Below are 255,676 nucleotides of genomic sequence, written 5' to 3' on the forward strand. Positions count from 1 at the left end.
CGTGCAAGAAAGAGGGGCAATTGCATCAGCCCCTCCTTGCAAAGTCCTTGAAAAACACATCTTGCAAATGTTGTGCTTTCGACTTGTGGAATTTCAACATGGAAAAGAAATGGCAACAAGTTCTTTGACAAAGAAGTGACACGCTGCTTAAGAAGGCATCTTGAGTTAAATGCACTGCCATTGACAAGTATACTTTAAGGCAGGGGTGGGCACACTCGGTCCTGCGGGTTTTGGATGTTTCCCTTCTCCAACACAGCTGATATATGATCAGCTCATCAGAAAGCTCTGCATAAGCTTGGTAACGATCCTGTTGATTGGAATCAGCTTGTGTTGGAAGAGGTAAACCTCCAAAACCTGCAGGACGCCGGCCCTTGAGGACCGAGTTTGCCCACCCCTGCTTTAAGGGATACTTGACCCATTGAGCCATATTCAGCAGTGAAAAGTTTATATTTTGTCCAGAATTGATTTGATAACTTCATTATTATTTTTGTGCACAATGAATACATTTAAAAACACATTTTTTCCACTTGCTGTCGACTGAAGATGACATCACCTGTGCTGAGGAAATAGGTAACGACCAATCACGGCTCACCTGTTTTCTGGGTTTGGTCAGCAAACATGATCTTCTTAACTGTTGAAAATGGCTCAATCAGTCAAGTATCCCTTTCTCGTTGATTTTGTTCCACTGAACAGGTCAAACTTGGAAACAACTTAAATTATGCACACCAACCAGTAGATGGCATCGATGGCTCATTTTCGATGTGAGATCAGCACAGATTGAGTCAAGTGGGAGAAACGGCTGCATTTTGTGCAGCCTACCTTTTCTAAAGGAACAGAAAGAAGGGCAGAATCAAACTTTTTTTTCCTGCTAAAAGGAGAGAATCTATTCTTTCATTTGGTGGATTCGGTGTTCATTAGAAGTGTAACAAAATGGTTTGAATCAGAAAATCGGTTTTGAGCTGAATAGAATCGTTCCACTTGAAAATATATCGAGATACGTATATCAAATCGTCTTTTATTCTTAGAAGGAAAGGGCACATTTATAGTAACAACACGTTCATACAAACGTATGCAAAGCCAAAAAGTAATTGCATCAAAAAAAAAAAACTGAGCCGTAGTGAGCCATATTGAATCGAATCATCATCCCACTGAGTCAAACCAAATTGAATCATTCCAAAACTCGAACTATCAGTCACACATATGGAAACAGAATCGAATGCTCTTTTTTTTTATTATTATTATTATTTAAAAAAATAAAAATAAAATAAAATAATTAAAATTAAATAAAATAAAAAAATAATCGAATGCTCTTGTGGAGAGATCCCGAGTGTTGTCATTGAACACAATATCCTGTGGCTCTTGAAAATGCTCCAAAATGACTGGCAGCGAATGAGTTGCCGGTTTTCATTTGAGCATGTTATATTCAGTGTACAAGTGTTTGTATACAACTATTTACCATAATTATGACTTTACTGTGGTCAGTGATGAAAACAAACACTCTCGAAACAAATGCGTATCCTGTCACCACCACAGGAACAAAACTCTGTTGTAAAACTCGCTGCAAATCCTGCAATTCTTGACATTTTTCTGTCTAACATCACCAACGCCACAAGGAATGACTAATCTACCTTGAGCGGTAGTATCGGAGACGCAACAGAGGAGGGATGGCGCCGGGTGTGTAAAGGAATTCCGCTGGGTGTGACTTCTACCGGCCGATACTCACCTCTCCCGTCCTATTGTGTTGTAAGTAACTGTAGCGAATTATATTGCGGGATGTCGTGTATCACTTGGTGGTGGCAATATCCTGCTCCGCTGGTTTCCGCGTAAAAGGCAAAGACGGATTCATGCGGAATCTTCCGTTGCAACTTCATAACATGCCCAATTCGGATTTTTGAGCGGTGATTCTAGAAGTCCCACCGCACTATTTCAAAAAACAACAGTCGTCTATTCCAATGCGCGATTCATGTGGTCGTGTTTACGTTCATGTAACACAAGAAAAAAGCAATCTGCCAATATGCAGCTTGACTCCAATGTAAACATATCCGATTTTGATTTCACGACCTTCTTTTATCAGGAAGAAGCCGCTGTTTGTCTGGATGTAGCCTTGTTGTTAGCAGAGTAGCGGCACGCTGAGATAAGATACGTCGCGGCGAGGGTGGACACTCGGTCCGGATCGAGTTTCTGTTACGCAACACCTGAGCTGCTTCAAGGAGGGTGTTTTGGAAAAAGATACCTGAAAACAAGCTGTGTGTGTTCAATGTAATCTTTAACTCCTTTCACTGAGGTTATCTGCTGCTTTTGTGTGTCGAGCTTAACGCGGTGTATTTGTCACATGTGACAAAAGGCAAGACTTTTATGTAGAGATACTAGAGTGACCAGTTTTCAGAATTAACGGCGGTAACGCGGGCGCGAAAAACGTCTGACACGCGCATCAATTGATAATGCTAAATGCTATCTTGGTTGACTGTCTCTGCTGCATGAAAAAAGGCTTGCGGCTGTGTGTGTACGAGTCACTACTGCGTGACGACTCGCCCTCGTAACCCTGACCTGTGCGCGAGTGACGCAAGCAAACGCAGCCTTCACACGCCCTCCCCTTTTTTTTTTCCCCCCTGCACTTTTCTGTCCCTTTTTACGGTCTTGTTCGCTCGTCTTTGCTATCAGTCCCCGTCTGCTCTGCGTCTCGGGTCGCCTGACCTCTTTCGAGGTTTGGGCTGCAAGAGCGCCGTAAGCAGAGAAGCGCGGTGTGGGAGTCACATGTTTACTCAGCCATTCCCTCGTCCACCTCCTCGCTTGACTCACTCTCGAAGAAAACCAGTCTGACTGCCTTGATTCATTTTGATTGGCCTTAAATTGCACGGCCAAGTGTGCAATTCCAATTTAATGGCTATATTAAATTGTTACTGTCTATTTGCATATACATCTCAAGTGGCATATATTTGATATGAATGTGTTTACTTTTCCACAAGTTAGATGTTTCCAACATGTTGACGTTGACTGCTTTCAATGAATGGGCCATTAATCGCAGTCTGCAAAAGTCTTGGTTCTGATTGGCTGTTAGCTAGCATACGCATGAGATAGAAGTAAAGCAAAGCAACGACAAATAAACTGGCATCATCGAGTGCAGGGGTCAGCGACCTTTTTTGTCAAAAGAACCACTATAGGCCAAATAAATAACAAAAAAATCCAGAGCCATGAAAAATGTGAACATTGTGATGAACAAGAGAGTGCTTTAATGTTACAGTCTAATGTACTGAGGGCCCAAGAGCTAATTAGAGCTTGCACCATAACGGAAAATATGCAACATTCAATACTTTTGAGATTCATTTTCTTTTACCTTTCATCTTCTGTTTTGGGATTTATTTTATTTGTATTTATTTATTTGGTAATTTATCAGGTTTTGATGCAGTTTTAGACTTTTCTGCCTTTCTGTCAAATTTCTGACATTTTTGGCAATTTTATGGACATATAACAGTAATTTTCTGCCTCTCTTCTTTTTTTCTTTTTTGCTATCAATTTTCTGACATTTTTGGTAAATTTGTGGCCATTTTATGGTAATTTTAGAGATTTGTTTAGTTTTTGGACATTTTTTAGTTACTTTTTAAAGGTGTTATTTTTGTGCCTTTTTTAAAAGAATTTTCTGCCTTTTTTTTCAATTTTGCGTACATTACTTTATATGGTAATTTTGTGTTTTTCTTCTTCTTTTTTGGACATTTTATGGTCTCTTTTTTAGACATTTTGAAGTATTTTTAAAAACGTTTTCATCTACCTTTTGTCTCTTTTTCTGGACTCTGAGAATATTTAATTATTAATCTAAATTGTTAATTCATTCAAAGAATATTTTATCAAAAAAAAAATGTTTTTTTTAATGATTAATTTCAACAACAACAACAACAACAACAACAACAACAACGTTTAAATTTTAAATAAACTGTGTTAAATGAATTCCTATCAAAAGTGAGCATTTTTATCATCCGAGGCAGATTTTCTTTTATGCAGCTTTTATACCGGCCCTCATGCATGTTCTTGAATTAATCTCCGGAGGTAAGAATGAGTGCTACTATTCCAGCTCCCACTTTGCAAGGCTGCAAATAACTGGCGTGATTGCATTTGGAATTTACTACAACCATGCAAAGTCTCCTAGCAATTATTTGAAACACTTTCCGTCTATCCTTGAATTAAATCAAGTCACAATAACTGTCTGCGTGCCAGGCCAGCAAAGTACGTTTTGTTTCTGTATGCATGCACACACACGGCAGAGCAGAGTTCGTCCACGTCCCGTCCTCCAAGTGAGTACCTTGTGTCCCGGGGATTCCTCGCATGGCTCAGAGTCCATGTGCCTGAGGAAGGATAAGTTCAGCTATGCCAGCAATGTGTGCAGGCTACTCCCCATATTTGGCAAATCACTTAGCGGCGCTCCACCTCAGCCGGTCTGCTCTCTGCACACTAAAAGCAAAAATATGAAGAGAATGTCAGCCCAGGCCGAAATGCATGCACGGGAAAGAACATGCATTCATGAAATAGTTTGCGGTTAATGACTGGAAACGGTTTTCTGCTGGACTCGTCCGTCTCATGTCGCTTCTCAAGTTGCACGCAATTTGATTAGTTCAAGGATGCGACATGTTTACACACCTCGCTGGGATTCATAGCTTATTTTCCTGTAATGTTCCTCCGTTTCACGCTAAACGCAGAGGGGAGGGGCGGAAATTAGAAATGTAAAACCAGACTCACGTGATATTTTGTGTGCATGCAGTGAGGGGGAAAGCACACACACACACACACATACACACACACACACACACACACCCCCCCCCACACACACACACACACACACACACACACACACATACTAACAGTCTCCATTTCCACAGAAGAGCTATTGCACGGAGTCGTCGCATGTTACAGTCAGCGAATCCATCCAGATGCCAGTGAATAAACAAGCCTGATGCAATCCCAAGACATAACGTTTGCCGGATAACATCAAACAAAACACATTCCACAAATGTTTGAATTAAGGAGACAGTCAGACAAAAAAGATAAAATAAGGCGTAATAATTGGTGCTACTGTCAAGAGACTATATATGAAAAAAAAATACAGTTTTGCCCCTCCCACATGCCCCTCAACACACTTTTTTGTAAGTATGCCTGTTTTCAGTAATTATAAACCTTCAAGCAACTAATACAAGCATAAGTTCATGAGTTCTGGCTGCAATATGAGAATAATGACTATTACTGGAATTTACTTGACCTTCTCCACCTCTTCTTGCTAGTCTTCATCTTCTGTTACCTTCGCGTCTTCCAGTAGCGCTAAGTGCTACTTAGCATAGCATAAGTGCGGCATAAGTACACCTTAGCCAAAGCGCTAATACCACTTGTACACTCTCTGACAATGAAAAACGCCACTGCCACCTACTGCAGTGGAAGTTCAATTACACTTTATTTTCGTACAGCACAAAATAAATAAATCAATAAAAATACTAAATAACATATTCCCTGCCAGTTGAATGAAGGACTGTAAATAAAACGAAAGTGCACAATTCCGAATTCTGACCTGCCTGTACGGAAAAAGAAACAATGGCTGTGAAAGATGAACCACATTATAGCAGGGGGGGGGGGGGGGGGGGGTCCACTGTACTACTTTACTACTTTATTTTAGTGTAAAGCAAAACAGTCATTTGTTGAGGAACTTCTACTTATCTGCTGATGTCGTCTCACTAGTTTGCTGTTGAAAAAGCAACAACATGACGTCAGCTGTGGGAAGTGGAGCAACATCTGTTTAAAGGCACAACTCCTCCAGGCAGGAGTAAGACACTGCTCATGTTTACCACACAGTTTGAAGGGTTGTGGGTTTGAATCTCGGCTCGGGCTTTCCTGTATGGAGTTTCCCTGCTTCCCCCTTGATTGTGTCGTTTGTTTGTGTCGATGTATTTATATATTTGAAAAACATGTCAAATTCACTGAAGAGCCCAAAATTGCCCATTGGCGGGAATGTGAGTGTGACAAGTTGTTTGTGGTCCAAACTCCATCTCAATTTTATTGAAACTGAATTTTAGATTGCATAATACAGACGTGTGCGTTTGTCAGTTCCGTCGAAACTGGTAGAATAACAACATTTCGCTTGATTTATTTGCCTGACGATGACTTTATCTCATCATCAAATCTACAGCGAGCAATCTCATTGTGTGTGTCGTGTCCTCACCAGCAATGACCTGATGTGTGCATGTCACATGACACCCCTCCGGGGTTCACGGTCAGGAGTGTAGCTGTAGGTCAGGTGCGTGTTTTTAACCAGGTCACCCTCCCCTCGCAGCTGTTTTGCCGCGATTGTAACTTGTAACAAAAAAAAACGCAGGCGCGATCATTGGTTTTGAATGAAGGTGAACGTCATGTGACCTCACCCCACACGTTGTGGTGCAGTCATAGCAGGTGTGGTGAGGTCACCACGCTCCCGCCCACTACAGCCACAACGTTGATTGAAAAGAAGAAAAAAAAAGAAAATAATAATACATCATGCTGACAAACGTGTGTACAGCACTTTTGCTGCTTGAGTCAGGTATGCTTGAGGGTTTTTTTTTTCTCTGATGACTTTTTACTTGTTTGAAAAGCGAGATCTGCACTTCACAGCAGCCACATTCCCTCATTAAACGTTGACTTTAATATCACATATTTACATTACGAGAATTTTTATTCTCCAAAAGTGAAAAGTTGTGCATTGTTGTACCCCATCCGTGATCCTAAAGAGGACAAGCAGTATTGAAAATACATTGATGGATGCATATAAGGATAAAGAACATCTTTTTAAAGATGCATACGTAGACATTTTAAAGCTGAGCCCACCCGACTCCAAAGGGCGATTCTCCAATGACTGACATACTTTGCCACCAGATACCCAACACCCGCCCTTCCCTCCCTCCGTCCGCGAGGCTGCTGGCTGAGCTCATGGTACCGTCGCGGCCACGTGAGCGGGCCGGGTTAGAGCGGGGTCGGGTGATTTGGGGTTGAGGGGCGTGGGTCCGGGGAGGCGGCTCTGCCTGTCCTGTAATCTCATCTCAATTGCGGTAACTGTAAGTTATCTGCAGAAGTGGGAAAGGGTCGCGGGGGACCGCAGGAAAGCGAGGAGTTGGGGAAGGGCCGTGCATCGCCATAGCAACCTGCCACAGACGTGCGCCGCATTTTACGGTCCAATCCCGACGTCTGGGAATCTGAGGGTTTACCAAAACAGAAGCAGCATAAAAATAGCACGCATTAGACGCTTACTGTGAAGGAACTAAAAGTTGGAGGTCATTGAGTGTAACAATGCACAGCCCAAATAAGTCATGAGAACGATAACAATTCATCTAAAGACGACATTATACGGTTGAACAAACTTTCCATCATCCATCCATCCATGCATCCTTCCATTATCTATGTATCTATCCATTCCATCTATTCTTCCATCATCCATTCTTGCATCATCCATCTTTCCATCCAGCCATCTATCTACCCATGCATTCCTCCAAAATCCATGGGTTCTCCCCATCATCCATCCATTGTTCCATCATCCATCTGTCATTCTTTCCATCCATTCCATCTACCCATCCATTTATCCATCAATTCTCCCATCATCCATTCCATCTACCCATCCTTTCATCCATCTATTCACTAACCATCCTTCCTTCCATTATCCATCCGTCCATCATTCATGCATCATCCATCCAGCCATCTATTTATTGCCTCTACCCATCCATTCATCCATCATTCATATATTCTCCCATCATCCATTATCCTTCCTTACATCTGTCTACTGTATCTATCTATCCATCTACCATCCATCCATCCACATATCATCTAGAGATGTAACGTTATCCAAACATCACGATACGATATTATCACGATATGAAGGTCACGATATGATTGTTTGGGGGGGGGGGGAGTTGCTCAGTATTGTTCATTTGGAAATCTTACCGATTCAACATGTCCTCATCTTTCTTCTCTCTCTTATTTATTTATTTATTTATATTGTGTGCATGCGCGTGCATGTGCGCATGTGCTTGCTTATTAATTCACCTGAAACCTGTTAGAGATTGTCACTATATGATAATTATCAGGATATAGTGGGGAGGTTGGCGATACAAAAAAAAGGTCACAATATTGTAATTTTGTTTAGCTCATACTAAAAAAAAAACTATATTGTGCTTTTGTACATTATAGCAATGAAAAATATAAACATTATATATCAAAATATATAAATATAATATATATATATTGAGTCACTTACTTGCAAGCACACATTGAGTTCCTCTACATACTGACGGTGTTCACAAGCATATTACGTTCCCCTTCATCTGACCATTTGCGTGGATTTGAAACATCGAAGGGTCAAAACATGCCTTGTGGAAATTAAACTGCACCAAAAAACTAGCCACCAGAGGGTGCTAGAACTGCACAAATGAAAATCAAACCGACTTTTTTTTAAACAAATGTTTTACTATCGTGACATGACGACACACAATATATTGTGGTAGTTTTAATTTTGCGATATCACGATATTGCCGTTATCGTTACATCCCTAATATCATCTATCCATCCATCCATCCATCCATCCATCCATCCATCCATCCATCCATCCATCCATCCATCCATCCATCCATCCATCTATCTATCTATCTATCTATCTATCTATCTATCTATCTATCTATCTATCTATCCATCCATCTATCCATCCATCTATCTATCTATCATCTCCCATGTGTCTTCCCTCGGCTTGCCAGATGACTCAGACCCTCAGAATAGATGCTCTGATTGCGTTTTTCTATTTTTAGCTCTGTGTTGAAGTCATCACACAACATGTCCAGTTGGACTTGTTTGCTTGCTTTCTCTGCTTATTTCTGCTTGTGAGAGCACCAATTGTGTGTGCTTTATTCATCGGCGCAAGATGAATGTGTGTTTTGTTGACTCCAACTTAGTGGAAAAAGAGCGCAGGCACTCCGCCGCCTGATGTTTACCATCTTTCTGGTCCCACTTGAGAGAAAACGAGGATTCAGAGCTTGCGTCTGCTGCCTCGCTCACGCAGACGTCTGAGCTCGTCTCGCTGCGGGCTTTGGGACGCAAGCCATCAGAGGAGAAAAGATGTTGTTGAATTTATACAAATAGCGGCGCCTGTTTTTCTTCTCTTGCACGTCTAGCCAAAAGAACAAGGCTGGAGAAAAACAGACGCGGTGTTTGCTCGTCTTGCGTCATGCTTGAGTTGTTCCTGCACAAGGCAAACATAAGAGTGGCGCACAGTTGAACAGCTAAATAAAACATGTCGCCACCATCACGTTTGTTTGACCGAACCCAATATGGCAGGCAGCAGTTTCTGCAATTGTCAGCCTGTGTTCTGACAAAATTGAGGCATATCAAATAACAGTAAAGAGTTGGTGATAAATGTTTTTTGTTTTTTTTAATAATAATATAAGTGGGGATTAGTTTTAATTTATTGACAAAAACCCTAGCAAGGGTACTGGGGAAAACTCTAAAAACAAAAATTCGAAATAAACCAAAGTAGTGAGCATCGATGTTCACTACTTTTCAGAGTGCATTGTGGGTAATTTTGAGCGCCTTACATTTCCGCTCCCTGGGCATTCGGACACCCCTACAAAATGGCATGACCCCTCAGTAGGGCACTATATATGGAGCAGGGAAAGAAAAAAACATAAATATGATATAGACAAACAGAAATCCTAACTCAAGCTAAAAGTGCAAATCATGTAAAACCTTCTAAGATCAATAAATGTGCCACAAATATATGATCAATACATTTTTTTTGAGTAGCAGTAGCTCAACAGATAATAATACAAACATTTGATATACTGGTAGTACGAAATAGGCAATTTTGTCAAACTTTCTTTTGACGCATAAAACTGCTAATGTGGAGTAAACATTTTTGACTGGCAAATACATTGGAAGGCAATTAAATTAAGTAAATTAAGTAATTAAATACATATTTAAATTGCAAGTCTATGTTCGTACTTGTAAATACGTTTGAACGTCATTAAGTACATTTAGACGTATTTGCAAATATGTTTCAATGTATTCAAATATTAAAACGTATTTAAGTGCGTTCAACCAAATTTGCAAGCACGTTCACATTTGACGTTCAAGCATATTTGTGAATTTGTTCGAACAAAATTGCAAGTACTTGCAAGTTCGGTTTCGACCTATTTGCAAGTACGTTTGAATGTACTGAAAGGCTAAATGCTAAAAAAAATAATAATAATAATCCCCATAATAGCACGGGATATTGAAGTTTTTGTTTTTTCCAAATACGCTCGAACAAATTTGTACGACAAAAATGTTTACTCCGCATTTGCAGTTTCACGCTTCCGTACTTTTGTACAATTGTTCCACACAATATTCTATTCGCCTGTTGTTGTGTGACTTCATACTAGCTCTGCTTTCTTCTGTCAACTGAATCAAGTCTCTGATGCACTGCTGCAAGTAATTGTTGAAGCAAGAGGAAAAACTGCCTCGCATCTACTGGTTCCATTACACATAATGACTTCTGGTAGAGTTCCTTATCATTTTTCTTCTTAATAATTGAAAACATTCGGTCCATTGAGATGTTTTTGCATGTCAGTAAATGTCGACTTTTGTCAGCGTTTACAGGAATTTGCATGAGTATTCCTGAAAACCTGCTGAATGTCCACGGAAAGCCCCTTTTTGCGTGGCGACACACTTTCTCTCAAAACCCCCCCTGAGGAATGTTTTTTTTTTTTCGTTCTTAGAATGTGACCTCATCCTAGTGAGGCGAAAGTGCTCAGTTTGCTCGTTGCAGGTCGCAAGTACAGGTGTTCATGTGTGTGTGTGTGTGTCCCCGCGCATAGCACACGGCCAAGCGGTTGGCTGGAGAGTGAGTTGCTGCCAAGAAGAGAGGCAAGTTCCTGTGAAGTGTTTTTTTTTTCTCTTTGATGGGGGCTGCTTTTTACTGTCAGCCACGACCGCAACACACGCACACACACAAACTTCCCTCACCTGACTGTGATCATCTCATCTGACCCATATTCCGCAATGAAGCTCAGCTCGACTTATTTATACGCGAGTGGGTGATTGCACAAGCCTCCGCGTGTGCGTGTTAAGTTAAAAAATAAAAAAAGTGTGTTCTGCCTTTTAGTAAAAAGTAGAATTGAATGTTTATTTGCATAATGTGGTGGCTTCGAATGTGAGTTGAATTCGTTCTGTGACCACGTTCAACTCGAAACACTCATCTTTCAAATCATCTTTCCACATTTAAATGAATGGAAATGCAATTAATCTGTTCCAGCTGCAACCAAAAAAAATCACAACGAAAATACACTATAATATCGCACTTGATGAAAACATAGTAGTAACATAATTACATAAAATGTAAAGAATATGGACAATTTGTGCATCATGATCAATTCATTGCAGCTCGTTGTGGTGTACTTGACTTGGCCACCTGAGGGCAGTGTACGACGTTACTGTAGGCACAAATGAAGAGGAGTTTCACAACTACTGTAAGTGACTCTATAAGTAACAGTAATATTAGTCGTTTTCCGCAGATGATAAAGAACATTTGCGGTTTTGTTAGCATGAAGCTAGCGGGCTTTTAGAGGACAATCAATCAATCAAAATATCTTTCCCTCGCTCTATTGATACTGTATCTTTTTCACATCATACCATCCGTGAAGGTTGAAAAAAGTCATCTAAGTAAACTTATTTTGACAAAAGTGTAGAAATTTGAGATGTACAGTATGTAGGAAATAAAAGTGAGAAGTTGCCAGAGAAACAAATACTTGAGTATTTGAAGTTCGTTTCTTCCCCCCAATGACATTTGAAGGCCTTTTGCAAAGGCAAGCAGGCTTATGAAGACAGTACAGACGACACTCATTTCCACTTGGGTGCACATAATCTCAGCTGCCACACACAAAAGAGGCTTCGAGTGCCTGATCGGAGCGTGCATTTAAATGGCAGCTAGCTAGTAAAAGTGCACTTTGCCACAAGCAGCAAACACTACAACATTATTGTTTGGAGAACTGTTTTCAAGGTCAAGTCAACTTTATTTACAAAGCGCCAATTCACAACAAGTTATCACAAGGCACTAAATAACCACCCTCCCTTAGCATTTATATACCGTATTTTATTTTATTTGCATTTTTGGGCAAATTTATTTTACAAAAAACGAGACCAAGAGCAGTCAAGCATTGGACCCGTACCCAAAATCGCTGTTCCCTAAACGTGGTTTTGAGTTCAGAAATACGCCTCGAGCACACATTGCTTCACTCTGACCGTTCCAAAACTCAAACCATTGTTCAAATGTGCTGTTTGGTTATTCAGTGCGTCAGGCAGTGCAGATGGAAGCGGTTCAAGCACGAGCTGTGATTGCTTTATGACATAGACTGTGCTAGGAAATGGGAAGGGTTGGATGAAAGTGTCGCTTCCAACTAGAAAAAAGTTTTCCTTTTTAGTTTAAAATGGCTTACCTTATCTAGGATCCTGTGTCGCATTGTGGCCAACAACGTAGAATCCTAGTGAGTTATTGCGCCTTCTGGTGCTTTGAATCCTTGTTGTGACATAAGTTAGCCGCATGCTAAACTAGCAATTCATCACAACATTCATCCTTGTTTTGACATGTTAGCCGCATGCTAAACTAGCAATTCATCACAACATTCATCCTTGTTTTGACACAAGTTAGCCGCATGCTAAACTAGCAATTCATCACAACATTCACCCCACCACCCCTATAAAAAAAAAAAACTCTACTACTCTTCTTCTACTTTCTTTTACCGGTACCTTCTTTAGTGTGCTATAATGACTACCACTACCACTGTACTACTACTACTACTACTACTACAACTACCACTGCTACTAGCTACTGCTGCTAGCTACTGCTACTGCTACTGCTACTACCATTTCTTCTTCTATTGTCTTTTGGAAGTGGCTTTTGTTGCAATACAGTCGGTAGAAAGATGGTGACGGCATTGCACAAAAAATCAACACAATTAGGGAACGGGTATTTTGGGTGCCAGTTCGAAGTCATGCAAATCGCACCTGAGTATAAGTCGCAGGGCCTGCCAAGCTATGAACAAAAGTGCGACTTATAGTCCGGAAATACGTTATAAGATAATCAAGTGAGTCCCACATGATTGAGGGTTGAGAGAGCGAGACAGAGCAGAGGGCCGAGGGTAGAGAGCCAGAGAGCGAAAAACAGCTTGAACAGCCAAGGGGAGGGGCTTGAGAACAATGGGCACAACAACAGCCACATCAACAAGAATAGTAGTCACACGGCAGCAATGACAACAATACCGGTTTGTATTTTCAGTCTCCGAAACACCAAACAAAAATCAGTTTGATCTGATTTTGCAGTGAAATGTAAACAACACAAATTGTCCCTCAAGCATGACTTGCAACTTTTTGACTCTCAAAGCTGCTAAGTCAGCTCTGAAGGGTCCGTGCGTAGAAAGAGCACATGTCACAAGCACTGGGGTTGATGTAACTCATGAGCCGCCATGCTGCTACAATCACATTTTTCTTGTTTTTCTACAGGGCAGAGGAAGAAGAATTGATGCCTTGCCAACTTCCTGTTTCTTCAAAACTGTCACTTGATAAGTGAAAAGCAAATACAGAGCTGGGTGACATTCAGTTTTGAAAACATGCTCCTACCGTACCATAACTATAGTTTGTTTGCTGGACTTGTACTTAGGCATTACTACATACTTTATTTCCTCAAATAGTCGCCTGAGCTATAATAGATGCCACACCTCAGTAAGTATTTTTGTAGGACTAATAACTACCAACATGTTTTTGCTTTTTAGTGAACTTTTGCATAGTCTTTAGAAGAACATCCTCTTACACTGTAATTCCTCAAATAGTGGCCTCTTCTGTGAATAATTGATGCCTATTCAATTCCATTGAATTATTGATTACCTGGGGATATGCCGCCATAAATATTTTCGTCGTACCTCCCCCAAAAAATTTATACTACATAAAATGTGTTTTTAATGTTGAAAAAAAAACGTGGTCCACGGTTATATCCTTTCAAAACGTATTTCCTTAAATAATAGCCTCTACTCTACTAGAGGTCACACCTCAAGTAGGATTTTTGTAGGATGAGTAATTACCTCAAGAGCATAAGTTGCTGGTGAACTTTTATGTACAGTTTTAAGAAGAATACCCTGCACTGTATTTCCTCAAATAACAGACTTTACTGTCATAAATACCATGTTTTAGTTTTTCTTTGTTTGAAACTACCAACATGGCATTAATTGGTAGTGAACTTTTGCACATTGCATGGTGTCTCTGCTCTAATAGGCCACGCCCCAATTAGCCTTTTTGCAGGATAGCATGGTGTTGTTTGCTCATCACACCAATAAATTATTTTTGCAGGGCTGACAATTATTGTCCTATCATTGATTGTTTGCAAACTTCGACACCATGTCGACATGCCCAATTTTTGAGTACCTTCGTACTTTTTACTTCCTCAAATAATCCCCTGCCCTAATAGAGTCACTTAATCTTGAATAATTAATAGATGCCCTACCTCAATTTGTCTGTTCTCAAGACTAGAGTTTTGCATACTGCGTTACTCTCTTTGGGATATACTTGGTGTATACTACTTCAACAGGTTTTCTCTCTAATAGATACCGCCTCAATTATTCTTTTTTGCAGGACAATTAACTACAGTGATGGCTGGTGAACTTTTGCATATCAGTTTTTTAGTAACCTTTTTTAGCGCAAACTGTATTTACAATAGCAGCCTCGCTCTAATAGACACCACGCCTCAAATGGTCGTTTAGGTACTATTAATACCACAACATTGGCTGATTGCCAACTGTTGCTAACTTTCCACATGGATCTCTTTTGAATCCCCTTTGTCAGCTGTGCAATTATATGCTTGAAAGGTGGCCTCTGCTCTGACCGACGCCACACCTCAAATTGTATAATTGCTTGTTATTTAAAACCTAATCTTCAAATTAATGTTAATTAATTAAGGCTACTAATGATCAACTTGGTGTTGCTTCCTGCGAGGTTTTGCATACCGTCTGCATTGCTCTCTGTAGAATACACTTTGGTGTGGATTGCAGAGTCTTTGCTTAAAAAAAACAAAAACATTGCGCCTCAATTACTCATGTTGCATGACTAATAACTACCAACATGATTTTGCTTGCTGGTGAACTTTTGCACACTGTCTTTTGAATAGCCTGCCAAAGCAAAAAAGGCGGAATCAAGCAGTCATTTGATTTCAAATATTTATTCACAGATAATGAACAAAATGATGCAAAGCCACATCGCTTTGCTTGCACAATTTCAAAGAACAGCACATCAAAGTTCAGAAAATGCTATTTAAGTGCAGCTCAAATCAAGATTCGAGAAGTCTTTTGCTACTGATATCTGCACTTGAAGAAAAAGTCTGGTCTTTATTCTTTCTTTTTTCCAGCCACTCTCTTCCCGGATCAGCGTCACTCCCATCTGATGAGCGCCGGTTCAGCCTGCGCGCGCTCTCACATCCGCCTCTGCACAGTATGATGCAGTCGTGCCCACGCGCCGACGTCTTCTTGCTAATCATCGAGTGGGTCGTCATCGCTCTCGCAACGCCTCCCTGAGTGTCCGCCGTGGTGTCACGCCACTGAGCCCCCCCCCCTCTTTTTTTTTTTATTAGTGTCTGAGTCCTTCTCCCCTCAGGGTATAATCCATAACATCCTGACCCAGAATGCACTGACTGGAAGGCTGCTTTCTCCTGCACGTGGAAGCAGGGATCGGACACGGGTGGTGGGGGTGGAGGGAATGAGATGGCGAGCTTCCATTGTGGCCACGCAGCCGACTAATCCAGACAAACGGGAGGCAGAAAGGCCCGGGACACCCTCAAGTGAAGCCTTGACTTTCTTTCTCATCATCATCATCATCATCATCATCGATGCATCTTCAAGGGATGGGGAAAGAATGGCTGACTCAGCGTTCCGGGAAAGTGATGGTGGGAACCCAGTCACACATGCTGCGGCTCTGCTCGCAGAACAGACTCAGCTTGTCTAGAGCGGGATCCTTCCATGGATTGGCACTAGGGCTCTGGAATGGAAAAAAACGAGGGAAAATGTAAATAAATATTTTATGGTGGTAACAATTGTGATACGGTATTATTATGATTGTGCAAAACCATATTTGGTCACTAATGTAGTATTAGTGTGTGTGTGGTCTGTGTCCCTTTAAGTAGCATGGCCGAGTGAGTGACGTCAGCTCTTTAATGTGATCTAATTTTATAGTTGCCTATTTTTGGCGCTACTAATTCAAGAAAGCGTTTGGTAGCTAGCCAAGCCCTTACCGTGACGAGGATGCAGTGGGCGTCCTTGGGCTCGCCGCCCTCGTCGGCGCCCACCAGCTCGGCGAGGCGCTCGATGTCGGTGACGCGCACCACGTTGATGTCGTTGTCGAAGCAGAACGCCTGGATGAGCGTGAAGTGGATCTGCAGCGCGATGTCGCACGCGTGCTCCTGGTCGGTGGCGAGCACGCAAAATGCAACGCTGTCCGGGTCGCTGTTGAGAAGAGAATTTCGAAGTTAGAACCTGCATGGCGACTTGTGCGTACAAAATAAAATAAAAAATAAAACACGTAAAAAAGAAGTCCAGATACTCACACATTCATGACTTTAGCCGACTCGTACACGCCGATTGTCAGGTAGTCTTGCTTCTTAGCGGCGAGCAGCAGCTCTTCCAGTGCTGTGCCTGCACTTTGCACCCTTTTCCAAGAGACAAAAAAATCACATTAGATGCTGTGTGTTTGCACAAAATAACGTCCAGCATCCGTTCAGAGTGCGTCCAAGACTCACCTCTCGTTGTGTTCCATCGTGCTTTCCTGTCCGCGGATCTCCTCAAGAGTCATAGTTATAATCCACGCGTGGTCGTGATGCGAGTAAAAACGCAGGACAAAAAAAGACAAGTGGAGCTCGTGTATTCCAGTGCGGTGTCGATTAATCTCTTCTGGAGTCTGCAGTGATTCTGTGCTCAGAGCCAGCAGTGGGAGGTTTTATAGCAAGCCCGGCGTGGTTTCTCGGCAAGGGGCGGTCCTTTCCGCTCACGCTTCCCCCTGATTGGCGCACAGCAAGCCGGTCGGGAGGAAAGCAAAAGTCCCTCTGCTCCCCTCCGCCCTCCACCACCGGCATTTACTGCTCAAGGTTTGTTGACAAGCCCACGCGGGGAAGGCTTACGAACTTTCAAGAAATCACCCCCACCCCCTCTTGCCTTTGTCAACGTAACCACAGTGTACAAAAAAAAACACGGTTAAAAGGGAAGGACAGTTAGGTTTGAACTCTACTTGCCCGATTACCCAGTAAAATCGATCAAAAGTGTCGTGTTGTTCGAAAGTCAAACCTGGGGGCATTGCAAAACATGTTTACGTCTTCATCGTGTTTTTCCTGCATTCTCATAGAAAGTTTTTCTTTTTTTAATCAGCCCACTTACACAACCTCACACAAAAGCCTAAAAAGTCAAGTGTGTCATGTAACGTCCGTTGCGCTGCTATTTCTTTACCATTTTCCATTGAATACCAGGAACTTTGCTCATGTTTTCTTTAAGGGGATTATATAACTGATGCACAGAGTGATCTTTTCCCAAGACCTGTTGTTGAGATTGCGAATGCATGGAATAACGCAGGGAAAGGTTCCGTGCAACCTTCTCTAAAGTGCAGGACTTTCCCAGCTCAGGGAATTAGCAGACTATAAATAGAACGTTAAAAAAAAAACTCTCACTGAAAGCCAACAGGCGTCTAATAAACAAGCTGGCTTGCTTGGAAGTGTATTGGAATTGCGTGCACCTCTGGCTAGCAGCCTATTTATGCGCAACCTGGCGTGGCGTGAGTGAAAGGGACGCTCACTTCCGGGTTGAGACGAGACTTCTGCATGACGACACGTTTGTTTGGGGCGAAAAATTCACACGCCATGTTTTTCCTTGGCTAGCAAATGAAATTAGCCTAATTAGTGGTCTGTCGCCACGCGTATATCCACGGGGGCTTTAAAAAAAAGCGTTTTTTTTACAACAATTTTTTTAATCAACACAAAAAGCCCCGTTTGTGTTACAATTAACACCAGCCAAAGTTAAATAAATAAATACATATATATATATTTTTAAATAACACTGGAATGCATGCATTATTGTATCATTTAATAAACCATTTACTTTAAAAGTAATTTACTTAATAAGTGTTAATTACAAATAAATGAATTATAAATCAAAACAAAATGAACATGAATACATTTTTCATACGTATTTTAACTTTATTTTAGTCCTTGTACGAATGATCTAGCCAATCTATTTGTTTTTATAAATCACATTTAACACAAAAAAACCACCTTTAACATTGTTATTGCATGGGCTGTATTTCTTTATGCACAGCTGATAGCTAGCCTTACATCGCCACCTACGGGCCATTCAAATTGCGACCTACCCTCCACACAAACTAGTCCGGACTTGCTGCTTCGTAATCATGAGTCATGACTGCTGATGAGTCACCTGCCTTTACTTACCCCCCTTACAAAAAAAAAAGGCTGATGTCATGTCTAATGCATTACAAATTGTTTGCCTAGCACGGGACAGTGCAGCAGCGTGCATGTGACAAAGCAAACTTGGATCACTTTGAGTAAAAATGAAGTATTCTTCCATTTTTTTGACAAAGTCAGCAAATGCCCAATAGCTGAGTATCTACAAGATTAACATAAGACTTTATCCTGCGGTGTGGGGTGTGTTAGTTATTTTCCACCCAAGTCTGCTCAGAAAGCATTTAGGTCAACAATTGAACTTATTACAATAGCTAGTTTGAGGGCGAATCATAATTGTTGGCAGGGATCTCTTTCATCTATAACCACTTAAAACATCAAAGCGTATGTAGGAATGGGGGGGAAAAAAGATTAGTTGGTTTATGATTGTATTATTGTTAATTTATGCATTCTGTTAGCGCTTTGTGACAGCCATGGCAGTTTGAAAGCACTATAAAATAAAGATGACATTTCATTATGTGTGACGTGATGTGTTGGTTATCTGTTGTACGCAATCAGCGGAAAGCTTGTGAGCATCAACAAACAACGGAAGAAACCTGTTCCGGTACATAAAAACTTTATTACTATATACGTACAGAGGGTCCAATGTACAGAAAAGCTACAATCATTTCAACTTCTTTACATTTGATTCTTCTGGAATCAGTGCCTTTACCCTCCCCACATTTAAAATCTCATCTGATCATAATACAGAGCAGTGCCCCTTTATATGCCATTATTAAAAGTAACATAGAAATACATTAAAAATGCCTCACTGACATAACAGCTCATTACATTTTTGGCTAGTTAACTGCACAACATTTTTCTGAGCATCCTTATAGTTTGCACACACTTGAAAATGCAATCGGTACACGTATAGAAAAAAACAAAAGAATGTCTCCTTATGTTAACAAAAATGAGTATCATAGGGACTCGGGCAATCGTCACTTGACTGTCCACACACAAAAGAACCGAAACCCTTGTTACAAGGGAAACACTTAACATGTCGTCTATGTACATGGCCAAATGTCCTGCAATGGCTTCATGGTGCAAATGATCCAAATCACTTTAATCAAGCAGCCTATTATCGTTCTACCAAGCAATGGATGATGAAAGCTTATTTGTCTATAAAATGACTTTTTCCTTGCTGGGAGCCTTTTCAAATACATGCTTGTATTTTAATATTTTCATTAATGAGCAAGTCCTTTTTGCCCTTTACAACACAATTAGAAAAGTGCAAATGAAGTAACGGTAGTACATCAAACGGCTGTTAGGATGACCACAAGTTTCCCTTCCTTTTTTTTTTTATAAATACAATTACAGTGGAACAACCATTAACTTTTTCTTTTTTTTACCCTAGGAAACAATGGAAAGTAAAATAATTTGGGGACGTGTTCTATGTAGCAGGAAGTTCTATTTCCCTTTATTATCATCATCATCACCTTCTGTGGTGATTTAGTCCACAACATTTTGAAGTACAAAATGTACTACTTTAGAAGCGTTCAAACTGAAGCTGTTCCGCTGTATTGAGCGATCATAATCCAGCTAAATTTGAACATTTTCCCCCCATTTTGCGATCCATGTCAGTAAAACGTGCGATGATCGGATGTCTCTAAAGTATCTCACTCAGCAGCGAATGCTTGCAGACGTAGCAAATTTGGAGTTTCCGGTTCGCTGCCTGAGCTTCCCTCTGGTACAAATAATCATAATATGACTCCCTCTGGTGGTGATACAGTGCTTCCAAAAGGTTTTGTTTTCCACATTTTATGTTATAACCGCATCCTAAATTGCAATAAATTCACCCCCCCCCAAAGAAAATCCTACACACAACACCCCGTAATGACAACATTTAAAAAAATTAATAAAAAATAAAAAAGCTGCTTTTTTTTTTCCCTTCGCACATTTACTAAGATATTGAAAGGTTCAGAGGGGAAACCTTATCTTTAAACGCAATATTATGCTAACATCCCAGAAAACTCTTTCATGAATGCCAAAAAGATCCATGTAGACAGCTGTGAAGCCTTTAACTGCTGGATGCGGAAGAAGGTCTAATCCGTCCAAAATGGTTTCTACTCTTATACGGTTATGGCCACACCCATACAGGAAGACAACTCTGCTTAGCCCATGTGACGCTGCGTGACCTCATGGTCTACACTGGTTTCAACGAGATATGTGTGCCAGGCTGCAGATAGATAGGAAGATGCCGAGCCAGGAAAAAAATATCACAGCGACACAACGGCCTAGCTCGAGTCAGCTATTGTACTTAAGTGCCATGTAATTAAGTATTCACAGCATTTGCTGATGCACCTGTGGCAGTAATTACAGCCTCATGTCTTCTGGAACATGATGCCACAAACTTGGCACACCCATTTTTGCAATTTCTTAGGTTTTTAGTTTTGAATAAATTGGCAAAACTAAAAATAAAAAGTTTTTCATGTCATTTTGGGGTGTTTTGTGGAGAATTCTGAGGAGAAAGTCAAGTGCTGTTAATATTTTCCGGACGTACTGCATACGTAACCACGCTACATCTCATCTGAACGGTGCTGCTGTAATATAACAGACGGCGGGTTCCGGTCTATCCAGTTCCCCTTGGACCCGGCCACCTCATACGCCACCGCGGCCACTACTACGGAATCTAAGGAGCCTTGCTGTAACCCCTCAGGCCCACCGCCCACTCCCGGCGTCACTTCCGCCGCCTGCGGGGATGCCGGGTAGTCGGCTGAAGAGTTGCCGTTGACAGCCGTTTCAGAGTCGGGCTGCTCCACGCGCTGGTAGTCGGGGGTGTGGTTCTTCTTACCGCCGGCAAAGATGACGTCGATGTTCTCCAGCTCAGCTTGGGGCAGCAGGTGAAGGTCCGGCTCGTCGTCTTCGGGTTCCAGGGAGGTCACACCGTCGGTGCTCTCTGACGGCAGCGAGCGCAAAGTTCGGGAAATGACTGCGAAAACAAAAAAACAAGAAGGATGGTTTCTGAGAAGTTGAAGAATAGAGCATCTCAATAATAAGAACGGAATAAAAGACTGGTGTATGCTGAATTCAAGTGTTTTCTTTTTCTTTGTTTAGATAACAATATGTGTTATCTTTTTTTTCACGTCACACGTATTTGTGTATCAATGGCGTGCACTGCAAAAACAAAGCAAACGTCAACAAGAAAAAGAAAGGCAATGAAATGAGGACAGCAAAACAATCACATATTTGTGGTTTGGCAGTCACCAATTCACCTCCTTTCATTTTGTGGTGGCGAACCAATTTGCTGTAATAAGTTTCGATTGTCTTCCGTGATTTGTTTTCCCAGCATATCAGCGTGGGAAAATAACTTTTAACACACCTTTCATTTACTGGTCTGGTCTTTGATCAGAAGGCTGGCAAAAAATTGACTTTTTTAATTGCCCAAAGTTGATATAAGTTAGATATGGCAACACCATTAAGAACGTTCAGGGTGTCCCTCAGTTTCTAATCCTACAGGCGCAAGTTGCTGTGCAACATCAATAAGCTCCGCTAATGCAGTCGGGTCTTAAGTAGCCAATTAGGGATGGATGACCAAAGATTAAAAAAAAAAAACAACAACAAGACAATCGTTTCAAATTGGTAATGTTAAAAACGTATTATCTTGTCATAAAAGCTAATAACGTAAAATAGTTTTTATTATGTACAACAAATTATTAATTTCCTAGCATCTTAATACACCAAAAATTCGCGAGTGGATTTTGACGAATGTTTGAGGTACGTGTGTTATATTAGCTTACAATGAAGGATTGGCAGTCACGAACGGCAAACCTCGTTTTCTTTGTTATCAGTCTCGCTGTAATCAAAGCATTATATTTTCAATGAAACTTTGCATGATTGAAAGACTAAGAGGCTACTATGCACCTGATTATGCCCCATAGAATCAATCAGTGTCTTGATTAGTTCAACTACACTTTGATGGGCAATTACCAGAACATTTAGGAGAGTTTCTGTCAACTTTTTCTTCTTAGGTACACCAAAAATGTTCAGTTTTCGTTAGGCATCCTTGAAAATGATATTTTCTTTGATTTTTAGAAAGGTCAATTTGGAGGTTTACTCAACCCCCCCAAAAACAACAATGAGAATAGAAAGTATATCAGCAAACACAAACAACATCAATTATACCAGTTAAAATATTTTCTTTGATCTTTAAATGTTAAAACATGTCACCTTGCATGTTTACTTATCCGCCAACAAGTTTTAAATTTCTATGAAAAGAAAAATATTTCAATTAACAAAACAAAACAAAAAGTGCAGCTGGATGGTACATTTTTATAAAAATGTAATGACGAGTGTCTCTTTTTCGTGGTCTGATGGCCTCTTCTGGTAAACGTGTTAAAAAGCCCAACTAAAAAAACCTGTCATTTCAAAATAATGGCCACCATTTGCAATTTGCAAAAAAGTGTTTTTCATCCTCCTGCTGCGTTTATTTTATGAGCCTAATAAAAATACAATACAAGGTGGGTGTAGTCGCAGCGTGCTTACTGGAAGAAGGAATGTAGAGTTCCTTCTGCTCCGCGTGGCTGCGAAACGGGTTGATCGACGGGAAAACGATGAGACAAAAGGAGAGCAGGAACACCTGCAGGGCGAAAAGCACACTGCATGAAGAAAACAGAAAGGCAATCTTTGCAAGAAAATGCGGGACTTCCTCTCACCATGACACACGTGCTTGTCGTGCTGGCCTTCAAGGTGGATATCTTGACCACGGACTGCAGTTTCCTCAGCTGCTCAATTAAAGACCTGCCAGGAGGGAAATGGCAGATGAGTGTGTTATTTTGTACTCATGTGCGGTAAGGCACATCATCAAGTGTACTTACATGTTCTGTTTGTGGAGCATTTGGACTTTCTTCTGCAGCTCCACATTGTGCGCGGTGCAGACGGCGACCCTTGGGGGAAGCAGAGAGACGGGTTTCACTTACTCAATAATGATCGAGTCGCTAATTAGCACAGACGCCCTTTTAAAAGCTCCTGATTGTCTTTAATTAGGATGTGATTTACGTTTTAATGCCCCCCCCCCCCCCCCCCCCCAGTGAGTTGAGTATTTTCAGCGATACCAGACAGAAATGTGAAGTTTTTGCATTTGAATGGAGACTTAAGCGCCAGCTGGCTGTGAAACAATTAACGACCCCCTCGCATGAGTGGCCTTCATTGTTTAGGCCGAGGGGGCGAAGCTTTCAGGCTCGTGTCTCCCTCTCATTCTAATGTACAAACACATAGAGAAGAAGAATTTCATCTCACCTGCTCTCTAAGCCATCTACGTACACCTTCTTCTTCTTGCGACTCTCCTGAGCCGACTGCTTGTTGCGGATCTTCCTCCGAACCCTCTTCAGGGTCCTCTCCTCGGCCTGCGTGCACAGCAGCATGATGAAATGTCGCAATGAACACACTTTCCCTGTGCATGACACAACGCCGTAAAACCTTCACTTATATTAACATTGGCGAAATGAAAATGCTTGATATAATTGGGAAATCATCTTGTGCTGCTCCAGCAAACAAAATCAATACTGGGGATAAATATAATATAAAGGGGAAGTCAATTCAAAAATATTTGTTACAATAATATGTTGATTGTAATGATGCACCGAATATTTGGCCATTGAAAAAAATAAATAATTAAAAATTAAAGCCGAGAGGTTGTTATAGTGACGAAAGCAAAAAAATAAAAAAGAATTTAAAAAACGTTGCAAGGAAGCATCTGTTTGAATTAAACACCAAACGCAGGGGTGAGTGTCCGCCTCGCTGCTCGCTGGCATTTGTGAGTACCGGGCTACCGGCAGCTTCATTGTGCACACCGGAGAAGGAGAGGGTCACTTGGTAAACTGACAAAAAAGAGAGCGCTGCCGAGTACTGCACTAAAGGTGAGCCACTTCTTCTCCTGCGGCGCCTTTCTTTTTTCTTTGATGAGAGCCCCTCGAGCTCTTCCACTTTTTCACTTGCATTCTGGTGGTTGTGCTAAATACTTTAGCTAATTGCTATCAACCGTTTTAAACAAGTGAACGCTTACCACCATCTGCGGGTGACTACAGATCTGTACAGGACGCCGTGTGTGACTTTGCAGTCCGTTCCCAAAGCTGATTGGCTGGTGCGTCATCCGCACCGCACGCATCCGTGCCCGCCGGTGCGAACTACTGTACATTGACTATAAAGTGCAATTGCACCGCCAGAAAATGCTCAGTTGCTCACCCCGCGTTTGGTGTTTAATGTACCATTCGCCAACATGTCTCTGACGTGGACGCATTTCAATTTATATTGTGCTTTGTTAAAATGCTCGTGTTAAATAGGCCTATATATATTTTACAATAATATCATAATTTTAATTAATTATAATGAAAGCAATGACAAAAAAAAAATTGGGATCATTTTTTGGGGGGCGTTTCAGTTTTCGGCCAAGCATTTCTCATTTTCGGTTTCGGCCCAAAAAATGTAATTTCGGTGCAGCCCTAGTTGATTGTGCCGCCGCTTGTTTAAACAGGCATTCTGATTCATAATGTGTTTGTGCAATATGAGGAAAACAGCAAAATCCACCTGTTTTTATTCATCTCAGGGGGCGGCATCACAGTTGCTCAGGGATCAGGTAACAACCAATCATGGCCAATCAAGCTGAGCGGCAATTGGGTATTACATGAGCCCCGAGCAACTGTGATGTCACTTTCACTGGTCAGCAAGTGGTCAAATGGCTGCCAAATGGGTTGATTTGGCTACTTAATTCATATTCCACAAACGCAATATTAATCAAAATACCATCTTCAGACTAGTGGAGATGAATAGAAGCTATTGTAAAGAAAATGTTGGTGTTGACTTCCCTTCTGACTTCCGTCAACTGCATGACATGATGTAAAATACCAACTGGTAAACCAGAAATTATCACGCCATTCATCTCAATTATGCTTTGTCTATGGCTGTGGTTCTGAGGAACGTGACTATCTCACATGTCAGTGACATGTGTGGGATCTCTTTTATGATAATGCTGTCATTTTTGCCAAATTAAAAGGCTTCGTTAAAAACATGTTCTGATTTTGTTTTAATAAAATGTAATGGAATTTATCTAAAATTGTCTTTAAATAATGGTCATTGCAAATACTTTTTTGAAAAGCACCAATTAGTTACACAGAGAAAAAAAAAATCTCTATTAAATAATCAAATCAGATTGTGAGGCTGCTCGATATTCCCAACCTGACTCGCCATCGTATTTATCCACCGGCTGAGTTTACCTTTGTAAGAGGCATATGAGTGGGAATAGTTGCTCCCTCTTTTGCCAAAAGCCGTTTCTCCTCCTCCGAAAGCACCATCTCCTTGAACTGGAACTGCAAAAAAAAAGTCACAATAAAAGTTTTTGCATGTCGTCGTGCATTTTGGCATGATTATTAATAGTTTGTGAATTAACTGACCTCTGGCGTGTTGTCGTGCTGCATTGTTTCCAGCGTCGATTCCTCAATGGCCAGTGTACAAGGCAGCTCGCTGGCATCGTCGCTGCCAAAGTCATCCTCCATTTCCTCAGTCACCAGATTATCTGTGGGCATTAATTGAAGAGATTTAACATAACATTTAACATATGGCAAGGAACTACGCAGCCATTTTACTGGCATTGGTCATTTACATTTTTAGAAATGTTAATTAACTCAACACAATTTAATGTTATAAAGCACTTCAAAAATAAAGTTCTGTACACAAATAAATAATTGCCTTTCTATGGGCATTATGAAATGGATGCTGACAAATACCCAGATCAATGAAGACATCCGTGTCGGGCTTCTCTGCCCACACACTCTGCAGGGCATCCACGTCTTCACATCTGCCCCTGAGCAAAGAGTAGCTATGATCCGTCTGGACACTCAAGGCCTCCAGGTTCTCTGTCTGCAGCTCCTCGGCGACTACGGCAGGTTCGGAGCACACTGGGCTCGGGTCGGAGTAGCTGGGACTGTGAAAGACGTCGATGTCGCCGCCCTCGGGGCTTGGGCAACCCACGGGGGTGCCGTTCCCGACGTGGCCGCCGCTGCTGCTGTAGTCAGAGATGCCGCTGTCGCTGCCCAGTGGGGAATAGGAGGGACAGAGGGTTTCTCTGTTGTCCTCTTCCTGCAACAAGCTGAGCACCTGTGCTGGGACAGACCAATAACATCCTTGAGCTCCTCTTCGCAGATTATCTCACTACCACAAACAATTTAAATATTTAAGTCTGTCAATTGTATCATGTAGGGTAAAAGCCAAACTAGCCCGATTAGCCAATACTGTAAGTTGTGTACGACTTCTGAAAAATGCAGGGGGAACCTACTAAGGAGTAAATTGGTTCACTTCAGAGTTGCTTTTTCATTTTTAAAACATTATCTAACAAAATAAAAGTAAAAATAAAACTGGAAGTGGATTAATTTGTTCCTGGCTATAATTGATGTCATCAAAGACATTAAGACAAACATTTCCTTTGCAATATAAAATATACTTTTGAGGAAGGGGAAGGAGCTGGAATTTGTTTGCAGAGTGATACTGTCACCTAGTGGCGCTTTACGGGTATTGCCTGTATTAATATGCGAGTAGTGGATGAGTGGATTTAAATTATCAGCTTTGTGAAATTCATTTTTAATTGTAATTTATATTTAATTAAGCTTATTGCTCATATTGTACCAAGCAGTTTATTTACAGTGTCACAGAAAGTGCTGGCTTGGGTTCCGTTTCTGGTTTGCCATCACGGACAAGACAAAAATGACCTAAAATAAATTAGCAACAATTTTAAAAATGTACACGAGATGCATTGTTAATCATTAATCAAACTGAATCATAGCCTTGTGAATCATAATCAAAACACAAGGTGGCTAAACAACAAAATCTATAAACATTTAAATTAAATAAAAACACACCCTCTACTACAATGTTTTAGATCTGAGCTGAAATCTCACAAGATCTGCAGACCTCACACATGTTGACGGTTTGAACGTAACATACTCCGTTTCCATTTTGTTATATCGGTTCATGCATTAAAAACAAGACATTTTGGAAGCCTTACATCCTGTTCGGAGGGCCACGAATCAATGAGCGTACTGACGTAAGCAAAGAGCTGATCTTCGGAAGATCCATTCAGGCCGTCATCAAACTGCAAACCAAGAAGGTCTGCTCCATCCATGTTTGCTTGGTCCTCTGTGATTGACATCTGCAGTGGACAATGGACATATTCCAAATAATATTAAACACCATGTAACTCCATGTCATTAAAAAAAACAGACAGATAGACTTCATCCATCATGTGAGGGGAATTAAATATTAGATTTTATCAATAGGATGTTGCATCAGTAATCAAAAGTTTTCACACTACAGTATACGATGACGACACATTTATAGCACACGTTTACAAATATGGCCTTCCTGTTGCATCACTCAGCATGAGCCCCGCTGCCCCACCCCCTCACTCCTTTATCACGTGATGTGCTTGCCATGTCAACACAAAGCGATTCAGCATTAACATGAAGTATAATGCTATGATTTAAAGTCAGAATGCTTTTCACGTAAGCATTACATTGTAAGATTGCGGTTGAGGTGCATGTGATTGCAGTGCCATGCGAAAGAAATACACTCTTGCGTTTGTTTAGCGTTACAATAATAAGACAACCCAGTGATGGTTTAAGTTAAGTTGGTCAAATCATTCAATGTGATACGCAATTTTCGTGTGCGTTTAATCATTTGCATTACAAAAGCGTCCCTTTATAAGAGCAAGTAGACATGCTTGACCAAGATCTTCAAGCTGTTGGCGCTAATTAGCATTAGCTTAACTAGCATGGTACCATTATGACGGTTTAATGCACTGAAACACGCAGAGCAGCGAACTGTTAAGGACGCCGAATTGGCATGGGAATCAGTTTTCTTACCACAGAAGATAAAATCCCACTTGAATGAGCGAGTCTGGGTTTCGCCGTCTTTGTGTGTTTTTTTCCCCCTTTCAGTGTCTCTGCTCAACTATTTCTGTCAGTCAGAACGTTTCCTGTTCCTGTTGAAAGCGCCTTCCAACGAGGCAAAATCTGCGTCATCACGTGAAGGCGGAAGTGGTTAGCATGCGTAAATCTTACACAAAGCATTGTGGGTAATAAAGTCTTGCGTTCATATTGCGCTTTTCGGTTGGAATTTCCGATTCCAATCCGGGGGGGGGGGGGGCTCAGTATTTTCTCAGCTCAACATGAAATTACAACACCTTGCAATTATGTTTCGACTTGTATGTCAAGTGGTTGTTGGATGTTTATCATGTTAATTATTATTACTATTATTATTGTATCCAAATGGAACACCTGTCTTGAAAAATATGTACAGCTTTTACCCTTAAAAAAAAAAGTGTCTTGGCTCGTTTGGGGGTTCCACATGCGTTTTTCCTTTAATGTATTTATGGCGATAGCGATATAACAGAATAAGTCAATCTGAGTGACACTGTACAAACTGACCATGTTTTATTCAGAAGAGTTTCAGTTTATTCCTTCATCCTTTGTCAAACAATGCATAGGGCCTGCTACATTCCAATCGCTTCTCTTCCCTTGTCCTTAACTTCAAAAGTTTAGTTATAATTTCATTGTGTCCATCTCTGGACTGTAACAGTAATTAGTGCATTGTTATCGCGTCTGTCTGCATTATTTGCATAACTGTTCTTGATCACGATTACTGGACGCTTTATGGAGATGCAGCGAATAAAGAAGATAAAAGTAAAGTTGTCTCTATTCTTGTGTCACATTTTAGTTGTAAAGATGGGTAGTAAAGTACAAAAGTGAAAGTGGTCTCAAAGAATAACTACTGATTAAAGAATTTCTGGCCAACAATGTCTTTAATAAAAATCCAAGAGCAACCTCTCCCCCAGAGTTTGAGAAACTACCAAACAAAAAATTATTCAATATTTATAACCATTAACTGCAGAGATGATGACATATTTAAAAAAAAAATATGCCTTATACATCCATGTTGTGTTGTGTGCATGTGTGTGTTTTATTTTTCATACACGACGGTGCAGTAAAGGCTAGGAAAGCATTTTAACCCTGGAGAACCCACGGGGTCAAATTTGGCCCCTATAAATTCTGCTACTCAAATAACAAAGACCTTTTTTTTTTTTTTTTTACAAATTTAACTTCAAAAGTCCACAGTGCTTCTGACCCCTGCATGGCGTCATCTAGTGGATCAATATTGCACTTACATGAGCCAGAATAGTGGTGACAAGATGGCTGGCAACATGCCAATTTTGTTGAGTTGAAAATCAATCCAAACAAAACCATCTTCTCAGCAAACCATCAGATGGTAAAATTGTGATTTTTTTGTTAATCTATTTCATATCATGTTGCAGAATGCCTAGGAGTATGTTTTATATATATATTTTGATAAATTAGCAACTCTGAGCTAGTTAAAAAAAAGGGTTAAATTGAAAAAACATATATTTTGGTGTTCAGTGAACTTATAGCAGTCATTTAATGTATAATTCATAATTTTCCAAAGAAGAAAAGGGTTCTTGGGTTCTCCAGGGTTAAATGCAAAATGCAACAGTTGAGTGAAGTCAATTGGATTATACGAGGCTTGATGCAGTTATTGCAAGTAAGGGTTATGCCACCAAGTATTACTTGTTATTCACTTTAATTTACCGTCTGTTCCAATACTTTTGCCCACTTGAAAACTGGCTTCAAGCAAAAGGTGCTCTGTCCTGAGTTGTTCAACATATCAAATACCATGAAATAAAAGCTAATTCTGAGCTGTTGTCTATTGTACATTTTTTTGATGTGAAACCCAAAAGTATTCAGTATACAACAAAGGCTAAAGGTAGACAAAACTATTTGTCAAAGTCATTTATTGGCTTTTCCAAAAGGCCAATAACTTGCGAAACATCTCATAGAGATGCATCAGGCAATATGGCAATAAAGTGTCTCTACAAACATTGCAAATGGGAATATGCATGCAAGCCTTTGCACATTCTACAGTGATTTTGATTATTTTTATGGAGTTTTGTGCTACATCATGCCAAAAGTCAAGTGTCAGCTACATTCACCCATCCAAAATGACTCAAAATCTTGTGGATTCGATCAAGTCTCTGTCAAAAGATGAGAAATCTCAATGAACAACATTCTCACAGAGACTAATTTCACTTACTACATGAATAATATGAAAATAAGAAATCCCAGATTTCATTTTCCAAATGATTTAAATGGACTGGCCTACTGCTGCCATACATTACATCACTTTTTTCAAACCAACATTCAGTTTGCCTAATGTGTACCGTACTGATATAAAATTAGATCTAGCAGTGTGTCACAGAATCACACAGAGTTTAGACGTGTGCCGTAAACCGCGGTACACCTTTAAACGTTCCTTTTTGGTCGCTTTTGGTCCAGCTGCCTGCGTGGCCGTTGGGATGCTCTTTATAGCGCGTCTCTTGTGAGCGCCATGCAGCAGGATTCGATACACTCCTGTGATGGAACTCCTGCAGTCCTTTCCCTGGTTGTTCAGGATGTGTTCTGAGGTGATGCCAAGTGTTCCTAATGCTGTGACCACTTCCATCTCCTCCACCCCCAGCTCGGATGGGTCATTCTCCGCCAGGTGAGATGGCTCCAGCTTGAAGGGCTCCATGGGCCGCGGGAAGTCGACATGATGCAGCCAGTCGCTGCCCATCACCTCTTCTACAGAGCAGCGGTCAGTCGGCAAGGGTTGGAGGACCGCCCGGATCAGTTTCTGGCATGCGTCCGGCAGCCAGGAGGGCAGCGTGAAGGCGCCTTCTAGGATGCACCTCTTCAGTTTTGCCACAGTGTCCGCCCTGAATGGCATGGTGCCCGTCACCATGAAGAACAGCATCACTCCCAGGGCCCAAATGTCCACAAAGACACCCACGTAGTTTTCATCCCGGAAGAGCTCAGGGGCAGCGTAAGGCGGGGAGCCGCAGAACGTGTTGAGAGTTTCGTCGCGGCGGCTCATCGTGCTGAAGCCAAAGTCGCCGACCTTGACGCAAGAACTGCTGGTGTAGAAGACGTTTTCTGCCTTCAGGTCGCGGTGGATTATGTTGTTTTCATGCTGTTGGCAAAACGAAACAAAAAACACCCAGTGGATGAAAAATTAAGTTACTGGTATCACACTTGGCTGATGTATTCAGCAAATGTCGATACCAACCATGTGTTGAACGGCAGACAGGATCTGAGCAAAGACAATTTTGCTGTCGGCGTCAGAAAGTTTCCCCTCTGTGGTGATTTTGCTGTAGAGCTCCCCACCGCCAGCGTACTCCAACACTAGGTGTAACCGTGACAATGTCTCCACCACCTTTGGATTTAGAAAGAGGAAAAAAGGGGGTGATCACATTGTCTTGATGCACTTTAACAACCTCAAGGCAATAACCAAGTCCAACCTCATAGAGGCGTATGATGTTCGGGTGATGTAGTTTCTCCATGCTGGAGATTTCTCTGGACAGCAGACGCTGCGTCTTTTGATCCAGCTTGGTTTTATCAAGGATCTTGATGGCCACTTTGTCTGGTTTTGCAGAGAAAGCAGGATCAAAAATATATACGTTCATAAAGGGTGGGACATTTCCGGTACATTTTGAAGGGAAGTTAAGCAGGGAAATGTTGGAAAAAAATTATTTCCTAAGTTCTCTATTAAGTGCCAACTTTCAATTGTGCAAATTTCAGCTTCATTCCTGTTATTTTCCCATAGAAAATGTCCAACTTGGAACATTCCCGGGATTTTGTAATCATAAAAATACATTTATTAAAAGCCGTATTCATTTATTCATATGGTGTATTGACAATTGGTCAACAGTAATGCTTCAAAGTGGCTTTTAAATGTACTGTACTGCCATGTGACAAAAACGGCAATTATGCATCCGTATGCATAATTCAGTGTGAGAGAACCGAAAAAGCATCCTATTGTTAAAACCAAACAATTTGTGCATAGCCAGCAAGTACATCAAACCTTTAACAACACGCATGTGCACATACAGTTAGAAAGAAAGAAAGAAAGAAAAGCAACCTCCTTTCTTCCCTCCTTAGCTTTGATAAGTTATGTCACTGAGGAAACAAGATCTTAAATCACTCTGTTGAAGGTCAGCAGACAACCAGTTCCGTTTTGCACCTCAATCATCCCCTTGTCCAGGAAGCCATCACTTAGTCAGCTACTATAATAAAGGACACTTTGGTTAGCATTACAGCTCGCTGTTCAATACAGGACCTCGTATATGTGTAGTTATATTTTTGGAATTATACCTTTTTTTATATTATAGCTATATATTTTAGAATTATAACGTATATGACCATGAGGTCGTGCAATCTGTAGCATGCGAGAAAATACACTGCTAAAATAACACAAAACTTCAACTTAAAAAGCGAATTAATGAGTTTAAATAGCATCACAGGTGACTTCAGTATAACCTACAAGATTTCAGTTTAGCGAACGGTAAAGGTTAAGGCAGCATATGGCTTTTTATCGTGCTATTATTTGATTGTTTATTGCACTTATTCTAAAGGCACCATCTCGGCAAGGTGTCAACCCTAGAAACGGAGCTGATCGCCATGGCACTGGCAAACAGAAGATAACACGAATCATTCAAAGCAGTAAGACGCTAGCATCGCCACGTCTCATCACATCAAAGTTAATGCAGGATTTAATTGTTTATCTCGAACTTCTTGCGTGACTTATGTCAAACAAGTGAAATGCAAGAGGAGCATCTGTGACGAAAGTCACCTTTACGTTATGCAATCTTCATTAATGTTAACCCTTCTTTTATTTTTTTTGCTACTGTTAACAGTGTGACTTTAAAAAATAAATATCTAAACGCCTTTATCCGTTTGAGGTTTCACTGTATTATGGGATCTTTTAAAGTCAAGTCATCTTTATTTATACAGCGCTTTCAAACAGCCTTAGCTGTCACAAAGCACTTAACAGAAACACAACATAAAACATTAACAGCAATACAATACAATACAATCACAACAAACCAACATTTGTTTTCATTCCTACTACATACGCTTTAATATTTGAAGCAGTTATAGATGAAAGAGGAGAGAATCAGTCTCCTTTCAGCAGTTGATCAGAGACGTGATCACAACATGCATGACGTCACATACGTCTGCTACAAGCTAAGTTGGCTGCAAGCTAGGTCGTAAACAAGCAGCTGCTGCGTCCGTATGTCAGTAGTGACTGCACAAGTTAGTATGTTCAGCCAAAGTGTTAATTTACTGTTACGCTGACTTTACCTCTAGTGAGTGCATGAATTCCCAGCTTGACATGTGAAAAATTTCCACAGCCGATCTCTCCTCGAATTTTGTAGAAGCTGATTCTTCTGCCCACTGTCAGTTCACGTACCACCCTGTTGTCAAACCACAGAACAACAAAAAGCAACATATATGTAATATAGAAAGGAACAAAAAGAAAAAGAAAACAATCCGAGCCTCACCTCTCATCCTGGCACATATCCAAGTTGAGTCTCTCCAGCGGGGTAAGGCGGCGGACGGTCGCTCCTTCGTCATCCGTGTTGATGTCGGAGCTGTCCTGGGTGCTGCAGCGCGTGTACTTCTGGCTGTGGGCAGCGGCCGCTGTGTCTCCAACAGAACTTCCCGCAGAGTCGCCAATGGACCCCCCGGTGCCGACCCCGGAAACGGAGCTGCACCCTGTGGCTCCCGCGGCCCCGGCCCCGGCCCCGGCCCCGGCCCCTGCTTCGGCCCCCTCTGGGCTGCTCTCTGAGGGGCAGACGGCAGTCATCCTGCCAGCGGTCACCCTGGGATGAGGGGCAGCGGGGGGGCTTACCTCATGGCAGCTGGTGATGGAGAACAAACCATTCTGTTACACTTTAATTGCACACTTCCCAACACATTGGATTTAAATTCAAGAGTATTCTGTGCATCTTTCTTATAGAAGTCATATAGTGCTCATGCAAAGATGACATTCGTAGCAATACGGTGCCCCCCCTCCCTCTAAAGTAGAGATGAGCGAGTAGTAGTACTGACGCCAGGTATTTGAATCGGACCGGTACTGGCCTTATTTCAAGGTATTGGGTACTCACGATGGCGGCCGATACCAATTTCAGTTGAAGGAACCTGTACAGCCACAGTGTTCCTTCATTTATCGCTGGGGTTCCAAAAAAATACTTGCACCAAGTCAAATCCACGAAGTAGTGAGCTTTATTTTTTTTTTTTACATTTATGTAACTATTTTATGGTTGTAAAACTCCTCACCACAGACTTTATACGCTTTTCTCGTAGAGGCATTTACATTTTCTCACATTTCTGTCTTGTGTAAACACTCTCAATGTTCAAACCTTCATAAGGTAAAAAAAAAAGAGGTACACTACTGTAAAAAAAGAAAAAAAAAGAATGCAAAATGGCACACAAAAAAATCTGCTAAACAGTGAGGCTGTGAAACGTGAACCGCGTTGTAGTGAGGGAACACTATTTTGATTGGGACTTTTTCAGGCTACTGGATTATTTGTTTCAATTTATATATATATTGATTATATTGGGTATTGGATACATAATGTATACAACAAAAACTAATGGTATCAGTACTTTGTGTCGGTATTGGTGATTAATGAGCCAAATACTCATATTCGGTTTGAAAAAAAAGTGGTGTTGAAGATCGCTACTCTAATAACAAGTAATAATATGCCATGCAGTATAGAAATAAACTAAAACTATACACTATAGTTTGTAAAAGGTGAACCTACTCAGCCTATGGCAAGTAGCCAACAGTAAAAGTGTGTTGTATTAGCCTTAGCATTAGTCATTCTGCTTGCTATTCACATGAGCAGCTCGAACTTCAAAGTTGTGTTTGACTTTTGACAATTTTTTTTTAAGGATCATTTTTAGTTGAAATTCAGTTTGCACCAGCTTGATTTTGGAGGTTCCACTCCAACATCATACACAATATAATTGAATGTGTTTATATAACACAATAAAATAACAACACCACTTACCTTCAGCTATATGAGCCAGCAGCCGAATCATGTCAGTGTCTTTATCCAAATGTCATGCTTTTGAAAAAAACAAAAAAAAAACAAGCACTATTCTCAATGCATGTTGCATCAACAAAAAATGATAACACTCCAGTGGGTCAGCAGCACATTTTCCTCTCCATTTTAAAGCATTTATAATGTTGAATCTCAAGATGAGTCTGTGGAAGACCGTCAGTCGTAGCCTTGGATGCGTGGGCGACCAAGCTGAAGTCAGGCGAGAGTAAGTGTAATGAGAGTCATCCACAATGGAGGCGTTTACTGTAGTGGTCAGTGTGGTTTAAAAATGGGCTCATTTGAGTGCCCGAGGTTTAAATATAACACAGATTGAAGAGGAGGGTGAGAGGGGCAGGGCGGGGGACGGAGTGGGCGGGAGGGGGCGTTGGAAAGAGGTGGAACAGATGATAGTGTCAGGGATGGAGACATTTATTGTCACAATGTGCAATAAATCCAAAACTGAGAAGTCATAATTCCACTTTGTAATCCAGACATTTATGATATTAGTAAGAAATCCAGATCATCTCCTGTGTGAAAGTGTGGTTTGCCCGTCCGTCCGTGCACATCCACTGCAGTCTAACGTTGCTATGAGAGCCAGAACAAACAAGACACACATCCTCATCACTCTCTTGCACCGAGACAAAAGACCCAACTAACCTGCTTCTTGTTTACATACTCCTTTCAGGGAAAGTCATCTTATAATAACAAGTCCAGAGACTATTTTTGGTCATTTCCACTAAGGACAGACATGATCTCGATCTGATCAATTAACAATGAATTTAGGGTATGCAGTTCGGAAAATGAATGAATTGAGTTGAATGCTAAAACACAAAGCTGTCTTTGAAATGTGGCCGTCTCCGCCACTTTTACAACTGTGGCCAACAGTGTTGGCAATCTTTTAGAGACAGCGAACACGCAATTTGGCACCATTTGGGATCTTAATCAATTAGACCCCTTTAGGGTGATTCATCAAGTAACTGATCATTAATAATTTAACAACCAAACATTTTAAGAGAGATTGAAGAATCACTCTCTGATTCAGTTCAATAACTTCTCATAGGATGATGTTCTTTAGAAGGAACGTCACCTCTGCTGGTTGCTGCCACGTCATTAGTTTGTGGTTCTTCACCCACCTTTCATTTAATGTCCATTTCAATCCTTTAGGCAGCCTGCTCAGACAACAACAATCTAGGGCATGAATTATGTGTGCCCTTTGTTGGTTTCAACTAAATGGAGAAACCCATGATGTCTCCCTTGCTTCAAAACGTCACATTGTTTTGCCTATACACATTCATTATTACAGATCAAACTGTCAACATCATAAGAAATGCAAAATTCACCCAATCCATGTATTCTGTGTAAGTAGTAACTATCTACTTAAAATACCGTAAATTTGGTGGGGAAAAAATAAAATGCTCTTTACTATTGTCTGCTATTTGGCAGTGGAGGGAAAAACCAAGGTAAATAGAGATTCTCTCATTCATTTCCATATTAAAATGAGCCCATGTTACAACTATGCCACCAAATCAAAGGGTCTTCTTTTTTTAGATGTGCAATCTCTGAGCAATCAAACACCATGGATGAATATTTCAGCATTGATCTCAGGCAAAGAGAATGCCAGCCTTTTATGTGTGTAAATAGAAAGAACTAATGCGATGAACATGCATGCTGTAAACACATTAGCTCTATCAGGAAATGATATGTTCTTGAGAACTGACACTATTAATGTGTGCCGGCTGCAAAAAAAAAAAAAAAAAAAACTGGGTGGATGCACTTTTACAATAATGGCTTTAAATAGCGCTCCACACAGTGAATGCAGATGAGCAGTATTCTCCAGATTGTCCAGTGCTTCACCTCTCCTGGACAACAGGTTGCTTGGCAAGGGTGTTTGTCTTTATGTCAGGCTGAGGACCGAGCGCCCGCCATTAGTGAGTGTGTCAAGAAAGAGAGCACACAGCTCCGTGTTTGCTATTGTACAACGCTGCATTTAACTTTGGCGTTTTTATGTTAAATACAGCTGATGGGTGGATTAGTGCACACAAAGAAAGCATCAGGGGAGATGTTCAAACTTACAGCCACATTTAAATGGGCATTCTTGAAGGAACTATGAGCGGCAATGTCTTCACTGTCCACTATTTATTTATTGGGAGTATTTGTGATGCAAACTTTTCACTCTTGCTATATTGATGGACAACTGGACATTAAAAACAATGAATAAAAATGTTTTGGTGAGGAGTAGTCAGAAATAGGTAGTTCGAGTAGAGCACAAACCTCTGCTAAACCTGAACCATCCGGCATCAGAGTTGATTTTGTCAATTAGAGTCATGCATAATTCAATGTAAAACTTCAGTTGTTTATTTTTTCTAAATTGTGACTGAACAAACAATTTGCCACGTAGCTGAAGACGAGTCTTTCATAAATCACATCTTCTTACTACAGTCCTACTACAGCTAATCAGTGGAATATTGCTTATCTTGGGTGTAAGTCGTGGAGAGAAAAAAATGAGTCCTAGAAAAAAAAACTGTAGGCAATTTTGGAATTAGCATGCCAGTTTAAGTTTAGTAACTAGGTGCACCTCCTTGTGCTGCATAATCATATTCTTGTGCGCATACTTACCGTAATTGCTAACCTCCAAACTGTGCATGTTGAGTCAGTCGATAACTAAAGGCCAGCTATACAGCATTTATTATTTCACTACTAACATTGGTCAACTTATTAAACATGTATTCAAGTTAAGAATTCAACATTGCCTCTTAAAGGATCCCCTGTACAGTTAACAAAAGTTTTATGATGGCAGTTTGATTTTGGAGGAGACTAATTCATCTGCTATTATTTCTTTTGAGAAAATAATCTATTTTGAAACCAAAGATGGGGGTCAAACAGCATCCACATTTCAGCGGATTGTGTTGAACTTTATTTTTTTAAAGGATTCTGCAATATATCGCTAGCCCTGATGAGACTGACTGCTTAAAATGAAATGTCTGAAGACCACTTGTAATAGTACACAAATAGTGTGCCCTTGCCCTTCATCAGCCAAGAATGAGTGCTTACTCACCAGGTGATTTGTCTGAAGATCCCGAAGGGGGTTTGCGCGGTGCTGGTGAACACACTGAGGGCATCAGCAGCCTCTTCATACACTTCAACAATGGAAAACACTAGAGCCCATCCACCGCAGCTGTGGATAAGAAATGAGTCACAGTTTCCATCTTAGGCATACTGTTCCATTTGTACCATTTTTTGGTTTGACTTTTCCTGCCTCAATTGGATCTGTCTGTCTTTCTTTCTGTGTACGTTTGCACTCATCCCACCATTTTCACACCACAGGCACGCATCTGGGCGCAAAAGGAAACACACACATTCAGACGCTGTATAAGTAAGTGTACTTGAATAAATATAGACACAAAAGTGCTCTTGCACACACACACACACACGCACACACACACACACACAGCAGGCCCTCTCCACACAAAGCTCTCCGTTGTGTTAATTGAGATGCATGGTTGCCGAGGATTGAGAGCTCAGTCGTACAACAATGGAGAATCAACAGAGGGGCAGGCCCCTTTGGAATCCATAGTGCATGTGACATACCTGAGTGCAAATATGTGGAAATTACAATTATTATTATTTTTTGCCTCATTTATTATATCTCTATATGGGCACCATTAGTTGCACCAAGACATTACTTGTATGGCTTATGTGAAGTAAACTATGTGAGTACATATGGTCCAATTGCACCTTATGTGAGCATACATGTGACTATTGCATTTTGGCAGTTTACATGCCTAAGTCAGGCAATTAATGTGGCGATGTCTGCATGATACTATTTGAGTAATGCACTTTGTTAGTGTAATGATGGATGGATGGATGGAAGCACATTGAGTAGGGGTCACCAACAAATGTCCACAGGCACCAGGTAGTCCTCGAGGACCACATGAGGTAGCGCCTGTTCCAAAAATAGCTCACCAGTTATTGTGACTTTTGAGGAAATTTGAACAATGAAAAAAAATTATAGAAATAATGTGTTGTATATTGGTATTCATCTGTTTCCCAATTATTGCGAGAAATCAGCTATATGATCAGTGTCGTCACATAAATTATAAATTATTAATAATAACTAGGGCTGTCTGTCACTAACAAATCTTTTAGAATTGATTATCCTATTGATAACTCCATCAATTGCTCAGGTAATCACACAGCCCACGTTTCGAGGCAGAGATTTTTGTGTTGATCAATTTTTGTCGTTGACTTAGCAGAGTTAAATGATTTTTTTTCACAACCTTAATAACAACGTATAGTTACATGTGGTTTTACATAATTTGAACAAATGTATTATTTCAGAAGTGTGCATCAAACTTGTTAGCCCCACGAATTAGAACCCAAGAAGTAGCTCTCTGCTTCAAATATGTTGGCGACACCTGACATTAGGCTAAAATTTTATTGGACAAAACATACTGTTAGGAACAATTTAATGACATTTTATGAAACAAATAGATCACCAATACTGGATGTATACAATTACTATATAATTCATAATAATGCCATTATTATTGGAATTTAGTTTTTTACATTGTGGACTGGTGTTTCAGAAAGTGTTGAAACCAGTAGAGAAGGCCTTGCTGGCTCTGACCAAGGAATCACTGGTGAGTAGCTACGACTCAAGGAAAAGTTTGTAAAAAATATATTTATTATTTTTTGTTGCATTAAATGGTTTCTTCCAAAAGAGCAATTCAAGAAGCAGGTGTTGCAGGTGTAACACCTGTTTATTCAATCATGTACAACCAATGTAAACTTAAAATATAATTCTACAATTTATTTTGTGTTTTCTTATTAAAAAAGATAAAGAAATCTTCGGGAAGCAACAGGTGCCGGAGTCAAACTGTTAACCAGCTAGCTGCTAAATCACAGTGCTGATGTCAACACAAGTCAGTCACAGATTTGGACAGCAGCAAAACTCGACAGACGCTTCACAAATGTCTGTAGTAAAAAAAAAATATATCTAATGGTACTTACAAGCAGTGTAAAAACACAAGCTTGAAGCGCATGATGACGATAAGTGATTATTGCGTCTACTGTCAGCTGTTAGCACCTACACGCTGTGGCCGCGCCCCCCGTGAGCCACCCAGCTTATCCTCAAAACACAAACAAGCAGACCAATTGGTGTTAGTTCCACAAACGGCTGTTACCTTAATGTATTTGTTGGGGAAAACTCCACCGAATTTCTGGAAGAATCATCTTGTCAGACGGATGGTGACATTGACCGCCGCAGCTGCTACCCCGGTTGATTCTGTTGTCAAGGGAAAATTGTTTTGAGAGGCTGCCGACTGAGCCAATCAGGGGTAGCTTCCGGGTTGTGTCGTTTGGCTTTCGACCAATGAGGCGGCCTGAATTGCCGCGAGTGGTATAGCTAATGTAGCGAACTACAGAGCACCCTAACTTAAAGTTAAAATGGCAAAATGGAAATATATATATATTTAAAGCTAGATATAAAGTACTTAATCATCCAACTTGTTTGCGCCTCACATCTAATTATAGTGTCATTTTGCATCACTTACCTCGGAACACTTCCAGCCATTAAAAATGTTGCTGCTGTACACACACAAAGAAATTGTACACCTGTTTTAGTCGGCCAATAAATCACACCACCTATCATAAATAGAGCACAAGCCTACTAATTTATGTTCTGAGGGAAATTACTAAATCTCACATTTCCAAGCAATGCCTCTTGTTCATATACTGTATCTCTATGCCTGTCCGCTTGCCCTATTAAATGGCAAAAGATTAAAAAAAAAAAAAAAAACCTGTATTTACCTGTTGCCCTTCATACGACAGAATGATAGCTTTGTGTTCAATTCAACAGGCTCAGATTTACGGTAACTACATTGAGACATAATTATTTCAGTATACTGTATACTTTTTGCAACAATTTTAAATTGGCGGGAAATACTGCTCTGAGATAAAATAAAAACTCTTTTTAAGTATTCTACACAGTTTATTTTTTCTATTACAAAATAATTATTAAGCTTGAACAAAACTGCAGTGAAAGTGAAATATCTCAATCTCTACGCAATATCTCAGATACTGTTCTGCTCAAATGTGGCTTTCCAGATGCTCTGATATAGCTACACACAACATTGCAGCAAAATCTGAAAAAGTTTGACTCATTGCATGAACTGAGGTGAAATGACCCTTTGCCAGTTGACTTTTAAAAAGTTGAATAAAAAAACCCGCACACACAAATTGATTACTCAGCGCTCATGATACAAACTTTTAAATAAATACATGGCAAACCATCAACTTTGTCCATTTGTCAAAATTCAGGAAGTAGAGCATGAAGACAAAAAAAAGCAGGAGCTCTGTGTTCAGTATCCTTCATGCAGTGTTCTCATGGCGCTCTCATACTTTCATACAACCACCGCTTGTATCGTTTCCTCTATGTTGATCATCTCTTCCTCCAACTCCACTTCCACCTGAGGGTGGGTCACCTGGTGCTCGTCCATATCGCTGGAGGACACACGCACCATCTGGATCTGCAAGCCGGCCTGCTTTAGTCTCTCCACGTCCTCCTGGCACATTTCGGCGACGCCTCCGTCCTCCACCACGACCGTGGTCGTCTCTTCCATTTCTATCACCTCGATTGGGTTCACAGTCACATTCTCCACCTGCATGCCATCCTCCAGCAGCACCGTTTCTGTGGCCTCGATGTTCTGCGTGGTGATGGTGAGCGCCGCCGTTGCGGCGCTGTCGGTGAGGACTAGTTCTTCGCTCGACTTTTCGTCATCGATAGAGTGAACGTCTTTGAGGTGGCTCTTCAGCTCTTGCGGGTTAGTGAACCACAAGTCGCACATGGTGCAGTGGTTGGGCTTGTCTCCAGTGTGGCTCACGAGATGGTCTTTGAACTGGTCCCAGCTATTGAACACACTGCTGCATACCTAGCAATCAAGGAAAGCATCTTAAACAGGGAAAGTCAACCTTTAACATTTCTTGCCAATATGCTGTATGTGACCTCACTAGTCTAAACATGACATTCTGATTAATATTACATTTGTGGAATAAGAGTTGTGAAGCAAAATCCAGTCATTTATAGCCATCTCAGTGGCGGCCATTTTGCCACTTGCTGCCGACTGAAGACGACGACATCAATGTGGCTCAGGTAACAACCAATCACAGCTCAGCTTCAGAAAACAGGTGAGCTGTGATTGGTCGTTGCCTGAGCCTTGAGCAACATTGATGTCATCTTCAGTCGACAGCAGGTGGCAAAATGGCCGCCCCGAGACAGATAGAAACAGCTGTATTTTGCTGCTTGACTCATATTTCACTAACACAATATTAACCAGAATATCATATTTAGATCAATTTGGCTGCATAGACCATATTGTCCAAAAAAAAAAGAAAAAAGTTTGACTTTCTTTTCTTTTTTTTACCCTTGAGGACTATTTAGCCAGAGCCGCTCATATATGGTATCTCTATTTTAGATTGTACCTGGCATTCATAGAGTTTCTTGCGTCCTTTCTTGGCTCCAGCCCCGTTCTGACAGGCCGCCATATGGCACTTCAGCGTGCTGTTCCTCGCAAAACGTTCATGACAGTCAGGACACTCGTATGGTTTCTCACCTACAGATTACACACAGAAAAAAGGAAAGCACGATGGTCCATCGAACATGATTTTATAAAACACCAAACTATACACAACCCGTTTCTGTCTTACCAGTATGCTTTCGCAGGTGCTCCTTAAAGTGTCCAAAGTGGTCAAAGTGCTTCTTACAGTACTCGCAAATGTGAACTCTCTTTGGAGTTTTCTGGTTCTGGGCCTGCTCCTCTGCATCGAAGTGGAATGTGCCCAAGTGCTGAATCAAGGCGCCCTCCCGCGTGTAAGCTTTGCCGCAGTGGATGCACACGTGCGGCTTCTTCAGCAGACCGATATGCGTTTTCATGTGCTGCTTGAGGTGGTAGTACAACTTGAAGGTTCGGTCACAATTGTTACAGCGGAACGCGTTGTCCACTTGAGAAATCTGGACCTCCACCACCTCCACGTTCTCCAGCACCTTGGAGGCAGTCACCGTTTCTTCCTGATACTGGACTTCCTGTATAAAAAAATAATAATAAAAAAAAACATACCGCAGAACATGTTAATAAACTCTCAGGTAAAATATAGAGAAGACAAACGCATAACCGATGCCCGCCATTTTCAGACTCTCCTTTACCCTGCCATGTGAAAAACATGTAAAAGACTAAATACATCCCTGGGAGTGAATGTCTGCATTCTTAAAAGAAAGGGGGGTAGTCGTCCATATCTTCAACAAAATCCCCATGGCTCAAGCAGACGTTGTGTACAAAGGCACACCTGAGTGCAAAATGCAACCTTGACCTCCCGAAAGCTCGACGTACCTCTTCTATGTCTCCTTTCTTGACGATCTCTAGTGAAGGTTCCCCTTGCTGATACTTGCTGGTGATGTCTGCAAGCAGAGCCAACGCGGAGTCGTTTGATTGGGCGTTCTTCGCAGCATCCACCACCTCCTCCAGCCCAGAGTCCTCCACCTCGATTGCACCGTCTGCCATCATCTCTATCTCCACCTGGGAGAACATACACAAGCCAAGAAATTTCACAACAATTCAGCGCTTGAAGATATTTTTCACAACAGTGGTATCATCTGTGACAACACCAAAAACAAAATACGAACCGGTGCTCCTTCCACTGTGGGTAGGGCTTCTGTGATGACACAAGACGTCTCAGCAATCTTTCTCTTTTTATTGTTGCTCTTTGGCATGATTGAAGGAGAGTCATTTATCCTGCGAGAAGACATGCATTGTATAGACTGATAGAGTAGCCAGTTCTTGCTCAAATTTTAACAACATGTACAATGTTTTAAAGAATTTCCATTCAAAAAAAGAATGGCTATTGTAACCTAACTTTAATTTATATAAATTAATACTATTGTGATAATGAAATACGTAGCCTCAGCCACTGCTTGAGGAAATACGGTAATTCTTATGGCCTAATAAAATGCCTTTCAAACACCAACAAGAGGACAAGTTAATTTCAAGCAAGTCTCACTTTTTGGTGAGTGCCTTGATAGCTTCCTGCATCTGGAGGTATTCGGCAGCCTTCCAGACATCGAAGGCTTCTTCTTTTCCCGCAATGGCTAACGTGGCCGTGTACGTGAACTCCATCAGTTGCCGGAACGCCATGTTACTCACTCCTGTATGACAACGATAAAGAAGCAGTGGTGGTTAAGGTTTAGGAATAGAACTTAATACCAGAATTTTATCATTCACAACCTCGGCTAACCTATTTCCTCCAATCGCCTCCAATTAAACACTCCACTACAAACAGACGCAAGAGACATTTGCAATGAGTTACCAGAAAGCGTACCTTCAATCTCCACCATGGGTTCTTGGGTAAAATCCTGGAAGAATTTGTGAAAAAACTGACTGCAGGCTGCCAGCACTGCCTTATGTGCTCGGAACTGGTGCCCTGTGAAAGGAAAGACAATTGTTTAGGTAGGACATCCCAGCAGTACAAGAAAATAGACTTGAATCACACGGCATTTTTCAAGAGTGTTCCGCTTGTAGAATGCCTCCTTTGTGCATCTCATAAGGCAGCAAACGCTGCCTCTGCTGGACAGGGTTGAACATTGCACCATAATGGGTTTATTTTCATTAATTCAGTTAATTTATTAATTCGTTTTCTACATTTGTTGAAATATTTAACAAAAAATGTACAAAATGTAAAAAAAAATTGCATCTTTATTATTTTTTTAAACAGTAATTCATGTCAATAAAATGTTGAAGTACTTTTTAGTTTCTTTAGCTTTAGTACAGACTAGTCTTTAAAATCATGATTATAATCCAAATTAGATAATATTACATAAATACAATGATCAAGATTGAACAATATTTAAAAAATACAATGTGTATCCTTTAACAAATACTGTCTGTACCATATGTACATAAAAATCGTACACATATATCAATAAATGTAAAAATAAATCTGATTGAGACAATATCTCAGAAAGTGGCACTTGGGCATGCCGTGCAATTGCAGCCATAAAGGAAGTTGTGTACTGTATGTACGATCCACCTACCGTCTACAATCAAAGTGATATCTGTGAACTGGTCCAACTGTCGCTGTTCGTTCAGTTTGTCCATCATGACTTTGTAGTGAGCCGGGAACTCACTGTCTCCCATGACTTCATCCGCCATTATTCATCTGATTCTGTCCTATGAGTAAAAAACAAAACAAAGACAAAACTCACATTCATGCGTGAGAACAAGTAACATATACATTTGACTCAATATGAACATCACATTACCTCAACAGCAATGTACTAAAGTCTAGGGACCACCACTAGTCTTCCTGTTCAATGGAAATTAATCATAAAAATCGACCTTTTAAGTTACGTGTGCACAGTTAGGTTTCTGGAGTACCTGCCCAAGCATAAAGCGTGTACCCAAACCGCCAAATAAATATTTTGTCAGCTGCCTATTTTGAAAATGTTTCTGTGAGGGAGCCGCATATCCTCAGATTAACCCACGGTGTCTTCATTTGCCATCTGGACAAAAAGGGGTTCACATCTCCTGTTATCAAGAGAGTCTCCTGAAATCTATACAAAGGTGTGAAAAAGTAAGATATTTTCGCTTTTAGAAGATTATGGCATCAATGGAACAATCCATAATTGAGTCTTTTTCTGAAGACACGGATATCTGAATTATTATTTCCCGCAAAGTTGTATCACAATTACTGCCATACTGATCACTTTAAATGGTGCGACGATTATCTGCATCATATGCACTGCATATCTGTCATTGTATCATAATTATTGCAAAACTGGTCCCGTTCTTTCTTGATGACCATCTGCATCATTCGCACAGCTGTCACTGGTCAGTACAACAGCACTAACTGTACCATTACATTACGTAAAGACTCACTGTACTTATGTGTTACTGCAGCAATGTAGCTCATACTGCCTGAAGTAAATTCCTTGTCTGTTTATATATACACTGGCATACATTACAGATGATTCTGATTTTTAACTTCCTACTCCTTGCTTTGTCACAACGGGCTTGTTGCCTCTTTTAAACTGAGAATGAAGATGTGACGTGAAAACAGATTCGAATTGTGAGAGAGTTGTCAACCATGGTGGCAAATCACTGGCGACAACAATTATTTATTGAGATTTTAAGGACTTGTAAGATGGAAAACAGGGACCCCGCCAAGATGGAGGAGACCCAAGGAGCCTTAAGGACCCTTGGTGCAACAAATTCGGAGAAGCAGGATATTCCCCATCCATGGTCTTATTTAGGTTCGAGGAGAATGTGTTGAGAACCACCTGCTTCTAGCGTTCAACATTTTCCGTCACACACATTGAGGTAAGGTTCAGTTATCGTATCATGAGCACTATGCACCCTATTTTGTGTGGATTTTTTTTTTTTTGGTACGAGTAGTACCTTTGCCACCTCAACTACAAGCTCAATTTGCATTTAAAAATAAAAAAGGTCAAGCGGAAGGCAATGAGGGCCTTTATGACTAACAGGTCGTACAGTAGTAAAGTTGCTGTTTAGTTAATAACAAAAAACAACGGACTAAGTTTAAAATGAACTTATTCTTAACACGTGCACATTGACTATTAAGACAAGACGGATTCATTGTGGCCCAAATGAGATACGATGCCACATATTTCATACCAGCATGCTAGCATTACTGCTAGTTTACTTCCATATTAGCACGCCCAGATACAAAACAACAAGCTGGATCCAAGTGACGTTCTCACTTTAAAACAATCCCGAAAATTGACTTACCTGTGTCAAATACGTCTATGAAATCATCACTGTCACTGAACATGGTCAAAATGACCAAAGAGCTCCACCTGAGTGTTGCCGATAACATTAACGGGCCCCTTAGCATGCTCGCCATTTCGCGTTGACAATCAACATTACGTCATCAAACCGCGCATTAAAATACACTTTTTCCCGGACACATTTTCCGATTCCGACCGCCACGGGTCACAACACGCGACAAAAGGCCTCGCTTAGCATACCTCGAGGTCGTTTATGGCGCTTTGGAGAGTTCTTTATCGGTGATCATTCCTTCGACGCATAAAGCGCTGTCTGCTTGTCTGGCTTGCTCCGAAAGGGCGGTCGTTGGACACAAAGGCCTCAGATTCCCAGAAGCCTTTGCGGTCTTAAAGGATGCCTCGTTGCTTGGCGACAGACTTGTTTCGTTCACGATTCCGAAGGACTTGTTCGATATTACCTTACCTCACTTTCATCCGTGATTTAGGATTTTAGTTTAGAATTATTTTTAAATCTAAAAACAAGTTATTGTCATTACTAGTGTAAGATAGCAACAACAACACAATCACAGGTCTGTCTGCGGCGGCAGAGGAAGCTACTATTTCAATTAAACGCATCTTTTTCCATGGACAGCAAAGGGTCATTTTCTGCATTGAAGTGCAGTAACTAAGTAAGTCTTTAAATGATAGAGAAGAATAGATAACAAACTGTATTAGTGGTTTGTAGCAAGATGCCTCACAGTTCTATATTTGGTTCTTGCTCCCTTCCTATGTGGAGTTAACATGTTTTCCCTATGCATACGTAGGTAGCTCCAGCTACACATTCACAAAAAAAGAGCATGTTAGGTTCTTTAATAACAGGGTGCCATTTATTTAACCTGTGCCCTGTGACTCTATTACGACATGGGGTTTGAACATGTGCTTAAACATGTGCTGGGTGCAAGGAAAACTCAAGACTAACAAAACATTTAGTGTCAGAAAACTTGGTTGCAGTTGCAGGTCAAACGTCTTCCGAAAGACAAATGCGTGGCAAAAATAAATAAATGGTTAAGAACAAAACACTGGACTATTTTGAAGAGTCCTGATATAAACATTAGTGGAATCTGGAGCCAAAATCGCAGTCTTAAACATGTAGCCATTGTCTGTAATAGTATCACCTTTACCCTCACAAGGCGATAGTGAATAATATATATACATACACTTGGACATCAGAGCTAAAATATTTTTTTTACTGAAAAAAGGGAAGGAAAAAAAGCACAAAAGAAAAAAAAACTTGGACTTTAAAGCTACAAATAGGTCCCTGATGTTCTTCTTTTAAATCAAAGCCCTGTGCCTCTCAAGATACCGATAGAGGTGAAGGTCTAGTGTCGAACAATGGCCGCAGTTGTGCAAAATTTAATGCTTGGCAGGTCGATGTGCCCTGCGTGGTGCCAAACTCTGCCAATGAGTTACGTTGACTTTCGGCAATCATCTAGTTCTGGCTGGATCACGTCTTGCACTGCTGCATCTTTTTTATTCTCGTTAGGCACATCTGTTTTATGATTTAGATAAACTCAAATACAACTTGTATGCAAATAAAATTATGCAACGCATAGTTTTACTCCAATTGTCCTTTTTTTATAGGTCATCTTTAATCAGTTACAGTGGGTCCACCTTTGTGATGTTACACAAGACTTCAGCAAATCCTAATGTGATGATTTCAAAGCAGGGAAATTATTTTCAAGTTAAAACAACTCTTAATTGTGCAAGTCCACCACTGAGGTCTTAGCATGATCGCATATCGTGAAGAAGCAGTCATCAAGAATGTCAATTTTCACTTGCTGACGCGTTCCTTCAAGTTAATCTTTGTTTTTTGTTGGGAAAAAAATGGCTAGAACACGGCTCTGATCTTTGACCTCAGTCGAGCCCCCACCCCCGCCCCCACCCCACCCCTTTATCAGCATGATCTGATGCACTTAACACGACAGCTCAGACTTTGAGCCTTTTTGGAGATGGAGCTGTAAAGGCCCTTGAATGCAACTTTTTTCCTTTTTGCATAAAAGTGAGCAAATAAAAACCTTTGCACTCCTTATGTTAACTATTACATTGCTTTTAATATCAACTTTTCTATAGAAATTCACCAATAATTCCACAAGTTGAAGAGTTGAGTCTGCCTGTCTTTATATGGACTTTGCAAAAAAAATCTGGCCACAGACCAGAGATCCACCCTCTGTTCTTTCCCAGCTCTCCTCTCCCAAAGTGTTGCACAACTTGTTTTTATGCCTCCATGCCTATTAGAAAAGTATTAAAGTATTTGTTATGAAATTGAAAAGCAAATGCATGCACTGTCTCAAGCGTATCCAGTACCAACATTTACTTGTCTTTAAATCATTTGTCGGTCTGCCACAGATGACTAATAATTTCTAATCTAAAAAAATGCTTACACTTAAGGGATGTGACTTATGACTTATAAGGTCAATAAAAAAAAAGTTTCACCATCAGCAAAAAAAAGAAGATCAGATTGACCTTTGTTCTGCTTTTGGCCAGACAAAAACAAGCAGAGTATAAAAGGAGGGGGAGCGGGTGAAGGGCATACTTGTTTTTGTACAAGCGGTTGCTGCAACTCGACGCTGTGCAGAGGAAAAGCTTCCCACAAACAGGTATATGACATTTTAAATTACATTCACAGCTTTGCGTGAGAGTTTTATTGCCACATGTGAAATCCTTTTTTTGGACAGTTGGCATTTGGAGACTTCATGATTGTCTACATTGTGCTCATTATTTGCATAGAAGTAACATAAAAAATGTATTGTTTGCTGAAATTATTCTGTTGACTGTAAAAGGAGTTGCACTTTTGCATCACATTACTGAGGTTCAGTGTTCGAATCTCTTGAGTGGGGGCTTGCATGTTATCCCAATGTTTTTTTCTGTGTACTCGGGCTTGTGCCTGCATTCCAGCATGCATAAGCACGCAAACTCCACCGAAGAAGAAGGTGAACTCAAAGTTTCAAGGCAACAAACTTTTAATAACATTTCAACAAATTGTTTTGTAACAAAGAACTTGCTTGCTTTGTTGTGCTAACTAAAATTCTTGCCATGTCAATATTTTAAAGTTGTTTTGGTCTAGAAAATTCAAGATGGATTTCTTTTTTTTTTTTTTTTACAGTTAAATCTTATAATTTCTTCAATGACAATGAATTAAATCGCAAATACATACATAATCAATGTAACTCACTATAAATCCTTTAAAGGATAACTCAACACAAAATCAACTTTTTTTTTGCTGATAAACTTTATAAACTGGTGTCTACAAATGCTGTCTACATGTCCTGGTCATTACTTTGACATTTTAGTGCACTTTTGTTGAAAGCTTGCATTTGGGGCAAAAAGCGTGTGTTTGGCGCCATCTTCAGGTAACACACTGGTATAAACTCAATTTGGCCGTTTGTCCTCTCATTACATGAGACGATACATACTACGTCACTTGTTCAACATGACGTGCTCACCACCACCACCCACAGGCTCGTTCTCGTACACGCCCCCTTAAATGGCTTCTTCTGTCAATCACAGCCAGACCATGCCCAACCCTCTCCGCATTCGCAACACAACAGGAAGTCAGACTCTTGCTCCACCCCTCACTAAGATTTGAAATTGGCACTCAAAGGGGGTGTGTCCCGGAGGACCGTTGGGTGAACACACGGTTTTTGCCCCAAATTTAAGCTTTCAACAAACATGCACTAAAATGTCAAAGTAATGACCAGGACATGTAGACAGCATTTGTAGACACCAGTTTATACAGTTTATCAGCAACAACAACAAAAGTTGTTTTGGTGTTGAGTTATCCTTTAAAGATGTTCAATCCCACTTTTTTTTTAATATCAGTATGATTACTTAACTCTTGAGTAGTCACCAATACAAAGAACAGATACTACTAGTACTTTTGATATGTTAATTTTCCTATTAACTCATTCGCTGCAATTGATGGCTATAGACGTAAAAAAAATAATAATATATATTTCTATTAGTTTAACATTTTTCCACTTTTGTTAACAAGAGTATGAAAACAAAAATAAATAAATTTAGAACAGATATAAAATTTGTGATTAATCACGAGTTAACTAGTGAAGTCATGTGATTAATTACGAAAAAATGTAATCGCCTGACGCCCCTAATTTTTATTAATCTTTTGTTCTTTTTTAAAAGTAATTTTAATTATTATTTTTAATTTTTAATCTTTTCTTCAAAAAAAAGAAGAAAATATAAAAAATTAAGGGCGTCAGGCGATTACATTTTTTAATCATAATTAATCGCATGACTTCACTATTTAACTCACAATTCATCACAAATTTTATATCTGTTCTAAATGTACAATAAAAAAAATTCTAGGTTTTCATTCTCTTGTTAACAAAAGTGGGAAAAAATGTTAAACTAATAGAAATAGTTCAAAACGAATTTTTGACGTCTGTAGCCGTCAATGGCAGTGAATGAGTTAAAAATGAATGACATATACCGGTAACTTTCAAGAAAGATCTACTGTATATATCCCAATATAAAAAAAAAAAATTTAAGTTGCATGACTATCTAATTTCTAGTTCTTGATATAAAATGGCCACAAAAGTTTGTCAGATACTTCGCGAGTACCGATACCTTGAAATAAGGCCACGTATCTACCCCGATACCAAAACCTGGTATTGGTTCTGGCCCATCCCCAAAATGGTTTCAATCAAATATTATAATTGTATTTATTTCTTTTTGTAAAATTTACTCCCCCCCAACTTATTTCTAGGTGGAATTTATGTGTGCACCATAATTTGCGCCCCATGCCGTAAAAATACTCTAATTACATCTTACGCTAAGTGACATCTTATCTGTGGTGTTCTGTTTCTCCCCCAGCAGATAGGGGGAGGCGAGGAGGCACAGAAGGCATGTGGGTGAGCCTCAGCCTGCTCCTCGCTCTCTGCCTGCTCCAGGGGGGCGGGGCGCAGAGCGAGGGGGGCGACGGGCCACGCTGTCAGCCGCCGCCCCATTGGAAGATCGGGACGGAGGAACCCATGAGGGCGGCGATGGGCCGGGTGACGGTGGTGGCCCTTTTTCAGGCCAGCTGACATTTCTGTTTGGTGCAGGCATCCAGGTAAGTATGCAAATGAGTTACAAACTAACCCTAATCCTATCATTCATACATTCTTATTTTCTCTCTCTCTCTCGCTCTCTCTCTCTCTCTCTCTCTCTCTCTCTCTCTCTCTCTCTCTCTCTCTCTCTCTCTCTCTCTCTCTCTCTCTCTCTCTCTCTCTCTCTGCCTCTTGTAGAATGGATAGCCTGCGCCAGCAGATGGAGAGTCAAGGTTTGAGAGATGTGACCTACATGGTGGTCAACCATCAGGGGTATCAAGCGCAACAGCTGCACGGCTTGCTGGAGCAGAAGTTGTCGGCGAACATCGCGCTTTACAAACAAGAAGAGCAACAACCGGATGTGTGGCAATTGCTGAACGGGGTCAAGGATGACTTTTTCCTTTATGACAGGTTCGTGGAACCAATTCTCGCTAAAATAGAAACAAAAATGACGAAAATGAGCAATTAACTCATTCACTGCCATTGACGGCTTTAGACGTCAAAAATTTATTTGAACTATTTCTATTAGTTAAAAAAAAAATCCCCACTTTTGTTAACAAGAGTATGAAAACCTCAATTTTTTTATTGTATTAGAATGGATATAACATTTGTGATTAATCGTGAGTTAACTCGTGAAGTCATGCGATTAATTACGATTACAAATTTTAATCGCCTGATGCCTATAATTTTTAAATAATATTTTCTTTAAAAAAAAAGTATTTTAATTTTTAATAATCTTTTTAAATAAAAAAATAAAAGATTATTAAAAATAATTTTCAATCGTAATTAATCGCATGACTTCACTAGTTAACTTACGATTAATCGCTAATTTTATATCTGTTCAAAATATACAACAACAAAAAATCTGGGCTTTCATACTCTTGTTAACAAAAATGGAAAAAAAATGTTAAACTAATAGAAATAGTTAAAATATTTTTTTCCCGTCTATTACTGTCAATGGCAGTGAATGAGTTAATTGGTGTCAAGGAAGTACAGTATGTTAAAGTGATATACCTGGACTGTGAAACTAACATCTTTCTATGCTGGGGAGGAATAATATTTAGCCTTGATGGTTAGACGTTACGGAACTCAAATCTGTAAGCCTTTTATTTGTATGGGTAATTTTGTTATTAGTTTTAAAATATTTTGTAATCTTAGATTGTGGACATCATAAACATTTTTAGAGGAGGTGTCAATTAGTTTTCGTTTTACCGATAGATTGTGGCGCGGTGAGACAAATTTGGGTTAGGCCTCTATTTTAGGAATGAAACTTTTTATATACACACAGTCTTGTATTGGTTAACATAACTCTTAGCCCTTTTTTTTCTTTTTCTTTTACCTGTTTACCAACAGATGTGGACGCCTTACTCGGAAGATTTCATATCCGTATTCCATCGTTGGCCAGGGCTACATCGAGGGTGCCATCAAGGACACCTACTGCAAGCGCTTATGTGGCACTTGCACATATGAGGTATTATTATTATTAGTAGTAGTAGTAGTAGTAGTAGTAGTATACCATACAGCACAAACGTGGCAACACAGTGATATGATGTGATTCAAGTACAATCAATTTTCAAGTGGACAAATTGGACTCAGTTTGATTCCATATGGTCAGGCCATAGTTCTCCAAATGGCAAACCGTTCAAGTGCATCAGGTTCACCTCAAATTTGACTAAATCACTTACAGGTGTGCTTAAATGCTTCTTTATTTAATTTTTTTTCATAAATACAATTTAAACAACACACAAAAGCAGTTATACATTCACCACAAAAGGCAGCAACAACATAATCTCATCATCAATAAACTCAACAGTTCATGATTAAAAAAAAAAAAGCTTCTCTTCTCAGAAGCTGTTTGATGACGTCACCACCTCTCACAGTGACACACCCCCTTTCAAATCTGCAGCTAGCGAGTGCCACATGCACAAACACATGGGGCAGACAGGTGGAATCACGGTGAAAGGTTAAGAAAAAGAGTGTACATTATAGTTATAACATAACATTAATCCAAGGGCTATAACGTTCCAACAATAATGTTAATGCTAGCTAATGCTGGCTAACTTACTAGCTCATAGCATGGAGCCATAGTAGCTGTAATTGTGTGTGAAGTTGTTTTTCATCAAAAAGATGAGAGAAAAGTTTATGTCAACTAGTTTTAGATCCAAAATGTTCAACATAATCTGCTGACAAAAAATACAGGGGTTCAATTATTGTCCTCAGACCAAAACTAGATTAATCAAATTATGTTTTCTTGGTCTAAAATAAAGACTAAAATGCTAGATTTATAGGTGACTAAAAATGGACTAAATAAAAACGGGACGAGGTTGACAAACTATAATCAAAATTAACAAGCATGATTGAAACTGCTGCGATTGGCTGGCAACCAGTTCAGGGTGTACCCCGCCTACTGCCCGAAGTCAGCTGGGATAGGCTCCAGCAACCCCCGCGACCCCTGTGAGGACAAGAGGTACAGAAAATGGATGGATGGATGGATGATTGAAACTGGACTAAAACTGAGACAAAATTAAAAAAAAATGGCGGATAAAATAAACATTACACTGATTTCACATGTTAACTTGTTTGACAAAAATACAGGGGTTCAATTATTGTCCTCAGACCAAAACTAGATTAATCAAATTATGTTTTCTTGGTCTAAAATAAAGACTAAAATGCTAGATTTATAGGTGACTAAAAATGGACTAAATAAAAACGGGACGAGGTTGACAAACTATAATCAAAATTAACAAGCATGATTGAAACTGGACTAAAACTGAGACAAAATTAAAAAAAATGGCGGATAAAATAAACAGTACACTGATTTCACATGTTAACTTGTTTGACATGAATTTTCCACAGAGTGCTGAAATCCCACCTGAGTGTCAAGTAAATACAGAAGCGCGTCCCGATGCTCCCCCGACAGTTGCCGCTGAACCTGAACATCACGGTCAACACCATCACGAGCATCACCACCATCACGGGCATCACGGGCATCACCACCACCAGCATCATCATCATCATCCTCATGTGCACCACGGTCATGACCCCAGTATGGGTCATCACCATGGAAACCACGAGGTGCAAAGTCACGACAGTTTAGGGCAGCAGGATAGTCAGGGGCACTACCACGTGGCGCCCCAGGAGGCGCAGGGGGCGCCGGTGATGCAGCAGCCGTGAGCACCCGTGATGTCGAGGTGAAAATCCAACCACGGCTGACGTTGGCCCGCCGGTTCCGACAGTAACGTCGCTACCGCGGCCAGCTGATGCTGACACTGACGGAGGCTGTTCGGCGAGGCGGGCGAGCCGAGCCTGTGACGCTGTCAGGAGGCGCTACCCGCCACATGACAGTGACACGGGCATGGCGAGGCCAATCACGTCAGCGAGACCTGACAGTGACGCTCGCACCGGGCCGTCTGACAGCCGCTTCAGCCGGATCAGTGAGCCTGACCCCCGGGGGTCGTGAGCTGAGAATGAGGCCATCTGTAAAGCTGGCCGTGATGTCATTCTCGGATAGGAACATCAAGCTCACGTCAGAGAGGCCGCCATGTTGTTGAATGACCCTTTCCCCCTTTTTGGACCCTTTCATCTTTTATGAAACCAGGCGCACAAACTATGCTCTAGTGGCGTCTGGGTGAAGTCAGGATGGCAGGGATGGGGGATGAGTTGTTAAGGAACATGGTCAGAACAGTTTTTTACTCAATCTTTATTTAGCCAAAGCACATATTTTGTTGGAAAAATCTCACCGCAACACCATCAAACAAAAATCTAAAAGTACATATTTACCCGTATCCTTCATTCATTTAATAACTCCCCTATTCACTGTTTTTGTGCTTTTTATGAAACGCCCGAAGATGCTACAAGTAGGACTGATTTTCTGAAAGTATGGTTACTTTTCTATTAGACAGGGCTTTGGTGTTTTAGAAAGGGCAAAAAATAACAATTGGCCAATCTTTCCGTGATTTATATTGAATAGGACCCCCCCCCCCCCCCCCCCCCTCTCTTTCCCCATCGACAACTCTCTTTCGTTGGCTAAAGTTAGCATCTCAAAGTGCCACGTTAACATACTTCCTTGGCACCAAGACGCCACAAGATAGCGCCAAAGCATTCTCTAACAGTAGGACTACTTTTCTTAAAGTAGTTTTGAATGCCCGCAGTCCGACCTAAGTGTATATAGTCTTGGAGGTAGAGGTTATCTTTAAGGGAGCTTGGCATGAGAAGCTAATCTTTGGATGACATAGCTTGAATACACTGGCCTACTAAGGGACATTAATTACAAAGTTAAGCACAATACTAATTCAGTTTTGCATGCACATATTTTTCTTCTTCCTTTTTACTACAGTAGATTTACTTGCAAATTGCACACATCTAAACAAACTTAAACAACTCTGCTGTCACAGAGAGTCGGAAATGGAGCATGAATGACTTTTGTAATACACGCTGCGCTTAATGATGGTTTCTGTGGGAAGGTGAAATGTCACCCAGAAATCTGATGGCCACGCAGAGGAATGTATTGTAAAGTCACTTTGTGAATTGTACAGTATGTGAAAGGACAGTGCAATAAACTTTGTTTGGATCGCTTCTTTTGTGTTTGCGCCTTTTGAATTAAGATGGCAACATGAATTGTTCCAATATATTTGAGCTGACATTAAACAATTTCTTAACAAAAAGTATTGACATTTTCAATCTTGTTTAAAAATAATCGATCACAAAAAGTACTGGCATGGAAACAAATATAACATTTAAACAATTTTTTTGGTCCACATATTCTTTTAACCTGTGATGAACAACATTAAATCAATCAATCAATCAATAAATAAATAAATAAATGCTCCTCCTAGATGTGTCCAGAAGATGACGACAAAGCTCCATAACGGAGACACAATCATATAATCTGCTCAAATTAAATGTCTAAGGATCTGTAAATTCTTTATGGCTTTACTAAAGTGCTTCATTAGGTACACTTAAGCACTATTTAATGAGATTGTTAAATTAATGATTGTTTTGTTTGAACATATTTGCACCCCCCCCCCCACACACACACACACACACACACAAACACACAATAGACTAGTTCTAAAAATCTACACCATGACAAACTCTAAAAAACAGAATGATAGTTTTTCTCCATATGTTTGACACATTTCTTGAAACTGAGATAACATTTCAAAAATACCATGGATAAATCTCAAAACCACCTTATAATTGGTGCCAACTGAATGGCATTTCTCATTGCTATAATCAAATTGCCAATGTTCATTTCTCAATTGCCTTAGTGGATCTGTGCAAATGGTTGTGCCCACATTTGGCACATTTTTCAAATTAGTAGATCTTTCTGATCTAACTGGATTTAGGTATAATTTTAGTTATTAGTTTTTCATAAATATACAGAATTCAGCTCACACTTTCTTTTGTCGCCCTCTAATGTGTAAGTAACTTTGTGTGAATAAAAAGTGTTTCGTTGACTGCGAGTGGAGTATGTCAAACCGCAAACTTTGAAAATTGTTCTTGTAGTTTATGAAAGTTAACTAAGGGACATTCCTTCTGACTGAGTCTCCACACAAATAAATATGATTATTGCTTAGCAGTGTAAGATGTGCTGATTTAACACAAACAACACTAATCAATTGAGTGGTTAGTAAAAGTAATGCCTTGGTCTTAAGTGATTTTTCTTTTCTTTTTTATACTCATGAAGCAAAGAATATCCACATTTGTTATGATTCAAATTCTTGGTACTGCTTTCCTGCCACCACAACATAATACCGTACAATACATATCAGCCAAATATCACTGTTGTTTACATTTATTTCCTCCACATCTTAATAGCATTAGGCTATGTATTGTACTGTTTAAACTGTATCTGTATAGTCTTGTATATTTAATTATTTTGCTGTTATATTGTTTGAGCTGCTAAAGCAAGCCATTGTTAGGCGGATTCCAATTTTATTTTAGTAAATGTGTTGTTATGGTAGTACGTCACCACGCCACACGGTGGCGCCTCTTTAATTTGTTATCTCAATAGGTCACTTGTCCTTCTCTGACCTTTTCACTACATTTTTTTTGCCATGGACAGTTTATTATTTTGGCTGCCAAATAAACAAGCACCTTTGGAAATCGACGAGTCTTTGCTGCTTTTGCTAGCCTATTATCCATCAACACATATCCATGGTTAGGTAACGGTACCTCATTAGCTACCTACCTCAACCGAGCAGCAGATAGCAAGATAATGAGCAATTATTTGAAAGAAGAGGTTGATGTTTCCTGTCAAAATAAACATAAACCGAATTACATGTGTATTTACCATATAAGTTCGTTAGCTTAATGCTAACTCATAGAATGGCATCATAGAAAGGCTAATGAAATTAGCATTAATGTTGGGGTAGTTAGTAATGTAACCGAGCAGTACCTTATGTAGACAAAACTACTCACAGATTTATTCTTTATAGCCTACTTATTTTATGGTTTTAGTCATTTCAGAAGTGACAAGTTGCTTTCACGCATCAAAGTGCACCAGCTTCAGTTTGGAGCCGTGCATCTGAATGTCCTGTCAGAGACTGTATGTCCTAAAAGGTCAACAAGCAGGCGGAGGCGATGAGTTAGGCCGAGGTGCTTTGTCTACGTGGGCGTAATTGAACTGAAGATCCAATACAAGGGGGAGAGTGACTTATGGCTAATTACCCGCAATGTCCTGTGAGTGGCGGTCAGTGTGATTCAATCAGGCCCCATACAGAGCAGCGGTACACAGCCTCCGTCTTAATTGGCCAATAAGCTTTCTTCAGGGGTCTGCGGCTCCCCTCCTCCATCTTCTTCATCACCGCTTGGGCCTGGAAGTGAGAGTGAAGCACACACACACAACATGTGAACTCATTCAGTGTGTCTCTACGTGGATCGCAAACAAGCCTGTATTCGCACACACACTGTACATAGACACACAAGGTGAAAGGTGCTGATCCTGCGATTAGCGCAAAAAGAACATAATAGAAACGCACGCACGCACGCACATTTTTGTACACAAACAATAGAAATAGAAGCACACACACGGTGAACGAGAGAGTCAAGCAATTTGTGCACTTAAACATACACATACCTGGGGTGAAAGGTCATCCTGCCATTTTGTGCACTCAAACAATACACGCACACCGCACACATATTATTCTACTGGGCAACAGGGTAGTTATAAAATAGCCTTATAGTCCCATAGTTGAGTAAATTGTAATAAAAAAAAAAATCCAATCCATCTCCGCACAAAAAAAAAAGTGGATTTTTTTTTTTTGCGCAGCCTACCTGTTTTACTTACCACGTGTACTCGGCAGTCAGATTAACTGCAAAATTGTGTTCACATTATTTTAGTGCGACCAAACGTCCTGCTTTTACCGGCACAGTCACGATATCTGCATTCTGAACTAACACCGAGACAAAGAAAAAAGACCAGCACAGCTACATGTGGCATATTTACGTTTATTGTGTCGTAAGCTTATCAATCACAAATACAACACACCGACAAGACTTTAACTAAGAAAAACATATCACATCGTTGAAGGCCAACATTGTTCTTAGCTTTCAATTAAACAGCAACTTGAAACAAGCTACAATGGTACCTTGACTTATGAGTGTCTCAACTTACAATATGGTAAAAATAATGGCTTTACAAATGAGCTTTTTCCTAACCATGTCTATTCTATCCTCCCTGAGCGTACTGTGTGCAGTTTGGCAGCTAATGTAGCCTACACTTCTTTCAAAAAGAGGTGCGCTTGCTTCAGGCTGTTTATAGCCACTCCCAGTTTACTGTAAAACTAAACATAAAACAAGGACAATAACACATTGTGTATTTATTTAACTAAAGAAAAAAAAAAATTCTCACGGAAGCATGCTAGCTTGATGCTAAACACCCACAGGCCGGCTAACAATATTAGCATTGATATTGCAGTAATTATAAACCTTGAAACAACTGCTAAACACAAATGTTTTCAAACACCTACTGTACAGAGAATATAATACTCACAATTTTTTAAAATTTGCAAATAATGACTCCTATTTGGCCAAGTCGTGCGCACACTTTTTGGAGCAACATATCCATTGAATTTAAGCCAAAAAAATCATTGAGTTACAATCTTGGTTACACAACAATTTAACTTGTAAGTCAAGATACCACTGAACTTGGACGAACGTTGCTGGGCTTGAACCCGCATGGCGTAGTCGTCTGATGATGTCATTAAACAACAACTAAAAATTTAGGCCCGCCCCAAATGGCGCAACACGTGATCAAGACCAAGCTGGGGCCCAAAAGTATCGATCAGCAGGAAAAAGGGGGGGTATAATAGAACCCAAGAAAAGCGCGATATTGATACAATCACGTAACAAATTGTGACATAAAATACTATCTGGGAGAAGTGAGTTCCAGGTGTTGAATTTCACAACCCCCTGCCCAAAGATTCCCTTCCACACATAATCCATACATCATCTATGCAAATTAAGTACATACATCACAGTATTATGATTCCATCAATCTGGTAGTGTAAAATTCCTTGTATAAACGCAAACTCTGTACTGAAGCTTATTGAGAATAAAGGTTCCTCACTGTCTTTAAAAAAAACAAAAAAACAAGACTAAACTATAGTCAGTCTGAATGTTAAACATTTTATGATGAACATGTTCCAATGAGAATGTAGTAGGAAAATGGAAAAGCCAAACAAGAATGAATAGAACAAAAAGCTCATCCCTACATAAACAAATTAAAAAATAAAATTCATATGGTGGAAATGACTGTAAAATTCTTTATAGACACCGTAAAATAATTTCACTGAATACTGAATACCATTTCTTATATAATCCTACTAAATTCTTGTGAGAAATTAGTTTATTCATTTTTTAAGTAGTCTATTAATCAATAATACAATTTAAACTAAAATGTGCTGGCAATTTGATCAAACAAATTTAAAGTTCTTTCATCAAAACAATACTATTATAACTTTCTAAAACTTAATTCAAAGTAAACCTGGTAATGTTTTTCCTGCTTCCTATTTTTTATTTAACTGTGACTACAACTTTATATACTCCGTTGTGCAACATACTAATATACAAATGTTCTTTATATTTCATAAACCAAGTTAACATTTATAAAAATTACGTACCGGTACTCAAAGAAAATAAATTCCAATGACAGTAAAAACATTTATTTTAGACACTGAATGGCTACATTTGGCAGAATTTAGTATTTCAGGAAATGTTTAGCAAAAAAAATAAAAATAAAAATAAATAAATAAAATAATCGTTTATGTCAGCTTTAAAATGTCCTAATGAAATCCTAACAAATTCTCAATGTTGTCAACATGGAAACCACAGTTTCTTATTGTAGCCTCAGAAGACACATGACATGTACAGTAAATGATATTTTTAAAACAAAATAAGCTTGATGTACCACCAAAAGCATATTACTAGAGCAAACTAGTTGCTATGGCACAAGGAAGAAACATTTATTTTCCATTATTATTCCATGTGGGAACTTGGTAGCTCCAATTCTGTACTGTACATGAACCACAACAAAAAAACACATGCAACTTGTTTGACTAGCTGTCTGCGACCCACCCAAAAATAGGTCCTGAGCCTGATCCACTAGTATCGAATGCCATTAAAAACTAAACAAAACCACAACATTTCCCGTAATATATCATTCAGGAAAATATTGAATTAAAATCAAACAAGTGAATGTTACTTTTTGTATAAAATCCTACTAAATTCTCACGAGAACACGCTGTCTGACCAACGTGTACAAAGTGCTTAATCTAAAGTGTCGGTAACATTTAGAAAAAAGTTGCAATTAAAATATGCACTGGGTTAAGAATGAACTCATTGTGAGCTAGCAATGAAACACACAAACGCACACAACGCTTTACATTGACATGCTGCACGGAAAGTTTGAAGAAATGACCTCTCGACTGCTCCTCGCTGATTGCAGTGCATATGTTCCAGTTCGCGCACATTCACAAAAAACTACGCCGAACAGAAGCTCCGGCAAACAGGGGCTTTCCCTGCTGGGAACTTCCTTTCATTTGCGGGGAATCTCCCCCATACAGCGGAAAATTTGTCCTTGTGTTTCTGTTCATTTAAAGATCCAGTTTAACTGGGCTGGCAGTGAATGAGTTAATAGCTCATTGACAGCTATAGACGTCAAAAATTCATTTGAACTATTTCTTATTAGTTTAAACATATTTTTCCATTTTTGTTAACGAGAGTATGAAAACCTAGATTTTTTTATATATATATATTTTTTGTAATTTTTAAGAATCTTTTTTTTAAATATATATAAGGAAAATATTATAAAAAAAAAATAGGGCGTCAGGCCATTAAATTTTTTAATCGTAATTAATCACAGATTTTATATCTGTTCTAATACTATAAAAAAAATCTAGGTTTTCATACTCTTGTTAACAAAAGTGGGAACAAATGTTAAACTAATAGAAATAGTTCAAATGAATTTTTGACGTCTAAAGCCGTCAATGGCAGTGAATGAGTTAAAGAACACACCCCATATTAATGCTATAAATGAACCTTCAACAGATGCAAAAGTACCAAGCAGCAATATATTTGGGATCACTATCACTAAATAAAAATAAATCGAACATATTTTCCTCGTGTTCCCAACAAAATCAAACACAAAGACTATTTTTGTTGGCTAAGCATCATATTCAAATGATGTATGAGTTTGATTCGTCATGTAACGGGCACTTTTGTGAAACATTTTCACAGCTTTTCCATTTGTCACTCACAACCAAGTGGATACAAAAAAATAAAAAATAAAATTCCCTTTTGCTACTTCTGTTACATTTAAATGCATATGTAATTATAGTTGTTTTATGTACTTTATAAATATGTATGCAGACATGCTTTACCGAAACACACCACCGCCCGCCTTTGCAGTTATTTTCTAAATCTTTAAAAATGATTATTATGACACCGGCACGGCGAGCACTTAACACAACCGTGGTAAAAGCGTTTTTGTTAACACTGTGTTTCGTTAGACGCCTTCACATTCTTTTGACTCAATCCATTCGCCATCCCTGAATTATTTGTTATAAACATACATGAAAACAATTCAAATAACATTATAAGTGTGTAGTAGTTGAGCTGGTATTGGTTGTTAGTGTGTGTGTGTGTGTGTCCATCTGCTACATGAACAGCGAGCTTACAGTTACGGCGTCGAAAAGCGATCCTTCTGTTTTAAAGTACATCTTATGAGATTTCCTGCGAGTCAAATGAATTTGGAAAACTTCTTCCTGTCCATTTCCCTTTGCTCAGCCGCAATGGCAATTTCCTTAGTGTCACTGAACGCCTCGCAGCGGCCTCCTCGAAGGCACCAAAGCTTGTTTTTATCACAGTTATTATGAAGAAATGGGTTGTGCATCTCAAGCCCAATGTTATTCACGCCCTGTCCACATTTGAAAGGTTGCAGCCGTTGACTGGCCCAAGGTGAACGACACATTTCGGCCAAAGGAAGCTGGGTTCGGCATGCGAACAGGCGTGATAGAAAATAGATGATTGGGTGAGTATCATTTCGCTGGAAATTAGGGATGTTTGACCCCTTTTTTTCCCAGAACAAAACCAATATGAGCACTCAACGCTTGAGTAGTCACCGATACCAAGTACCGATACTATTAATACTTTTGATACACAAAATCCCCCCCTGCCCCCCCAAAGACATATAATATTAAATAAAGACCTATATATAGCCCTTAAAATTACATGAAATTAATGGCAATTAAAACAGCCATAAGAGGGCGGCATATAATAGTACGGGCCATCGTCGAGTGAACTGCTACCATGAAATACCTGGTATCGGTACTCGCCCGTCTCTACTCCAAATCATACAAGCTGTTTCACAGGATTATGTGTTGCCGTATTGTTTGTTTCTATCTATAATTTCCATCACAAAAAAAAAAAAATCACACAAAAAAGTCACTAGCTCAAAATGTGGCCATTACAAAAAAATATGTAATGTAGTTTTGCAGCAAAATAAGAAAAATGAGATAGCTTGTTGCTTGGTTTGAGGAGAATATTAATAGTTGTACATCTCCTGTAAGCACACCTTATAAAGTTGTGTCAATTATTTACACTACTTAGTGTAAACAATGGCGGATGCTTCTTCTTCTGCCATCGTCGAGGCAGGGAAATGTTGCTTCTTCTCTCTGCAATGTTAAGACTTCAGCAATTCCCTAAAGTGATTGCTTCTTTAAAAAACGTTTCTCCTCCGTCGTTTGCTTGGAATCAGAACACGAAGCGCATGAAATACATTTTGGCAGAGCGCACGTGAGAAGCGAGAGCACGTTCAAGTCCCCTCGTGGCTCGCTGCGAGTCGATTAGCCTCCAGCAGGAGTCCGCGAACTTCCTGGCGTAAACATGTTGCGTTCAAGGCAAGAGCGCCCCCTGCAGGTCTGGGGTGACGTACCCCACGGGCATGGCGGGCAGGGCTTTGAGCGGGTGCTGCGGCAGGCACGGCGCCGCCGACTGGACGGGAGGCGGGTCGAGCAGGACACTGCGCTGATTGTCCAGCTCCTGTACCACCGTGTAGTCCGCCACGGGGGAAAAGAGCTGCGCCTGGGGGGAGTCAGGAGAGACGTAAGGCGATTGGTAGGCTTCGGCCGGCCGAGGCTCGACGGGCCGGTGGCTCTCGTCGGGCATGGAGCAGTAAGGTGGAGGTATCATCTGTCGGGTGCTGCTCTCGGCGTCCGGGTCTAAAACCAGGAGCTGAAACTGAAGCTCCTTTTGCGTCTTCTCCTCCTCGCAGTCTTTCTTCACCTTCTTTGCGTCTTGGTTCGAGGCCGGGCCACCCTCCTGGGTTCGGAGCTGCTGGCCGGGGGACAGCACAACACCCCCGAAGGGCATGACGTTGCTGACCTGGGCGTAGAAATCCGTGTTGACCCAAGTGTGAGGACCTCCGCTTTGAGGGGGCGCCGGGGGCCCCTCGCAGAGGGAGGTCTCCCTGTCGTCGGGTTGGCCGGGCAGCAGCGTGGACGTGAGCGCGCCGCCGTCTTCGTCGGGACCATTCGGGTCGTAAGGGCGCTCGCTGGCGCCGTCATCATCAGGAAAGCTGATGGGACAGGAGCAGAGAGGCAGGTTTAACAAGTAGGGCTGAACAATTGACAAAAAATTATTTTCATTTTCATTTCATTTTTTTCCCCTCCTCTTAATTTTGCGATTTAATATGCAATCTATTTTTTCTTTTCTTTTAACCGACACAAGCATTCAATTAATCTGTAAACAATAAACGAACAATATCACATTTATGACACATAGAGTAAAAATGTTAGCTAAAGTAAAAACTAATGAACTAAAGAATTGTATTTAATCACTTCAATTACAGTTGATAACTTACTAACCACTTTGACTTTGAATCTTTTAAGCGTTCACTACAATAACTTCACCAAATGGCATAAATCAGTCAGATTACAACAATATTGCAAACAAATCTGTGGCTTTATCACTTCAACTTGTTCACGTTTCATTAAACAATGTTATGTCAACAAGTGGATTGCACTTCCTTAGAACCGAACTTATCTAGACACTATAGAAATAAATACATATATTGTACATATAAGTAAAACAAATAAATGTGATTGACAAACCAATGTTTGTAATTAATTAATTAATTACTTTTTTTCTATTTTTTTTTTTTACAAATTCCAGCCTTTGCAATTTGGAAATTCAATTCTATTACATTACATCACCTTAACGAGCTGTTGCATGGCCGTTTTATTTTTTTTGCTTTATGCTGCAAGCCTAAATCTGAGATAAAAAACTTATAATTTAGACTAGTTTTTTTTCTTGAGAACATTTTATCCTCTGAACATTTTTGTTGATTTTTGTTTTTGTATTGTAATTGATATTGTGATATTTCAACAAAAATCACATGACTTTATTCTCATAATATTAGTTTTAATAATAATAATAATAGAGTATTCCCTGAAAAAGAACTTATAACATTATAACGTTACTTGGTGCAGTGTTTCTCACAATGTGTGTACATGGGCCCCCTCTAGCGGAAAGGATCACGGAAATACATGTTCAAAGTGTTCTCAATGTTACACTGTCTTAAACCTTTTTGTTGTTGTAAAGTACAGTTCAGTAGTATTTAACTTTTAAATTTTTCCATTAAAATGGTTTACATGAAACATTTGCTTTGCTTTTCATGAACACTTGGGCCTAGTATGCTATTGCATTTTAATTTTGGTCATTATAGTGATACTTGGAGAGCCAAGTATTTTTGAGTGTGTTCTTGCTGTAAAACGTTTGCCAATTTTTCCTAAAATTCTACAACTTTGACTGAGGTTTGCCTGGTGGCAGAAATACAAGAAGTACCCGAGGGCGTTGGCGCACCCTGCTCGATGTCTGACAGGCTGAGAGCCCCCCAGGAGCCTCTCGGTGTCCGAGGCCTGATTGTCTTCCTTCTCCCCAGTGTCCGGATCCTTCACATCCACCTCGATGAATTCCACCCAGGGCTCATCTTGGTAAAAGTCTGGTGAGTATGTGGGGCCGCCAACCAGACCTCCGCTGCTCAGCATGAAGTTCAGCTCATCCAGCTTCCCCTTCTGACAATGACAACATAAGGTACACTTGCGAAATCTAACAAGATCCAAGATTTGTTCTTCACAAACAAAACGCTGCGTAATTAACACAGCTTGAGATATTTTACAAAGTGTTTATTATGATAGTTTTGGAGTAATTGCTGCACAATGCTGAACTAGACTATGTGTTTTCATGCCTCAAAATTAAAAGCAGAGCTCAACAAAAGCACTTCTGCTTGCATTAGAATTAATTTTGGTCTATTCTTGTTTTGTTTTTGTTTTTTGCTTTAATAGCAGGCTCAAACAAATAAACAGCGAGTGATGTGGTAAGGGGAAGTGGGCGTTGTGATGAACAATGATCTCAGCATGTCAATATAAAAAAAAAAAAACATTGGTTATACAACATTTTTTATGTTTCATGTTAACTGTGATTAGGGGTTGGAGATCGCAAAGTCCATGTAAAACAAATACAGAGATTTGTTTGTTGGAAATGTGCAAAGACTGAGAACTGTAGTATGTGGTCCTCAGTTGTGGTGCTGTAGAACAGGTGTCAAACTCCTGTCCTGGGTGGCTAGATCTGGCCCGCCACATCATTTCATGTGGTCCATGAAAGCAAATTATGTATATTGACTTCATGTTTCTGGCTAAAATACAGAAATTGGAAATTTTCTTCACTTAAAAAAAAAAAAATGCTATATTGCAAGCATTTTTGTCACCAATCCAAAATGAATAAATATTTGACGGCTTTTACTGGCTTCTAATTTCCAAGCTAGTTATTAATCATTGGGTATATGTAATGAGGCAAGTAATTGGGTACACCTTCATAGTGGCCTTCTGAAAAAAAAAAAAAAAAACTAACAAAAAATGTGCTGTGACGATTCACTTACGAGTCTGGCACGCCGGACACACCTTTGTTCTCAATTGAGACATACAGTTAGCAAGCTAGCTATGCCTACAGCCCAAAAAGCATCCATCTTTTAAAGGTCTTAGCTCTGGTACTTGATTGACAGTCGAGTTGGATGTGGCTTCAGCACATTAAGTGGAGATGCCCACCACATTTGAGAGGAGTTCGAATGACTTGATTTTTCATGATTTTGAAGTCTAATTTTTATATACTTTGCTTTTTTTTTTTATCATTCAAATTCGGCAGTGCTATTAACTTATTTCCAAAAACGTATATGTTCCATTTTAAATATTACCATGCTCCCAAAGACATATTTATATGTTAAAAAAAAAGTTTTTTGTTTTTAATGCTAGAGCATACAGAAGGCTTTGATGCAGCCTCTGAACTGAAGAGAATGCTTGAAGCAATTGTAGTTATTACAAAAACGGCCAACAGGTGACAGCAGAGTATAAGAGATCAACCATGGCCATGTTGCATAAAGCTCTTTCCCCCACTGTTTTCAACAGATTTGTGAATATTAATAATGATAAAACTTAGCTATATTCTAATGCTAATTGGTACAAAACGGAAGCAGATAGAGAGACTCTAATCTTTATTTTGGTAGGTTTTTTATAGCAATAGAACACAATATCACAAAATCAGTCAAAATCCAGTAAAACAGCCGGGAGCAAAGGGGGTTGCTCTGTGGTGTATCAAATTTAGAAGACATTCACTTTCACATTACAGTGATTTTAATACTGTTTCACATGGTAAAATTAGGCTGCTGTAACAGACATGCACACAATCATACACACAATAATTACAATTACAAAAAACATAGCATCATATGTACCTTTAACAGCTCTGGATCCACGCCTTTAATTTTGGGCGCTGGAACCGGTGGCAACAGAATGACCATTAATCTGTCAAGACACCAATCCAATTTTATTCAAGCCAAAAATATGATCTTCTGTGTGTGCATTTGAGTTCCTACCTGCGCTGCTGTGAGACAACAATCCACATGATGAGTATGACGGCGGCCACAACCCCCAAAACAATAACCAATGTAAGCAGGGAAAATGAATCTACAAAGATTGACGGAAATAATTGCATTACAACCTACAAATGTAGAGAAACTTGTGGAACGCGTTACCTTTGCTGGGAATCTCCGAGACTTGAATGAAGACAGATTCGCTGAAATCTCCGAAATTGGTGAAGGCATTCATCCTGCAGCGGATGTGCACCTCGTATACTTTTTCCACATGGAGTCCATATATTGTCTGCTGGGTTTGAGGTTGTAGCTGAACCTCCAGCTGAAGAACACACACCATTGGGTCATCTTACACAAAGTAATGGCGCACACAATAGCCAATGTTATAATGTTTGTCATCGTTTATCATTTTAAAATGATTCCAGTTAACAGCAAACAAAATAGTCAATCTCAAGAAATTAGATGAGAAAAGAAACAATCAAAATGAGTTTTAATTACAGCTGTCAAACGATTATTTTTTTAAATCAGATTAATCATATCTTAGAATTTTGATTAATCACGATTAATCGCTTAATAAAAAAGGTTTTTTTAATCAACATTTTTTTCCTGCCAAATTTGAAGAGCACTGGTTATGTGTCTTTTGACATTTGATGTTATGAGGTCGTCTTCAACATTTTTTTTATCCACTGTACATGCTCATCCTCCTCTTTTTCTAATCAATTAATTACTTGCATAATTTAAAATGAAAAAAAAAATGCCCCCAATATTTTGACATAAACAAATATTCTAAATGTAATATGCAAACATTGATTAAATGCTTTACTTTAATGCATTTAATTATGTTTATTGCTCAAACACAACCTGTGCTACTTTAAAACCATTCGCTGTCACGCTTAAGGATAATCTGTGGTCAAAATGAACAGTGCAATTAATCTGCGTTAATTCAAGATTAATGTGATAATTTTTTTGTTAGCGCTTTAACTTTAACAGCATTAGTTTTAATAAAATTTTAGAATTGCCTATGTGTTTAAAGAATATGTATAATACTGTATGACAGTTTTTAAATTAATCTCAGTAGGTACCGCCCATGAGTGCATACTTGCTACATTTTCAGAGGTTTCAGATTTACAGGTAAACATCTGGAGAAAGATTTATATGACGAGATAAGCAAACTAGGCAGGACTGTCATGACCTCTAACCAAGAACTCCCTCCTCCCCTCGACTTCCTCCACTAAGCCTGTGTTTTCCCAGGAGGCCTTGCTCAGGCTTCCAGTGGCTTTAGGGGAAGGAAACATGAAAGTGCACGTCCTGATTTGATCTTCCACTCTAAGGTTGGAGTGTGGACACATGTTGTGCTTGTTGTACTGACTCTATAAAGTTTTAAAGCAGCATTATGGAATTTATAAAAGAGAAAGACAACTCACTGTTTCCCAGGTAGTGCTGTTCTTCTCTCTGTACTGGACTTCGTAGATGATGTTCATCCAGCCCACTGAGACGTCGGCAGACAAGGGCGGCTCCCACGTCACCATGACGTCGTAAGTGAGCCCGGAGGGACTCACATTCAGGCACGTCCAATTGAGAGACACCGGAGGGTCAGGACGCACTGCCAGAAAAATGACAATTACATTTCATCTAGTGGTATCAGGCGGTTAAATGTTTTAATTGTAAATAATCTCATGACTTCAATACTTAATTGGCAATTTTATTTATCTGTTCTAAATGTTCAATAAAATCAAAATGTACAATACAAATTTTTTTCGTACTCGTTAACATAAAAGTGGAAAAATTTTAATAAAAATATGTCTGCATCTTTTAGTCATTTATATAGTAATTTCATAATTCATAAAATTCAGTTCAAATTAAAAAGATGTATTGTACGGTAAAAACGAGTGTGATACTGATTTGTGTTGGTCATTTTTCTGCTACTAGATAGCATAATTGCATTTGTAAGATGGTGACAGCTCAGTGCATTTTTCTTTTCATATTAAGAGCTATCTATTCTTTAACATGAAATAAATTCTGCACATTTTTAAAATTGTAAAATACAACTTGACCCCATTTTTTTACAAATCTATGCATTATTATTAAATGTATTACTGCTAAATTTGAACATGGGCGTGTCTACTGCGTTGCGACTGGAATTTCCCCAGTGCAGGCTTTCCAAGTGAGGGGGCGGTCATTAATTGCGCATAAAAAAAATAGTGGTGTTAAAGGAACTTTGAATTAATAAAAAATTAACACACTAATTTTGACACCCTTAATTTGATCAGTTAGCTCATCTAAGCAAATGTGTGCAAATTTATGCCACCACACATATTATACATGCCAGAAACCACCACTAGTAAAATATGTAAACTAGCTCATTTTAATAATAAAATACAAATGTATTCAAATTCTTCAATTGTATTGTTAAAATAAGGGGAAAAGAAAATCATGAAAAAAGACCTCCCCAAATATAATAAAAAAAATACTTTGAATATACAAAACCATGGGTGCCAAATCAGAAATACACGGAGGTACTGCTAATAAACAGGTTTCTACCTTAAAAGGAATACTTAGGATACGTGTTGATGTCTGTGCACTTAAGAGGAAATTATAGACAGAAAATCTACGTTTGCTGCGAACCAATGTTTTCCACAGTGAAGCAGTCGTCCGTGTTGAAATAGGTGACGTTGTCTCGGCTGCGCAGTTGCAAGCAGTAGGTGGTCCAAATGGCTGTGTGGTTTCTATCAAAGTAGCACTCCCGCTTCGAGTGGAAATACTCCGGACAGTCTTTCCACTCGTTCTTAGTGGAGGAGCTGAAAGCAGGAATAAACAAAAGTAGCGTTGTCAGCCACAGAAATGATGTCTGCTTAATAGCCTATTTTTAGGGTTGGGATGGGATGCGAGGTCACTACCCTTACTCGATAACTCGCTTCTGATAGAAGACCCTCAGTGCTCCAGGGTCCGACAGGTTGTGGAAAGTGCCGGGACTCCACCAGCAGCTGAATGTCACCTGGTCCCGGGATGTGCACTTGGTGAAGTGAGGATCAACGGGAGCTGAGGCACACAATGATAAAGGAAAAAAATAATAAAAAAATGAAGGTTAACTTGGCTAGTGTTCGACCTTGAACGTTATTCACAACTTTCAGTGTAGCTGATTCTGATTTAAAGTCTTATTCTTCAATGCAAGCACCAAAACACCTTATGTTAAAAGATTTACATTGAAGAATATTTCACTCACTATGTCTTTTTATGACACACAATGACTTGGCCCTCAAACCACTGCTTTACCACCGCCACCGCCCAGTTTCTCATCAAGTGGAAAGCGCTGGGCTTTGTTGCAGCCAATAATAAGCAAGGGAAGGCATCATTGATTTCTGCTGCGGCCACTTTCTTCTTGGTGGCTACAGCTTGCATGATTTGCACGCGGGCAGGAACGCAAACACGCCATGCACAGCTCCAAAACATTGCCAAATGCTTCTGAAATGCCACTTGAAGAAGATTAAACAACATGTTATAATGAAACAAATGGCATTAGGCTATATACTTGGACAGTATAGTCTCTTAATGCCTAATGTACTTTGTTTGTTTTTGTATGTATAAAAAAAAAACAACAGACCAATAAAGAGCGTGTGAATAGTTATAAAAATATATTTTTTAGAAAACCAACATATAGGAATCTAGCACATCAAATCAGATATTTCCATGCCATGTCACATTCTTAAGAAGTCACTTGTTGCTAGGCAGAATTCACAGTGCCTTAGTGGTACAATGTATTTATTTATAGGAAACGCCATAGATGGGCTAGGCTAATGAATAGCATCTATTCGGTGGTGTTATAATGCTTTTAGCAATGCATATTTGAACACAAACAGTGTAGCAACAATATAACAATACTTAATGCCTTATATTCTTTATCCTCTATGAAAAACGACTAATATTACTGCAGCATACTGAGTCACTTACAGTAACTGTAAAACGAAAGTTACGACTGTGACTACGGTTCTGAGGCCCTCGGTCGGGAGGGACGAAACAGAACTCTTGTTTGTCTGCCTGGCTGTTTTAGACCGCCCCCTGCTGGCCAAGTTATACACATCAGAAGGAGCTGCAACAAATTAATCCAGATGCGCAAACTGTTTAATTCTTCACATTTTACATAACAATGGTGTTACTATTGTTTTTTGTAGAAAACAATATTACAGTGTGCTTTTTCCTTATTAAAAACACATTACCAAAAAAAATTGCTTTGTTTGCTTTGCTTGAGAAGGCTGAAACATATTCCTGGTATGAAATGTATTAATGGCATTTCTTTTCATTTCAATGGGAACATATAGATGAGTTCCAAACATGGTCATGGAACGAATTCAAATTGAATGATTGTATGTCAAGGTATGGTCATGGAACGAATTCAAATTGAATGATTGTATGTCAAGGTACCACTGTAGGCTACATGCGTCTTCTTTTTTTGGACAGCAAAAACACGAAAGTACAACCGTATTTCTGTACTGTATTAGACCAGTTACTTTATACACATAACTACTATATATGCTCTTAAGTCACATCTATCTATCCGTCTGCCCATCCGTCTGTCCAACCATCGATCCATCTATCTCTCTATCCATTGATCCATCTATCTGCCTATCCATTTATTGCCTTAATTTTTCCACACTTGTCATTTTATTCAACTGCTTATGCTCGGTTCGATGCCTGCCCGGTTAATCTCATAAAATCACTACATTCCTGTCCGCTACGCCTTGCCCCCTTTGTCGTCTCCACCTTCCCCCTGCCGGACCACCCCCCTTCATCTTCTGCAAGTTGTGGATCACAGAGCTTTGCAATCCCCTCCTTCCCTCATCCAACAAATTCCAGATGCCAACACCAAAGATCCTGCAGACTGCAAACACACTATGTGCAAACTACCTGAATAATCTTTGCTGCATTTGCAATAAATCACACAAAAATAGTATTTACAAATTGAATTATCCTCTCACTGCATTTTAAGAGCATTGCATGTCAGGTTAGGTAAACATTTGCACGATGGAAACGCTTAAAATTCTCACTTTAATCTCCCGCTTAACACTAACCCAACACTGACAGACTTTTTTTCTTTCTTACAAAGTCTTCTCACAAACTCTGCTTGTCAGAAAGTGACAATGAGACTTTAATGTCGACTTTCGTTTGAGTTTAAACGGGGTAACCTGTGGGGAGGGCGGTTGCGGTTCCAGTCAACACGCTCTAAGCTTGTTGAACCTGTTTCCATAAGAATTTGGCAGAAGCTCATACAAAAAGTGACTCGTTCAGGAGGTTGATTGCATTGAGAAAATCAATCGGAATAAGACACGCTAACACACCAAAACAATGGAGGAGCACGAGGGTCTTTATTTCATTGCAGGTGCTAAGATGAGACAATAAGTAGAGATAATAAATCATGTGAAAATACCTCCATAATTCCCATGGAAAGTGTTCAATTAAAATTCCACTGTTATGACTTATGCAGTTACTGTGTCCCTTATGATGACATGTTTGATGATGATGATGATGTATTAGCCACTCTTAGTTTGTCTCGTCATATGCAGTTACTATATCTCTTATGGCGATGTTTGATGATGAGGTATTAGCCACCCTTAGTTTGTCTAGTCTTATGCAGTTACTATGCCCCTTATGATATTAATGTGATATTGTGGTCTGTTGTTGTGCAGTTACTATATCCGTTACGATATATGTATGATGAAGATGTATTAGCCATTCTTAGTTTGTCTAGTCTTATGCGGTTACTATATGCCTTATGATAATAATGTGATAATGTGGTCAGTTGCTATGTCCCTATATTAGTCACTCATAGTTTGTCTGGTCACTCTTATTTGATCATATATTTATTTTATCATACAGGCCTTTATTCTGTCATATAAAATTGCACCTTGCCCTAGTGGGGGTTACTGAGTGACTGAGGGTCTGCGTTTGGGTCCTAATTCTAAGCCTCGGAGACATTACCTCCTCGTTGAAATTGACTGAAAACTGACATTTTCCAGCCTTTTGCCAAACTAGGTAGAATTCCCAATTCACAACTTCAGAAGTCCCATTCTCTGCATTAAAATGAACATCAAAATTATCATCCCTGTCTTATCTAATTGTACATGTAGTGCATTTATGCGTTGCTCCATCTGGTAGATGAGCCAGGAAACCACTTCTCATCCTAGACGTCGCCTTTTACCCATTAAGTGCCACACTTTGAAAGGCCCAAATGAGGCACTTCCCTCGCCACAGACGGGCTACATCAGTCACCAAGTTGTGAAATGGTCCGTGGTAGCGAATGAGACGCCGCCGCCGTAAATAATATTCGCCTTCCAGCTCATTTTGCAGATTCAAGTTAAACATGAGGTGAATGGCACATCGGAAATAAACTTGAAGACGTCACAGGTCGATGGAATTGGAGAAAATACTTGAAATATAATTTCAATTTGTTCCATTTATGCAGCCAATAGCAAAATGTCAGCTATATTTCGTCTGCACAGTAACAGATGCTTGCTAGTAGGGCAAAGTCTAATGAAAGACTCCCCCTCAAGTGCTTTATGGGACATTTAGGAGCAATTTGTGAATGGAACAGAGTAGTAGAAGATTTTAACAAGTATAAATTACAAGGACAAACATAAAGAGATAAATAGAGCCATAAAGGCACTCCAAGGGTCCTGAAGAGGTCGAGAAGAGGCCTTGCACCAAGATAAAAACAAGGCAATGTAAACGGGTGATAAAAATAACTGTCAACATGCATGCGGATTTTCACCATCGAAACAAAAGCCCATGAAGAAGATTACAGTGTCATTGTCCAACTGCCAAGGACGTGCGGCCAAATGCCTTGGCGGGTGGCGGGGCAAGCCAAGAAAGGGCCCCACCACCACCAACTGCTATTAACATGCAGTTTACGTGCCTTTGGTGGGTGCTGCTTTTTTGACTAGCAACTGAGTTCAAATGGACTGCCAGACATGGCAGTTAAATATGCCATGTCTGCACGTGAATGAGGAGGTATCTATTTAAGGAGGTATCTATTTAAGGAAGGTGTTTATTTGTCTTATGAGAGGACATACCCAGTGATTAATTTTGGAGGAAAATCAGGTTTGTTCATCACCTCAACTACCTTTAAAGTTCACCGCATGCATTTACTTTCATTTCATCAACGAGAACATGTTGATCATACCAACTGCCATTGCACACACACTGAAGACATTCCTCTTGGTATTGCACTGCAGAATGTGTGACGACATCACACGAGACAAGCAAACATTTTGAATGTAATAAATCATTGAACCCGAGACTCTTTCGTTTTCAATAACAGACTGATTCATAAATCAGCCGGTTTCTCCACTTTGAAGATTACACGTCAGCGTGTCTGCCATTTTCGCAACAGCGCGACATCACTGTCCTTTGGCTATCCCAAATTGTCAAACAATTGATAGTACCTTTCACAGGCAGAAGAATTAGCTTTTGTGTTTATTTTTGATCTATCATTAATCTAGCTCCCACAAGAACAACAATAGAAAAGTCTATTCAGGTTAACTAGTTATGCAGAAGCACATTAAATATTAGATTTGATAAGATGTCAGTCACATTCAACTAAACTGTGTTCATTTGGGAAAGTTATTTTACAAACTTTTCTGAATCGTGGAGTGCTCATGATTGCCTCTGAGGGGGAACATTTCATTTGCAAGTCAGAATCAAGGCAAAATATGAGCGTCTCCTCTCGACCGGTTTGCCTGTGCACACATTGGATCACTTTTTTCCCCTCAGGTGGCACATCAATATTTCATTATGCTATTCCAGGCTTGTAGTCTAATTTTTCCACAAACCGAGATGGCTAAAATGAGAACACTTCATCTAAAGTAGCACTTCACAGAAGAGTCTATGCAAGCTTTGCAGGCTTTAAATTGGTTAAATAGAGCAATAAGTACCACATCGGTTTGAGTGGGTGCTCAGTGTCATATTTCTATAGGTAAGCACCTATCTGTATTTGTTGTGTGTATTTTTTTTTTACAAAAAATGTTTACTTTGTGACCCAGATGAAAATGTAAACTGCAAACAGTATGGATTATTTATTTTGTGCTGCAGGGCTCTCCCTGCAATTGTGAAAGGGTAAATATGCATTTGTTAAGCAAATACGACATGGTAAACATTGGAAAACACTACCAGGACTCATTATTGTGTTTAGAAATAAACATTATTTAGTGTGTGCAAGTTTTAAGAGTTATACCTATATTTTTTTCAACATATCATATCTGTAGAACATTTTTAGCATTCTCCGTCCTCTACTTTTGGACCACTCTCTGTATTCTTTTTACTTTGCAATTGTTGTCCACACACACCCAGAATTCGTCTCTGTGGAAATGTGTGCACAGGCCGGGTGGAGTGACCGTGTCTGCGGTTGCCACTGGTTACCACCTCTGTGGTGTGGAACACAGTGTCATGCAACAGCATCAATCATTAGGCCTGACAAACAGAGGGTGGGGGTTAAAAAAAAAAAGAAAAAGTAAATGCTAACTGGACACTTGTGAAATAAAATCTCTCTCCAAATGTCCTCTAGTTCAAAGACTAAAGCACAAACTCTTACACCAACACAACGTTTACATGACGACAACTAAATCAATCGGGAAAGCTTATTTCTGAGCAATTTTGGAAAAGTTTCACATACAAAAATAAATGACAATTACTTAGTGATGTGCAAGCCACAACTTGATTAAGCCATTTGTCGAGGTGTTAAAAATGCTATTAAGCTGTGCTGCAGGGAATTTGGTGTGCTCAGTACGTGATGGTACGTCGTGTGATTTCTTCATTATTGTAACCCCTTCCTACTATACTCAACACATATATAAGTGCAACATGGCAACACTTTTGCTTTTGCTCCCATTTTTTGTAGATTAACTCAAAGATCTAAAACGTTTTCCAAATACACAATACCCCCATTTCACTCAAGTATTGTTCACAAACCAGTCTAAATCTGTGATAGTGAGCACTTCTCCTTTGCCGAGATAATCCATCCCACCTCACAGGTGTGCCATATCAAGATACTGATTAGGCACCATGATTAATGCAAAGGTGTGCCTTAGACTGCCCACAATAAAAGGCCACTCTGAAAGGTGCGGTTTTGTTTTATTGGGGGGGGGACTCAGAAAAACTGAAAACCAAGAAAATCAGTACTGACTTGTATTCGTAAACGTATGGTTTTCCACAGGGTTAAATTTAAGCAATACTTAGTAGTAGTACTTTCTTCAAGCAATGCTCCCCCCCCCCCCCCCATATTAATCACATTTTATTTTTCAATAAAGAAGGGTTTGGTGAATGCGCACAGAAAACTCGTGGGGTTTCATTATTTCCGGCAAGGTTAAGAAGTTAAGAACCACTGTTCAAAAGGCTATTATAAGAAAAAGCACGTGCGGACTGCATGCGACACAGGTGCAAGGTTGGGAAAAGAACAAGCTATGCTTTTGTTTGCTCGCCCTATCAGTGTCGACGTTGTGTTTACAGATGCTTTAACACTTGTTGAGGAACGCCAGCACAGCGCAGGGATCGATGGAGACCAATTTAATCAACGACGGCGGATTCGTCCAAACGTTATCATCGGTTGTCTGATGGCTTATCGGAAAGGTGGCGCAAGCTGGAGATAAGGATAAGTGTGCTGCAGTTTAGGGAAAAAGTACAGTTGGGTGAAGATACATTTCCTTCACTTTTACACATTTGGCTGCATCATCCGACAAGAGTCGGATACGCAAAGTATCCCGTTTTCTCATGCATTTTCATTAGTGCTGTCAAAGTTAAAGCGTTAACTGATTAATTAATCACAAAAAATTATCGCATTAATCATAAATTAACGCAGATTAATCGCACTCTTAATTTTGACCATAAATGCTCCTTTAGCATTACAGCGGATGGCTACGTTTAAGGTAGCACAGGTTGTTTTAGCAATAAACATAATTACATGCATTAAAGTAAAACATTTCATAAATGTTTGCGTATCACATTTAGAATATTTGTTCATGTCAAAATATTGGGGTCATTTTTTCCCCATTTTAAATTATGCAAGTAATTAACTGAATAGAAAAAGAGGATGAGCGTTATTTAGTGATTAATCGCGATTAATCAAAATTCTAAGATGAGATTAATCAGATTTTTTTTTTTTATCGTTTGACAGCTCTAATTTTAATACACAAGTAGATGAAAACACAATGTGTTCTTCTATAAATACTGTATAACATTTATTTTATCTGGATTTAAGATCCATTTTGATCCTGTCTGCAGCTGAGTAAATAAAAACCACCCCAGCTATAAATGGTAAAACTGTTTTTCTATTTGCAATAGTTGAGAGTTTGGAACATTTCAGTTTTTTTAAATGTCTAACACAACATGTGCCTTTTAATGAGTTTATTTCCTTAATTATTCTGTTATTTTGCATATTTTCATAATGAGGCCTGACAAACCCATCCAAGTTCAGCTCACATCTCAGCTATTGTAAAAATGATTTATCCACAACCAGAATATTTTGTGTGTGCCGCATGCAGTAAAAGCAGCCAGGACTATTTCATCTTGGCAGTTCTGACCAAGAACAAACTAAAAAAGCAGCACATCACCAGCACATTCTTCCAAAAGCTCAGCGTCATATCAGCCCAAAGGCGCGGCCATATTTCATAACGCAAAAGTAATAGCGCTGGCTATATTCCCCCACGACTACAAGAGTAATAGATTTGATTTTAAACCAGTTCGTCCTTAACAATAAAACATGTTTGGCTGAAAGTCTGTAGAACTTGGCAGCTGAAGCTTCGCAATTTGCCGGCCAGGCTGTCTGAAGACATGGATTAATCGTCGGACTTGATTGATTCATGAATCCTTACACGTTTACACCGGCCTATAAATAGTTTTCAGGTGCAGGTGTCTCTCAAGAAGGTACACTCCTGAGCTCAAATTCATACCTCCATGGTGCAACGCCCAATCCAGAAAAACCTGCATTTGCGGCAGATATTTGACAGTTTTGCTGTAGGGTCTCCCAACAGTTACAAAGCTGCAAATGTGCAACAAAGACATGGTCAGAATTAGTCAAGTCACTGAATTTGCATGCTTAACACTAAGCAAACATTTAATACTTTTGACAAGCTGTGCGCACAACTTTGAACATTCAAATTAGTCCAAAATTACATTTATTTATTTATATTTATTATTATATAAAAAAAAATAAAACTCGTTTGTACACTCTTCGACATGCAATGGATCAGTGGTTCTTAACCTGGGTTAGATAGCGCCTCAGCGGTTCGATGAGTCAGCCGCAAATGTTCGGCGTTGGTCAAGACACACAATCTCAAATGATATGGCACACTGGGGATCATGCTACATTGCTTGTTCAATCTGTGCTGCAGGGGATTTGGTGCCCTCAGTAGTCCACTTGTGGCTGTTATGATGGTACGTCGTGTGATTATATCATTTGTAATCCCTTCATATTAACTATGTCGAGCAAAAAAACAAACAAAAAAAAGTTGTCGGGCAAATATGTACACTATGAATTCACATCACAGAACGTATGGTGTCCCACAGGGTTCAATCCTGGTGCCTCTGCTGCTTTCATTGCATCTGCTGCCCCTGGGTTCCATCTGAAGAAAACTGGTGGTTGTTTTCAAGTGCTCTATAAATATAGAGTTGTGCCAATCTGTGTTTCCTAGCATGTGATGGTGTAAAACACTGGAAGCGAGCGAGACAAACCCAACAGAAGGAACAAAAAATAAAAGAACAGCCAAACCACTCAAATGAACGGCTTTGCCTTCTTTTATTGTTCCAATTGCTTGTGCTAAACGAGTCCAACAAATTCCATGAAAACTGTCCTGGTGAAGTTTGTGTAATCATACTGCGAGTCCAGCAGACAAGCAGACAGCTAAACCAACATAACCTTTGTGGAAAGTAGTCATCACTTGTATTGATTTTCTGCAATCAGACAAGGACTCTAATCTGTATTCCTTGCATTTGTACTTGAAGGGAGTTTTTCTCCACCAAACCATCCTATTTAAAAGAGAAGCCAAGTCAAACATTTTCTTTATTTTTTAATAACATGTTCTATGCGCCTCCTCTAGTCTAAACACGGTATTCTGATTAATAATGCATTTGTGGAATATGAGTTGAGCAGCAAAACCTACCCATTTTTATTCATATAGGGAGCACCTATTTTGCCACTTGATGTCAACTGAAAATGGCATCACAGTTCACAGGTCACTGTTCAGGTAATAACCGTTTTCTGAATTTGGTCATCTGGCATTCATAAGATGAGCCGTGATTGGTCATTACCTGAGCAATTATGATGTAATTTTCAGTCGACAGCAAGTTGCAAAATGGCCGCCTCCTGAGATGGATTGAAACAAGTGGATTTTGCTGTTTAATTCATATTCTACAAACACAACGCAGCAGGGCTGAACCGAATAATAATTTAATAATTGATTAATCTATTATTGTATTTTGTCAATGAATCGTATAACTAAGTTTTCATTTCGATCCCTTTTTTCTCTCTCCAAAAACAGGACATTATTTCAAATTACCGTGGCAGAAAATGCACAGACGTCAGGAAAAAAATGGCAAAAATGTTGCACTTTTTTTTTTTAAAAACCAGAAGTTTTAATAATAAGTCTACTTACATGGAGGATTACAGAAATCTGAGAATATCTAGTGTTGAGAGGCTGAAATTCGGAGGATTTGGATCATTTAAAATTAAACTTAATTTTAATCTAAAAATGATTAGCAATTTGATAATTGATTAGTTGTCCAATAAATGATTAATCGGAGCTCTACTAATATTTTTCTTATATTAAAGGGGACATATAAAAACAAAAAATAAAACATGTAAAAAATTGCTTGACAATAGCAGAGGATGAAAAAATATCTCTTTGTACAACAACAAAATGAAATTTATCTTTGTGGTTGAAATACGCTGTTGCAGTTACAGTATTTATATATATATATACATTAAGAAACCTGATCAAAAAGAGCACATCTTTACCTTGTAAAAACATTCTAAAGCATTTTTTAAACAACCGTAGGAAGCGCCACGGTTTTTAGTGGCGAGTCAAATTCTAGCCACACACACACACACACTCACAAAACACATGAGAACAATTGGAATGTGCAGCACAGAAAAATGTATCCATTCTACATGCAATAAACCAAGGTTTTCACAACACTTTGCTTAAAATTTCGCTTCAGACCTGAAATATGTACTCACATATAGAACATAACCTCCTAATATAGACACTACATTCATGGAATTACAGAAACAAAAATGAATCAGTAAGGCAGCTATTCTGCTCTTCCACTAAACGTCAGCATCTGGGGTCAATATTGTGAAGGCAACACCAAATCACTACAAGGCTTCCCCCCCCTTGCAGAATGCCATCATTCTTTCCCCTAAATATTTCAACTGGCTCAATGACAGCTGTTCCCACCTCCCCGCGCCCCCGAATCGAGCGGTCCCTGGACTTTGACAGAGTAACCCGGGCCGACCGTGCGTTTACCCCCGGCGCTATTATTGATCAGGAAATCGCTGCGTTTGCTCAACGGTGAACCTTTCCACATGCATCTGCGCAAACACAGCATTCTGCAACTCACGTCTGGCATAAGGCGTGATAAAGCGTTGCCCTTAATCGAGTGTGTTAATGTTTGATAAGTCACGTGCAGACAGTCTGACACACCGACTGTTTATTTAGGACCTGACGCAAACTTATCACCTCTACCAGGAAGGTTCTGTTTCACCTGCATGTGCTCGTTTATCACACTGGTAGACCTTTATAGGGTCAGCGACCCCCATTTTGTCGCTTAAGTGAAAATGTACGCCGCATGCCTCACTAATAAGTTGTAATCTTTACGTGTGATACAATAAATGATATTACTGTATACTCGTATGTCATTAGGACAATGGCTATACATACACTTTGAATAAGGTACTAAAATAAGTCTAGTTTGGACGGAAATACTTTTTAAGTTGTTGAATGAATGCTCAATAATGGGTTAATTTCAAATGAGTCATTTGAAGCCCCTCCCACCCCATCTAAAAATCAAAAATGTTAAAATATATCCATACTGATGACATTATAGAACATTAGAAATAAAATAAAATTAAAAATCACAAAAAATTATGATTACAAATTGTGCGTATAAATAAATAAATAAATAAACATTTTAAAAACCTTCAATTACAACTAATTTTTCCATGTGTGTGCAGTTAAAAAGATGAAATGTCAAATCAATTCTTGGTCTCTTAGTCGGTTAAATTCATCAGATAATGCACGAGAGGGTGACGTGGGCCTCATAGCATGTCCCGGAATTTTATTCGAGCGTTTATGGTTGATGCAGATTCGCGGGAGTTATGAAATAAATGACGCGATTGACGGCGGCGCGGGAGGACTTCGAATCAGGGTAACGAATCGACAGTGACATATTGTTAAGAAATATGTTTGTAGACAATGAGGATAATGAAAATGTTGACGGCTTTGTAACGGAATGGACCACGAATAATTACCACCCGACCCCCCCCGAGGTTATTACAACTGCGCTCCAGTGTTGAAGGTAAATATATTTGGAGTTATATACCCGCAGATGCGACATTTGTTTCTTGATTTAAAAAAAAAATATATATAGAAGGTTTATAATAATAAACTTTTAGGTTTGTGCGAACGCCACAAGTGTAAGCTCTAAAATGTTTTTGGAAATATGTTTCTGCTTCAGGAGCTGATATATCAATTATTTTTAATATCGCTGAATTTCCAGGAAAACTTCCAGTTTTCGGGGGTGACTGAAAAGTCACCCTTAGGTTTTAGAGGCATGTTTTGCCAGGCACTTTAGGCCTTAATGGGTTAAACAGGCTGTAGACTCATCTAAATCCCATCAGATCAAATTGTAATTCATCGTGTTTATTTGTGATCTTGTTACAGCTCATGCGCTTGGAACCAGAAGAAACTGAATAACTTGGCCTCTCCTATAACGTAGCTAGCAACATGAGATGAATTTATTAGCCTTGACCTCAGGTCTGCACACTCTGAGCGCAAATTTGAGTTACAGATTACCAGAAAGTGGCGCGTGCCCCTACCTGATGGCGTCATGTGCTGCCAGTCGGTCACCATGGCTGAGCCCGGAGATGAAAGCCAGGCTGGGGAAGACGTGAGGAGGAAGAGCAGGAAGCCAGAAGAGGGCGAGGACGCCACGGCCATGATGCTGGTGAAGAGCGACAGAGAGAAGAGTGAGCGAGTGCCACAGGGATTATAATTACCAAGTGGACTCCAAGATGACATGTCAATGTGGGGGGGGAAAAAAAAAGAAAAAAAGAAAACTTCCGCTTGTGCGTTCTTCCCTCCCTCACTGCTCCCATTTCAGAAACTTTTCGAACTTTAACTTTTTATTTGCAACTGCAACCAAGACTGCATTTTTTGCATTTTATATCATATAAAAAAAACACATTTCAAACATTTCAAGCACATATTTCCTTATTCACGGTACGTCGTCAAAACCATTTTAAACGCTACACACAAACAGTGCTGTCTGATATGAAGAGTGAAATGAAAGAAAATAACATACATTCTACATGCATGTACAGTATGTTTAACATAAGCCAGTGGTTCTTAACCTGGGTTCAATCGAACCCCAGGGGTTTGCTGAGTCAGTCTCATGGGTTCGGCGGAGGTCAAGACACACACCTGACTCAAATTTTAATCATGACTGTATAAACAGACTATTAAAAGCTTATGTCATACTTATTTTGTTGTATTTAAACATTTAGTCCCAGTTGCGCCAATTCACTGGGAGATGATTGGTAATCGTGATTCATGATAAACAATGAATTTCAAAGTAATTGTCTAGCACCAGTCATACAGACAGACAGTCCCCGGTCCAAGTAAATAAGCGTCTGCTTACAGGTTGCGAGTTCAATCAGTCAAGTCCAAATATAGGCCAAACTCTGTCCACACCCACGGCTATTTACAGCTGTGTCCCCGCGACTTGTTTCTGGGAGGCTTTTAAAAAAACAAGGAAGAGGCACACTCTCTTATGTTGCCACTGCCAAGTAATACTCAGAGCACCTCAATATATAGTACATTGTAATGCATTGTGAGTGAAAGACTCATTTTCCAAACATGGAGCCCAAAAAACACAGTCTCAAATACATGAGCAAATTTCCAAACGTACATTGGATTAGCACAAGCAAATATGACGCCAGAAAAAACAACAACAACACAAATGTAACTTGATGGTGGTAAATCATTGAAAGCACAAGAAATTAGTCAGTATTGCATGAAAGAAACAAAGCAATAAATCATTGAATGTGTGTGTGTGGGGAGACGAGAAGTGGTGGAGGGCTGAGTGTGGAAGGATTCCAGAGGCCAAGTCATACAATGCAAGAATTCAAGCCAGAAATCTGTCCAGCCATGTACTCATCTGCCCTGACAGAGAAGCTCCATTTAAGAACAATTATTTTCCAAATTAGTCAGCAGCTCTTTTATCCTTCACTGTCACTTTTATTAAGAGGATGAACAAAAGAAAGCTGCCAAGTCAACTGATTTATATTTGTACTGTATACAAAAGGTATGACAAGAACAACAGCTTTTAGTTTGGCAAAGATCAGATGGAAGACTTTACCAGTCGATGTTGATATACATCCGTGTACCTTCAGGTGGATGCCCTGGGCTACCGACCGCACCCACCTTGGCGTGCTCCTGAGTGAGAGCCAGCAGAATTTACTTCTCTGATGGCAGAAGGATTGTTTTCCAAAGTAAAATATTTGCCTTGGCTCAGTAAAGTTTGGGAAAAACTGGCTAAGTGAGATGCGTGCATTGGGTTAGCCTCTCAACGACTCCATATTCTCACCCTTGATAAACAATTTACCCCCATCTGTGCTGACCAGATTTTCAAAATTAAAAACCAGCATACGACAACAATAACATTTTCACTTGATCCCTAGTCAATCTGGTGACCGGTAGATGGTGGTAAATGGTACTTCATTTAGCGCGTTTCCACCTTACAAGGTCCTCAAAGCGCCTTACGTTCAACTACCCATTCACCTACTGATGATGCAGCATCAGGAGCAACTGGGGGTTCAGTACCTTGCTCAAGGATACATCGACATGGTCACAATGGCATTGGATCGAACCCACAACCTCTGGATGGGGAGACAATCACCATACCACTGAGCCACGGCGCCCGCTGTAGTTCTGTTATTGTTTTAGCTAATGCTAAATGCTATCTTGGTTGACAGTTCAACAGCGCTATACAAGAACCATGCACTCACCATTATCCAACCTTTTTAGCTCGGTCCCACCAGCTATTAAAAGCTGGCTGTAACGTTTACCTCGTGCCGGTCCCAAATTGTAACATTGTAAATATGCAGCCAGAATAAATCAGCTTGTTTTGGGTCTGACCGGCGACCGCAGCATTAGGCTAGTAGAGATATATTTATGTTTTTTGGATTTGTTGGGGTCTGGATGTTTCTTGGGCTGGGGAGGAGTTCTGGTGGGGGGTGTCTGGTCGGTGCTGGATTTCACCTTCCTTGGTTTTCTTCGGTCCCCTCGGGTCTCCTGGTGTTCGATTTAGGTGAACGGTATGAGATTTTTTTTTTCTAATAGGTTTTCTGGTGAGCTAACAAACACACGCACGCACGCACGCACGCACGCACGCACACACACATACTCACCCACACACACAAAAAAAAAAAATAATGTATGTATGTATGTATGTATATATGTATATATGTATGTATATATGTGTATATATATATATATATATATATTTATAAAAAAAAAAAAAAAAAGGAGCAATGATGATGACATTTCCGAATGAACAATACTGAGCTCTATAAAAAAAAAAAAAAAAAAAAAAAAAAAAAAAAAGATATATTTCCCATGATTCTTGGACACGGAAGCAGTAAGCACCAGCAGTTCTTGTTTCGGTATGACGAAAACACATCTGTTAGCAATTAGATGTAGTTACGTTAGTTGTATGCCGGGACAGGACCTGCGTAAAAACAGGACAAAACAATGGGGCTGGCGATATACCTGCCGGGACTTGAAATACAAGGCCCAAAACCGGGACTATCTCAGTGAAAACGGGACATCTGATCTCCCTACCCTAATCTCTCTAGTAAACCCCAAATCACTATACAAGGAGAGGGATTCTCATTAGTTGGGTTTCCATCCACCCATTTTTATTCAAATTTTCAAAAAATTTGAAAATAAAACTGAATGGAAACGCCAGAAATTCGAAAAAGGGCCCAAGATTTGCAAAAAAGTTTTTACGCCTAGGATTTTGAAGTGTAACGAAAAAAAGGAAAATGCAAATTTGGGCAAAAGAAACAGGTTTAATACCTGCTGGTGAGACCTGAGACACCGCACGTTTTGACCGGATATTACATTACACGTACGTTTGTAGTCTCAAAGCAATGTCGGACGATAAAGGAAGGTATGTTTGGGGGGGACGAACGTAACAGAAATCTTTTTGGAATTATTTAAAGGAGCAAATATTAATGCTATTTTAGATTGAAAATAGCAAAGAAACGCCACGGTTTATCAGTAATTACAAAAGCAAACTCAAACGTCATCGCATGGTGCAGTCACTTCCTGGTCTTCTTCTTCTTCTTTTAAATATATATACCGCCACCTACAGCAGCGTTGTGCCCTCTCAATATCCGCAAAAGAAGAACAGATGAAAACGGGCATAAGTCACATGTCCGTCTTGCGTATTTTCAGTAAATTAGCTTAAAAAAAAAATCGAAACAGTTGGATGCAAACCTGACTAACCTTTGCCCCAATTTGTACATCATAACCCACCAGTCTATCACTCTGTCTTACGCTAACGTAGTAAGTCACAAGCAGATACAGTACACTGTACAAAGTAATGGTAGTTCTCCTTGGTGAAGTTAGTAAATTACACGTTCAGCAACACTTGGGCAAAAAAATACCATCAAGTTATCTTATTTAATGTTCCAAATCATTGCATAATTTAGAGGAAAAGAAATATGACACTAAAGAAGTAACTATGAATCTGTTGCTTTCACACAAACTGGCACAGTTGTGTTTTTGCATGCCAGCGACAAACTCCGACTCCCCAAAAAGAGTCTGGCAGAGCCAATCAGAAAAGAGGGAGGCTCTGCACGTGTCTCGTGGGGTCTCTCTGTACACACAAGGACTGTACGGTCAATTTTACACTACTTCTACCACATACATGTGCGCGCACACGCACGCGCACGCACACACACACACACACAACTCACCTTAATTAATCTGTGTTTGCTAAATATGAGCTGACACGACAGAGGGGGAGGCTACCAATGGGATGTAAGATAGAAGGTTATGAAGGGAAGAAGTCACATCATCTGTGTGTTGGAAAAGCGCCCAGTCACACAAAAAGGGCAATGTTGCCAAATGAGAGATCCCTGCACAGAATCAGTGCAGTGTGCAGAGAAAAATTATTGCAGTATGAAGTTTAGCAATGCCCTGTAGAGTTTCGTGTCGATGCCATTTGAGTGAAACAACTCCTAGTGTGATTGATGTGCATAAAGTTCTGTTCACTCTTGCTTTGTGTTAGTGATAAAAATGCTTATTATAAGTGTAATTTATTTAGATTAGTTACGTAAAGCCCGTATTCCACTGAGTGGCGAACATTTGCAAGGGTAGCTGATATAGATTTTTCTGTCAGGCTTCATTCAAGGTCGACAGTTTTAATGGTTACAGACAGTTTTTCTTGTCGCAAGGGAATTTTGAACAAACTGTCAAATCTGCTGGCGAAAGAACGTCTAGCGAATGTTTGCAACCTTGAACGAACCCTCACGAGAAATCAAAATTCATTACATTCGCAAACACTTGCAAACGTTCGCCCCTCAGTGGAATACGAGCTCAAGCAGAGGAACTGCGCCGCGAGAGGATAATGTTCATCTGCGCCAGCTAGCAAGTGTAGCCTGTAGCTTGGTGCCATTAAACGCGCCTCAGCGCGGCACGTTAGCCACCCGTCATAAGTAGCATGCCACTTCCGATTGGTAAGCTTGGCGGTAGATAAAGGACACAGTGTTTATGTGTGAGATTATAGTTGAACAACAGATTCTGGGTCGGTCAGCAGTGCTGAAAAAAAAACACGAAGCAATTATGTGATCGCGTTCTCTGGAATCATGATTTTGATCATAAAACAATAAATCTTTTGGACCTACTAATACAGTATTGTATCATAAAGAATGGAAAGTGGCCCGATGGGATACATTGTGGTCATCTAGTTAGTATTCATGTCTACCGAGTAGTGTTCTGTAGTGCACACATACACTGCGAGGTGATCAACAGTCAAGTCGCCATCTTAACACGATGCCTGTGAAGTCGTCGCTAATGTGTGAAAGTTTAACAATGTGGCAGTGGAGCCTGCAGGCTAGTGGATCATTTTAAATATCTTTTTACCTAATCCAGTTTTGACAACTACACCTCTTGAAGGCAAATTGACATTAGCATAATGTTGAAGAAAGAAACCATCTGGCTGCGCAACTAATTGCAGGCAAGCGTCACCGTTCATTAAAATCTAATCACACAACTAATGAGTAATGCGCATGTACATGACAAAGCTGGGCCATGTTCTGACGAGATGACAGCAGGGTCACAAATGCTCCGTGTTGCTAATTGCAATTTCCCCATAAACACACCATTGCCAAAGATGAAGGAGAACCACCCTCCTCCCCCTGTGTATTCAATTAAAATCCTTGTATTTTGGGCCAAATAGAAATGAGTGAGGAGCATTAAAACGGGTATTATACGCATACTTACAATTGGGTCGAATGTGAGCATTTTCCTCGCTTTCGTTTGAAGCTAACAAAGGCCAACTGTCAGACGTCTTTAAAAGATTATCGTGAGCAATTAACCTGTGTTGAGTTGCGTCAAGAGTGACACCCACCCCCCCTCCCTCTCCCATTCCCTATCTTTTTGAAAAAAGTCAGGGCCAACAATCATAGATGTTAACCTTGTTCAACATTTACGACGAAACACGGATTCTGTGATTGTGACATAACCCCGAAGCAGTTCGTGTTGTTGGTGTCAAAAACAGAGGAGCAATTGGCTAAGTGTTTGCATAAGGTGTCTCCCAAGTCATACACAACAAGGACAAGAATTTACAACTACTACGTCTTTATCATACAAGCTAACAGTTGGCCTAGCTTCCGGCATTTCTTCTATTCCTCTTAACTTCTCGTACTTCTTTTTCAATCGGGATGCCTTGTGGCACCATGCTTCCTTTTCACAAATCGTGTACTATTTAATATGCAGAATTCTTTACTTACAATTGTCTGTGCAGAATGGAGATACAGGTATTGTATCGTGGTGTGTTTTGGGTGTTGTGTTGATCATATTAACTCATTCACTCCCAGCCATTTTCACTGACCAATTCGTTACCGGCTGTTTTACTGAATTTTGACTGATTTTGCAAGGCCCACAGAATATTTTGTTCTATTGCTATAAAAAACCTGGAACCTACCTAAAGAAAGATTAGAGTCTTAAAAAAAGTATATTTCTATCTGTTGCAGTTTTGCAGCAATTAGCATTAGAGTATAGCTAAGTTTCATCATTATTCACAAATCTGTTTCAAACAGTGGGGAAAACAGCTTGTTGCAACATGGCCCTGGTTGATCTCTTATACTCTGCCACCTGCTGGCCGTTTTTGTAATAACTAGCACGCTTAAGTGTCCCTCTTCAGTCCAGAGGCTGCATCAAAATGCTCTGTATGCTCTAGCATTAAAGAAAACGTAAAAAAAACTTATAAATACGTCGTTGGGAGCATGGCAATATTTAAAATACAACATATGTATACGTTTTTGGGAACAAATGAGTTAAGTACAACACACACTATGAGAGCATTAAGAACCCACTTTGCATTTTTCCCTCATTATGTGTTGTTATTGTGTTATGTTAAAAATTGGTACGTGTGTTACCTTTAAAGCTAAAAAGAAGTGAGATGATGTTAGAGCATCCTCTAATCAGACTCCATTACTCTACAATGCCCAAGCCATTAAAATTAGAGCGGCTATCTTTGTAAAAATGTTTAAATCTCAACTGCAAAGTTATTTCTATTTTCTACACACTAGCATTTGGTTAGACCACAACTATTATGCAACGCACTCTCTTGACCTGCATCACCCCATGACATCTGGATTTTGGTCTGTTTTACTGCCACTTCTCCTGCTCAAAGAGGGGGTGAGGTGGTGATGAGCTAAGTGAGGCTTTTGCTATAAAATGATAAGTGTTGCCCGTTAAGCATTGATGTTTGTCCTGGAAGAGGAAATCCTCTATCCCTTGTCAAAGTCCTTCCAATTAAATGGGATTTTTCCAAAATTTTCCTTGCCTGGCTCGTAGATTTTTGTAAACTGTGGGCCTGTAAAGTGCATTCTGATTTTTTTTTGTGTGTGTGTGTGATTGAGGGCTATGCAAATAAGCTTGACTTGACATGACTTGAACAATAACAACAAAAGCAAAGAAGTCAAAACAATCCCTGTTCACACAGGCCTACATGCCAGGCATGTACTTGGCGATGATTCGATACTTTTACTTTTTTTTGCTGGCTTATTAGGCTTACATTAGTAAAGTTTCCCTCATTTGGCAGTTGCGCCACTTAATTCAACCTAATTTGAACTTTTTTTTTAAAGCAACAGCCTGCAAGGTAACCTTTGCAAAGGTATTTGATGGGGATAAGCCAACACTTCCCCATCCAAATTCATTAAAACGCGCCTTTATGGACTTAACCGAAAAGGCCCTTCCCAAAAGTGCTGCTGAAAACAAACAATTGTCCAAAATGTCTTCATAAGATGAAGGTCGTCATGAGGTACAAATCTGACTTCTGCTTGCTTAAATAATTTATTGAGACGTCTGTATGTAAACTATAGGTGAACCACCTAAATAGCATACAGACTCCACACATAGTAAACATGAGCCTGCAAGTTGCAGCATGGAGGCTTGGGGGAGAGGGAGGAGCCTGGAAGAGAAGCAGCCTGCAGATCTGCCTTGTTCCAAGTTCTTCACCGCCGCCGTAACACACACATTAAACCTGTGCAGAGCATTTACATGTGTGTTTATATGTGTCGCACATGAATGTCAACACAGGAAGACCTTTTTGAACCCGCTTGCATTCGGATGCCGGACGGCTCCGATGTCTCCTTCTCTAATTTCGAAAGAGAGAGTGGAAAAGTCCGAGTCAGCACGCTGGCATGAGAGCAGCCACGGCTGGAAGGAGATCAGCACACAAAATCTGCAGAGCACCCTGGAGTGGGTGTCTGTGTGCAAAATCAAGTGTGCGTATCAGAGCAGGAACAACGCCACGAGAGCAAGAGTGCACTCTTCAGATGTGAAAAGTCAAGTTGGCGTGCGTAAACTTGCAACAAGTCAAATTTCAAACCAGCAACTGACAAGTAAAATTAAAAATGATTATGAGAATTCCTCCGGCTCTCCCACCTGGCATTTGTCCAAGTAGCTGAATGACACAGTCTGCCATTTCACAGACAGTCTGAATTAAATAGGCTTAACATATCAAGTCTGATCCATCTGAATTTCAATTTAGACGTCAAGTTTGATGTGGATGCTGCATGCAACAAAGTGTATCAATTTTGTATATACTCTAATATAAGAGTCTATAGAATGAGGTAACACTACAGCAGTCATAATTACAGATCCATTTATGTAAGTTCTCTCAATAGGAACCTGGCCCTTTATAAAAAAAAAATATATATATATTATTATTTATTTTATTTTTTTAAAGAGCACCCTTTTGGGCATAAAATGACGCCAAGTTAAATATACCTGACATTTTTAAGAACATCCTGAAATCACAATACCACTACAGTATGAGATTTGCTGTACCGTCCATATTATATTCAAAACACGTGCATCAACACATGCATGTTTAAAACCCATCTATTTTCTTTCACTAGTCCTCATTAGGGTTGAGGGTGAGCTAATAAACGGACTGATTGCCTGTTATCCAGGGCCGAGCAAGTTCATGTGTGGAACCAGTTTAATGGAAAAGTGATTTTAAACTTATTTTCATGCTACATTGTAAAGGGGTTGATACATGAGCCAGTTAAGAGTTCAATTTGTTCTCTTTTTAATTCAGTTTCAGTGAGGATCGGGATAAGAAGTGGGGATACAATCAGTATTCTTTTCTTTTACAGTCCACATGCATTTGGGCGAAGAGGAGAGATGGCCGCACCTCCACCTTGGCATAACACAGTATGATCTGCATCTGGCACGTCCTGGTTTTTCAACAAAACAAGTCTGACAGACATTTTTGCAATTGTTTGGCCTTGGTAGAGTTCACATTTTAGTGAGTGCTAGTTTTGTTTTAAAATAGGGATTTTTTTATATATTAAAAAAAAAAACAGTTTCCTCCATATACATGCCAAGACTGAAAACCTAGTATTTATTGGACCCAATGGCCAAAGTGTACAGTTAGTATTATCACTTTGACTAACAAAATGTCAGCCAATTTGGAGAACAAAAAAAAAATAAAATTACTTCAAGATAACTGGACGGTTCAAAACATGAGTCAGAGACAAACATATTCTCCCAATGGAGGAGGGAGGGATTGATGGTTATTAATAATATACCGTAGCTGGGCTGTGTTCCTGTATAAACTCCAGACCAGCAACCGCTCACTATTTTACACCTAACGATTGAGACAAATCAGGCACTAATAGGACAAAACACCCTGAAAGAACTTGTTCTTGCCTTAATCTTCTCATTTCTCACCTAATTGTTGTTGGCAAAGGGCAGCCACAGCAAACACGGCCACTTTTTTTGCCATGTGACAATAACAACAACAACCATCCATCTTTTACAATGCTTATCCTCATTAGGGTCACGGATGAGCCGGAGACTATCCCAGTTGACTTCAAGCAAGTGGCAGTAAACACCATAGCCTGGCCAGCCATTATTAGAATTCCCTTTCAATCCTCATCCTTATTTAAAGACCAGCAACCAGCACAATAACACAATAACGATTAGCCTATGCTATCTTGGTAGCCAGCTAACTCACTAGCTAAAGGAAACAGAATTTAGTTTGCTCGATTTCACCTCTTTTAGTATAATGGACAGATAAGAAGAAGTGAAAATAATTAATTGTAGATAGTTGTGGTGAATAATATGACAAATAATATTCAAAAAGGCTAGCTAGAAGGCTAGCTATCAAGCTAGCTAGATTTGCAACATTTGTACTAGATAGATACACATAAAGTCACTTTATGTCATCTTAATAACCCCAAATCATTTTTTTTTAAAGGACCTGGATTTTTTTTTATTATACTCACCTTTTTTCACTTTGTCATATTCAAATTGTTAATGGTTCTAAAAAATATTGAATAATAATGATTTTGCCCCACATAATCAGCTTTTCTAAGTGCATGGTATCCGTTGGATATGTTTAAGTAATCATCTTTTTTGCATCTTAACATCAGCACTATCACTATGGCTTGTTTTTGAACAATCTAGATGTTCTACAGAACCCAAACTTAGTTATGGTATTGCCGAATACACATTAATTTAATTTTAACTTTCATAATAATAATTTTCATTTGATTACTTACATGAATAAACTCATGTGTCTGCTTGATGATCCACATTTGGGGGACACAAAAAAAAAAAGCTAATTTATTATTATTTTAGGGACACAATAAAAACTGATAAACCCCATTTTCAGCCGCCTGGCGCTTGGTTCGAACAACTTAGTTGTACACTAATAGAAGCATGATTCAAAAATAAAAAGGAAATAAACATTGCTTTGCATTTTAAATATGCAATATGTAATGACTTATTTATATATTGTAATGCATTTTGTGAACTAACTCATGCAAATTTCAAGTATGAATGGTGAATTTGAGTGTGAGTGAGTGTGCAGCCTGTCTTTTCGGTTTGCAACGATAAATGTATGAGGACAAAACAATTGTATGACCCAATTTGAAACTGTAATGATCTGGAGTTAAATAAATCTGGTTGAACCTTTGGATATAGAGCATTGCAATTATTTGTTGTCTCATATTTGATTGAAACGTCATCAGCGTCACTATATAAATAAGATAAGTTAATTAAGGTGCCTGCTTGATGATCCACATTCCTGGGCCCAATCAAAACTGACTAGGGACCCAATTCGAGCCCTCGAACCTTAGTTGGGACAACCCTCGACAGTCCACGAATAGAAGTAAGCTTTGTTGAAGCCAGTGGGATCAAATAAAAGAGAAACACGTGTTGCTTTGCATCTCCACACAAACAGCATGGAGTTTCTAGGCAACATTAGCTTATTGTTGCCTATAAATTAAATCAAACCTTCCAATAATATTCGCTCTACACAGATAAGCAATAGTAGTAGTAGTTTCATGCATTTTTCCAGCTAATCGTGCAAAATGTAAGTTCTAAATGGTGAATGTGTGTTGCAGCCTGCTTTTTTAGGTTCGGCAAAGTTTCCCACGCAGCAACAACTACGAAAAGAACTTGACAACCAGTGACAAAACAAACACAAAACGTTATTAAAACAACAAAGTGCTTACTTTGCACGAAGCGTCACGCTGGATTCCTGCAAGGAGCAGATTGACTTTTTTTTTTTACTCCACGACAGCACAACTTACTCATCTACACACACGCAATACACTTCAATTCTTCCTCACTTGATTCAAGCAGGAGTTTCTTTGGCTTCATTCAACTCGCTTGTTTCCTTGCAGGAGGCCACTTTTGCTTCTTCAATTACTATCGCGAAAGCCCACGCACACATACAGACACACGTTACACGTCCACACGCACTAGAACACGTCCACCGTGATCGGTAAACCTCACATGGCGGTGAGGCGCCCCCATCCGCCTAAAAAAAAGTCCAACCTCCTTCACAAGACTGGAGCCAACTGGAGCCGGAGGCCACCCTCGCCAAAATAAATCCGCCTCTTAAAGAGCTGCGCACACATAAATACTTAGCCTTAGCATCTTTTCCATTCGTGCGGTAAGGAATTATGACAAGTGTGGCAATTCAGGTAATATAGCAATACACAAAGGCATATATTATTCCTAATCTGTAAAAAAAAAACGGGTCATATTAATAAAGCTCAAGCATAACTTTCTTCTTCTACTCTATTTATCTTAATGTAAGTGTGTATGCCATGCATGGCACCACACCGCCCCTAAGAGGCCATGGCTCACATAGCACGAAGAGCCAGTATTTATTTTTTAATTGTCATTGTAATACTGTATTATTATTTTACTTTGTTAAGCTCGTTCTTTCATGTAATATTTAAAGTGACAGTGTGTAAAAAATGTTGCCATCTCGTGGTGAACTAATAGACTGCATCAACCTAATTTCGAAGCGTGTGCATTTTGAAACACATGCACTACGGTGCTTCAGAGAGACCACCAATTATTACTACTATGGTAAATAAATAAATAAACAGGTGCTAATGCTAGTATAGTATCTCGTTAAGTAGATAAAACAGATTTTTTTCTCTCGTGTTTATAGCATAAATTCAGATCAAATATAATAAATTAAAAAGTATATAAGATATAGTAGAATTATAGCCATGGCAGATATTGATAATATCAATAATTGTTGTTAATGCAAGTAAGTAGTTATTTTGCTAGCTCAATAAAACTGAATTTTGCTTGTCTAAAACCGATTTCACATCTGATATGACAAAATTAAAATGTATTTCAAGCAGATCTACAAGTATAAATAAAATGAATATGGTCAACATACCGTGGCTATCTTAATAGCTTGATAAAATATACTATAGACAGACATTTAGCCTCTTTTGTGGCTCACGTGAAACTTCCATAACAACAGTGACGCTGTCTTTAGATGGAATGGAATTTCAGCTGTCAAAGAAAGAACAGGACTCCCCAAATCCAGCCCACCCTCAATCTGATCTCCCTGTCAACCCAAAAGCTATCAATTGGTGTGGAAAGGTGCACGTTGACACATGAGAGGGAAGCTGGCAGCTCAATTGCTGTTCATACTGAATTGCACAATGTTTAGGTTTTTTTTCTTCATGCATCTTAGCCTGTCCTAAGAATAAACTTGAATGTGAAAAAACAATGTTTTTCAATGCCAAAACATTTTTGGTGTCAAATGTACATATTCTTGTACAATGGTAGGCAGGGCATGTGCTCAATTAGTTCCTTTGTTATATAATTGTCATTCCTGTGATTGTGTTTTTCTATAGTGATCATGTGCTCTCATGTTGTACTAAATAAACAGGGGAACAATGCATGTGGCCCGGTAGACTTGTGCAGGGCAAGCTACACTCTCAGTGTGATACGTGGATAGATACGACACAACAATTTCATCATGACTCAAATGGCAAAAAAAGCAAGCAGGCTAAATAAAAAAAAAATAAAAAAAGGGGAATCCCTGGTCAGTTTCATAATAGTGATTTTTTTGTCTGGAGACTACTTCATAGAGCATGCAAGTACGACGGGGTATTAGGGCAACGTAAAAATATATAGTATTTAGAGGGCGGAGGTAATAATATGAGAAAAAACTCGCAAATTTGCCATTTTATAAAGTGGAAAAATTGCCACTTTATATAGTCAGATTTGCGAGAGAAAAAACTAAAGAACTACACGTAGCGTAGCTATAGTCTAATCATGTGAGGTTTCGTTGGTGGTTAATGGGATGAAAAGGCAGGATGGAGATGGATTCTTTCTTAAATTAAAACTTTATTCCCCAGAGCCAGAGCGACAACACTTCCTGATCCCCTATCAGCTGACTAAGACCATCCAATCAGATGCTAGCATACCATAGGTAAATGCAAGTGAATGACGGAGAGCAGCAGATTCGACACATCAATTTAGATACTTGTACAAAAAAAATACCAAAATGTATGAATGTGTAAATAATAATTCTGGAAACATAAATGTACAAGTAAATATACATTTTAACAAATTAACTTAAATGCTTGATCGTCCGGGTGTGGATCTTCGCAAAGCGAGGCGTCTTTGTCGCTGGCCAGTGGCCGTACACAACGGTTCAAAGAGCGACTGCTTAACATGATATGGTTCATCTATGCTAATTACAATTACTATCTCCTTATTTGGAAACCCGACCGAAAAGTATTGGTTGGCAAAAACAGTCGAGTAGTAGGCTACGTGTATTTCTCGTAAGTTTTTTTATTTTTTTCGCGCAAATCTGCCACTATATAAAGTGGCAAATTTGCGAGAAAAAAATCGTAAATTTGCGAGTTTATAAAGTGGCAAATTTGCGAGAAAAAAACTCGTAAATTTGCGAGTTTATAAAATGGCAAATTTGTGAGTTTTTTTCTCTGAATATTGCCCCCGCCCTCTAAAAATATATTTATTTACACGTGGTCCTAATACGCCGTCGTATGTAAGTAATTGGAACTACTGTTTAAAATGTCATGCCAAAATATAGAATTTTGATTTTGAAACGTGAACAGCAATTTAAAGCCATTTTGTTTATTTCAAAAATTAGACCATATGCTTATATATCTATAAAACAAACATAAAAAAAAATTACATGTTTTATGTTTCTTTCATCATCTTGTTTGGGCCATATTCCAGTAAATTGTATCCCCCAAAGGAACAATGCTTGCTCCTTTGTGTGTTTGTGTTCCCAGCGTAATGGGTGAGTGGCCTTTGTGTCACCCCCCTTCAAGTCCCCTGTAATGTATTTAGGGTGGTTTTACATCACAAGCGTGTCACATCCCAGTGATCTCGGCGGCCATGCTGCCTATTGGATTAGAGCCAGGTGAAGCAGATGCCTGCAGGGGGGAACACACAAGCGCACAAATGCATGTTTTTTCATCTATTTGTGGACCTTCATTGTTATAAAACATTCTCTGGTCCCTTTGCCCCAGTTTTGACCATCGCTGATAAACAGCCAGTGCTCTGCAATCACAATTGTTCCTCTTCTGGTACTCCAGCTTCCACCTCTATTTCAAAAACATGAATGTTAGGGTGAATGAAAACTGAATGTGTGTGTGGATTGTTTTGGTCTATATGCGCTCTTCGATTGGATGGCGACCATTACAGGATTTACCCTAAAAAAAAAAAAGTCAGATTGGATAGGCTTTAGATCCTAATTAGGAAAAGTGCTACAGAAAATGGATCAATAATGCAGTCCGACTATAATATCTGGCTTTATGCAAAATGTCGAATTTCAACTGTCCGATCTAAATTGATGGTTCACAGCATGTTTTAGGAATATGCCTCTGAACCATTAATCCACTATTAAACATTGGCCTGCATTAAGGTGACAGTAGGAGGGCGGCGAGGGCAAGTAGCGAGGAAATTGATGCCAATTGGCGAGATGGCGCCAGGCGAGTAAGAACCGCACAGTGTCAGCATGAGAGCCCCGCCATGTGCAAAACAACACAATTAAGTGGGAGGCTTAATCGTAATCAGTGCAAGCATCATGCAAATGATGTTTTTTTTTTCTTTTTCCCCTGCCAGTAACCACCTTAATGTCAGTTGCCATCAGCAGAATACAAATCAGGGAGTTAAACTTGATGAAAAGCTGGGCGAGTAAAGAAAGGAGTGTGCAATATAGATGTGATATAGGAGGTCACTGGAAGAAAAAATGACACAGTACACAACTTGATATTAAACGACTTAAGTGCTTCTTTGCTTTCGTATGGGCAGCTTCGGATCTCTATTTTTGTACAACAGGTTACCCATGTTGTGCGAGCCAACAGGCTGTGCAACATTTTCCAAATTTTTCCTACTTTGTGACAGTTATGACGAATAATGCAGAGATTTAACCAAGCAGGCCTGCAAAACCTCTTCGTTCACGTACGCCCTCCTCTCAGTGCCATGAAGGTCAAGAAGCGTGCTGCAGGATTTGGCCCAACATTCTCGACACAATTATTTCCAAGAGGCTGCTTCCTGGTGTCTCTAAATGAATCGACCATGCATGGTATGTGTCTGTAAAGTGGCCGAGGCCGACTTAACTGTGGTTCCATTGTGATGACATCATACCCCAGAGGCCTCAGTTTTGTTTGGAGAAGACAAGAGACAGCTGGAGTTCTGTTGTTCGTTTATCCATCCAACATGCTCACACACACACAATACGGCAATGTAAGTTACGCTCCGTATAGTAAGGGCAGTAAAAGTTGCATGTTTAACTATGCTGGTTGAAAATTCAGGACCACGTTCAAGCAGATTACACCATTTTACTAACATGCAAAAGTACTATCAAGCAGAATCCCCCAGATCCCCCACAGACGCACACCATTGTTGTCGTGTAAACCAAAAAGGTAAGCAGAGCTGCAGTGTTTTTTTGGGGGGGGGATGCATGGATAGTGGATGCATACTTGATTGCTCAGTAAAGTTTTTGTTATTTATGTTTGGTGATTTGTCCATGCACCACACACACACACAGTGTAGTATATGAAGTGCTGCCTTGACGAGTGAAAATTATTTTGTCTTTACAGGCAATAGGTCAAAAAATCTGTACTTGCCATTGGTTGTTATTGAGTGAGGGACAGTCCCTTACTTTCATGAGACAAGGCAGCCCCTGAAAACAGGCTAATTTTAGCATGCTACAAATCTTAATTCTTAGGCTATTTTGCCGCAAGCATGTCACAACACCTAGCGAACGGTTTAAAGTATGTCAACATTAATGAGAGGCACGACAAAACTCAAATAAAGTACAGACGCTTAAGGAGAAAAATAGCTTTTTTTGTTGGTAGGCCTCTTAGATCAATTCAATGCAAGTCACTATTATACTTCTGCTGAAGGCTGTTTACTTTATCATCTGTTTAATTAAATTGAATTATATTCAATTCATTGTATTGCTCATTTTAGACTTTGCTTTCCTATGTGTTGCAGTAAGTTCCATGACCCATTTATCATTAGGTTTTTCCTCTATGCCATCGATTCTTCAGCCCGATGTCTAATGCACATATTTTGCAGAAATATTGTAGCTGAACTCCAAATTGTGACTTTTGTTCGACTTTGGAGGTTCCACTGTCGCTTTGCTACAGATTTATATTTGGTAAAGGTAGTGCCACTGCCAACAAGTCCTCCAACTATACGACCACATAAGTCGTTTTGACATGTGCCAATTGTTTCGCCACTGAACGCAGGCACAAATGGGTTGCCTCACCACATCCCTTTAAAATTCATCAGAGGGAAAAACAAAACAGAAAAGTCCGCCGGCCTTAATGCCCCTAAATTGCATCAATCAGCGCACTACAACCAAACCTGAATGTCTATAAAAATGATTATGGAGGCTAGGGAACATTTTGATAGGTAGGTTGGTACTTTTAATACATTATTTGCAGTCACCTAGGTAACCAGAACAAAAGGGCGTCAGGGTGACACATTATCTTGTCAGGACTGGCAAAATGATTGTGAACTGTGAACGCTGTGCGGGCTCACTTATGAAGCATCAGCTCACAAACAGTGCACAGTAAAAACATGCATGATGTGTTGCATTTATTCTGAATTGTATTTACCACACACACACACACACACACACACACACACACACACACACACACACACACACACACACACACACACACACACACACACACACACACACACACACACACACACACACACACACATATATGTCATGTTTGGGTTCCTTGGTCTTGTTAAGTGTAATCCTGCCCTTCCTCGTGTCAACCAATCAGTGCCCTCAGCCACTTGTGTCTTGCCCCAGGTGTGTCTTGTTCTGTCGTTAGTGTGTATTTAGTCTCCTGTCTGCGTCGATTCATTGTTGTTTTCCTCCCGTCATGCTGCCCGTTTTTTGCCTTGTCCTCCCCACGTTTTTGTTATGTATGTATATGTATATGTATATGTATATACATATATATATATATATATATATATATATATATATATATAAACAAAGTAAAATACCCTCTACTCAGTTTCCTCTTATTTCAGGGATGACGCTTCATAACATTTATGTTCTACAGGTAAATCGATATTATTCAGACAGAGTTAAGGAATGAAACGGCAATAAAAAATAACCACACAGACTTTTCAACTCGACAATCTCTTTATATGATAAAAATAGAATACTTTTCCTTACATTGGGTTACGCTAGCTATCATATACTTTAACACCTGAGGATCTCAGCAGCCAAGAAATGCCATCCAGAAGACCGGACAGGGATTCTGCAACTGTATCCTGCACCTGGTTCAAAACAGAGAAAGACAGGATGTTCAAAGGCACATTAAAAGTAACCAAGAAACAGACTAACATTTCGTCCGCTTTTCTTACAAATGAGCTATTACCGCGCTATTTACTCATTTATTAAATTATAATTACCATCCAGGGATTAGGTAACTGAGGAAGGCCGAGCCTCTTTGCCATGTCAACACAGGGTGTTCGACGCCTGGTTTTCATTCTGGCGGTCCAGACTGCTTCACTTTCTTCTCTGGAGACGCACGAGAGCACCAACAGGGGCATGGTTGTGGAGCACAGCACAGCCCTGATCTGAGCCCCCTCAGATTCTCCTTCCCCTGTTTAATACATTTAAAATGTCACTTTGCACAAAAGAAAGTAAAATTGGTTGTAATTTCAGTAAAAATTGCATGTGAAACTTGAACGGATTTGTTTGTGGTAAATAAATGATACTTTTTCGGACCAATCAAGTGAAATTGACTAATTTCCCTAAATCCACTTATTGGTCTCTCACCTCTCTCCAGTTCAGCATTTGCCACATAAATGACCCCTTCCACAACCTGGCACACCTGCTGCACCTGAGGGGCCGGCCTGTAGACTGGCTGCCCCGAGTCATTGCTTCCTATTAGACTGAAGAGTTTACCACTCATATACTGCTTCTGTAGTTTGGCGCGGTCCCTCTCTGCCCTGCACACAAACGGCTCAGTGACACAACCGCCAAACCACCAATCTTTCATATTGTGCATACAATTCAGGGTACGGAACACTTACTTGTTAGTCGAATAAAGTGTAAAGATGTTGAACTTGTGCTGGTTGTTGAACATGTAACTGATGCCAGAGCCGATCACTGAAGGTCCTGAAGGATGAAAAAGTGGTTTGCTTTAAGTTGGACTAAGTGGGATGAAACTTAAAAAAGCAAAGACTGCCACCTATTGGACAAAGCATCCTTGCAAAGCACTGTGCACAACTACAACGTGACTAAGAACACTGTCTATAGTCTTGGAAATGTAAACAGAGGCATTTTTCTGTAATTTGCTGCTCGGTGTTTTGGAGTAGGACTTATGGAGTAAGACGATGTACATCTATGATGAATAGTTTGGGCACGTTCTGAATAAAAAATGATTTCAAAACAGCAGAGGTTTGAGCCGTATTTCTGCAACACTGAACACTACGCAAAGAGCCTATTGACGTCCACCCATAAAATTTTTGGGAGTTGCCACAAGATGGTGACAAAACAATTTTTCTATTAGGCTAAGCTATGGCCTAACTAAATGAAGCTCCTCTCGTTTGACATTCATTGGCCACTAGATGGTGCTAAAAACAAATATTTGGTTTTGACCTTAAATAAGAGTTGAGTTTGTGAAAGTCAAGTTGCAAATATTTGGGGCTTTATTCATACTGCCAAAAACTATTTAAAGAAATAATTCTGGTGCCTCACCATTGGTGTGACTGTTCGGAATGACTGACATGGGTAGAATATCCGAGGCGTGCATGAGTTTGGTGACTAGAGAAACATCTAGTTGCTCCATACCGGGCCCGAACATGGCGTAGCGCGGTTCAGCTGAGGGCACCAAAGACTGTAGGAAGGACGTCAATACTCTGTACGGTGGCCATGAAGGAAGCCATTTCTGTCTGCATGACGGGCATCCTTTCAGATACCTGCAGGAACACAATAGTCATTGAATTATCTTCAAATGAAGGTAAATCTATTTAAAAGTCACCCACTCTGCCATGTAGTTGACTTTGGATTCTGTCCTCTCGTAATCATCCCGTTCTGCATCGTCATTGATGACCGGTGCTTCTGGCGCCTCTAGTTGCGGCATCGTTAAGTGATCGATGGAGGGCCAGCCAGGCATGTCCCTGAGAAGGAAGAATTTCCACAGCAATGGGTCTCGAACCAAGGCCCTCCAGTACCGGCTGGTAGCTCCCAGGCGACAGATGTCCACAGACGAAAGCAAGGTCATGATATGGAACTGCACGTCCACCTATAGAATGGAAGTATCTTCATCATCAACTTTGATATTGCGTTTTATCATTTGCAGTGGTTTAGTTTTGTTTGTTTAGACATTTAAAAGTGTTTTTATTTGCTGTTGTTTACTTTTTGTTATTCTGTTTAGTTATGTTTTTTTAAATTTAATTATCTGTTTAGTTTTTAGTTGTTTAATTCGGTTTTTTTTAGTTGCTGTTTAATTTTTTGTTTAATTTATTTTGTGTCTTTTGATTTGCTGTTGTGTTTAGTTTGCTCGTTTTGTTTGGATATTCGTTTTTGAGTTTTTTTTAAATTTGCATTTAAGATTACAAATTGAATTGTTGACCAACTTTAAAAACAAAAACGCTTCAATTAGTAACACACGATTGAATTAATATAACAATCTGCCTGGTTTGCATGCTAGTCACAAAGACAATACAATATGCCGTGTTTTGTTTGTTTACGCCATGTAAAGGAAGCATTTGCATTACGGAAATATCAGAAATGTCCGGATGTTCAGAATTGTCAAAACAGTGCTTTTTTTCTTTTTTAAACTATGAAAATTGTAACGAAACCGCTTTCACACAAGAGGACCTTTACAGTCAATCCAATCAAAACTCACAGGTAAACAGTCCAAAAAGCCCGGTTCCTCTCCATGATCCAAAACGTCTCTCGCTCCGGAAGGCCAATACAACTCTTTGAAGCGCCTAAGGCTTCGAATAACAACAGATTCGCTATGACGATTAGTCTTCCCTGCCATGGCTTGATACAGAACGTTAGTGTTTACATAATGGTGGTATTGAAATCATGCCGTTTGACAAATGTGACGTTCCGCTTCTGACTCACTTCCTCATTATTGACAACAGCAGAAGTGCATTGTGGGTATCGTAGTGCCTCAATCATAGTCACATCCACACAAAACACACTTGTTAAAACACGGGCTTTATTGTCACCAAGGACATAAAAAAACAGAAAATTTAATCCAAAACAGCACGTTCTCTATTAAAAGCTAAACAAAATGAATTTAATGTCGAAAATTTTGCGGAAAAAAAGAAAAAAAAAAAGGGGGGGTATTACAAGTGGATTATGAATAAATCAATACATACACTTTCACACTTTCTGGAAAAACTCCTTTGCTTTGTGTGTATTTTATACACATTTACAAACTTGTGTATAGAGTATAAACAGATGTCAAATACTAAAAGCATACCAAAATGGCAACTTAAGAATAAATAAAAATGTTACTGTGCAATGTTTCATTTTAGGCTGTTGTCGAACAATTAAAAAAAAAAAAAATTAACATTTTTTACTAAGAATCTTTTATATTAATATTAATGTTATTATAAACACATTCTTAGAGCAAAACAAGTGCTCTAGTCAACAGTCTAGAATGAAGAGAACTGCTTTTTCTTTCTCCAGCAGAATGGGTCAAAAAAATATTTCATGTCAGTTTTACACCACCTGCTCTTATAATGCCACTGACCGTGAACATGTGGTGTGGAGTGAGGTCCAGCTGACCTTTGGCCTTTGCCCAAATACATTTAATCCCCTCGCCTCCTTCTTAGTCTTCAATTACAATGTACCTAACCTGGTGTGTTCCTTTTTTTTCTTTTTTTTAAGGGATCGGGGGAGGGGGGATGGGTGAAACACTGAATACTGATGTCAGATCTGTGTCCGAGGACGACCTGCACACAGAGGCGGCAATCTTCACTGTAAAACACTGAGGATCTCCTTGGCGTTCTCCGTGTTCCAGCCCTGGCCCTGCAGCGGGCCCTCACAAGCGAGCACATATTTGTTGAGGATTTGTGTGCCAATGTCCCTAAACTGGAGGTGGTCTTCTTTACAATCCACAGTGTCGCCGCTGTAGTCTTCGTACTTTACCGCCCAGAAGCACATTTCTCCAATGTACATCATGGTCAGCAGGTGCGTGTCTGAGAAAATACCTTGGGAAAACAAGTCAAGTGCTAAGTCACGATCAAATTTCATTCAAGTATTTGTGTGATAAGATTTTTATTTATTTATTTATTTATTTTAAATCAGTGGGTGTGAAGCAACAAAGTACATGTAACAAGTAAAAGTGTTAACTGTACTAAAGTACATCATAAGCAGTTGTTCAAAATGTCCTTGCAACAAGAAAAAAACACTTTAAAAATGTTGACGAATGGTTGTTTACGACCCTGAACGAACCTTGACGAGAAACTTTGCAAACATTCCCCCCTCAGTGGGATACAGACTTTAATGAGTCGAATCAGTACTTCCACTTTTACAAGTCTTTTTGCAAAAGTATTTATACTTCTAGAAGTACATTTTCCACCTCTTCAAAAGATGGATGGGAAAAAAAAAAAAATCAAAGTACCTTCAGATAGGAAGCCTGCGGTTGCAGTGTCATGGAGCACCACCCCATCATTGAGCTTCACCGAGTTCCTCACCTGCAGCATCCGCATTAGGTAGCGCACCCCTTCTTGAATGCACTGCATGAACACAACAGTCACATGAATGATACGGACAAGCTCGCTGCATTCAGGCATGTCAATTCCTCAAATAGTAGTCTCCACTGTCATATTTGCCGTGTTCAATTAGTCACTTGACATGATTTGATTAAAATTTCCTCCCCTTAAGGTAGGTACACAGATACCAATTTTAACATCTTGCCTGATCTTTAAAATGTGAGACATACATTGATTGATAGTACCAACAAAACCAATCAAGGGAACGCTGTAAAAAGCGCCCCCCCTCCAAAAAAAAGCGTAGACATCGATTACTATGATGAATAAATGAATGCCAACCTTTGAGGAATTTTTTTTATTAACATTTTTTTTTAAACTCTGTCATTTATTGACCATATGGTACCTTCAGAAATGTCTCCTTGTTTTCCTTGATCCATTGCTTCCGTTGATGAAGGGTGTGGCAGTACATGTAGAGCAGCGCACCACGTCTCCAATAGAGGCATTCTAACAGCTCCAAGCCCAAAACAGCCTGCACCTAATAAACCAAATGACAATATCACATGGTCACAGTCAAGGTCATATAATTCACTTGCATCACGATATTCAAAATTGATATATATATATAATTGTCTGGTTAAATGCCACGAGGGGCAACGCTGTGCAAAAAATAAAGATGCATTTCACACCTCTTGAGATGGCGCTAGTCTCCCCACCAGAACTTCCGGCTCGGTCAGATCTTGCAGGAGCTGCTGGATTTTAAACGGTGAACAGTCCTCCGGAAACTCTTGATCCACCAGTTTGTTCTCTTCGTAAAATGTGATATCTAGGATCACCTGCCATGTACAAACAAAATGTAATGTTTACATTTGCATTTCTTACTAGTGCTGTACTTCACTATACAGGGGGTCCTCAGTTGAGAATATAATTTTGAGGATATGAACATCACACAATGAAGTAGTTTGCACTAGAAGGTTACTTGCCTATTAATGTTGTCACGATACCAACATTTTGACTTCGATACTATACCTGCATAAAATACCTCGACAAAACTCTAAAACATCAGCAAAACATTGGGAAGTATACATGTTCATTTATGTACATACTGTATGTTCGTTCACATTGCATGCCATATTCTTAAAGTACTGTATTTGACTGCGTTTGATGTCATCCGTTTTAAATATTGGCAACACAGTGGCACTGCAATGACTCAACGTAACGTTGCTTGAGTGTGCGTGCATGTCTCTGCTCTTCTCCATTTCGCTCCCTATTAGTCAAATGCGTAATCAAATACTACAAACTGGGAACAAAATAATTCACACCACTTATTTTTAAGGGAAGTGTCAAAAATGCATCGCAACCCGTGTCTGTTGCTCTGTCAGTCGTCTGAGCCTTTTCTACGCATAACTGTGATTTCCTACTGTGTGCCTGTTCATTGAACGCACTTAAGAGTCCACTGCAGGAATGATTGCTGCTTTTTCCGCGAAAATCATTTGCTCGTTACAAAACGTTTCTAAAACTTAAAATTGAAAACCCACACGTGTGTGTTCATGTGTTTATTGAAAACATGCTTCCATTCTGCTTGCGCGCTCCCGCGGAGCATTAATTAGCGCGTCATAACTTCTCAACGAGGAGTGGACGGCCAGCGAGCGCTTCAGTGCGTGAAGCCATCTTCCTGCGTCCTCTCGCACACACGCTGAAAGAGGCGTGTCGCTTACTTAAGGCGTTTTCCACATGTCGGTAGACAGGTGGCCATACGTGTATGTGTAGCTGCCTTTAAAACAGAGTTGACGGGTTGTCTCATATTTATTTATTTTAAGTACCGGTGCTAAGAAAAAAATTATACTGGTCCCGGTATCCCGTGCAGCACTACTGCCTACTATGTGCTAAACAGACTAGTAGATGTGTCCACTTTACAAAACTGCAATGACGGTTAGAACTTGAGGTTGACTAATCACCAGTTACTGATTTGGCTTAAACAATGTGGACGCATCGCAGAAACAGGTGAGAAGTGCTTAAAAAAGAAAAAGAAAAAAAAAGACCAATAGCATGGTCACTTTCAAAATATGCAAGTCTATCTTCAACTATAAAAGCACAAGTTATTTTTTTTTTTGCTGATAAACTCTTAACAATAAAGGATGCATAATTGTAAAGCATTATCTTCTGCTCTGATTTATTTATAGTGCTGCAATGACCAGCCACACCCACTTTATTAAAAGGACGAAAAAGGGTCTGCAAAGGCTGACATTGACCGCTGTTTGACCCGGTTCAAAATTAACCATGCAATCAAATTTGTTTGTTTGCTGTGATGTATTCTTCATGAGCAAAGTTACTGCCCAGCGGTGGAAGTCCATTCAAAATGGCATGTGGGAGAGATGATAGTTTGCTTCATTTTGCTTAAAATTGGTTTAATCACCAGAAACCCCAGCAGCTGACAGCACTGGAAGCATTTATTTTAAAAGACGTCGTGTGTCAAGATCACAGACTTAGAAAAATGACACTGGCCGTTACAAGAAGTGAAGCTACAGGCGGCCATTTTAAGTTACCACTCGCTAACGCCAACTTGAATACATTGAGCTAGTCTTTCAACATTTAATAGTAGTACTTGCCATTTTTTCATTTGATTACTTTATATCTATCAATGAGAAATGTCACACGTCTTCATAGCTTCTTCGTCCAGCACAGTATGCACAAATTTAAGTCACTCAATTGCTTCACAAGACTCAAAACCTAGCAAAAATGTGTGGGGTGTGCTATGCATGTATACTAGGTGCAGGAACACTTGTGTTGCTAGAAAGTAGACCAGTTTGACGTCTTAGTTCAGTTAAATATTTGAACTTGATGGATTATGGATCATAGCACTCTCTCTTAAGTCACTCATAATGAAGTAACAAAATGGTAGTGAGCACTTCAGACTGAACAGACTCCCAGTCCAACACAAAAGTTTGATGCAATAAAGTACCTGTGTGTAATCCTGAAGCAACTTGGAAAGGCTGCTGCTCTCCCCTCCTTGTCTGTAATAGCTTTTCAACTTGTCCAGTATGACAGCCGCATTTTGTAAATAGTCATCATCTGTGGAAGCACACAGAATTAGAATTGAACTAATTGCAGATGCTTCACTAGCAAGGAACCACTACAGGTCACTGGCAGTAGCTACAAAAAACGTCCAGCCATCATAATGAGGGTTGTGGATGGGATGGTGCCTATCTCAGCTGATCTTAGGTCAGGGGTGGAGTGTAAACCCTCGGCACATAAAAGACAATTGATAAAGAACATGAAGACAATTTGAGTCTTCAAACAACCTAACTTTTAGCAATCAGGGAGGAAGGAAGAGGACCTGAGGCATTTTAACCTTTGACCTCTCAACTTTGAAGCAGATGTATGAGTTCAGAGTTATTTTATGTAGATTATTTTTTCTCTTTAAATATGGAACACCATATTCTGTAAAGCATTCTGCCATCAAAACAATCGACCAAAACATGCTTATAACCAGGCACACTTAAATTCACTGTTATATCTAATATAGTCTCGATAAAAGTAACGTGGCTTTTGTAACATGTCAACTGACATTTTTTATTGTAAATTTGGAGGAAGGATAGAATCTGAGACAAGATTCGAACTCTGAATCCAAGAATCGCGAGGCTAACCACTTGTTCAATGCTGTCGTAGTGAAGAAAAAAAAACATTATATCGAAAATGATTACAAACAGAACCAACCATTGATCAGAAGTCGAAAACTTGACTGGGGACAAAGAGTCGCCGCAGTCATAAAATTACAAATGTAAATTATCACATTTTGGGGCAAGTAGGACGCTAGCCAAATGTTTGCTTCTGAATTTTGAAATTGAGAAACCATCAACGGAGTAAACAATCACATTACTGAACAGTATATTTTGATATTATATCCCGGTATGCATATATATGGCGCTATCTGTTAAAAGGGTTATCAAAAGTTGAAAACGTTAGATCGGTGCAGCTGCTGTGGTTGCATCGCACGATGACGCTAACAACAGCTAACTCGTTAGCCGGCTAAACACGAAGCACGACAGCCAGGCGACGCCGACAGACAGCGCGAATCTGATAACAGACAGATTGTTTGAAATGTTACCTTGTTTCTCGGCTTTGAGGGCGGAACACTTGGCGTCAAACTCGAAAATCCTTCTCTCCAAGTCGAGGCCTTGTCGCCTGTAGTCGTCGGCCATGACTAAAACTACTAGTCACGTGAGGGTGGGTCACGTGTCCAAGCAATGCCAATACGGGAAACACGTTTTATTTATGTGTTACGTTTTTAAAATTCTAATATAATGCTATTTCCGATCTGGAAATAAGACAAGCATCAATAATGCATTGGTAGAAATGTAAAGAATTGAAAGAAGAATACAAGCACAATCGAAAAATGAGTCTTACACAATTGTGTCGTGTGACGTCACGCTACGTGTGTTCTTTTGTTAACACGCGTTTGGGCGACATAATGTGCATGTGTGTGTTTATTGTCAGAGAAACCTTCCTTTGTTACACAGCGCGGTTAATTGTATTTAATTAGATTTTTTTTTTAAATTTGATTTGTGTTATGACTTGTCATAATATCATTAACACATGTTTTTGCATCGCACAAATTCTCAATTCCAAAGTTATACAATCATCATTATTAGGGGTGTGCATCGCTCTAATAAAAGTTTATTCGTAATCGAACAAAATCATACCACTATCAAATATATCGAGATACATATTAAATGACGGAGAGACGACGGAAATGCAACATTTCTTATTTATGGAACATGACAACAAGAAAACTTTTGCATCATGCCCCCTTGAACTGAGCCATATATTGAATCAAATAATAATCCAAAGCGAAACTAATCGTTCCACTTAAAAAAATAAAATTAAAAAAACGTCCTTGAATCATATCACACCCCATGTATCGAGTCGGGATACGTATCGAATTGTTGTTTAGGAGAGATCTGATATAAATCAGTTTGATGTAGCTGATGATTTGTTGCTTCTTTGAATACAATCGGGTCGTTTAGGCTTTGGAGAGCTTTTACATGTAGCACTTGACAAAACCTATAGCTGTACCATATTGAATCGAATCCTAGTCCCATTGAATCAAAACAAATCGAAATATTACATTTGAAGTTTTGCATCCTTGAATCGTATTGCACCCCATATATCAACAATCGTATTGAATCGTCTTATCACTTGTCTTTCTATCATTTTTATAACAAAATACTAGTTTTTCTTACTACCGTTGGCGTTAAGTGTAGCCAAATAAAAATCTGTAGACAAAGTACTGCATACAGTATTTTCAATTAAGCACATGTGTGCTTCCACACTTAGTAGATGTGATTATCCAATGTTTATTTGTGTGGTCAGCAAGGAAGCAACCACACAATTCTTATCTGTTAATTGTGTGAAAATTTTCACTTTATTGTGTAAACAACTGTTTAAAAAAAACAATTGAAAATGTTTGATCCAGTAATTTTTATTTGTCTACACTTAAAGGTAATAAGAAAAACTACTATTTTGTTCTGATTTTTATTGAGTGATATGTTACTGTAGCTGAGTAAGGTAATAAATAAATATTTTTAGTCAGCAGCATCAAACAGTGTTATGCGGTGCTGGATACGTTTATAGAATTTGTGTATTTTCTTTGTGTATAGGCTACCTAAAAGTAATCATGAAGTATGTTGTGGTTTTGTCAATATCTTGTTGTCCACTAAATTACCCGATAGCCTACATAAAAGTAAATATTTTGACTGTGCGTCATTTTACAAACAATGTAGGAGTTATACAAATTTAGTGCAGTATTTGGATCATTGTGAGAATATATATATTTTTTTAAAGAAGCTCTATTTTCAAAATTGTGGACAAACAGTTAGGAACAACCCCCTGCCAAATCGAAATATCGAATAAAAGAGCCTGTACTCCCAATTACCTTTACTTTTTATGCAATTATTGTACAAAAGTATAGGTGTCAAATTTGAATACATTACAATGTACCACTAATCAAAATCAAATCAAAAGATACTGGTTGAACATTACAACCAGCAACATTACGATGACCACGAATGCACCATATTACCAGCGCACGGAGACGCCAGCCAATGTGACTGCAGCGTTGACTTTACTGAGCTAAAGCTATTAGCCATTAGCTGCATGCTAACAGATAGAGTCTCTTGTATGTACGCCTCTCCTCCTGTTCCCTGCCGTCCGGTGCCTGTGTTTGAACATGGCATTCAAAGCCTTGTGTCGAGCGGACACTTTTAAATACCTCATTGGTCCATGCAGAACCACGTTAAACTTCGATAAGCGTCCATTGAGCAAGGTTGGTAGTCTATTTGTCTGTCTTGCATTTACTGCACAATGTGGTTAGGACTGCTTGGAGAAGGTCACAACAAACTATTTTTCTTTTTGTGTGTGTCGTTTTGTTTTTTATTAATCCTCTTGTAACGTACTGGCTAACTTTGTCCCGTGGTTATCTACACTATGCTTATGGTGATGTTTTTTTTCTGCATAAGATGAGCAATAATAACATCAGTACAATTTAGTGACACAAAAATATGTGCAATTGGAGGTCACAAGTGCTTGCATAATTCACACCTGCTGCCACAAATTAACTTCTAAACAATGTTTTCCATCATTTTTCCTTGTGCGACGTTTGAATGCTATTTATATCAACTAGTGTCATGTCAGGCATCTGATATAACAAACTTCAGGACAGCATTTAGTTCTAACCTAACTAAAAAACAACAACAAAACAAGCAAAAGGAGATCAATCGCTGTTATTTAATTTAAACAAATAAACAGCAATATTTAATGTGAAATATGTTTGTGGTATATCTTTCTTCATTCACAATTGCAGTATTGTCACATGTATTCTCTACTTACTTCTTATTAGAGACACATGATAAAAGTTTGAGAATTTGGTTGTGACTCTTGTCACCAGTAAAGTTAGGTTTGTTTTGTTGCAGGATTTGTTCAGTAGCTTTGCTTATCTTCCACTTACCCCATTATGCAAACAGCTCTTTGTAATGAACAAGCATAATTCGTTTTCACCACTATGGCTGGTTACGTCCACTTCTTCTCACCTAGTACATTCTCAAAAGTTAATTTATGCCTTATTGTTTTACAAGATACACACTTATCTGAAGTTTTATTTTGTACTGGTTTAAATTTCACTTTTTTTTCTGGTATTTACAGACATGTAGCTGTTACTTTTCAACCTCCAACCAGAGAAGTTCAAAGTTCTACTCCGATCCTACAGAGGCAATAAAAGACATCCCTGATGGGGCGACTGTACTGGTCGGAGGTAAATGCTAAATGAAGGATTTTCCCCAGTCTTTTATTCACGGCGTTCAAATAATCTTGGAGTTCATCTTATCCCTGTGCTTGTGTGAGTTATCTCCTGACACTTTGGCTTCCTTCCACAATACAAAAACACACGTTGGGTTTTTATTGAAGACGAGCTTGTTATTTAGATTTGACTGTGACAGGGTTATTACCTTCAGTTTTTATTTTTGACCTTTGTTTTTCAAATTAATTTAGTTTTAATGAGTTTTAAGAGCAGTTTTTTTAAAATATTTTTATTATTAGTTTGTTTTAATGCTTAGTACTAGTTTAGCTTTTGTGTAATATATAATAAGTATTGTGTAATGAAATCTCAACAAAGATACCAGTGAAAAGGATCCGTTAGCTTACTATCAACTAACAGACGAACAAACACCCACAAATCAAATCCAAGTTCTGTATAGCAGTCCACAGAACTTGAAGTGTAATAAATGCATTGCAAAAGACAACTTCAAATGTTTGATACGGTTTGTGTCACAAGAGAGGCCCCACTTAGTGTAAAGCCATTCAAGAGACACATGATGTGGTTTTTAACTTCCAGTCTTCTTTCTATCAATGTATAAAAAAACAAACAATTGAAGTCCTTGCATCCAGATTGATTGACGCGTCTTAAACACAACACAGCTGCTATGTTCTCGCTTTCATTCCCTTGCTGCCAAGTTGTGAACTTCTCAAATGAACTATCATATTTGTGGCTATTATTCCCCTTGAAGTATTACGCACGTATAACTTGCTACCGCGCTTGCTTTGATCTCTTAAAGGGTCACAGTTAAAATAAATCCTACCACTTTCTCCCATGTTGACGCAAGTGCTTGAATTGAATAAAAGTGGATGTTGTTTATTGTAGCTGCAACTTATTAAGCTTGGTTGTACAGCACCTATTTTTGCCTATTAAAACCAAAAAAAAAGAGAGACCAGATATACTAGCTTTATGGGGTGAATTGATTGACAAACAGCTAGTGACAGACTAGTGAGTATTTTTATTCTGATCTGAAATTCCCTTTTACATGATAGTGTTACATCAGCAAACATTTACTGATATGTATCATTTTGTTGACTTAGTTAATTCGTTCTGCACTTGAATGCTGTTTGCGCAACAGACGCACGCACATTCCACAGCTTGTATTTATAGTGAAGTCAGCTGAGACAACTATAAAACATTTCCATTGTCCTCGCCTGCATTCAAGGATGACCACACAGAGAGAAATCAGCATAACACAGTGTAGTATTTGGATGATAAATGAAGAAATCATCTATAGTTCATCTGTGAATATCTACATTTATACTGCCCATAACCATTGTAATATATATTTTTTGTGTGTTCAGGGTTTAGTTGCTTGACCTCCAATGATGCATTTTCAAGTTTTGTAAAATATGTGACATTACAATGAATACTCAGTCAATGTTGTAGCTCAGATTGAAAAGGTTATAAGATGACAGAAAAGTGCTGAAATTTGACCTTGAAGCCGCGTGACTGTATACCTGTATGTTTCTGTTTTTGCTTCAACACAGGCTTTGGTTTATGCGGCATCCCGGAGAATCTCATTAACAGTTTACTGAAGACTGGCGTGAAAGGTCTTACTGCAGTTAGCAACAATGCAGGGTAGGCGATACTGACAATTCACACACGTGCAGAGTGTCCTCTTGTAAATATTGGAATGTTTTTTCAATATGAATCAACTAGTTGCGATGAATGTGGAGAAAAAAAAAGTACCAATGCTGAGAGCAGTACAGTGCTTTTTCCACAAGGTCAGCTGATTTGCGGCCAGTCACCTCAGCTGCTGTTTTCTACATTCAAATGCCCTCATTATTGTGCATGATGCATGATGGGTGGGGACCATTAAAGGAGAAGTTATGAGAATGAAACTCTCCCACTCCCACCTGGCAAAAACGAGAGCTCTGGTATTGAATCATACTATGCATCGAAAACTGTTTTAAAGAATTCAAGACTGATATATCTAAATAGATAGCATTCATTCATTCCATTTGACTACTATTTTGTTGTGCGTCTCTAGAATTTCTTGTTTTGTATAGCTAAACTGGATCAGTAAGCTGATGGTTATATCCATTGTTATGAAATATACTGGATGTTTGAGATAGCATCCAATCTGCTGTATATCTGCATACAGAGGTACTGAATGTCACCTTCCACGTATAATAGAAAAGGCTTCTATTTTGTACAACAATCATCTTCAAACACAACACATACACAATGTGAATAGTAGCTGCGCATTACATTCCAAACCAGTAGATGGCAGCATATTATCAGAATTCAATCAGTTTTATTGACAGACTGAGGTCCAGGCCTCGACAAACAGGATACACAAACAAATAATTACATACAATTATACAGATACGCTTTAAGAAGCCTAAGAAAAAATACTATTATAATATATATAATAATAATATTTCAGTTGTACTTGCTAGACCGTGTAGATTTATTGAGTAATAATCTCAGAGCATCATCCTGCTACTTTAATTTTCTTTAGTCTAGTTTACCATATTTTGACTGCAAGTGTTTGGAGCAGAATGCAATGTAAAAGTCCAATGTATTTTTCCCTCCCTCAGCGTGGATAACTTTGGACTGGGCCTGCTTCTTCAGACCAAGCAGATCAAAAGGATGATCTCCTCTTACGTCGGGGAGAATGCAGAGTTTGAACGACAATATTTGTCCGGGGAGTTGGAGGTGGAACTCACGCCACAGGTTGGTCAGGAAAGCATACTTTTAATTCATGTTTTACTTTTGATGATTTTGAGAACTTTGGAGGTTGCCAGCAACTCTCTGGGCAGCTACTACTAATGTTATGACACTGAAATTTCAGTTTTGTTCTCTGGAAATAAGTTTATACGAGACACCTTTTTGTGTTGCACTAATCCTATTTTGTTATATTTCCACGACAGGGCACTTTAGCAGAGAGAATCCGAGCCGGTGGGGCAGGGATTCCCGCCTTTTTCACCGCCACTGGCTACGGCACGCTGATCCAGCAGGGAGGCTCTCCTATAAAGTACAACAAGGATGGCAGTATCGCCATTGCTAGTGAAAAAAGAGAGGTAAAATTGTTGATTTCACTTGTTTGAAGTTTTGTGGAAATATGTTTCGTGTGGGAGAATTGTGGTAAACAAATAATGACTTTTGGAGTGGTTTTGCTGATGGGAAGTCTACACTAGATGCCCAAAACAACAGCACAAGAAAAGCCTGAATTCCTATGAGCCAAATGTTTAGTTATTCGTGTTTTCCTTGTTTACTGTCTATTGTTGCAAGCTGGTTGTCTTTAAAAAAAAAAAAATGAAAGCAAGCCAACAACTACTAATGTATTTGTCTCAGTCTTTGTGCAATATTTGTAAGACCAATTTAGTTGTCAATACTGTAGCCCAGGCCCATATAGCATGTTCATGTTCAACTGCGTCTGTTTTCATATAGGTGCAGGAGTTTAATGGCAGACATTACATCATGGAGAAGGCCATCACTGGTGACTTTGCTCTGGTCAAGGCATGGAAAACTGACAGAGCTGGAAACATTGTGTTCAGGTAACCATTACAATGGAACAAAATAAACATAATATTGTGTTAGTGTACGTTGGTACAATTGACTTAATGGTGCCCCGACGTTCTCCAAATTTTCAAGTAACTAGCCATTGCTTGGTAATTTTTTTATTTTTATTTTTTTTATTAAAAGCACAAATAGGGAGTATTTACTTGATGTATGTGTACATTGAGTTATGAGATTGGTCACAACAAATTTAACTTGTATGTCAAGATATCATGTTACGAATCAGGCAGCTGTTCTAATGATCCTTTCAGACCCAGCAATTCTTTACATAGTAGTAGTCCACAGTCCATTTATTTATTTTTTATGTCCTCGCAAACTGAGTTTATTTAGACCTTGACCAGAGCATCTTCTGCGGCTGAATTGAATCAGTCAAATTTCGGTCTGCAATAGCCACGATCTGTAATCATGGTTGACATGCTGAACCATTTAAGCAGCAAAGATAAGGTTGGGGAATGATTTAGCCTTTCAATTAAGCAACTTTTAAAGTGAAATTGCAGTAAAGCTACATTCGGAGCCACCAATTACACCGTAACTTTTGCTTCTATATCAGTTGATTGCTTTGTACAACCTTACTGAGATTCTTCTGATCCATCTGATTACAAATGACTGGTTTCACCACACAACACTATTCTAGCAAAGGGCTGTGGTACCATCTTCAACCACAAGAGTGCAATGTGTAGCAGTAAACTATATGAAAACGGTTTAAAGTGTGCGTTCTAGTTTGAAATAATTCTGTTTTGCCTTTTATTTGCCATAGGAAAACTGCCAGAAACTTTAACCAGCCCATGTGCAAGGCAGCCAAAATCACAATAGTTGAGGTAGGTTGTGTTTTATTGCATATGTCACGTTCAAATATCCTTACAGAGCTTACAGTGGCCCGTCTTTTAACGTTCCCTTTTCAAAATCCCACAGCTGTTTTAAACTTATTTGACTCTAATGCACCGTGTAGATTTACAGTAGAGTTGCTCATCATGGTATTATATATTGACTCCACTTGGAGCATACATCCCCATAATTGATGCCAATGCCATATGCATGATACACTGCCAGTGATGCATGAGATGATACACAAGCAAACACATCATGCAGTACAACACAATCTGACAGAATTTGAAACAATGAAGTACAATATGACACTCTATGGCCCTCTAGTGGGCGAAAAACAAAAGTAGGATTCTGTGCTGTTTTTTATGCAAGAGGCATTGATGATGGGATCGGAAATAGGCGTCTTACAAATGTGGATAAAAATCAGATAGGTATTGTACATGTCTGCACAGCACATTGATGGTAATTCAAAGATGCAATGAAAATGTGGACCATTAAATACGATGTACATAATATCGTACGTTAGAGGTGTAATATGTAAAAGTAATGCTGTCAGTCATAGTAACGTTTCATTTAAAAAAAAAAAAAAAAAAATACATGGCAGACAGTCTAATCACATCTGGGATCAAAATGGAGCAGTGAGACCTGTGTTGTCTAACCAGCCACAAGACAATTTTACACATCAATGCAGATATTTATCTTGTGCACTCAGACCACATTCATATACACCCGCTGATAGTTTTGTATACATAAACATCACTGTTAAGAGCCCCTTCTCTTGAGAATTAGAGTTAAAAATGCTTTCCTATATCCTCTTGTGAGATGGAAAGTCAAGCAACACTAAGCGGAAGGCCTGTACAGCACAGTCATCACATCGAACCACCTACAGAGGACAAAGGGTCATTTCTTTCTTTTTCTGTAGTTGTGTAACTCTCCGATATTGCAGAAACATTGGAAGTTTTAATATCTGGAGTGACCCGCCGCCTCAACTCATTTATGGTGTCAGGTCGCTCGGGTCCTCATTCCATCTCGTTTCAATCTCTGCGTCTGGTTATCTACTTATCTGCCAATTGACAGTAAAGAAACGTGAAAGCCAAGCTCTATTTCTGTGTCCTTATAATGTGCTTTCTCAGCTTCACACCTCCCATATACTGTAGGCACCCAATGAGTCTCCTGTATGTGTGAAAAACCTAAATCACAAGCTGAAAAGTAATCAATTGCTTTTGTGTAGACAGTATAGACAAAAAGTCTTTCCTTCCTTTGATGCTGATTAGAAGTTAAAATGCAGCTAATATGTTTGTTTCAACACAGTATGAAATAATGTTGTCGCTAATTAGTTTTAAGACACCGGCATCACAGGACTCTGTGACCTTGATGTCAGCCAAGGATAAGTATGAGTGGTATTTGGGAAGTCAGTGCGACACTTGCCAAAAAGAAACAGCCCAATGCTGTTCTTTCACGATGATGTAATAAGAGGGCATCCGCAATGGTTGCCAGCAAATGTGTTAATGTCTGCTGAAGTTGTGATGGCGATGCTAGTGACATGAATGACAATGCATCTCTCAGTGAGAAAGACAAAGCGAGAGAGGCAGAAAGAGAATTGTTGGCTTTTTATATTTGATTGTCTACTTACTCGGGAGCGGTGACGATCACGACGATAACACTGTCTAAAGCTGGGTTGGTCACCTCCAGAATGCCACCTATTCTATATGTATTAATGGCTAATATAAATAATAAATATAACATTGCTGACTTTGAGTTACCTGCACCAAATCCACAAAATAATTCATGAAATTTATCTTTAATACATTGATGGGCAGGCCACAAGGTGTGCCTCTCACATTTCTGCACTGCAAAAAGGACTGTAGGAAAAAAAAAAAGAAGTAAAATAAGAAAATTATTAGTTCAAATAAGCAAAATTATCTCCCAACAGAACAAGAAAAAAATATTTAAATTTACCTGGAAGATTTTGGAAAATAAGAAAATAATACTATGCCCATATCAACCACTGCGGCCTTGAAAATAGTATTTTCAGACTAAAAACAAGTAATGTCCACTTTTTTCAAGCTGTAATAAATAGAACTATTTTCTTAAAATACATGACTGTTTTTCTTACGCTTGGATAACTTAGCCTGAGTGACAAGCAGGGAGGTAACACGTCATATTTTATTTGCCATGAACCAGCCAGGAATTGAACCCACAACCTTCAAGTTTGAGGGTAGACACTCTACCACTAGACCACTGAGCTGGTACTGAAACAAGGAAAAATGAGCTTAGTAAATGTAACAAATTGAACCATATTGCATTCGTCTGTTTTCGTACTTGTATTTTTTTCCATTTATCTTATTACTAGATTATGCAAAATCTTAAAATAAGAACATTTATGAGACCCCAGTTCAGGACCTTTGATGTTGGTTAGTTGTCATCTTAAAATGTGGGAAATGCTTGTTTTAATCCTCACAGTACTTAAAACTGGCTGTTAACACTCAATGCCAAGACTGCTTAATCAAATAAGATAATTAAGTAATAAGTATCTTAAAATAAACACTATGATCTTGCCTGACAATTTCATTTTAAGTAAAAAGAACTTGTCAAATCAAAATAAGCAAATTTAGGTTAAATTTAAGAAATTATATCTTACTTAAGATTTTAGTTTTTGCAGTGTGACTGTCAGTGTTTGAATGTCGGCTCTAGCCTCCTTCTGTGATGGTTGCATGTTCTCCCCATGCTTAGATTGGTCTTCTGCAGTTACTCTGGCTTCCTCCCACATTGCAAAGACACACAGGAATAAACATCTGGGCTCCAGTAGAAACCCAAGAGGAGTGTGAGAGGAGTAATATGTGCCGACTGCACGAATGGAATCGCAGATTTGAAAGCAGTGGTGGGAAGCATTTTATGAAGAGAAAAGACAGATCACCAGTAGCTTGGAAATGGTGCAGTCATAATGAGGGCATATTTGATGCTGATGATGCACCTCCAAGAAAAAATAAAAAAAACACTGAGGGAGAACGATGTGACATCTTGTGGGTGAGATTTAAATCCCACATCCAGGATGCACCTGTCATACTGCTCTTGACAAGGTCTGACTCAAAGCAGGAATGAATACAAAAAATGTGTAACATTACATTTTAGAGAAGCTAATGCTGTAAGTGGAAGTTACACAAAATACTAATTTTCCATTTTACATTCGCTCAGGTTGTTGTTGGTGGTGGTGGTGGGGGTTTTGTTCATTTTGGCTTGTCCCACCAGGTGGTGCGTCTAGGTCAGGAATCGGACATGTACCATCATCTGCACAAAGGGCACACTACACAATCAGTACCCCGTAAATCAGTTTATGAATTTTAATGTACCAAATTCCTAAAATGTATTTCAGTCTTGTCTTTGTGAATGCCTTCCTGCTACAATAAGATAGCCCTTTTAGACACACGTTGTCCACATAGTAAAATGTAACATAGATGGTGTGTTTCAGTACCACACATCCTACTGATTTTGTGTGATCCCCTGTCATCACTGCACAAGCTTTTCTTTGATCTTAGTGCCGTTAAGATATGAACATTATCTATGTCTGACCGGCTAATTGGTGACAATAAAGTGATCATCCCTTTTGCAATACACTATAGCAGGGGTAGGCAAGTTCGGTCCTAGAGAGCCGCAGTCCTGCATGTTGTCGGTGTCTCCTGCCTCCAACCCAAGTGTTTCAAATCATCAGCTCATAATTACGTATTGCAGGAGCCTCTCAGCTGTGTTCGAGGAGGGAGATATCAAAAACATGCGGGACTGCCGCTCTCTAGGACCGAACTTGCCTACCCCTGCTATAGTGTATTGCAAAAGGGATGATCACTTTATTGTCACCAATTAGCCGGTCAGACAGGACCGAACTTGCCTACCCCTGCAGTATAAGAAGCACCTGTCGGAGAGTGAGGCAATAACCACCTGGCTGAAAATAAATGTAGCCCTAGCATTCAGTACATGCCCAGTCATAAATTGGCTGTCTGTATTGACACCACCATGCTAGTTGAAGGCACAGAAGACAACAATAGCTAGCGCGGTTTGTCGATTGAGCATGTATTTTCTGCTGTCATTCTGTATGCATGTCATTCATATATGACCTACCGTAAATGCTGTTTGTCACTAAAGCTGCAGGAGTTTGCATTCATTAATTTATTTTTAACAACCATGCTTTTTCATGTCCAAACCACTTGAATGAAAAGGACAACTTAAGACAAAACAAAGCAATTTGAAAATGACCAAATTCCAACCAGCTCGCTCTATGTTGCTTGGCAACCTAAGGCTGCCATTCAATTGTTAAATGTTCCATGGTATCCAGCTGGTCCAGTTATTCCCTTATCACAGGTACACTGAAAGGCCCTGGTGCTTGGTAGGACATTGCACACCAGAGACCGCATCAAAGCAGGGCTTTTTTGCTGTCGCACACACATCTGTCATAGAAAATGATTTCAACTGTATCTCTTTATTTATCATGGCAAAGCGATGTATTTGTGTTCACAATCGAACAGCAACCATTCATTATGTGACTATACACTGTAGGTGTCAATGCTTTACCTTTTAACAAAAGCTTTATCTACTGATGAACAAGATGCTGTTTTGTGTTTCTGAATTGATAATACATGGACATTCAAACGAAATCCAATGTAACAGTTGTATTTAAAAAATTTAACTACTGTACATCCATGCAGACCTCTGCTTTAGTAACCACTGCGGGGCTTCACCATTCTACACAATATTTGATGAACCTCTTAAAAGATGTTCAAAACATTCAGAAAGACATTCTCATTTAAACGAAAAATAATTTGGTGGAATTTCAATTATCTTTTCATCACAGGGAGCATTTTCAGCTAATTGTACAGGACTCACTATTAATTGTTAAGTGGTCTTGCATTGCTGGCAAATATGCTCGTTTCCCACATCATTTCCCACCTAAAGAGGTTTCGGAATGAGCCTTTGTGTGATCAAGATATGTAATGAATGCTGTAGGTACGTTATGCAAATTCTTACCGTGTTTGTGTTTAGTTAAGCATGAGCAATGTGTTCCGGTGCATCCCTTCTCCTGTCCTAATCTTGGTTTTTTTCCCCCGTGGATCGATACAGAAATTACCTGTGGTTTTGGATGATGAAAAATATTCAGGGAGTTGGATGATGAAAAATATTCAGGGAGAATAGCGAGATGACAGGAGCCCAAAAAAGGAGAGGACACTTTTGCTTAACATATGCACCAACTGAGTGTTTGAAGTGGCATATTTGCACATCACACTTTGTGACTATTAGTTCAAAGTTCCATTGCGACCTTTCATCTGAAGTGAAGCAAAAAGGTATACAGGCACAAGTGTCAACATTAAAATAGAATATTCTAAAGTGGTGATAGCGCAGAATTTACAAGTCACCAAAGGTTGGTAAGAATTGGAATCCATCTAAATTTTGCTCGTGTGTTGAATTTTCATTTATTTTTGGGCTTTTTTAGGGGGGGCTTTTTTATTTATTTATTTTATTTTTTACAACATGTATGCCTAAAGCTACACCAGCTTCAACTAAGGGTGCTAAGAAGAATATGCCCGGCTGAAAGTTAAATAAATACAACTAAATAAGCTGAATCACATTCAAAGCCCAAGGGCGTGCTAGCATTACTGAATATTTCAGTGCCATACAAACCAGAGACAATACAAGGTTGAGTTGAGTTGCTTGGGTGAAGATTGTGAGGTTGAAGAAGTCTTGGCGCTGGGTTCAACTTCCAATTCAAATTGCAAGAGTTAATTGCTAACTAGCTAGCCGACGATTGGCTAACCGCTGTCATCAGTTTTCAAAGGGAGAGTGGAGAGTACAGTTCTAATGAAATTATTTGTAACATCCTAGTAATACTCGTTTCATAGGTATGATTATAGAATGTGGCCATCCCCTTGATAGTATTTTTTATAATGATGAATGCACTTGTTGGGAAATTTTATTTTGCAGCTTTAATTAGCAGTGAGTCTGATTAGAAGGAGCATGGACAATAACTTTACTTTCTGTATTATTTTCTCTCATCGTGAACCATCTGCTGATAGGTAACCGATTTTGTCAGTGTTCCGGGCTGCGAGAGAGTTTCGGTGCCGAGTCCCCTAAAAGTGACAGCAAAGCCGTGGCCAATTGTCCGCACATAGACACGCATACGGAAGGAAGATAGAGGGTCTATAAATACATGGGGATAATGAGAGTGTGGTGTCACAGTCCCCCTCATCCGCTTGTCGCCTCTAGCCACACCATCTCTTTGCACACCCCCTACATGTTGCATCTCAGTAAGGCTGGCCATAAATCTAGCGATAATTCATGCTAATAGAGAAACTGCAATTAATGTACATTAAACCTACGGTAAAATTAGTCAGAGCAGTGGCTCAAGAGTAAATACGAGAGCATTTTGGGGGGGGGGGGTGTGCATGTCATAAGATTACACGAGAAGGGGTGTCAGCATCACGGCCTGGATGTCAAGATGGAACACGTTTGTCTGCGTGGTGTTCTATTCTCACTTGAGTGAAGTTGGAACACGACTCCTGACATCACTCTGCAGGTTTACCATTTCATCCTCGTGTGTGGTAAAGCTTATTGTCATTTGTATGCATTACATTTAAATGTACGTCCTGGAATTAGCCATCCAACTATGTATGTGCCCACACCCCCCACCCATGTTTATCGCCAATTTGTGCAGTGAAGATATTGATTTTTTGACAGTTTTGAACAATCACATTTACAGTATACTTGGTGACATAATGACTTCGATTTTACCATTGGAATGTGCCAGTAATAGTAGAACTGAATGAATTGTTATTCATGTAAGAAAAGTTTGCCCACAAAACTTATAATAATCTATAAAGAATTGGACACATCACAATATTATTACCTTCATCAAGGAGCTCCCCTTGTGAACTATCCTGCCTACAGTATTTAGTATTGTACCCCAAATGATGGCAACAATCCAAACATTGACGATTACAATTTCAAAACTCAATTTGTTCTGGGGTGCAGGCCAACCTCAGATTTGAAACAGATTTCCCATAATTATACACTGAAAAAAAAGGGAATTGATATTTACTTGAAAAAAATGTTTTTTCACATCAGAAATTCAAGTTAAACTTGTAAAATTTGAGTGCATCAACTTTTACTAGGATTTTCAAGTAAATATCACTTCCAATTTTTACAGTGTACGAAATAATGGCAATCGAAATCTTCTGTGCCTTGGTCAAAGTGTTCCATCCATATTCTACAGTGCTTCTTCTCATTAGGGTGAAGGATGAGTTGTGGCATATAGCTCAGCTCACTATGAGCAAGAGGCACATGCACAAACACCAAACAACACTAACAAATTAGAAAACCTCTATAACTCTTAACTTGTCTAGGATCTTAATGAGCTCAAATTAATTATATTTTAGTTTTGTAGTTACACAGCATTTATCTTGTAAAATCCAACAACTTTTTCCAAGGGTACGCATTATCATGGTTTTTATGTATGTAAAAGCACACTAAGAGCATTATTTGTCCCCCCAAAAAACAACCCCCCCCCCCACCCCACACACACAAACTCTCTAGAGGACACTTTGATTCCCACAGTGTCCCTGCGAGCTCGCCTTGTTCTGCTCTCATTGATGTGAAAATCGATGTACACATACAGGAATATTAATGTGTTGTGTGCTCCCTCCACACCTGCTCATTTGCCTTTGTGTTTGTTTCTTTTTGTGTGTCTGTGTGGTGCAACTTGTGTGTTTATTATCCCATTTTTTATTACCATTCAATGTGTTTTAAGGCTGTTGTCTGAACTACATCTGAGCACACTATTCAAGCTGGGACACATCACACAGATGAAAGGTTTTTGTTTTGTTTTTATGTAGACTCTTATTTAAATTGGATGAGCTTTGTATTGTGTTGTGACTTAGCCTTGGTTGATGAATTGAAAATGGAGCCTAGGAAAATATCGGGTTTGCACAAGTGAAGAAAAAAACCCACCCTAATTGAGTTGAGTTTTCCTAGTGCTGAGAAAATTGTCATTAAACAGTATTTCCTTTGGCCCTGTCTGCCCTATTTTAAAGTGGTTTTAAGTGATGATCTCAGTCTTGCTTAAATTAGGTTTCTATGCAAATTGGCAGTCTCACAAAATGATTGAGCTCATCGGAAAGACGTGGGAGGATGTGTGGGACCGTGTTATCGGTTCTCCACCACTACCAATCTCATCTTGCGCGACCCGGTTTTCACGGTGGAGCGTCAGATTTACCAAATCCCCATCAAAAGAGAAGGGAAAAAGAATTGACGGTCCTGAAAGGCGGCTTCCTCACCGCCGGCCAAAGTCTGCGTATCCATGACAACGGCAAGATCCACTCTTAACCACTGACTCCTCTCAGTCAGCACTGAGTGCTGAGGGAGGAAGTGGAGATAAGAAGCGATTAAATTCAATTTGCTCTAACGGCTGCTTGCCCCTCATGTAAATGGAATAAGTAGGTTACACCGCGTAACACAGGCAAGTATATTGTGCTGGTCTTGGGGGGGTAAGAATTATGTTGTCACGCGTAAGTCCCCCATTTGCTCCTTTGTGATCGGTTGCTATCCCCTGCGAGAAGTGTGCTCACTAAATAATCTTTAGGAAATCGTTCTTTTTCCCAGCGGACTTTCAATGTATTTGTTGACGGAAAATCTGCTCTCTGCAAAAAGAAGAAAAATAACTACCTGCAGCGTTTCTCCCTCTGTGCATATTGGCTTAAAAGCCAAAAGCCATGTTGAACACATGGCCTGCTGTGAATGTCAACACAACTTTTTCGATGCTGGAGCAGATTAAATGCCAACAGCAAGATGCCCCCCACTGTTGCTGGTGTACTTGTGGAGACTCCTATTTGGACATCTGAAGAGAAAGAAGCAGGTGCATTCGTGCCTGGACCTGTATCATGTTGACCCACCTCACCTCAAATCATTGTCTCCTTGCTAGGTCTTGTTAGTTGGATAGAAAAGACCTTTAATGTACAGCCCTCCCTTGCTGTCAGCTTGAACTCACTTCTGCCACTTGCGGTCTCTGTATTAAGATGATAACAATGTGGTGTAATGCAGTTGCAAAGTTGGTCGTGGACAAACTTGCTTCAGGTGCACAAGTGACTTTTCTGGGCACAGTGTACTTTGGTAATAAAAGATATCTAAAGTTCTTCTCCCCAAAATCATGAACAAACTCTTGTTGTTGCTTATATTTACCCATTCAAATATTTTTTTACTGACATGATCAACATGACATGACATGACATGATTTTTCATTTTATTTGTTAAAATTTCTTCTTTTTCTTTTTTTTTTTGCAGCTTCCGTAGTTCAAACTTCGTTTTCACAGATGTTTTCTGTTTACGTGAACAAGAAGTTATGAACAGAGAAAAGCCTTTGCTGCAGCACCTCTGTTGGAGATCTCAATATCTGGTGTCCTTCAGTACTAGTAGTCTTTACAATAATATGTTCGATGCAGGACTACTAGTGTAAACATATGACTGTTTTCTGATTAATATTGCGTTTTGGGAATTTGAGCAGCAAAATCGACCCGTTTTTGTCCATCTCAGAAGGTGGCCATTTTGCCAGCTGTCGACGAATTGTCGAATGTCGACCGAAAATGACACTGCAGTTGCTCAAGGCTAGGCAACAACCAATCACGGCTTAGCTTCAGAAAACAGGTGAGCCAGGTGATTGGTTGTTGCCTGAGCAACAATATTGTCTACATTACAGTATTATTAAAAAACTTAGAAAGGGGTTCAAAATATGTGTGCGATTTGACAATGTCTCTGGTTCCTTGTTTGTAGGTAGAAGAAGTGGTAGATGTTGGTACTTTTGCTGCAGAAGACATCCACATCCCCAGCATCTACGTCCACAGGGTTGTCCAGGGAGGCACCTACGAAAAAAGGATTGAGGTAAAAAGCACGACTTTGAAGAAACTCTTGAATATAACTCGTGTAAAAAATATATTTGGGTGACATCAATTGCGTGTGGTTGGAAATTTTCCAACACAACATTACAGGTGCTTAAAGTTCAAGGGTTACATGTCATCATTTCATATCCAGACACATTACTTAGTCAAACTTTGACTCTTTCCAGAAACGTACAGTAAAGAAACCCCAAGAAGAGAAGCCCAAGCCAAAGAAGGATTCTGATATTGTCCGGGAAAGGATCATTCGTCGCGCAGCTTTGGAGTTTGAAGATGGGATGTATGGTATCCTTTTTTTTCTGAGATGACAGGCATTTAACTGGTTTTCCAGCCGGTCATTGTTGGTGTCATTCCAGCGCACTCAAAGGGAAGCCATGGGAAGCTATATACAGTTCCCATCCTTTTACCATTTACATAATGAATTATTTAGCCGTCGCCCAACTGTACTGTTTAGAAATCAGTCAGCTGATATATTAATCAATCAGGGGTCGCAATTATGCTTCTTATTCCCTGGAAACAATTTGGGGCTTCTAAGCAGAGCTGCAAATAGGAGACCAATGGGAGTCATTAATAGATATGCAGTATGCATAGCTTTGCCTATACAATGCATGAAGTGCATAGTTTATTCTCTTGTTTTTAGTTTTTTTTTTGGAAATGGTTAAATCCCATCCCAGTTAATGTTGGGGAATATGTCATCAGGAGCGAACATCGAATCTAGCCTCCATATTTTTAATGGCAATCTTATCAGTCTGATCCATAACAAAATGTTGACCAGCTAATCTTGGTATTGGCATCCCAATGTTGGCCAGCAATTTCATTAAGCCAGACATCACTGTGCATCTGCAAAGCGAAAATGGAATTTTAGGACTGGTAAGTTTTTCATTGTTTTACTGCTCTGTGCATCTTAATTGAGGCCCTCAATAAAAATGTTTTAAATTTGTTATGTAACACATTGAAGTGGCTAGACAAATTTTCTTCTTTTTTATTTTGAAAATCATTATTGGCTGTCTGAGTCCAGCGAAAAGAATGCTGCTGCTAAGATGGAATGACTCTCCAATCACTTTTTGACAGGAGCGTGTAGGCGTCCATGGCAATGCCTGATTTGTCAAAATGTCTTAATTATTAGTGCCAGTTTTGAACAAGTGATGCACTACTCTCTCCCCCTCAAAAATCAAAGTCTCGTCGAGTCAGAGAAATGTGATTGTGTCCAACCGTTCTGACTGAGTCACTGTGTGTGTGCACTTTAATAAAATCCCACTTCGTCGTGTTTTGTAATCTTTGCAGGGCCCATACCCCACTGATGCTGAAGTAGATGCGGACCTGATTAACGCAGGTGAGGCCAATCGATATGAGCCTATGCGAAATTGAAGCCTTACACAAGCCAAATAACATGAATACAAATTGATTTCATTGATTATTTGTGCACATTATCATTCAATAGATATTGATTTGGTTAAATATTCTACTCGATTTGAGAGTTGTTTCAATGTTCTGTAGGAAAGGAGACGGTCACAGTGCTTCCTGGAGCTGCGTATTTCTCCAGCGATGACTCATTTGCCATGATCCGAGGGTAACACTCAAAAAGTTCTGAAAATCTGATATGCATAGCATATGGGAACTTCACTGCTTAGTTATACTTGCAAATAATTCCAATATTCTCCTCTTTAAAGTTTGTGTTTGAACCGGAGCCCATTTAATAAAAACCAAGGCAAGCTTCAAACTCAATTTCTAACCCAGCCAGAGTATTTACAAACAGCATCTGTAACAAATGCAACTACACAGCCGCCCGCCCAATATTCCCAAACACCTTGGTTACTATTGATTTGTCAGATGTCTGGTATTGCCCACCTGCACTTGGATCAGTTGTGTGTGCGTGTGCTTGTGCAATTGTGCACGCGCATGTACACCCCGTGGAAATCCAATAATGCCCATAAATAGCACGTTCCAGTCACACAGGCAACGGCCACACATTAAACCCTCGGTCTTGGCTTTTGTGCAAGATTTATGGATGCTTGGAAGAAGTAACTAAAAGCTACATTTTTATTGCCCAACTGCCAGTGTTGTAGTGTAGTCAGTACTACTCGCACAAGGTCCAACACGGATTAAACAAGACTTAAAAATAAAAATTGTGACACATTCAAGAACAATGGTAAATGTTTAACAAAGTCTGTATAGTAGGCTAGATTACAGAAGTAATGTAATGATTCATTATAAGGATTCTGGCAAAAACCTGGGTTTCTTAAAACACCATTACATTCAATTCCCACTTGGATTTGTCCACATTTATAAGAAATTGTAAATTTTCACCATGGATGACAGTAACAGATGTAAAATAATTGTCTTACTCAAGAGCCCTGACTCAAACGTTGACAACCTGTCTTCTGTTGGACGTGACTTTTCTCTTCAGGGGCCACATCAACCTGACAATGCTTGGAGCCATGCAAGTGTCAAAGTATGGAGACCTAGCCAACTGGATGATCCCAGTAAGTTTGTTTTCATCTTCCTTTTTTCTCAGTTGGCAGGGGTTCAAATGCCGTCAGTTTGAGCTATGGCACTTCTCTGGCAACCTTATTGGATTTCAATTGATAGAATGACACTGTAGTCAGTATAGCCGTTAAAGAATAGCTCACATTTTTATGACTGCCATGGGTAAAAAAAACATAGTGGGAAAGATAAAGCTAGCATAATGACCTATTCCACAAAACAAAATTGACCAAGGGAAGAAGTCATTAATTTTTTATGAGAATCTGGACAAATTCATGGGACTTCATGAATTACCCCCTGTGCCCAGTTCATCTTTAGTGGATGTTTGCGCTGTACTGAGACATAATATAGTTGTATATGGTGGTTTTAGCATTGCTAAAACTGCTTATGTAATGGTGACAATGGTGTGTTTTTGTCCACACCATTTTTTTTATTGGCATCATGTGTTCATTTACAGAAATGTCCTATTTCAAGCAAGAATTTGAACGTTTCAAGAGACAAAGGTCTCACATCCCCTCTATGTTTCATATGCATTCAGCTGAAGACGAGCTTTACCGAATCAAGTGGTTCACTTCCAAAATGACAGATCTATTTGAAGAAGAATTACATGTTCCTGGCAGCGCCGAGCTGCTGCAAAGACTTAGTAGAAAGCACTTTCTTTGGCACCTCAAATCTGATGATATTTTTTTGTTGTTGTACCAGAGTACACATACTGTAGATTTAATTATTCTTCACCATTGTGTCGATTTGACGCACAATCGCTTTCACAAAGGTGTAGGCGATTGTTCTTCTGTGGGGGTGAGCTCGCAGGTGCTTACAGTGTAACGGTTGGGGATGGGATTCTAGCAAGATGTTTGATCAGGTCAATTGGTCTCTGGACCAAGGCGGTCACAGCCCTCCTCAGTGATTACGAAGGTCAAGAACCCATTAAGAGCCTGTAGCGAAAAACAAATGCCCACGGCACATTGCAGTTTTTCGCTTGACTGAAGTGGACATGTTGCTTCAGGCACTGCATTAATTTCAAGATACCGAAGAGAAAAAGAGAAAAAAAATAAATGTTTTTTTCAAGATACCGCTGTCCTAATTGGACAAGATATGGACATGATTTTCAGTGGGTTAATTTATTTTCTATTAACTTCTCTCGTTCTGTTGTTAATTTGCATGGCACTTTAAAATGCTGTATTTTCCGTGTAGGTTTTACATTGCCATACTGGCTATAGACTGCACACTCACTCACCCCGTCCTCACCTACGCCTCAATCCTCATTATCCCCCCTTTTTGAAAGGATGGATGAAGAGAATTACAATCCCCTCCGTCTCTGATAATGAAAATTATTCACCATCTAAAGATGGGTGCATAGCGTGAAATTGGAAATGTTTTCACGTAGGAGTCGGGGATGCGGCGATTTCGATTTTGAACGCTTTCAATATGCAAATGCAGATAAACATTTTCCAGTTGAGGGCTTTAAAATGCTTTTACATCTCCACTCCGGCTGAAACATCTGGATCAACAATGGCTTGAAACAGAGCACTTGAGTAGAAAACAGTAAAGGATTTGCTTTGCTGTTTCATCGTTATTGAGTTTTTGCGAGCGGGCCAAACTCTCCTAAATGTGGCAGACCTGCACCCAGCTGTTCACACAAAATAAAGATTTTGTGTCATGCCCTCCTCCATACTGGACTTTCATACACTGTGCTTTTGAAAGTGAAATACAAGCTTTTTGACATGCTGTCCAAACAGTGCTTTTGTATTTACTTATTTCTTGAAATATATGGCAAATGTTGACATTTTAGTTGACAGCCATTTAAATGAAACGTGGGTGGTGACTGTAAATGCTGTCTCACCACAGCTTCTTGTTTACATTTTTGCACTTACCACTGACCAGTAAGAGAAGAGAGCTTTGTCATATTGGTTAGTGTGTCACATTAGTTATCGATACTGTTAAAATGAGTTGAAAAATAATTAACAAATGCTAGCTTTAGTGATGGAGCTTCTGAAGATTATGTGTCAGTTTAGGTGCATTTGAAATGGTTGTCTTAATTGTGTGTGCTTTGTTCCATGAGAATGGCAGCAGAATTAACAATGGCCCATCTTGAATCAAAATTGTTTACACAGCTCTGATTTGCTCCTAATCAAAAGCTATTGCATAACTCATTTGAAGGCAGGAATCATTGGAAGTCGTAGCCTGTAACGCACGCACGCACACACACACACATTAGAAAATAAACCAAGCAAAACGCAAAGCTTATTGAGTCCTACTAGTATGCATTGAAGTGTTAGTTTGTCGGGATCGTCTTTTGTTTGTAACAAATTGGTTATAATTCTAATTCCCCTCTTTTCATCCAGCGCTCTTCATTAGTCGTTTGTGTAACCAAGGCGGGCTGCAGTCTGTCGCTATGTGATTAAATTGAGTCTTTTGTTGACGCCGGAGATTGTCAGACATGTTGAACAGAAGAGAAAGGTTGCGGGCTGGGCAAGTGGCAGCTATTAGATCAGAAATGGGGCCATTTTTGTGTGGTGTTTCTGCCACAGTGTACAAACAAGTTGTCATGGAAATGCAAATATTAAATGCTCCATGTTTAGAAAAAAACAGTTGGTAATGCTTCTTTCTGATGCAATGACACTCGAGTGTGTGTGTTTGTGTGTGTGTGTTTAGAGAGGCAAAGCACGCACCGCTCATATCATTTTTGAATACAGTCTATTTTATAAAGCATCCCGTCCGTGCATGAACTGTTTCCTTTCCTTTTACTGCCTGAAGTACTGGGCTCCAGCATTTTGCTTTTTGTCACTTCCAATAACCAAACGCTCTGCATTTCGAACGGTTGGAGTAAAGCAGTGCGCTTTAAGCATATTTCCAAACGCACCCGAGGGAACAGGGATTTTTGGTGCCAGTCGGAGCTGTAATTTTAAATTATATAAATCGCACCTGAGTACAGAACCGGCCAAACTATGGGCGGGAAAAAAGTGTGGGGGGTATTTTTAAAGGCTTGGACTATAAAACAAATGTTTACTGCATTATGATTGCATATTTTTATACATTTTATTCCTGCAATTTGTTGTGTATGTTCAAATACATTTACAGTGTTTGTTTTATTGTGATTAAATGTGTAATTTGTGTTGGAGGGGTATCCTTATTGTTTTTAAAAATAATGACGTATTTTTCATATGGTCTCTAGGTTTCACCTGTCGTGGATGGGTCTGGAATATGAAGGGATCATTGAAAAACAGATCACTGTATTATTATTTTTTTGTGTCAATCCTCCTTGGCCCATATTCTCTTTATAAACAAACTGTTTAAATCGCAAATTAAAAGCATCTCACTCTGATGCTATTACTGTTCTTTTGACTTGTCTTTAAAAGAGTTTAAAAGGAAAAGCATTAGCAGTGTTTTTTTTTAAAAAGAAAAATCCCTGTCGGGTGAGCGGTGTCTGACATCGATGTCATCTCCTCTCTTACTTGTCCCGATCGGCGCCATCCTAGCAGTGCTTCAACATCAGATGTCTCTTGTAATCTGGGTTTGACGCCACAGATTCACCCTCATACAGACCCCCACATTATCTCATGCTTTGAAAAAGCCATTAAACTGCTAACCTTTTCCCTTAATGCCTATTTAACTAGCACAAGCGTAGCTGCCTCTAGCAAGGATTAATTGTAAGAGCAGGCAAGTATGCCAATAATATATGAACAAGATATATTCATAGAAAATCATCATTTGCGCATTAGAACAAGTTGGATAGATAACTTTAAGTTATCAATAGTGTTGGGAATAATAAAACAATTTGATTGGATATCTGTTTGTTAGATAAGAGATGTATGACTGTATCAGTATCTGACTTGTCAGTAGATACAAAATCCATCAGGAATCCTTAGATACATCGATTGTAAAATTGTGGACTGGCTTTCGCGAGGCTGTATTGATTGTGTGAGGCCGTACAGTTATCATCTCTTACGTTAACCAACAAGAGCAGTGTTGAGCAGCAGCAACAGTACTGGTTTAACTGTATTTCTAAGTAATGTCACTAGTTTCATCATCAAATAATTTTTCATTAGTTAAGCTACTTTTGTATGCACATAACAATAGCAAAGTAACGTTCACAGATGCTACTTTTCTCCAAGAAGTTGTAAATACTACATACCTTTTCTGCCGGTGAAATGTGCACCGTAGACTGTGAACATCTATTGGGATACAAGAGGTTTGAGGCAGAGGCTTTACATCTCAACAATTCCCGTAGGCTATCGATTACTCAGAGTCCACTTATACGTTCTTGTGTTGGTACTGTGCGAACATCCAAGGCAACCATTTAATATCTGAGGCTAACAGTTAGCTAATGTAAAAGTACCATGATCGTCGCACCCACCTGAGTGGGGTGAAATTTGTTTTCCGCATTTGACCCAAGCCCTGATGAAACGATGAGCAGCAGGATGCCATGCTCGGGAATCATTTCTTGATCCAATTCCAACCCTCCTTAATGTTGAGTGACAAGCAGGTAGGCAATGGGTCCCATTTTTGTATAGTTATTTGGTGCAACCCGGCCAGGGATTGAACCCACGGCCTCCCAGTCTCAGGGCAGACACTCTACCACTAGGACACCGTTGTAAACTGTTAAACCTTGTCATTTTTATTTGTACGACATACGCCGTATTTCTTGAAACAGCGGAAGCGTTCAATTCCACCTCAAAATTATAGAGTATGTGGTTCAGCCCAAATCACATGCATAATGATTTGCGATTGTAAATATTGAAAGGTTTAGCATTTACAATTGGCGGGCCTGACTATTCATTGCTCGTTTCCAAGCAGATCAGGAAGCACCATTTTCTTAACACATGCCGCACCACGGGCTAGCCTTTCAGGATAATGTCTCAAAGACATACGATAATCGGACCTTTGATGACTTTGATCAGAAGTGGGTGAAATACTCAAATTTGGCCTGGTTATCGCTCTGCGTGGATCCGCTTTATTTATACACACACACAAGCATGCATACTGATCAAGATCAAATTGACTTCCAAGTCTGCAGATAAGCAGATGCAAAGCTCCAGATCAGAGGCAGCCAAATGTCAGTTGTCCCAGCAACATGTAGATGACGACAATATCAGGCACATTTAAACAGACGTTTGTCCATACATGCACACAACAGCAGCTCAGGTCACTGTGAGGAGGGTGTGCTCACGTCTGGCTCACACTCATCATCACACAAGTCAGTCTTGCTTGTATCAGGTCGAACGTGGTCATCCCTGAGGGCCTGTGTACACACCAGCGAGCTCTTTGAATGTCAGAAAGTGCATTAGTATCGATCGCATGAAAAAGGACACCTGCTGCTGGAGTATCCTATTAAAAGATGCTGCGCATTAAATAAAAGGAGGCGTGAACTTGACTGAAGGTGGAGGCCTTTATTGTTGTGTTAGAGGGTGCAAGCTTAAAGTGGATCTCTTTTTTTAATTAAACTAACTTTGGGGTTCATGACGGCTTTTTATAAGGGTGCTTCCTAACATGATGCGTGACAGTATATTCAATTAAATCAAACTCACCCCTGCTTTCCTCTCGCCGCCCTCGCACTGCTTTGGGTTGGTATCTTTCCTACCCAGCTGGCCTCCCTGGAGGCAGTCTGGATCCTTATGATGCACAGCACTTGGCATATATATATATATATCCCCTGGTTATCAAGCAGAGAGCAAAGCAAAGCAGCCTCTTCATATGATTGATGAGCAAATGGGATTTTAATTCAGTTACTCAGTCGTCACCCTGTGGCAAGATCTGCATGTCAGTCTCTTTTTTTGGAAGCTTTCTTTCACTGGGGAAACTGAAGCACTTGGAGTTAAAAACATTTTTTTTACCCAACTCGCAGCCGTGTTGAGGTTTTCAGATTTATTTCGTTTTGACAGTCACATTCTCTGCCATGACTTCCTGTGATTTAAATTTGTTGATCTGATACTTGAGTAACACTGGGGCCTCCTTATTGACTGGAGGGAAGTGCATTGAAGCTGCCTAAGTGGCTTTCGGTGCCTTCAAATCCTGCTCCAAATGCTTTCACGCCCTCCTCCAAAACTTTTATCCTAGTAGATATACAAAGTAAATGTGCCCCTTTGTAAACACGCTCTTCTGATCTAAAAGAATGAGACCATAAAAAGTCCTCAAAACAATAATTTGAAATGAATTGAATTGAATCAAATGCAATTCAATAGTAAAAGAAATACATCTGGGAAGATAGAAGAAAAAGTTACACAACGAGTTGGTTGCATAAGGGTGTACACTCTCAATCTAAGCACCTTTTGATTTAATGACAGCCTTCAGTTTTGTGTAGGAATTTTATCAGCATGGCTCATCTTGACTTGGCAATAGTTGCCCACTCTTCTTGGCAAAAGCTCTCCAAATGTTTCAGATTGCCAGGATGTCTCCTGTGCAGAGCCCTCACCTCACAGATTTTTTTAACTGGATTTTGTTCTGTGCTCTGGTTGTGCCATTGCAAAATTTATTATCAAAATGTTCAGACCATTTGTTTGTTAGTTTGGATGTGTCCTCATGCTGAAATGGTGATAGTACACTTAAGCTTGCAGGTTTCTAGTGGAAACATGAAGTTGATTAGTAATCTTGCCATTTGGAGTGCTTGGGCAATTATTGTCAGGTCAGAATTCCAAAGATGTGGTGTTTTATCTTTGTATAACAAGTACTTTTTGTCCATTTTTTCCGACCGTTCACTGGTGTCCTCTTCACGCAGATACCTTTTGTTCTCATTTTGTCAGGCTTTGACATGGCTTCAGCTGACATTTCTGCATAAATACAAAAATGTAATTTCACATTGGAGAAAAATGCCATTACTAACGGTAAATGTCTTTACAGCTGCAGTCTCGCCAGTTAAGATAATGTGTAAGGAACACAACAACTGTTTTGTTACTGGCAAGTCTTCATATTTAAAGTTATATTGAGTTTTGGAACATAGTGCTTTATCATAATTGACACTTCACTTCTGAAGAAGAAATGTTCCCACTTTCCCCCCCATGTTTCTTGAAGTGTTTTGCATGGTAAAATATTGTCATAAACATTTTCACTTACACTCAAAATCTAAATTTGTGATTGTGAGCACTTCTTCTTTGCCGAGATATTCCATCCCACCTCACAGATGTGCCTTATTAAGACGCTGATTAGATAACATGATTAGTGCACAGGTGTGCCTTAGACTGCCCACAATAAAAGGCCGCTCTGAAAGGTGTAGTTTTGTTTTATTGGGGTCTGGGGACTCAGAAAACCAGTCAGTACTGACTGGTTGGATTATCTCGAAGTGCTCACTGTCATAGGTTTGGACTGGTTTTTGAACAATATTTGAGCGAAATGGCGATCTTGTGTATGTGGTAAAACATGTAGATTTTTGAGTTCATCTCATAAAAAATGGAAGCAAAAACAAAAGTATTGCGTTTATATTTTATTTGAGTATAGAAAAATAACAGTTTTAATGGAATACTGGCAAAGTATGGCCACTACATTCCAATGTGATAATATATTTACCACATCAAATAACAGTAACAAACAATAACATTAGTAGAGCTCAAGGTGAAAGTTTGATTGTGCTCAGCATATCAACACCAGATATTCTGATTTAAAATGATGGTTTTAAGTCTCATCCCTAAGAAAAATTATATGATACTTTTCCAAATATCAACTGAAATTGTGAAATTTGCTGCACATGCAGCATACTGTCTGCGTACTAGTATAACCACAGTGGATCTTAGTGTTCGATGTAGAGTTTAGAAGGGACTCGACCGACTTTCAGGCCAGATAGTAAAACTGTACAGCGTGAAAATAAAGACCTTTGTAGCAGCTCAACAAAACGTAATAATCAATGATTTTTTTTCTTGCTACAAGCAGCTCTAGATATGAGGTCATGTTTGTTATTTTGTGCTATGTATATTGCGGTACGGTGTGTTTTTAATAATTTCACTGACAGCAAAAACGACAAGTAAATAAACTGCTCTACCCATGTTTTTATTCCAATGTTCTACAAAATATGCCAAGTTCTTATTTTTTACAACCTTTTTGGTATGTATATCATCAATATTTATCTTGCTATTTCAGGGTAAGATGGTGAAGGGGATGGGTGGCGCCATGGATTTGGTGGCCAGCGCCGGAACCAAGGTGGTGGTCACCATGGAGCACTCAGCAAAAGTTGGTATCATTTGATTGTACTGTATGTGTGCAGTCCCTCATTTTTCTTTATGCCCTTTCTCTACTTCCTGCACTAATGACTGTGAGCATTCTGACTGATTAATGGTAATTCTCCTAATAGTTTGCTTAATGGCACTTAAGCAGAAAAGGGTCAGCATGCATACCAGCTCGCTGCTCATTAGTCTTTAGCTAATTCAAATACTAGTGTCGAATTGGAGTCAAGAGCTGATTAGTCGGAGTGGTACCGCTGCGACGGGTGACCCCAAGCACACTTTCGACTTTGACTGCATGTAAAATGTCAAACAAGGGCAGTGAAAACATGCCGCACAAACACGGTGAGCCGGGATAATCGGAGCCTGTCTGGCGCCCAGCTACGGTCCAGATGGTGCAGCAGGTGAACACGAACTCGCTGCCCTTGAAGGGTGTTGTCGTTTATGATGGAGCACGCGTCTGGGTGTGTGTGTGTGTGTCGTGAAGCGACATGTGACCTGCTCTCACTTAAAGATGAATGGTGGGTGGACTGAGCTTGACGTTCAAATGTGTTGTAAGTACATGTATCTGGGGATTAAAGCTTGTCTGGCTCCAAACCTTGAAATATTGCAGTCAGTACTTAGTCTATGAAATGATTGTTACCTTTTGAAAGGACTGACGGGTCTTAATGGTTGACTTTGAGTCCTAATCTTGTTACTTATGTGAGCTTCTTTCTTTTAGGGAGGCAAACATAAGATATTGGACAAGTGCCTTCTGCCTCTGACAGGGAAGCAGTGTGTGGATCGGATCATCACAGAGAAGGTTTGTATCTGTTTAGTTAACCTACACACTGCTGATAAAAGAAGTTGAGCGCTGTAATTAATTGAGATCTGAAATCGTTTTTTGGACACAGTGTTTTTATTGCGGCATTTCCTCCAATACTTGACTACCGACTTGCTCCCATCATGATCCACATTAAAGAATAGTTTGAATAACTCTTAATCAAAAACGAGACAAATGTTATTTCTGGAAAAAAAGCTAGCTGGCCTAGGCTCCAACTTATTCCCGACCATAATGAGGACAAGCGGAAACAGAAATGGGTTTGTAATAAAAGTAGGGGTGTCAGGCGATTAAAACTTTTAATTGTAATTAATAGCATGACTTCAATAGTTAACTCGCAAATGTTGTATCTGTTCTAAATGTACAATAATTTCTTGTCATGTTTTCATGCTATTGTTAACATAAAAGTGGAATGAAAGTTAAACCAATGGAAATACGATATTTTAGTCATTGAAACAGTAATTTCATAATAATTCATAAAATTTAGTTAAATAAAAAATTTTTTTACTGTACTGTAAACGAGTGTTATATTGATTTGTGTTGAGGTAATTTTTCTGCCACTAGATGGTATAATTGCATTTGTAAGACGTTGCTGATAGCTCAGTGCATTTTTCTTTTCATATTAAGAACTATCCGACCCTTGTGAGGACGAGCGGCTAAGAAAATGGACGGATGGATGGATAATCTTTAACATGAAGTGACTTGTGAAATTCTGCACATTTTCAAAATTGTAAAATGCAATTTGACCCCAGTCTCCATAAATATATGCATTATTATGAAATGTATTACTGCTAAATTTTGACTTTGATGTGTCTGCTGTGTTGCGACTGGAAGTCCCCCAGTACAGGCTTTCCAAGTAAGGGGCGGTCATTAATTGCGCATTAAGAAAATTAGTGGTGTTAAAGGAACTTTGAATTAACTCAAAATTAACAGACACATTTTGACACCCCTAAATAAAAGTAAATACAATAAAAGTACTTACTGTTTGATCATACATGACTGAGGCATAGTGTAATGTATCCTTTAGATGCTGAATTAAGTCTTACTAGATTTGCTGAGGTAGTAAACCGTAAAATGACCTCTGCATGTTAAACATTTTTGCGCAGCTTTTTTCAGAATTTTTTTTTTAGACTCTCTATCATACACATTTGATTATTTGGCGGTTGCTCTGTAAATGTATTATCCATGCAACAAAGGCTTTATCACTTATAGATCAGAGAATGATCTGATGTATAACATCATAACATAATTTCCCATTGGTAATAAGGGATTTAGGACACGTGTATACACGCACACACACACAAACACATATGAAAATCAAGTGCAATGATTGCTGTGCTGCACTCGGGGTGGAAGGATATGACTTTGATTCAATTAGTGCCAATTAGTCTCTTTGGAGGCTGGTTATTGATTTTGTTTGAGTGTTTTCATTTTCACACTGGGGCATGGCTTGTCTCATGATGTCATTTATTGAAGCCCTTATTCCTGCCTTGAGATCCCCACCTGGCATGTTGTTGCTCCTGCTAGAATATGAATAAGTTAAAAGTCAGATGCTTGCATATTATTGTCCTATTTAGTGTCACTGAGCAGAACATGTCAGACACACAGGCTTTAAACCCAAATGTGTTGTGAAGGTCTGAGGAACTCTCAAACCCCCAACATCCTGAAATATTTTTTCCCCCCATGGTGTCTTTAATTAATATACCAGCAGCAGAATACAGAATTTCCTGAAATTTGAGACAAAGGCATTTTCTTTTAACCTATAAATTAGAGTTGGAGATAACCTACTGTTTCCTGCGTCAGTTATTCTGCACGGCCTTAAGATCATGCTGATGTTTATTGTTCTTAGTTCTACAAAATTGAAAGAAACCAAAAGTGCCAGTATTTTTGTTTGTTGAATTTACTCGAGAGCCAGATGCCTTCCTGCTGTTATGAAGTCACACTTTTTGCAGAGCTCAGCTGTCGGTGTGCCTCCTACACACCAAATCAGGATGATGTGCAATGTTTCTCAACCTGTATTGAGTCAAAGCACATCTTTGAAATTAGAAAAACCTCAGGGCACACAGCCAAACCAATAAGTCTCACAAAGTAGTGGAATTAAATAATGTCTCAATTTACTCACAGACAGTGGGCCTGTGAAGATGTACAGAAAGTTATTATTCTGTTTTATTAATGGCAACAGATGGAGACACAGATTAAATGTACCTTCTGCCATCTAATGTAAGAGTATTTATTATTTCTACCTGGCACAGCTGGATGAATAAAGAAACTTTATTGATATTACATTTTTGGATAATTAAAAAAAAAAGGCACACCTGAACCCTCATGGCACAGTGGTGTTTACTAAACCCAAGATAATCATTTGTTGTATATTGTGTATTATATAGTAAGTGTAATTGCAGTCAACTAATGGCACCAAGTATCGATTCGAGCTTAGCCAGCAACTGAAATTATTTTATTTTAGAGAAAAAGGCCGCTACTTGAGGAAATATGCTATTTATCATCTGCTTTATGTGAGTTGGCGACCAATGCGAGTCAATTTGCTGAACAGAGCAGTGAAACGGATTTCAAAATGAAAACGTAACATCCATAATTGGACTCTGTAGATCTTCAGTCCAGGCAAGATAAATCTCTGACATTCGCTAAACAGAGCCAAAGGTCCTCCAACACAGTGAAGTTATGGAAGGGCATGAATATTTTACATCATCCACTCTCATCCGAGAGGCAAGTCGACTTTATACCACCTCCTCCCAATAACTGAAGAAGCCTGATTCTGCAGAATCCAGTCGTCGGAGGGTGAGACTTCAGTAAGCAATGTTGAGGAATCAGCAGCAGAAAATGCAACAATGTAAAAAGCTTCGTTTTTTTTTTATAGAGCAATGAGAAGAGAATAAGAGAAAAAGCCCAGTGAGCTCAAAGCTGCTGCTGCTGCAGTTTGTGAATCTTTGCGTTCTTTTCCCCAAATTATGTTACTGTGCCTTGTTTTTTCCCCCTTTTTGGAAGTTATACCTTGATAAACTGACCAGACGCTAGACAAGGTCCTACAGCGTTCCATCCCTTCGCTCTTTCTGCTCGACTGAAGAGATCTATAATTGCACAAGATTTCTCAGCGAGACGTTTTCTGTCCATAAAGGTTCAATCTCTTTCTACTAACCCTGCCAGCATGGTGCCGCCGCCTCCCCGCCGTAACTTCCTTATTTCATCTCCTGCTGCTTTTCTCGATCTGTCGAACCAGATGTCAGAAATTCTCTTAAGTGCGTCTTTTACCACAGTGGAATCTCCAAGGTCAAACACTATCAGTTCCAATTTGTTCCGATTTAATCCCTTTTCCCCATTTGAAATCATGGAAATTTCATCTTTCATATTTGTTTAAGTTAACCACTGTTAGTATTAAAAAATAAAATTAAAAAAACGGGAAAAAAACCCTACTCAAACTCACCCACTATTACAGCTCTTCCATGGCACAATAAGTTCATTGTACCGTGCTTGTTTGTCCTTTTGTGGTTTCATCATAAAATACAAGCCAAATAAATGATTTAAAGAAATCAGTCTGATGATGATGATAATATAATAATAATAATGATGAATTATTTTTTTGTTGTTGTCATTATTAAACCTAATTATTATTTTATAAAAGTTACGTCAATCAATTAGGACTTTAAATGTGTATTTTTTCCAGGAAATTTTGGTAGAATTACAAACTGTCCAATCTTACTTTTTTCACCTCATTCTCATAACTAAAAAATATAATGTACTTACTTCCCTGAATTTTGTTACACTATATTTAGCCATTTTTATCTTGAGGAAAAGCAAAAGCATGAGAGTAAGAGTTTTTCACAATTACTGACACATGGTGGTCAGCTTGTTTGCCTCTCGTATGCTGATAGTACTTCTTTCTTGGAAGCAATGTTAAGAGGCCATGAATAGATCCAATTCACTCACAACCAGGGCCGCCTCTCCCTAAACGCACAGCACATAGTCTACTGTGCGTAGGGCCCCCTCATCCGACATGCATTTGACATCGAGCTTTGCATGTCATTGTTAAAAAGTACAATAAACAAATGAACAAATAAACAAAGGTAGCTTGTGAGAAATACATTAGAAAGTGAATAGTATTCTTGCCATGCCATACAACAATTGTCCCTCCCTATAAATTTGAAGACTGTATATGAGGATTTGATTTTGGACCTTAGCCACTTCAGCCTTGTTGTGAATTCTAAAATTGGCCAGGCTCCCTTTTTAACATGGATGAATGAAGTTAGGTTGAAAACTGACCAATCTTCCACTGTTATTTCATATCTCCAAAATCGTGGAAGTCGAATGATTTAAATCATGCTTGGCTGAGGGCACACAGTGAAAGGATTGTAATAGTTTTGGCTTTTGACCTCAACTACCTCAGCCGACCTGTGTCTCTCAATCAAATTAAGTCGAGTTCTTGCCGTGACAGTGCTGACAAGGAAGGTGCGCTTGCAGGAGTTGACCTTTTGCCATTGTTAGCTTGTGGAGGACATAGTTTCGAACTCAATAGAATTCTTGGTTTGATACAGAGAAGTAATCTGTGCAAGAGTGCAAAAAAAAAAAATCAAGTAAATAACAGAGTTAGAGTTTGTGAGGTATTAACCAGAAGAAACGGCCTGACCCCTATCAGCTGTAGGAAATGAAAGGCTATAAACATAGAAAATGATGCCTTTAATGAGCATCATAATGCTTGGCCTGTTTTTATTTTGTGTCTGTGTAGCTTTGCTCGGGTCCATCTCCGCTCCGACGTAGCACAGAAGAGATAACTCCTTCTAAACATAATTAATGTTGTACTCCCTTGCACTCTGTCACATTTTACTGTACTGTATATAGAAATACTATCCTAAATGAGACCCAACAACCTATAATTTATGTTTATGGTTTGCTATTGTATTTGTTTTGGGAGTTGATTTAGGCTGGATTTAAATGACCCCATGCTAACTACACTATATGTAATGTTTGATGTTAATATTATTAATGTATTATTGTCGACTTAGCGACTGGCTGATGTTTCTCTCCCATGCAATTTGTGCATATTAGCATATTGCGTGTTTCAAAGCACAGCCATTCCGGGTAATATGTGGCACTTGAAATGTACATGTGAATAGACGGACAATCGGATATACGTTGGCATTAAGTCGGAATTGGGCTCTTGGACTTGCAGTGCTAATCCAACTTCAGTTGAAAGAATCTGGCATGAAATAACCATCATCATAATTACCTGATTTGGTCTTTGTGTGCTGCTTCAATGACACACTAAATCTCTGTGTGCTAACCTCTCGATTATTTGGTTTTCTTTTGAAAAGAAGTAAACAATAAAATCAAAGAACAAATAATAATTAATTTGCCAACGAATTATTCAACTTCACACAAAATTATTACCCCTGGCCTTTTCAATTATCACTCCACCAACCAAATTGAAATTCTCCTTGTGTTCGACAGTACATTTTACTCTTAAAAAAATACAGCTTGAAAAGTATTTACATGGTTATCATTCTTGTAATATTATTAGCTATAACTGCCAGCGGCATTTTTCAATAACTCTTTCTTTAATGAGGTGTTATTGCGCCCGCTGCTTGGTAACTTCATAAATCAGGTCCAAACTTCATAAGATTGAGTAAAAGTTAAGACAATGTTGAACTCGCATTTTATGTTCTTGATTAATGCATTTTTTCATGCCAGTCATGTATGAAAGCTCCTTTTTTCGACGACCGATATTTAATGTTCCATAACGACTGAGAACGCTTGCGTCACATGAAGAGACTCGTGTCGGCGCTTGTGTCTGCGTATCCTCCTACTCCCTATGCCGTTCCATCTGTCTTGCTATTTTGGAGTGAGATGTCAGCCTCCTGCCACGCGCGTGTGTGCGTGGATCTAATGAGCTGATCCGTGACAGGCTTTGTGTGGAAGAGGCCTCGGCCTGTCACTCCCTGCTGGGAGAAGCAACAGGACCCGGGTCACTTTGTCTTCCGTGCTCCTCTCATGCAGCCCTGCAATACGTCCTCCATGTTGAATGTGTTTGAGATGGAGGCTCGTACTGTCATTCAGCAGTCTTACATGGCAGAAAAGTTCATTATTTTCAGTAGTTCAATTCAAAAAGTGAATGTCATATATACTACATTCATTAAACACAAAACAAAAGACTTAATTTCTAAATAAAAAATGATTTTAATGCTTTATGAACAATTCTGCTTTCTTGAGCTGGTAAATTTGGGTTTTTTTCGTTAGCTGTGAGCTATTCCCGTTGAATATTTCACTCTGTGTAGAGCGACAGCAATAATTAGTTTCTCATTATATTCTTATTGAGCTGTATTGCGATGACTGTCCTTTTCGTAATTGTCTGGTAAAGAAAGAAAATTTATGGTTGACTCCCCCAGAATTTTCTGTGTATGCCCCCACTAGTACATGATAATATGAGTTCACCCATTTTTTAACAATCTCAGGGTGACCATTTTGCCGCATGCTGTCGACTGCATGTGACATCGCAGTTGCTCAGGTAACGACCAATCATGGTCCAGCTTCAGAAAACAGGTGAGCCGTGATTGGTCGTTACCTGAGGCCTGAGCAACCTCCCTGTTTAATTTTGTCAGGCTGCTACGCAAGCACTTCCAAATATGGGCAAGCTTGCACTGGGCCACTGTCGTCCTTGTGCGCTGCCCCTCGGAACACCCAAAAAAGCTAAGTGCAGTGTGAAAAGGCCTTAAAGGGATACTTGACGCATTGAGCCATTTTCACTACTAAAAAGTTATTTTGTCCAGAATGAATTTGATAACTTCATTGTTTTTCATGTACAATTGAGACCCTTTAAAAACTTTTTTTTTCACTTGCTGTCAACTGAAGATGACATCATTTGTGCTGAAGAAGTAGGTAACGACCAATCATGGCTCAGTTTTCTGACCCAACCCAGATAACAAGTGAGCCGTGATTGGTCATTACCTAATTCGTCAGTTGACAGCAAGTGGAACAATTTGTATTTAAAGGTATTAATTGTACATGAAGAATAATGAAGTTAAATTAATTCTGAACAAAATATTAACTTTTTACTGCTGAAAATGGCTCTATCAATCAAGTATCCCTTTATATGTTAAAAGCAAAATTATTGTTATTTTTTGTATTTACTATAGTGAAGGAGGAAAGTCTGAGGTGCACAAAAATACGTTTGTTGGATGTGTGTGGAGGGGAAAGTATCGGGGTTGGTCTATAAATGTGACACATGACAGGATGGATGTTGCTGTGTCATGCTATTTTTAGTAGGCTTAATGGAAATGAGACATTTGTGTGTGTGCGTTAACCAGCTGTTTCTGTGATGATTGTAAGCAACTCTCTTGCTCCTAACTAAAAACGCGTCCATTTAATGTTTTATGTTGTCGGCAATTAATTGCTTACCTACTGCGTCACGCCTCCGTGTTATACACAAACACACACCTGAACACGCACCCACACAAGTCAGGGTTTCTCTGCATGGTTGACCTCGAAGGGCTCGTCTGCGTCGAGAGCTTAAAGGTCGCCTAATAATTGCAGCCTCCAGTTTCCTGTTCTTTGACCCCACCCCCTGCATCTACAAGTACATCAATTAAACAAAACACTCAGATTTGGCATTTTCCCCCTTGCCATGTTATTTTTTTTCTCTTCACAACGCCTGCTTCTCTTCACTCAGGCTGTGTTTGATGTGGATACGGCTAAAGGGCTGACACTCATAGAAGTGTGGGAGGGGATCACTCCAGACGACATCAAGGGATGCACCGGTACAGACTTTGAGGTCAGTCCTTGGAAACATGATTAAATAGTCATATGTATAATTTTTTTAATTGACGTCTTCTAGGTGTCCCCCAACTTGAGGCCCATGCAGCAAATCTAGAAGTGAATGTCTGCCTTTCAACATCCTCAAGACAGGCCAAAGTGATTTTGAAGTGATTCTTGGTAAGCTGATTCGAGCAATCGGCAGGCGTACTCATCAAAGAAGAAGCCTGTTGCTATAAGTTATTAATTTAAGCGTGGCTTCAAAACATAATTGCCTCAATAGTGACCGTCCCTCCTCCGTTGGTTACGTCATTCAAAAACAAAAAACAAAAAAAAAAAACACCTGCCTCGAATAAGCTTCTCAGGAGAAAGACTATCTCAGTTTCTTTATTATTCATAAATTCACGTTGAATAGTTAACTGATAGAATCGGTTTGAATTCTGTTGCTAACCAAAACAGCAGTTGGGGATTCCTTGCACAGTAGACAAATGTGTGATTTCTCCATGTTGCAGACAGTCTGTTTTATTTTTCTTTCTACCTAATAAACGGATGTTTTGATTTGAACTCCGGTTTTACTCAACATCAATGAAGTGAATTGTTGAGATTGTGAATAAACCCCCACAGCCACCATTTACAGAAGTACAATGTGCTTTTTATGTTCTCTTTCATCAAATGCAATGCTTACAGTGCAATAACTTTAATTTTTGGAGACCTGTTTAACTGTAAAATCAACTTGTTACTGAAAAAGGGAGTTTTAAAGCAAATTACGTCAGGTCCTTACCCAGCATACAATGAAACATCAATGTAAACTCAAACTGGACCATGTCGACATAAAATTGCTTTTTGTTACTTTTTTTTTTTTTTTACACATGGATCTGCTCTTCCCTTGCTTTTGTACAAGCAATAAAAAAAATAAAAAAATAAAAATAAAAACGTTTTGTGGAACAAAAGTGTTGCTGATGTGTTTCTAATTGATTCTAATTGGAAAGCAAAGCAAAGAGCTGCAGGTCGCTTTCTTCTATAAATGGAGCGGTAGGCTCGCATCAACGTTCCCCATGCGATTCCCTCCAATAGAGAGGCGGTAGCATTACCTGAGGGCCGTTATGTAAGAATTCTGCCCCACGGGCGTTTTTTGGGTTGAAGGAGATCAGCTGGGTTCGTCCATCAAGCAGAAAATCCAGAGGAAAAGTGACAGGGCCTGTGGCAGCCGGCTGTTGATGTTAATCCAGCACGCCCCTTCATAAATCAACGAGAGTCCTTTAAGCCTCTAGTTAGCGCAATGGTGCTGGAAAACAAACAGTGACACATTTAAGGGGTTAAAGGAAAATGTCAGTACAACCTGGAACACTTTGTTTGTGTTAATGGACGTTTTCATAAGCATGTAGGTCATCGCGGCGAGCATGTTCGCCTGTTTCAAAATCTGTTGCCACCACCAAATGAAACCAGTGAATCAAAGGGGGAAAATAGGTCGCAGGAGTCTTGCCATGTCTTTTGAGACTCCAGCAAATTTTGTGAAACTTCAGCACACTGTCTTAGTGGAGCCAGTGCTGACAAAGTGGGGCAAAAAAGGTGATGATGACTATAGAACCAGAAATAGAACTTTGTGATTGATGTATAACAATGGTACACGTTGGTCTGTGTCCTGGATGTTGAGTACGATATAACTAAAGTGAGTGGACAACTTTTATGGCTTCTAAAGTGACAGGAAAAATCAAGAGTTGAAACAGACATGTCATGCAGCACATTCTTGTGAGACTTCCACAAATGTGAGATTTTAGAGCAGTGAAGATATTTTTGGGTGAACTGTCCCAAGTTTTGTTTTGCACACGATGGGCAGATACATCCTTAAACCGGTTTCTGGCTTCTCCAAAGTTTATTGTAGCGATAGATTTCTTTCATTGTTACACAGTATTTTTTTATTTTTTTTTGCTTCTTCCATTAGCACTTCCAATTCCATCACTTCAAATGTCTTGTTGGGCTTGTGGTGCACTCCTAGTTATTCCATTGGGAAAACCAAGCTCTATAGGAAATGGTTGGATGGATGTTACAATGGACATGACAACACTGTCCTTATCAAATAAATACCTCCAAATTGAGCCACATTTGCCGTGTAAATGAATCCCCCACACCAGTTCCCATGATGCATAGGTGTCTTCCTCAGGTGTTGGTTCTACCATGAGCTGCCAGAATGCATTTTAGAATCACCTCGCAGTAGACCCGCCTGGAGCGCCGCTCAACACGTTATTGCAGTATGTCACAACTCGGGTCGTGAATGTTGGAAGTTTTATGGGGCACATCATTTTTTATTCTTGTCAAAGCCGCCGTTGACCTTTTTCAGGATTTCTTATTTTATGGGGGTTCATCTAACCTTTAATTCTACATCTCCATGAGTCACTTGAATGTGACTTCAGAGCAATACTCCTTTTATGTCCCTCAGGGGGAAATTTTACATACTGTACATATAAAGTGCATAATCTAGAATACATGTGTCAGTGACACATCAGGGCTCAGGAAGTCTATGGGAATCTCTTCAGCAATTAAAATCCTAACTGTTAGAATTTTTACCTAGATAAAAGTCAGGCAATGGTAAACATTTGTAGGTTATAGGTTAGTGAGCTGCTGGTAGCCCAGTTTGGTCTCGTGGTACTAAAAAGAGAAGATTGGTGGACTTTTTGTGGTGTAAACGGACACTTTTGCAGATTCATAACGAAGCAACGTTAGCTGTTCATTCTCCATCCTATAAAATGTGAAGCAGAAAAGGTTTGGGAGCATGCACCATTTTAAAATTACCTCAAACGCAAGCTTGTTAACAATATTAAACTAGACTAATCAAAGAAAGCCGTGTCCCAAAGTTTGTTCATTATTCTCCGTAAGAAAGCCGTTTTCAACACTTAAGATTGCTCAATAATTTGTAAAATAAATAAATAATAACAGCGTCATGTAGCGTATTGCATGCACTTTTAAAAAAAAAAGTCAGTTTTTTTCCCCAAGTATTTTTTGGGGTTGTGGAGGCTTTGTTTTTTTAAAAAAAAAATTAAGTTTTTGTTTTCAAATTATTTTTTTTGTTTGTTTTAATGAATATTGTTTTAATGAAAAAAAGTTTTTCAAAATGTATTATTTAATGACAGAAAAAAAATACTCAAAATGTTCCATAAAACACCCCAAAAAATAAATAATTTAAACAGGAGTGCCCCCCCCCCCCCCCAAGTGAATGCACCTTTCCGTACTCAAGGAGAGACAAATATAAAACATGAACAAGTAGCCTAAATTTTATATATAATTTAACATATTTTCAAATGTTCGTTTAAAAAACTATTTAGGAAATTCAAATGCGATAAAAACTAAATTTGAAGCGTTTGGGATTACTTATTGCTCCACGTAAATATAATGCCTGCACATACAGTTAGGAAGAAGCCGACGATCTCATCATCATAATTGTGCTACCCGCAGACGTGCACCGCCCAGGGAGGGGTGTGTGCAGTGTGGACTGTCGCCACTTAACTTGCGCGTGGAGCGCGTGTGTGCGTCCAAAAAGGGCGGAGGAGGAGGAGGTGATGAAGGAGGAGCGCGCACTATAGGCATCCACCCTACCATCCATCCACCCATCCAGGCAAGCAGAGAGGTAGGCATCTAGGAAAGCTGGTCCTGAAAAAAAAACGTGTGCTGAGCACGGCAGCGGCGGCGGCATGGCTTCGTCTCACGGGAGAAGTAGTGACCTGCGCTTCGCCGACTGGATGTCGAGTCTCCCGCAGAGCATGCACAACATCCCTCTCACCAACTTGGCCATCCCCGGTAAGTGAATCCATGTGCTTCATCGGCTGCGTTTGTGTGGACGTGTGGCTTGAACATTTCTACACATTCTACAGGCGGTCCTTTTACGATGGATGTGTACGTATGTCGGAACGCGTGTAGTCTTTCACAAACCTACGCTAACGCGGCAGTGAAGTCAAACAGTAAATATTGGAATGAAAAAAAAAAAACCCACTTGTTGTCCATGGCTGTAAAACAATCAAATGAAAAACAGTACTTGTGGCAGACGTTTTCTTCCTCGAATACCGTTCGTAACCCCGGAATGTCGTATGTCGCTACCATTGTAAAACGAGAACGAAATTGAAGTCTCTTTCTGGATGTGCAAGAAGACCTGTTGCGCAACGTGACGAATATATACACTGGTGATCTAACTATGATTAGTTTACATTCGATAGATGTATAGAAAGATAGATAGACTGTACAACAAAGCAAAACTACAAACGTCACTTCATAGACTTTTATATAGGTGTGGTAGCCACACACACTCGAATAAAAGAATTAAGCCGATTAAAAAAGGTGTTGGACGTTGCCAGCCAATCGGTGGGCAGGTCTCCTTACAACCCCCCAAGCACCCCCCCCCCCAACCCCCTTTATGCAACACCCTATTACAAGTCAATTAATAATATGAAGCCATTATGACTATGTTGATTAATCATTTGTCGTTCATGCTGCTGCAAGCCATTGATTTTTATTCTCGAGTGAAGATGGCAGAGTCTATAAGATTTGGCATGTATGACTCATAGCCAGGGGATCCTGGTTTGAATTCCTGTGCTTGCTTGCTTATCTGGGAGCTCTGAGTTTCTTGAAAAAAACTTGTTGTTTTTGTTTGTGAACATACCCTCTGTTATTCGCAGGAAAATGCACCTATTTGCTGTTATTTGTGGTCAGGCCAAAGCAAAAATAAAACGATTGCTTTGGCGCCATCTAGTGGCATCTAGCAACCAAGGAACTAGTGTGAAGTGAGTGGAAAAGCTTGAACTCGTGAGGCCATGCATAGTTTTGTTGTGTTTTGCTGCCATCTTCCGGCAGCTATAAACAATTTTAGGAGGTGTGAGTTATTCGTGGATTTTCGCTATATGTGCCTGAACTTAATCCCTATCCCTCGAAAATTGTATAGTTGCATGCCTCCATGCTTGGTGTATGCAACTACTATGAATCCTTGCAATGCTCCAAGCCACTAGGGGGCATCATTTTTTTTATGATAAACTATCAAAGCCTTACAATCATTCATTCTTTACTTTTAGCAACATATGTCCTTGATGTCACAATTTCTACATTGCCATTGTATTAAAATGGATGTTTTACCTGCATGTCCAAAAATATATCTGGATTTTTTTTCTTATAGAGTGACCAGTGGTGGGCGTGTCTGAAAACAATTTACAACCTAATCTTAAACGTGTTCATTAACTGTTTTAATTTATTCCTAACATTCTATTAGTCTTAATTTCACACCGTTTCTTTTAACTGCACTGCCTCCGATATCCGCAAAGGAACTGTACAGTGTGTGGATGTTGAATTTGTATTTTTTATTTTTTTTAATCCAATTAGATTTCAATATGTTTGAGTAGCCATGTCAATCTAAATTTCCCAGGTCCTCCAGAATTCGTAGTGCTGACTTTTGTAACTTAAAGTCCCTGTAAAGTAAAAAAAAAAAAAAGAGCCTTATACATTTGACACTCCACAGAGAAGAGTGTTGCAAACAAGCCAAACCAATTTGAAAGATTTTTTTTATGTTTATGAGGCTCCAAAATGGTAAAAAAATAAATAAATTAGAGCCCTCCCTCTCATCTGTGTGCCCCACTCGACGCTTACCTGTCACTCCAATAATGTTCCTGTAGAACGAGTGTGCACAGTTGAAGAACATGTGCTGCCTAAACAGTTAACTCTTCTTGCTAGCTTACGGACCGGCGTCGGTGTCGTTCAATAAGTCACCGCCTCACTCGGTTTTCTGTAGTCTGTGGGTCCACTTTTGGCCTAATGAGCGAGCTAGCAGGCGGATGGGTAGTTGGGTTGACTAGAATGAAGGCACTCAGTACTTATATAGAGGGCGGCGGCTTTGTTTTAACCGCACTAAAATGGTGAAATATATATATATTTTTTCTTACGTTTCAGCACTTATCTTCAAACATATTTCATGAATTTAGAAACAAATCATTCAGGTCACTTTACCGAGTCGCTAACATCAATACGGCAATCTTGTCGTGTTGTGTTATTACTTAAGCTAATGCTAAATGCTATCGTGGTCAGTTATGCTATCTTGGCCGAGAGTTCAACAGCACCCAACAAGAGAAGAAAACACGTCTATTGTAATCTGCGCACATTAACGCATTCAATTATCAGCATATAGAAGTATGATGACTTTACACAATTTCGTATGTCTTTGTCATGCTATTATCAATATTGAGTCTGAACTGCTCCAAATGATATACATAGTACTGATGACTTCCATCAGAGCGATGTGACAGTGGGTGGTGTTAATAGGTGGATTAAATCGGCTCAGTCCATGGGTGAAGGCGTAGGCACCAAATGCACGACCCGCCACCGCTTATAAAACAGAAGTCACACACCAGCATTGACATGTCATAAGTCATGCTGTAATTTGCTGAATCACACGCCTGATTGTGGCCCAGTTGCGACACAGCGAGCAGCACGGGTGCATGCTCTGTCCCATTTAATTAGCTATCATTACTTGCTCATTGCCACTGTGGGGGTGGGGGGTGTCGGCGGGGTGGGGGGGGGGGGTGCAGCTCAGATGTTCTCCTCCTACCCACCTCCTCCGTTTGGATCCATGTTCTGTATAAACACATTGTGATGATTACTCTTCTTGCTTTTTGTGTTTGCACGTTTGGCAGAGTTTGTTTGTCAAGATTTCCAGATCCGAGAATAATTCTATTTTAGCAGCCACCATGTGTTGTTGCTATTGGAGAGTTGATGTCTAATTCTTCTCACGGGGAAAACTTATTGTGTCCAGCTTCTATTCAGGCCAAACTGGGACGAAAACGAAGAAACAACTGAACAGGGCTGTTTTGTCTTCGAAAAGCTCCATTATTCCCTGCTTGTCGATGGAAGGATGTTATTTTTATGAAGTTGGTGCAGTGACTCTCAAAGTGTGGTACCACAGTGGTATGTGAGCTCACAATAGTGGTAAGGGTGTAACAACTAAACAATTCAGGCAGAATCCAATGAGTTCGCTTTAGAATATGTCAAAATACTCATTGTCGTTTATTTGAGAGATATACCTTTGAAGGAAATGCCACATTTACAGTACTGGCAAGTTCATGTAAAATGACAAGAAACTGAGCAGTTCCATATCGAATTAAATCGTAGGCCCACTGAATCAAATCAAATCAAATCGTTCCACTTTAAAATATTCCAACCTTGAATTGTATCCCCCCCGCCCCATGTATCAAGATATGCATCGAATCCTCTTTTATTGGAGATACTGTACACGCACCCTTATCTGCCTATACAGTTCAGTTGTATTTAACTTTTTTCGTACAAACATTTTTATTGAATCACAAATAAAAAAATTCAAGCTTTTATTCAGGTCCAATTTTATTTAACTTTTATGTGCAGTGTATTTTAATTGAATCACAAGTATTTATTTTATTTTAAATTTATGTTCAAATTGGGCATATTTTAATGTTACAATGGCTAACAATATATACTTATTAGGGATAACATCTCTGTCTTGTTTTTGATGAATACACCTACTGAATTTTAATGTTGTCATGGTGGTGGTACTTGGAAAAGACAAAAATAAGGTGGAAGATGTAAGAAGTTTGACAGAGTTAGATTCTCAATAGATGTCCCTCGGTATCCGAAGACAGATGCCTGGCTCATGTTATTTATTTATTTTCGAGAGGCGGGGAAATGTCCCCAGACGACACATACTGACAAATCCAGACTCGAGCGTTTTATCAATTTGGAGTACTCGACAGTGTGAGCCGAGGAGTGGGATGACGCGACTCTGTTGCCAAACAGCTAAACAGCCCCTGGTTTGCATGCTGCCAGGGTAGCACAGCTGTGCCCGTGTCGTCCTTCTTTATGACAGGCAATTAGTAAGGATCATTATGGATTGGTTGCTTTATCGTCCCCTGATTTTCCTCGAATGATAATTTTTTTGTCTTGTATCGAAGAGATGATAGAAGTTGAATAGGAGATAAACACAATGCACATGTTGTATTAATCCATCCATCCATCCATCCATTAGTAAATTAAGCCAAAATGTATTTCTATGGCAGGTTCATCAATAAATATTAATATTGAATTCAGTTCAATTCAAAAACTCCTCCTGTATTATATAGATTCACTACACACATATTAAACAATTAAGTTGTTGAAATAATTTGGATGATTGTGGGACACATTCAAACCCCCAATCACCATATCAGGACAATTGTATATATTACATAAGAAACAGTAACATTTTCATATAGAAATTGGGTAGGTAATGTCCTTCTGAATTTTTTTTAAACATAAAAAAATATTATGTGTTTAATTTATATATATAATATATATATATATTATGAGTTTCACTTTTTCAATGAAATAAATTAACTCTGAACTAGCATGTCGTCGCTGCTATGTAAAACATTTAAATCTTTACGTTTTGGGGATGTCTACATTCCGTTTCATCCCAAAAACATTTGTATTTTTTTAAATTGACATGTTTTTCACATTTGGAATTCCTCAAGGATCTGTTTTAGGGGCCCATTGTTTTCATTTGAAATTTCAATTTGAAACATTGCTTGTCCTCATTAGGACCGCAGCTGAGCTGGAGTCTATCCCAACAAAGCTTTGGCAAGAGGCATTACTCACCCTGGACTGGACGCCAGCCAATCACAGGACACATACTGACAAATGAGCATTCACGCTCAACTTTCCATCCCATATAGAATCTTTGTAGAGATATTCGTAGACAATGAATGAAGACTTATCCAGCTTTCTATTACTAAAAATAGGCAAAATGCTGATACACAACAAAAATCTTCCAACACAATTATAGCAGACTTTCCCTCTATTAATGATTGAGTAAAACTTTCACACTGGCAGCGATGCGCATCAGGGCGCTTAATGAGGAAGTCTAGCAGCACATTTGTCATTGTCTCCCATGTTAGCATGACCTTCAGAATCGCTATTGCCTCGCTGTCATCATGTGTGCGTTGTGTGGCAGTCTGCAAGTTGCTAAATCTGGAGCAGAGGAAGCAGCTGTTTGTTGTTGTTGAGGGTACAATGTCAATTACAGAGTTGTGTGTAAGTGAGATTGAATCTGATCTACATTAGTTGTGCTCAACAAGAGAATGGACATCATTTTTATTCTATTGTATTGTACTGTATTTTATTGTAGGTTGATAAGGCCGATTTACAGTAATAGGCAGCTGGAATATGTTTTGTAAAAAAAGAAAGAAAAAAAAAAGGTCCATGAAACATAACCCTGAACGCCGATTGAGAAAACTCTTAGGCTTCTATAATTGATAATAATAATAATAATAATAATAATAATAATAATAATAATAATAGTGTAACCTAGTAAATGCTGTATTGCTTTTTTTTTGCACATTAGAATTTAGTAGCTATTTTCCCACAAAAAAAATAGTTAATGTTTTTTTAATTAATTAATTAATTAATTAATTATTTTGTTTTACCTTTTTCAAAGAATTAAAAAAAAAACTGAAAAAACGCCCCCCACTCCCAAACCCCACCCCAACACCCATCTTTTTAATGAATATTCAACAGCGTACTCTTTGGATAGTCAACTACTAAATTTAATTTACTATAATTCAACCATTTTTAGAGTTTTTAGTTTAGCTTTGAAAAAATAATCTTGTCTCTTATCTTGTCACAATTCCTGTGTTCTATCAATTCTTGTCGGAATTTGGTAAGCTTTGTCACACACAAAAATGAAAGATTCTTGGTGGGGAGCTACTTGAGGAAACTGAAAGAAGAAGCAGAAAGAAACATCAAAATCTAACTATAGCCTATACTACATTTTGATTACATTCATTTGTTATTCATATTTGCAATTCGTGATAGGAAATTAAAGTTGAGTGCTCATCATAATTCAACAATTGACTCCCCCCCCCCTGTCTGGATGCTTCAAAATGAAAATAAGATGCTTGATAACTATGTCTCATATTTTATGTTCTTTTTTGTAGTTTTCTCCTAAATTTGTGTGAAAATGGGAAATACAAGTCAAATGCTCAACCAAAGCTCTTATTGCAACAGTAACTGTTTTCCCCTCTCCCATAGAGCAATTTATTGTACAGTCACCATATGACCCCCACCCCCCGCATCACAGTGGGGGACCCCGGTAGGCTATTTTCCGCAGTTACTAGACGACGACTGAAGCAAACTTGCTTGTTTCGCAGTGTGGTGGCCAAAAGAGGTACCGCATGCTGCCAGACACTGTGTGAATTTATATTTGGTTATGTCACCATGAAACCAATCTGGCATCGTTGCACTGGACTGCAGTTGTTTTGGACATGGCTGTAGAATTTAAGCAGAAGGTGATGTTCATATTTGGATTGGCAATTTTCTATTGGGTCCACATTTGCATTTAAATTAGTCATTTTAAAACCGAGGGCTATTTTCGCTGCCACGACATTGTTACAGGAATTGAGACCAAATCAAGTGAGCTAACATGCTAAAGATAGAAGAAATAAACCGTACAGGCAACATTTTCTTGTCCTCATTCGGGTCATTGGTGAGCTGGAGTCTATCGACGGTCAATTGTCGGCTACCTATAGACAAACGGAGGCAATAAAAGAAGCGGCGGAAGCAGAAGGAGTATTTTGTGTCTTTCCGGCTTCCTCCGAAAGAGGAGACTTTAATCCCTTGACTGGATCGCTTGCTTGCCTCCCTAATCCCCAAACAAGGAGGATGATGCTGATGATGCCGATCAGTTGCCAGAGCACTGAAATGTTTGGGGAGACTGAAAATAGATTCTTGGTGTGTTTTTTGAGTGTGTTTTTTTGTTTGGCAAACATTCCTGCTGTAATCTTGTATCCAGATGCCTTACAAGCAGGCAGAAAATGATTTTGTATGGATTTTCTACACAGGCGGCCTCGGGTCGGTCGCGGTTCTGCCGGCTAATTGAGTTTCCCCGCAGGAGGGCATTTGTCTTCATTCTAAAAGTCTAGTAGGTACACGGGCAGCATGTGTGTGTCTGTGTGTGTGTGTGTGGTTTTGGGAGGGAAAAAAACGATAAAAGACAGTCCAGCCAGGTAGCCGTGTGCACATCCAAAGCTAATTTTAGACTGTGAGCGGGATAAAAGTGTACGGGGGATTGAAGGGAATGGATGTCCACATGCTGGATTTCAATACTGCTCCATGGGTGTGCTTCAGGGAAAAAGGATGCAATATTTTATAATGAGACTCACTCTGTCCAAATAAATGCGTGTCACCTATTTGCCATTTATATGAGAAGTGGTAACTTTTCTTTATCTGCACTCCTCATTCTCTACAGTTTTTTTTATCCTCATCTCTTCCTGTCCTCATTTTCTCCCGATATCTCTTCGTTTTGTCTCTTAATTTCACAATTTCCTTTCCTCAATTCATCCCCTTGTCTCCTTTCCTCATTATCTTCTCATTTCCTTCCCTTGTTTCCTCTCATCATCTTGTCAGCTTTCCGACCCTTCAGTTTTCTTCTTCTTTTCACTCATCTCATCTTCCCTCGTCTCCTCGTTTTCTCTCTTTGTCGGCTGCCATTTCATCACCCTTCCTTAAATGTGCTCTCCATTCCTCCCCTTATCGCTTCTCCCCGTGGTATCATACCTCTTCAAATCCTGGCCCATGTCATCCTCACCCTCTCCTTGTATGGCTTCATCTCCTTCTCTTCCTTTCTTACCCTCCTCTCCCATCCTCAAATCTTCTCAGCTTTTCCTCTCCAAATGTACTTCTATCATCTTCCTTTCCTCGCCACACGTCTCATCCCGTTCACTCCAAATGTCATTTACTTGTCCCTTCATCTTGTTCCCATCTTCCTTCCTCGTTGTCCCATTTTCTCTACAAAGTTCATCTCATGTAAATCTCATCTCTCATTTTTCTTCCTTATCGACTCATTTCTGCTCACAACATCTCATCTTCTCACGTTCCCTTCAAATTCTCCTCTCCTCAAATCCTCACCTCATGTCCTCTCATCCTCTCCCGGGTTGCTCTCATTGCTTTGAGTATGAGAACGTTCTCATCTCTTCTCTTCATTCCTCTCATACTCGCATTTCCTCCTGTCTCATATACCACTCCCATCTTCTTTTTACATCTCTTCATTTGTTCATTAAATTTCCTCCTCATCTTCTCATCTGCTCAGCTCTCATCTTCACGTTCTGACCACTCTTCCACGTCTTCAAACCTCTCTCATCTCTTTTCTCACTTTCTCTCGGTTCCACATTTGTCCTCATTTCCTTACATCGTCTCTTAATTCCCTTTGCTAATCATGTCTTCTCATCACCTCCTCTCCAAAGTTTCTTCACCCTCATCTTCCTTCATCTCCTCCCTTTTTCCACCCATTGTATCTCCTCACAATGATCTGTCATGTACTCCTTTTTCTTCTTCATCATCACCAATCTCATTTACCCTCAATCCTCTCTTCGCGTCTCCATTTATCTCCTCGCCTTAAATTAACATTTCATTTCCTCCCACATCTTCTCTCTTTTCCTTGAATGATTGAATTAACCATCTCTCATCTTTCATCCTCGTTTCCTCAAACTGAATCCTCACCAAATTATCTCCTCATATTGTAGCCTTTTTTTTCCTCATTTCACTCCTCTCAAATACTTTTATTATCCTTCCCTTAATGCTCTCATATTTTCTTCTTATTTGCCCTCTTCAAACATACAGTTTCAACCCCTTGTTTTCTGGTACACATTTCTTCAAATTTCGAATTTATCATCCCCTCTAATTTCCTCATATTCTACCACTGCACGTTTCTCCTGTCACACATTACCCATTTATTTCCATCTGTTTCTCATCTCCTTATTACCTCCCCCAAATTCTCTCCATCTTCTTAAATCCCACTTCCTTATTTTATGTCATCATCTCCTTAAATCCTCTCCATATTTCCTCCACTCACATCCTCTTTATCTCCTCCCCTCATCTCATCTCATCTCATCCCCTCATTTCTATTCATCCTCACAAGTGTTACTCAAGCTCTTATAGTAAAACCTTCTGGGCTTAAAGAAGTTTTTCTGCATGGCAACATAATGCACAAGGCTTCATGACATACACATTTAAGAGCATTCTTAATTTGTAATGCAGCTTTATTTCCTTGCCTTGGGGACTTTTGAATCCATTACAATCTGTTAGGATGAGCAAGATGTGTTGTTACTGAATATACATCACTAAACTGGTCCAAATACAAATAAATATAATGTATCTTTGTTCATCTATCTATGCCAGTGAAGTATAGTGACAGGTAGAATCATTTAATGTTCCAATCTTTACCATCATTAGGGAAAAAAAATGTCACAAAAAGATATAGAACACATTTGTAGTAAATTAATGTTTTGGAAAACAACGAGACAATTGATTATCATCCTTTCACTTATGCATGCAGTTCAATTATCCAGACGACAACAGTGAAAATGTTGATTTGCAGCTTGTTTGTTTGTCTGTTCAGCTGGCCAGATAAATCCTTGCCGGGCGGTAACTTTAGCTCCAGCTGTTCGAGCTCGTTGGGGTCACGCGCCGCTTCCCGGCGTGACCCTGGCTGCCGTGCCCACCCGCCCCAGCTGTCAATTCTCATTTGTCTCGAAACATCTGCAAAAAAGCTTGCCACGGAACGGACGTTGGACTGGAGGCTTCATTCTGTCTCTGTCTATCTGTCTGTCTGTTTTGAATGTGTGTGCACGTGTTGTTACTGTGTGAGACTGAACAGGCCTGTGATGAGAGAAAAAAACACCGAAGATGGGGAATGGATTGCAGAAATGAGAACAAGCAGGCGAATGATAAAACAATTTGTCTGGTTGGTGTAACGTGACATACACACACTGCAGTAGGTCATATCAGGACACAAAACCTTCAGACCATAATATAAGAGGGATGATTTTCATAATCAGGAATTCAGCCAGCATTTTTCCAATTGGGGTTCACATATTTTCACCTATTGCTAGAGCAGTGGTTCTTAACCTGCGTTGGATCGAACCTTCAGGGGTTGGGCGAGTCAGTCTCAGGAGTTTGGTGGAGCTCAAGATACACGCTTGACTCAAATGATTTGTGATGATACGCCCCGCTTGGGCGTTATTGGCTGCAGGTGATCACGTTACATTTCCTGATGCGCCCAGTAGTCGATTTGTGGCTGTTGTGATTGTACGTAGTGCGATTTCTTTATTATTGTAATCCCTTCATACGTTCATATGTTGAGCAAAAATAAATAAATCAAGAATATGTGCAATATGAATTCACATGTTTAACGGAACATATAGTATTCCACAGGGTTCAATTCCGGGGCCTCTGCTGTTTTCGATGCATCTGCTGATTGTTTACAAACATTTGTATTGAAAATGTCTATACCCACCTTTTGTACTAGAGGACTATTATAAAAGATATAAGAAATCAAAGTGAGGAAAAAACAAATCAGCATTGATAGCAACGCTGAGCTGTTTTTATCTTCTGTTGTGGATGGTAGTGTGCTGGAAATGCTTTCAAGTTGTTTAGGTTCATGACCCTGATGTTGTTATAACAGACAAGTTGTTGCCATGGGGCCGGGCTAGTTCTAACCCCTCGCTTTCATCCCTGCGCAGGCCACACGAATACAGCACGGCGAAACATCCCCCCTGATTCCTGAAGGCTGCGTTTGTTTGTGTGTGCCACCTCCAGGTTCCCATGACTCTTTCAGCTTCTACATCGACGAGGCGTCTCCCGTGGGCCCCGAGCAGCCCGAGACGGTGCAGAACTTTGTGTCGGTTTTCGGCACAGTGGCCAAGAAGCTGATGAGGAAGTGGTTAGCCACGCAGACCATGAACTTCAACAGCCAGCTGGAGGCCGGCGTCCGCTTCTTTGACCTGCGCATCTCCACCAAACCTCGAGACCCGGACAACGAGCTCTTCTTTGCCCATGGTCTCTTCAGTGCCACAGTCAGTACACTTTTGAAACGTCTATCTGTTAGAAACCATTCATTTGATTTCCTGCGTGTTCAAAATAAAACTCAAAGTTGAGATCTCGTGAAGAAGTTTTCTGGCCAGCTTTTATTATTCAGAAATTTCCGAAGCCACTTTGGATCCTTGCTCAATCAGCAGTGACCGCAAAGTGTGTCTCTCGCTCTCTGCTCTTGCGCACTTATACAAAAACAGTGTCTAGAAAGAATACTCCCCCCCCTGTCATCTTGTCCTGTCAGCAGAGTGAAATACACAACTTAGAATCCTACACCAGTTCCTATCTCAGTCCACTCCAGATGTGGGTAAACAATTGGATCCCCGGCATCTCCTTGCACCAGGAAATTTATGGACAGACCTCTGCTTGCACTTTCAAACATCCCCTCATTTAGATAAATCAGAAACCTTACTTTCCCAGGGAAGAGAACAAAGACTATAGATTGGCTAACATATGAATTAACTGTTGTCTTATTATTACACAGCTCTAACTAATATCAAAAACGGTTAAAATATAAATTGAAACAGAAAAACAATGTTGATAATCTAACATATCCGTCTGTCTGTCTGTCCATCCAAGGTAGAGTAGTAGACTCAAATGGAGAAGGATCGGCTAGGCAGAAAAAAACAAAAAAAAAAACGTAATTATTAATCAAAAATCAATATACAAATTAACAACGAAACATGGGATAATAGCCTCACCGCAAAAGACAAAAAAAAATGACATGATGTGACAAGGACACGTGACAACAATGAACCAACAAAGGCTGAAAGAATCGCAGGAATTGGTTGATTGGTACACGTGACAGGGCGGGCAAAATCGAAAAGTTAGGCAAGACGTGAACGTGGGACGCAGGAAAACAAGACATAATTTAATAATCACCTATGCATGAAATATTTCAGAATATGTAATAAGAAATACATATGATAATTGAATGAAATGTAATGCTTAAGTTTCTATAATTAAGTCTGTGTTTATTGTTATTAGTACAATGCTTTTTTATTTTTATTTAGATCTGTAGTGAGCTGTGTGTGGGCTTCATTTTATCATTTTTAGGGCGAAAAAGTAGGACCCGAACTTCCGGCTTGTAAAATGCTCTTCCTTGACTCATGTGTCTATATATTTCCAGAGAAAATAGTTAAACCTCTTTTTGGTCATCCTGCTCATAAACACACAAACTAATGGCACTCAGTAGAGTGCTTACATCTGTCAAAGCTTTAGAATCTAAAGTTGGATCAGCACCAAATTGCACAAATTTATAGATAAACAGCTTCTGAGTGTGCCCACATTTCTCCATTAACATATCTGCATTACTCACAGAAAATGAAGTACAATTTCCTGTTGAAGAATACCAACTGCTCATTTAACGAGAACGGCACAAACAGCAGAGCACAGACGACCATTTGTCTTAATTTGAATCGGTACCAAATTGAACGTCTTCATTAGTGAGTCAAGCTTTCATTACTGAGAAATAAGATAAAACGTCAAGGTTGTTATTGAGGTTGATTTTGCATAATCCTTCTCACTTAGCCACAATCTACTTGGCAGAGGTGGCAATTAATGTTAGGCTTGAATGATGTGACATTTAAATTTTTTTTATCATAAGCTGGATAGGTAGCAAGCTAGCGAGCAAGCTAGCAAGATGGATGGATGGATGTAAATATTTTATAAACTATCATTTTGTGGATATTGTAATTGTTTTTCCTCCCCAAAATAAAATCTATTCCAATATTTGTTGCATTTCTGAATATTTCAATGAATCCCCATTTAAATGTTAACGTTGAGAGACCTGGCACATTTTCTTGATTTTCCACATGAATAATGCATGATTTTTAAAATCAAAATTCAAGCACCTGCAGGAGGTGGATTGCTCCGAAGGTGTGTCATTTGCTGCTGATTCAAATTATGATTAGCGGTTTGCTCTCGTTATAAAACAATCCCTCCTGCATGTGTTTTTTTATGTAGGTGAGAGAAGGTCTGGAGCAGATCAGCAGCTTCCTGTCGGCACACGCCAGAGAAGTGGTGTTCCTCGACTTCAACCACTTTTATGGCGTGCAGAACTTGCACCACGAGAAGCTGGTGACCATGTTGAAGGATGTTTTTGGAGACAAGCTCTGCCCGGTTGTCTTTGCGCAGGAGGTAAAAGTCTGTCTGTCTGTCTGTCTATCTATCTATCTATCTATCTATCTATCTATCTATCTATCTATCTATCTATCTATCTATCTATCTATCTATCTATCTATCTATCTATCTATCTATCTATCTATCTATCTATCTATCTATCAAAAGCAATCCCATTGCAAACAGCATAATTCATCATAAAACTTCACCTCCACATCCATCCACCTCCTGCTAGTCAATTTGAGTCAGTGGAACAAAGATTAAGAGGAAAGACTTGACAAGTAGTGGAAATAATGGACTTTAAAAAAAAAAAAAACCACGGACGTATACAAATGACTGCTATCCCGTCCTTCACATGTACTAAATATCTTTCACCAGCCTCCATTCATTTTCCTCAAGTAGATTCCACACTCTGCTGCACTGCAGCTGATTAAAAACAACTATGAGATTAATAAGCGTAAGGGAAGCCAGAATATATATATTTGTGTATCAGGGGATGTGGTTGAAGTTTGCAATGGTGTAAAACTGCACATACTGTATTTATACATACAATACAAATGTATTGTTATGTATTCATATAACAATGACTTCAACTGTCCTGTATTGGTGCGTCTTGTTACTGTGTCCTACATTATACATTTATTTTTTGGGTATATGCTAAATACTGTCTACATGTACATGCATATTTTGCTAAGAAAGAAAATAAATGCTTTCAAAAGGAGTGCATTTGAGCAGTATAATAAAATGTTATATACTGTATCTATAAAAAATCTTTCCTGTTAATGTGATTTTACGCACATTAAAAGCAGAACACAACCAACTTCTATTGAGCACTTCTGCACTTGTGTTTCCCTTGAAAGCTTTCAGATAAAATACCTGGTAAATAAAAATACACTTCATTCGTTCATCCCCGTGTCCTCAGGTGAGTCTGCAGTATCTGTGGGAGAAGGAGTACCAGGTACTGGTCTTCTACCACCACCCCATGGCCCTGGAGGTGCCCTTCCTGTGGCCCGGCCAGATGATGCCCTCCCCCTGGGCCAACACCACCGACCCGGAGAAGCTGGTTCAGTTCCTCCAGGCCTCTGTCACTGACCGCAGGTTCGCAAGCAGATTGTCACTGTGTTTCGTGGACGCGCATTAATCATTTGGTCAGCGGGATAGATAGCATCGCTGTCATTTTCACGCACTTCTGTCGTGGGTCAAGCTGACCGCCATTCTAAAGTTTCTAACAATCAAAATATTGTATAGGTACTGTATGTGCTGCATATGACGCTGTGTTGATTATTCTTGCTGTGTGTACATTATAATTTATTATCGTATTGTCAAAATTGTCTCCTGCAGGAGGAAGGGGACCTTCTTTGTTTCCCAGGTGGTCCTCACACCGAAGGCCAGCACAGTGATGAAGGGCGTGGCTAGTGGACTCCGAGAGACAATCACAGAAAGGTGAGCATGTTCTGGAGTGAAATTTGTAAAACTGTGTATGAAAAGTAATGCAAAGTAAGTATTTTCGTTAGTTTACTAAAACTGGTTGTTGATGACATTTAAGCTTCACAATATCTGCCAGCAGTTCGGCAGCCGTCTCCTTGGAATGTACAGAGAATTTTATTGAAACAGAATAATCAAACATCAACATCGCCCTTGTGGACGACACATACAATTTTGATGTGGAACAGATAAAAGTCTAGATTTTTGTTTTTAAACTTTGGTTTCTTTCTCATTCTATAATGGATGAACCGCTCAAGTGCATCTTGAAGGTGTCCAAAATATCAATTAAGATGGCTCAGCCTTGGGGGAGGTTCTACTTTCAGTTATGTGATCAGGGAAGTGTAAACATTGTTTGTGGTTGTTTGTTGGTTTGTAAGTTTCATAGCAACTTTACCTTAAAAAAAAAAAATCGATTCCACATGATTTGCACTAAATTGTAAATGGTTATAAGTAAATGGCCTAGGAAAAACCCATGAAATTTGGTAAAAACTAAGGGTGTCAGTCGATTAAAATTTTTAATCGTAATTAATCGCATGACTTCAATAATTAACTCATAATTAATTGCACACTTTATACCTGGTCTAAATGTACAATAAAATAAATGGTATAATACCCCCCCCACACACACACACATACTCTTGTTAACATAAAAGTGGGAAAAAGATTTTAACCTAAAACAAATATGGTTGTATCTTTTAGTTCATTGATACAGTAATTTCATAGTATAGTAATTCATAAAGTAATTTGAAGTTAAAAATATGTACTGTGCTGTAAAAAGAAAAAAAATTGTGTGAGACATTGATTTGTGTTGAGGTCATATTTCTGCCAGTAGATGGCATAAGTGTTTAATGTTAGACATTGATGACAGCACAGTTAAAAAAGTGTTAAATAATATTGCCAATAAAGGACCTTTAAATTAATTCAATATCAACACACTAATTGTTACCCTCCTAGTAAAAACACAAGTAAAAGTGCAGATTGCCCACAGTAAACACCAAGAAAACTGAGTGCAGTGTGAAAATACCTTTATACTCCACAGTCTCTACTTGCCTACAGGACGCCATCATTTTGGTCCCCACAGTCTCATCTTGAGTAAATTTACTCTCCTTAGTTGAACTTCAAGAATTCTTCTTTGCATGTACCAAGGTAGTTAACAAAAATACTGAAATAACGAACACTAAAATTGAAAATGATTTTGTTAATGAAATAAAAACAAAAATGCTTAAAAAAAAAAAAAGACAACTAATTGAACTAAATCTTATGTTTGTAACACTAACCAAGACCAACTACAATTATGGCAAAAGTGTTTTGTCTTCGTCAATTAATATCATATATATGAGCTTTTGGGTTCATATTAAATGTATTTATTTTGGTATTTCTGTATTTGTAACTACAGAAGAAGGAAGGCCAGCTGTTGAGTTGAGAATTGCAGTCGGTGTAATTTATTACACAATATTTAGTGACTTTTTTCTTGCGCTCGACAAATACTTATATATGAAAATTTAAAAAATTAAAACTTATACTAAAACTAATTCAAACTAAAATAAAATGAAGCATTTTCGAAAAAATTAAAAAATTATAACAACTAATAAACTAGCTGTCCTTCCTTATGTCCCCCCCCCATCTAACAAACTTGGGGCGCTAATTAGTGAACCGCCAGGCCTTCCTGTTCTTTCTTATTATTAGTCATTGTCATTTTTCCTGTTTCTCGGACAGGTTGTGACAGATGACAAAAATCCTTGTTTGTTTTACATACTTTCTGAAAAGTAATTTAAACTGACAGAATTAAAATGTAAAAAAAAAGTCAATTATAATGCAAATTGCATACAATTATAACCCTGGTCTGTGTCTCGCAGGGCTTTGCCGGGAATGATGCAGTGGATCCGGTCTCAGAGACCCGGCGAGAGTGGCATCAACATCATCACCGCCGACTTTGTGGAGCTGGGCGAGTTCATCAGCGCCGTCATCACCCTCAACTACCACATGGACGACGAAGACGACGACGACGCCACCTGAGAGCCGTCGGCGGAGTCGCCAGTGAGCACGGTTGCCCCCCCCCCTGCTGCCCGGGGGGGATTCTTGGTCTGTGCTCTGCCTCTTTTCTCCTTGGCGTTTGTTTCAGAGGAGATGTGCTGCTCCTTTCACTTTATTTAGGGCTATAGTGAAATGGTGAATGACACGGAGATGAGGTTGAGAGAAGAAACGTTGCCATGATGAGTTAGATTGGTGTACGATGTCAGTGTCAGCCTGCTAATTTGGGGACAAAAATGTGTCCTCTTTTCGGTGAGATGTACCACCCGAGTTGTACAAATGGCCCATTTCAAAATACAATTGTAAAGCATTTTTATATATGTTGCTATTAAACATACTCTTCTGTGATTATGATCACAAAGGTCAAATGTGAAAGCCAGTGTCGGTCAGATAGCCGCCAATCCAACTCATGTTTACACACCTAAATAGGTCTATTCACTTTACTAATAGTAATTTCCATTTTTTTCCTTTTTTTTTTCATTTTAACCATATTTTTGTTTTCTTTTTTTCTTTTTATAGCATTTGTTATTTATTTGTAATGTATTAATTTGATGTTTTTTGGTGGTATGAACAAAGGTTGGGAGTGGGATTTTACCCACCCATTTAATTTAAATGTGTTTTTCATACATAGTTCCATTGGGAGTATGTGGGGAAAATGCAATTAAATACCCCGACTGTTTATCTTTTTTAATGTTTTTTATTTAGTTATGGACATTATATTTATTCATTTCAACCCACTACATCCCTTGCACAGTATTTGGCAAAATCTCAATAGTCAATTAAACAGCAAGCTTTTTAAAATGTCCACAGGAAAAACAACAACATCTGACTTTTTTTTTAATCCCTTTATTTTTATTTTTAATGTATACAATATCTTTATTATTTGATTTTGTGTGTGTGTGCGTGCGTGCATGTGTGTGTGTTTATTAGTAGCCGACATCATACCACTAAGAGAAAGTAAGAGGTGTGGGTGGCGAGAGGCAACAAAACAATAAGATTGCACAGCTTGTATAACATTTCTTATACATTTTTAATGTCGTTTTTTTTTTTCTCGTTGTTGACTACTTTAAACCCATCTCATTGATAGGGAAATTAGCAAATACAAGTTTTTTTGTTTGTTTTTTAAGAAATGTTTTACTTATTTCTTAATGTATAAATTTATATATATTTTAAATATTTTTCTTTAAAATATATATTTACTGATGACACCATTGGGAGCATCTGTTTAAAAAAACAAAACAAAAAGCTTGCCACAAAATTCTTATACTGTCGATTTGTAGTTTGTTAGATTATTCATTATTTATTTATCCTTTGAACCTGTCTTGTCCCAAACAATCTCCAGAATATAGACAACAAAATTTCACATCTTTTGCACATTTTAAAACAATTTATATGTTCTAAATCTTGAACCACTAAGAGTTTGTGTGGGTGGGGAAAGCAAATAAGATTGGACTGCAACTGAAGATGTTGCTGTAAAGGATTGTAAAGAGTTCGCTGGCTCCAAATGAATTGGTGGTGGGTGCTGAGTCGTGATGTATAAAAATATTGCTCACAAGAGTCTATCCAGCGTCTGTTTATGCTTTCAATCCACTCCTTGGTACGTCTGTATCGACTGCTGTGCTGCAGCGTCCATGAGTCACCGTCATGGTTTTCTGGTCTTTCTGCTGACACGCAATTTTAGAGGTGAACTTTATTTCAAGTCAACTTTTTTTATTTTTTTATTTTTTTTATTTGCAGCACTGTTTGGATAGTGGTAGGTGTCTTTGAATGTCTCCGGAGCTGTGAATTTCACAATATCTGGCATTGTTGTTACATTATATGTTCATTAACGACCTTGCGAGACAGAAAAGCAAACTGAGGTGACAAATGCATTGACAGAAGTATGAGGTGCTGTATACACACACAAAAAAAGAAATGTAGGAAATTGACCTGTGAAAATTTGACAGTGCTTTTGAATTGTGGTTCAACAAAAAAAAAAATTTTTTTTAAACTCATGAAACAAACATGGACAAAAATGATGTCCTCATAGTTGTCTTCAAACTTGTAACCAGCCAGCCGCCCTAATTATATATTGGTGTGTGTTGCTCTTAACATGGACAAGATGAAGCGAAGGAGTGAGTTGTGTCAGGGGATTGTAAAGAAAATTATAGACAAGCCATAAGACCCTCTCCAAGCAGCTTGATGTTCTTGTGACGACAGTTGCACATATTATTCAGAAATGTAAGATACACAGGAACCAATCTTCCTGGATGTGGCTGAAATTTGCCTCACTGCATGTTGGCAAGCCACAAAGCTTCTGGAAGAATGTCCTATACGGACAGACGAGACAAAACAGGAACTTTTTGGCAAAGCGCATCAGCTCTATGTTAACAGATACAAAAATGAAGCATGCCAAGAAAAGGACACGGTCCCAACTGTGAAATATGGAGCAGGCTCTGTTTGGGTCTGGGGCTGCTTTGCTCCATCTGACACAGCGTGTTTTAAATGTCAAGGCTATCAAGGTCTTCTAGAGAGAAATGTGCTGCCCAGTTTCAGAATACGTGGTCTCAGTCGAAGGTCATTCAAATATATAAATAAACAAATAGGTAAATAATTCTGTTGAATCACAATTTAAATTTTTTTTTTTTTTATGTGAGTGACTTTTTAATGCGAGTGGGAGTATTTTTAGATTAATGTAAAAGCGAGAGTTTTTTTTTTTGTCCATGTGAAAAACATTTTTTGTATGAATATGTTTTGGGCTGGTGAGTGTGAGAATGTTTGTATATGTAATAGGTAAATGTTTTTAGGTTTATATGGCACCTCAAAAGAAAAAGCATCACTTTCTGCAGTGAATGTATCCCGTGAGGATTCTTGTTGTTGTCGTTGTTGTCATTCCCCGCCATCCACCCATTACACAAAACTACTAGAGGTCGGTGAATGTGTCTTAAAAGTCAACTGTGCCGTGTGCTTGCGATGAAAAGTCCCGTTTGTACGCTTCTGTGTCTTCGAATTAGTGTGCTTTTTATGTTTTATATCGTGCTTGTACATACTGTAATTGCAAGAGTATATTGCCATGAAATTTTAAAGCAGTGACGGACTTTACCACTTTACTATGATTCTTCTTATTTTAAATACAAATTTGGCAGTGGCATGAGAGGTAAAGTTTATGGAAGCACCATATGGATGCATAAATTCCGTGCGTCCATTTTTATTATTTATATTCTCTACATTTGCATGACAATAAGACAAAATGTTTTTTTCTCCTGATTGCAGTCAAAAAGGCTGAAAGTGCACAAATGACTTGAGATTTGATAAGGGTGTACAAATTGTGTTGTGAGGTCATTATTGTCTTCCCTGGTCAAAGCTGTTGTCATTGCTTTTATGTTCTGGTGTATAAAAAAGTGAAGAATACAATAAAAGCGTCCTTTGCTGTTGTAAAACTGAAACCTTCGTTCCAAGAGTGGCAAATAAATAAAAGCCTCGAGTACCGCCGGAAACTGTTTGAGCATTTTTTCCAGTCATTTCCATCTAGTCCATCATGTGACAACGCACCTGGCAGCAATCGGACTTACAGATTTTTGGGTGCAGGAGCATCCTAAAAAAAAATATATATATATATATATAAAAATATGAAACAAATATCATCCTAGTTACCACGGTGATGAGAATGGAAGTGGGCGAGCGGTGGCACATGGAGTGACCTTGCGCAGACTGTGTTGTATAATTCATGTAATTCACGATGTCGTTCACGATGTAATTCATCGTGTGAGCTGAGAACAGACCTGACTTGAAACTGGAACACTTGTTTGTTTCCACATGCGTGGAAAACAATACACATGCCAAAACAATACATATATTAGAAAGAAGAATATGTAATATTTTGAGATATTGTTAAAATTATAATTTTGTGTGGAAAAAAATTTCATTTGACAAAACAGAAAACACAAAAGCTATTAAAAGCAATATTTAAAATAAATATTTTCCGAAATAAAGTCATATTAAGCGGAAAGAATATTAAAATTTTCCAGAAAAAAATAGTTACAATATTTGGAAATAGTCATAACATATGAAAAGGTTGAACATAATATGAGACTATTGCAACCATAAATGTACAGTATTTTAAAAAAGTTTATAAAGTTTGAGAATGACAAAAAAAAAGTTGTAATTTCCTAGGCAAACAAAAAATATATATTTTTAATTGATACAACTCAGTCATATTATGAGTAAGCATAATATGTTCTGATAATATCACAAGTTTATTCTCTTAACATTGCGACTATTTGTTTCTGATTTCTAGTTCCTTGTGATATTATGACTGGCTATTCTGAATTTACAACTTAACTCATTCACTGCCATAAATTAATTTAAAAAACAAGATTATTAAAAATTAGGGGCAAGAGGCAATTAAAATTGTAATTAATCGCGTGACTTTCATATAGAATTTTATATCGGTTCTAAATGTACAATAACAAATGTATAGGTTTTCATACTGTTGTTAACAAAAGTGGGAAAAATGTGAAAGTAAAAGAAATAGTTCAAATGATTTTTTGACGTTTATAGCCGTCCATGTCACTGAATGAATTTTATTTTTTTTTAAAGAAAAGATAACAAATTCGGGGCGTCAGGCAATTAAAGTTTTTAATCGTAATTAATCGCATGACTTCACTAGTTAACGCACAAATTTCATATTTGTTTTAAATGTGCAATAAAAAAAATCTAAGTTTTCATACTCTTGTTAACAAAAGTGGAAAAAAATGTTAAACTCATAGAAATAGTTCTAATGAATTTTTGACGTTTATAGCCGTCAATGGCAGTGAATGAGTTAATATTGCAATATATTTTTCTTGCAACCATTTTTTTTTTAACTTATTGCTTCATATATTGTTACACCTTGGTTGTTATTTGTGCCTCTTTGTTATGGTTACGTTTGTAGTGTGAGGGTGAAGAAGAGTGGAGAGCCTCTTGTTCAGCTCATTATCAGGACCAACAACAGCTAAAAGTACACTGAGGTGCACTTTTACTAGAGGGGAGGCGCCGTAAAACTTCTACAGGTGCCTACAAAAGCACTCTGGGTGGATATTTAATGACTAAATGGAGCAAGATGAAGTCATTACTACACACACGGGAGACATGTGAGGAATTGTTAGGATTCGTACGTTCACTCGGGCATGATAAGGGCATATGCTCAAATTGGGCCAACATAATGGCGTCACGTTCATTTGTTGGCCTCGTTTTAAAACAATTTCACTTGTTCTGCGAGTCCTTCCATAAATCGCAAAAAAACTAGTAATTGAATCATGCCCTAACATTGGGTTTAATTGCCTATTTTAATACACAACCTATTAACGCAAATCTTACATTACCCTTGAAAATAAATGGCTTACAGATTTTTGGGGGGGGGGGGAATGCACTTCAAGTACACGCATGGCGACAAAGGCTTGCTTGTGCTGTATTTTACCCATTAATAACTCGTCCCCGGCATTAGTTCATCATACTTCTTTGGCATCAATGTACTACTTTCCTATTGGACAGGTCTATGGCACCATCTAGTGGCAACTTAAACTTTACAGACCTGACAAATGAAGAGAAAAAAAGTCCGGCATTTACAGGGGAAGTCAACTATATGTTCTATGTGGCTGCACTTAGCCTAAACACTGAAGCAACCCCCTTCGCTCCCAGGTGGTTTTCTGGATTTTGACTGAGTTTGCAAGGCCCACAGAATACTGTGTTCTATTGCTGCAAAAACATGGAACTTACCAAAAGAAAGATTAGAGTCTCTTCTTTCATCATGAAAAAAAGTATTCTTGTATCTGTTTCCATTTCGCAGCAATTGGCATTAGAATATAGCTAAGTATGATCATATTCACATTTGTGGTGAAAACAATTGAAAAAAGGGCTTGTTCAATATTGCCCTGGATGATCTCTTTTACTCTGCTGCCACCTGCTGGCCGTTTTTTTGTAATAACTACCATTGCTTGATGCCGCCTCTTCATATCAGAAGCTGCATCGAAACCTTCTGTATGCTCTTGCATTAAAAAAAAAAACATATAAAAACGTATAAATATGTTTTTGGGAGTGAAGGACAAAGCAACACAACGCCGGGTTCATTGCCCCTTATGAAGTAATTAGAGCCTCTAAAAGGATTTTGCATCGACCATTCAGACTATATTATCTGAATATCGTGAATTGTGACTGACAGAGGTTGTTAGGTTTACATTTCATAGCAAATTTTCTTCTGATGGGCTTTGCTTTTATTTATAAAAAAAAGAAGCAGATAATAATAATAATAATAATAATAATAATAATAATAATAATAATAATAATAATAATAATAATAATAATAATAATAATAGATCAGACAAATTCAAAATAAAGTTGATCAGTTTAAACTTTCAAGGATCTTTGTGCAGTGTGTCACTTTTTTTACTCGCGACTGCCACCTCTGGCCCAAAAGCCTAACTGCAACATCTGTGCCAGGCTCGTTCATGGTGCGCGTGCGAGCGAGTACATGCACGATCTTAAAGCGCCACAGCCACAGTTGACAAACGAAGACATGACTTCAATTGAGGTAAGAAAAACTCCGCCCCTCCCCTCCCCAAAGAAACTGTGGATTGTGAGGGTCCGCACGCTCTACCATAAAGGGAAGGTAAAAGCTGATAGATGCAGTCAGAGTAAAACAGTCAGGGCTCTTTGTACTCATCTGGGCATTGGTAGAGCACGCATGATGTAGATCAAACTCTTATTTTACTTTGTGATATGTAAAAGAGCGAAGTGGCGAGCTCTCCACCTTTGACGAGCTTCACGAGCTGACTCGTCACTTTCACAGAATCCGCAAGAGCGGGAAATGGAGAGGAGACCAGCTCGCCGTCACGCCCTGGCTTCTTCGTGAACAGATGGCGGTCAAAAGGGGGACATGTGACCATTGCGTGGCGGCACTAATGGAGGCCACGGTCTGCCGGCCTGTTGTCTGAGCCAACTGTTATTGTTGCCGGAGGCGCAGTACAACAGTGGAGGCGCTGATACATGACTGGCGATTTTATAGATACTGAATTTGACCCTCTCACTCTTTACCTGACTCTACTGTTGTACGTGGCGGCCAAAAGTTTAGGTGCAGTACATCTGCAGTAGCGCCAAAGAGAGTCAATACAAAATCTGTATCAAAAATGTTTTGATTGTGTTTTGGGTTGAGTCACTGGGTTATAGGTAGTGAAGCACTTGTGATATTTTTTGACTCCTCTAGATGGCACTCTTGGTTGAAAGATGCAATGGAAATGTAATCAACTTCCTTTGCACTAGCCTATATATTTAAACCAAGAGCACCATCTAGGGGAGTCAAAAAATATCACAAGTGCTTCATGAAGCTTCGTTTTCCCATCACTAGTTATAGGTGACTTATTTTTAGGTGGGGTCGTGGGGGTCATTGTGTGATGATGTTGGTGTATAATGCAGTAATCACAAAATCCATTTTTACAACTCCTGATGCTAATAATGATGAGAATAAGAATAATGATAAACAATGTGTTGAAATGATCGCCTCTCCACAATGTAAATCAAAATGGATCATTATTGTCTTTGTCATTGTCATTAGATTGTTCAAGAGTGAAGTGTCACATGAGTTGTTGTTTATTCTGCCGGCTATTAGTCACATATTTTGGCTCTTCCTTAATGGTGATGCGTAACAAGACACCGGTACACAAAACAAGCAATTAAATAGTGTACACAACTGTTTCTAAGTGTATAAAGTGGCTCACGAGTTCAGCACGCATCAAAATTGGCTCGGCAACAAGACACTTATGGGGAAAAGAAATCTTCGATTGTTTCTCCCCACACACACTGACAGTTTGTGTTATTGGCTCTATTATATGCCACAGCTACTGGCCGGGAAATGTGTCATTCCTCCTCCCCCACATTGCTGCCATATTCAAAATGCACCTTCCTTGCCATTTACAGCCTGTTCCCAATTGATTTTGCTTTGATTACTCGGACATGCAAAAATCTGCCGCTGGCACAGATTTTGTTTATTTACGGAAAAATAATCACCTGCCTCTGTCCCGACCTTATGTGGCTTGTGACGCAGTGGCACTCGCTCCCGAGCTGACAGCATGTAATGGCTCGGAATTGCATGGGGGGCCCTTCAGTGACTTTGACAGGAGCGTTGCAATGGAAATGTGGATGAAGGGAATAAAACAACTATGGGAAAAGTGTCAAGTTTGTCTGAAAGTGAAGAGCAGGTAAATATTTTTCTCCCTCAATTTGAAAGGAAAACACTTTCCCTTTTTTTTTTTATTGAAATTCACCCTCAGCATGTAATTAGCATGACTGCCTCACAGTCAATGGAAACCATCTTCAAGTAAATCCCCACGAGTGTGAAAGCTCCATCTTACCATGCAGAAGTATGAACAGAAAAAAGTAAAAGTAATAATAGAAAAAGGATGGATTCAATTCGCTTGCTGCCCATATGATTTGCCTCAGATTATGCAATCGGTCACAAAAAGCAACAAGCACAATTTACTGCGCTAAAACAGAGAAGACTTCAGGAAGTCACATGTCTAATATATGTTTTCAGACACTTGTCATTAGGACCTGACCAATTAAATTGGTCGATTATGGCCCTTCAAAAAGCCAAAATAATCGGGAAAATGGCTGATTATATTTTTATTTTTTTTAATCTGTATGTGCTTCATCAATTTACAGCAGTTACAGACCAAACCCCATTCTGCACGTTACAACAGTGTGAATTTCATAGTAAAATGACATTAGAAGCGTACATGTACTTGACTGGCCTGCCAGCAGTCCAGACCTGTCTCCCATTATAAAGCGCAAAATATGACAATAGATATCCCAAACTGCTTGTGGATTATTTCCATTCTTTCAGGTCGCAATTGGACTGCTCTGCTTGCCTTAGAAGACGTTTCATCTCTCATGGCAGAAAGCTTCATCAGTTTATGCAACAAAACTTGGTTAGGACTGTCAATGTATTAACCATATAAAGCTTAAACCATGAAATATATGAGAGAAAATTCGGATTATTTGTAAATAGAGTGTTTATTGGTCTTTTTGAACAAACAAAAAAACAACAACATTTTTTGAAAAGCAACTTCTACATCTGACTTTTGATTTGTGTCATATTTGATGCATCCGGTCACAATGCTTTAAATTTGTACATTTATAATGGTCAAAAATATAATAATAAACAGACATACCAAACATATTAGTATTTCCAAAATCAAAAAGAACATTTCCCACTATTATATTATATACTATAAGTACAGTATAACTGCTATCATGCTCTATTGGGATTTGAGAACTCCACTAAAGTAACTAGAAACTGTATTTATATATATATATATATATATATATATATATATATATATATATATATATATATATATATATATAATTTTTATTTTTTACTAATGTTGTGGGTCACAAATTTGCATTTTTAATACTGTAGTGGAAAGCCTTAAAACAGTTTCTGTTCATGTTCAGGCAAAGGTGTACTTTGCATTTCTTACAGTAGACATAGGGAAAGTGTCGTGTTTGTCATTTTGAGAAATGATCAATTAAGCTTTAATTACATGACAAATGCAAAAATTTACAAAAACTGATTCAGCGTAAAATTACTTTATACACCTATTGTTTCAAATTTTATACACTTTTAACACGGTTTTGCTAAAACATTGAATCAAAATTATTGAGTACTTTCACATTATATCCACCCATTAACTTCTTATAATCCTGTCTATGTAATATTTTTCAACTTTTTCTTGCTTTAACCACTCTCTATTTGACAAAGAAATTTTTCAATATCAGGTCAATTGGGGCGATCTTGCAAGGTCGCTGGAAAAGCCATCAGTTTAGTGATTACTGCCCTCTAATGGATTTTCCATGCAATGCATCTGTCAGATCACATATGTCAGGGTTTTCAATTCCAAGTTTCACTTCTGTTTTTAAAATGACTCAAGGTCTGTGTTGGCTGGGAGACATTGTCACGTACACACAAATGCTTTTGTGCTCATCATAAGAGCAAAAGCAGTGTTCATTTGCGTTTAGTGTGCTGCTCATTCTCACACCATGACGGTAAGAAGGCTAACATACACGCACGCACGCACGCACATACAATATTATATACATATTTTGTCTTTTCCAATATTTTTTTGACCGAAAAAAATATTCAGTAAAACAGAAAAAAATATTCAGAAAGGCAGAAAATAAAAATACTCCAAAAAACAAAGGTCCCCCCAAAAATTTGTCGGAAAAACAGGAGGGTTTTTTTCTTCAAGTGATTGCAATACGCTTCTGTACCCCTTGGCATGGTGCCAGGTTATGAGGTGAAAAAAAAAACTTTGCTTATCTGTTCCCGCAGTTTAGTAATCTGTTCATGTTAACTGTTACCACAAATAGTAATCTGTTCCCACAGTTACCTAATTAGTTTAGCTCGATGAATAACACACGAAGAAGAAATGGTAGCATTGGATTTGAATGGGTACTGTTAAACTCTCCGTCAATAAAGTGAATTAAAAGAAAAAAGAAATATAAAGTTTATTTATTTGTAAGGTGGGGTAGTGTTAAGTGTGAAACTCCATGCCATATTGTTTGGAGTTAAAATAAGTGTTTTTGTTTAACTGTTAACAATGAGGAAACCACGTCTTTACCAATGCAAAATTGTGGAAACATTGCCATCTTTAGACCAGAAAGCTCAATTGCAGCGCGACGTTGGAGCTCAGTTGCTGCTTATTTGAGCTACACACCGTTTAGGAGAACATAACAAATTAACCCTCACAATACATTTACTTATTTTTCCCAGCAGCCAAAGCGCCTGTGGAAGCAAAACAGAATACTGTTCAGGCTTGCCAACCTATGGTGAGATCCAAAGTAGAGGTTGACACGGGAGTGGATTTTCACTCCAAAATCCAGTCCAGTGCAACTCCAACTTTAGAATGACTCAGCTCCCATTTTGGAGGTCACCTCCGTGATTTAAAAAAGAAAAAAGAAAGGGCATCATTATGAGGTTTATTTTTTCCTACTGGATACTTCTGCTTATGTGTGCTCACGTGGACTTTTTCTAGAAATATGTTCTTAAATCAAAAAGAAAAAAAAGCAATTACAGTTTTTTCATGATATGTATATAACTTTCTTGTAGAGCACATTGGGGAGTGCCGATGTAAGGACCATGCCGAGTGCGTCACCAGGGAAGATGTTCCTGCACGGGGTAGCATGAGTGAATGTGAAGCAGGGCTGAGACGCTGCAAAGGAGAAAACGTGTCTGTTGTGGATATCATGCCCTGTGACTCTTAAAGGAGGTAGGGGAAAAAAAATCAAAATGTGTAATCCTCTTAACTGATAAACGCGAGTAATCCTCATAACTTGTCATTGAATTAAATGCATCAAAATTAAAGCAAATAAAAGCAACAGCCATGCACAATGTATTTATTGCACGTATTTATTGTTTGTGACGAATACATGTATAGTTCAGTATATACCATATGTGGATGTAAGTCACCAGTTAGTTATAAAATTCACGTTTCAAGCAACTCCCATGTTACTGTGGCAAAAATCAAGCCAGTTCAGTGGGATTGTTGTCACATGGGTAAGTTGTCACATTGCAATTGTCTTCGTAGGGCGCAAATAAAAAGTGGAATGCTAGTTTCCTTACTTTATGTTAAGGGGTGATGTCCTGTCTGAAGAGAGAATAGCCCATTATGAGCTGAGATGAGCACAAATTAATTAAATGCCCCCCCCCCAAAAATAAATAAATAAAAATATTAACTTTATCAACATGCTTCTTCCAGATAAAAGTGAGATATGTGGACTTGTTAGAACTATATCACTGTTTCTAACAGCAAAACAGTTCGACTTGACCGCCCTGTTCCAAACATCTTTGGTGGTGGTTTGTCTCCACCCAGTGGAGGTACAAAGGAAAAATAACCCAATCGACACTTCCTTTCCATAACAAAAGTTTTATTAAGAATGTAAAATGATCTACATCATCCTCGTGCACCGACCTGTACGTCCAACGGGCCCTAGACACTAACAACAACCATCGTCCACAAGGTGGCGCCATGCTGAGCAACAACCAAAAACAGGCCAACTTACTCAGAGAGGGCAGGAACAATAATAAGTGTATATACAAGATCATAATGTGTAGTGTGTGTGTGTGTGTGTGTGTGTGTGTTTGCAGGTGTGCAAAGAATTTCTCACTATCTCTATTGTATCAAAGAGTATATTGCACTTCGAAGTTGTAAAGTTTAAAGATTTATCTTTCATGGAAGACTAAATTAAGAGCAGGGTGGAGGAGAAACAAGAAACTACTGGACTGGACTACACATCAAAATGACTTCCTTGCCATCCTTAAACATTCAGGTGGCATTTATTCAACATGTTGCTTTGGACAAAACACACATTTACATCCCTAACCCTCCTGTTATATTACGGGTCGATTTGACTCATGTATCAAATCAATTTTCCCCCATGAAATGAATTGAAATGCCATTAATCCGTTCCAGCGCCGAAAGTAAGAGTGTTTTCATTTTGTATTTGTGCGATTGACTCTTTGTCCTGTTCAATAAACAACTGAAAGTGTATTAGCCAGTGTCTCTTATCTTCTTTTGTTTTCCTTCACACTCGAGCGGTGACGTATCTGAAGATCAACCTTAAATTAAATTTTAGCTTGTCACATTCGGCCGCGTGACAGCTCGTTGCATGAAAAACTTTTATGTTGGTGCACTGGCTGTGTGTCACTGTAGTTTTTCAAAATATCTGCAATTTCTATTATTATTTCTAATATTTCAATGCCTAAACATGCACCGGTTCATAAAAAAAAAGAAAAAAGAAGACATAACAGGAGGGTTAAAAATGCTTTTCTTTTGCGCATGGATACATTTTCTCTTTTTACGCTAAACAGCAGACAACCGGCTACACTGACCCAAACTATGAGAATGTGTTGCAATTTATTTTCTGGAGAACAAAACAAAAATCCAAAAATGGGCGATCTTGCTATTTTTTTTTTTGTTTGAAAATGGCAGTAGTATAGTAGTGGAGGACAGAACAGGGCAATGTCGTCTCTTGTTATTGTTTTTGTTGATGCCTCAGCTGGTTACCAAGCAACAGAGGCCGAAGAAGCGTCTCTTCCTCTGTCGCACCATCGGGTAGGGAGACAAGTTCAGCAAACTGCTGTCGTCTAGAAGCCACAAGAACACAGGGAAAGTATCGGAAACTAACTTTTATTTCCCAATTGTTTCTGATACTGGTGGATAGTGGTTAGCCTTGCTAGCTTCGGCTAAACTGATTGCTGCTAGTCTTCTTATAGTCAAACAAATCGAAAGTCCTTTACATGGAATACAAGATGAAATTGACAAGTTTCTTGAAGGAAAACACCCACTAATTACAACAACTGCAATTACTGTAGTCAGTTATATTTTTAAACATGTTTTTGTTTCTGTGCCTGTCTATCAAAATATGTCTTTACCTGAAACCGGTCAGTGATACAAGTGGTACAATGATGTCATTATTTGACTTCGACTTTTATCACGTTACAGTTGACTACTAAAAATCAAGCCCTAGTCCTCACCCACCTTGGTTCTTGAGTGGTAAAGGCATCGTCTCCCTGAGTTTACTGAGAAGGTTCTTCATTTCCCTCATGTCCCTGCAACACATCAAATAAAAACATTTATTAGATATTGTCCTTTTCATGTTGCATATAAAGTGTATCTATTTTGGCAAATAAATAAATACATGAATAAATACATTTAAAAAAAATATATATTAAAATTAAAAATTTGAAATTTAAAATTTAAAATTTAAAATTTAAAATTTAAAATTTAAAATTTAATTTTTTTAAATATATAAATAAATAAATATTATCAAAAAATTAAAAAAATATTTAAAAAATTATAAAAAAATTATAATAATAAAAAATAAAAATAAATAAATAAAAATAAACAACAACAATAAAAAATAAAAAAATTTAACTGAAAAAACGACCAAATAAAAAAATTATTACAATACAAACAGTACTAATTGTTTTTCCCCCAGATCTTACAAAAATTGTTTTCAATAAATCCCCTCCTAAAATAAATCAAAAAATAGTTGCCTTAGTATAACGTATACATTAGTCACACTGTTTACTGAAATATGTGGTTGTCAATATTTTCCATTGCTTCTGATATCAAATTCAATGTGTTGCTAAAAATAAATATAACATCAATTAAATGTAGAGGCAATGTATAAGTAATTAAAAGATGAGCTGATTATTCATTAAACAATTGAACGATAAAGCATTTTCATCATGCACCTACTTTTCAATGTTTTTTATATCCGTGGCCACCAGCCATGTGAGTGGAGGGCCGTCGGTGGGCGAGGAGGACGTGTCCTCAAGGATGGGGACGTCCGAGCTCTCCTCGACCTTCCTGTCCACTGAGGGGAGACTACAGGGATCTTTGCCTGGCACCCCAGAAAAACACATGCTAGGGCCTATGAATGATGAATAGTTGTTTTTTTGTACATAATTCAGTTTCCACTGACACAATAAAGTCAACGTATAGTAAATGTCAGTGCGTGTGCGTGTTTACCTTTCCTGTGGAGCTGGAGGGAGCCCAGCAAGCAGAAAGACTTGAGCATCTCGGTGACGTACATCTCCAAACAGCACTGCAGCTGAATGAAGAGCCTGCAGATCTCGGGGTGAATCTCGCCATCCTCTGGCCTGATGCACATAACAAAGGGATCAGTGATCCATTAAAGGGGACTGATTAGGAACATTGACTTATTACTGTTTGTATACCAATAGTTGCGTCTCAGGAGCGCCCGTCCATCAATCAAATGTGAAAGTATATGCAAATATTTCAATTGCTATAAATAGTTATGTATTTCTGCACAGCAAAATCATCAGTGTTAATTAAACACCTGCAGAGTCTAATTTAACACTTTAAAAGTGTTTATACGGGTCCACATGAAATATAGTTAAAACAGTACTTTTGAAAATCACGGTTTCAAAAGTGATCGGTTTCAAGCTCTGAAACGGCGCCATCGTGTGGACGAACGGCCTAACTGGTAAGAAACTTGTGAGGATGCACTGAAACTGGCTTTCGTGTGGACGTGTCCGGAGATGGAGTTAATACAAGCCCAGATGATAGTTGAAATTTAACACTAGTTCACACTGGTCAGTGTTGATTTTACACAGCACTAGTGTGTAGCGGTAATATATCGCAGCATCTAGTCGTGTATTTTTTTAACACTCAAACCAAGTTGCTTTCATTAACACTCAAAATGTTAATATTAACTAATGAATGCATTAAATGAACACGGCCAGAGTTGAAAATACCAAACTTTACCAACTCCGTTTTTGCCGTGCAGTCTCTTGTGTGATTAAAAATGACTTCATGTGCTCCTTTTGTTTGAATGTCATTACATCTTTGTAGTGATAATCTAACACAAAATAAACTCTGAAAATAATAAAATTACATTTAAGGAGTTAAAATCAACTCCCAAAAATGGAACCCTGAAATTTGAACACTTCATTTTTTTTGCTGTGTTAACATTCGTCTTCTGCACTTCTGTACAAAATGTCTTCACAAATGCATAATAATTTGTCTTTGGTGACGTGACCATACGCCATATATTATATTATTGAGTATTTTGACAAAAGCACACCAAAAAAAAAAAAAAAGAAGCTCCTCAGCCAAACATAAAACGACATACATTTGACAAATTAACAGCAGAGTTGCGTCTTGATTTTTGCTTGATGATATTGTCCATCTTGAAGTTTGCTTATCTTCCCGAGGACCAGTAATGAAATGCGCTGACATAAAAAGCCCATCGAGTGTGATTTATTTACCCGCTGCTGCCTCATCACCGGCTTTTACGACACTCTGCAGCAGCTTCACACATGCTTCAATCTACAGCAGGTGATAACTGAGTGAGCACTAAATCGGAGAGTGAAAGCACTGAGTGGCACTCGCCGCGCACAACCGTGTGTTCTCATGAACACGGAATTGGAAATTGCGCAAATAAATTCAATTGAAAAATATGGTTTTGGCCACCCTCCAATAAATATGCAGTAGCAGTCACATTTTTTTAAGTCACATTTTACCCCGAAACAGTATAACTTTTGCCCTCATTTTAAATACATAGATAATAGATATTTTTTTTCAGTAGCCAAAAAAGAGGCAACGTAAACTATTCTCGTAGACAGGCCCCCCGCCCGTGTGCTTGTCGTATCTTCATTTTCGCGCCGGGCCAAATCTAGTCGACCGTGTTTTGGAACGCATTACCTCGCTGGGCATTCCGGCAGATGTGGCTTCCGGTGCATTTGGTGACAAAAACAAGTCTAAGTGGTGGTGCAGGTGTTGTAATGCGATTTCGGTGGATTTGATGAAGGCGAACCGAGAGGTCACAGTGAGGTCACATTTAACATATTATTGTCACAAAATGTTTAAAGTAGCACTAAGGAACTTTTCAACCTTAATAAAATATTTTCATAACTTTTCTGATGAAACAGCGACTTAAAACTAGCTGAATGGTACCTTTGCCATGGCTTGAGGAGGTCTGTATCATTTTTACTGGCACTAAACAACTTTGAGGAGGATGGTAGGAACACTGTCACACAAAAAAAACACAAATGTGCTGACTGCTTTATGGCATACGTCACTTCCCCCTTCCCCATTCGTTACAAAGACAGAAGTCAATTTGAATGTTGACGCACGATTACTGCTTTCTTGGCAGAAGCTGCAAAACAAATGAAAAGTTTTGTCTGAGGAGACAAAAAAAAGGGAAGCTATACCCAGATAGGGTAAACATTGGCATGACTTTCACTTTCGCGTGAGCTAAAAAATGACGCAATGCGCTTGTCCTCATGGGAAATGTGGTCTTTCTTCAGGCATAACAATACCGCTTTTGTCCATATGGCGCCGCCATAATCAACATAAACTGAAAGTTTCTTAGTGTTGCTTTAAGGTTGACTTCCCCTTTAACATGAAAATCCCTGTTCGTTTTGTTGATACTAACAGATAAAGTTTTCTTCTCTAATGGGGATGAACAAGTGCAAGTGCTGCTAATTGATATGAATGATGTAATGGGAATACTTTTTATATTGTTGGAGCCACCCCTGGTCTAGACAATATGAATCAAGCAGCAAAATCCAGACGTTTTTTATCCATCTCAAGGGCGGCCATTTTGCCACTTGCTGTCGACTGAAAATGACATCACAGTTGCTCCTGGTTCACGTAGCAACTAATCACAGCTCACCTGTTTTCTGAAACTGAGATGTGATTGGTCGTTACCTGAACCCTGAGCAACTGTGATGTCATTTTCAGTTGACCGCAAGTGTGAAAATGTCCACCCCTTAAAACCGATAAAAATGGCTGGATTTTGCTGTTGAACTCATATTCCACAAACACAACATTATTATTTAAAAAAAACATTTTTTTTTAGGAGTAGGAATAAAATGATGACGCTCACCCTGCTATCAAGGTGAGACTGTGATGTGCGGCCCTGGCCATCTCGCAGCCTTTGGTTCGAGTCCTCAGCATGTCGGCCCGCAGGTTGGGACAGTCGACGGTGATCTCGCCGATGGAGATGACCAGCTCGCGGTACAGCGCCACCAGCGTGTTGAACTCTTGCACAATCTGTGTTGCAAATTGCAAGCACATGGTTAAACACCACTTCATGGAAAGTCATGTTCATTTGCACATACATAACCGAAGAGCTGTATTAACAAGTCTGCCTTTGAAAATAAACCAACGCTCAAATGCATGGTTGTAGACCACACTAGTGTATCCCATCTGGCATCTTAATTTTCTCATGATTTTGGATGATGCCAATAATGAAGCAGCTCCACACTGTGGGGAAATAAGCACATTGCACTTAAACATGCTCCACACAAAACTGCGACCCATACTACAATGAATAAAGACAAAAATAAACAAAACAAATGTTATTTTTGTTGCTCCAGCTCTTACTATTATGATATTTACCAGGTAAAATAATTAAAAATAATGCATTTTGTAATAAATAAATAAATTAAAAATGTAATCAAATAAATAAATACTAATAGTATACTAATATTAATCATAAAATAAAATATAAAATAAATCAAGCAGAAATAACCATATATACAATGCAGCCCTACTTTAAAAAATATACACTACTAATTAGGGATGTTCGATGCCACTTCTCCCCCCTGACCCATACCACGAGTATTCACTCTTGAGTAATCACAAATACTGATACCGCTAATATTTTTGGTATATAAAATCCACCACCAGTCAGATAATTTTAAAGAAAGACATTCCCCAATATAGCATTTTTCCTTAAAATTGCATGAAATTAATGGCTATTTTCTATTCTTCTAATTTTGAATTCCTGGTCGTAAAACGGCCACAAGAGGGCGCCCGATACTAGTATCGGCCGTAGTCCGTATCGTGAATATAAGGCTTGGTATCGCCTGATACGATACCTGGTATGCTACTGCTCATCTAATAATAATAATAATAATAATAATAATGATAATACAAAATAAACATACAAAAGCAACCAGGGATAAAAAAATTGTGCTTTCATCACTCTGTTGATAATCAATTGTGCTATGTTGACTTTGCACCACCTCAGAGACACCCCCCCCCCCCCCCCAAAAAAAAAAGCTCCACTTGTCTCTGCAGGGAGTTCATTGCACGCAGCCTTACATGACGTTCACTTGACATGCTTCACATATGTCTCCACATCACATCATCATCAAATTATCATCATCATCATCATCATCATCATCATCATCATCATCAAAGCAGTGGACACTCATTCATGCAGTTTTGGAGAGCGAACCTCCCTCCCCTACCCCGCAAAGCCCCAGCACTGCAGCATCCCACTACTCTAAATGCACATTGTAGTGCAGTACGTCACGCATGCTGCAATTTTGCCATCCTATGTGTCACGTGCATGAGCGTGCAGGATGCACACATTGGAAAAGTGCACAGGATGGACGCGTGTCCGCCACCTACCATCCTGCAGTCGGCCACGGCGCGCTGGGCTCTGCGGCTGCTCTCCGTGCTCTCCCGCCGCTGGGGGTCTCGGTAGAGGGGCTTGCCGATCTGGAAGATGGTCCCGGCCGATCTGGGGCGGTTTTTGCGCCCATTCGATGCAGAACTCATGCATACACACTCACTAATAAAACAGTCCTGATACGGAACGATCTCTCCCCGTCTGCTGCGCCCCCCACCCCCTTTCTCCGCCGCCACCTCTCTCCTCCTCCTCCTCCTCTTCTCAACTCTTCACCGTCCTCGCTCTATACTCTTGAGTCGAACCTGGCTTATGTCTTATGGCTGTGAGTCTGTTGTCCCCTCACGCCCAACCATCACACCGCCTCCCTCGAGTGGGGCCAGATGTGCTCCCAGATGAGAACGGACGATGACGCGCGCCTCTTCTCCGCATCAAGTCACCTTCACTCACAAGCGGGCTCCTCGCTTCGTCTCCTCCTCACGCATCATCCAGCAGCACAACAACGCGTCCATGTCTTGTGCTTTGCACCGAGCACTACTGGCAGGGGCGGCCGATAAGCATCTGCTGCCTCTTCGCAGCAATGAAGGCTGTACACGTCACCGCCTCACTTTTTTTTTTGGGGGGGGGGGGGGGTTGGGGGGGGGGGTTGGGGGTTGGGGGGGGCACTTTGGCGTGCAAATCTGCACATTCATTCACAAATCTCCCCCCTCCCTCCTAGGTGGGTCCTCCTCTTGTAACCTTGGCGCAGCGTTTTGGGTTAGCATCTCTGTCTGTGTTTAAATCTGTGTGGAGTTTTGCATGTTCTCTATGACTTCCTCCCCAAAACCATGTGTGATGGGATTATTGAAAGCTCAAAATTGTGCATGCGGTGTGAATGTGAATGCTTTATTTTTCAATATGTGCCTTGCAATTGGTCCGCAACCGGTCCAGGGTGAAACCAGAGGTGAGGAGAGCATCTGAGGTTGTTGCTTTCTTCCCGATGCAGCGACCTCACTGGCAGTGATGATTCCTATCGATTTATTGCTGCACTATTCCTGAATGTAGACCGTACACACTCAAACTGATTCACATTAAAGGATTTATTTTTGCTGCATTATACAGTTGAAAAGCTCGTGAGTTGCTTTTGAATTCGTAGCTTGAGGAATGGAGAATTATGCAGGAAATGGTCCAATCCCATTGAGTTTGTCTTTTGTTCTACATCCTAGTGATGTATTGTGACAGCCAAAATAATTGAATGCTCTTCTTCAACTGGAAGACAGAACATATAATAGACTTGTTGTTGCCATTCATAGAACCGACAATTCATGTCTTCCTGCGAGTGTATCAGTAATATGCATATTTAAACAGTATTTCAGTATTGATACTTTTGGTGATATTTTTGTTTGGTGGTGTGCCGTAAGATTTTTGTAATGCAAAATGGGTGCCTTGGCTCAGTCAAGGTTGGGAAACAATCAAGTATCGTTTTAATTATATAGCTCTCTCACAGTCAATTCTAGTTAGCGCAAGTGTACCTAATATTATGTCCCCTTGTATTTTAGTGACTGTGGATCGTGCAGTTTCAATGAGGGATAGAACATGTTGTTTATCATGTGCACACAAGAGAAGGTTGCATGCCCAAATGCCTCCTACACAATATACCCTTTCAATCGTTTATTAATGGCTGATAACAAGCTGACACTGCCGCTGTTTTCCCTCCACTCAACATCCCACATGCTTGTCTCCACTGTAAAGCAAACGGCTTAGTCTGATATACAGTATCATCGGTTTTTTCATTGTTATCATTATCGTCATCATCAACACATAATCATCATCATCATCATTACAGCCTCATCTTCATCATCATCATCATCATAGTATCATCCTCTTCATCATCATGATCATCGCGATCATCATGATCATCATCTTCATCATCATCATCACATCATCATCTTCATCATCATCATCATCAGAGTATCATCCTCTTCATCATCATCACCATCATCATCATCAGAGTATCATCTTCTTCATCATCATGATGATCATCACGATCATGATCATGATGATCATCACGATCATCACGATCATCACGATCATCATCTTCATCATTACATCATCATCTTCATCATCATCATTATCTTCATCATCATCATCATCATTACATCATTATCATCATCATCATCATCAGTGTATCATCATCATCATCATCAGAGTATCATCCTCTTCATCATCATCATCATCATCAGAGTATCATCCTCTTCATCATCATAACCATCATCATCATCAGAGTATCATCCTCTTCATCATCATCACCATCATCATCATCATTACATCATCATCATCATAACATCATTATCATCATCATCATCATCAGTGTATCATCATCATCATCATCATCATCATCATCACCATCATCATCAGAGTATTATCCTCTTCATCATCATGATCATGATGATCATCATCTTCATCATCATGATCATTACATCATCATCTTCATCATCATGATCATTACATCATCATCATCATCATCATTATTATTAGATCATCATCATCATCATCAGTGTATCATCCTCTTTATCATCACTATCATCATCATCTTTATCTTCATCATCATCAGTGTATCCTCCTCTTCATCATCATGATCATCATCATCATTATAATTACCAGGCTGTCAAAAAGAGGGGAAAAAGAGGTAACAGAGGATGCAAAATACAAAGAAGCCGACAATCCAGTTGACGGAGTAAATGTAGATGATGACCATATCCATGTCAAAGTGCCACCCGCGGGCGTCGTCGTCAAAGTCCAACGCGTTAAGATGGAAGCCGCCTCCTGCGCGGGGCAACTGACGCCGCGCCCCGGGGCTGGACGGCCTCCTGAAACCTAGATGGAGGAAGACAAATTTGATTTGCTGCAAAGTTGTAGTTCATACGTTTTTAGTACGGTGGAACCTCTAAGATTGAAGGTGGTCCACCTCTCGTTTGTTCCAAGCAGCCAGTGTCAATATTTTTTAATAACAAATTCAATTTTAAATCAGAAGCCATAGAAAATAGTTGTAAGCAATTTTTTTAAGCTTCAGCTATTATCCAAACATTTGAAAAGGAGTCACTTGCACATTTGAAACACATTTTGTCAGTCAATTGCATGTGGGCCGGGATCGGCTCCAGTTTACCCGTAACCTAAATGAGGACAAGAAGTTGGGTGGATGAATGGAGTTTATGAACAGGATTCTATTAGAGTTTCCCAGCAGTTCTGTTGTTGGTTTGTGCACTAGCGAGTGCCATTGGAGATTTGAATTCCATGCTACATTTAGACTTTGATATTTTTTCCTATTAGTGAACGGCAAACAATTACCTCCAAAGAGTCTGAAGAGTTTTCTGCAGCTCGGCAGAGGCCATTTGGCACAACTCGCTTTCTGGAAGTTTTGTTTCCGCCACGCATACTCCTTCGGGAAGAAAGTCCTTGCCATTTGGTTTAACTCTGTAAAAAAAAAATAATAATAAAAAATCCAGATACTGTATGAGATGAATATGATTCATTTAGTATAATCCGAACAGCATGACACATGACAAGACTCTCATCCTCCTATGTCTGTGTGACCTTGCCTTGGCTAATCAACACAAGTACTAAATTATCATCATCATCATCATCATCATCATCATCATCATCATCATCATCATCATCATCATCATCATCATCATCATCTAATCACCAACAAGAGCTCTCGCCTTTGTGGTTATATTTTCCTTGTGACCACATCCTCTCTGAGTTTGTTTGGATACGGTGGCACACAGAAACTATAAAACAAAGCCACTTTGGTTCATTCCATGTCATTACTTATTTACCGATTAATGTGTGTTATCAATCAGATTTATTTTTTCAGAAAAAAGTAACTGTAGATTTTTAAAACAATATGTTTTCAAGGAAAATTATGTGTTTTTTTAAAAATATTGTTATATATATCCCCCCCTAATTCAAAAGTTGCATTTATGGATTAAAAAGTCATTTGTTTTGCATATAATTGAGGTAAAAAAAAAAGAAGAAGTATAATTATTTGATTAAAGTAATATATTTTTGAAGAAAGAAAACATAATGATTTCGAGATTAGATTGTAATATGAGAATAAATGAGTAAAATAATGATATCAGAGGAGCAATAAAGTGCTTTCATTTTCCACTGTTAGAGTCCGCTTACAATGAGATAGTGACCCACTCAATCCGGCAGATGAAGCTGTTGTGAAAAAAGAAAAATGTTTTTTTCAGCTTTTAGTCATTCGCATTACCTTCGGGACTAGTGCAACAGCAGCCCGCGAAGGAGCCAGATGGGCATGTTTAGGATCGTTTTAGCTCTCCTGATTACCTTTTGTGATAAAGGCTAATATGATTTTAGCTCTTGTATTGCATGTCATTAGATTGTGCAAGAGTACCTAATGTTGTGCATTACATGCATGCACCCTCCCATATTAAAACCACAATACTCATCATCAAAAAATAGACAAATAAAAGGAACAGTTTGTCTTATCTGGTGCCACTCTGCCCCTTTGGGACGCACACCTGCAGCCGTCCACCCCCCTCCTGCCTCCCCTGGACTTCATAAAACATCGTTGACCGCGGCCTCACCCTTCTGAAAGAAGACATGCGTGATGATGGTCCTGCAGAGGGGGCAGGGCGTGCTGGCGGGGCAATTCTTGGCCAGCGTCCTCAGGCAAGGTTCGCAGAAGATGTGCTTGCATGGCTGACACATGTACGGACTGAAGTAGACGTCCAGGCACACGGCGCACACGTAACCCTCCTTGGTCACGTCCTCTTCGTCCTCGTCGCTGCCGCTGCTGCTAGCGCTACCCGTGGAACCCTGTCAACAAGAGCAGAGAGAGATGAGAGGGATGAAATGAGTTTCATAGTTCCTTTAACGCCACTATTTTTTTAATGACCGCCCCTTACTTGGAAAGCCTGTACTGGGGGAATTCCAATCGCAACGCAGCAGACACGTTAAAGCTTAGCAGTAAGAAATTTAAAAATATGGGATTTTTAAAATAGGTTTTAGGTGAACCAATGCATACACACTCACACGCACGCACACACGCACATTCACACCCACATACAAAATAAAAATGTATTAAAAAAATAAAATAAAAAAGAGAGCAATGATGATGACATGTCAAATCGGTAAAATTACCGAATTAACTGAGCTCTCCAGAAGAAAAAAGAAAAAGAAAAAGAAATTAAAAAATAATGCATATATTTGTGGAGTCTAGGGTCAAGTTGTATTTTACAATTTTAAAAATGTGCAGAATTTGACAAGTTACTTCATGTTAAAGATTAGGTAGCTCTTAACTCATTCACTGCCATTGGATTAAAAAAATTCATTCTAACTATTTGTAGTAGTTTAACATATTTTTTCCACTTTTGTTAACAAGAGTTTGAAAACCAAGATTTTTTTATTGTACATTTCGAACAGATATAAAATTTGCGATTAATCGTGAGTTAACTAGTGAAGTCATGCGATTAATTACAATAAAAAATTGCCTGGGGCCCATAGTTTTTAATCATCTTTTTTCTTTTTTAAATCTCGTCAGGAAATTACATTTTTTAATTGTAATTAATCACATGACTTCAACAATTAACTCATGATTAATCATACATTTTATATCTGTTCTAAATGTTCAATATATATATATATTTTTTTTAGGTTTTCATACACTTCATAACAAAAGTGGAAAAAGTGGGAAACTACTAGAAATAGTTTTAGTGAATTTTGGACGTCTATAGCTGTCAATGGCAGTGAATGAGTTAATATGAAAAGAAAAATGCACTGAGGTATCACCATCCTACAAATGCAATTATGCCATCTAGTGGCAGAAAAATGGCCAACACTAATTAGTATCACACTCGTTTTTTTACAGTACAGTACATCTTTTTAATTTTAAATATATTTTATTAATTATTATTAAATTACTGTATCAATGAGTAAAAGATGAAGCCATATTTCTAGTAGTTTAATTTTTTTCCACTTTTATGTTAACAAGAGTAAGAAAAACTTAAAATAATATTTTATTGTACATTTTATTATACATTTAGAACAGACATAAATTTTGCGATTAATCGTGAGTTAACTATTGAAGTTATGCGATTAATTAGGATTAACAAATGTAATCGCCTGACACCCCTAATATATATATATAATGTAACAAATCTTACCTATCAAATTTCTTTATTATTATTATTATTATTATTATTATTATTATTATTATTATTATTCTCACAGGTGAGGCTTTTAAGCATTAGCACTATGGAATATCCGAACTCCTCCTGGGAATGTAAACACATCGGTATCCTCTGTTAGTGTGGAGGTTGATGTGCTTTGAGTTTTGTCTCTGTTATTTGACACCCACATGTGCAAGATAATACGTGTGTTTGAAAGGTATCATGTCAGGTGAGATTTTCGCAGAGTGAGACTGTCGCTAAATGTTTTCTCACATCTGGCGCTTCATTAGAGTGTGAGGCAAGCAGGGGGACAAATTGTTGCTTATGGCATTATTTTTAACCTGGTTTGCATCTGTTTCCACAGCCCCACCCCCACAATCCTGCTCATCTCCCCTTGGGGCCAACCCTCTCAAGAGCATACATACACATGCACACACACACGCACACACACGCGCACACACCCTCCAACTGAAAGCCAGAACTTCATCCGGAAAGATGCGCCCGGCCTCATTGTGGCGACATCCGCCCCTCGAGTCTCCCCGCTTCGCCTTGAAATGATGCCACATCCACACAAGTGACACATGTTGACTCCTCACGCTTGAGTGGAGGGAGGGGGTGCTTCCAGAGTAATTACCGCTTCAAGCTCTCGTGGGGGAGGCCCTGGCAGCGGCAGCACACCCTCCCAAGGTGTGTCATTAACACACCTGACCAATGCAATCGATGGCAGCGCGCCGTGTAATAATTCCTGTGGGGAACTCGTTGCTTTAACCTCGGCGAACAATTGTCGAAAAGTTTCAGTTGGGTCAGCAGTGATTCATTTATTTTTACATTAGGCATAATAGGCAACACGTTACAAATTTGTTTAGCACATCTGCCACACAGTTCTGAGGTAGTAATTTGGGGTGGGATTCAAGTCGATTCAATTCAGATTTTTGGATCTGCGATTCGATTCACCTTAATTCAAACTCAACCTAACAATACTTTTGTTACAGTATCAAGCCGTTTTTTACACTCCAGTTGAGGTTAACTGTAAATCTAAACACACTAAACGAAAAAAATGACACACTTACACACTTAAATGCAAACACACTTTGTTTAGCTTGTTACCCGAACGTAGCTAGCTCAAGGCTAACGGACAACGGAGAGCGCCATTGACTCGCTAATGCTAATTAGCGCGCTACTCGCGGCACTTTTAGCACTCAAAAGAACGGCTGTTCATACAAAAACGTTTCAGAAATGTATACAGAGAAGCATCTTAACATTACTCATCAATAGTCCAAAATGTCTTAAAAAGGTTGTGGCTTAAGATTAGGTTAATTAAGTCATCTTCTAGATTGATTGAGTAATTGTTTGAAAAATTCATTTTGCTCTAATGTTGACTCAAAATGTTTTGCCTCAAATTGTAACTTGAGCTTATGAAATCTTCAATATATTGTACGCTACTCGATAGGTTCATAACATTGTGAAATATTTCATTTCATATTTCATTTTAATGGAAGAAAACTCAACACATTAGATCATTTTACACCAAGATGTGCAATCAATCTTAATGATAATGTGAAATGCCATATATGCTAATGCTAGCGAAGCTGTTAATTATAAACCTTCAAACAACTGCTGCAAGAGCACGCGGCAATGCTCACGTTCAGGCATATACATTCTTTTTACTGTGTAGCCACAGCGAATATTAAAATGTCAGCGACCACAAAATAAAGATTTCTCTGAAGTGTGTGGATCACCTGCATCTGACTTTGCCTCCACCGCTCCTTCCTCCTCTGCCTGCGCCTCACACACTTGACCCTTTTCCTCTCCCTCTTGCTCATCCTTCTCTCCGGCCTTCCGGTCCAAGATGGGCTCGTCACGTCCATCACGCCGCCGCTCCCTTCCTCTCCCTCTTCCTTCTCGTCCAGCTGGCTCTCCTCACCTTCGTTCGGCAAAGTCCGTGACAAGCCTGCAGCTGTCCTCGCCTGGTCCTCCACCCGGAGCGGGTCTCTGCTAGGAGGGCTGGAAAAGATGGGCGATCCGGTTCCAATGGAGGCGAGGGATCGGGATGAACACCTCACGGCTGCTTGTGGACGCTGAAGACTGGTTTTATTCACGACGGAGCTTCTGCTTGGCATTGTGTTCGACCCCTCTGCGGACTCCGCTCCATCCGAACCAGAGCTGGACAGGCTCTCCGTGCTTCCTCCCTCCCCTGACCCACTGCCAGCATTTTCAATACTGACGCTCTTCCCGAGTCTTCCTCTTCTCTCCCAACTTCTCGTATGTCTTCCTTCATCTCCATCTCGTCTCGTCTCTCCGTGGACTTTCCTTCCCGGAAGCGCAGGTCGCAGAAGTCGCTCCACACGCATGCCGCTTTCAGTCCCACCGCTGACCCCCACACGGGAGCTCATGGCTGCACCTTTAAGCCCCGTCGACGCTCTCCCACTTCATCCTCACATTTCTCTCACTTCTTCTTCTTCTTCGAGCTGATTTTGAGCAGACAGGGATGCTTCCAGTGTACAGGTGGTGAACCCTGAAGCTCCCCCCCCCCTTGCTCTTGCCCCTCTAAACAGACTATGAGTGATCCCACTGGGATGTTCCATGTTGCAAGCACAAAAAAGTCCGCCACCCTACACAGTGCCCTCTTGTTATAATAGATTACGTTGGATGGGGCCTGGTCGTGGTCCCTTTATGTCCCTTTGTGGTCCACTGAATACAACACAAGTTGGGAAGGGAAGGGGGGGGGGGGGGTGCAAGTGTCGTCATATGCAGTCAGCTTTTTCCTAACTGTAGAGCACAAAGTGTGGATAGTGTGGATGACATCATTAGCATAGAAACATTTATTAATTAATTAAATTATTTTTAAAAATGGCATAGAAAAAGAAAATATCAACAATAATAAAATAATGTCAAAATTTACCATTTTAAAGTTTGCCATAGAAGCACCCCAAAATATATAATAATAGCAATAGAAAAATAAGATATTGATAAATACATTTAAAAAAAAGGAAACTTGGTCATGTAACAAATTACTAATTAATTAAAAGTACAGTAATGGAATAATGAAGAAAAATATAGAAATGACTTTCTATATTTATAGTATAATCAGACAACTTTGAAATACATTTCAAGGTATTTTTTATTATTATTGAACAAAGTCTCTCGGTTGTCAGACTGTCTTAATTATTTTCAGTGGGAAAAAAAGGCTGCTAATGTACTAATGTCTAAATGTTGATTACGTGAGAAAGAAAAATACAAAAGTATGAGGTGTGAGTCACCAACCTTTTATTGAAACTGGATGCAAATCAAGAGTCTTCTGCAAGGGCCAATTCTGCAGTATAAGGGAATGGTAAAATTGCAAATTTAATTTGATATTTACCAGTTTAACATTAAAAAATATATATTTTCAGTAAAAACAACAACAACAAAATTAATAAGAAGATAATAATAATAATAATAATAATAATAATAATAATAATAATAATAATAATAATAATAATAATAATAATTAGATTTGATTTTGAAAAATGACATTTATTTGGCGCACTTATTTACATTCTTTTCATAACACACAGCTCGGCAAGCGCAATTAAATAAATAGATTTAAAAAAAAAATGCTTTTACATCAGAACATCACTAAAAGAAGAAGAAGAAGAAATAAAAATACAATGGAAAAAAGTACCAGAATATTCAATCATTGGGCCAACCCAATACGTTTTTATTTTGTGGGATTTTGCACTTTCCCAACTCTGCTGTATGGATGCTCCAAATGAAGTTTCGTTGTTCCCTTGTGACAATGACAATAAATATTCTGAATATCTGAATATATCTGAACCAAGTTCCCATGGAACTTGAACGCAGCACCAGCATCCTGCAGCTTATATAAACGGAACATTTTCTTTATCCTATATGCCTTGTGACCAAACAATACCACAATGTATGTTTAACCCGTAGGCAGTATTTTATTTTGAAATGGCTTGGTCAGTACCATCAAAAAGCCCAAAACGGGTCACAATACCGGTGTTAAGGGCTGTAGTTTTTGTTGAGTATTAAAGCACATTAAGTATTAGCACATTAAGTGAGTAAGATAATAAATCAAAGATTATTCTAAATGATTATGTCAGTGTGGAGATCTGTTCCAAAAACTCTCTGACTCGACAATCATATGTTAAACCTGTTCAATAGTTAGCTTTCTGAATTTTGTTTCTGAACAAAAAGAGGAGCAACTGTTGTTGTGTTGAGTTTTTTTAACACGTCTCACAAATAATCACAGAGTAAAAATGACAAGAAGAAGAGTTACAACTGCATTGCAGTTAATTAAAGTATATAAGGTAACAGTTGACCTAGCTTAATCTCTCTCTTCTTCTACTCCTACCACTGATGATGATGGTGGTGGTGGTGGTGGTGGTCTTCCTTTGTTTTGTTTTATCTCCCCAGCAGTCTGGATGGCCTGTGGCACCATGCTGCCCTTCGCAGGTCAGTCTTAGTACTTCAACAGACATAAAAAAATATATATTAATAATGATAAATTAATCAAAATACCCTGTTTTAGATTTTGTGCTTCACTTAATTGGTCCAGAAATTGTTTACCACAAATAATGTAGCTATTTACATCTATCTATGCCAGCGATGTATAATGACAGCCAGAACAATAAAAATGTCTTCCACTAGATGGCAAGCTGTACAATTAACATGCACAGCCATCTGATGCCTTGCATATTTGCTTCGTTTTGGTGTATTTTCTTTCTTCTTTCTACTTATTTTTTTCCAAACGTGTGTAGGTTATGTTTTTGTTTTATATGATTTTTATTATCTTTGAGTATATTTTTTCTCTCTTGTGTTTTCTTTTTTATATGTATATATATATATATATATATATATATATATATATATATATATATATATATATATATATATATATATATATATATATATATATATATATATATATATATATATATATATATATATATATATATGTGTGTGTGTTTGAAAAATAAAATAAATTAATTAATTCATTCATTCATACAACAAAAATAATCTTTGTTCAATTTAACAAGCTTAGATTTCTATCTATCTATCTATCTATCTATCTATCTATCTATCTATCTATCTATCTATCTATCTATCTATCTATCTATCTATCTATCTATCTATCTATCTATCTATCTATCTATCTATCTATCTATCTATCTATCTATCTATCTATCTATCTATCTATCTATCTATCTATCTATCTATCTATCATTCATCTATCATCATTATTTAAGTAGCCTATTTATACTTTCTGCGATTTTTCTAAAAGCAAAATCAGTGTCTTGTCTCTCTTATAAAGATTGAGAAACAGCTCGTGCTCCAACCTCGTCCATACGTGGATGCAATACTGCCTGCATGCAGCAGATAGCAGCAACAGCTGCCCTTTCCCATACTAATAGTTGAACTTACTCATCGTCCTCTTTTAAAAACTTAATTTAGGTTTTTAAAACCACAATTGCGTCACATTCAAATAAATATTGCACTTAACATTTGGATTTATAATTTTTTTGTCTCAAGAATTTCACCTTAAATCATGCAGCCTGAATCACATCTGGTGTCTGCATTGATTGAAGTAAATACACTCACTGAGTGAAGGCGTTGAAAGAAGCCGTCCGGTGGAGTGCGAGGTGCGAGGTGGAAGAGGAAAAGGAGGGAAAAGGGGGAGCAGTCGGCGGAGGAGCGGCTCTTAAAGAGGGAGCGACCTCCTGGGTCTGACGTGTGGCGAGGCTGCTGCTATAAAATCATTCACGTCGTCACCGAGCTCAGATGACTCTCGGCACCAGTGAGCGCGCACGGGTGTCACCTCTCACGGGACACGCACACACGCACACGTAAACAGTAAGCGCGCGCGCACCCAATCGTGCGCCATGCGTCTTGAGAGTAAGTCGCCACATCGGCTGGAGCGCGCCAGGACGCACGGGACGAGCACCGGTACCGGTGCCGGCAGCGGCTGAGGGACAGCCAGCCTCGCACCCTCCTGACACCTCCCCGGGCTGGCTGCATGCCCTGCCTGCGCCGCCCCGGGAAAGTTGCGCTCAAAGTATGGATTACCTTCCCGCCAGAGGCAACGACAGCAACGCCACCTTTGGGTACCCGCCCGGGGTGGAGGTGGTGGCAGACTGGCTCGGCTCCGATAACAACAACAACAACACCGGCGGTTCCGACTCGTTCCCGTACGTGCAACTGGGTTACCAGATCATCACCTCCCTGCTGCTGGGCGCGCTCATCCTGTGCTCCATCTTCGGCAACTCGTGCGTGGTGGCGGCCATCGCCCAGGAGAGGTCCCTCCAGAACGTGGCCAACTATTTGATCGGATCCCTGGCCGTCACGGACCTCATGGTGTCGGTGCTGGTGCTGCCCATGGCGGCCCTGTACCAGGTGCTGAACAAGTGGACCCTGGGCCAGGGGATCTGCGACTTGTTTATCTCTCTGGACGTGTTGTGCTGCACGTCGTCCATCCTGCACCTGTGCGCCATCGCCCTGGACCGCTACTGGGCCATAACAGACCCCATAGACTACGTCAACAAGCGCACCCCGAGGAGAGCCGCGATCCTCATCAGCGTCACTTGGCTGGTGGGCTTCTCCATCTCCATCCCGCCCATGTTGGGCTGGAGGAGCGCGGAGGACCGAGCCAACCCGGACGCCTGCATCATCAGCCAGGACCCGGGTTACACCATCTACTCCACCTTCGGAGCGTTCTACATCCCCCTCATCCTCATGCTGGTCCTCTATGGGCGGATCTTCAAAGCGGCTCGCTTCCGGATCCGAAAGACAGTGAAGAAGACGGAGAAGGTCAAAGGTGAGCGCTGCTTGACTTTATCCCCCGCGGTGCTGCACAAGAAGAGCAACAACGGGGAGGCGGGCGGTGGGAGGCCGTGCGTCAACGGCGCCGTGCAGTTTGGCGACGAGGCAGAGTCCCTGGAGGTGATGGAGGTGAGCGGCTCCAAAAGCCACCTGGCCCTGCCCAACACGCCGCAGTCGTCCTCGCACGAGAACCTCAGCGAGAGGAACTGCGGCGCCAAACGGAAACTGGCGCTGGCCCGAGAGCGCAAGACGGTGAAGACGCTGGGCATCATCATGGGCACGTTCATCTTCTGCTGGCTGCCCTTCTTCATCGTGGCCCTGGTGCTGCCCTTCTGCGCCGACAGCTGCTACATGCCCGAGTGGCTGGGCGCCGTCATCAACTGGCTGGGCTACTCCAACTCCCTGCTCAACCCCATCATCTACGCCTACTTCAACAAGGACTTCCAAAGTGCTTTCAAAAAGATTGTCAAGTGCAAATTCCACAGGCCGTAAACGCAGCATGTAAAGGCCACTCCATTAGGTACACCTGCTGCACCGTCCATCGGCGTCCAAATGCGAGAGCAGTATCAGAATCAGAGCCTTGTAGCTTTTAACCATGTTTAGTACTGTGGTTGTATTCCGCATTGCATCACATTGTGTGCGTAAAAAAAACATTGTAAAGCACCAGCCAGCTGCTTAGCTTCCATCATTAGCATAAAAAATGACACAAAGCTGTAAAAGTAAAAAAAAATTTTTTAACCCTCCAGAGCTTCCTCTGCAGTTGTAAAGTTGAACTTTGTGCGTACTGACTTATTCCTTATGTATTGTATTTATCTTTATATTTTTATATTGTTTGTGTTTATATATATATAATTCCGTCAGTTTTATTTATTTAAGTACTCGTTTTAGTTTTTTTTCAAGAAAATAATTTATTTATTGTATACTTTGATTTTTATCTTGAATTTAAATCTACTTTTATTTATTTAATACATTTTCTCTGACTTAATTCCATTTATTTAATTAAATTGTATTTATTTTATTTTTTGGGGGGGAGAAAAAAAATCTATTTATTTGAATGACAATTGAATATTTTATAGGGATGTTCGATACCACTTTTTTCATACCGATACCAGTACGAGTACTCAACTCTTGATTAGGCACTGACACTGATACCAAGTACCGATACCACTAGTAATTTAGATACATCAATTTCCCTCCCAAAAATTACAGATCATTTTAAAGAAAGACTTAAATATCCCAGTATACTGTCGCATTTTCCCTTAAAATTCCAATAAGTTAATGACATTTTTTCATTATTGTAATTTCTAGTTCCTGATCATAAAATGACTGCCATCGCGAGTGCTGAAACCTTGGTCGAGTATTGGCCTAATACCGATATCTATCAGTACTTGCCCATACCTAATATTTTATATAATTTATTTCATATAATCATGATTTAGATGTAATATTTTATGTAATGTATGCATTATTTATATTTAACATATTTAAACAAGGGATAGGCGAGTACTGAAGGCAGGTATCGGTAAAGGAGGGCCCATTTTATGGTCGTTTTAAGATCAAGAACTTGGAATTAGAAATAAAAAGAATAGAAAATTGCCATTAATTGTATTCATTTGAAAGGAAATGCTATATTGGGATGTATAAATTGATTAATTATCTGGCATTGTTTTGGGGAAAATTGTATGTACTGGTGGTATCGGTATTTGGTATTGGTATCCGTGAACACTCAATAGTTGAGAACTTGCACTGGTATCGAACATCCCTCATTTTTACAAACAGAACAACATTTGTTCAATAACTCGCAGATGTTTTTGGAATGTAGCTCTTGAATTCATGCAGGTGTACCTAATGAAGGAGTCGTGCTGAGCCGTATTTGTTGGAGTTACTCAAAAGACACAAGGACATGTTGACTGACAGCTTGGAGAGAGCAAAAAAAAAAAAAAAACTCAACTCAAATAATAACAATACAAATGCACAGACTTGAATTCAGGCTCAGGCTCAGTCACGAGGCCTGCGTTGAAAGCAAAACAAGGACTCATCAAATGTGCGTTGATCCAGTGTTGTGCCCACCGTGTTTGTTGCCTGTATGCAATGGCGCCCCAGTGTTGCCGACTGCTCTCCATCCATTCATTTGTGTCATGCAGGTCAACATCACAAGCTTTGTAGCACTCAAACAATAAAATGCAATCCGAGTCAGTCCTTATCAAGCAAACTGGAGTCTATTCTTGTGGCGTGTTTGGGGGAAACCAGGAGAGCAATGAGGCAGGCTGGTTATTAACTTATTTCTGCTCATAAATCTTCATATGCATCGCAGGGCATTTATCTTGTGCAGTGCACCATGTGGAGGGAGTGGGGCAAAGCCACTTATCATACTGATGATGATGATGATGATGATGATGATGATGACGACGACGATGATGTTATCAACAGCGTGTCTGAGGCCTGTCTGCAAATGGACACAAACAAAGCACAGGCTTTCCCGCAGCTATTTACAACAACAACAACAACAACAACAACAACAACAACAACAACAACAACAACAACAACAACAACAACAACAACAACGTGATGACTGAGGGAATGGACGGCAGAATGTGTGTTGTTGTCCTCACAGTGGACACAACACGGTACGCCTGGACTGATCCTACAGGAAGGTGATCATTACAAACCCTAAAAACATTAATGTAGCCTTTTAATAGGGTCAGGAAACATATTTGGGGAATAAAGCCAAAGGTGATGACACATTCCACAATATATACATCAATTGTGAAGGATGATGATACTACGAATAATAATAATAATAAAATATAGACGCAGATGTTAAAATAAATAAGTCAATGATGTGTCATGAAAATGCAATTAAGCTAATGATGATATTAGAAAACAATACTTATGGTACAGTATTAAACATACAGTTGATCAAAAATGCAATAGCAATGATTAAAAAAAAAAGGTCTTAGGACAAAAGTCTATAATTTACTGTAACAACAATAGCTACAAATAAAGGTAATGCTGTTGCTATTAAGTAATTAAGTAAGTCATAAAAGTATAAAATATGCAGCTAATGTATATTGTTTTAAAAATGCAAAGATAATGATTACAAATTAAAAGTCACTATGGAAAGTAGTAAACGTCTTAAAGGGGAAGTAAATCCCAAACATATTGCCAATAATATGTTTTATGTCCCCTTACTAGTCTAAACACGGCATTCTCATTAATAATGTGTTTGTGGAATATGAATTAAGCCGTAAAATCTACCAGTTTTTATCCATCTCAGGAAGCGGCCATTTTGCCACTTGCTGCTGACTGAAAATGACATCACAGTTGCTCAGGCCTCAGGTCAGGCCGTGATCCGTCGTTAGCGCTCAGCAACTGTGATGTCATTTTCAGTCGGCAGCAAGTGGCAAAATGGCCGCCCACTGAGATTAAAGATAAAATTACTCATATTCCACAAACATAATATTAATCAGAATACAGCGTTTAGAGGAGTTGGGTTGCCTAGAACATATTGTAAAGAAAAATTGGGGGTTGACTTCTGCTTTAAATGTACTACAATACCTATAGCCATTAAACAAAGAAAGCATACTGATTATTAAAAGTGTTAAAGTAAAGGGTTATGTCCTAATTTTCTATTTCAAGAGATCAATTCTAAAATAATGTCATTTAATTTCAAATATGGTTGTACATGGACTGCACTTCATCATATTGAAAAATATTTGCGGTATTCCGTCTGCATTATTTGAGGGTGAAAAAACAAAGTATAAAAGTCAGCTCCCAATATGATGAAGTGCAACTCTACACATAACTACTATAGAATATATTGTTAAATGAATACCTTCCAATCCAAACTGAGTCGTTATTCGTATTTTTTAAAATGCATGTCACGTCATACAGCTCTTCTTTTAGGCCTAGAATGTGCAATTGTACCTAATGTAATGTATTTTGAGTGAATTTCACTCCAGTTAGCCATCCAAATACTCCACTACTTATCCTCAGTCGGGTGGCGGGTGTGCTCTGGAGCTTAACGAGAGGCAAGGGTGCACATATAGACAAGCATTCACACAAACGACAACTCACACCGAAGGACAATTTCACATGTATGTTTTTGTCATTTGGGAGAAACACGCAAACTCTACGCAGGAGCAAACGCAAATTTGAAGCCCGCGCCTCAGAACTGTGAAGCGCACGTGTCAACCGCTTTCCACCAGTCCTTTCCACTTACTATTCTGTAGCCAGGCTCGGGGAGTAACGGAAAACATGTACCGCTGTTATGTAATCAGATTGCAAAAAAAAAAAAGTAACTGTATTCCATTACAGTTACAGAAAAACAACAACATGTAATCAGATTACAAGTACATTTATTAAAAATGGGGATTACTCTGAGGGATTGCAATTTCTACGATGAGAGCGAGTGCGAAAGAGGGAGAGAGAGAGAGAAGGGCAGAGCGAGAGCGAGCGCGTGCACGCCAGCGCAAGTCGGACCGTTGCTACATGTCTGGGAGGTGGGAACGAACGAACTGACCAGTCGTGTCCTCCACACGCGTGCAGATTGAAAAAGCTTCACGGACGGGAGGAGGAAATGGCGACCGGTATTCACTGGAATTTACAAATCTTCCTCCCACCAATTCACTGTTTAAACATCATGCACAACATATACACGGCTAAACTTGTGACTGGGATAAAAGTTCATTTTGCAGTTGATGTCACACATCGTCATCCTCATTGGATGACTATCTATCTATCTATCTATCTATCTATCTATCTATCTATCTATCTATCTATCTATCTATCTATCTATCTATCTATCTATCTATCTATCTATCTATCTATCTATCTATCTATCTATCTATCTATCTATCTATCTATCTATCTATCTATCTATCTATCTATCTATCTATCTATCTATCTACCTATCATCCATCCACCCATCCATCCATGAGGTGTGGTTGCTTTCAGTGACAATTCGAAAACAATCAATCAATCAATCAATCAATCAATCAATCAATCAATCAATAGCCTACATGCTTTTTAATTGCACTAGGATTTTTTGCTATTTGTCGGCTGCCCGGGGCACATTGTATAGAATATATATTGTGGTGATATTTATTTTTATTTTGTCTTCATGAGCATACTCAATATTGGAGTAATCCAACAGTAATGCAGTTACATTAATTTAATATTATGGTACTTGGATTACGTTACTAACAAAAAAATTTGCAGGTAACTTGTAACTGTAATGGATTACATTTTAAAAGTAACCCTCCCAACCCTGTCTGTAGCACTGCAATAATAATGATAAATGAAAATAAGCAGGTGGCGTAACTCGCCTCTCACGCCCCAACCCGGCCACAAATCCACTTAGAGCGGATGAGGAGATAAAAAAAAAAAAAAACACGTTTCAGGAAGAAGCCCTCGCCGAAAGGTGCACAGGCCACGCAGGGCGGTCGGCTGGTTACTCAGTCATCGCCATGGTAACAAATCAAAGCCAAGGCATCAGGAGTCAGCGACAGATGGAGGGAGAGAGAAGCGGGGACAGCCAGCAAAGCCGGACAGCATCACGATGTCGAGACGACACCCGAGGCATACAAACAATAGCGAGCAGCGGCGCTCGCTGCTCAATACATTCTGAACACCTGCGCACTTAAAAGACACCAAAGTGAATGTTCTTTCAAATCTGCGGAGGCTCCACTGGCTTCATACTGCGCACGTATTCATTTGAACGATGTGTTTGTTATTATAGTTGGACAACTGCACTGTATCATACAGAGCCACTTTAATATACTTACTTACTTTATTAAATTAGGGGTAAATGATTAGAAACTAGCTAAAGCTATTGCTGTTATAACAAAATGTATTCTAGTTTGCAAAAATGTAGAATTGCTTATTGAGAGGGATTTTTTTATTATCTGTAGACACATCCAGATAAGACAGAAAAAGTCACCACTATCAATACATATTTTAAATGACATCACCCCCCCCCCCCCCCCACAAAAAAAAAGTTGCATTCATATCTCCATCTTGACATCTACAAGGTCAGAAAATGTTTCATTCGTGTCTCAGGGCAACAGAAGTCTTTTATTCTTCCTCCATCTGCATTCACTGGACGGCGGTGGTGACATCAGCATGCCCCAAAATTCTCATGAGAGAAATTTATCTTCAACTAGTGACCTGCAGCTGAAATGACGGCAGCCTCAGAGTGCGGTCGTGCATAGACTTTCCGCTTTATTTTCCATTTGCCGGTCCAAAGAAAATGCCATTCGGATCACTAGCATTTGGGTCTCAGTGAGGTGAGGGATTATCATTATGATATTAAACAGATGAATTGCTGTAATCTCATAGGTTTGACCATGCAGGACTGCGGTAATCCCACCCACCGTGGGATTATTCACGTAATGTAGGTAGGTGGTCGCATGGCGTTGACGCAGGAGCCCCTCGTCCACCTCAACCTCTGGGAATGACATTAAGAGGTTACACTTGCACGGATTACAGGCTTCATTTGCTTTTTACTTCCCTCCATTTAAAAAAAAAAATTTCAGGCCAAATTAATAACTTGTAAATGATCAATAGAATACAACCTTTCTGTTGTAAAGTTAAACAAACTCGAAAGGACAACATCGGGTAAAACAATCAAATGTTCGGCCTGTAATTCACATCTTTATTGTTGTGTTACAGGAAAAATAATTATTCTTTTAATCATAGATTTTTTTTCTTATTAATCGGTAGATTAATCGGTTATCGGAATGCTAATCTGCAATTATACGGCATCAGAATTAGCATCGGCCTCAGAAAATTCCAAAAAACACAAACAAAAAAAAACTATTCTGTCAATTTTTAACATCTTAAAGTAGCACTAAGGAACTTTTCAACCTTAATAGAATATTTTCAAAATTCTTATGATGAAACAGCGACTTAAAACTAGCTGAATGGTACTAGTGCCATAGCCTGAGGGGGTCTGTATAATTTTTTGAGGAGGATGGTTGGAACACTGCCACACAAAAAACTACAAATGTGCTTACTGCTATATGGAATACATCTCTTCCCCCTCTCCCCATTCGTTACAAAGATGGAAGTCAATTTGAATGTCGACGCACAATTACTGCTTTCCTGGCAGAAGCTGCAAAACAACAGAAAAGTTTTGTCTGAGGGGACAAAAAAAGAAAAAGGGAAGCTACCCGGATAAAAAGACATGTCAGTCATGGTCAACAGTGGCCAAGCTTTTACTCACTGGATGTGGCCTTCCTTCAGGAATAACATTACCCCTCTTGTCTATATGGTGGCACCATAGTCAACATAAAAAGAAAGGTCCTTAGTGTTGCTTCAACCAATTTAGTGATGGGAATGGCAGTTTGTTTGATTGCACTGAATAAATAGAATCGGTTCATTGATGATTTGTTCAAAACTGTACCCCGCTGAATTTGCTGCACCTCCTTAATAATTAAAAATGAGTTGTGTCAGGTTTTCACAATGAATCACGGACGGAACACCGGGGGCAGAAGGGGAGATGGGGGCACCGGAGGACAGCCGGCACCCCCGAACCCCAGGCCCAGCGGGGAAAGGCCACTCCAGCGTTCTTAGTGAAAGCTAACCCTTGTTACTGAGTCCGCCAGCTCGCCGACTGGCGAACTCTACCCCTAAACCTTGAATGTGACCCCACCCAGTGTATATACAAGTGTGTGTGTGTGGTGCATTAAAATTGGGAGCAGGTGAACCGGAGCAGAGGGAAATTATATCCCCACGCTCCGATCCACCCGCCTCCCAGGCATGTCAGTGAGTGTATGTGGTGCATTAAAAAAATAGATAGGGGGGGGGGGGGTGCGGCGGGGACATGGACAGGGGACCGCAGCACCCTACCCCACCCCCCCAAAGTGTGTTATGTGCCCTATATGTCTATAAAAGTGTATTGTGCAAACCTAGTGCAGTGAGTTAAGAGGAGAGCCCAGCAACGCAGCACCCCCCAAGAGATCCAGGGAACGGCCAAGACGCAGCCGCCACCCAGCAGCCAATAGAGGGGCAGACCCACCCACGCCCAGCCAGAGGGGGACAGCACCTATAGAATTAACCCACTGGCATGTTCCTGCTTCTACATTTCCCTGCTTCACAGCCTTTGTCATTTGTCAGAGTTTTTTTCTTTTTTTGGGGAGTAAAGCCTGAACATCTATGGGGAATTATTTTGGAGCGGGAGGAATTGAGGGTCAGTCAGTGGTTTCGGATCAGTCTTTTTTTCCACCCCCTCATTTATTTTTACACCATAAAAAGAGCTGGACTGTTTCTATTTGCTCCTACACACACGCACACACACACACACACACACACACACACGCTCGTAACTGCTATAGAGGGCAGGCACGGAGCACTCAAGGACAACAAACAGAATAAACAAGGTTTATTGCAACCTGCCAAATGGCGCCAAACATTCCAAAATCACAACCGAGATGAAGAGTGATTCCCCTAACATGTAACTTCAAAATGTGCACATTTTCCAGTAACGACAAATCTAATAAATTACTTTTCCCAGTTAAGTAATCAGACTACAGTTACTCTTAAAAGTCACAAAAACGGTTCACCTTTTTTTTCTGAAGCTGAGCCGTGATTGGCCGTTACTTGCAACTCTGATGTCATCTTCACTTAACAGAAAAGTGGCCGCCCCCTGAGATGGATAAAAATGGCTGGATTTTGCTGCTTAACTCATATCGTACAAATGCAATATTAATCAGATTACCGTGTTTAGACCAGTGGAGCGAGAACATTGTAAAAAAAAAAATCTAAACAGAAGACCATGCATGAAAATTAAATGTTACAATTAAGAAGACAAAATAAAATTTTATAATATTTTAGAGAATCATCAGCAGGTACGCGTGAGAGGGTATTCATGGTATGACCAAAAGGTTCGAGCGTACACAAGATAAAGATTATACCATATAAAGGAGAGCGACCTGCATTTTCAAGATGGAAATGCAGTTGCTATTTTGAGTTTGTGTCAGCTAAAAACGTAAATATGAAGGTTTGTTGCACACCCTGTGCTGTCGACAGAGTTATATAGCTTTGTTGTATTTATAAACTATGTACATTATAAAAAATGTTGTTGCCATTGCAACATTAATAGTTAAAATGTCAATTATTATTTTATATTTCAAAATGTTTTGTCTGCGACGATCTTTTTTTTATTTTTGTTTTATTTTTTGTATAATTTATTTTTTAATATATAAGAAGCCCGTTCAGGTGAAGAGAAATCTGAAAAATACACCTTTGTAAATTAAGTAAATAAATAAAATAGTTATGGTATTTCAAAAGTTTTTTTAAAATAAAAAATAAAATTCATTCTTAAATATTACTATTGAAAATGCACTTGAAGTGAAGTAGCGAAACTAAATTTTTTAATTTTTATGCTAAGCAGCATTGTTGAAATCTACTGAATATATGAAAGTAACTTGTAATCTAACTGAGTTACTTTCAAAATCAAGTAATCAGTAAATGAACTAAGTGACTTTAAAACTAAGTTACTTTTTCAAGGTAACTGTGGCAACAGTGAAGGTGTGTGACCGTTTTAAAATCTTTACAAGCTCTTCCCCATCCAGCACAGTCCAAAGCATTCACATTACTCAAGAATTTAAAATTCCTTGTTCGTTTGCCAACACTTGTCCAATAAAGTCGATTCTGATCCTGAGAGTCAAATTGAACAAATTGCATTTTCATTTCCATCCACACGGCAAAAAGCAGACTGTAGAATGCACCTTTTCTGACGTGTCAGAACGCGATGGGGCACGTACAGTACGACTGTGCACTCACTTGAGGGCACCGGATCGACCCCCACCATCTATATTTGTAACAGTGTGACGTCTGGAGTCAGGTTATCGCTGAAAAAAAAAAAAACAGCCTCAAGCATGGGAATGAAAGAGTGACTTTCCACTTTTCCTCTCCACGGCAAGTGAATCATGCTCGAGCCATGAATAGTTTCATACGCTATGGTTGTAACAAACAATGACGTTCCAGAATGTTCATGAAGATACAGAGGAATATCCCAAGTCAAAAACTGGACAAATGTGTCCCACAGGTTTGAGTGTGTGATTGACTGGCGAGGGATTTATGGCGTACGTAAACTGGATGGATGATTCTCATATTTCCAATTGGGTTGCATATTTATATTGATTATAGTGTCGGACATATTAGACTTAAAAGTATGGGCAGTAAGTGTTTCTTCCTCGGACAGGCTAAAGCAGTAGTTTTCCAAACAAGAGAAATTGAAAAACAAGACACTTTGGTCTTTCATCGGCTCGGGCAGCTTGCTTTGATGCGCTTTTTGGTCCGTGGATGCGAGACAAAGACAGGTTGGTGAGCTAAAATGGCTCGGCTTATTGCGTCATCTCCATCGCTCGTCATCATGCGCCGTACGTTGCCAAGCGTTAGATTTACTGCCTTAAAATGAAATCAGCTGTCATGTGCTGCCAAGCTCTTGCGGTGTACTTTTTTGGGTCCTGTAAGCAGATTCACTGAACATGTCAGCTTTTGGCTTCAGGGACGTGCATAAGATGTTTATTTTTATTATGTTTCATTTCCTTCCTTCCTTTTTTTATGAGATAAAATCCACTAATCAATGCTTTTAGTGTTTATAAGCTGGCTGCCATTTCTGAATGCATAACATCCTGTTTTTTATGTTGTGTGTCCTCTGAGTCGCCTTTGATTGCAGTTTTGTTGTTGTGGCTGCCAACAAGACGCTGATGCCGGCACAGTAACACAAATGTCGTCAATGGAGTTACAATAGTCAGGTTTCCATCCAATTGTTTCAAATTTTTTAAGCGAATTTACTGAAAATGCGCAAAACGGACATTGCGATTTATGCCTGTTTCCATCTGTTCTTCTTTTGCGAATATTGAGAGGTGACTCCGCCTCTGTAGGTGGCAGTATACAGCATATAAATGTGATCCACCAGTAATTTAAAAGAAGAAGAAGAAGACCAGGAAGCGACTGCGCCGAGCGATGACGTCGTATGAGTTTTGTGTGTGGGGACTAGCTTATACTGTGCTTGTCATCAAAGGGAGAAATCCTCCCAAGATAATGCAAGTCCAGGCTCAAGGCTAAGTTAAAGGAGGTGAGATGAGAAATATGTGCGTATATGTGTGTGTGAGTGTGTGTGGTTGATCCTCTTTCAAGCTCAAAACATACAGCTATATGTAATGCATATTTATACAAAAAGTGCATTTACATGAAGACCAAAACTCTAAAAAATGTAAGTAAATGTCACCAATAAAGAACTCTTACAGTATGGAGACAAAAAATCCCGTATTCTGGCTTGTCCCATTCCGAAACCAAGAGTTGAATAGGAAACACCTCTGACACCATTAATCGCGGAAGGTACATTTTGTATGCTGATACACTGGAGTGATCTGCTGAGCAAAGACGTATTCGAGATCATTGAACAGATACCTTGCTGTATGTGAGTGTTCTGCCCCGCAAGGCCTTGAGACAAAAATCGAATACAGTATTTAACATTTTTCATCTCACAGGGTAAAAAAAATCACCGTGTTGGATTGATTTGAGCAATGCGCAGAGGGGATAAATTCAGGTGGCCAATCAAAATGCAGCCTCCATTGACATGATTTCAAGATGGTGGCCATCATTAAAATGAAGAGTAGCATCATTTCGTCCGCGCCTTCTGTTGCAATCATGAAATTGGACAAGGAAACGTCTGGCACATAGCTAACAACTTCGCTAATGGGCTGCCATTTTAAAATCATGTGTGTATTGAAAGTGACAATAAAGGTTTTGTTACTTTAATGAAATACTTTGTATTAGTAGTATTTTATCTCCCCTCTTGAGCCGTGCACTCACAACAAGCTGGTCTTTTGGTGTCTCACAAAGCTAAAATCAAATTAGCAAGTAGGCTACGAGAGCGGTGCCCCCAATTGACCAAATGTTTTTTTCTCACTTTTTTGGGGGGGATGCTAATGTTTTGTTTTTTGTGAATTGTGAGCTTGTGAACAAGCACGCAGAACAGTCACACGGTCCGCTTTCGTTTTGTTTTCTTTCATGCTGGTCTCGATGCTGTCACGAGCTAGCAAGCAGGGCAACAGCAGCAGCGAAAACACAACAAAGGCGCTTTTACCAAGCCCGCTGGGAGCAAATTGAGGGTTCGGGTGTCTTGCACAAAGACACCTCGACAGTTGGAGCCAGGATTCAAGCCGCTGGCCCTTCACTCGCCTTCTCTCCCAACTGAGCCGTAACTGCCCAGCAAGACCAGCATGCTGCTGTTAGCCTGCTGTTAGCCGGTGACACCAGCATGAAAACAACAACAAAGCCAGCACGGTTATGTCGGTGAGCCCCTGTTCTCTATTTTTTTATATAATAAGTGCACGTGTCTGTAAGCACGTAAAAGGTGGTCATCCACAATGTGGTTAAACATGTAGTTTGGTATCTCGTATCCTTTAAAGCTTTCCAAGTGACTACTTCTGCATGTGTGTGTGTGTGTGTGTGTGAGTGAGCGTGTTGCCCACTCATTACTGACTGATGCTCGTGGGCTTCAGCAACGATCCCCGTGGCAAAGACTCTCCATTAGTCTTTGTCACAGAGCGTTTGCAGCTGCACGTCTCCACAGCCCGAGAGTGGGCTGACACTTTATCATATGTGCTCACAGTCTCTAAAGAGGCCAATTAGATGCCACGGGGCTTATCCTATGATCCTCTGGCCACGCCATTTAGCAGGGGGGGATGATATAGGACATGCAATCGGGTGTGTAGGGGAAACTACAGCATATATAACGAGGTGAGTAGTCATGCATGGCAGTTTGTGCAAACGGAAGTGTGTGTGTGTGTGTTGTATATGTTCGCAGAAGACAACATTAAGGTCAAACGTATTTTAAGTAACAATAAACACGCTGCTGTGCACTATTCATGGCAATGGAGTGATGTGAGGAAATGTGGCGTGAAGCGGTAAGGATGTGATTCCACCGGCCCTCTGAGATGTTTTTTTTTTTTATCATGTCTCTTGAACTTCGTACACTCTAAAAATAGTTGGGTCAAAAATGGACCGATCCTCTACTTGGGTCAATTTGACCCAACTTTCTGGGTTGTTTTCTACAAAATGAAACAATTTTTTGACCCAAGTGAAGGATTTGACCAATATTTATGAATTGTTTTACACTCAAACACCCATTTCTTGACTCAAAGTAGAGGGCCGGTCCATTTTTGACTCATAATTGGGTTATTTTTGACCCAACTGTTTTTAGAGTGTACGAAGTTCAAGAGACATGATTAAAAAAAAAACATCTCAGAGGGCCGGTGGAATCACATCCTTACCGCTTCACGCCACATTTCCTCACATCACGCCATCATCACTTTGGATTAACTTCATTCACTTCAGAATTATTTAAGAGTGTGAGGCAGACTTGCTGATAACTATTCCACTGTGCAGCCTACAGTAACATTGTTTAAGATAATCATTTTTGTCAATGCACAATTTGTTCTTGGCAAATAACAAATCCAGGTCAGATCATTATTTTTACAATTGAAAGGCCACAAGAGTCTTGGAAAAGAGTGCACACAATTGAGGGTGATTTATGCATTTTTAATTTTTTTAAAATCCAAAGCCTTTTAGCGAAAGCAATTTTCTACTCTATCTTTATTTTCCACTTTTCACTCCTAACCTTTTTTTGTTCTTCCACCTTCTCATCCACTTGCCACTTAACAGCAAAGAAAAACGGGTCAGAGAAAAGCAGGGCCCACCGGCTGTCTGACTTTCTTGAACCTCTGCCCTTTCTGTACTTGTTGACTCTTTCTTGGGCCGTCAGCTGAACACTCACCTTGAATATTACGAAGCCCTTTGCATCGTGTCCATAGACAGCCAGATGCTACTCAGGAAGAATTGAGACTATTTATATTTTTTTAATAATGTTAGGACAGCAAGTTGAGAGCACAGGGAGCTCAGCAATCTTTCAGTCATAAATGGAAATTATTTTGCTGAGATGCCCTTTAGCGAATTTGTCTTGAAATATGCGTTTTGGGATAGCGCAGCGGCCTGCGGCTGCAAATGGCTGGCGATGAGTAGAAGAGTAAATGTAGATTGGTTGAACACCAATTTCAGGAGATACAATTACGTGGGCACAATAGTCTTTAGTATTTATAATGTTTTTATGTTCCACCATAAATTGGTATTACTGCATTTATTTCTCTTCAAGTTTCATGGTCTGTTAAAGAATATATTCATCTCCTTTGTTGTATGTAAGTGAAAATATTTTTCAAAATTCTTTCTTTAAAACGTTTTTATTACATAATATTATTGTGACAATTTTTGATCTTGTACCTGATAAATACATGTATTAAAAAAACTAAAAACTAATAAAAAAGTCAAAAGTAAAACTAACCGTTTTCAAAATGAAAAGTAATTTAAAAAAAACGAGCAAACCTGTTTCAAAAACCAATTTAAACGTATTGAATTTCAAGAACACAAGCCAAACGGAATTAAAAACGATAATAAAAAAACGACACACAAACATGAACAATCGGGGTGTCCAGGACGATCAGTGCATTCTCGCGTGTGGCGTTTAAAGAGAATGGGAGGAGCCGCTTTCAGTGGCAGCGAATGAAGCTAACTGTGTATACGCCCAAAACGGTGCAAAACGTATTATTAAAATCCACCGTGCTGCGCCTGCTTGTGTGCTTCTGTGAAAAATACCAACACAGGTCTAACCTGCCTCTGCGCAGATATGCCGCAGCTCGCACTAGTCTGGTGCCGCTTAAGAAAATAGAGCCCTATGACTTTTAATGCACATAGAAAGAACTTAAGCCAGACCCTCATCCCAAAATTCTTCAACATACCCACAGAGATGCCGCACTTCCTTTCGCCCGTTTACACCCTGAATAAGCCAATAAATGTCTCATCATGAAAACATGACCCATACATAACAAAATAGAGATATATATATATATATATACCAGTCAATCCCCATACTTGCAAACATACAGTCAGTCAGTGCTATTACCTTACATCATGAATGTGAGACACCTACAAGTTGGATGACATTTTGCATCGTCGGCATCAAACTTTCTTCACTTGATCACAAAGACGCCAACAAAAAGATCAAGCGCAACTTTATGTATCCTCAGGCTAAACTAACTTACTTTTATTTAGTTGAGATCTTGCGGCATTACTGCATAGTCAGCTCCTTTCACTGTCTGGCTGTCTTTATATGGTCCAACTGGGGATCTAAAAACATTATATTGATATACAGTCACCACCATCATGTCACCACTTCATTTATTATACTCGTTTTGCTTTTTTTTATTGTATGTGTGCAAACTTTCAACAAAAATGTAAATTATTTTCTGCTACAGAAACAAAAACATATTTAGTTAGCTTGTTACAAAGAGAGAGAGAGAGAGAGAGAGAGAGAGAGAGAGAGAGAGAGAGAGAGAGAGAGAGAGACTGCGCTCCGCCCTTTGCTATCCATCCATCCGTTTTCTGTACCGCTTGTCCTCACAAGGGTCGCGGGAATTGCTGGAGCCTATCCCACCCTTTGCTAGGTAAATATCTTAATTTCTATTCAATCAAATTCAGTATGCCATCATAGGAATGTTTTCAGGAAAGACAAAATACTGATTAGATACTAACGAGTTCTTAACTCATTCACTGCCATTGATGGCTTTAGACGTCAAAAATTAATTTGAACTATTTCTTATAGTTTAACATTTATTCCACTTTTAACAAGAGTATGAAAACCTAGAAAAAAGTTGTTATTGTACATTTAGAACGGATATACAATTTGTGATTAATCATGAGTTAACTATTGAAGTCATGTGATTGATTACAATTGAGAAATGTAATCACCTGACGACCTCATTTATAATTTTCTTTTCTTTTTTTTTTTAATAATATTTTTCTCAAAAAACAAATTTTTAATAAGCGTTTTTTAAAAATATAATATTTTTTTCAAAAAAATTTAAGATTATTAAAATTAGGACGTCAGGCGATTACATTTTTTTTACATGTAATTAATCGCATTACTTCAATAGTTAACTCATGATTAATCACAAATTTTATATCTGGTCTAAATGTACAATATATTTTTTTCATACTTTTGTTAACAAAAGTGGGAAAAAAAATTAAACTAAAAGAATTTGTTAAAATTAATTTTTGACGTCTATAGCCGTCAATGGCAGTGCATGAGTTCATATCATTTACAGAGTTTTAGAAGGCTAATCATCTATATTATATTTTAAAAGGAGATAAAAAAAAATACACAAATAGAAAACCCCACATTCTAGTCTAACAATTTTGCTATGACAAATAAGTACCCACATTGTTTCTGGAAATAAAAAGAGAAACGATACGATATACTTTTATTTTCCCCGTGGGGAACTTTTTCCGGGACTCCGTCCAGCTGCAGTTACAGTAAAGAAGAAACAACAGAATAGAAAGAGGTAAAATTAAAGTTAAATAAGAAGTGCAGCAATAAGAAATCTTCACAGAAGTATACATGTGTAGAGAAGTACATACATGAGGACTGCACACACCCATATACACACACACACTCCTAAATATATATATACACACATGAGTATGTACAGCACGGCTGCATATATTCCACACACACAACATTGCACCATATATCGATTGTACTGAGTTAATGTCGGTTGTTAAGCAGTTTGATGGATGTCGGCAGGAATGAGTTCTTGTAGCGGTTCAGCCTGGTCCTGGGGGCCCTGAATCTCCTGCCGGAAGGCAGTAGCTGGAACTCATGATGCAGAATGTGAGTCGGGTCAGTAACAATTTTCTGTGCCAGTCCGGTGACGGACCGCTCATAAAGCATCTGTAGGGAAGGATGATTCCTGACCCCCATGACCTTCATGGCAGTCCGCACCAGACCGGCAATCTGTGACCTTGACTGCACAGTCAGGTTGCCGTACCAGGCCGCAATGCCGTATCTGATGATACTTTCCAATGCAGCCCGGTAGAACAACAGCATGATCCTCTGCTCCACTCCATAGACCCTAAGTCTGCGTAGGGAATAGAGACGCTGTTGGAGTTTGGAGCAGAGACTTCCAACATGTACCCTCCAGCTGAGTGTGTTGTCAATGTGGACCCCCAGATACCTGTATGAACCCACCTGGCTGATGTGATTGCTTTTAATGACGACTGGCCTGTGGTCACCAACAGCTTTGGGATCAAATATCACCTCCTCTGTTTTCCCCACATTGAGCACAAGATGATTCTGGTCACACCACTGGACAAATTTCTCTATTTCTGAGAAATAGTCCAGTGGGCTACCGCCGGCCTGCAGCAAGCTGACGATAGCTGTGTAATCAGAGAACTTAATGATAAAGTTCTCTGGGCGTGATGTCACACAATCATTTGTGTACAACGTGAAGAGGACCGGGGAGCTGACGCAGCCCTGTGGGGCGCCTGTGCTTATCAATCTGGGTTCCGAGAGGGAGCTGTGGGGCGCCTGTGCTTATCAATCTGGGTTCCGAGAGGGAGCTGTTGACCCTGACTTGCTGTGTGCGCTGTGTCAGGAAGGAGTGATACCACCTCGAGATGTACGGGTTCACATTCATCTCCTTCAGTTTACCCAAAAGCAGGTGCGGCTGCATTGTGTTGAACGCTGAGCTAAACGAACAACGAACAACACACGTGCATAAGCTTTAGGGCCGTCGAGGTGTTTGCTGACCAGTTGTGTGATGCTGTTGATAGCATCGTCAGTGCCGCGACCCTGCTTGTAGGCAAACTGAAGGGAGTCTAAGTGTGCATCCACCTCCCCCCTGAGCAGAGTCACCATCAGCCTCTCGAAACACTTCATGACAATAGAAGTTAGAGCCACAGGCCTGAAGTCATTATTGACCACAGGACACAGTTTTTTAGGAACCGGGGTGATTACTGATTTTTTTCCAGAGACTGGGAATGGAGTGTGAGTCCACAGATCTCTGGAAGATGGGCTGCCATGCCGCTGTGAGCTCCTCTGCACAGGATTTTAGCAGAAAGGCAGATATCCCATCCGGTCCTGAGGCCTTTTTTGTGCAGACAGACCTAAAAGCAGATTGGACATCATGGGGATGAATCACCAGCCTTGAGTCCTGCTCATTCACTGAAATGGACCTCAGGACCTCCCTACATTCAGAGGAGAAGTCCTGGGTTTCGAATCTTAAATAAAAGTCATTCAGCTCCCTTGCCTTCTGGAGGTCATTTAGGGTGCTGAGACCTTTTTGAGCAGGAGTCAAGTTGGTGATCCTCCTCATGGTGTCCCACATTTCCTTGGAGTTGTTAGCAGCAAAGTGTTGTTCTATAGTCTCTTTGTGCTTCCTTTTTGCTTCTTTAAGTATGTGATTAAGTTATTTTTTAACCAGTTTGAGCTGGGCTCTCTCCTGGTTCTTAAATGCCCGGTTTTTGCGGTTCATACAGTCTTTAACCGCCTTAGTAATGTACGGTTTGTTGTTGGGGTAAACTGTTATTTCCTTTGTTCGTATGATATTGTCCACACAGAATTGAATATAGTCAGTTACAGTCACGGCAGCAGTATCCACATCCAGCCCATGAAAGATATTCCACTCCGTGCATAGGAAACATCCTTTAAGGGTCTCAATGCTGTCTTGAGACCAGATTTTAACAGTCTTCCTCTGTGGTTTGCTGCGTTTGAGAGCTGTTTTGTAGGTTGGGATGAGGTGAATTGTGTTGTGGTCTGAGTTGAAGAGGGAGGGGGGGGGGGGGCTCTACTCACATATGCATTCTTCACGTTTCCAAAGCATTTGTCAAGGACTCTGTCTCCCCTTGTTCCACATTTTACATACTGATGAAAACCCGGGAGAGACAGCTCCGATTTGCAGTGGTTGAGGTCCCCTAAGATGAAAACCAGGGCCTCCGGGCACCGTCGCAGTTGTTGTTGAACGCATTCGGAGATTAAGGCGGCGGCGGCGGCGCAGGTACCCGTACCCTAACCCTAACCCTAACCCTAACCCTAACCCTAACCCTAACCCTCTAACCCTCTAACCCTCTAACCCTAACCCCCTAACCCTCTAACCCCTAACCCTAACCTTGCCGTTTGCGCAGTCAGTGCAAACAGTATAATCTAAGTGCTATTATAATGAAATTTCCTCCTAATGTACTAAACCCGTATCTACTACGAAGCGTCAACTGCGCAGATTGATATAGAAAGACAAAATGATGTACATTGCAGTGGAATATTATGATCTCCATTTCATGCAGTCAGCCAAAATGCAAACATTGTCAAATATACCACAGACTCATATGTGCGGACTAAGGTCACTTCATTGAGTACACCTGCCAAACCTGAGGGCTGTCAAAAAGTCTGACTTGACATTTATATACATGCTCATTTTCGACAGAGACGGTCAGAGAGTTAATTATTTCACAATATTCTTTTTTATTGTAGCTGATGTTTAAAGCGGCGAAGAACTGTATCATACTGCTTATTCATTTACAAAAGAGAAAAATAGCGAAAGTATTTTTTTGAAGGTAACTTGAAGGCCACAGAGGGGGCCGAAACAACAGCGGAGCAGACGTCCTCAAGTGGAGCTGTCAATCATCGCGCTCCAAAGCAAATGGGAAATGGAAGCAATCATCACAGCTGGTTAATTTTCAAAGAGGGAACGAAAAGTGTTTGGGGCGAGAGAAGACCTTTTCCACTGGACAATAATTGGCCTGCTGCCATTGGGATAGAAGCAGCCTCCACTCCTCGCAAATACAAAGTACACTTTTTTTTTATGCTTATGGTTTTATTTTTTTTTGTGTTTTTGGGCCAGTACTCAAGTTAAAGACAACATACACTACTTATAATTATTTATTTTTTTAGTTGTATTCAAATGTTCTGCTAAGGTCAATTAAGTTAATTCCGAAAATTCACTGACCTGCTAGCTTTTTATTTTTATTTTTACATTTTATATATATTGTTATTTTTTTTAAAGCGAGCAGGAAGAATTGTGTTAAGTGATAATGCATTTCCAAACCTCACTCCGTGACATTACACACAGAATTTAAATTAGAAATTTGCTCAATATCAGTCTCATGAGAGGAAAGGAAGACTTCGTAAAAGTCTGCCGAGGATTTTTTTTTAGTAGTGATTGCCTTTTTTCTGATAAATCTCCACTTAATGATTTGGAAGGCTGGGCAAAGAGCCAGAATCAACTTCAAGCTATGCCAGAAAAACTTTCTGAAACACTATCATGTCAGAGCCCAAAGTCACAGCATTAGCATTAGCATTGGCATTGTCATTAGCATTAGCATTAGATAAAAAGAAACACCCTCCTACCCACAAAACCAAGTGATTTCAATAGCGTGACAAGGGGTTGTTAAGTATTCTTAACTGTTGATTGTATGTGTATTTTGACAGAAAATTGTAAGAGACACTCACTCATACAAAAATGACAATGCGGCTCCTTTTGCACTCATCAAGACAATTTAGCCTGCAGTCAGTTGACTTTCTAACTCAAATTTGAGTGGATGTGGTCACTGTGTCGACCAACATGAGTCAAACCACTTCACTCCAATCAACATCACAGCTTTCATTGCTCTACAAAGCATCAACAAAAAATGGTAAAAATTTATTTCTGGCACACAATTCAATATGAGAGGATCTCAATCGTTTTTGGGGCTTTCGATCATTTGACATTTATTATTGCAGTACAGTAAAGGACTTTTCAAGATTGAAATATATAAATGTAGTTTAAGTATAATGCATCATAACAAGATCTATGAATAAAATACAAATCAACTGTAATGATTGTAACGAATAAAGCTGTCAATATTTACCACCATGCGACTTTGTGTTTTAATATGCATTGACGTGATCTTTTCCATTTGCATCTGACATGATGCTGAATGGCGAGTGGGGCTAAACGGGGGGTCACTGATAATTCCACAGTTTATCCCGCGACCCCGAGGCCTCGTTTAAATTGCTGCACAGTCACAGTGTGGCGCATGGAAATAAAGATTATCATCACGGGATGGCACAGGGGTTGAGCTAACAGCTTTTTAATCCCAGTGTCCTTTAGCAGTGAAGTCATGTGACCAAGATTGATGACGTCATTACAAAGTGTGATTTACATGAGACCAATGGAAACTAACTTGTTTAAATTGTTTTTTGTTGTTTGTTTTTTGAGCCGGCGGGAAGGATTATGCTAAGTGATGATGCGTTTGTCAGTCTCCTGAGAGTAAAGGAAGACTCTTCGTAAAAGTCTGCCGAGGATTTGGCATTTAAAAAATGAAACATAAAAAGACAACTCTGTTTAGAGAGAGAGAGAGAAACACCTCAGTGTATTTAGTTGCCGAGAGAATTCAAGTTTATTATGGATGCCAGGAACAGGCATTGTCATGAAATTAGCATGAACGTTCTGTTAGCGAATGTTAGCTAGCGAGTCGCCGCATGAGATGGATGGAGACGATGAGATAGTACACAAAAGTACGCCGCAAAGAAAGCTGCATTATCTAGAAAATCAAACTCGGCTAAAAGTTGCTTTTTGCTTAGACAACAACAAGGCATGACATGTTTTTCCTAGTTACACTTCCATTTCTGGTTCTACAGATACGCTTATCGGGCTTCCTCTTTTCTGTGATAACATCACACTTTCTATAACGATACGATTTCGTTTTTCAGTTAGTTGCAAGAACAAATTAAGAGCTGGGCTGGCTGTATTTATTTGTGCGGCGACACACTTAGGGTTGTTCAAAGAATTCTTCGACGACTTCTAGCATGTGGATGCATAATTCATTTTGAGGTGTCAAAACTCACAACAAAGGAGGCTGCTGTGTCGTTTTCCGACGGGCGAAAAGTGTCGCTGCTTGTGAATGTGTTTTTACAAAAGCAGAAGAAAATGACAGTTTCGGAAAGAGATTGCTTGGAAAAAATATGCTTTTTGAATCCCCATGCACAAAGCCAGAGATGGAGGAACAGGACAAATAGAAAATGGAAGCTGTCAACCAACTTTCAGGCTTTCCAAAGTCACATAATCAGATGAGCCACCATTTCATGTTTACGGTTTTCACATCAGTTGTTATCATGTAAAGACAAAAGTATCCAAGACACACTTTTTAATCAGTCAATTAAAGGTAGAGTGTGCACTTTCAAAGCTGCTAGCAAGATTTGAATGAAGCCTCACTTCACTACCCCCCGCCCCCCCCCTCCCCACACACACACACACACACCCTGATGACATAGGAAATCAACATGACTTGTTTAATCTTTTTTTTATTTATTTTTTATTTTAAAAAATATATATATATTTCTCTTTTTTTCTTCTTCTGCTTTGGAGAGCTCAGTTCATTCGGTAATTTTACCGATTTGTCATGTCATCATCATTGCTCTCTTTTTTTTAATTTATTATTATTTATATATAATTGGTTTATTATTATTATTATTATTTTTTTTTTAATATGTATTTTTCTTGATAGCTGTACATTCCCTTCCCTTTTATTGCTAACCATAATATAATATAATAAATAATTCGTCTTCAGGGGCAGTTTTATAAGAATAGTTTGGCAATTTTCTACTCTCAGTAGGCTACACAAAGCAAGATGCATGCTTGGGTTTTGGTAGAACTTTTATTAGAAAAAAAAAATAATATAATAATCAAAACGGGAGATTAAAGTTGTATTTTTATGCAAAAAAAAGTTGCAATTTTGTAACGTCGCCAGCCAGATTGATAACTGTGATTCACTCGAGGGAGTTCTTCACTCGGCAGACTTGTTTGGGAAAGGCGGGACTTGCTGTACAATACTTTGAGCTGATTGGACGATGCGGCATTTTTACACATTTGTTTTGGCCAATCAAGGCAACAGATGAAAATCTCGTATTCCGTGTCGGGGCGGGGGGAGCACGAACGTCTTCACCAGATAAAAATGCACAAAACGCCTCTCGCTGTTCAAATTCAACAAGGAAACGGTGAGTAATGCTGCGAGAACATAATTAATTGCAGCATCCATTCGTCTGTTAGGTTTGTTTGTTTTCCTCTCGCCATCGGCGCTAATTGGTTTCGTCCTGCCTAAACAACGCCTGATTGGTCCAATCGGCTGCGGGAGCGGTACAAGATGTATTCTCCGGAGTTTGTGAACTCACAAATACCGCGAGAATTTCATCCTGCTGGTTAGCCATTTTGAGGAAAAAATGGGAATATTATGAAAATAACACAAATTTGAGGAAAAAGGTGCAATATTATGAGAATAGAGCAGCAAGTGAGGAGAAAAAATATTTGAATAAGGGAAAAAAAGAAGTGATTTTATAAAGCCAAAAGAAAAATTGCTGTGATATTATGACAAATTCATTAAATAAAAAGCGTAGTTTTATGAGTCAATAAAGGTGTAATTCGTATTAAATTTATGAAAGCAAAATAAATAATTTCCTGAGAAAACAATGATAATTCAATCTGAGAGCAAAGTTTTTCAAACTTTGAAAATAACACAAATTTTTCAGGAAAAAAAATGCAATATTATGAGAATTAAGTTGTAATTCTCCTGTACAAGCACCCATAGAATCACCCTTTGACCTTCACACTGTGAACGGCCAAAGAAAAAAATACGACACACTGATTTAAACAACTTTTATAAAGCTTTCCCTAATTTCCAGAATCTTTTGGTTGAACAAAAGACAAAATTCGATGTTCCCAACTTTGCATTTTCTGTTCCAGGGCGAGGTTATAGCTTGTTTGCGTGAGTTTAGTGGAAAGGAACTTAACTTTCAACCTCAGCAAACACTAAGCAGGAAAAAAAAATCCTTAACACTCAGAATACCTTGCAAAAAGCCTTCCCGGATGAGTGGATCCCAGTCCCCCCGCCCCCTTTTCCTGCCCCTGGTCCAGTAAATGAAAAAGCTGGAACGTCCACAAAGTGCCATGCGGGAACATCCAGAGAGCAATCTAACACAATAACACTTCCAGCTGTGCGTGTCATCCATCATCTTTTCCAGCGTATGTCCGACTTTGCAATGGCACTCCGGACGCTTGCCCTGAGTCATCGTCCTGTCATCGCCGTAATATTGCACGAGAACGCCGTTCACTGTCACCAAGAAAGAAGGCAGGCGGAGAAAGTTCCACCATGTCAGCACTCCTATATTAAAAACAAAAAAAAAAGGAGTCCAGTTGGGAGAATTACCGCAGCTGACGGTGCCCGCACCCTTCTAAAAAAATAAAAATAAATCATCACTGTCCAGAGATACAATAAAGTTGATAGAGCAGGCAGGCAAAGTCCGACCGCAGACGGCAGCAGTAATTGCGTTTGGCAATATCCAATGCTAATAACTGCAAACATGTGAGATGGCCAATTTCATTGTTGCACCGGAGTGTGACGGCGATTGGCATTCCAGAGCCGAGGCTGAACTGGAATCCTTCATCGTCGTTCGTCACGGGGCTCCCTCCACGCTGATGGAATATGCTAACATGTGGACACACAAGAATGACAATCAATAATCCGGCACACACCGGGAAAGGTTGGAATTTTCTCTCTCGCCTTAAATCCTTAAAAATCACCTCTTCCTCGTCACGGAGTTATTTACGGGACCAAAAAAAAAAGAGTTATATTATTATTATTTTTTTTTAACTGGACTGTTTAACTCATTCACTGCCATTGACGGCTATAGTCGTCAAAAATTAATTTGAACTATTTCTATTAGTTTAAATTTTTTTTCCCACTTTTGTTAAAAGTATGAAAACATTATTTTTTTTATTGTATTAGAACTGATATAAAATTTGTGATCAATCGTGAGTTAGCTAGTGAAGTCATACGATTAATTACGAATACAAATTTTAATCGCCTGGCGCCCCTAATTTTTTAATAATCTTGTCTTAAAAAAAAAAAAGATGATTAAAAATAAAAAATAAAGTTAGTTTTTTGTTTAAAAGAAAAGATTAAAAATTAGGGGCATCAGGCGATTAAAATTTGTAATCGTAATTAATCGCATGACTTCACTAGTTAACTCACGATTAATCACGTATTTTATATCTGTTCTAAATGTACAATAAAAAAAATCGAGGTTTTCATACTCTTCATACACAAAAGTGGAAAAAATGTGAAACTAAAAGTTCAAATTCATTTTGGACGTCTATAGGCGTCAATGGCAGTGAATGAGTTAACATGGTGTTCTCTCGCTACTTTGCCGTTCAGTTATTGCAACTTCACTCTATCTATCGTTCGTGACCATAACTTCAATTATTGCAGTTTTTACCTTTGCGATTTTATTCGTTGATGGGGCGGTTACAAAATTCAAGTCATTCTCCTTCCGGTGCTTTTCCCCAAGCCAGGTACAATAAGCAATTGTTTGCTGTGTGAGGTAGCAAAGCTCGTCGCCATGGATACGGCAGCATCCAGTGAATGATGAGTGGTTTCTAAAAAGGAGCAATTATCTCGTGACATCAAACACAAGCAGCAGCGTTAAAAAGTAAACAGTTACAGGGTGGAAAAGTGGAACATTTGCGTGCGACACCTGGAGAACGCTTCAGTTGCAACACACGCCCGAGAGAGAACGACAATATGTAGTATTATAATAAGAAAGTTGTCATTTTAGGAGAAAAAAGGTCAAATGTCATTTGAGAGGGAGGGGGGGGGGGAAACAGATATAATATTCTAAGAAGTTGGAATTACTTATTATTATACTAGATCAAGTTTCAATGACAGGTGTCGGAAAATGCCACATTGGGATATAGAGGGCTTCTTTAACTCATTCACTGCCATTAATTCTTTTTTTTAAATTATTATTATTAAAAATTCAGGGCGTCAGGCGATTCATATTTTTTTATCGTATTTAATCGCATGACTTCACTAGTTAACGATTAATCAAAAAATGTATATCTGTTCTAAATGTACAATAAAAAAAATGTTCTAGGTTTTCCTACTCTTGTTAACAAAAGTGGAAAAAATTGTTAAACTAGTAGAAATAGTTAAAATGATTTTTTTGACGTTTATAGCCGTCAATGGCAGTGAATGAGTTAAAATGATCTGTCATACATTTTATGTATAAAAATTATTCTGTATCGGGTATTGGTATCTGTGACTCTTCAAGAAAAAAAGTGGTTTTGAACATCTATAATATACACAATTCACGGCATAAAGTTTTAATTTTATGTTTAAAAAAAGTATAATATTACCATAAAAAAGTTGTCACTTTATGAGGAAAATAATAATTTGAGATGAAGATAATTTTATGAGAGAAAAAAGGTTTCAAATTAGAAGAAAAAGAAGAACATTCTAATAGTAAAGTAAGAAAAAAGCAAGAGCTTAATATATGAAGTTATAGTTTTATGCAAAGTATATTAAAGCATAAGGCCATAATGAAATGCAGAATTAAGATGTAGTATTATCAGAAAAAAAAACCTAAGTGATCATGGGAGGTATAAAACTTTTAACACTGTGTGAGGAATAAAAGTATAATATTATGATCATTAAGTTGTCATTTTATGAGTAAAAATGTGTATTATATCAAGACTAAAGTTGTAATTTAATAGGAACATAAAGTTGGAAAAAGTTTTAATATGAGAATTGTAATTTTCTGACGGGAAAAGTAAGGTAAGGGAAAACAATAAAAAGTGTGAACGGGCGAATCGGCGTACCTTGAAAGTGTGCAAGCAGATAAATCCATGTTGCACGAGGGGGAGAATATGGCCCTGCCCCTTTTTATTTCCAAGTAGCTGACCTTTGACCTTCTCAGAATGGCCCTCAATACTCCTTCGCCGTAATTGGCCTTATTCAGACGGGACAAGCAGCTCGAGGCGACGATCGTTCACCTGAAGGGGCCCGAGGCGTTGGAGATGAGGAGACGCTTCTGCTGCTCATCGGCGGACGATGACCTCATGCGTGAGGTCCTGACACGCACACGTGCGCTGTCCGCATCATCAACAACTTTCAAGTGACAGGCGAGGGCTCGCGCGCTCCCACCGTCTTGACATTTCCGCGCGGTCGGCCGCGTCGTTGATTGCGATGCTGCTCTCCGAAGAGCAAAGCTGCACTTTTTCACTTCACCGGGGTTTGAAAAAAAAAAAAAACACACACTCAAAAACAGAAATTATTCATCGTCCACTGAGACGTAATTTCATTTTCGCCGAAAGATGTTGATCCTTCGCAAAGTTCAACAAGGGAAAGGACTCACTGTTTGGCTTCTTGAAGACCTCACTCTTCAATCAGAGTGGTTTGACATTACAATATGGCACATCTCTCCTGATGAGCACATCGGTCACACTTTCGGGGCCCTAAGAAGAAAAGCAAAAGCAAACAAAAATATATTTTCACCATGATGTCACACGTGGAGAAAAAAAATAATATATATATATATATATATATATATATATATATATATATATATATATATATATATATATATATATATATATATATATATATTAGGGCTGTGAATTGCCTAGTACCTGGCGATTCGATTCGTATCACGATTCATAGGTCACGATTCGATTCGATACCGATTAATCCCGATACAAATCTATAGATTGATTATTGTGATTTTTTTTTTTTTTTACTCAAATTTAGAAAATACTAATCAGTCAACTTGTACATGTACACTGTAAGATTTGTATGAAAATGTATTTATTTATCTGAAAATTCAGGCTTATAACTGAGCCAATGCATTTAAAAAAAAAAAAAACAGGTTGCAGTCTGTTTCATGTCTGAACAGCACTGAAATAAAATATTAAGGCTTAATGTTCCATTAATATAACATTCTTCCCATGCTTAATGTGTGAATTCTAACCCTAAGTAAGACGTTTTTTGGAATATTCCCATAAAAAATGTATGTTTAAAAATCAATTCGGCCGCATATCGAATCAATTCGAGAATTGCGCGCTGCAATATTGCTGGGGAATGTGCCGGGGGGTTACCCGAGTAATCGATGGACTAATAGATAGAATAATCAATTCTAAAAAGATTCATTAGTGAAAGCCCGAGTCTTCACAAGGACAACTTAGAGGTCTTAAGATGGTTTCACCGGAACCAGGCCTGAATAAATCAAACGTAAAATCAGTATGATGTCAGTTAATATGACCCATCAGAGGATGTTACACCGTTTTTAAAGCAGAGGAAAAATAACACTTTTAAGAGCTATTTCTTCACTTTTCTTATTTGGCCTGCATATTAATCAGTGATTGATGAGCCTCTTTGCCCGTTCAACAATACATAATCAAGCTCCTTTGATCCTCTTTTCTCTTTCGTCAGCACTTTCTTAGACTAGAGCCTATTGTTGAGAGAACATAATAGGCTCGATTTTTGTAGGTTTGTGGGCTCGGCATAAAAAGTGGCACAACTTGAATTTCGGGCCAGCCAGGACTCGTCGAGTTTAGGGTTTTAGGGTCCTGTGTTTGGGAACTTGGCAGAATATGATGCGCCGTGCTGGACATTCCAGCGGGACTTTGTTTTTTTTCACATGCGCGCACCTGACGATTAGGTGACTAACGGTACATTTTACTCGAAACAGTCAATTTGGTCCCCATAAAATGGACACTTGGAAAGAGTAAAACATGCAGAATAAATTTGACTCAAAGTATTTTTTGTGTGTACGAGAGAATTTGCCAATCGCATGAAAAAAAAAAACGATTAAAGATTTTTCACTCCGAAATTCTAAGTAAGGAAAATTTTGACTACATTTGACTAGTTTATTTAAAAACAACCCCCAAAAAGTTACACAAGGGTTGAGGAACAAACTCACCACCTGAGCTATGCTGTTTGCTTACATCCAAAAGATTGCAGCTGACGAGCGATATACTAACACAGTAGGAGCTGCATGGCTCAGGAAGTAGATTGGCTGTCTCCCAAACTGAAGTTGACCATTTGTTCCTTTAACCTTGAGTGGCTTTTCTTTTCTTTTCTTTTTTTAACTCTCCTCCAAGTGTAAATTTTGCTCTGTTTAGAGTGGGACAAAATAGACTAATTTTAGAGTCAAATTCAAGACCTTAGACCAATTCGAAACGGGCCTCGGTTGTGGCGCAGGTGGTGTAACGTATACGGGCTACACTCTGGAATGGCCGCCAATTGATAGGACACGTTCAAACAAATTGTATTGAAAGCATTTCAGTCTGTGTTGTCGCATCAATGCGCTGTACTCTTGCTGTGTACTCTTGCTGTTTGACAAGCAAGCAAAGCAGCGGCTTGTTTTTGCTATTGTGCTGTTGATCCTCCCATAATTCATATGAGGCGGCGTAACAGATGGGGGGGGGGGTCGGGGGGGCAAACAACAACAAAAAAGGAAATGAGGAGCTGATGGGCACAGCGTGTGCACGGAAGCGAAGCATTCTGAATTCCCTCCACATCACCTCTCAATCACAACAGCGTCATGAGTATAAGATCAAATTTGCATGCGGTGAATATGCGCACGTGATTATTGTTTGCCGTCTGGGCATGGGGGGGTAAACAGCTCCGCTAAAGGGAGGCTCAGTTTCACAGGAAAATACAGTATTTTTAAAGTTAAAAAAATATATATATTTACACTTTCTGCATTTCTTACACAAACACATCTGCAAAAATATATTTTACAAAAATGTGTGCAACTTTTTTTTATTGTGTTGAATTTGTAAATTTAATTTATTAACTTTCACTGCCATTGACGGTTATAAACGTCAAAAAATTATTTAAACTATTTCTATTAGTTTAACATTTTTTTAATACTTTTGTTAACAAGAGTAAAAAAAAACTAGATTGTTCTTATTGTACGTTTAGAACAGATATAAAATTTGTGATTAATCGTGAGTTAACTATTAAAGTAAAAAAACAAAAAAAATCGCCTGACGCCCCTAATTTTTGATAATCATCTCAACAGGCGATTACATTTTTTTATCATTATTTATTAGTTACTTACTTATTTTTTTTATACTCTTGTTAACAAAAAAGGAATAAAATGTTAAACCAATAGAAATAGTTCAAATGAATTTTGGACGTCTATAGCCGTCAATGGCAGTGAATGAGTTCAGGATGGGATCGTTTACGCACACGTACACAACAAAACTGAAATGTGGCAATGAGAAGCAGCTGATGATGGTTGAAAAAAATATCAAGGATGTTGCTGGGAAGCGTCCATTATTCAGCATCCAGGTGGTCCACACAAGGATGACGAGGAAGGCCGGCATTTTCGCAACAGAGAAAAAAAAATATCAGCCGCGGGCGCGCATCACTCATGAGGGAGGATGGAAAAAAAGCTGTGCGGGGCAGACAGTCGCTAGGGGACTTATGCTGAAGGTCCAGGTTACAAATGTACTTTCTATTAAGTGATCCCAGCGTGTATGTAGGCCAGCAGCCACTGGGATGATGGTCAATAAAAGAAACAAGATGAGTCTTGGCTCTAAGAGTAAAAAAAAAAAAAAACAACAAAAAACATGATGTACATTTGCTCAAAAGGCAAGAACTTTTCGTTTGGTAAACCTAAACGAGCAAATCACGCTACAGTTGAGCTCAACCAAAAAACGAAATTGGGAAGAAAAATCCAGCAAAAATGCGGAAACAAATAAATATAAGAAATATTACAAACTAGAAAAATAATCTGAGAATGTATAAATCTGTGGGTGCCGAACCGCCAGTATGCAGGGAATGACTCATTTTAAATTGCAATGTCATCATTCACCACTAGATGGCAGGCATGTGTTAATTGCGGTTACATTGTTTTTTTCTGCTCTACATGAGAAGGCCTGAAAATATTTTTGCACATTTGGAATGATATGCACCTCTATAATATGAACATTTTGTGTAAGTGCCTCCACAATGTTGGTTCACTGTTCAGCGGTTTTGTGCCATCTTTGTATGGTAATTTTTGTAGAAGAAAGCAAAAAAAAGAAAAAGAAAAAATCCCAGTATGTGGTTATTTTGTTGTTTGCTTGAAACACTTTGTTGTTTTAGGGTCGTGGATCATTTATACACGCATTGACAAGTGTGTTATCAAAAAAAAAAAGCATATTAAGAGCATGTCTTTTACGTATTTTGTCCATATTTAAAGTGATTTATTTCATGCATCTGGTTAGCAAGAAGGTGGTCCTATGTGGCCCCCAGTTTTAGCACTGATGAAAAATTGTGTCCAAACCCCCTCCAGCTGCCAGTTGCCATTCCTGCTCAAGAATGTTGAACTATCCAAAGGAATAAAAAAATCACAATGACAAAAGCTAGACCGTAGAATGAACAAATTCCCGAGAGAATTACAAAAAAAAGAAGAAAAAAAAGAGAACAACTTGGAAGTCAACAAATCACTGAATGGATTGAGTTACATTTTGGAGATGCCTTTCCGATAAACATCTTCTTTATTTAACGTGTGGTTCCAAACCCTCAATGAGTGCCGTTAACACGTCCATTGTCATGCAGCCCGAGTCTCCACCGCGTGAGGAGCATTGTTTGGCGAACACTGCGACGACCTCATCGACCGCGGCGGCGCTCTGACTCTGGCCGCCCGCCACCGGCGTCACGCATGCTGCACTCTCCTATACGCCGCTCACACACACACACACGCACACACACACACACACACACCGCATTGGTTTGAATGTGCTCAGCTATTAGTTTTCCTTTATACGACTCTTAAAGTTGTAAAAGCAATCTTGGTCTTGTTTATTTCATCTTTTAAAAAGCTGATATTATTGAGGCCTTCGCAGGTTTTGACGCCGGCTTTGAACCTCCCAACAAAGAAAGCTAAGATGACTGTAATAAAAGTTGCACCTTAGAAGGATGTGTCTGAGGATAAACTTGAAATGGGAAAATGTTTTTGTTTATGTGGAAAAAAAAATAAAGCCATGACCTTCATCTAACTGTCAGATGTAAATCTAACTTTGTCACATGGCCAAAAGTATTGGGACACCATCTGGAGTCGGAAGTGGGTACGCACATATGGCGTGTTGCGTTTTTCCAGTTGAACCAATTTAGCCTGACTTGGGAAAAAAAAATATACTTGTAACAAGCTAACACCCTAAAGCATGTCTGCCACATTAAGATCTCCTTCTTGGGTACTGATTAATGCGACAAACTATTAACAGTTTGGCACACACATCTGAAATAAATGTGCTCCAATTACATTTCATTATATGCTATTAGTAATAATGATATTCATCTGTGTGAAGACACCAAATCATCGTCATGATTTCTCACAACAACAATTTGGCAAAGTAGGAAGCAGATAAATATCAATATGCAACATTTTAGTTCTATAAATCTCCTTATGATTCATGTATAGGAGTTACTTCACAATGTAATTATTACACGTCAAAGAAGCAATGATTGCTGGGAAGGCCTTGCTATCCGGCGAGTGGGCAGCCGCCGCGCGCTAATCCTGCTGCTGCTTGATGTTTAATCCACAGCTTGTCGGTGCAAGTGACATCCCACATACGACTTTGCCGTACGTCATCTATGCAGTGTGACATCTGCTTCCGCACGCGCGCGCGCCAACTTCATCCAGCGCACCCGCCGTGCGCCAGCGCGAGCCCACCACCTTCATCTTTAGGCTCCTTCCTGTAAATGCATCCGCCCCTGCTGAGACGCACTCGTGGAAACCTTTTCTGGTCATCCTCATTGCATGAGGTGCAAAAATATTGCAGCTCTTTTTTTAAACGGCAACCATAACGTTGACTATATTACATTCAAAAGTGTGGCTTAGTATTTTTTGTAGATTGTAGATTTTTTTTTGTTTGGTTGCTTGATTAATTAACTCATTCACTGCCATTGACGGCTATAGACGTTTCTATTAGTTTCACCCCCCCCACACACTTTTGTTAACAATAGTATAAAAACACTTATTTAAAAAAAAATTACATTTAGAACAGATATAAAATTTGTGATAACTATTGAAGGCATGCGATTAATTAATAAATTAATTTAAAAAAATGAATTGTCTGATGTCCCTAATTTTTTAATAGTCTTTTTTAAAATTTTATTTTTATTAAGGGTATCAGGCATTTATTTTTTAAAATTCAAATTATTAATTAATTAATCAAGATTAATCACAAATTTGATATCTGTTCTAAATGTACAATATTTTTTTTCTTCTAGGTTTTCTTACTCTTGTTAACAAAAGTGGAACAAAAATGTGAAACCAATAGAAATAGTTCAAATGAATTTTTGACGTCTATAGTCGTCAATGGCAGTGAATGAGTTAATCAGCGTTTCAGTGCTAATTTAGACGTTAGGTTGGTTTGCTGTTTGGCTTTGTGAATACTTATTTTGTTAAGAGTTTTGAACGTCAGGTTACTTAGTTATTCTATGAACAATTGGTTGTTTGGGTACTTAGTTGTTTTGTGAAATATTGGTTGTTTGGTTAGATTGTTGCGCGTTTGGTTAATTAGTTCATTAGTAGTCTGATTGATTAATAAGTAGGTTCTCTGCTTTGGTTGTTTGTTAATTAGTTTATTAATTTGTTAGTTCTTAGATTGTTTAATTATTTGTTTGGTTAATCAATTGAGTGGTTAATTATTTGTTTGTTTAGTTGTATGATGTTTAGTTAGTTTGGTTGGTGTTTTAGTTTGGTTATATGGTTGGATGATTAGTTGTTTGATTATTTGGCTGACTGAATTAATTGGCTACTTGGTTCTTAGACTAGTTAGTTGTTTGTGTGGTTAGTTATGTCGTTTGCTGATTAGTTAGTTGCGTAGTTTGCTTAATTTGTCGTTTGGTTGTCTGGTTATTTGTTTTTCTTGGATAGTAAGTACTCTAGCAGTTTGTTGACAAGCAAAGTTGTTTGTTTGACAAGTTAGTTGCTTTCTAAGTTTGTTGGTTAGTAGTTTTTAGTTATTTGGTTGTCATGTGAGCTGTTTGCTTGGCTACTTAGTTTGACTAGTTAGTTGTTTGATTGACTTGTTTATTGTTTGGTTAGTCGTGTAAGTTGGTTGCTTAGTTATTTATTTGAAATTGGCTAGTTAGTTGTTTGATTAACTAGTTGGTTGTTTTGGTGTCAGTTAGTTGTTAGCTGGTTATTCGGTGGGCTACACAGTTACTTGTTTATTTATACATCGGATGTTTAGTCAACTGTTTTGTTTAACATTTGGCTGAGATGCAGGTTTATTAGTTGTTTGATTGGTTAATTAGTTGACAGTTGGTTAGGTCCTTTGTCTGTTGAGTATTTTGGAGACTAGATTGTTAGACTCGGAGAGCGTGGGATTCGAAAAGAAGACCCTTCGGTTACTGGTGGGCTCCACCCACTAAGCCACGGCTGCCGCAAGAGCAACTAGTTGTGTTAAATGTTTACATAACATTCCCCACTTGACCATGACAAGAGTTTGCCGCATTGCAATGGATTTACCAGAGAAGCTCACAGTTAACATTGCTTTTTCTATTTCTTCTGCTCCTAGACCTAGTTTTCTACTTTACTTTTTTCTCCCTGTCTGAATGCCAGGTGCCGCTGTGCTGCCACTCACACGTCAGTCCCGGTACTATTTTGTTCCCCTTTTTCTCCTAATTGAGAATAGAACATGCCAAAAGTGAAATCTTTGATTGTGAGTGCGGATGTTCCCTGTAGATGTACTACACACACATTGAAAAATACTGTATCAGCCGAGATTGTGTCGAGTTGATTCCCATCATGGGCTCCACCTCCACATCACAGTGTACTTTAAAAAGTAGCGCATGATCTTGTATAACGGTCAGCCTGTACAGCAGAAGGTGGAGCTGAAAGCTCCGACCTCCAATGGGCCTTTGGAGACCTTTCTGCCAGTTCTCTCCAATTTTCAAATATGTCAGCCGGACTCAGAGTAGAACATCCTTCTGCTTGCACGTGCACTCAAGCATCAATAATTTAAACGCCGTGTGTATTAAATGGGGTGTGGTGAGTGTTAATAAAAAGGAGGGATTCTCAAGATTTCCGCTCATTCTCTAACTTTGAAGCGGAATCATGTTTTTCAAAAAAGGCCACGTGGGGGGATTGCGGCGGGAGATCGAAGAAGGGTGTCGCCCTTTGAGGCCATCAAAGATTAACAGAGAGGAAAAGATGTTTGAAATGGAAACCAGCAGAGCGCTGAAGCAGAAAGGAAGCCAGCAGATGACCTCGGATACTCCACAGCATCTCGGTATTGAAAGTAGGCATGATTTTGGCTTTGACAAACGGCGAACGTCAAGCCACAAATATTCTATTTAATCATTTAAAATTACTCACACGTTCTAACTGACTTTAAAATTTGAACTTTGGATGTAGGAATCCATGGCCAGTATATGTCACATTCGGGGTTATTATAGTTTTGCAACTTTCATTATAGTTTGCTTTTTATTTCGTCTTGAGTTTTGTTTTTAAAATGTAGTTAGCTTTAATTAGATTTGAGGGCAGCTCTCTTGATTTTTATTGGTTTCAAAAATGCTTAGTTTGAGTTAATTTTAGTATTAGTTTTCGTTTAACACTTGTGTGCAAGATTTAATAAAAACCGTGGTAAAATGAAAAAAAGTAACACACTTCTTTCTTACTTAGCGTTGCGTTTCAGCTGAATTAAATGAAAAAGTGCAAAGTGAGCTATTGAAGTCAAACATGCCAAATTGTCAGCTCGGAGGGACGTCTTCTGAAGGTGCTTTTCTATTGGCTGCTGCTAGATGACGTCATTTCCGTGCGACACACTTTCAAACATCCTTATTCACGTTAAATATATATACTTAAATCACAATTAAAATCAACCCCAAAGGCTCATGTAATTAATTATTTACCAAAGATGAAAACTAAGGACATTTTCACTATAATTATAGTTAAAAAAATTTCATTTTTATTTCATTTTGTTAACAAAAATGTTTTATGAATTTTAGTTTTAGTTATTTCGTCAGTTTTATCCATTTTCTCAATTCATCAATTTTCTTAACCACTTATTCCTCACACAGTTAACTAAAGTAAACTTGGTGACACCATTGAAAATATATTTTTGAACACTGAAATTGGAATGGAAAATAAATGAATGAATGAAAAAAACATAAACCACATACCTACACAACATTGTGTTGAATATCATTAAAAATCAATAGGAGTAGTGATTCCATGGCCAGCATTTAAAAAATAAATCAAAATGTTTTGATTTCTTGCTGTATTTATCTTGAGAATGTTTGCAAATGGAAAATTGCAACTGGTTGATTACATATGGAGTTAAAATATTTTTGATTGACTGGGAAGTTTTGGTTTTAAATTCCTTGGCCAATATATGTCATACATTTAAACAAAATCTGTAGGGTTCTGGACATTCAAATGTTCTTGAACAAACTTTAATTAAAAATGAACTTAAACATCTCTATTAGTTTCCTGATAGGACATTTAACCGCAGTTACCAAATTTTCCTGTATAAGATGTTCATAATCAATAGAATTTCCGTTTCGAATGCACACTAATCCCTCAAAATGGAACGCACGCTCACAAACACGCAATGTGCACCCAGCACAGTCTATTCACAGTAGTTGCTGTGAATACACAGCGTGGCGTATAAATGTATAAAGCATTCATGCTGACTACATTCTCACTTCGTCACTTTAATCCCATCCACCATCGCTCTGCCTCAGCCTCCTCAGTGTCCTGTCTGCTTTTGTGCTTCTTTATCTTCTCTGCCGCAGTTTCCCTCATGTCCTATTTCCCATATACAGTATATACAGTACAGTTTGTTGGTGTTTGTGTGTATTTTCCTCACCAGATTAAGACGAGAGACCAGGCGTGCAGCCAGGCAGGATGATGTCGTCCAATTTCTGTTAGGGGGGACAGTAGGAAGAGATTTGGCATCTTTTAGAAACACAAAAAAACAATATAAAAAGAAAAAGAAACAAAACAAAACAAATACATTAAAATAGTACAATTATGAGTGTAGGGGTGGTGTTTTTTTGGTGTTGTGTTCAAGTCATATTATGTGTGTGTGGAAAAAAAAAAGAAAAAATAATAACATTAGGGAAGAGTGAGTTCTAATACCTGGTCTGATTTCATGGTATCAGTATTCGCGATGGTGGGCAATATTAGTATCGGTCGCTCCCTTGTGGCTGTTTTTCGATCAGGAACTAGAAATTAGAAGAATAGAAAATTGGAATCCATTTCAAGAAATTTTCAGGAAAAATGCTGATAGGGATGTATAGATCTTTCTTTAACATTATCTGTCATTGTTTTTTTTGTATCTATCAAAAGTAATAGTGGTATCGATACTGAGCTGAGTACTCGTACAGGCATCGGTCTGAAAAAAAAAAGATCAATCAAATATCCCTATATAATTTGTAATTTAAGATAGAAAAGGTCTAAATATTACAAGAAGTCATATTTTGAAACCCTTTTCCGACTTTGAAACCCTAAATTGCGTTTAAAACCCAAATTGATACCCCTCAATTCCAGCCGAATGGCCCTTCCACATGCCCGTAAATACACAATCGGGATGCTGTGCTATGGATGCCCCCTCAGGTGGATGCCTGGGATCAGCGCCCCCCCCCCCCCCTCCTCCTCTGCATATATAATCTCGCTGTTATGCTTTCATTTCCATGCGCTTTGTATTCTTTTCTCGACTGAGAAAAGTGTGCTTGCCAGTTTGTTTTGTCAGTCCATCAAACGAGCTCAGAACAAAACATCAGTCACCCGCAGCCGCTGCAGGCATCCATCTTGCGGTCCTAATGCCGATAATGTTGTCCTTTACAGGCTGATGTATGATAAGGTTGCTTCATTACGTACCACGCCATCATTCGCGCGCGAGCGAACAATGCCGACGCACGAGCCGTTCTGTATGTGCATCGCTTTTGTCAGCCAAGCGGAAAATATATCGGCAACAATTGAGCCTTTGATTCAAGATTGTGTCCTGCTGTCCTGTAAAATCAACATGAGGCATACTCAAATCGCAGGGTTGCTTCAAATCATGATTAGTTGGTACCAATAGATTGAAATACGGCCTGGTATCGGCCCAATACCGATACCTGGTATCAGCATTGCGCATCCCGAATCAAAAGGTAAATGGACTAATATAGCGCTTTATTGACACAAGATGGTGCCCAAAAAACTTTGCCTCAGTCACCTATTCACCCGCACACATTCATACACCTGCCAGCAAAGGGATGCCAGGCCCACTGGGAAAAAATTAGGGGTTTGATGTCTTGCCCAAGGACAATTTGACAGTGGACAGTTGGAGCTGGGATTCAAACTGGCAACTTTTGGACAACCCAGTTTACCAACTGAGCCACAACCACCAAAAAATAGAAATACTTTTTGATTAATTGAAGATTTTCTTGTTCTATAATCCATCCATCCATTTTTCGAACTATTTATCCTTACTAAGGTCTAACTAAAAATTAAATTGAAACTTCCTGTATTATCGTTTGTGTTTACGGTGTCAAGTCAACTTGTTGCACATTTGATATTGTGGAAAAAGACGTTTCTGATCTACAACAGCACAAGAAGCTGAGCGCAAGACATTCAGTAGTCACTGATTGTGCTTCATAATTCATTGTTCTTCCAGGATGTCTTGGAGGAGAATCAATTAGTGCTTCCGCACAACTGTGACACAAATATCAACAGGCTGTCAATCAAGATATGCGTTCCTCTCTCAGGTCATGTCGCAGGTGCGGTCAACTAAAGACAATACAATTTGGGGGACGTGGTAGAAAGTTTTAGGACTGGCAATGCATTTTACCTCCTGAAGAGGATACCGAAGGGACATACCCCCAGAAACAAACCAGAACTGAAAGAGGCTGTAGTAAAAGCCTGGAAAAACATTTCAGATGAAGAATACAACATTCTGGTGAAGACAATAAATACGTCTGTTCCAATATTTTTCTCACTTGAAAAGTGGGTAGCTCTGTCCTAAGTTGTTTATCACTTTTGTAAATTACAGGAAATTAAAGCTGGAATTGTGAACTTTTGTCTTATATTTATCTTTTAATCTGAAATCCAAAATGGGGTAGATGCCACAGACTTCAGACTTCCGGGATTTACACATCAGCGCCGTTTCCGGCCACTGCTGGCCGCGTTCCAACACTCGCGCCCCCACCCCTGCGCCCCCAAACCGCGCGCTCCCTCTCATCGGCGGGAGGGCGTCTCGGCTATCTGAAATGCTTCAGACACTGAGACAGACACTACACACTTGCAGCCTCGCACCCGTCGACAGGAACGTGCAACCGAGGAGCACAAAGGCGGAAGCGCAAGTACTGGGACGCGGCCCACACGTCGCAAACCGGAAACGGTAACACAATTGATGAGTTACAACCCAGAAGTTAGAAGTCCCGCCTCCTCCGTGGCATATAGTCTATTTAATCAGTATACAACAAAAACAATTATTTGTATTTATTTATTAAGTTATTTTGTGACATTGATTTGAATTGGATACATTATCCAGCACTATGTAAGCATATTTTGACAAAGCAGGTAAAGGGAAGACAGTACAGACTTAAAAAGTCGATGTAGTTGAACAGATATTACTTCATTACTTCTTGTTCCCGTTAATTGGTGACAACACTCGCACGGGTGCGCGAAATCCATGGTTGAAAAACACAGATGGATTCATTTGGAGGCATGACGCAGGCGCATTGATCACCCGGACAGACGCCGCAGGTGGGGAGAGGCAGAAAGTCGAACCACGCCGCCGCTGTCGCCCCTCGTCAGGACTCGTTAGCGTCAGCCCTTCTAATGGATATTTATTACTGCTTCAGATGCTCCTTCACACCGGGTTAAACTCATCTTGATAGACCTGGAATGCGTCGGCGTGTGTGTGTGTGTGTGTGCGCGCGCGCGCGCGCGCGTGTTGCATAATTGCAGTTTGCGTAACTCGCGTACGTCTTGATTCATTAACGACTTGCAAGCCCACCGTCTCTGTGGACTGGCTGCCGGCTTTTCATGTTGATCAATAACCAGCTGGTCCACGTTGGCCCTCGGTGTTCCTGCAGTATCTGTGCGCGCGCGCGGGTGTTTGTGTGCGCGCGTTGCATTGGGGAGGACAAGGAAGTTGAGACCAGTCTCCTGCGACAGACCAATCACGCTTATCCCCTCTGCGCTAAAAGTCAACACATTGCGCTCTCATTTCACACTTGATGGCAGGTGGACGGGACGGGACGGGAGGTGTGAGGAGATGATGGCGAGATCTTTGGTGCAAAGGAGAAAGGAGCGGATGGGACGAGGGTTAGGGGTGTGAAGGTTCACGTGAGGGCAAAGAAGATTTGCCGATTGCTGTGTCTTTGCTCAGCATTTATTTGAAGGATGAGGCTGTTTAATAGAAGGTAATGTCTTCATAAAAACAAGCCCCGCATCCCTAAGAATGTTATAATTGAAACCAGGTGGCCTATATACAACAAGGTATGAAAAACCCTTAAAAAGCAGAAGTCAAGTCCAAAATGTTCTTTACAATACATTCTCACTCGTCTAAATGCAGTATTTGGATATTGTATGGACTATATGCCACGGAGGAGGCGGGACTTCCGACTTCCGGGTTTTCACCCACCAACTTTGTTTCCGTTTCTGGTTTGCGACGTGTGGGCCGCGTCCCAGTACTTACGCTTCTGCCTTTGTGCCCCTCGGACGCCCTGGGAGTGGGGATGGGGATGGGGGTGCGACTGTTGGAACGGCGCTGATGTGTAAAACCCGGAAGTCGGTGGCATCTACCCCATTTGCGGAGTGATGTTTGCATATAAATAAAGTGCTAAACAAACAAGTCGTGACAATATTGCGGCAATCAAAAAAAGAACACCCAAAAAAAGTATCTTCTTTGTTTTGTGCCTTCGCATTGGAAACTTTTTCATGAAAAGTCTGATATGACTCAAGAGCTTCCACTCTGCTCTCTGTTTGCCTTCCTGCATCCGCTCCACTCGCAATGATTTCAAGCCACTTCACTTGATCAAGGGATTCATACAACACCGATGAAAGAAAGAAAAGCTACATTGAGTTGTTTCCCCGTCTTTTATTTTCAACTGCAGACTCACTAAAAGTACGTCATCGGTAATGCAACTTGATAAGCATCAGGGGAAACGCTTCTCGCATTGGAATTTTCGAAAAGAGGAAGAAGTAGCAGAGCAGAACAATCTGCATTTAGAGCAGCTCCTAATTGTAGACCTTCTACTTACGTCTACACAAAACACTCAATAGACAGTATGAATATTAATGTATTTTGTTTTTTCTCCCTCCATGACCCGTCCATGCTCCGACACAAGGGACCCCGTAACGCACAGGCCTGCCATTGGTCACCCATGTCAAAAAAGACAAGCACCTGCAGCACCATTTGATTTTAGGACCCCTTCACACCCAAAATCACTATGATGATGCGCTCTCACCTCAACCCCCCCCCCCTTTTTTTTTTTTTTTTTGCAAAACACTTCTCACTTTAAACTGCAGATGTGATTTCCGGGACTAACCACTTGCATGTGTAAGATTTTCATCCAAATACTACATGATACTTTGTATAACAATTTATTTTTTATTTATGTTCGTCGATTCCCCCGATTGTACTGTATATTAATAATTTTGTTTTGCATAAATTAATAATAATAATAATAAATATTGAGAGAAAAGTCTGATACATATAACTCATATATTAATAGTGCAGTTGTCTCAGTGCAGGTGTACCTAATGAAGTGTCCAGCAAGTAAAGTCACAACGATGCATCACAGGTGGCAACGGAGTGATTTCCCAATTTGAATGCAAATAACAGTGCAATGCAAAACTGGGCTTGTATTGTGTGGACAAAGTCAGGATTGTTTTGCATGTATTTACATATTCGCGCCATCTGGGAGGCACCTGTGAGACGACATATGGCCTCCTGACACACATAAGTTACACTTCTGGCCGACAAACGACACTTTAAAAACTGAAAATCCAATTGGAAAATCCCTTTATCTTACATTTAAGCAATAAACAAGATTAATGAGTGAAGACTTCAGGGAGGGTTAATTAACAACACATACATGTGAATATACATCAGGAAGTTAATGAAACTGACAAGAAAAGGAAACTACCCCCCCTTCCTCACCCCAAATCCATGCATTTGAGTGACATACTGTAAGCAGGGTTATTGCGTCCATCACTTCCTGGTAGAGGCGGGTCATGCAGGTGCTCCAAAAGCAATTTTCATCACGTCATTCATTGTCTGTCAGTCTGCCAGGCGAGACCCCTGGGAGCATTTCAGACGTGCACCAGCATTGAACACACACGAGTGACACAGTTATAACTCAAAATATGTGTATGTACGGGGAGGCCTTTATATTTGACATATTTTCAAAAGATTGTCAAACAATGATAATGCTTCATTTCAATTTATATCAAGTATAACGGGAGTTTAAAGTAGTGATAGAATGATGTTTTTTTTCTGGGCCAATACCAATACTGATTATTAGTAGTCAAGGATGGCGATAACCGATATTTGGAGCAAATATTCATTTTCAATGAAAGGGAAAATGTTGGGATCAAAATTTGAAAAAATACAAACTCCAGCTCTTAATTTGTTGGAATTTTTAAGTATATGTTATTGTACAACTTTTAGGGTTCGTAAAATATTGGAGTTAAAAAATATTTGTTTTAAACATCTAACAAAAAGTTCAAGGGGCAGGGGCAGTATATGTCTTCAAAAGTTAAATAAAAACTTAAGCAAATAGCTTCCAATTGTTTTCTACGGCACATAAAGTTTTCCAAAACTTTAAAATATATGAGATATTAAAATTGTATAAAAATAAATACTTATTTTAGTTTTCATTCCAAACAAAAACAGAAGATGTAGAGAGTTCTTAGGGTCAGCGGCATCTCAGAAAATTAAAAATAATTAGTTCCCTGAAGTTAACACGTTTTCAAATTGATCTATTATCGGCTAAAGGATTCTTCAAAATGGCCGATGCCAATATTTGTCAAAATGCTGAATATCGGCACCGATAATTGGCCCAGCGGATAATCGGTCCATCCCGAGTTTAAAGTTAAATAAAGCAGCAATAATGGAGAAACATATATACATATACATATATATATATGAAAATAATTATGCATCCAAGCTAGCGCTGGGAAAAAAATAATAATCACAATGATTTTGATTGACACAAAAATCAAGATTAATAAACACAATCATTAATAATGCTTTTGGGTGCAACACATTATTTGAAAACATGAAGGGCTCAAGGAGGGATCCTTGCGGAACGCCACCAGAAGGAAAGCATGACGACGGAGTAAGATGTAAAGCAATTTAGCAGCATTCTAGTGCATTTATATTGAGGCTAAACAAGTAGGTCAGGTGACTTTTGTCACGTGTGGGATTCTTTTTTGTCGCATTGTCAGCACAAACACACGGAATCATGAAGAGGACTTGTAGATGTAGCTTCCTCTTTTAAAAGGTGGATTACTTATTAAAAAGCCACTAAATATTACATAAGTAGCCTGCGAACATATTGTACAACACATACTCAGAACACACAAGAATAACATATAGAAAGCTAGGACCTGATTCATCATTGAAGATTGATAGCGAGTCACGATCTCAACGTATGTGGAGTGTGCGTGCGCGTGCGCGTGCGCGTGACACAGATGGATCGGGTCCCAGAAAATAAATGCGTGGAGGTTCCTTTGACTGGGGGGAGATGGATGGCCACTGTCAGCATGTTTATCTGCAAAGTTCCCCAACTGTCCACCGTTATCATATTCAAGAGAGTGTCACCACCTGGAAAATAAACGGAAACGGTCGTAAAAATGAAATCAAAAGAAAATAGTGGAAGCTCCAAAGATCAACATAATCCATTCAGTGAATTGTTTTAAATTCAAAGTTTTCTTCCCATAGGAAATCATCTAGAACGAATTAATTTCTTCCAGGTCCATAAAGCTTTTAAAAGCCGCACAGGCAAGGATTTAAGTAGCATTTCAACACACTCTAAAAAAACAGTTGGGTCAAAAGTAACCCAATTATAGATCAAAAATGGACCCACCCACTTTATGGGCCAATTTGAACCAACTTTGAGTCAAGAAATGGGTCTTTTAGTGTAAAATATTGGTCAGATCCTTTACTTGGGTCAAAAAAAGTTGGGTCAAATTGACCCAAGTAGAGGATCCGTCCATTTTTGGGTTACTTTGACCCAACTGTTTTTAGAGTGCACTGTTAACTGTCATGAGTGTAGAAGTGAACTAAATTCAAAATACAAAATACAATAAAATTACGCACCAGTTTAACCCTCAAAATGCTGCATTCGTTGGCAAGTTCATGGCATCACAAAAAGAAAAAAGAAAAAGTATATTTACACTTCACAATATTTGCTGACATTAAACCTCAAAAAGTCAAAGAAGCACATTATATAAAGCGGGAATTGATTGTCCATACAGCTGACGGGACATAAATCTGACAGCGGTTATTGTGTGCAATACAAGGCATGACGCTGGAATTGCACCAGGCTTACTCAACCCGCTGGGCGACCAATCAATCACGCATTGGAATGTTTCTTCCTTTACTCAAGGTCGGCAGATTGCGACTGATGTGAAAAACGACAGGGAGGGCAATATTTCCCGTGTATGGAAGAAGGTACACGTGTGTTGATTCATTTGGGGTCACTTTCGTAGAGCGTAAATTTGAATTAGTCATACATTTGAATGAATTGGATTATTCACTCATTCACTCCCAGCCATTTTCACGGAAGCAACCCCCTTCGCTCCCGGATTTTGACTGATTTTGCAAGGCCCACACACAGAATATTGTGTTCTATTGCTATAAAAACATGGAACCAACTAAAAAACAGATTAGAGTATTTTCTTTCATCAGGAAGTATATTTGTATCTGTTTCCGTTTTGCAGCAACTAGCATTAGAATATAGCGAAGTTTCACATTCGCGTTGAAAACACTGGCAAAAAGAGCTTGCTGCAACATTGCCCTGGCTGATCTCTTATACTCTGCTGCCACCTGCTGGTCGTTTTTTTTGTAACAACTACCATCACTTTAAGCGACCTCTTCAGGTCAGAGGCTGCATCAAAGCCTCCTGTATGCTCAAGCATAAAAAACACACACGTATAAATACGGTTTTTGGGACCATGGCAATATTTAAAATAGAACGTGTTTATACGTTTTTAGGAGCAAATGAGTTAAATGGTAAACATATGCGAACGCACATTTGACAGTTTTTTTTTTCTTTTTCTTTTTTTTTCTTTCTTAAGAGCTCAGTATTGTTCATTCGGTAATGTCATCATCATTGCTCTTTATTTTTATTTTATTTTTTTATTATTATTATTTTTTAATATATATATATATATATATTTTTTTTTGTATGTGGGTGAGTATGTGTATGTGCGTGCGTGCGTGCGTGTATTTGTTAGCTCACCAAAAACCTATTAGAAAAAATCCCATACCGTTCACCTAGGGGTCACCGAGGGGACCAAAGAAAACCAAGGAAGGTGAAATCCAGCACCGACCAGACACCACCCACCAGAATTCTTCCCCAACCCCAGAAACATCTAAATTCCAACAAACCCCCCCCCCCAAAAAAAAAAACGTTGACCGTTTTTATTTCCCAGGTGATGGTCCGTTCGTATATGTGGGGTCCACATTGGACTGGCCGGCAGCCAATCGCAGGGCACATCCAATATAAACAAACGAACATTCACACCTGAGCACATTTAGAGTCTTCAATGAACCTAACATGATGCTTGTTTTTTGGATCAAGATATTCAAGAGATTCAAACCCAGAACCTCTCAACAATGAGGCCGATGGAATCCGCTACCACAATATTCAACAACATGCTTTAATATTATTCAGACTGTTGTTATGACATTTCTTTCAAACAGAAGATGAAGAAGCGTTCCGGCCTGCTTGTTTTTTTTTTTTGTCGACAGATGAATTCATTTAACATGTACGATTGCGCTTTGTGTTGTGTGCAGTCAGTACATGATGGTAGCTCCAAAAGGTCGGACTCAGAGGAAAAGCCTCAGAGGCAACTGGAGCGGCAGCATGGAGCTCTTTGCAAACACTTTTAAGGGGAAAGCCTGCATGCATGATGGATGAGGAGATCAATGGAGGCCTTCTGAACATCTTACAACTTTGGGGGGGGCTCTGCGCAACCATTTTTGCACAAGGGGAGAGTTAATAATATTTGCAGTATAAAGAGAGGAGACACACATTCTAGTGGGAAAATAAAGATAGAAATAGTTTGGAAATGTAATGTAAAGTATTTCACAAAAGTCAGTACAAACTAGTCCTCACATTTTTGTTGATATCTTCTCATGGGGTGGACAAGAAATGACACTTTGCAACAAAGTGTCTTTCCTTTTTATGAAGACATAACATAAAATGTTAAGGGTGTGAGAAACTACTTTTTTTTTGGCTTGCATGTCTTGATCTCCACTTGTCAATGTCAATTGGATTGTTTTGAAAAGCAAAAAACATCCACGCACCAGTAATGGTCCTTTCTTCCCGCTGAGGGAGACGTGCTGAGCAAATAGGAGCACTTGAACGCTTTGAACCTGGGTTGCCAATTAAAGACTGTGCATCTGTGGTTTTTCTATACACTATAAAGCGTGAGGGTGGAAAAACAACATTATTATTACCACTCCAGGGAAACATGATGATTTCTAATTTCAACTCCCACCATCTTACAGCACAACGTGCCCTTTATAAATATTAGTAGCACATTTTGCTCACGTACACTCAAACAAAAGCAACAGCACATGTATGAAATGTGGTTTTATAGGAATAGTGATTATTTTAAAGAAATAAGGGTTAGGTAGCAATCCAAGTTGACTAAATTCATTTGATTGCGATTTATTTACTACAAATAATGTACATCTATGTCCATCCATCAATGCCAAAACAATTCTTTGCTTTCCACTAGATGGCAGTATTTTTTGTGACGTTCTTGTTTTGGCGTCATCAGATTTTCAAATGTACATGTGATGGCTCAATAAAGGTTCAAATATACTTGTTTACTAACAGGTTTTTGTTAATCTTTTTTTATTTTTTATTATTATTATTCAAATGTGGAACCTGGAAACCTGGGCTACTTCTTTGCGCCTGCTAGCTAGCGGCCGCTAACTAGCAGCTACTTCCATGGATGGAGGGCTGCGGACTTCTTTGCAGTCCCCAATGAATCAACCAATGACAAGCTGTTGTTTTTAACTCTATTTGAGTGTAACTTAATTTATTAGAACTCATATAGCAGCACAGATGGTAGAGTTTGGCAAACAAAATTGGCCAGCGAAATCAAATCATACACAAAATGATCGTGTTTAGTTGCTATTTCTTCCTTCTTTCAGCAGTAAGACAATTAGGTTCCCCAATAACATTATTGCTAGCAGTTTTTAATTTATTTAGCGCCATACTGAGAGCTAATTCAAAGCAGAAAATGAAGCCAATGGAAACTACAAATTAGCCTTCTAAATTCAAACCAACACCGTCCGCGAAATGAAAACGGTACATTAACCGAGGCAATATTTCTTCAAAAATGTTGTCTATGAAGCAAATTGTTCATGAAGTGAGGCACCACTGAAATGTCACCAATAGCCTTCTGCTGATGGGTTTTGTGACCCTTTGCTGCCTTGTGTCTACAATATTATTATTATTATTATTATTCGATGAGAAAATGAAAAGTTGTGCTACATACACATATATTGGTAACTATCTAAATTGTAGCATATCAAATACTAATTTCACTTTTGACCGCTTTTATATTGAGTTCTGACATTACCATAACCGATTATTAATTTTTCAGTGAGCAAATTCACCCCGGGAATCAAATAATTATTTCCCCCACTGTATGTACAAAAGAAGGCTTGTACTAGGAAGAAGGTCCAATGTCACTCAGTCAGTCATTCATTCATTCGTTCATTGCATCATCGTGTAAACACTGCAGTGTTGACAGTGACCAAAGGATGCATCGTGAGTAACACATACAAACAGCACAAGATGGGGAAACCCCCCAAAGCCTTCGTCTGTAGATCTCCAACAGAATTGAGTGAAAATAAGCCTGAGGCTCCATCAAAAGAGAAACTTCTAAAGCTTCCTATGAAATATAGAAAAGACGTCAGCCTCTTGAAGCGAAAGTAAGAGAGGTTTCTCTGAGGAAGGAGCTGCCAGCGTTGTACTTTCCCAATGCTGCGGGCTAAACTAAGGAGCAGAACGTTCTTGTGGGTGTACAGACAAAGCTACCGGCAGATTTTCACTTGTCCAAAAACAGCTTTCCCCGTGAGGAGAAGGAATGTTGCTTAAGGGTGGGATCTATTTTGTCAATGATAATAACAACTCGTAATGGGATTATATGATAATTGGCATATTGGGAAAACGGCACAGCACAATATCTATGTAAGAGAAAAAGGAAAAACACATTAAGCATGCAATTAAAGTAATTAGCACTTTTCTCTAGTTGGATGACGCTGCACATATTTTTTTTTTGAGTATTACATTAGAAAAGCAAAACAAACACCAGTTACTAATTTGGCATAAGAAATGTAAATGGATCTTTTTACAATCAAAGCGTATTATGCACATTTAATGTTTTAAAGTTGCTATCGTGGAATATGTTCCTCTCAGCGAGCCACAGGAAAGCACGGGGGAAACAAAAACAAAAGAAAGAAAGAAAAACAAAGTGACGTTTTAATCAGATGCTTAGCATTGTCACTTAACATCATTTATATTTACTTACTTTAAATACGCGTCTTTGTTTATCTCTCCATGCAAGCGACACATTGCGACAGGCAAAACAATTGAATGTCCTTCCACTAGATGGCGTTAGGCACAATCGAGCAAGCTTGTTGCATAGCTTTGTGTTGAACGAAACAGGCCCAAATTTCACACTTGAGTAAGTACATTTCTGAGTAAATTGAGATGTCAGGATCTCAGTGTAAATATCATTTGGAACCTTCTTGTGTGGATGTGTGCTGTGTCTTGAGTTTTTGTTTTTTAAACGTACGACACAATAAAGATGGAAGTCTTAACTTGTAATTCCGTGCACAATATTGGGATGCCAGAGAGATTGTCAGAATTGTTCTCACTTCCCACATCTCCATCACATGACGGAGTTTGATAAATTACTGTCAACTCGTGTCCAAAAAGATCGATGAGGCTCGGTCACAAGATGGATCTATGAGTCTTTGGGTGTGCATGAAAGAGAACATCATACGCAATAATGTCATCGTAGAAATAATTGTAAAAAGGTCCAAAATGTTCAAATATTGTTCAGACAGCGACGCACAATCTGTTCTTTTGTTAAGTGATGATGATTAAGCATGGGCGGAAATTACATTTGACTCAACAAACCAGCTTTATTAATGCAGATTAAACGATGTTGTTTTTACATTTGGCATGACTATGAGATACAGCCGCGCAACTAATCCATTTTATTGATTACAATGAGGGGCCAAGCCCTGTCGGAAAATATCTGTAATTGCCTATAGATGCCACAAGAGGGCAGCAAAGCACTACATAAAGCTCCTCACCTCACGTCAACATAGTTTCTTGGCACCTTAATGCCACAAGGCAATGCATTAAAATTTACATTTTGAAGTTAATGCCATTTTGTTTATTCAATATTTGTAGTCCTCACTTATGTGCACTGCTTGCACTAACAACACATCTGGAAACAAGAGAGTCAGTGTTGCGAAACTCTCAAAAACGGAATGAGCGCTTTTAATTCCTGCTTAGAAACAGACAACAAAAGTGGAATCATTTTTTATGCAGTGATTTAGCAGGTTTTTCATATTACCCTCAGGTAAGAAAAAAACATTTTTAATTTTTTTTTTAGTTTGTTTGGTGTCACAAGAACACAAAACTTATTTTGAATAATTTCACATCCGCTTTTTTAAAGGGTAAGTCAACCCTCCCCCCCCCCCCCCCCCAATTCTTGACAATAATATGTTCGATGCAGCACCAGTAGTCTAAATATGGTATTTTGTTTAATATTGCATTAGTGGAATATGAGTTAAGCAGCTAAATCCAGCCGATTTTATCAGTATCAGAAGGCGGCCATTTTATCACTTGCTGTCGAGTCAAAATGACATCAAAGTTGCTCAGGTCTCAACTAATTACAGCGCAGCTTCAGAAAACAGGTGAGCTGTGATTGGTCGTTGTCTGAGACCTGAGCAACTGTGATGTCATCTTCAGTGGACAGAAAGTGGCAAAATGGCCGCCACCTCAGATGAATAAAAACGGCTGGATTTTGCTGGATAAATCATATTCCACAAATGTACTATTAATCAGAATGTCATGTTTAGACTAGTGAGGTCTTAATAATATATTATTGCCAATAAATGCTTATGGTTGTCTTTTCCTTTAATAAGTGAAGGGAGCAAAAATGATTAAAAATGTATTTTTGTGGGAAAAAAATAAAAGCTTTTATTTTAGGCTCTATAGCCCAACCTTGAGTATGAGATGCCCAATCTTTTGTTTGTGTCTCCAGCTTGCAAGTGAGTTAACATTTGGAGGGTCTGCAAGGCTCACTGAAGAATAACCCCCCATGGACCAATACATTCCATGAAAATTTTCAATCATTGCAAATATCATAGTTCAGTGGGGTGCATGAATCTCTGTACATTTCATAAGAGCGTGTGAGAGAGCTCAATACAGTGATGCATTCCCAGACTCTTGTTTTTTTCTTTGTTATTTTACAGAACATGTAGGATGAACCTGTTCACAAAAAAAACGAGTCGAACATCTCAGGAGGGGACATCATGGAAGAAACCTGCAGTATATCCGACAGTATTGTAGGCGTAATCCCCTGTTGTGCATGAAACACAATAATAATGAGTTGTATCATTTGCAAGTCGTGTCTTGCGCAAGTGTGACGCCATCGCCACCGCGTGTGAAGAGACTTGGCGTGTGACGGGCGCTCATCAAATCCCTTCCTCCACGTGAAAATCCTCACATTAAATTGAGGAGGCAAGTAATCAGGTATTTCAGCAAGGTGTCTGCACCTGCGGGCAGACATTAATTCCTCCTTAAAAGAATAAGACTATTTGGGGGAGTGGGAGTTTTGAGAGGCTTCTGACATTTTTTTCTTTTAGTGAGCTGATTACTGGAAGATCATTATGATGTCTGCCATATTAAAAGGCCTGTGATCAGAATTTCCGTGATTAGATGATAAGTGGCTCCTCTTAACTCATTCAAACCCCAAAACGTGTAAATATGTTTTTGAATACTTTGTCCTTTGCTCCTAAAAAACGTATTAATTTCGAAAAAAGTTTTTATGCTTGTTTTTTTTAATTTTAATTTTTTAATGCAAGAGCAAGCAAAAGGCTTTGATGCAGCTTCTGCCTGAAGAGGTCACTTAAAGCAATGGTAGTTATAACAAAAAATGGCCAGCAGGTGGGAGCAGAGCATAGGAAATGAACCAGGATCATATTGAAAAAAACGTCAATTACTCAGAATTCTAAATAGATTTGTGAATAATGATGAAACTTCACTATATTCCAGTGCTAATTGCTGCAAAACGGAAAATAATACAAATATACTTTTTTTCCTGATGAAAGAAAGAGACTCTAATCTTTCTTTTGGTATGTTCCATGTTTTTATAGCAATAGAATGTAATATTCTGTAGAACTTGCAAAATCAGTAAAACAGCCTGGAGCAAAGTGGGTTGCTTCAGTAAAAATAGATGGGAGTAAATGAGTTAAGCAGGTAGAATGTGTGCTCTCTTGGGTCTAGAAATGCAGTTTTTTCCTGGGGGGGGGGGGTAGGGGGCATCTCCTTTTTAGCTGGTACAGCATGTGATAGTCTTATTGGGGCAACATAATCCAGAATACACACAAGTGACTACATTTTCACTTGGTAGTGTACTCACTTTTGTTGCCAAGGGTCTAGCTATTAATGGCTGTATTTAGAGGTATTTCGATGGAACAATACATTTACACTATCCCATGTCCCATGAAAATATATAAATAAATAATTATGAGGGGTGTACTCACTTTTGTATACATGGAACGTGCCATAGTAATATCAACACCCTATCCTGACGCAGTAGTAATTAAAGAATTTAAAAAAAGAAAGAACTCGTAAATTAAAATTAGAATTGTTAATTACTTGTAATTGAATTGAATGGACATTTTCTGGAAAAAAGATTTATTTAGTTGTGTTATTTCATACTTGATGGGTGGACAGACACTCCATAGACCAGTGTGTGTGTGTGTGTGTGTGTGTGTGTGTGTGGTCTTGTTTTTGTTACATAGTGGGGTCAATATTCTAGGATTTCACAGAGTTGTGGGGCCCACCCGTCCATGTGGGGGCCATTTTGCTGGGCCCCACAAGTTTAGACCTCTTTTTGACGGTCAAGACTTGGTTTTAGAGTTTAGGTTTGAATTGGGTTATGGTTGAGGTTAGGGTAAGGAGTAGGGGAAGGCAATCATTTTTGATGGTTGGGGTTAGGGGAAGGGGCTAGGAAATGCATTATGTCAATGAGATGGCCCCACAAAGAGAGTAAAACAAACCTGTGTGTGTGTGTGTGTGTGTGTGTGTGTGCACAAGCAAGCAATTCCAAAGCCAATTTTCCATAATGCTTCTGAATTTGAGACAGTGTTTGTATATCTCATTCTTGTCAGAGCACTATGAAAAATACATCTGTCCATTTTTCTCAGGGCAAATCAAGTGATCCCTTGAAGAGGACGACACGCTGCCGTCCACATTTGTCTGGTGGGAAAATGTCCCCCATGTCCGACATCAATCAGCCTCCAGGGGAGATTGGCGACCATTCAGCGCAATCCAGACCCTACCCAACGGTAGGTGATTTTGTGCTTGTGTGACGATGCCAACTGCTCAACAAACATCTTAGAAGATGGACGGTGTAATTATCAAGACCACCTTTTAGCGAACGAGTCTTTTAACATGTTTATTTAATGGATAAATTCCAATTATCAGCCAATGACGCACACTCATTATCGACATTGATCGTTGGATTGGAAAATAGTTCAGGAAGTGGACGCAAGAGCTGATTGTTCCCACACACAGACGATTATCAGTTGCATCTTCCAAAAAGTTTTGAGCCATCCTTCTAGTGTTTATCCAACAGTGCCAACGATGACTCTCGTTTCTGTCAAAGGTCAGAAGATAAGACGAAGCTCAAGGGAAATTCAATGGTCGCTGCAAACACGGGCAGAGAATATTGTCTTTTTCTGATAAAAGTTATCACGTAGAATCTCATGCGCCTACCTTGTGTCTGTACAAAATATTTGCAGGGTGAGACAATCATCCGGTGACAGTTCTTTTTCTTTTTTTTGGTTCGTCCCAAAAGAAAACAAGACAAAAATCGATAGGAAAGCAGACCTTGTTCTTCTCCCTGTGTTAGCAAGAGCAAGTTGTCTGCGGTTTGGGGCACCAGTTGAATGAGGTCGATGTTCATGTGTGCATATATGACATCGCTTTTAGAACTGTCTTCTTGCATGCAAGTTTGTATTTTATTAATATATATATATATATTTTTTAATATATTTATATTGTATTTATATTTTTTTATATTGTATTTATATTTTTTTATATTGTATTTATATTTTTTTTATATTGTATTTATATTTTTTTATATTGTATTTTTATTTATATTTTTTATTCATGTATTTGACAATATTCATATAGATATTTTGATTTATGTGATTATATGTTACCGTCATATCAGGGCTGTTCATTTTTGTTTGCAGACCGCCCAAGCTACAGCTCACAGACCCTTAGGAGTCCCCAGACCTCAGTTTGAGAACCACTAAATCTAACAACGTGATTTTTGAGCTTTGATTTGGGGCTAAATGAGGCACGACATCTATTAGAGCGAGGGCAACTTTTTTTGAGGACATGCAGTATGTATCTGAGTCAAGTATTTATTTGCTATAATAGCTTTAATTGGGTTTAAACAGAGTGCGCCCTGAAAAAGACGACTCGTTGCTTCTCTGTCCTTCACATTGATTGTCCTCTGCCTGTTGGGCCCCCATTCTTCTTTATTCACATCGGCCTGAGTGCCTTTAAATGCTGTACAACTGATAAGAGGATGTTTTAGATTTAAAATACCACAGATAAGAGAAGGTTCCGGCCTTTTTTTTCCCCTTTCAGATGCGAGTCTTATCTGTCGTCTTTTGTGCGTTTGCCGCTTATCAATGATTTTTTTCCTTCCCCATTTTGGGCAGGATTAGGGCAGATTTACGGAATTCTGCCCGTTAATACTATCACGTCAGGGGGCCCCGGCGATAACACTGACACCTGCTACATCTGTTTGTGAGACAACAAACTGCAGAAAACAGCTATTTTGTTGGTAATAATCTCCCGAAAACTCAAAGTGAGCTGATTGTGATTTAGGTGACTTTGAACACAAGTTTTATGAGAGAAACTGGCCTGGTTTCACAGCCTACAGGGACGCCCCCCCATACACACACACAACCTTGAATCTTTAACCTTAACAAAAAAGCAAAAGGAGCAGCAGACCACAATAAATTGAGGTCATAATTCGCAGAGGAAAATATGATTGGAAAAACACTTCCTGCTCATACGAGTCTATTTCTTCTGTGACTTTAGGATGTTTGGGTCTCAAACGTGAAAGCAAAGATGCAGCTTGCTTTCCTTCCGTTAATGGTTGTGATCGTTTCAAGTGTCATCTGATGGTTGTTCCGTTTTCACAGCAAGTCCAACCAGTCACTCGTTAGCTCAAGATGCTTTCTTTCAGTGTGCCACTGTGCTTACATTCATTCCAATGGCGTGAAGGAAAAGTAAGGACCAAAGTGGAAAAACGATAACTCAATTTGAAAGGAAGCATAAAAGTTTGAAATGGCGTACATATTATGCACCTTTACACGAGCCAGTCAATACAATGTTACGTCACCTGCGGACAATGTCAAGAATAGATACAACGTGGTGAAAAACATGCAATTACTCCACACATGAAGGCATATTTAGTGGCTTATAATTAAGCAGAGGTGGTCAGTACATGGTTATTATATGGAACATATACATTTGTCCAAGAGAAGTCTAAATCTGCCACAATCAACAGTATTTCCACTAATAGCAGCATTTTAGCGATTCAATGACATTTATTGGGGTCTTTTTTTTTGGCAGGGAGGAGGGAGGAGGGGGGTCATTTGGTATAATACTAAACAATATTATTGGTTGATTACAATGTGAAGTGAAATTGGAGTTGCAAACTAAATCAAATGGCCATGAGGGTGATTAACGGAGAAAAGTGACCATACTTGAAGTAGAATTGTTGGAATATAAACATGGACTCACACAACCTTGTGTTGTGCTAATCGTATCCACATAATCATCTGCAATAACGCACAGGAAATTAATTTACAACTAGTGATAGATTTCCGCCTAAATCTAATACAGTGGTACTTTGGAGTTTGAACATAATTCGTTCCTGCAAAGTGTTCAAAGTGCGAATTGTTCAACCTCCGAAATGTTCCCCCCCATAGGAAATAATGTAAATGCAATTAATCCGTTCCCAAGGTACAAAAACAGATTTTTTAAATTCTATTCTATTTTAATTTCTATTTATGGTTTTTTACATTTACAGTACAGTACAGTATTTAAACAATAAAAATACCTTACCTTACCTGATGCGGTGTGATGGCATCAGTGGATGATAAATGCTATGTTAATGCTCGCTTTAGTTCAGTGCTGAGTTTGTGTGTTTTACATTGGGCATATTGTTAGACTACTAAGAGGTCCTTGCGTGTGTTGTTTAACATCAGGCACGCTGAGGGGGGTCCTCGTGCCAGTATTTACAGAAGTAGTCACTGTAGTTATAGTAGTTGCGCGATAATCTCTTTCCTAATTCCACTGCGGTTCGTGGCACTGTATGTTTTTCTTTGCTGCCACTGGCACTGTTGTCTTTCTTTGGGCCCATGGCGAAGAAAATTGTCATGGAAAAATCAAAATGCACTCGCGAGTATGGAGCACCTCCGGGAGTATTCGGCATTGCTCGGCTTCACTTGGCTACCCGTTTTCAAGGTATGTTCGGCTTAGCTCGCTTTGCTTGGGTGTTCAAACTCCGAGGCATTTTTTACTCCGATTTTTGGGTTGAAGTCTGAATTGTACGAGTTCCGAGACGTTCAAACTCCGAGGTTCCACTGGTATACAGGTATCCAACATGCGTTTCAGGTTTCAACAAACAATAGAACTATCATGCACAGGCCTATTATTATACATATAAAAAAATTCTTTCACTGCACATTTCTTTCTTGCATTAATTGTACAAACATCACTGCACAGTTGTAGATCTGGAAAAACATGTCACTCAATCATATAGCAAAATCTATTACAAACCAATTTTAACCTTACTAGGGTGACCACTTCTATTTTTATTTTTTT

At 39.3% G+C, this 255,676-nt stretch overlaps 13 protein-coding genes and 2 long non-coding RNA genes across 26 annotated transcripts; 6 read left to right on the top strand and 9 right to left on the bottom strand.

The window, feature by feature from the left end:
• Positions 1 to 15,206: 15,206 nt before the first annotated feature.
• gadd45ga (growth arrest and DNA-damage-inducible, gamma a) lies at positions 15,207 to 16,969 on the bottom strand. The gene is made up of 4 exons (XM_086076886.1): positions 16,796 to 16,969; positions 16,604 to 16,705; positions 16,292 to 16,502; positions 15,207 to 16,038 (listed from the first exon to the last, which is right to left on the bottom strand). Exons 1-4 carry the CDS (start codon positions 16,846 to 16,848, stop codon positions 15,925 to 15,927), a joined length of 480 nt encoding a protein of 159 aa, XP_085933012.1. The 5' UTR covers positions 16,849 to 16,969; the 3' UTR covers positions 15,207 to 15,924.
• A 2,087-nt stretch (positions 16,970 to 19,056) lies between these two features.
• creb3l3l (cAMP responsive element binding protein 3-like 3 like) lies at positions 19,057 to 28,495 on the bottom strand. Its single transcript, XM_086076125.1, has 10 exons — positions 28,348 to 28,495; positions 27,492 to 27,635; positions 26,218 to 26,587; positions 25,885 to 26,006; positions 25,708 to 25,800; positions 23,735 to 23,841; positions 23,314 to 23,382; positions 23,152 to 23,236; positions 22,982 to 23,075; positions 19,057 to 21,428 (listed from the first exon to the last, which is right to left on the bottom strand). Exons 2-10 carry the CDS (start codon positions 27,633 to 27,635, stop codon positions 21,016 to 21,018), a joined length of 1,497 nt encoding a protein of 498 aa, XP_085932251.1. The 5' UTR covers positions 28,348 to 28,495; the 3' UTR covers positions 19,057 to 21,015.
• A 1,647-nt stretch (positions 28,496 to 30,142) lies between these two features.
• On the bottom strand, positions 30,143 to 40,998 carry nim1ka (NIM1 serine/threonine protein kinase a). 4 transcript variants are annotated; one of them, XM_086076122.1, is made up of 8 exons: positions 40,607 to 40,998; positions 38,479 to 38,598; positions 35,391 to 35,447; positions 33,876 to 34,235; positions 33,676 to 33,788; positions 31,833 to 31,954; positions 31,601 to 31,747; positions 30,143 to 31,504 (listed from the first exon to the last, which is right to left on the bottom strand). In XM_086076122.1, exons 4-8 carry the CDS (start codon positions 34,178 to 34,180, stop codon positions 30,749 to 30,751), a joined length of 1,443 nt encoding a protein of 480 aa, XP_085932248.1. In that variant the 5' UTR covers positions 34,181 to 34,235; positions 35,391 to 35,447; positions 38,479 to 38,598; positions 40,607 to 40,998; the 3' UTR covers positions 30,143 to 30,748. The 4 variants fall into 4 exon arrangements, with proteins under 4 accessions (XP_085932248.1, XP_085932250.1, XP_085932246.1 ...); XM_086076124.1 differs by lacking the exon at positions 40,607 to 40,998 and adding an exon at positions 40,434 to 40,460; XM_086076120.1 differs by lacking the exon at positions 35,391 to 35,447 and adding an exon at positions 40,434 to 40,552 and having other exon boundaries at positions 30,144 to 31,504; positions 40,636 to 40,998.
• Positions 40,999 to 41,397: 399 nt separating this feature from the next.
• Positions 41,398 to 47,568, bottom strand: zbtb35 (zinc finger and BTB domain containing 35). 2 transcript variants are annotated; one of them, XM_086076250.1, is made up of 9 exons: positions 47,458 to 47,568; positions 45,505 to 45,640; positions 44,793 to 44,894; positions 44,475 to 44,619; positions 44,101 to 44,209; positions 43,808 to 43,993; positions 43,128 to 43,503; positions 42,903 to 43,033; positions 41,398 to 42,352 (listed from the first exon to the last, which is right to left on the bottom strand). In XM_086076250.1, exons 2-9 carry the CDS (start codon positions 45,620 to 45,622, stop codon positions 41,825 to 41,827), a joined length of 1,695 nt encoding a protein of 564 aa, XP_085932376.1. In that variant the 5' UTR covers positions 45,623 to 45,640; positions 47,458 to 47,568; the 3' UTR covers positions 41,398 to 41,824. The 2 variants fall into 2 exon arrangements, with proteins under 2 accessions (XP_085932376.1, XP_085932378.1); XM_086076252.1 differs by lacking the exon at positions 47,458 to 47,568 and adding an exon at positions 47,219 to 47,370.
• Positions 47,569 to 49,684: 2,116 nt separating this feature from the next.
• On the top strand, positions 49,685 to 56,873 carry selenop (selenoprotein P). Of its 2 annotated transcripts, none has more exons than XM_086076287.1 (5): positions 49,685 to 49,850; positions 52,084 to 52,321; positions 52,497 to 52,709; positions 53,652 to 53,769; positions 55,155 to 56,873. In XM_086076287.1, exons 2-5 carry the CDS (start codon positions 52,116 to 52,118, stop codon positions 55,470 to 55,472), a joined length of 855 nt encoding a protein of 284 aa, XP_085932413.1. In that variant the 5' UTR covers positions 49,685 to 49,850; positions 52,084 to 52,115; the 3' UTR covers positions 55,473 to 56,873. The 2 variants fall into 2 exon arrangements, with proteins under 2 accessions (XP_085932413.1, XP_085932414.1); XM_086076288.1 differs by having other exon boundaries at positions 49,749 to 49,850; positions 52,087 to 52,321.
• Positions 56,874 to 59,734: 2,861 nt separating this feature from the next.
• Positions 59,735 to 95,772, bottom strand: ghra (growth hormone receptor a). 3 transcript variants are annotated; one of them, XM_086075474.1, is made up of 11 exons: positions 95,369 to 95,772; positions 95,252 to 95,277; positions 83,804 to 83,928; positions 71,628 to 71,763; positions 71,350 to 71,522; positions 70,149 to 70,327; positions 68,887 to 69,046; positions 68,728 to 68,818; positions 68,587 to 68,656; positions 66,645 to 66,874; positions 59,735 to 65,376 (listed from the first exon to the last, which is right to left on the bottom strand). In XM_086075474.1, exons 3-11 carry the CDS (start codon positions 83,922 to 83,924, stop codon positions 64,695 to 64,697), a joined length of 1,842 nt encoding a protein of 613 aa, XP_085931600.1. In that variant the 5' UTR covers positions 83,925 to 83,928; positions 95,252 to 95,277; positions 95,369 to 95,772; the 3' UTR covers positions 59,735 to 64,694. The 3 variants fall into 3 exon arrangements, with proteins under 3 accessions (XP_085931600.1, XP_085931601.1, XP_085931602.1); XM_086075475.1 differs by lacking the exon at positions 95,252 to 95,277; XM_086075476.1 differs by having other exon boundaries at positions 66,663 to 66,874; positions 95,252 to 95,772.
• LOC147173674 (uncharacterized) lies at positions 64,867 to 67,027 on the top strand. Its single transcript, XR_015094800.1, has 3 exons — positions 64,867 to 64,984; positions 65,074 to 65,411; positions 66,742 to 67,027. It is a non-coding gene; the product is annotated as an uncharacterized LOC147173674 (long non-coding RNA).
• Positions 95,773 to 101,685: 5,913 nt separating the features above from the next.
• On the bottom strand, positions 101,686 to 104,650 carry fbxo4 (F-box protein 4). 2 transcript variants are annotated; one of them, XM_086077250.1, is made up of 7 exons: positions 104,435 to 104,650; positions 103,569 to 103,828; positions 103,375 to 103,502; positions 102,615 to 102,699; positions 102,358 to 102,530; positions 101,988 to 102,181; positions 101,686 to 101,852 (listed from the first exon to the last, which is right to left on the bottom strand). In XM_086077250.1, the coding sequence occupies exons 1-7, from the start codon at positions 104,570 to 104,572 to the stop codon at positions 101,760 to 101,762; spliced, it is 1,071 nt and encodes a 356-aa protein (XP_085933376.1). In that variant the 5' UTR covers positions 104,573 to 104,650; the 3' UTR covers positions 101,686 to 101,759. The 2 variants fall into 2 exon arrangements, with proteins under 2 accessions (XP_085933376.1, XP_085933375.1); XM_086077249.1 differs by having other exon boundaries at positions 103,282 to 103,502.
• Positions 104,651 to 104,735: 85 nt separating this feature from the next.
• On the bottom strand, positions 104,736 to 110,514 carry rimoc1 (rab7a interacting mon1-ccz1 complex subunit 1). The gene is made up of 6 exons (XM_086077251.1): positions 110,365 to 110,514; positions 109,219 to 109,328; positions 106,946 to 107,092; positions 106,663 to 106,794; positions 106,169 to 106,283; positions 104,736 to 105,755 (listed from the first exon to the last, which is right to left on the bottom strand). The coding sequence occupies exons 1-6, from the start codon at positions 110,456 to 110,458 to the stop codon at positions 105,520 to 105,522; spliced, it is 834 nt and encodes a 277-aa protein (XP_085933377.1). The 5' UTR covers positions 110,459 to 110,514; the 3' UTR covers positions 104,736 to 105,519.
• A 1,835-nt stretch (positions 110,515 to 112,349) lies between these two features.
• On the top strand, positions 112,350 to 148,057 carry oxct1a (3-oxoacid CoA transferase 1a). 2 transcript variants are annotated; one of them, XM_086077178.1, is made up of 17 exons: positions 112,350 to 112,581; positions 113,457 to 113,565; positions 115,116 to 115,206; positions 116,172 to 116,307; positions 116,505 to 116,654; positions 117,025 to 117,131; positions 117,911 to 117,971; positions 127,783 to 127,890; positions 128,075 to 128,189; positions 128,680 to 128,774; positions 129,189 to 129,237; positions 129,402 to 129,474; positions 130,312 to 130,387; positions 138,456 to 138,545; positions 139,257 to 139,337; positions 147,031 to 147,118; positions 147,196 to 148,057. In XM_086077178.1, exons 1-17 carry the CDS (start codon positions 112,486 to 112,488, stop codon positions 147,285 to 147,287), a joined length of 1,617 nt encoding a protein of 538 aa, XP_085933304.1. In that variant the 5' UTR covers positions 112,350 to 112,485; the 3' UTR covers positions 147,288 to 148,057. The 2 variants fall into 2 exon arrangements, with proteins under 2 accessions (XP_085933304.1, XP_085933306.1); XM_086077180.1 differs by having other exon boundaries at positions 112,352 to 112,581; positions 147,031 to 147,132.
• Positions 148,058 to 150,596: 2,539 nt separating this feature from the next.
• Positions 150,597 to 171,124, top strand: plcxd3 (phosphatidylinositol-specific phospholipase C, X domain containing 3). Its single transcript, XM_086076974.1, has 6 exons — positions 150,597 to 150,905; positions 161,739 to 161,995; positions 163,977 to 164,150; positions 165,055 to 165,230; positions 165,474 to 165,575; positions 167,474 to 171,124. Exons 1-6 carry the CDS (start codon positions 150,800 to 150,802, stop codon positions 167,631 to 167,633), a joined length of 975 nt encoding a protein of 324 aa, XP_085933100.1. The 5' UTR covers positions 150,597 to 150,799; the 3' UTR covers positions 167,634 to 171,124.
• Positions 171,125 to 179,183: 8,059 nt separating this feature from the next.
• On the bottom strand, positions 179,184 to 187,204 carry rgs7bpa (regulator of G protein signaling 7 binding protein a). 3 transcript variants are annotated; one of them, XM_086076267.1, is made up of 6 exons: positions 186,617 to 187,204; positions 185,082 to 185,248; positions 182,198 to 182,328; positions 181,925 to 182,092; positions 181,202 to 181,272; positions 179,184 to 180,807 (listed from the first exon to the last, which is right to left on the bottom strand). In XM_086076267.1, exons 1-6 carry the CDS (start codon positions 186,768 to 186,770, stop codon positions 180,716 to 180,718), a joined length of 783 nt encoding a protein of 260 aa, XP_085932393.1. In that variant the 5' UTR covers positions 186,771 to 187,204; the 3' UTR covers positions 179,184 to 180,715. The 3 variants fall into 3 exon arrangements, with proteins under 3 accessions (XP_085932393.1, XP_085932392.1, XP_085932394.1); XM_086076266.1 differs by having other exon boundaries at positions 181,925 to 182,099; XM_086076268.1 differs by having other exon boundaries at positions 179,185 to 180,807; positions 181,925 to 182,069.
• Positions 187,205 to 188,364: 1,160 nt separating this feature from the next.
• rnf180a (ring finger protein 180a) lies at positions 188,365 to 195,352 on the bottom strand. The gene is made up of 4 exons (XM_086076704.1): positions 194,530 to 195,352; positions 191,207 to 191,438; positions 189,942 to 190,067; positions 188,365 to 189,470 (listed from the first exon to the last, which is right to left on the bottom strand). Exons 1-4 carry the CDS (start codon positions 195,181 to 195,183, stop codon positions 189,262 to 189,264), a joined length of 1,221 nt encoding a protein of 406 aa, XP_085932830.1. The 5' UTR covers positions 195,184 to 195,352; the 3' UTR covers positions 188,365 to 189,261.
• A 3,065-nt stretch (positions 195,353 to 198,417) lies between these two features.
• On the top strand, positions 198,418 to 201,809 carry htr1aa (5-hydroxytryptamine (serotonin) receptor 1A a). The gene has a single exon (XM_086076703.1). It carries the CDS (start codon positions 198,851 to 198,853, stop codon positions 200,102 to 200,104), a length of 1,254 nt encoding a protein of 417 aa, XP_085932829.1. The 5' UTR covers positions 198,418 to 198,850; the 3' UTR covers positions 200,105 to 201,809.
• Positions 201,810 to 210,583: 8,774 nt separating this feature from the next.
• LOC147173682 (uncharacterized) lies at positions 210,584 to 219,441 on the top strand. Its single transcript, XR_015094930.1, has 3 exons — positions 210,584 to 210,698; positions 211,666 to 211,921; positions 219,068 to 219,441. It is a non-coding gene; the product is annotated as an uncharacterized LOC147173682 (long non-coding RNA).
• The last annotated feature ends 36,235 nt before the right edge of the window (positions 219,442 to 255,676 follow it).

The sequence above is a fragment of the Leptonotus elevatus genome, chromosome 5 (assembly GCF_054856555.1).
Source record: "Leptonotus elevatus isolate MCC_2025b chromosome 5, RoL_Lele_1.0, whole genome shotgun sequence".
Classification (NCBI taxonomy): Eukaryota; Metazoa; Chordata; class Actinopteri; order Syngnathiformes; family Syngnathidae; genus Leptonotus; species Leptonotus elevatus.

What these genes read in the sequence shown, in the direction of transcription:
- rimoc1 (XM_086077251.1), bottom strand. Translation starts at nt 110,458, where the DNA reads ATGGCCGACGACTACAGGCGACAAGGCCTCGACTTGGAGAGAAGGATT. An exon ending in GACTAGCGCCATCTCAAGAG is followed by an intron (nt 106,795 to 106,945) that starts GTGTGAAATGCA and finishes TTGGTTTATTAG; the next exon opens with GTGCAGGCTGTTTTGGGCTT. An exon ending in CGCAGGCTTCCTATCTGAAG is followed by an intron (nt 105,756 to 106,168) that starts GTACTTTGATTT and finishes TGTTTTCCCAAG; the next exon opens with GTATTTTCTCAGACACGCAC.
- nim1ka (XM_086076120.1), bottom strand. Translation starts at nt 40,465, where the DNA reads ATGCGCTTCAAGCTTGTGTTTTTACACTGCTT. An exon ending in ATCTTCAGACAAATCACCTG is followed by an intron (nt 34,236 to 38,478) that starts GTGAGTAAGCAC and finishes CTCCATCACCAG; the next exon opens with CTGCCATGAGGTAAGCCCCC. An exon ending in ACATCATACGCCTCTATGAG is followed by an intron (nt 31,748 to 31,832) that starts GTTGGACTTGGT and finishes CTAAATCCAAAG; the next exon opens with GTGGTGGAGACATTGTCACG.
- oxct1a (XM_086077178.1), top strand. Translation starts at nt 112,486, where the DNA reads ATGGCATTCAAAGCCTTGTGTCGAGCGGACACTTTTAAATACCTCATT. An exon ending in GGCGACTGTACTGGTCGGAG is followed by an intron (nt 113,566 to 115,115) that starts GTAAATGCTAAA and finishes GCTTCAACACAG; the next exon opens with GCTTTGGTTTATGCGGCATC. An exon ending in AAAATGGAATTTTAGGACTG is followed by an intron (nt 128,775 to 129,188) that starts GTAAGTTTTTCA and finishes TAATCTTTGCAG; the next exon opens with GGCCCATACCCCACTGATGC.
- htr1aa (XM_086076703.1), top strand. Translation starts at nt 198,851, where the DNA reads ATGGATTACCTTCCCGCCAGAGGCAACGACAGCAACGCCACCTTTGGG.
- zbtb35 (XM_086076250.1), bottom strand. Translation starts at nt 45,622, where the DNA reads ATGGCGGATGAAGTCATGGGAGACAGTGAGTTCCCGGCTCACTACAAA. An exon ending in TATCACTTTGATTGTAGACG is followed by an intron (nt 44,895 to 45,504) that starts GTAGGTGGATCG and finishes TTCCTTTCACAG; the next exon opens with GGCACCAGTTCCGAGCACAT. An exon ending in ATCAAGGCACTCACCAAAAA is followed by an intron (nt 44,210 to 44,474) that starts GTGAGACTTGCT and finishes GTCTTCTCGCAG; the next exon opens with GATAAATGACTCTCCTTCAA.
- fbxo4 (XM_086077249.1), bottom strand. Translation starts at nt 104,572, where the DNA reads ATGGCAGGGAAGACTAATCGTCATAGCGAATCTGTTGTTATTCGAAGC. An exon ending in TCCGAACAGTCACACCAATG is followed by an intron (nt 102,700 to 103,281) that starts GTGAGGCACCAG and finishes TTCATCCTTCAG; the next exon opens with GACCTTCAGTGATCGGCTCT. An exon ending in AGTTACCTAATCCCTGGATG is followed by an intron (nt 101,853 to 101,987) that starts GTAATTATAATT and finishes GTTTTGAACCAG; the next exon opens with GTGCAGGATACAGTTGCAGA.
- ghra (XM_086075475.1), bottom strand. Translation starts at nt 83,924, where the DNA reads ATGGCCGTGGCGTCCTCGCCCTCTTCTGGCTTCCTGCTCTTCCTCCTC. An exon ending in CTTCACTGTGGAAAACATTG is followed by an intron (nt 70,328 to 71,349) that starts GTTCGCAGCAAA and finishes TTTTTCTGGCAG; the next exon opens with TGCGTCCTGACCCTCCGGTG. An exon ending in GTTGTCTCACAGCAGCGCAG is followed by an intron (nt 68,657 to 68,727) that starts GTAGGAACTCAA and finishes GTGTCTTGACAG; the next exon opens with ATTAATGGTCATTCTGTTGC.
- rnf180a (XM_086076704.1), bottom strand. Translation starts at nt 195,183, where the DNA reads ATGAGCTCCCGTGTGGGGGTCAGCGGTGGGACTGAAAGCGGCATGCGT. An exon ending in GGAGGCAAAGTCAGATGCAG is followed by an intron (nt 191,439 to 194,529) that starts GTGATCCACACA and finishes TCTTGTTGACAG; the next exon opens with GGTTCCACGGGTAGCGCTAG. An exon ending in GCATGTCTTCTTTCAGAAGG is followed by an intron (nt 190,068 to 191,206) that starts GTGAGGCCGCGG and finishes TTTTTTTTACAG; the next exon opens with AGTTAAACCAAATGGCAAGG.
- rgs7bpa (XM_086076266.1), bottom strand. Translation starts at nt 186,766, where the DNA reads ATGAGTTCTGCATCGAATGGGCGCAAAAACCGCCCCAGATCGGCCGGG. An exon ending in GATATAAAAAACATTGAAAA is followed by an intron (nt 181,273 to 181,924) that starts GTAGGTGCATGA and finishes GATGTGTTGCAG; the next exon opens with GGACATGAGGGAAATGAAGA. An exon ending in TTTACCACTCAAGAACCAAG is followed by an intron (nt 180,808 to 181,201) that starts GTGGGTGAGGAC and finishes TGTGGCTTCTAG; the next exon opens with ACGACAGCAGTTTGCTGAAC.
- gadd45ga (XM_086076886.1), bottom strand. Translation starts at nt 16,848, where the DNA reads ATGACTCTTGAGGAGATCCGCGGACAGGAAAGCACGATGGAACACAAC. An exon ending in ACGATGGAACACAACGAGAG is followed by an intron (nt 16,706 to 16,795) that starts GTGAGTCTTGGA and finishes CTCTTGGAAAAG; the next exon opens with GGTGCAAAGTGCAGGCACAG. An exon ending in CCCACTGCATCCTCGTCACG is followed by an intron (nt 16,039 to 16,291) that starts GTAAGGGCTTGG and finishes TTTCCATTCCAG; the next exon opens with AGCCCTAGTGCCAATCCATG.
- creb3l3l (XM_086076125.1), bottom strand. Translation starts at nt 27,635, where the DNA reads ATGTCAATCACAGAGGACCAAGCAAACATGGATGGAGCAGACCTTCTT. An exon ending in CTCATATGCCTCTTACAAAG is followed by an intron (nt 23,842 to 25,707) that starts GTAAACTCAGCC and finishes CTGTGCACGCAG; the next exon opens with GCCGAGGAGAGGACCCTGAA. An exon ending in CGACAAGCACGTGTGTCATG is followed by an intron (nt 23,076 to 23,151) that starts GTGAGAGGAAGT and finishes TTCGCCCTGCAG; the next exon opens with GTGTTCCTGCTCTCCTTTTG.
- plcxd3 (XM_086076974.1), top strand. Translation starts at nt 150,800, where the DNA reads ATGGCTTCGTCTCACGGGAGAAGTAGTGACCTGCGCTTCGCCGACTGG. An exon ending in GCCTCTGTCACTGACCGCAG is followed by an intron (nt 165,231 to 165,473) that starts GTTCGCAAGCAG and finishes TGTCTCCTGCAG; the next exon opens with GAGGAAGGGGACCTTCTTTG. An exon ending in CGAGAGACAATCACAGAAAG is followed by an intron (nt 165,576 to 167,473) that starts GTGAGCATGTTC and finishes TGTGTCTCGCAG; the next exon opens with GGCTTTGCCGGGAATGATGC.